Consider the following 288358-nt stretch of genomic DNA (forward strand, 5'->3'; position numbering starts at 1 on the left):
GACGACACCCAGGGGCATTTTTGTGAGTGATTTGTACAAACCCGTGGGAGGCTCGGGAGACGGAGGAAGGGAGGGAAGTGGAGGACATTTGGGAGAGTGCAAAACCCGTGCTGGAGAGGGAGAGCTTGGCTTTGGAAGTACGAACTGTATCTTGCCAAGGTGATAATTGGAAAAATATTCCTGCAAGCCAGCGTTTCTATAGGTTTGGTTTTATCTCCACCCCACCACCCCCACCCCCACCCCACCCCCTTCCCGGGTACAACACAAGTTCATGTAAGCAAGCTTTCGAGAGCTAAAGTCGTCAGAATTTCCATCCCTCATTCTGAAAACCACTAATCTGAACTGCTTTTGCAGTGGCTATTTACAGGCAATTACAGGATAAGCATACGTTACCCGACAGCAAGAACGAATGTGGTCTTTCGTCCTCTTTCATGCTTTTAATTAAACGATTCTTTCTCTTCGTGCACACTTAAACACTTTTCTACTTGCCGTCGAAGCCCCTTGCTTAAAAAATACTACCAAACGATAGATTTTAAAGGGTTAGGTTTTTTTTACTGCGGTCTTCTCTGGACTAAATGAAAGGTGATGGTTTCACTTCAGACCGTTCATACACTGTCAGGAAGAGTCAAATAATGATTAACGAGCATATTTCAGTGGCGTCCCAGAGAACGGGAGGTTTTGCTGTGTGGCCGGCCGCAGGCTGGGCTCCCCCCCGTGCCCCCGGCCCGCTGGGTGGGTGCTCGCGGGCCGTGGGAATGTCGCAGGGACAGAAGGTGCTGTGGAAATAAAAGGTTGCATTGTAATAATAATGATAATAACAATAACAAAACCAACAATAACTCTGTTATTATTATTATTATTATTATTATTACTGAAAAGCAATAATGTAAACAGGCACTCTGAGATGGAAGTGCACAACTCCTAGTTCCAGTGGTTTTGCGGGATATATGGCTTCTCATATGGTCTTGGCATTTTAATTGTTGCTGCTCTTGCTGTAGAGATGTAGTCTTGACACAGCTGAGCTGTGAAGTCAAGAAGCCAGCAAGAGACAGTCACAGGCAAGACTGTGTCCTTCGCTGAGAAATAATAACTGAACACATTGCAAACCCAATGTTATAATCTCAGCAGTAGTTTAACTCATGCTCATCAATGCTCTTAGCACAGAGACACTATTTGTAAAAAATTCTCCGTAGTAAAATGGTTCATTTTTGCTTGAGGTCTCTATGCACGCCTTTTCCCGATCTTCTGTGGTGTACATTGTTTGGAGTTCATAAAATTAACAGAACTGAATTTAAAAACTCCAGAGCTGTCCCTTGCTGAGACTAAGTGTTCTGTTCTCAGGCTAATATATGCTATTAAAAAAATAGTTCTTTCCCTGAGATGAACTGTCTGGGGAACAGGGTATCAGGCAACCGTTCTTTGTTTGCAGCGATGTGGAGGAGAGGAGGATCCCCCTCTATAACACCACCGTGATAGATCAGGACATTAAGAAACCTTGATGCTGCAATTGTGTTTTGTTGGGGTTTTTTGTTTTTGTTTTTGTTTTAAACTGAAACTCAGTGACTATCCCCTTCCCATTCTTCCACACTTCATTTTTCGCTCTTTTTCTCAGCCTAGCCTAACTTTCCCTCCTCTAGACCCAAAAGCTCCTTCTCCCTTAAGGTCTTCAAACCACCCCCCTCTTTCCCCTACACACCTTTAGGGCCTTCTCCATCATTCCTGAAAGACACTCGTTATTAGGAGACATCCCCCCGGGCAGTGCATTCAGCCTTGACCGCAGCCTGTGTGTCTCCAGTCTGACATACTGGGAATTCAAGAGGCACACTGGATGAAGGTCCAGATCAAAAGGAGACAACTCAAATGACGCTGAAGCTTGAGCTGTATTGTTTTTCCCTTCTTTCTAAAATATTTATTGAAGGCAACAGTTCATTAATTGGAGTAAGATATGATAGCTCTGTTGATGCCAGCGGTATGCCACAATTTATGCCAATTGCAGATCTGTATCACAGTCAAATGTCAACCTAACAGAGGCAGACACTTCAGCAAAGAAGAAAGACTGTTATGGGGTTGGAGAAGAAGGGACAAGAACTAGAACTGGGACTTTTTCTGAAGTCTAAAAAAGGAGGCAGATCTGATTCCACTTGAGGTTTTTGCCGTTTCTTATTTCGTCTTTGTGGTTCACCAATTTCTTGCTAAACAATAATAGACATTCCTACATAATTTGATATTTAGCTATTAAAACGATTCAACATGTTCTATACATAATTTAATTAAGATCCCACCTTAAATCAAACACTCCTGTATAGCAATCCCAGTCCAACATGGGACAATTGCCGTGCTGCTTTGAAACCCCTGTGCGGTGTGTGCCCACAAAATGCAGGGCAATTCCCGGCCGTTCGCAACCAGTCCTTGCGGATCTGGGCCTTTCCCTTTGTTAGACATCTGCCATGTGATCCGGGTGGAGGACTGGAAAGGGCAGCCTTGTAACAACATTATTTCAGGAGGATAATAAGTAGCCATCATAAATTCCTTTTTTAATAGTTTATTGCCGGTTGTAGTCTATTGACAGTGCCTGCTTTATGGCATAGAGGAAAACAGTTCCTTGTTGGCAGTAGTCACTAAAACTGTTTGATAGCTCTGGCTCTTTTTAGTGCCTTCAGAGAAAACCTAGTGTCTCATGAAATGAATCATAAATAGCTGAGTTGAAGTTGAACAAAAGACGGAAAGAGGGAGGAAAAAAACAGCCTTGCACTTACTGAAATATGTTTACTTTGGACAATAATCTATTAACCAGTTTAACAAAGAATCTTTAAGGCTCAATCCTGCTGTCTTAGCTGGAAGAAAAAATAAATTCCATGCGGATTGTGTCTTGGGCCTTTATAAGGAGACTGTTCAGCTAAGATTGTCTTTTTTCTAGCTCACTGAGTAGTACATACAAAATTGTTATGTACTAGACTTCACCTTTTTGAAAGCAGAAGCAGTATGTTCTAAGGCTTAGAGCTGTCTTGTCACCACTATACTATTGTGCAACATTGGACAGTTTATGCGATCTTTTGGGGTAGGCTACAATGAAATACATAGGTATTTAGAAAGGGCTCAGAAAGGACTGGATAGCCACTGGGTCCCACAAAATCCCAGCTAGGCAGCTGTATAACTCTCCAGATATTCACATTTACAGTCCCCCTACCTTGAATCATTTTACTCTGAACCCTGAGACCATCACTCTTATTTAGGTCTGTTCCAAATCTGGAAACCTGGGTGTCTCAGTTAATACTGGGCTTCACTGGACATGTAGGAGGACTTGCATTTTATATGGGCACCATCATACAATTTTGCTGAAGGTTACTAAACAGTCTTTCTCTTTCCCGCTTCCCTTCCCAGGGGCTGATGAGTGCAATGTGGATCCCAAGAGTCCAATTTTAGCCTGAAATTTTTGCTGGTTTTCTTCCTAACCTTCCCTATGTGACCTGTCTGAGCAGGTGACTTTTAAGCTCATCTAGGAGACACTGGAAAGATCTGACTTTGGATCTAATTTATTTTGGATTAAATGTGCTTCCAGTTGCCAGCTTGAAAGACAGACTAAATGGATGGAGCTCATTGTATATATAACACTGAAACAGAAGTGAGACACCTGGGTTCAACGTCCCCCTCAGCCTCAGAGGCTGAAAAGTCTTAGATGAAATCCGTGTCCCATTTGTCATGAGAGTATCTAAGCCACTTCCCTTCTTAAGCTGAGCTGCACTGCAGAAATTAATCCAAAACTCGGTGTGATAGAGCACAGCTCTGGATCCTTGGTTTCCAGGCATTCTAGCACCTGCTTCCTGGTCTGCTAATATTTTTAATATAATGCTTTTATTTTTAATTCCTCAGAAGAGGACTCAAAGAGCCAAAACTCCCATGCCTTCCAGGTGATGCTGGTTATGAGGCCAGAGCCATGTTTCTTCACTAAATTCTTCAGTCCATACAGCTACGAGAGGAATGAGAAATGTCTATGCTTCTATGGGTTGGTCAGAAGCAAGTGTGAGTCACCAGCAAGTGGGCTAAGACAGGAAATGAAGCCATCCTTCCCAGTTGCAGACAAAATGCTGTAATCCACTTTTTTTTTTTTTTTTTTTTTTTTTAAAACTGTATATCCAGTGCTAACATTTCCTTCACTTGAGATAAACCCCATGCTCTGTGTGGATCCAAAGAGGGTACTGGGCTGTATTACTTATGCAGGTGAAGACAGCTTCCTACAGAGATACCCATCAGGTGCTTAAACTGCACAAGGTCAGATGCAATTTCACAGGCTCCCCTTTTCCTAGCATTCTTCATTAGCCCATTCTGTACAGCTCCGTGCTCCGACTCGTAACTGCTTGGGCCCTCTTCTTAGGTGTATATGCACTGTAGAGGAAACCTGAGCACTTTAGACTGAATTCAGGGTTTCAGTCCAGACTGACTGGTATCACCCCTAGTTTAATTCCTTATTGTATTGCAGTCTCATGATTTGATGGGGTGAGAATCTGTAGGGTTTTTTTTCCAGGTAGGCTCACATTGCTATAGTTACCTGTGCCTTGTTCACTTCACGATCAGATTTCTCTTGAACGCTTTTTTTTGGACACTCCTTCTGAACATCATCCATTTCAACCTACTTCTTCATCAGACAACACTGTGCCTATGATTAATAATTGGCAATGATTTTCAATTTTGTCCTAGGGCAAACATAAAACATAGGCTTTGTCTGATAATCTGAAATCTTGTCCCAGTAAATGCCCCTGTCCTCATCTCATGTCTAGAGTGTTGGCACTGGCTGAGGAAGAAGACCTAACATCTCTGGTTTTGGTGCAGGGAGAGGGAGGTGCCTTTCTTTGAAAGCTTCCAGTGAAGAGTCATGATGGTGGGAACCGCATACCTCCTCTGGTATCATCTGGGGTAGACTTCTCTGAGGAGTGTACAGAGTCTGATCTCTTACAGAATGTGCTGGAAACCTGAGGAGGGGATAGGGAAGTTCAAGCAGCAGTTAATAATGGATATTAGATCACTCCTTTGTTTTGGGCACTTACTTTTTTTATTTGCTATATGCTTTGAGTAAGACCTTACAACATTAATAAATGAAATAAATGTTGTAGTAATCCCATCTGTTATTTGTCAGCCATCTGAAACTGCAGATAAAGACTTGATTGGTGCCAAAATGAGCATGCAATGCAGGTCTTGTCTATTTTGGCTGTGCCAGGCACAAAGCTCACATGAATGGATCCTTGCAGCCACACACAGACCCGGTGAAACCAACTGTGCCAGTGTTTGCATGCAACAGGCTACAGAGTTAGGGCCATAGGTCCTGATTTACACAGTTACACACAGGTAACTTTGCTCTGATGAACAGCTTCCTTTGTTTTTATTGCCTCTGAAGCAGATAATAGTACAGCTTATTTCATTTATGTTGTAAATGCAAAGTTGCTTGCTGTCTTTTAGTGCTTGCAGGACCCTGGGCCACAGCAAAAAAACCCCAACCATATAATTTATTTTATGTCAGTGTTTCTTTTTAAGGATTCCAGTTACCTGTGAGCATCTGGTGCAACAGCCCATGCTTTATTAGTGTGCTCTACCTTTCTTTCATTTGGGTTTCAAAGTCCACTTGCTAGACAAAGTCAGCAAATCCTTTTTTTTACACTGTCATACAGCACCTACAATTTTCAGAAGTCTGCAGAGATGTCTGTGCATAGAGAATGAGTACAGTTGTTTCTTTTTCCCTGTGAGATACTCCACTTTACGTATTCTGCCACAACAGTTTGCCTTTCCAGTTTGATATAAAGTCTTAAACCTTTTCCTTCAAGCTTTTCCTCCTGTTGTTGGGACACAGTAAGGTATGGAAATGCTGTGCAATACTGACACCTGCTAATATCTATCTGGAGAGCACTAACCAACTTAACAGTGTCTCCTCATGACCTGACTTTGCCACAGGAAGAAAAATCCTCTTGACAAGCAATAGTTGGAGAAAACAGGCAGAAATGTTGGGGTCTTCTACCCTTTTTTCTTAAAAACATTTTTTTTTTTCTTCAACTAGGGAAAATAGGAGTAGGGAGGTCTTCCAAACCAAAGAGAAATTTAGAAATGTTGAAGGAAAATATATATGCACCCCATCATTTTGGTGATGTATTACTTTGCCTAATAACTAACTTAAAATGCCATATAAGAATTTGTAATCTACAGTAAATCATTTGGTAAGAATGATTTAAATGTACTGCTGACTAATGTAAAACAGTCTAGTTTCCACACTCAGTTGTCTGCCAAACATTGTTTAAGAAAAAGGGGGATGCATGATCCAAGCTGACATAAGTTATAGCAGATATAATGCTCCAATATAGTGGTGGTTTGCAGATTATTTGGTTTAAGAGATAGGAAGAAGATGACATATTAATTACCATGAGGATTGCCAGGCCTATTTTGTGCCTTAATTACAACGCTTTGCAACTCTATGTTTAATTTTTCTTAAAGCTTGCTTGGCAATGCCTTTATGACCATCTTATCTGCAATGACACTGGGGAAACAAAAGGCTAACTAATTTACTAACACAACAGCAAAACAAAGAGGGTACTTCTATGGTAGAGGAACAAGGTTGCTTTTCTTCGGGTGGTGATGGAGGAGTTAATGTTTAAAAACTAATTAAATCAAGCATACTCTGTCCTCAGTGCAGAAGGAAACAAGGAGCAGTGATAGGAGACATGTGAAGTGGGTGTGTTGTTGAGGAGGGAGACTGGGAATGACCTTGGGCTTAAAGAAAAACTACGAAGTGAAATGAATCAAGCAGTAGTAAATAGTAGTGTGAGTGAGACATCTTCTCTATTGCTCAATCTTTTAATTTAGATTTTTCTTTGAGAGATGGGGAGATGGGAGAAACCAGGGATATATAAATACCAATTTCCACACAGACAACAGTAATTTCAGTGAAGTCCTTTCTATTTGCTATCTTGTAACAGATACATTATTTCTGTTGTCACAATTAAAGTCTTGTAGAAAATGAGCCACTTCTGGACTGGCTGGCATGTTGTATCTTTTATCTTTTCCTTAGACTAACATTATATCAGCACCATAGTGGTGCAAGGAGTTGGGGAGGAGGTCTGCTCTACAGCCACTGCAACATGATGTAGCGCAGCTGAAAAACAACTTTGACACCCTTAGTCCAGCTGTAGCATCATGGGTGAACTCTTTGAATATTTACTCAGCTTTTCAAACAGCTTGTTCATCCTTCCATGCTGCCTCTGCTACATGATTGCCACTACCCAAGGTGACTAGCTCTAGCCTCGCTGGGACTTCTGCCTCTTGTATTGCAGGCACAGCAGCGCAGTAGATCCCAGCAATCTGGGCAGGGTGTTTATGATCTCAGATCCCTTTGGTGCACTGGGAAACATCAACCTCATACTGCCCGTCTGCAAATAATGCTGTCACAACTTTACTCTTGTGTGAGGTATGAGAGCATGTTCCCAGCAGAGGAGTGATAGGGAAATTAGCTCATTCTGCACAGTCACTATACAGTTCCTGCAGACCTTTCCCCCCTCCCATACCACCCCCTCCAATGGTCCTTTTATGAATATATCATGAGCAAATGGGTGTAACTCTTCTAGACACTGTGCAGAGAACAGCCTTTAAAAACTCAAGTGTTAATACACCAGACAGAATCAATGGTTTACACAAACGCAGAGATTAACAACATTGGGAACACTGCATACTGGAGTACGGAAAGCAAGGCTGTTCCCTAGGAAGTTAAAAAATCCATTTCATTCATATATTTTATAGCCTAAATGGTCACAGGTGACTAATGACTTCTGAATTAATCATTTTTTGAGTACCCAGCTGTAACACCTTAAAGCTATTGTGTTTTTCAGAGTGTTATTAGGCATTTTCTGACAATTGGGTTGCTTTTAGGCAAAGGTACTCAAAAAGCAGATGCATCTAAAATTAGTGTTAGAAGACAGACAGCAAAAAGGGGGCGAGGCTTGTTAGAATTTGCTCGAGAGTAGGTGATGTTGAAGGGGGAGGGAAGGTTTTGTGCAGCAGGAAACAAGCCAGCCAGGCAATTACAAAGAAACTAAAATGAACAGTTTCAAGAGAACTTTTTAACCTGTTTGGACCTATTTTCTCCTGCCGTTGTCACCAGCCAGCATCTGTACACCCAGGGGTAACTTACTTCCCATACGGTGCAGCATCTTCCAAGTCAGAAGCCCACAGCAAGACGTGCTTAACCTAAGGCTGGTTGTGGCTGGAGTAGCAGAGTAGATCCCTGGCGAAGCAGAAGCAAACATGACTCCACCTGCAGTATCAAGAGCTGTTCTCGGACACAGCGATGAAGTCTTAGAGCAGATCCAAAGGACAAGACAGCAGAGGATGGCCATCCTTGCCTTTGTGGCATTTATGTGTCAGGTCGGACCCACTGGTGGGTGTCAGCACCCGTCTCACTGTGTGTGGGAGCCAGTCACATTTTCTTCTGCTTTGGACACCACACAGATGCCTGATCAGGAGCTGGAGGGTAATTATTCCCTAAAAAGCTCTCAACTCACATACATGTTAAAGCGTGAAGTTTTTGGCAGAGTTTTGGTGCCACTGCCTCTCCTCTCTCTCTTCTACCCTCCACAAGTGATAATGCAGCAGAGGTCTGATATTGGCTAGGCTAAAACTGACCAATAACACCTGATAGGACCTTGGAGGTTAGAAATTTGGCATCATCCCTGCAGGTTACCAGTGACTGTTGACAGATGGTGTCCAGTGGGCCTGCCAGCCTTCCCTGCAGCAGAGGAGCAGACACCCTGTCTTCCAATCTGGAGCACCAGCCTGGCTCCCTCCAGGTGTCTTGGGTTCAAGGTTTGCAGCTGCCTCCTACACTACCGACTCAGTCCCTTTAAATCCTTTTTCCAAAGCTTCCATAGCTCCTGGTTCTAAAGGACGCCATCCACATAAGACAGCTTCAAGGCTCTTCTGCTTGAAATTCTTGCCTGTCCTTTTCTGCCATTTCCTTTAATCCAGTGGCTGCACCTTCCATAACCCCTAGCAGCAGACGTTTGCCCTTTGAGACCCTCCTTCCACCCCAGTGCATGCAGCACCTGTGATGCTCCTAAGCTCTTAGTGTGTTCCAGCGGTCTGTACTCCCACTGCTGAGGGAGAACCCCCTGCAAAAATGGCACTCTGGGCCAAAGGCTACCTCAGAAAGTCTTGGCTACTCAGCTGGTAGCCTTGTTAGCTGTGACAAAATTCTGCATATTCATATCTGCATACATCAAATGTGCACATCACTATTTTGTCTAAACAGCGACACCTCCTGATACACGAGCTGCAGCTGTGTCAGTGGGTTACTGCTCCAATAAAGTTGTTGTTGTTGTTACACACAGTAAATGGCCTCCCGAGAGCCACCCTTAACAAGAACCATGTCTGCTCCTGCGTTTCATTCAGTGCCAAGCATGCTGTCAGCACTTAACAGCTATTAATAATAACAGAAGGAATTACAAAGCTTCATGGGATAGAATAAAGCCTGCTTAAAGGCAGCTCTTTGAGGGCTGTTCTACTTCGCTTGTGTTCATACATCCAAACTGGATCAATTTAAGATGATAAAGTTAAAATTACCAACATAATGTAATTCCGAGTTTGAAGCTTTGCCAGACATTAACTGCTAAGATTATTTCTATATAACAAAGTGCACTTTCTAAAGGAACATGTACTCCAGCTGTTAACTTTTTGCTGGGGGAAACAGTTGTGCTGGTGAAAATTCAAATACACTGTTTATTCATGCATTGATTATGAATTGTTTATAAAAGCAGCAAAGTTTTCTGTTTTGGCCATTTTCTGGCAGCTGTTTGATTAAAACTGGTTTGAAGAGTTCATCATATTCTTCAGCTCCTATAGCTGGTTGGTAAACGGTAACAAGTATCCGCTATGAAGATAATTATTTTTCAGATCTATTGGGCCAATCTGGCATAACTGGGGACAAGGGACTTTATTTTAAATGGTTGCACCTAGGGAAGCACAGCTGAATTTATTCCACTATTGCAGGTAATGTGCATCTTAGAAGCTTTCACAGAGGACTGAAAAACATATTCATGTATGAAACATGAAAGGCAGCGTGTAATGTTCCACTTTTGAAACGGACAGATTTCCTTCAGTCCTCTGTGGCAGGTCAGGCAAAGTTAGTCAAACTGGTGAGAGGCAAGAGAGATCAGTAACTTAAAATTCTGCTGTTGAGGGGCATCAAATCAGGATTAGATGACTCTGTAGTAAATGGAGGATGGAAAATATACCTGCAAGATACAAATTCTGAAATATTTTTATTATACAATGTATCATAGTTCCTATTGAAATGTATGAAAATGATTTATGCACTCATAAACAATGAACAATAACATCAACTTCTGAAAAATACCAGTGGATGCTTTTTCCTTAGTATTTCCATTCTTGTTTTTCACCCTTCAGTGACTTAATACAGCTATGTGTTAACAGGTTAAATCAAGATATATGTATTTTAGTCATGCCCGCATGTGCAAATCAAAACAAAGTACATACACTCATGCACCCCAAGATGCTCTAAATGGGTACGTGACTCGACTCTGCAATCACACAGTTTTCTGTCCTCATTACTTGTACCGTGCATGTAGCTTGACTAAAATATGTGTCCCAGTGCAGCAGAGAAGCATACAAGCAGGGATCTTGTTCTGCGTTTGGGATTCTGTTATCTCTACGCCTTTGACAGCAAGTTGTTCAGACTATACTCTTTCTTTTGTATTTCCATATGCTGTTGAAATAATAGCAAAAAATAATAGCCAAATGAAAATAGTTATAGTCAGTTCTGTTTGCTGGATGTATAAAAGCACGTGATTAATCTGGCAATAACAACATTTTTGTAGGTTGTTTTATGGGGTCTAAGAAAAATCTCTGATTTACATTGCTCTGTGGCAGTTTAATGGTGTTGCTTGTTACAAAAAATTGAAGGACTAACTGTTCCCAACACCAATATAAGCAACTAAATGCCAGACAAAATGAGCCTGAATTCATTAAGTTACACCTGCACCAACAATACTTAGGCTGATACTCATTCTGTGCTGATGATATTACAAGTGAATTATTATCCAGTTAGATCACAAGCCCAGCTTTGATTAGGCAGGCATGTTTATTCACATTAAGGTTTCATTATTTGTTTGGAAGTAGGGTCATAGTTTTGCAGCTCATTTGGATTTTTTTTTTTTTTTTTTTTTTTTTTTTACTAAACAGATGGAGGAAAGCTTGCTTTTTATGAAAATAACAGGAAGGTAACATAAAATACTTGAACATGTAACGTAAAACTGAAATAGCTTAGTAATGCTACCCTATGGGTCACCACCTCCTGGTCTGTACGGCTAAGAAAACATTAAAGATTAACACATTTGTTGCTTGATTTTGATGAACCATCAATGTTAAGTGCAACACACAGAGCATGGGCTAAGAAAGTAGAAGCATTTAAAACAGGTAGCATAATGTGTAAAAGGAGTTGATTTTTTCCCCCTTAGCTATTACCTGGTTTTTATTTTTCTACCATGTTGGATCTTATTCTTTCTTCTTGACTTTTTCCTACCTTCCATTAAAAGCTAGGAAAAATCCAAATCCTAATTTTAACATGGAGCTTAAACAATTTATGAAGGGGCTTGTGCAGTTGCCTACCACAGCAGGAGCTGTGCAAATCTTTTCCACTTTGATGCTCCCAGTGATGCAGTCTCTCATCAATTGCTGCATTAGTCCCGTTCCCACTGACACATCCCTACAGTCAGTGATTTTAAGCAAGTTATTCTGCTCTTTGAGTGTGGGTACTGGCATTCATGTGTATCTTTGTTTGCATATTTTTGTGCTTTGCACATCTATCTTGCAGCTTTTTTGAATATAATGGAATTTATTCAGAAATGCAGCTCTAGGAGAGAATCTCAAATGTTTTTTGTTGGAAGAGTTAAGAAATTATTTTTAACTGAAACATTGCTTAGGAAAGTGTTCACTTGCATGATTTGGTGGGGTGAAGAGCTCCCTATATTTTTCTCTCTCTATTACTGATTTGTTATGCTTGCTCTATTTTTCTTGCCTTTCCTTTTCATTATAGAAGTATAAGAATAGAAGCCATCCTCCACAGGCATTCCTGCAATTCTCCATCTTTCTATCTTTCCACTTTTCTGGGCATTTATGCCTTTGCCCTGTGGCTTTCTTGAAGCTGGGTAGAATTTTGTGTCACTACAGTTAAGGGAAGGATTTGCAGATGTGATTCGTGCCACAGCTTCTTCTCTATGTTCTTTCCTGTTCTTTCCAAGCCTATCCAGGTTTTAACAGGCTGAAAAAAACCATAAACACACAAGAAGCATTAGACTTTTCATACTACTGTCTTTACTCACTCTATCAAGAATTCTGTGCCTCACAAGATTTGATAGATACAAATAAAGGCCACATTCAAGGATCTTAAAACACAAGAATAAAGTCCATACATGATGTGATCAATTCGTAAAGACGAAGCATGTGTGTATCTGCACAGCTTTTGCAGGCACAACTGGGCTTATTCTGTGAAAAAAGGCATCTGGTCAAAACCCAATCCTGATGCAAAGGTGCTCTGTGCCCCTGTGGCAGCACAGTGCTGCCTATGGGTGTCCTGATCGGTTCCTGTCCAGCCAGCTTGGAAGGCAGGAGGAGAAAGCACATATGTGTCTGCAAAGGACCAAAAAGACATAGAAGGCTGTAACAATGCAGAGCATTGGCACATCATGAAACACTCAGGTACCTCTGATTTTAAGGACAAAATCAGGGGAAGTGAATATATAAGCCTTATTTGGGCAAATATGGTTAAAATAATATTTATTTTCCCTTACTATTTTATCAGGATTTAGTAAAACCACAGTACCAATGAATTATGTATGTACCAATTTGACTTCACTGTTTACAATAATCCATCTTTTTCTGTCCCTTTCCACAGAAGATTTTCCAGGGAACTGTTGCTTTTTGGCAAAAATCCTGTTGCACATCTACAGTTCTGAAGAGATTAATTTCTGCCGAAGTCTTATTAGTTAGTTTTCCTCCCTCTCTTAAGGTGGCATAAGCTGTGTGAAGCCAACTGATTATCTAAATAATGTGGCTTTTGAAAAAGATAATGAAACAATTATCATAATGCATGCACTATAGTATCTGCTCTCCTGCTCTACATAAATGACAAAGGGGGCATGCTAAATGGTGAAAAAGAAGTGACCACAGGTGACAAAAGCAGCAAAGAGGTGCAAACTGCAGCTTTCTCAAGCTGCCAGCTTTTGCCAGGCCTCCCTGTGAGGCAGCACTGTCTGAGCCGACCAGAGTCATGTGTGGCAGGTGCCTGGGAACACAAGGCTGTGACAAGCCAATGATGCCTTGAATGCTGGCGTGGCCTGTTGCTGGCTGGGTCTGGGCTGCAAAGCAGCAGAAAAACAATAAAGGTACCTCAAGCATGGAAGCTACCACCAGTTTCATGGTTACAAGTTTAAAATGCATGCCTATTTCTTTTTTGGCAGTCACCTACTCAGACTGCATAATGTTCAGTATTTTCTTAAGTATGTCTTCAGGCTGACAAAGCCTGAACCTTTACCTTAAAGCTAAGCTCTTGACAGTACTCACTGAACCATAAGTAAAGAGGAAGCTGCAGCTACACAAAACATGAAAATACCAGGCCATATACCCAGGGCTGTTAAATAGCATGCCCTGTTCACTAAGTAGCAAGCACAGCATCTTACATATAGTGTGATGATTCACCCTCAGAAATAAACAAAAACCATCCACTATCTTTTTAAAAAATCTGACACAATATAACCCAAGCAGGAGAGCAATAATGCCATCCCAGGATTTTATAGAAGATGTACAGCAGCTCCCCTGCTACAGCATGCCCCATCGTGTTTGCTAAATAGCGTGTGTAGCTGCAATCAATTGTTCATTAGAGTTGCCACACATGGCACAGATACAAGCAAACATGGCATTACTGATTTCTCCTTGACCCTGTGCTGTTATGACATACGGGGTGAAGTTCAGGAGGGCATTTTCTGACCGATCACATGAACTAGAAAGCCATTTTTGGCTGTTCCCTATGGAAAAACACCATCGCTCTGCAAATGTTATTCAGGAAGACATAGGCCTGCTATGTCTCTAAATTAGACACAATGTAACTTTGGAGGTGTCGACACCGCCCTGACACCTCTCAAAGTCACCTCCATCAGTACCGGGAGAGGCTCTGCCATGGGCTCGCTGGTGTCAGGATGCGGAGGCAAGCCTCTCACGTAGGTCCACAAGGGTATGCTTCCACATATGCAACCCTGGCAGCTGCTGCAAGTCACCCTACGCCTGTAGGGCAACGAGTGTTTCTGGATCAGGCACCTTGGAAGAGGCTCTCCCCACAGTCCTCACTTGCCCTGCGAGGCTTCGCATCGCATCACAAGCATGAGCCGAGCAACAGAAAATACACCCTAGGAGAGCAACTTGTGTATGCCAAGTGTTAATCGGCGTTCAGTCCACAGTCGGACACACAGCCCTGCACCTGCACCCCCCCCCCACCCCACCCCACCCCCCAGCACGGGCTCTGGGCTCCCCGCACCTGCTGTTTCACTTTGCAGACCCGCTCCCGCTGAGCAGTGCTGCTCAGCTGATGCAGACACCGCCCGCGAGGACCCCACCTGTCCGTGCTGTGCGCGTCTCTGCCAGACACGCTGGTGCACACTGGGGAATGTGGCAGCAACAGCAATGTTCGGCACGTCCTGCTGACGTCTATTCGCTCTGACAGCTAAAGTGGAGCCAATAATGATACTTGCAGCAGGCACAGATTATTCTCCACGCTGTATACAAACAGCATGCCCTAGTTCTTCTCAGATGACCCCTGGACCTCCCCCTGCTCCTTCAGGCAGAGAGAAGCCTGTCCCATTAGGTCACAGGGATGATGAGGAGGAGGGGGAGGAAGGTGCATGTGAGTGCACTGTGCAGCAGCTCTCCCCAGGCTGAAGTCCCTCCAGATGTCCGTCTCTCCTGTGAGGGTGGGGATACTCGGTTCTTCAGTGGTTTCGCTGGATCTTTCACCACAGGTTTTTTTTCCCCTTAAGGCAGCTCCCAGCGGTGCGGGAGCTCAGCCTGCTTTTTAATGGCATCTTTACTATCCGTCGTAAGGGAGAAAAGCCTCAGCGCTCCCAGCTCAAAACCAGGTGGCGCACAACGAGGCAGCACGTTACCGCGTACCGGCTCCGCAGCCTTGCCACCTGCCGGGCCAGCGGGGACACGCCACCGCCACACGGCCGAGCGGACGGGGGCCCAGCGGCGCCTGCGGGATGCCGCGCCGCGCTGCGGCTGCCGCCGGCGGCACAGCAGCTCCGCGGGACGGGGCGCGCCCGGAGCGGCTCCGCCCCGGCCCGGCCCCTGCCCCCGCCCCCGGCCCGGCCCGGCCCCACGGGGTGGCTCCGGGCCACCGCGGCGCCCCCTGGCGGCGGCGGGCGGCAGGACGTGGGGGGCCGGGCCGGGGCCGGGCGAGCGCTGCGGGCGCTGGCGGGGTGAGCCCGCGGGCCGGGGGCGGCCGGCCCCGGGAGGATTCAGGGCGCGGCGCAGAGCCCCCGAGCATCCCGCGGGGCCCCGCGCAGAAGGCTGCCCTGTGTGCAAACAGGGCTCTCTGGAAAAGAACAAGCCCTACTTACGGGTTTATTTTTTCCCCGAGACCTCAATTTTCTAAATCCCGGTTCAGTTTAAAAATAACGCTTTGAAGAGTTTCACCACTACTGTTTTTGAACACCCACTCGTACAGGCGTTCCGCTCGAGTATGTGTGCAGGACCTGGCACAGGAGCACCAGTGGCAGAAACTGGTACCTCTGGTGGAATCGAGCTTTCGTGAGAAGATGCTGCACACTAGAGCACTGGCTCGTACGGTCCTGTACTTCCTCACAGATTTGGCAGCACCGAGGTTAAAAAACAGACTTCAGATTTAGATTTTATCTGAGAAGCAATTCGCATCCTGCAGCTGCATTTGGCATGTGGCATTTAGTGTTTCTAAATAACTCCTCAATCTTAGAGCACCTCTGTGCAGAATTTTTACTGCTACGAACAGGTTGTGCTCAGCTTCATATCAATAGACACGTCTCCACCAACTTCATATGTTAACCATCTTATGGTCAAAATCTTACCAATGGAATCATATTAGAAAAAATCCCAGTAACTCATTCACTGTTACATAGTTGAATACTTGCACACAACAGCCTGCCACCAAGGCTAGAAGTCTGGATGCATCTAACTATAATAAAGCATCATTCTGCGGGTCTGCAGTAGCATTGCAGGCAATGTGGGAGAAGGTAATTTTGTTTAAAGAGCAGTAGTTTCAACGAAAAGTGGACTGAGCAAAATCTCAAAGAAATCTTCCAGGTGCTCTAAGGTGTTAAATCAGTATAATCTAGCAGAGCTCTGCCAGTTCACCTTGGTTGAAGGTCTGGCCAAATAGGTTTGTTCTTTCACTCATCATAGGGCAGAAAGAGGTCATAAAGCTGAGACGTGAATTAATGCGATGGTTAAATCACTGAACATCCAGTAACAAAAGCAAAAAAAACCCCTAATGATAAAAGATTTGTTAAAATAGAAAAAAGGATGGAAGAAGGTGGAAGGAAGAGGAGGAAGAAAAAACCTTCATAGCCTATTGCTGTACTCTTAAAAACAATAATCAGCAATCAGTATATCAAGGAAATGTCATCAGACTGGAGCTTCTCAAGATACCTGTGCAACGTGAAAAAACTTCTATAGAATTCAGGCAGAATTCATCTGACAGGTCAAGATAATTTTAATAGAGTTATTTAACTTTATTTATACAGCCTTTACTCTAAAAAGAAACCCAGGGCTCTTTCAACAAATTTAATGTCTACAGAAGTAAACTTTAAAACCAGTATGGAATTCACAGTGCAACTTTCTGGATTTCTCATATTTAGTCTGACAGTATGATTTGATGTCATAAAAATAAAGCTATTATTACCCCATAAAACATGCTTACGCCATGTATTGGGGGGGGTGGGGGGGTGGAGGGAGGGGGGGCAGCAGTGGTGGGATGAGAAGCAGCAAAAGTCTGTGGTTTCTTGGTTTCTAACCAAAGGAATTTTCTTCTTGTGGGGGAGGGTGACTGGGTAGAAATTTTGACCCTGGTCCTGCAATTGGATCCATCAAGCCTGACCTCTGTGTTCCTGCAGTGCTTGCTGGTGTGAGCAGAACTATGTGCTAAGTGCAGGGATCTGTCCAAGTGGAACTAACTGGGGATTTGGGACCTTCCAGTTTCCTGCTGTGAAGGGAGGATGAGTTCACCTCCGTTTAAATTCTGGAAGAGGAGCAAGAGATTTCCATAAGAGAAAGCTGCATTTATTTTTAGACCTTCTGTTCTCGCACTGAATCCCGTAGAGATCACGCTGAACAAAAAAGTGCTTGCCTTTCTCCAGCTACACCTCTACCTGCTAACATCAGGCCATTCCTGCTGAAAATCAGCATGCCACATATTTCTTTAGTGAGAAGAACCTGGCACACAGCTTGTAGTCACTGACCAGTAGCTGCTGCTGCAGTTGCTAACCCACCTCTGAGTCTGTTTGAATGCTGTGTCCCAAATACAACCTCTGTCAGTGTCATGTCCATCACTGTGGAGCACCATGGTTGTCTTGTGTCCCTCCGCAAATGCTTTCTTTCTTGGTGCCCTCTAAGTATACAAGACAAGGAGGTTGGTGTGCATCTGCAGCTCTATGCAACTGAACAATGTTCTGAATGCATGTCTGCATCCAGAGCTATGTGTCCTGATTGCTAGTGAGGCTGCATGGACACTCGGTGACTTCCAGCTGCCAGGTATATCCTGTACCACCTGCCTGTGCTCGACACCAGGCTTCTCCAGCCCTCGGGAATGAGATCAATGAGATTGATGACAACTGGCAGGAGCTGAGACAGCTGTGTTGGCAAGTAAGAGAAAGTTCATGCATTCCGTAATGGACACCAGCTTTTAGCTCTGCTATTCCAGACCAGGAGACTGACCCACAGGCACACCATCAGCATACTGCTTGGTTACTTTGGACAGTGACCATGGCCCTCTAGATCATTTTGCATGGTGCCTGCTCCAGCAGGTGTGGGCTGAGAACAGCTTCTACTTTGAGCCCTTCGAGGGAGATGATAGGCAAAACTGATGGGATCTTGCATGGGCAGGTATTGACTTCTTCAGCTGTGTCAGGGCATCAGGGCGTTTCTGGGCACACTCAAAAGCAGAACTTGAAGCATAGGTGCAAATACAAAACAAAAATGAAAAGATTCATGGCGTTCTCATTGCTCTGGGGTTTATGCAGTACCTGAGTAAAGGTTTCTGGGACCTCCATCCTGGATTGCCAGATTTTGGAGCTTATGCACCTCATCCTTTGTTAGATATGGCTGTAAATACAGTTGTGGATACATCTGGAATCATGCTGATCTTGAAAGTTGAAACTGAACAAGAAAGTTCACTGCAACCCATAGTTGTCTGGATACTCTGGAGGAACCTAATGCCCAAGTTGTGTGCCTAGGACCCACATTCAACCAAGAAGGGACCTCAGGAGGGGTTCCACCACAGGTCTCCCATAGAGTGAGGGTGCAGCAGGGAAAAGCTGTGATTGTCGAAGCCTTTAAAACTGGTAGGATCACATGCCTCTGTCGACATTCCAGAAAGGTTCCATTTTCTTCAGGGACATTAACCTAGTAGTTGTTAGGACTCCTGGTGGAAGACGGTGTTTTACATCCCATCAGGGGGGGAAGGGAACTGAATTTGATGCAAACAGGATCTCTCAGAGGTCTCTGTAAAACTGGGCAGTGGTCACTATTTGTATTTTCTCTGCTTTGGGATGCTCTGGTTCAAGCAGGGCACTCCAAAAATGCCCACAGGACCATGTGGTACAGGTGAACAAAGCAGAAGAAGTCTGATCTGTTGACTGGAGTTGCTAATAAATGTGCTAGTCTAAGGAATCAGAAAGAATTAAAATATCACAGGCATTTTCATGGATCAGACACTTGAACACTTCTGAAGTTTTCCAAGCAATCAAGAGGGAAAATACATCAAGAATACATCAAGTGCTTTCTAATAATGCCGAATGTCCAGCAGCAATCACGACCTTCCACAAGCATCTTGTGCATTCACAGTTCACACTGGTTTCAGCAAGTCTGAAAATTTGGCTTCTTTTTTGGCAACTCTAATATGGGTTTAGATCCTTGAGTTTATAGCTTTGGTATTAGTAGTTTTGGCATCAAATAATTAATAGCTCTGCTATTAAACTGCATAGCAAAAGGCCAATGAATTTTGAGGCAGAAAAATAAGGGATTGGTTAAATATCTTCAGTGATACTAAACTGTGTATCAGTAACAAGACCTTGCTCACATTCACTTATCACGCAAGTGTTTAAAGAAAAAGATTCTTGGGATTAAAAAGCTGGTGTCTCTTATAATTGTCATCTGTTGTCTGTGGTTATTTTATGAAGACAGTGGGTATAGTTCCTCATAACGTGGAGGTGACAAGTCATCACAGGCATAGACTTCCAGCAGTTCTGGTTCATCAGAACTGTCATCTGACCTGAAAATAGGAAGGTGAGTGGGCACAAGAAGAATTTAGCAAACACAAAACATGCAAGTAACCTCAGTGCTGCATTCTGTCAGCCTTATCTGAGCAAAGCACTTCCCGACTTCTTCAGAAATGCTACAAGATGAAGTTTTACTGTGATTCAACCATTTGCTGTGTTCTTTTCATGAGGTATAGAAGTGTCAGGAGGTGACCTTTGTTTTCGTGCTGCCTATGCCTGTCACACATGTTGCTGAAGACAATGGGTCAGTCAGCAGTTTTTCAAACAGACTTTCATAAATGAACTAAAAGTGACGTGTTCTAAGAAGGATATAATGCTAATTTCTATAATTAGAATATTTTTCCTTAGAGGAAAGAACTATAGAAAATTATTTTGATTAAAGCAGTTTCGTACTGCTCTGTAATAGCAGTGATCTTACTTATGCCCCAAAACCAGGAAAAAATTAAGGGCTGGAAGGTTGCTACAGTGCAAAAGCAGTGTGTTGTGACCAGGCATAATCAGGAGGTAAAGCATCTGGTACCAAACTGATTCTTGCATTGTTGTAAAAATGCTGTTTGTGCGCTGACTCGTGTGTTGTGATTGTGTTTGAGTGGAAGCCTGTGGGCTGTACATATGATAACCTTCTGGTCAACAGCCTAAAGGTAGTAATATAAGCATACACCACCACCCCTCACCCCACCCAGGCAGGAGCATATATGCTAATATCTTAAAAAATAACATGAGATTTAGTAGATTGAATATTGAAAGGGATTCGTAAATTAATTTAATTTGGATAAAAATGCTTTCCAGAAAAATTATGACTCCATAGCCTTCACTCAAGAAATACTCCTAACAAAGACAAAAAATATGTCTGAAGAAGGGTAACACCCTGGACTAGCTTTTGTTTCCTTTGAAACCATACAAAGCACTTAAAATACTCAGAAGCCTCTGTCCAAACACACTAAGGCATTTCAGAAGATGTACCTCTGATACCTGGTATTCTCTGCAGGATAAGTAGTGTAGTTCTCATCTCCAGTAAAAGCTGGATTATCCAGGGGGTAGGCAGGGCAGAAGTGAGAGGAGCCCGGAGTGGGAATCGGTGAGGTGCTGGAGGAAGCAGCACCGCAGCAGCTGAGTACCGGGTGAAGGTAGCCAGGACTCACAGCAATGCCTTCCTGGGGTGGGTATGGCGGAGGGATGTACTGTACCACCGTGGCACCGTGAAAAGTTATAGGCTGGTTAATGCCGGTGAAGACAAAGGACTGTCCGCTGGTGGTCTGGTCAAGGTCTGATGTATTTTCCTCTCTTTCTTTACAGGGCTTGCATGTAAGCATGTTAAATTTACAAACAGCAATCAGAATAAAAGTTACTCCAACAGACAGCAGAATAGGCCCTAGTAACTGAGTCCACTCCAGGTGAGTAATGCCGTCGTATTTTATCCATCCCATCACAGTGAAAGTGATCCCCACCAGTCCCAAAAACACACCTGAAAAGAGCAACGTGGCACCAGCTTTATCCCCATCTGACACCAGGGCATCGGATCTGTTTGGCTGATAAGGAGTGACAGAAAAGACATTCAAGGAGAAATCTTCTACATTGTTGTTGTTCTGCTCCATTACTGAGTGTAATGTATCTTCTGCCTCAAGAGAAAGGGAGCTTGTAAGGGACTTGGCAGAGCTTTGAAAGTCAAAGGTTCAAGTTAGTTACACAAGAACTGCGTGTGTGTATGGTTAACAGAGTCCATCATGTGAAAGAATAAACTTTGCTTAGAAGAATAAAGGTCTGAGAAGTGAAGCCTGAAGTGATCACTAAAGACTCCTTGAATTGCCACCGTTGCTTCCAAAATGGCTTCATCCTTGCCTGGCTGCTTATCTCTTTGTTTTTCCTCTTCTTTAATTTGGCACCCACAGATACTTCCTCGCTGTGCCCATGCCAGATGGGAGAGAAAGGAAGCTGCAGCCACCGCAGCTTTTCCTAGGCCCCCTGCCAGCTGACGCATCCAACATATGGACAGCATACGTTTAGTCAACAGCAGTGTGGCGACTCTCGCTGTCCTTTGGCCACCACATCCAGCTCCATTTTCTGCAGGAAAATGTGTGGCCATTGCTGGGAGTGCTTTGCAGTGCTCTGAAGTGTGACATTTATAGCCATGCCTGGACCCCTGTTGCAGCTTGTTCTGCAGCCCAGAGCTTCCGTGGTTTAAAAAGTATCAAAGTAGGTTTTCTGATACTTTGCCAAGGGGGAGCAGTAGGTGGGTGGGAGGGTAAGCGGCAACAGGGTGGTGAGTGCTGAATAGCTTGGGAGAGCTGCTGGTTGTGGGAGAAGTTATTTCAAGCCAGCCAAAGCTTTCCAGCTGTTTGAAGGTAGCATAACTGCTCTGTAATTTCCCCTTAATTATGGACATTTTTTGTTGTGGGGTCTCCACCCCTTCCTTAAAGTTTACACTGAATGAAGCCCACATACACTGAATAGCACACTACTGCAGACATGAGAAAGCATCTTCCATAATCTTAAACCTGGTGAAGTGAGGGATCTTACACTGTACTCAGAAGTACCTAGAATGTTTTTTTTTACATCACAATGAATCGGTCTGTTGAACATATGTCCCATATATTAAACAGACAGATTAACTGAATGTTGAGATCTTCTCTCTCCTAACAGTTTCAGACTAAAGTAACTGCTGCCAGAGGGTTCTGGTAGAATGCCTGTGTAATTCCTTAAGGAGGAAAAATCTCCCAACTACTAGATCTGTTTTGACTAGCATAGCAGGGGAGTACACGCAGGACAGAGATTACTACTCGGGTGGTAGAACATATAGTGCTATTTCCTGCTACCAGCAGCTCTGGGGAAGCAAGCTTATCCTCAGATTTGTAAGATAAAAATAGCTCTAGAACTAGAAAATCCACCTTTCAGACTGCTTCTTCAAAATCAGTAAAGGTGCCTTTTTAGTCTACTGTGCGTTCCTTCATAGCACAATGTGTGACAACAGCTCACTTCTGAAAGGGGCTGCTCACCAAATTTGGCACCTTTAGCTGAAGCATCAACTGCTGCTGAATGCAATTGCAGATGTGTTTTTCTCATTTGTTAGCAGATAGACCTTGAGGGATTATTAGTGGTGGACTCCTTCAAAAAACATCTGGGAAGTTTCCGAAGTCAGTATTATGTGTTTTCTATCACCAAGGGTGCCAACAAATTCTCTAACCAGCCTTTCCCACAGCACCAAGTCTAGTCAGGACAGTCTGCACCACTTGAGCAAAGTGTTAGGGCTTGCAATGCAGTGGGTTCCTATGACGACAACTACATCAGAAAGTGCTGAAATACTAGATAAGCTGTCCTTATATTAGTAATTATGGCTAAAATCTAAGTCACCTTTAGCCTTGTATTTGGTAAACTGAATGGAATGACTTGTGTTACTGCTCCCCGCAAGTCAGGTTTTTCCATACCATGAATCACTCTTGTCACTGAATGCTGAATCTTCCAGGCTTTCCAACATCTTTTTGAAAGCAGCACTATATCACAATAGCTGGGTAACTAATGGTATGTACAGATGTAGTATCACCTTCCTCCCCTCATTCATTCAAGAACTCTGCAACTGCTATTTGCAACAAGCTTGTGCTGGAGTGCTTCCTTGGTCCTACACAATGGTCCTTAGATGCTGGCTGGAGTCAGAGTTTTCCAAATTGGGTGTTGCATCATACCATGGCTGATGCTCTTTGCCTCTGGCCTAGGACATGACTTCATGGCTGTTAAGCAAGCCCGCAGCAGAGCTGGAGAATACAGGTGGTTTCTTCCAAGACTACTTGTCTCTTGAACTTTGAAAATGGGATGGAAAACACTTTCTGTTTGGTGCAGCAGGATCTAAATTAAAATTACACCTTTCCCTGTAAACTGCCCCTCTTTGTAAGATACAACTTATTCTAAGCCTCCCAAGATTTCTCCCATTATTTCCAGACACGGTGGCAATGCTGCATTCAGGCAATCTTAAGAGATCACTGGATCACATTGAGTTTTTAAGGCCAGTACTTTTCTTTGCCAAGTAAGTGTACGCTCTGGGAACTCACTTAAACATACTGATTTACTAAATGCATCCCCTTTTACCTGAAATAACTCTTAAACAAAGGAAAATACATTTGTGAAACCTTAAGGAATTGGTCAGAGCAAGGTTTTCAGAATGGGTGCCGTTTTGAGATCTCACTACAGTTTTGCTCCCATCTATTTCAGTGACCTTACCCCTGAACACAAGTGCTTCTTTGCTTTCTGTTCCTCTACACAATTTTCTGTCACCAATGCAGTCTTCCCCTGCAGTACTTGCTGTCGGAAGCAGGTTTCCTGCAAAGGCTCTGCACCTCCTCAGTTCTCTAACCTGTTTCAAGAGTCATCCTAGAAAACACTGACAGGCCTACACTTAATCCTTTTCTCCTGTCCTTCTGCTATTTATTTTTACATAGTTGTTCACATTATCAGCCTGTTGTAGTGAAGTTTTATTTTCTTACATGCCTATAATATAGTCAGGGACTCAGTCATAGAACATGCAAAAGATGTTGTATAAAAGAAAATTATACCATGCTATCACATACTGATTGGCTTTAAAAAGAGTAGGTACAAGGTATACTCCATATTGAAACATTCAGTTGAAGGAAGATTAAGGAGTCAATGATTTGACTAAGAGAGACTTTTTCCTAGAGAAAGGCAACTGTACATGGCAACTCCAGTGGAAAACATGCATTACGTGTGTAAGAGTAGAACCTAAATAACCACCACAAGTGGGCCTTGCACTCCTGCCCTGTACCAGCACAGTGCCAGCCTCAAAGCGTAAATAAGCTGTGAGGAGCAGGTTCAGCCAGCTGCCTGCAACTGCATCTGCCTGCAAGGTAGTTTTGTATGCTCCCAGGAAATGTTGTCTTGTGAGCAGGCACACCAAATTGAAGGTATTCCCATACCTAATGATCCACATACACACATGTGATAGAGGAAGGAGCACCATGCTAGATGAAGGTTGACATGTTCGCTGCAGAAATGTGGAGATATTGACAAAAATGTCTGCCTGGACACAGAAGTGCTCCACGAGCCATGACTCTAAAGAGGCAGGATAGAAAAGGGATAGATGGATACAGCGCTACTAACCACAAGGGCCAAGGATGGGGTGGGTGCAATCCAGCAAGTGCTGCTGTCCTAAAACCAGCATCACTGCAGAGATCTGTGCAATCTCAAGTTTTTCAGATGAGTTAGCTTTCTATTTATTTTCAGCTGCTGGTGATGCAAGAAGAAAGACTTCTGCCAGAGAAGAGGTATCCATTTATATTTTAGTAAATCCTTCTCATATCCAAAGGATTGCAGTGTTGCAGTTAGAAGCAAAGCAATGTCAGTGCAGGCAGCAAGGAAGAGAGACTTTAACTTCACTTACAAAGGATAAGCAATCCTTACCTCCCACTTTGCCTGTTTAAGTAAGTGTGAATCAGTAACCAACTTGATTTGCGCCCTAGCATTTGTATGTCAAGCACTTAAGCTAACCTTAGGGCAGAAAGGGGGTTATAGCACCATTAGTGTGACAGTAAAGTATCTCACTTCCTCAATAAAAATGCTATTCTGTATTATTTTAAGCTACTTTTATAGTTTTACAAGGTGTTGCTTCCTTTCTAATACAGACATTTCACCCCTACTCCCCACATCAAAAATTCCTCCCACTAATGCTGTTCGACCAGTGGTAGCCTTCAGTGGTGGAGGCAGATCTGCTAGCCTCTTATATTTTCTGACCTTGCTGAAACAGATTTTGACAGCGCAGTAAGCAAATACTGTTGCCCTGGCTATGTTAGCTCTCTCTGTGCTGAGCAGGTTACGGAAATGCAACCAGCACACCCACCAAGTTTTCAAGGAAAGATTCTCCAAGTCAGAAATGGGAGATACTAATACAGCCATAACGAACTATTTCTTAAGCATCTTATCAAAATGACACAGAGAGAAACAGTTTTCAATCCTCTTTTTCAGAGGTAAGTTAACACCTACCCTTCCCAGGAAATTCAGGTACTGACTCCAAAGAGTCAGGTCAGCAGCTCTCTAGAGCATGCTTTCCATGAAGACTGCTTTTTCAGAAATAAGGTGATCTGCACTGGAGACTCTGCAGTAGAAGATCAAAACACAATAACCCTGAAGAAAAACAAGATCATGTTTCAGTTCCAGAGGACTCAGCTTAGAGTCAACATACTTGATTTGTCTGGTCTCCTGGGTACATCTCGGGAACAACTGATTGAGCAAAGTGCAGGCAGCACAAAAGGTTAATACCTTTACAGTTAGCAATCAGACATGACTGTAGTTTTTGTTTTGAAGACGGTACCATATTTCAAGATTGATTTGTTTAGAGTAAATGCTTTTTGATGTTTAACCTTTTCAGCAAATGAGTGTTCACTTGTAATTCCAATAACAGAACAAACCCAACATTGATCTTTGCACAGGTAAAATACCCCAGCTTCTGTACTTGCTATATAACAGCATGATAAATCCAGAGACAGAAAGAAGCTTCTTTGACATGTGCAAGGCCTTGTAAGCATGAACCATGCAGGGCAGTGGGCACCACTGCTTCAGGTTACAAACAAAAGCTTAAAAAAAAATAATGAAAGAGATTGTACACCATAGCTTGGATTACAGAAGGCATTCAAGGAATAGCATCCTTGAAAAACTCACTAGGTAAAAAACACTTCAGAAAAGAGGACAAAATACCTGCTGGCTTTTGTGGATCCCCTTTCTTCATACAGACATTTCCCATGGCTGAGCCATGCCAGTTTAATCAGCTCCCACACACTAAATCCCTCTCTATGCTGTGTTTGCTCATTACTCTGCACGCTTAAACCCCTGAGCTCTGTTGATGGCTAAATATACCTCCCTTGACTGGCTGGTTTGTTTTTGTGTGCCTGCACAAAGAGCTGCCCTAGCATGACTGAGGGAACAACACAGAGGTAGAATTAAATGGCCAAATACAGGACCTGAACATCTCTCCGAAGAACTCTGCAGGTGAAAGGCATGGTCATAGGAAGATGACACAAGGCAATCACCTTTCCCCAGGCACAGGAAGGAACTTCAGTGCTTAATTCAAAGCTTGGCATTCTGCTGCAGCCAGGTTCCCTGAAATTCAGCATGGCAGAAGACTAAGTCAAGCTGTAGCTGAGGTCCCAGAGCACACAGGTGCTCAGAGACTCAGATGATTAAGACATAGATCACTCTTGCAAGATGTTTTAACGCCAGTAAGTTCACCACGCTGAACCAAGCCCAAACGGTAGCTCTGCCACCTTCTGGTTTTGGACACAGCATCAGGTTCAGAGCAAGTTGTAAAGCATTAGACAGCAGCAACTCAGTTGCTGCTAGTTGTCCTTACCTACTACAAGCAAATCGTTCAGTTTGGGAATGGGTGCAAACAATCACAAAGTCAAACTAAAGCCTGTTGTCACCCCATCGTGAAGGCAGGCAGCTACTGCTAACTTAGGGTTAGCATAGGGACAGAGGAGCTGAGAGGGCTGTATTTCTGAAGGGTCTGTCAAGTTCTGTGTCAGTTAAAAACGCCTGTTGCATGGATTTCCGTGAAACTGCATCTCTTGCATTTGCTAGTAATGTCTGCACCTGGAAGACAACATCGCCGAGTGGCACTCACTCTCACAAAACAAGCTCTCCTTGTATAAACCATGAATGATGATATATAACAGTAGCTTAATCCCCCTGAAACAGTCATTGCCACGGTTAAACTGTTAGCCTATTAACTATCCTCAGTGCTGCCTTAGGGCTCTTAACTGCTGGCTAAAACTGATTTTCATAGGGATTATACTTACATAACGACCAGAGAGGGTCTAAATTAAGCTATGGAGTGTTTGTTACTAGGCAGACCAAAAAGTAACCATTTAAGTTCTCCACAATATACTTGGTCCCAATATTTAACACCCTATTTGTAATGCTCTCAGAGCACATATAAAGTCAGTAACTTTGCAAACAAGTATTTTCCATTAAAGTCATACAGAAATAAAACCACTTCCTAATTATTTCTTTTTTGAAGCTCCAAATGGATTTAAATAAAATAAGCAAAAAAAGTTGGTCTCTACTTAGCACCTCCCATTATATAAAGCACAACTAAAAATAGAAACTGAAGCTGTAATAGAAGATGAGCATTTAATATTCTTGCAGGGAACTGAATCCCTTCAGACTGCTGGCTCAGGAGACCAACATTACCTAATACTTCTTGAAACCCAGATTCATCATTTATGCTTTTTAATGAAAAATGAGACACAGCCAACATTATTTGTTTTATTACAAAATGTAAATAAATTCAAAAATTCTAAATCTGAGTGTACAATTTAATTTAAAATTAAATCTAACTGACAGTTCTCTATGAGCTGGTGTCAGTTGTGGCTAAGGAAATAGATGATGAAGATGAAGAAGAACATGGAGAATAGTCATTACTTGTTATTGATGCTTTTTCTTCATATTTTGGAGGTGATTCAGAGGAGAGGTAAAGCATCGGTAAAATGTCTGAAGGTGAGCTGCTTCCAGAAATTGTATATATGGTTTCATAGTCTCTAACAGCAACTGTTCTTTCATCATCTGCAAGCTGTGCTCTATAAAACACAAAACTGCATATTAGCATAATTCATTTCTCTACAGCGAGTGAAATGCTACTTGACTTATATAAACATGTATGTAGGCACGCACTCTCTCTAAAAATCCCTGAAGCAAGGAACTTGCATAAGCATTAGGATTTCATTCTGTGGGCTACATTATGACTCATAGGACAACTCTTTCTTCAGAGGGGAAGGGCAAACATGCTCCCTTCTAACCTTTCACATCACTAGTCACAGCCTGGCTTATGGGTATCAGCTGCTTCTGGCAGGGCTGTCTCACAATCTTATTAAATCTCTTGATCCTCAGCTCCTAATGTATCTTTCCTTCTGTAGTCGTATCACAGACACAGTCCCCCTCCCTTATGAAAGACAGTTACCAGACTTAGAATTGTATCTCAAAAATCACAATCCTTGGCCATTTGAGATCTTCCAGGAAAGGCAACTTGAAACTTTTATTAGGCTTTCCAGCAACCCACGACAGACATAAGGAGTAGCAGTCCTGCTCAGAACTAGAGAAACAGAAGCAACTGGGCATGACCAGAATGCTAAGTTCCAAATGACAGCCAAGGAGGGCAGCAAAGTATTCACTGCTCTCCTCTGACCATCATAACTGGATCCCAATAGGTCGCACCCGCATGGTTCCGGTACCCTGCTCATCTCACCCTGGAGTTAGCTCTCAGCATACCGCTTCAGCTGCTTCCTAAGGGAAGGGAAGACCTCCTCATTTCTCACGACTCACTCTGAGAGCTGACTCTTGCTTTTGTGCATACATCTGTAATCCCACTAACATTCTGTGAGGAGCAGGAATACGGCGCATAGTTAATTCATTTTCAGTGCTGTTACTGGTGTGTGAGTGTGTGTGTTTAAAGGAGAGAGAGAATATACAAGAAAAATGCTGAAACACTATATAATAGATTGCAGGAAAAAACCCAACCACTTCTGGGATCAGACCATGACTCAGCTTCCTACAAGCTCTCTCATGCAGCACCGCCTCCACCACAGCACTTGTTGACAGAACATGGAGCAATGCACTTAAGAGCAAATTATATTTGCCTGTAACCATCCACATATAAAATGGGTATTCCCTTCCAGCTTTGGGATCTTCAAGCATGGCATTACATTATGAGGAATGAGGCAACTGCTTCTCAATGAAAGGTCTTGGGAACCAATCTGCACTAGTCAAGATGCTGTGGCTGCTACCAAGTGCTGAGCCATGGGAGAGTATGATTGATTGAAATAGCCAGAGGTGGTATCAACTCACAGGGTCTCTGTGAGGACCCTGGGGAGCATGGATGGGCACAAAGCATGCGCACCCCCAGCCACAGAACACCAAAGCAGGAGGTCAGGGTTTCTGCATCCAAGTTTGAGGTGTTTTGTCCACTCTACTAGAAACTGCCCCAACAAGCTGGGCTACAGCTGCCTCTTTGTGTACATATGTTCACAAGATGGAGAAGTCCAGACAGACAATCAACAATGATTGAGTTGATGGGATCACACACACAAGTTTGGAGCACCAGAACTGGACGTTTGTGGGTTGAGGCAGCTGATCCAGCTGCAGGGGATTTTGTAGCAGAATGGATGAGGGAAAGAGGGGTCCTCTGGTATGTGTGCCTGCAGGGAAAGGCCACAAGAAGTCTGATGAACTAGCTTTTGTGTCGTTTTCCCACTGCCCTTTGTTTCTTCTTTTTCAGTGCAGGATGCACTCACTGTATTCTTTAACTCCATTTGATAATCCACACATTTTACCAAGCACATGGGCAGGCAGCCTACATCTGAACTCAGGGCCTGAAATACAGGGTAGAAAGGAGCTGTGGCCCTCAGTTTTTTGCATTGTACTTTTACAGAGTGGTGGTACATGAATTGCTGTCTTTCAGCTGCTTGCAAGGCTACAGGAGAACATGCATATTCCTGTATTTCTTCCAGTCATCCACTCCAGCCTGGTCTTCTAAATGTGTTCAAACTGAAATGGTTTTTGAGGGTGCTCATGGACTGTATTTGAATTGGCTGTTGCAGAGCTACCAGAGGTCCAGGTTCACACTCAGGGCAAGTAATTTCTCCACACACATCCATTTGCTTTGTATGTACATCTGGGATGTACATGCCAGAAGGGAGTACAGCACATGCTGGAGTTGTAGCACAGACAGGCTCAGTGTGGTGCCTAACTCCAGGACTAGCAGCAGCTGGTATGAAACACCTTCCAGCTGTGGACACCTTCACCCAGCCTAGTTAGAACACAGAGACCTCATGTAAATTCCTTCTTTCAGCAGCAGGAGTTTATTTTCTCTCCTGCTTGCTCTGTGTATAGCTCTGAGAGCTGGTAGATTTCACTTACAATTTGAGAACAGGCAAAGACATTTATACTTAACAAAATAAAATATTTCTTCACACAATGATTTGTGCCAGGTCGTAAGAGCCACTGCTCTCTGGAAAGCACTTTTTCTTTATCAGTCCTGACATCTTCCCATTCCTGCATCTGCCCTTGTCATCCTGAATTGGCAGGTGTTTAGGGCAAGGAATAATCAACAGGTTCTCACAAGCTTTGTACAAAAAGTACTTGGTCTGAAAATTTAAGTGCAAAAACAGCAGACTGCATGAATTATGTGTGTAGCTCAGGTTTATTAGGCATTGCATCCTTCAGCACAGGTCATCAACTTTAAGCTGAACCTCAGTCAGTGGGAAGCAAACACTGAGTGTCTCCCTTCCCTAGGTGGCACATACATGATTGTTTTTTTTGTTTGGGAGCCAGTTCCTCTGTGCACTAGAGAGTGTTGCACTAGTAGCAAGTAAGAGTGAGTAGGGTTTTTGACAGAGAGGTGTTTATCTTATGTTAAAAAATAAAGATATTTTGACAGGAGGCAGAAGGACATTCTGGCTTGTGATAAAAGCAACAAAAGGAGGCATCTGCTGTGTCCAACAAACACGGGGAGAAAATGTTTGAAGGAGGGCACTAGGAAATGGAAGACAACATGAGTAGTTGTTGATGGTGACTGCCTACAGAACAGAATGCTTTGCACGCTGGGGCTGAGCCTCAAGAATCCACCAGGTATACTTCAAATTATGACTAAAAACCCACAGACATGGCTGCTCACAGCATAGTAATAAGTACCACTGCGAACACAAGTATCTTCCTCCTGTGTCATGTAGGTCTTTGAGCAGGAAGACGGTTCGTGCTTGCTTGCTTGCTTCAAAAGGAAGATTAGTACTTGAATTTTGAAGAAGTACACAGCATCAGGCACACAGCTGGTACAGCTGGTCATGAAACACACTGCCTCAAGAGAGCAGAGAAGTCTGGAGTATAGCGGAAAGCTATTAAAGCAATGGCACAACAAGTACTACAATGGAATACAGCCAGGCAGGCTGGGGCTTTTGTTGCAGTGATGGTGCTTAGGATGCTGCAGGTAGTGTCTTGTAAAATAAAGTCATCCAATGAAAAAAATACCACACCACCTACTGACTCACAGATCAAAAACAAGCTGACATAGGATCTACCAGAAGATAAACCCAAGTCAATTCTGAATCATTACGGGCCTGAAAAGTATTTGGGGGCTCTAGGCATGTGGCATCTAGCTCTCCTGGCCAGACCTACTCTTGGCTCCTAGTATGGCCCTTGCAGTGGCAAGTTAGCAGCCCACTGGTGGTAACCTGCAGGGGCTAAATAACCCTGCAAGTTCTTGTGGTGCAGACAACTCTGTCAGTTGGCAGCTCTTCCTCCCTGAGCTTGGTGGTGGCGGCATCTAGCAAATCAGCTGTACTCGTGTATGGAAAAGTGGCTGCATGGGTAATGTACAGCATCCTGAGATGAAGCTGGCATTGCAACCTTCCCTTCAAGCTCTCTGAAGACTCCTGCAGTATCAAGGTATCCTTTTATCTTGACACAGCAACAAGACAGACCAGCATGGCAGGTCTCATTTCCTCACGGTGGAGAGATAAGGGTCACAGGGAGCACAGAACACACTGAAGTGGCATTCCCAGGGTCACAGGGCCTGTAGATAGTATCATGTAGGGCTTGCTGCACTGGTTCTACAGAGGCTTCCTAAATATGTGTGTGAGGCAGTGTGAATATTATGCCACTGGAGCATTGCTGTCAGAGGCACCTTCTCTTGGACAATCTGCGTAAGTGTTTAAATAAGGCATTGTTTTCACTTCAGAAGTTTTCAGTCATAAACTGGTAAGAATTTAACCTTCATAAAGGACACACAGTGGCTTGTGATTGCCCTTTTATACTAGAATATTTTAATGCCATTTCAAGTAAGGTATGTGAGGTAAGTTGAGCGATGCACTAGAAAACTTTGCAGCACCTAGTAAAGTTAATTCACAATGATTATTTAAGAACATTGTCTCTGATACCTTAAGAAATAGTTCAGATTTCCAAAGACAGAGAAGAAAAGTCTTACCCATTACTGAAGATAGAGTGGTATGGTGGAGGACTTTCACTTGTAGGCAAGCCACTTGACATAAGACAATGTGTCACAGTTGGTGACACAGGGTCAGCAAAATAAGGAGGCGGTGGAGGTGGGAATACCATTACAGTATCACCTAGGGAAAAAAAAGCCCCAGCGATTACTACCTCTGAAACATTAGGCACCACTGTTTATTCTAACTGTATCCTAGAATATTTTCTGTCTTTGGAATGACAGTATTTGTACTTGTCTGCCATTTAGGATAAAGTGCAATGATCCCACATACAGAACTCTTATATTCTGCTCTGTTAAGAATACATGGAGGTATGTTCAAAACCAAAAAATAAAACATGCAGCATATTGATAAATGGAAGATTTCATTTAGGAAATACAGCTAGGGCAGGGGAGTGTTCCATCTAGTGAAGAGACATAAACCTCTCGTTGCTGGCTGTCTTCAGAAACTAGAAGTGCAAAGCATACAGTTATTGTTGGCTCATTTTAAGGGTAGCCAAGTATTTAATTTTCCTCACATAGCCAAAACAGGACAGTTTAAGTTTCTCCACATCTACTGCAGTGTTATAACAAAAGTCATTAATGGTTCTGATGACTGATTGTGTGCCTTGACAGTTTCCCTACTAAATTACTTGTAGCTGAAGGCACACTATTAACATTATACCACAACACTACTGATATATAACTCACTATCAAGTGTACTGTGCAGCATATATCTGCCAATTTCAACTTCGTTATTGCGGAGTTTCACACTTATTTTTTCTTTAAACAGAAAGTTCCTATTGGCCACTGAGCTTGCATAATTTATATAAATATTCACAGCTGGTTGGCACTTTTTTTCCTTTGTAATTTGTGTGCAGGGACAGGTCAGGGAGCATCAAGAGTGTTGAGTGAGGAAGGGGTGTTTTCTAGCTGAGTCACCACTGTTCCAGAATGTCACTATGCCAACCAGACCTCAGCCTTTCAGTTTTACTTTTCCTGATGGAAGTATAAAAGGAATCCACTGATTTTGCTTTCTTGCCTTTAAAGACAATCCAAATTCCTTTCTCTGACCCTGTGATTTATCCTGGTGGCTGGAAAGCTGACTTTAAATCCTCGCATTTTCTAAGGATTACCAGGCTACAGGTCTGTACATTGGTTTGACAGGCAGAACAAAAAAAGCTTTGCATAATGTATTCCAAGTCCAGTTAGTCAGATGATAGTCAAGCAACACTATGATTGACTCAAACCTTTCTGAGAGCTAGAAAGTTACCAGAATAATCTATGCATAAAATTTATTCATGGGGTATTAGAAGTAGCACTATATGCAGGGGAGCATTCCCTGCTAACTTACATTTATTCAAATAACTGTGCAATTAGCAGAAACGTTTTGTAATTACACCTCTGAGTGATGGAATATGTGGCCATGATTAAAAAGAAATACAATACAATGCTTATGAGTCAGATTCTTCTGTTTAAGGGGTCAGAGCTCAGGACTAAAATAAATCTTAAATATAGTCACAGAAGTCATTAGACCTGTGATTTGCAGTGTCAGCTATATCCTTTGGGAAAGGAAGTGGGATTGGACCCATTTGTGTCAGATTACATGGCTTCTTTTGCACAGACCATGAGACCTTTCCTTTTTATGCCAAAGGAGAGGTTCTGTCTTTAATAGAAAGGTAACCCAGCTGACCATACAGAAAACTTAAGTGACAAAGCAACATTTTTCAGTTTTGGATAGTCTGACATGCCAGAACTGACACATTTAGAGCTCAAACAAGTAATATTCAGAGGTAAATCATTAGTGGGAAAAAACCCCTACTAACTCTTAAATGTAAAGTTCACACATTTTTTACCCACCTACTGTAACCTGAAAAGATTCAGGGCTCTGAGGATGTTCTTCACTTTCGCAGGATTCTTGGTTGAGATTTAAGGTTTGTTTCTTTTTAACATGAGCTATCACGAAGAAACACAACCCAGTGAGCACAATCAAAGGTCCCATGATTTGAAGTGACAGGAATCCACAGCCCTGGAGGTCCACATCAGAACTGCCGGTGTGGTTGAGCTGTATGGTGTGCCAGCCGGGGCTGCAGCCAGGAACCCAAATGCCCAGGATGCTAATTAGCATACCACTAGTTAAAAACAGGAATCCAAATATGAGAAACTGGGCAAACTGACAGCTCCCTTGACAAAAAACAAGGCTGTACACCTGCTCATTTTGCAATTGTCTTTGTCTTATATACAACCTGGCCCTTGATCGTGCCAGTAAAACACAAACCAGTCCAGCTACAGCCAGCACAGGCCCAGCAGCCTTAAGGACCTCGTTACAGTCACTGAAGGTTCCAGATGGGCATGACTGGAGAATAAAGACTGAAAGCAGGAATCCAGCACAAAGCAACACAGCTCCAAAAACAAAAAGGAAAAAAATAAGTTTCCCATGTTGTCCATTATTTCCTTCACCTCCTGATGCAGGAACAGCCACTGGATACATTACAAGAGAATCTCCTCAAGCAGATGAGTTGGGTTTTTTTGGATTTTTTTCCCCCCGTTACCATTAAGTGGCAGAAAACTACAGTAGATCTGTGAACATGAAAATACATGAATCAAAAGAAGAAAAAACAATCAGTGGAATTAGCTACATTATAGTATTTACTTCTGCATTTGCTACTCCTTATATTGTACACTTGTGGTGTATTTTCTGTTTTGTATTACCTCCATTATGGATTTAAGGGCCTAATCAATTTTGCTGCCATTGAATGCTGATGAAATGACAGAATTTGCTTTACAGTTAGACTGGAAACAACTGTAAATGCTGTTTCACACCTAAATGATTTGTTTCTTTAGATAACAGTCTTAGGATTAAGAGTATGTAATTTTCAAAGTCTGAATTTTAGAAACAAGGACAGGGTAGCTTTCCCCTTGAAAACAGAAAGCTATGGGAAATTTCTGTAGTGAATGGCAGGAAGTGACAGCTCTTGAGAGAAAGAACCTTACTGCAAATGAGTACTGCTGACTATTTGACTTATAACCAAGTAAATCTTCTAATACATACCTTTTCAAAGCATATAAATCTTGCTTCTCCTTCCACCGGCTATGAAGACTTTTCTGTTTCTCTCCTTAAATCAGCTTCCTGTCCTATACAGCTGCAAGAGCTAGTACACAGAAGATTTTGGGCTTCTTTCTTGAAAAGACAGAAAAAAAAAGGAAAAAAACATACTAAGGACCATATACTTTAAGTCTCACAGATTCCACAGTTAGACTTGGTAAGCATACTGCTCCCACACTTCCTTTCAACTTCTTCTAATTCTGAATCCTGTCTATGCTCCAGGAAAGCTTTAAAAAGAAATACCAAAGGTGGTTCCCAGAACGCCCATAGGAGTCTAGATTCAGAAGTAAAACAAAACAAAAGAAAATAGTGCTGAGGCAAATAACAGTCCATATGGTAGTATGGATGAGAAATGCACTGGATGTGGACAAACTGTGGCAGTGAAAGCCTGACTGAAAGTTAGGACAGAGTGCCATTCAGTGAGCTGTAGGGGGAAAAAAAGTAATAAATTCTGCCATTACCCACAAGGAAGTTTGTGGGATCCTGACCTACAGGACTCAAGACGGCCACCTGTACTCCATACCACAGTGACTAGCAACTACAGACATCTCTGCCCCAGTGGCTACCATCCACCAAAAGCCAACCTGAAACCTGCGGAATTTCAGACTATGGAAAATAACAAGTCTGGACAGACCATGAGAAAGCTGTTCCCTACCAAGTGTAAGAGGTACTTCAGTGTACTCATGTTGCAGCGTTTTAGCATGACCTTCTTCCCCTCACTAGTCACCTCCCATGACAGGCAACTTCATCTGTGATTTGGATATATCTGGAAGGATATATAGGGACTGCAGGAGTCTGTCACAGATGCAAGTAGAGAATTGGTTCGGTTGCTGCTGTTTGTTAGTTAACCTTCAGCCTTTCCTCTACCAGCTTTCACTGCCCTGCCACTAATTCAGATGACTGTAAGCTAAAAGTCAGGTTATACTGCCTCCTCCTTACGTATGCCCCAACAGTTAATCCAAAAGAAATACGAAGTATTATGTAATTTCTGGAAACAAACTGTTGAACATGTGTCAGCCACAACAAGCTTTGCATGACTCCCCTGTAACTGCAGTGCCCCACTGAGATAAAAACAAAACACAACCATAAAACCCACTAGTCACTCAAATACATAATTATCTGTCTGCAACGCAAGGCAATCTATTGAGTCACTTTACTTAGCCACTTGTAAGAGTAGGACCCAATTAAAGAATTGGCTGAGCAGACACATGAATGATGAAGTTATTAGATGTTTTACTGCTGAACATCAAACCAGACCCCCAGCAACAAGGGAGAAGGCAGGGAGCTGCATGCTGGTAAAAGGCACAATAAGCATAAGACTTGACGGGCAAGGAAAGAGCAGCACCGCTCAAAAAGATGGCCACTGCAGGAAGCAACAAAATCTCCCAGCTAGCCATCTCAAATATCAAAACTGAGGGACCTCCCTTAACGCACTCCATTACTATGGTCAGTTAATTTGTAAACTACGTCTGCTAAGTGTTTCTTCACTGTTCTGAATTCAGTCTACCCTTTTACTAACACTGGTTTGAAAAACTGCTGACTAAGGCGCCCTTGGTAGAAGAGTCATAGTCTGGAAAAAAAAAAAAGGTTATGAAGAGCACTAAAGATAGGACAGTATGTCACAAAACCCCCACATATTAGACATTCTGGTAGACTTCAAACTGAAGACCTTTAGCCAAGTACACTTTCAATATTGTGTGAGCTCGAGTCAGTCTGAAGGCACTACCAAGCACAGAAAGTGGGATTAGGCTGATTACTCCTCCTTCCTCAATTTTACTGGTCTTTCCTAAATTAATAACATCGTTTCTCATAACTGCATATGCTCCTTCATATTAAAAAAATTCTGTTTTCATAATTCATCTGAGGTGGCTCAGATTTACTGACCTACCAACAAAGGCCCAAAACTGAGTAAGGGTCACCCGAAATACAAAAAACCCCCAACCCCAGCAAAGCCCAGTTTCAAACACAACTGTCTTGAGGTATTTTTCTGCTAAGGCACATTAACTGTTATAACAGCAATACACTATAATTAGAAAGAACTCTGAATCCTTTCTTTGCCGTTCCCTCTAGGGAAGAAAATATGGACATAAGTCCAAGTAAATGAGGACAAAAGGAAATAATGTGAAGGAAAAAAATTTCAAACAATTAATTAGCCCTTAAAAAGAAAAAAACTAGAGATCTGTTCTTATTACTCCAGCAGTGCCCGCTTCTCTTCCACCAATCTTGTCATGAGATTAAGTTAAAACACACATTAGAAATGAAGCATGTGCATTTTTTCTTAATTCTTTCAGGCCACAGAAGAAGGAACATTCAGAACAGTCTGTTGTGGCTTTGAAGATGAAAGCCACAGATTTTATGCTGCAAAGTCTAAGGGAGGACTACTTTTCATTTACACTACCACTAAATTTTAATGGAAAGCCCAATGCAAGATTAAGCTTTATTTCTTGTGTTTCAAGAAAAAATATTTTAAGAAAGCAGCCAGCCTTATATTGAGCACGTGCTTGAAACAATTCCATTAGATCTGGTATCTCCTCTGGAATATTGATATAAGAGAATTTGCCTTTCATATTGACCCCAAGTCTGAGACCAGACATGGAAATACCAGGTCAGAAACTGCTTAGAACAAAATCCAGTGGTGTAAAGGCAGCTAAGTATGAGAGAAGAGGGAATTGGAAACATAGCTTGTAAAGGAAGTCTGGTTATGAGCTTAACTTAGATGATATAGTGCTTTACCCTTTTGTAAGTCTGGCACATGCCAGGTATATAAAACAGGAAATAACATCACAATTCCTTGTCATTTTTCTGTGTAACACTTGTATTACAACTTTCATATTATGAACAACTCCAAGGGTTTTAAAATACAAGTTTTAATGATGAAACTGAGACTTCTTGCTTTCTCCTTGAACCTTCAGAGGGTTCATATTGTCCAGTATTTCCACTGCAAACTGCAGGGCTATAAATCTACTCCCCCCTACTCATATGAAATTTGATAGCCTCATGCAACCATATGAATTCAGGAACTGAGCATTAAAAGAAAAAAGCACTGGAAGAACTAAACCACTGCTGTCCCTCTGTTTTATGCTTCCCAGAGTAGGCCCCATTCCTGTTCTTTCACTTGCAAAAGGACCCAAATAATTTCATGTAGAAGGACCAGGTCTGGTCTGTGTTATTATTTGAAGAACTACAATACCTTGCCAGTTGTAGTTCACAATGGAAACCCCTTAGAAGTTACAAGCCACCCTTGTCAAGAGTTTTCCTTTTAGGTGTTTTCACCCATGCTTCCAAGTTTTGAGCTGCTACTGGGAACCACCACCACCACCATTGTGTGATTATTTTTTTATTAAATTTTTGATTCCCCAGCACTGCCCCCTGCCCACCCCCCACCCCCCCCCCCCCCGGTTCAGTTTAAACCATGACTCTTGACAGGACAAGCTACCTGGAAGGAAAAAGTCCTCACAACTTCATTCACTTTAACTTCCATGTCAAAACATGAATGGCTCTCCACTTCCCCTCACTCCTTATATCCCATTTTCTCCTCCATTCACATCTGCCTCTGTACCTGTGCCATTTTTCCGGTCTTTATCATATCACAATTCCCCCCTGGATTGCACTCTTCACTTGACATTCAGCAGAAGCACCCAGCCATGAGCATAGCTGGTTAAATTAAACTAAATTGGAGCTTGCCACCTTCATTCTCACACGCTGCCCTCCCCACAGTGTGTGAAGAGCTTATGTGAAGAGCTAAGGCGAAATGCTCAACAGGATGTACTTCTAAGTTTTCTACTTTCAAGCAACATTAAGTCTACAAGCACTAACAAGTTTTGAGATGCCAAATACCCAACCTGACCTCTTGTGTATGCAGTCTCTAATTAGTGCCTGACAGTGCTCTCATCTCACTGAGCATAAACTCTGATATCCCAGGGAGAAGGACTTCCAAGATTTGGATGCTGCTGTGCAAGAAGATTCCTATGCAGGGAGCAGATGCCACAGAGGGAAACTCTGCCCATATCGGTTGAGAAAATGATTATGTTAGCTCACAGTATAAGGGTAATGTTATGCTGTTGTTTACAACCACTGCAGGTGGGGCAGGAATCAGTGTCTGGAGAAGTGCTGGAAAGCAGCTAGAGTAGGAGTTTCCAGAAACTGGGATGAATCCTGCCAGTCTCCAGGCACATGTGCACCAGGGATCCTCCTTAACACAAACCAGCAGAGTCAGGGATCCTGACCTGTGCCAGACAGAACTGCGCTCTGAAGAAGCTGCCAACTACTATCCCTGTGGGCTACAAGAGAAAAACAGCTAGAGTAAAAAGCTGGTCCACAAATGTTTCCCACTCACTTTGGCAGGGGGAAGAGTCCTGATGCCACAGTTGGATGTGAGGACACCAAAAGCGTGTCTGGACACAAAGAAAAGCTTGCAAAGCAAAGTCTGGTAACTCATTGGTTGGATGCCACACAGGCAACTAAGACAGCATGTAGCTTCAACAACAGGCTGTGAAGGGTCCCACACATGTGGGTGAGATGCTTTGTACACAACACACTGGTGGTATAGAAGAGCCAGGACAAAGCGGCTCCTATTTTCTGTAGTACCTGCAGGGAGACTGGGGAAAAGGTAAACAGACACAGTTAAAGCCAGAGTTGACTTTCTTCAAAAAGCTAAATCAGGACAGAGCAACTTGAAGCCTGTCCCATGGGGCTGATGCACGTCAAAGCAGCAAAAGGCAAGTGGCAGAGAGACTTACACAAGTCTTTGAGACGGATATGACTCAAGATGATGTAGGACCCCAAAAGCTACCCAAAGCTTTCCTGTCCCAGTTTCTTGGGGTTGGTCTGGGGCATTAAACCACTGCTAACTCATGAGCAAGCAACTAAGCTCTGCTCCATGTGGAAAATGCAGCATCCCATGTCACACCCCTCCTCATGCACCAGCCTGTCAGGCACGCTCTCTTCTAAGTCACTAAGCCTTCCCAGTCACCCTATGATCTTCACAGGATGGACCATGCCCCAAGCGCACATGCTGCAGGGAGACAGGGCAGCCTGTCCACCGGCTCCCGTGGGGGAGAGGGGCCCGGCCCGTGCGGGGCCAGCCCGGTGCCCCAGCGAGAGAGAGCCTGCCCACCAGCGCCTGCTCTGAGGCACGCCACCAGCAGCAACCGGGGCGTTACACAGCAACGGAATGGTCTGTAGAGGCCCCTTCAGCCACATCCCATCCTCCACGGGGATGGCATAAAGGTCACTGCGGGGACGCAGCGTGGGGAGCGGTGGACTCTCCAGGGAGGTGATAAACTGGCTTTTCCAACCCCGGAACATTCGTGCCTTAGGTCAGTGCCACGCAGGGGCGCAGCCCTAGCCTCCGCCCTTGCGGGCAGCGACAGGGGCTGAGCCGACGCCAGCCGCTGGGACACACGGCACCAGCCCACCCGCCCGCCGCGGCCCCGCCGCCCCCCCGGCAGCAGGCCTGCCCGCCCTCCCACCGCGCTCTGCCTCCCCTCGCACCCGCGCTTCCCTCACCGACGCCCGGAGGAGCGGCCGGCGCCGCCCGCTACTGCTGCGCCCGCCCGGCGGCTTTCCTCAGCCCACGGCGGGCGCTGCGCCGGCCCCGGCGCCGAGGGGCGGCGTCCCGGCATGGCGGCGGGCAGCGGGGCAGCCACCCCGCAGTGCGGCGCGACACGGCCCGGCCTCGGGCTGGCCGGGGGCGGGCGGAGCGCAGCAGGTGCGGCAATCGGTCGCCGGCGAAGGGCGCCGAGCACCCGCCCCTTACCTGGCTGCGGCGCGAAGGACTGTGGCGGCGCGGCCGGCGCCGCTATTTAAGCACCTGCGCCAGGCGGCGCGCACCTGGGCGGCGGCGGCGCGGGGCAGGACTGAGCCGGGCCCAGCCGAGCCGCCCCGCCCCGGGGGGTCATGGGCGCGGCGACGGCTGCTGCGGCACCGCCTCCCCCGGTGCCCGGCGCCCTGCCCGGCGGTGCCTCGGCCGCCTGGCGTCGCCCCTCCGCCGCCCCGCCCCGCTGGAGCCGGGGCGCTTCTCGCCCTCCCGCGGCCTCCGGGGCGGGGGCGGCCGCGGCGGGGACGGGTACGTGGTCTCTCGCCCGCAGGCCCGACCGGCCTCGGGGGGCCGTGCTGGCGGCCGGCTCCGCGTTGGAGCCGTGCCCGCTGCCCTGGCGGGTGAGGCGGAGGAGGCGGTGGGGGGCGACGCCATGTTTGTCACCCTCCTCGAGGCGCTGAGGCGACTGACCGCCCCTGGGCGCTGAAGGCCGGGAGAGGGCCAGCCGGCTCCGCGGCGGGGTGGGTTTGCCGCCCGGCTGCGAGGTTGTCAGGCCGATGGGCTGGACTGGCAGGAACAGCCGGGCCATTGCAGGCGTCTCTGGAGGTGTGTGTACATGGCCGAGGTCTAGTGTGCCCCTGAAATACCGGTGGCTTCGAGGTGATGGGGGTGATCAGCCCGCTCAGGGAGGCTGTGCCACGTCTTCTTATAGTCACGTTGGGCTTACCAATGTGAGACAATTCGGCACAATTGGGAATTAAAGATGGGCCAAGCGTAGATGTGAGTGATTTCCTTGAGTGGTGAGCCAGTTCAGTCACTGGAAATGGGAGAAGATGCTTTTTCTCTTGCTTGCTAGGTGCTGGCAGTGTGGAGGAAGAAGCTGGCTTTGGTGGTGGAGATGAGAGAGCTGCAAAGTGCAGGAAGCAGCTGATGAGGAGCCGGGAAGGAAGGTCTGGATGTGCCATTTGGGTGTGTGTGCAGCAGCAGTAGGACCTGACTGACAGTGGGACTAAAGCTGCCCCACTGGTTAGGCACAAAGCCAGTGAGGTGTGAGGGAAACAAGTTTATGTGAGTTGAGAGGAGCGGTAACAGGGGTGAAGGGTGGTGTGGTGCACAGGAAATAGATGGCAGAAGGGAAAGGGAGTGGGTTAAAGTGTGGTTTGGTAAGACAATGATATTGGGGGGGAAGTGGGATATGTAGGTTTTTTGGGGGGATCCGGGTTTGAGTAGAGAACTAGGGAAGACTTGGAATTCAATGAAGAAACAAAAAGTGTATGAAAATACATATGGGGTGTAGGAAGGAGCTTGTGATCGGGGTAGAAGGCTTCAGGCTTTCCAGAGTTGTGGATTCCTGGATGGTAGTGACCCTTTGCTGTCTTGATTGTTTTATATCGCAGCTCAGCTATCACTAACTGGAAGGTGGGCTTCAGTTGTGAAACACTTGGATACTGCTGTGAAGAGTCACATGGTAAGGAGAGACTGGGAAGTAATGATTCCTGTATTCTGTGAAGAGTGAGGTGTTTCAGCAAAGAAAAAAAGCAGAGAATTAGAAAAATAGCCTGAAGAGAACAAAAGTTGAGCACCATTACAAACACAAGCTGAAGTCAAGCAAAAAGTGAAAGAGCATCAAAATGTATAACCACACTACTTTGGGGTGTGTGACAACAGTGACACAAGAAGATTTAATTTTGTTTATATACCAGGTTTCTATTATCTGATTCTGTTTCTGTTGTTCTTTCAATGTAGGTCGTCAAAAATAATAATAAAAAAAACCCAAACAAACAAAATCCCCATTTTCCTTGATGCTCCTTTTTGTATGAAGTATTTTGTCAGGCTAAACTTTCTCCAGTTGTCTGATACCATGAAATGATTGGACCACTGCTGTGATATACATTCTCTCTCTTTTCCAGTTATCTAAATACTTTGTTTCTTTTGATGGAAGTACTTTTTTTAAACAAAAAGTCAGTCATGAAAAAAGTTAATGAGCTTGTTGACTTGCGTCTCCATGCAAATGATGTCTCTCCCCAAAGCTTGCAATCAGTTTTTCCCCTCCATCTACTACTTGGTTTTCTTGTAGTGTTGGGCTTCAAGATTTGACACCAATGATGAAAGAAGGGGTTTCAGGAATGTCATTTTTCAGGTTGTGAGATTCTGACTCAGCCTGGTATGAGTTTTCAGTGGATTAAGTGGATAATGGTTCCTGTCATATGACTGTAGTCATAAAACTAATCTTGAGCCATATCTTGTGACTTAAGATAAGAAGTATTTTTTAACTTTTTTTTTTTAACTTTTAACATAGTAACTGTTTAACTGTGAGCAATGCATATTTTAATTCCAGACCCTAAGTGGTAATATTTGGCAAAAATGGAGCTAAAGTGTTTTTTGCCATACAGGAGAGTACTGAGAGGGTTGTTTGTGTTAAGTCTGGACATACTTGTATGACACTGTTTTTTGGACGTTTATGCTAACAAAGAAAACAGCGTATTTTGAACTGGCATGGAGAGCAATCCTAGAGCTATGGAAAACCACAGTGCTTTGCACCTGGAGTATGACGAGGGACACAGACCTACCAGAAAGTCAATGCTTTTGAGATTATTTCTGGAGTCACAGTCATGCTTGTGAAGACACTGACAAGAAGAGTACCATTTGGGATGATGTGCAGAGAAATACGGTTGTTGATACTTTATTGGTTGGGTATTAGTTGAAGCTGTTTTGATGGAAACCACTAATTACAGCATATAAATGAAGTTGATTAACTTTGCATTCCTCTTTTTCTTTAAATTGTCAAACATGCTTATAAACAGCAAAGCCAGCTACGTGGTTTGGATTGTTTGCCTAACGATGATGGTGTCTAGAAATGAGGGCACAAGTGCAGTAGGACTAAATGCTGGTCACTTCTGCAATAAAACTCCACTGTGTGGAAGAGGTGTTAATCTGTTATGAGCAATATGAAACTGGTCAATAGAATCACAGATGTTAGAGTAATATTTCTCTTTTGAGATTAGACATGCAAAATACTGGATGTCCCTGAGATTGTGCTTCAGTTCAAAACACTGAATATGATCTGCAGAACTTGTTCACATGTTTGAAAACACAGTGAGAGAATCCAGATGTGCTAAACTGTCCTGATGAGAGTGTAACCACTAGAGAAATAGCTAGTGTTTATAATTCACAGCACACTTGCAAGATTTTCCATTCTATTTTTCTGAAATTGTACAAGATCCTTGAGTCAAGGCTGGTGCTACTTGTTTTGTTTCAGTGAGAGCTGACCTTTAGTTAGTATACTTTGAAGCAAGAGCTGCTGAAGAATGCATGGAGGTAACACATTGAAAATTTTACTTTATAAATTGCAACTTGCTTGCTGTGATGGTGTGGACAAAGTGAGACGATGGTGCAGAAGTCAAGAGTGACCCAGTTCTCCAACTTCCATTAAGTTATGTATGACCAGTTCACAGCCAGCGTGCATAGAAACTGCAAGGCTCAGTTGGGTAGCTAAGAACTGTGTGTTTTGGTTAATTTAAGTTCTGGTAGACTCAAAAGAGCTGTATTTAGAAATAAGAGGATATAAAAATGTTTTGTTTTATTAGAATTGTCAATTCATAGGCCCAGAAATGACAAAAGCATTGCTGCCAACTTTCAGTAAGCTTTTGAACCAAATTTAATTAACCCTGAAATAGTTGTTCCTTGCAGTTTGGCAGATAGCTACAAAAGAACCACAGAAAAGAGTATCATGCTGGCTGTGCTGGAAGGGAGGGTGAACATTGACAACCTCCCCACCCCCAAACCAGTAGCCCCCTGGGTCTGTGGGGTGTACTCATGCAGTGTACCCTAGTGACCTGTGAAGGTCCCTCCTCTAGGAGGAACTGAGAAAACCCCAATAGCAAAACCAAGATCACTGCTCTCTTCAGGGCCTGGGCATGCCAGGAGTGTTCATGACTTGGCTGGCAGTGACTGCCTCCTCTTCATAAACCTTCTTCCCCACCTGCCCCACCTTCCTTCTAGAAACTGTGTGAATGCAACAGACTCCTTCAGTATTTCTGTTAGTAAATCATAGAATCACAGAATGTTTTGTGTTGAAATGGACCTTTAAAGCTCATCTAGTGCCACTGCCCTGCAATGAGCAGGAACATCTTCAGCTAGAGCAGGTTACTTAGAGCCCTGTCCAGCCTGACCCTGAATGTTTCCAGGGATCGGGTGGGGCACCTACCACCTCTCTAGGCAACCTGTGCCAGTGTTTCAACACACTCATTGTAAAGTATGTCTTCATTATATATATCCTGAATCTACCCTCTTTCTGGTTTAAAGCCATTACCCCTTGTCCTATCACTACAGGCCCTACTAAAAAGTCTGTCCCTATCTTTCTTATAAGCTCCCTTTAAGTACTGAGAGGAAACTGAGATGTTTAGAGAGAAGTGATTAATGATTCAATTTATGATTCATTATTAATGATTCAAAATTAATGATTCAAAGAGATCATGCATTAACCCTAATAAAAATCAAATAGCTTTGTTTTGGCCAGGAGAGTTAGAACCATATCTCACATCTGTATCTTAATTTGTTGGGTTTGCTTATCGTGCGTGCATTTGATTTTTAAGAGAAAGGTGGGACAGATACCTCAGGTGGTGGCACTGGTAACCCTTAACCTGTTGCACTGCACTGTGATGGCACTGGGATCAGGAGATGGAGGTGGGCCCTGTGAGTGCTCCTGCATGCTGCACCCACCAGTGCAGGGGCTGGTGGCAGACACCCCTTCCATGGCTGAAAGCCTCTTGTGGTCAGGAGTTGAAGCCTGGAGAAGGGCAGCTTGAGTGTGCTGGGGAAGGAAGCAAAGAAGGATGCAAAGCAGGATGCAAAGCTCCTCCATTTCTTCTCATCCGGGCCACATGGAGACCCCATCTGGACTTGAGGAAATCTTTCCCTGTGTAAGCTGCAAGCTTCTAAAGCAGTCTGAAAAAAGCTGTGATTTTCTGTTTAGGCGTTTATCATCAGTGCCCTTATTTAAAAGGAACACATACACTTAACCAGGAGAAAATGCACATTGATGGTGTGTCATTGATTGAGTTCAATTAACTTTTAAATGTTGATGAGTAAGTGGCTCCTGGCCAGGAGAAAGGACATGCTACAGTGAGGCCTTTCCAGGAGAAACCCCTCGCTACAAGGAAGACGTTGAGGTGCTGCAGCGTGTCCAGGGAAGGGCAAGGGGCTGGGGAAGGGTCTGGAGCACAAGGCTTGCGAGGAGCAGCTGAGGGAACTGGGGTTGTTTAGCCTGGAGAGGAGAAGGCTCAGGGGGGACCTTACTGCTGTCTACAGCTGCCTGAAAGGAGGTTATAGTGAGGTGAGTGTCAATCTCTTCTCCCAAGTGACAAGTGATAGGACACGAGAAAAACAGTCTTAAGTTGCTCCAGGGGAGGTTTAGATTGAATGTTAGGAAGACTTTCTTCACTGAAAGGGTGGTCAAGCATTGAAAGAGGCTGCCCAGGGTGGAATCACCATCCCTGGAGGTATTTAAAAAACTGGTAGAAGTGATGCTTAGGGACATGGTTTAGTGGTGGACTTGGCAGTGCTAGGGTAAGGGTTGGACTTGATGATCTTAAAGGCCTTTTTTAACCTAAAGAGTTCTATGATTCTATGACTCGGAAGGCTGAGTGTTCATTTCTAGGCTACAGGGTCCGACTGCTTACTTTCTGTGACCTGGGAGTATTGTATTTCGATTTGCCAGAGGTCTGCATCCACGTGTTTTTGTGCTCCCATCCTATTATATTTTCCAGAGTTGTAGGTGCTGGTTTTGCCCTTGCCCAAATTACAGCAGAGTTTGAGTAGAGGAGAAACCTTGAACTTCTCAAGACTGAGGGTAGGTCCCAGTTGGGAGATTATTTGCAGGAGAGGATCTGTTTGGAAGTATACAATGAGTTCTGCCATTTAGAGGTGTGCACTGTCCCAAGTGCTTGCGTTGAGTGGTCAAAATGTACTGGTTTACCTCTGTCTTAGTGAAAAGATGAATGTTTATATGAGAAAGATGGTAACCCTGTATCACCAGTGTGTGATACCAGAGCTAAGGATGCTATACTTAGCCCTTATGGATTGACACGTGTTGAATGGGAAATAAAATTTCTTAAGGTTATAGAGCAGAACCTTACCAGGTTGTGTGCCAAGTGTTATTGGCGTGATAAATATTTTAAGCATTCCTTTAATTAATCTTCTGTGGTTAATATTAACCACAATTACCTCCTGAGTACAGTTTTGGAAAATACTTTTTAAATTCAGATGTGCAAGTGGTGGTGCATAGCTGCTCATTTTGTACATTGTGTCTTCTCCTGTCAGTAAGAGCATTGAAATTATTATTAAACTTTTGACTAGATAAATTTATCTCTGTAACATATACCTGTAGAGCTTTTTGGCTGGAAAACCATTTGCAAAGGTAAAATTTTGTGTTGTAGTATGAACAGTACTGAACTTACTGTTTATAATGTATTGGAGGCTTTTCACGCATCTGACTCATTTCTTAGCTAAGACTAAATAATCGTCTGTCATCTGATACAAAAAATTAGAGCATTTAATTTGATGTTGTGACACTGCAACTTGAGGAAGGACAAACTTCCTGGAATATGAAAATTTTTTTCCCGGGGGAGGGGAATAACAAGTCTTAATGAACTGTGATTATTTTAGCAGTCTTATTTTGATTTTTTCTTAATACTTCTAATGAAATCTAATTTATTTTAAGGCAGAAATTACTAGGCTATTGGATCATCAGCTTTAACTACTTTCACCATAGCAGCCTGTACATTTTCCATCTAGATTCTATTTCAGGGTCTAATCAGTTCTTACACTTTCTAAGTAACTTTTATGTTCTGAGCTTCCAAGGCGATATTTAGCTTTGTTTTGATAGTTTCACTCATATAGGGGAAAGTCCTCTTTGAATTTGGTTTCATTTCTCTCAAAGATTGGGGCTTGGATATATTTGAAAAGATAAAAGTGGCTAACCAGTGAACTGTGGCTGGGCAGGATAACCAGGTTGTTGTTGCTGTTGAAGCTGCGTCTCCCTTCCCTCTCCCTGTGCTGAAGCAGGTGCTGTTTAGGTGCCTAGTGATTGTAACAGCCAGGTAATTCAAAGAAAGATTTAGGTCCTGCCAGACATACAGCATGCAAGTGGGACTTGAAGGAGATGCTTTTTGATTTATGAACGTTTTTTTTCTCTAGTTCTTTACTGGACTACTCCTTTTTTAAGCGAATCCTGAATATTCAGGGAGACACTTTTAAGTAGAACATACAGAATGTGTTAGAGGCATGGCAGTGCACGTTGTGATTGCAGAGGTCTTTTGCTTCCAGCTGTTCATATTTATGAAGTTCCTGAGATTACAGGCTTTTGCATGGGATTCACTGCTTCGTGAACTAACCAAACAGTTGCATGAGTGATGTGTGTAGGTGGATTGCTCTCAAACAACAGAAATTTCCTCTTAATAAGCCTACTTAGTATTTAGAGAGGAGGAATTCTGTAGTGAATTTCAGATTTCACTGTGTTTCATTGAGCAAGATTAACCGATCCTTGTGGGTAAATGAAACGAGCCACATAAAGTTCAGTTTGCCTGCTGATATCACCAGGCCACACAGTAAATGAAGGTGTCATCACACTGGGCATGCTTTCATGTAGAGCATATCCCTGAGAAGGTTTAATGATGCCTTTAATTAGATATATAGAGAGCTGAAGGAAAAGTAAGAATTCTGTAACTAAAGTACAGTTTACTGTCTGTTAGTAATGCAATTTTGACATGCTATGTCTTTCTCTTCAACATTTTTTTCTTGATTAATTTTTTCTAAAGCAGACATGTGCATAGAGTGTAATGTGTTTTTGTTGTGTAGGTGATCAGTCCAAACTTAGGATGATGCTTTCTAATACTGTTTGTCTCAGCTTGCAAGTTCTCGTTTTGGGGTAATATTTGAAGGATAGGCATCTTCAGTTTCAAAATAAGGATGGAACTCCATTCTGATGGATCCACAAGTTAAAAAATAAAGTAAAAAAAAAAAAAAAAAAGGAAAAAATCTACAAGCATTTGTTTTCTCATCCTTCAACATAGAGATTATAGACCTGGAAGACCTGTTTATTGGAATTGCATTTAAGGCAATTCCCAAGATTTGTTGTTCAAACTCACAACTTACAAAGCTCTGCAATTTTCTAGTACAGCCGGTAAAGTGCAGGCCATGGAATATTTCTATGTGATCTCCTTAAATTGAGCAGATGTCTTAAAAAGTTACACAGTCTTTGTTTTAAAATTCAAACTAAAGGATCTAGCATAAGCCCTGTTAGTCATACCTAAGTTCAGTTCACCTTTCCTGTACAGTGCTGTTTTTCTACCTGTGTTCGTATCATCTGTGATGAAGTCACTCCTTAGACTTTGACAGTATAAAATAGACTCAAATCATTGGTGTCCTGTTCTGCTGATTTTGCAAGTCCAATGGCTCTTTATTTTTATTTTAAGACTCTCAATATTGGCTTTAAAGTAAGTTAAATGAGGTAATACTATTTTTAGTGTCTCTGCCTCTGGATTTTACACTTTAGTACATCTTGTTTAAAAATAAAAATTGAGAAGCAAGGAGTGGTAGCTTAATCACAGCCAGTACTTTCACATGTAATTATAAGGTTTTATCTATTACGTTTTTTTGTTTTTTAGAGGGACCTTGCCTGAGCTGATTTTTTGGTGATGTTTTGCTTGCTTTATCTGATTATTTTGCCATTATAAATTATAAGAGTTAATTTCCATGCAATCTCAAAGTTTGTTCTCCTGTATTGAAATTAATCATCACAGAAGAAAGGCAGATTACAGGTTTTTCTGAGTGTTGTAAGTACATGCCTATGCGTGGATGCATCCAGGCACTGAAGCTGAAAGCCTTTTTCTAATTAATGGTATCTATGGGACACTACTGTCACACACCTAAGCTACTTGTCTCCCAATGCGGAAAGTGATTTAAATGGCTGTGCAGCACCACAGAGAGTTGGATTCTCTCAAACTTGTATTTCTCTTACTTATTCAGGAAACTCGGAGCTAGAGGTAATTTTGAAAGCCTTGAGATAGAGAGAAAGGGAAAAGGCTGGGTTATGTGCCGTGAAGAAGAATTTCTGAATACAGATCGTATCTTTTTTCTGACATGTGGTCTACAGGCCTTTTCATACCATGAGTGACTCCAAGCAGGTAGTCACTGATAAACCTTGAATTATCTGGATAAAGATTCCAGAAACCAGTGACTAGGAGAGTGCTCCCCCAAGCTTCGTGTCTTCTCTGCACGGTACCTGACTATCCTATAGTGCATAGAATTTAGATCAGCTTTGTGGGTACAGCTCTTATTTAAGGGATAAGAACATTTGACTTGGTCCCATAATATGTGCTTGAATCATATCAGACAGCTTAATTGCCTTTAAGGGCCTGGTAGGGTCTGACATGGACACTGGAAAAACATGGGTGGAGACTGCAGGAAGATCCTTGGAGAAAGCAACAACAGCCATGTATTCTGTCCAAATAAAGAAAATCTGAGCATGTAGTATGAGGGTAGAGAGTGTTGCTTTTGTCTTGGATCAACAAGACTTAGGACAGGATTCAGGGAGGGGTAGTTGCTCTAGGTGAGCTCAGAAATTATCGTCTGGTAGGAACTTTACATCAGTCTGAAGTGAACTTTGCCTCCAAAACTCCTTTGTATAGGCAGATCTGTCACACTGGCCTATGTCTTTTCCAGTCATTCTAGCTAAAGTAGAAGATGCCAGGTATCAAGTTTTATTGAGGTGGAAAAGAATAAATAGAAACAAAGGCTTACCTCGCTATTCCTTTGAGATCAAGAGAGTAAAATCGAGCTCTCTTCGGGGAACTTGTTTCTTCATTGAAAGAAAAACTCAAAGGAGGGTGTTGAGCATGGAGCTTCAGTCAAGTGGGGTAAAATGAGGAAAAGAGTAAGGTGAGAGTGATACTTAAATAGATGTTCACTGAACTAATGGAAGGTCCAGAAAGCCAGTATCACCTGGAGGAGGTTGTACTGGTAAATGAGGAGGTAAATGTACTGGTAAATGAGGTAAATGATTACTGGTTCCACAGTAATCGCTCTTTTCTGGACCTTTTTGTTGTTAAAACCCACATTTTCATTTCAGAAGAGTTCATTAATTTTGTAAGACTCCAGGTCTTTGCCCTGCTTTGAGCAAGGGAAATGGCTAGATGATCTCCAGAGTTTCCTTCTAGCCTCAGCTTTTCTGTGATCCCATGAAGATCTGCAGATTTGTCAGCAGTTCTAGCCCTGGATGTCTTTTAAGAATAAGTTCAGAGAAGTCTTTAGTTATCCAAAAGTGCTATGTTATTTTGTCTTTATTTATTTGATCCTAAAGTCTCTTCCTACTATTTTGTGTGATGATTAAGTGGTGAAAATGGCTTATACGTGAGTTGTAGCGTATTAGTTTTCTCCCCCAGTTTTTTGTCATCTGTAAAACTTCAGTATTTTCAACATCAGGTAACTGGAAAGATAGTAAATATTATGAAGTCTGCAGGAATCTACAAGAAAAGTGCTTAAAGTTGTTTTCCTGTTTAGTTACATCTTAAGACTAATTTTTAAATGCATCATGTTCTTGCATTGCTCTAGTTACAACCCAAAATGTCATGTACTGCTATATTGGGTATCTTACATAAATCTTGTTTTCTTTTTACCCTATTACTCTTATGATCCAGATTTTCAACCTAATCCCAAGTTAGTTTAAGACCTATATTCAGTACATCCATGGCTGACACTAATTGTCTTAACTGTATTTTAGTTTTCTTACCAAGTTCTAGATTACAGTTATTTGGATTGTTACCTTTTCTTCTCTTTGTGGTCGTACAGTGTTAGCTTTCTCCTAATCTTCTAATACTTTCCAGCATTTTAGGACTCACTGAAGTAAAAATTAATGGTCCATAGTATGGTTTATTCAGCTTCCTAAATTCTTGGATGTTGTTTATCTGATCTGGTGGTTTAAAAATATTTAGCTTTAGATGTGTTAACATCTCTGTTTACATACTGCTGGATTGCAAAGTATTTTCACCATGGGACTACATAAGCTAGGTATCCTTTAAGAAATGTGACAAAATATTAATTGAACATATTTCTTTCTTTCTGTTTTGTGTTCTTACTGATTCTGGCATTTTCAGCTAGTATGGGTCCAGTAACACAGTAGAAGTTAAGTATTTTTGTTGTTGTTTTTCAGAACAGACTCCTTTATATCACCCTCAGTTAAACTATCTAAATGAACTTTCCTACCTCCTGTGTTTATTTGCTTTTCTTATCAATCTCTCACAGTTTATGACTTCAGGGTTTATAGCCACTATTAAGAGAAGTCTTCCATTATGTCATTGGAGCCAGCTGCTTTTAGTTCCCCTCTCTGGCTGCAGTTTAGTGAACAGCTGAGCTGGGCTGACGGTGTGTTCCTGCCAAAATTCCCTACCCCTTCCTGCTCTTGAGTTGGGAATTCCTGTGCCTGATGTTTGCAGCTGCAAGCTGGTTCAGTTGGCTTAACTTAGCATAAATATTTTTTTTCCTCCCCACTGGGTTCAATGTGTGTCTGGTTGGTGAGTTGACTCATAAACAGATATGATGCATGGCCAGAACTGGTACAAGGTGTGGTGGGTGAAGATGGAGAGCGTGGCCCATGTCTTTTGGCAGTATTGGACTGTTCAGCTGGCTCATCATGAAGCTGCAGCCTAAGCCTGTTTGGCTGGTTTTAATTAGTGTAGGCAACACAGTCATTGATTATTGCTTTATGAGCATCTAGAAAATCTAAAAGCTGACCTTTTCAAGTACCACCTGCTCATACTTATTTGAACCTGATTATAAACAACAAATGCAATCAAGTTATGGTGACCTGGTTGTCACTAATACTTGGTTGTGCAGTCCAGCCAGGCAGCTTAAGATGAGGTATAATTTATGATTCTTTGTTTGGCAACTGCATCAGAGAGTGTTTAATTTATGTTCAATTCTTTTCACAACTTCTATTCTCCAACCTTCAGTTTTGAGCTCAGTTTGGAGCACTACAAATGAGTTGCTCATAATCTACTCACAGCCAGCAAGCATGCGAGTTTCTGCAGAGTTTAGGACACTCCTACAGGAAAGCAGTTGTGCAGCATTTCTTAACTCAGGAAGGTGACAAGCCAAAGGGGGTCTCCAAGATTAGATGTGGCTGACAGCAGATCACTTGAATCCTAACAGTATCTCTCGAAGTCAAAGTGTGATCAGGCTGTAAGTAGTTCTAATATGGTCCTTACCAGCAGCCCTGCACATCCTGATTTAAAAGTACATCTTGACTACAGCAACGTTTCTCGAATCTCGGTGCAGTGTGCTTTATTCTGGAAGGATGGCATCAGTTTATTCACTACAGAAATACTCCCACATTATTTTTAACAAATTCCTTGTCTTGACCCAGTCGCTACAATTACCATAGTTGGGTTACAGAGATGACAGTGGAGTTCATACAAGATGCTGAGAGTATTCTCTGTAGAGCCAGTAAAGTCTGGGGAGAACACTGAAAGACGTACCTGATGTGACCTGACATTCATTTGAATCATTATTTGCAAATGTCTGGTTAGATCTGGTTGTGTATCTACTGTGAACATGACAATTCATGTGTGTCTTTAAATATAGCTAATGGCAGCAGTAACAGCAAAAACCCCTGCCTTGCTGGGAGAGAGGTGAAGGCGGCTTTGCTAAACATTCATGGCAGAGATACAGAGGCAAGTACAAAATGCTCTACAAAGTCTAAGAGAATAGAAGATCCTTTAACTAAAGGGAAGTGTCCAGAAGAGACTTAACAAGAATTTTAATGCAGTTGGATAACCCATCTTTGGACTGGACAGATGGGTGATGGCAGATACTGATGTTCATTATGAATACTAATCAAGTTCTTAAAAATATTCTGTTTTCTTAATTCCAGAAAAAAACAATAGAAGAGATCACAGGGTTTCAAATATAGCAGTAGGAGATGCCAAATGTTACCAGTTAACTTTTATAAGGTTGATGTAGTAATCTGTCTTGTGTTCAAAGTGTGCTGTATATGGCACAGTATGCTGTGAATACAGCTTCTACGAGGAGGATGTAGCAGGCTACTGGTGCTGCTGGACATTGGAGCAAGGTCTTAAGATTTGCTTCAGATGCTAAAATAATGGCTTGTAGATTTTGTGAGTAGCTGAAATAGTGAACATGTCTTCTAGATACTAATGTACACTTACCTTTACTGATGACCTGAACAGGAGGTATAGTCGAGTCTATGCTCCCTTGGGCTGGGAATGACTCTTCAAGGGTGAAACTTGGCACAATTTTTGCTTACACACTGGCGTTGGGGTAATACTCACCACTTTAAGAAAGATGCATCATTTTTTGAAAGTTTGTTTTCAACTTGTGACAACTGTAGTCTTTTCCTAACCATCAGCAGCATGAAAAGCAGGAGACTGCACTGTTGGTGCCTAAGCAGGGGATGAACCGCTTCCTGAAACACAAATTATGGTTTTACTCTTTGACCAAACGCAGGTTATTGTAGGACTGTTTTAAGATGGATGATCCCTTGGATGAAATGCTAGAAGATGCTATTTGCCAAAACCCTCTGAATTCTTAATGCCTGTTCTTGTGGCATCTCCTGGGGATCAGCTGGCAAAAGTGCTGCCACCTTGAGCAATCTGGAAAGGTCAGGGAAATGGGGGTACTTGTTCCCCACTTCTCCCTCTTGTTGCCTGGAAGAAAGGCAGATGCTTAGATGAACTGTGCTCCCCATGTTCAGTCAGCGGAGTGCAGTAATGCCAAGTTTTAGCTCACAGCTCTGTGGACAGAACAGCACCTCTTGCAAGGGAAGACATCCTGCATGCTCTCCCACAGTATTAAAGGTACAACTTCAGTTTTGAGAAGGCTGAGGGCCACAAGTAAATTGCAGAACACCAAAAGAATAGCTGTAATGGCCCATCACCCTGACTTTTAAAAAATTTTCAACTCCTTTATGGGGAAGTTATGTCAAATACCTCTTCTACCCCTTAATCTAAAGAGAACACTGGAGCCCACATTTGTTTTTCCATGTAATTTCCTTATTCTGTCTCCTGTGAGAGCAGTGTTTACTCTGTATTAACTAGAGAAATTACAGCAAAGTAACAGTGTGTTTGCCTGAGGCTGTTTCTTGTCCTAGGTGTGCAAGATGCAGTTCTTAAATTGAGAAATCTTCTGCATTTTAGACCTTAAACAAAACTAAATTCAATCTATCTTCTCAGTAGAAGTGGACATCCAGCTTACTGTGTTATCAAGTGACTCAGAACATGGAAACGTGATTTGAGCAGGAGAAAAACTGCAGCAGCATTTGGTCTGTACATGGGAACAGGCTGGTGAGACTTTGGGGAGATGTCAGCTGCAGAGATGGCAGATCAGAGACTGTGACACTCCTGTGCTCACATACTCAAGTACTTGGTGTGTGATGTAATCTAGGAACTGCTCAGAAGCAAGAAGAGACTTATACACAGAGGCTGAGGGATACTGGCGTGTGGAGGACAAACTTGTGTTCAGGAGCGAGGTGAGGTGCTTAGTCAGAGGCTGAAAGCTCTGTCTGTTTGAACTTTAGTTCTCTGTCAAAACCCACAGTCCTGTAAGGCTCCAGAGAAATTGGGTGCAACAGAAGTAGAAGGTAAGTAAGTAACAGTTTCTGAGCTCTGGTGGTGGTTGTGTTTTGGTTTTTTGTGGTTTTTTTTCCTTCCCAAGTTGTACTGGTGCATCTTGCCTGGATGCAATGTCTTCTCAGTACTAACACTGGGGCAGCTTTAGTATTTCTGTATTAGTGATGACTATTCGTATAACCTACTGATGACAGTAGTGTGAAGTGGAAAGGAAGGCTGTGGGGATTATATAAGGAGTTTATCTAATTACAAAGCACGGGGGGACATCTGGAGGGGGCAATCAGCAATTGTTGTAAAAATGGGCTGCTTCATGTAGCCATGACAAAGAAAGAACTGAGTCATCACTGAACACATTACCACTGCTTTCTGGAGCAGAAAACATGACTTCAGAAACAAGAACCTCAAGAAGGCAGATGATGCTAAGGGTGATGCTAAGAGAAGAAGTTGAATCGTAATCAAGGTGGTGAAGTTAGCATGATTTATGGCTTGTAATTATTAAACCTATTTTTTTAAAAAACTATACCACCTAGGTTTTAATAATGAAAAAATAAAAGCTAAGTTACAGAACAAGGCTTTTTGAAAGAAATACAGCTGGGACAATAGCAAAAAAAATCATACTTCAGTTATAATAATTAAAATAGCCATCCCAGATTTAAAAATGGAAAGAATGGATTCCAAAGGAAGTGCAAGCAACTACAGAAAATGCAGAATATGAGTATTAAATATTTAATAAGTATTCCAGAAAAGGCCTCTTGTGTTTTTAAGATTATTTTATTCTTTAAAGACTGTTTGCTTTCTGTTGGTTATTGAATGAGCTAAGGGAGAACTTAAAAATCAACATGTTGGTAAACATGGAGGTCAAACTGAGTTGAGAAGGAATACTCAGTGGTGTAATAATATGCAAACTGGAATATAAGCATTAAGTTTTAAATGAAGAGGCCTGGTTATCAGTCCTGTCAAGGGCACCACACAGTATGTTATTTGCTGCTTTAGTACCTTGAACTGTTTTTAGCTTACTCTATCCTTGGAGGAATTCCAGAGTTTTTACTTGCATGTTCTAAAGTAAAATTGCCCTTTCATGACAACTGAAATGGAAACTGATTATGTAGTAATTCCAAGAAAACAAAAGGTACACAGATATTAAGATGCTTATCTTAAGCTTCTCAAACACACAAGTTTTAAAATTTAATCCTTGTTGGCATGATGCAAGACCTTCCTTTCTAGATAGATAGCAAAACCCAACACAGCTGTAACTCCCATGCTGTTGCAGTTGATAATCAAATATCTTACCTCCTTCAAATACCCTACATAAATTTGGCAGTGGTAGAGGTAGTCAGTTACCCCTGGAAAACTACCTGATCATGTACTCAGATAATCACAAACCTGCCTGAGCAGTATAAATCCAGTTTACAGTAGTTGTGAGTAGTATGTGGGCACTGGCTTACAATAACAAAAGTCAAATGTTAACAGAAGTCCCAGAGCAGAGCAATGATCTCTGACACTTTGAAGTTCAATGAATACTAGAAAAACTGAGCAGCTCTGTACTTGTTTACATCCCTATCATCCAGTAACTGAGGATGCTGGAGGAGTAGAATGGAAATGGCTTGTGAGCTCTCCATGCCACAGTCTGTTCTTTGGCCATTGTTGGACAGGCTGCTGGGCTAGATGGACCATTTGGTCTGACTATCAGGCACTTACATTCTTCACTCCTGCCTTCTAGCAGAAGATAAGAATCAAGCTCTTGGACTATTGCCTTCCAGCATGACAAGAATGGTACTTTGTGCAATGAAATCTAGCCAGCTGAGAAAATGAATCTAATGTCATGACTTACTAAACTTACATAGCCTGTGGGATTAGTAGGAAAGAAACAGATTCAAACACATTTATTCAGTTTCAACTTTTGTTTCTGTAGTTGCAGCTTAGAAGGACTACTCTCAGGCTGCTGTAGTAGTACTTAAATGGTCTACTTTTATAGACTGGTGGAACAGAAGAAATCAGAAAGAATTACTTTAATCTTGCTACTGATTTTTTCCCTGTGCACTCAACAAGATACAGGCTTAACGAAGTTATGGAATGTACAGCATTTGATAGCACAATTTACAGAGCAGCTCATGCCTATCAAGTTGAGATTTTTCTAATAAATGTATCTACAGTTCTGCCTAATCTAAGTGGTTAGTTAATCATAAAGGCATAATCCATTTTTTGTAGACATCTCAGGCATTCCAGTTTAGTAAAGCTGCAACTCTTTGCAGAAGTCATCTTTCCACCCACATTCTGTGTGGTGTTTTTTGAATATGTAAAAGACTTTGTATATTATCTCTACCCCTTATCACTTAAAAAGAAATTAACATTTTTCAATACAGGTATAGTTTTGTTCTATTATCGCTTAGAAGCTCTGTGGGACTATGCAAAAGTACAGGCAATATAAATCAGTATGTAAATTATATATTACATGTTTATTATGGGTGCATATTTTTAAAAATTTACATTTTATGAAAAATCAGAAGTATTTACAATTTTTGTAAGATAAACTTGTATGCTCTAATTTACAGTCTGATGTAATAACAATTCATAAAATTTCAGATTCTTTAGAGTTGTGTTTACAAGTTACTTTTCTTAGGAGGCAGCTACAATGGATATTGTTGTACACACAAGCAAGAACCAGCTTGCTATGTATGTTTTGTTTTTGTTTTTATCAGATAGCTACATGTGCTTTTTACATTGTTTTTGAATTTCTTTACAAAAAGTCTATATAAACTTGTATGGCTTCAAAATTGTAACCTGCACCCAATGCAAAAGTATGTATAATTACCTGAATGAAGGCTAGTTTAAAAGTGCTGAAACATAACTACTTCATTTAACTTATAAAAGAAAGTAATACTTGATTAAAAATAGCAATGCAGTTTTGGGTTTTCATTAATAAAATATTGTCTTGTTAAACACAGTTTGATTGCAAAGCAGATTACAATTAAGATTCCAGTAAAAAGACTGTACCATTTTATGAGTTAGGAATTTACCATTCCATCAGATTAGCAAATTAAAAGCCAAATATACTCTTCCCATCAAATCTACAGTACAGTATGTGCTTAGTGCTAACAATAGAACTCTCATCTGCGAAAGTGTGTAGTATACATTAGTATTTACGCAGCTTCTACAAAGCTCAATTTCTTGTAAAGCTTCATCAGTCCATTCATTACTGGTTTTGCATTAATTAGTTCAAGCACGTTTCACTGAAAACATATATATAATACAGAACTTAAAATAGATACAAGTATTCAAAATAGTCATATATCCCCATGGGCAGGTTGCTGTTTGCCCCAGTACTTTTGATTTCAGCACTGAAAAAACACTTGATAGAAATACGTAGAAGATTTTCTAAATTAGTGACTTGCTTTAAAAAATGTTACTTATGTGTCACTTCCCTGTGCTTAGGCCGTGGCAAGCAGATTAGGTGACAATACAAATATTAAAATTGGTGGTTACAGAAAAAAATTAAACTAATATAAATGGCAGTACTTGTCATCCTGCTGCCATAAAATATACTTCTAAAATGCTATTCCTGCCAAAGTATTAAGTTTACATTCACATCATATATCCCAAAACCACTCACAGTCTGAAGACCTGCAGTAAAAGTGAAGGGAAATGCTGTTTGCTTTTGAAAGTTTGCTTTTACCATCTTCGGAGATTTTTCAGGATTCTCATCTTTGGTGACATTAAAGTTACTATCTCATTTCGAAGTCCTGCATAATGCATCACCCTTTACTACAGCCACATTTATTGGAATTACTCCATGAGGAAGTAATCTAGTATTTTAAACTCCTTTTAAAACAATCTTAAGTCTTTGCAAATGTGCCTTCTAAATAAATCCCAGTCAAAGAATTTTTTATAAAGTTGTGTGTATTATACAAACACTGTGCTTTCTTGATGAAGAGCCAAACTTTGAAAAATGAAGTGAGGCACATGAATTACAAATTGGATAGGCACGGGCTTTTTTTAAAGGCACAAATGTTATGCAGTTCATATAAAAATAAATTAAATCTACACCATTAATTAAAACAATCACAATGCCCATAAAATTTACTGCAGAAGTAAATCTCTGCTGTCTTTTGCAATTTTGTAACACATTGCACTTAGGAAAAAACCCTATATGAAACAACTTTTATGTTAATAATATATGATACATGGGCATGAAGGTACATTTCTTTTATACATCTCTAACTCAGCTGGTTTTGTGGCATGAGTGGATACAAGAATTACATGAGACTTTGCCTCTGCTTTCTTTAAAAACTGGCAGTTGAAGAATCTGAAAAATTAATATTACTTATGGAAACCTCAAATATTTCTTAATCTCCTACATTTTTAGGTTTACTGTTTACAGTATAACATACAATTTTATACTTCCATTACAACTATGGATTACTGTTTTGATTTCATCTATAGAAATTTACTAAAATTTCAGCAAATTTTCCCAAATATTGCAGTTGATCATTTACAGACAGTGTTGAAGTTAACTTCAGTGCTATTATAAAGTAATAAAAAGTTCGCAAAATGACTTTTAAAAGTGCATTTCCTGTTCCGTAGTTCAGCCTCAAAGTAGGTCAACATTTTTAAAAAATTAATGCATATTAAAATAGTGTTTGACGAGTAAAGAGGGGCAGAGTGAGCTTCTTGCACTCCTTTGATCCAATGACTTTCACAGGTACATCAGCAATCTGCCATATACCGTCCTGAAAAAAAAAAAAAAAAAAGCAGTTTTTTTGTAGTCACTAGACAAAACAGATTTTATCAGTATTTTCCTGTGAGCAGTTTGAGTGACTATGGAGAATAAAAAAATCTGTGAAACAGTTTTCAGCCACATTTTAATAAAAAGCAACTATTTATGCATTATTACTTAACAGTTTCATGTTTTATAATTCAGCACTATAGAATATGTAATATTAACTTGAATATATAAGCATGTCAGTGTCTTACCAGTGGCAAATCTCTTCTTAAGGAGGGAAAGCCGATAGCCAGTGCCTACAAGCTCTACATCTACTCCAGAAAGGGTGCTTCCTTCACTAATGAATTGCACTGCAAGCGTTGCTGGTTTACTGGGCCCTTCTGAAAGTTCAAATTTTGCCCTGAGGGATCCAGAACCTATAAAAATAACAAAACCGAAAAGCTGGTTGTTTTGCAAGAACAAGATGATGTCCCAAACTTTTTAGCAGTAAGAAGTGAAACTAACATGGTGACCTTTGAGATCTATTCTTAGCAGCAGTCCTACAAAATTTTCAAAAAAGATGACAGTGAAAGTCTGTTTTTTTCCCCAATACTCTGTTTAAGACAATGACTAGCGAATAATTTAAAGAGAAATTATACACATTTCTGCAAGATTATAAAGAATGTGTGTATTAGACAGCCTGGTAATCACTTATCATTTGAAATATCTGATTGGTCCTTAAATAATCACTTAAGCTTTCTGGTCTGTAAGTACTTAATAACACCTGTCTCGTACTTTTCATCGGCAGATTTGAAAGTACATCAGAATATTTAAGTGTTGTCACAATCTGTCTGGATGAATGTACACAAACAAAACCACTGGAAGAAATGCAGCTATACAGCAATGTACCCAGATGAAAAATTCTTTTTTTTTTTGTAATAAAGACAAGGTCTCATTAAATACTTTACCCCAGAAATTTCAGTTGATTTTTCAGAGACAGTGGTGAAGTGTCATCACTTTGATGCTGTTATAAAGCAGCAATATTTCAAAATAATTTTATGTACATTTCTGTAGTCAATACAAGGCACTTAAAAAGCCCTCAATGTTGTTACTAGATTCTTTTTTCTAGTTCTTAAACAAGACTTCTTGTTCTTGAGAAATATGCTGGGAAGAATGAATTTTAAATAATTAATAATGGAATAATGAAAGTCAAGTATTTTTTCTTTACAACAACTTGCTATTCCAATAGGAACTGCTAAATGATGAGAAAAGTTAGTAAGTGAAATGTTACTGGGGTAAAAGCCTGAATTAATGAATGAAACTCTTTTATGCAATGGCTTGCTCTTGATAAATTTGGCTTAAAGTCCATTTCATTTCCTCAGTAGGTCTGCCACAGTTAGGGTAAACTGGAACTTCTTTCCACTCTAAGTATAGAAACTCATATATTCAAGTGCTCTGAAAGTTTGTTCTGTTTTATCTGTCTGCAATTGACAATTTACATAAATGTGTTTGAGCATAAAAAAACCCCAAAACACTTTACCACCCTGTACACTAGAACAAAGAAGACTTCAACACATTTGACCTATTATTAACAGTGTTTGTGCAACTTCTCCCTTTGTTTCTGTAAGTGTAAAACCATCATAGTATTACTTCTTCTTAGACAGTGTATTTTGAGTACTACATGTTTATACTCAAAGAAAAGGGGAAGAAAGATGGTGGGAAGAGAAGGGAATATATCAGAAGCAGTGGGATATGTGCCAGTCTGTTGAACGCACACAAGATGCAATCTGCATCACTGGCAGTCCATTTTATGCTGCTCTGCAGGTATACAGTAGCTGTTCATCTGGCTGCATTTGTGTTTTAGTGTAATTTTTCTTAAAAGAAGCTCACAGTTTGGAAAAGAAGACAGCTATCCCTACATAATCATAATGGAAGACAGATGGCAAAGAACTGTGAGGTCAGTGAAGGACAAAGTACACCAGAACACAGCAACAACTTCTGTCACATAAAATTCTCTCTGGTTTTGTTTGAATGATGACCACAACTCTGCAGCCTTTGCAGGCATACAAGAGGTCTTCCCTTCCCAGGATTGTGGTTTACACATGAAACCAGTCATATTTATAAGCAAATCTGTGCTCTCATAATGCCCTACACTAAATTCTTAACAGGGCTTAAGGACCGCCCTTTACACCATGAATTCATTCTCTACAGAGGCTTTGAGGATAAGATGACTCCCTTTGCCATCTGTTTTCTGCTTCAGAAGAACATTGCACCTGCGTAGGCTGTAAGGGCTGCAACATCGACTAGACCTCAGGGAAAGGCAGGTGGGCAAAGGACAACTATTGATACCTTATAAAATGCTATATAAATTACCACTCTCAGCAGATGTGCATAGATTAATTTTTTTTCTGGAGTCGTACATATGACCATATACAACATGTGACCAAAACAAAGATCCTCAAAATGCTGGTCAAGAATCATCTATTGTTGAGCCTACCTCAGCACAGGACTTTTGGATCTTTTTTTTTTACCCCTTCTCCACAGTCCCCTAGGTCTTCCCTGTACATCTTTCTACTTTATTGCTATTGTTAGTGTGTGGCAAGACACAGATATTGAACATATTTTCCTTTGAATAACTGCTCATTTCATTATTTCATTAGCATTAATGTAATAATTTCTCACTGAGTCTAAACTCTATTTTAGACCTACCAACTGCTTTCAGGGGGCTTCATTTTTTTTCTTTTATAGCTAATTAATACATTTATATTTTGACATCTCACTGTTAATGGAAACTCTTCAGGAGGAAGTTAATTGAGAACAAGGTAAACTGGTAAACAGGATACAGTGTGAGATGATGTGTAAACAACCATGAGAGTGTAGAGGCTATAATAATTACCTTTTTACTGTTACAATTTTTATGTACAAGGAAACATAACAAGAGTTCAACTTGCCTCCATTCTCAGACTTCTCTGAAATGCTAGATATTTTCCAATACGCTTTCATCTGGTCTGCATTCCTGTAAGAGAATGGCAGGTTAGTTATAAGCACCAGTTTTGGCATATTATACCCAGATTTACACTGGTTACAGACACCTCTAAATGGAGGTTTATAAAAGTATTACACAAGGTATGTTTGTGGAAACTATACAAAGCAAACAGATGAAGAGAAGGGTGTGTCTGCATTGCCCCTGAGCAGCAGAGCTCAGGACCTTTTTATACAGTTCATGCTATCTTACGGCCCGGCTGTGTCTCCACAACTCAAACCCCTCCGTAGTCTCAAAGGGTAAAGACAGGCCAAACACTCTGCAAGCAGTTTGAAAGCTATGTCTTTATGCCTCATGATGATGGGATGAGATACTCCTGGCAGCATGAATGTTAGTGTGCTTCCACTCTAGTAAAACTAACTGTTGTAAGTGATACAGGGTTTACGCTCACTTCTGAGCTGTAAAGGGGCAGAGGAGGGCACCAAGCACCAAAGTATCTAAGCTGGCAGGGCATTTTACCTCCTGGAGCACTTTGCAGCAGTTGCATTAAAGGAAAGTCAACAACTCAAAGCTGTGAGCAGCATGAAGCGCTGACAGGTTTGCAGTTGCCTTTGGCATTGGTGTAGCAGGAGTGAAATGCTCACACAAGTAGCACAGATGGTAGTGGTTAGTTGCAGGAGGTCAAGTCATAAAACATTTATTTTTAAAAAATCAAACCCCCATCATCCCAATCCACTAGACCAAGCAGGTAGCACAACACAAATACTACAGCTGCCTGGAACATGACTGTATTTTGTTTTGTTTTGGGTTTTTTGGGGGTTTTTTGTCAGTTTTCCAGGCTCAAAATTCTGGCCTTGGGTAGTTACCTAGGTGAAAGAATCTGGCTCAAATCCTTTAATCAGATGATCTGTAATGAAACTGTCACTCAGATTTGAGTCTTCCTAGCTAACACTAGGTGTGCTGGGTCCCGGGCATTCCTGCTCTCACTCAGGCGTCATTACAGAAGGTTTTGTGCAAGAAGCCTGGGCAGGGAGACTGGCTTCACCAGTCATTCTAGTAACGTTGTTCAGGCAGGATACTGAACCTACCCTCGCTCAGAATAAACTTAAGGTGATTTTGTTAAAGGTATTGCTCTCTTGAAATACCAAGTCAAGAAAGATTCAGTCCTGCCAGGATTTTTTCCACTTAAAATGGTATTACCATTTTGTCCAATTAACATATTTGAATGTTTTCCCTCCATAAACACCAGAACCTCCCTGATAAATGCATGCAGTTTATTTTTCTTCTGAACCTTGCTTTATAAGGTAAACTGACCTGTAAATAACAAGGTTAACAAAGCCTGGCTTCCTTGGACTTGGTATTCTTTGCCCTCTTCAAACTAAAAAGACTCTTCTGGGAATTAACAGTCCAGGAGTTACCTTACAGCTGGGAAGGTACCTATGTGCTACCAAACCACAGGTGCAGTGGTTGAAATCTGCTCACCTTTTGCTTTACCTATTCCCACTACCCTGTGCTTGTTTTCATAAACTTCCAGAAACATAATTACCCAAGATCTGTGTCTCACTTTCAAGTGCTGCTGTACATGTAGGCTTAGAAGGTGGTGGCTGGTAGCTGCTAGTCAGATAATACTCTGCATGATGCTTGAATTGAGTGACAGTGCTACTTGTCTTATGAAGAGTTCCTCAGTTACTCAGGTTTGGTTTAAACCCATTTCAATTAGAAGCTAATTTTTAAGCTAGAAAATCAAGAAATTCTTTCAAGAACTGCTTTTCTTCTACTCTCTCTCTCTAATCCATATATACATAAATATATTTATATAAACACACAAAATGTGTTTTAACCATTAAGAGATGATGTTTTCAAGTTACTGTATTAAAAATGTCTATCCTGTCTATTGGCCAAAAGAAAGCAAACATTGGAAATTTCATAAAGGCCTGTTTATTACACAGTTGGAATGGGTGTATATTGTCTCATTTTAGTTTATTCAAATTGGCTGCACATGGTCTGTTGTGAACCAGAAAATGTCCTAAATATCTGATAGTATGCATTTTATCACAAAAAAAAAATAAAAAATCAGCTGTTTCTTCCAGTGAAAATTTTCAGGCTGTCTATGACACTAATGAATGCCCTGAAATGAATCCAAAATAATAACCTCAAAAGTATTGATATTACCATTTTGCAGGTGGAAGTGATTGCATGTTTGTTACTCCTCCATCTACTGGTACCACAACCTGGACGTTAGAGAGCATACTAGGCACATTCATAGACTCTGGATTGTACTTATAATCCACTCTCACATCAGTAGTGCTAGCATTACATTTCCAGTAAGTTGCAAGATTTAAGGGAGTGGACTGGATGCCATTTGAGGATACCTGTAAAAGAATAAACCATTGAAAGTAGCTTAATTAAAATATTCCCCTTTTGGGCAGAGTGAGGTAATGATACAAATACAACTAAATCCTGACAGATGATCAAGACAACAATTGACCTCCGAGTCCTTAAATTGCAGAATTCTGAAGACCGTTGCAGCCTAAAGTAATTCCTCTTCTTTTAATTTTAAATTAAAATAATTAAAGAAAAGGTTTAAACTCCCTTTGGCCCATGAAGCTCCTTCCTGTTCTGGCTTTTGTAAGTCAAAATAATTTTGTTTTAGTCTTGTGTTCTGCCCCACACAAGAAGCATACCTGCAGCAAAACGCCTTCATCTTTAGCAGTTGCGTGCCATACCAATTCAGCTGCCCAAGCAGCCAGCAGCAGAGGGCAATACCTGTCACTGTGAGACAGGCAGCCAGCAAAACAATTCTTACCTATTCAAAGCATTATCTCCCTGCTGCAGATAAGCTGGATGCTGCTTCTGTGGCTGAGCTTGTGCTACTGCCCTGCTGCATCTCTACCACCTTCCTAGTGTACCCGAGGATACTGCTGTGTCCTGGTGTCCCTTCTCACCGTTCCTTGGCAGCCCAGAACCTTTTCTATTTGTCAGGGCTTCTGCGTGCCAATGCCTCATTTTTTCCCCAACAGTAAAGATCGTAAATAGATATCATTCTTCCACAGTACTCATTTCTCCAATCCAAAGAAATGTTTTGCTCCTTCCATCTTTCTCAGGAATTCTGTGTGCCTAACATGATTTTTATAGATTCAGTATGCCAAGATTTTAAACTATATTGGGAGGATGTGGAAACTACAATGGTATTAATAGCTGGACTAACAGGTTATTTTGTTCTCTGGTGTAGACAGTTGTCTCTGATGTTCAATGATTTCAACGGCGGCCTAGCAAATCCCTGTTCTCCCTTTGGAATGAGTCTGTCCGTCTTGAATTTTCAAGATTTTTTATTGACAGCCAGAACACCTTCTCACAGGTTCACCAAATAGTTGAGGTTGGAAGGGACTTCAGGAGGTCATCCTGTTCAACCCTGCTGTGCAAGCAGGGCCACCTTGAGCCAGCTGCCCAGGACCATGTCCAGGTGGCTTTTGCTTATCTCCAAGTATGGAGACTCCCACACTCCTAACACTCCTATGGGCAACCTGTTCCACTGCTCAGTCACCCTCTCACAGGAAAAAAAAGGTATTTCCTGATGTTCAGAGGGAACCTCCTGTGTTTCTTTTTGTGCTCATTGCCTCTGGTTCTGTCACTGGGCACCACTGAAAAGAGCCTGGCTCTGTCATCTTTACAATCTCCCTTCAGGTATTTGTATACACTGGTAAGATCCCCCCTGAGCCTTCCCTTCTCCAGGCTGAACAGTCCTAGCTCTCTGAGCCTTTCTTTGCAGGACAGATACTTCATCACCTTTGTGGCCCTTTACTGGACTCTCTCCAGTATGTCCATGGCCCTCTTGCAACGGACCACCCAGAACTGGACACAGTACTCCAGGTGTGGCCTCATCAGTGCTGAGAAGTGAAGGATCATCTCCCCTGCCCTACTAGCAATACTCTGCCCAATGCAGTCCATGAGACCATTTGCTGCCTTTGCAGCAAGGGTACATGATAGCTCCTGTTCATCATGGTGTCCCCCAGGACCCCCAGGTCCTTTTTTGCCAAGCTGATTTCCAGCTGGGCGGCCCCCAGCATATATTGGTGCATGGGGTTGTTCCTCCCCAGGTATGCTTCTTCTTGTTGAACTTCATGAGGTTCCTGTCAACCCGTTTCTTCAGCTGGTTGAGGTCTCTCTGGAGGGCAGAATGACCCTCTGGTGTATCCAAAAGGTCCTCCCAGTTCAGTGTCATTAGCAAACTTGCTGAGGGCACACTCTGCCCTACCATCCAGATCATTAATGAAGCTGTCAAACAGGACTGTAAACTCAGTATTGACCCCTGGGGTATGCTGCTAGTTACTAGCCTCCAACTAGATGTCATGCCACTGACCGTCACCCTCCGGGCCTGGCTATTCAGCTAGTTTTCAGTCCACCTCAGTGTCTGCTCATTCAGCCTGTACTTCACCAGCTTCTCTGGGAGGATGCTATGGGAAACAACATCAAAAGCCTTCCTGAAGTCTAAGTAGACAATATCCACTGCTCTCCCCTCATCCACCAGGGTAGTCTCTTTATCACATAAGTTCATCAGGTTGGTCAAGCATGACTTTTCTTTGGTAAATCCATGCTGACTATTCCTGACGACCTTCTTGTCCTTTGTGTGCCTGTAAATGGTTTCCAGGATGAGATGTTCCATTACATTGTGAGAGGTCAGAATATCAGACGTTCTCATATATCAGAATTCATCAGCTACAGCATCCAAAACTTGGGCAACTATAATCTCAAAGACAGTACCACTACAAACTCAACCAACCTCCCACCAAAACTCCTAAATTCAAGGAAAATTTGGCTTTGCTAACAAATACCTAAAGAAGCAATGTCTGAAGCTTGCACTTGTGAACTAGAGTGATGTGTGAGCAAGCTGAAACAGGTCATGAATCCAAGGGAATGACATAAGTGTAGCAGGAAGGCACTAAGTCTAGGCAGAGCCTATGCATTGTAAACAGTGACATATCCAGGACTGGCCTAGATGACAGATGACAGTTCATCTGCATGCTAGCAGGCAAAGAACAATTCTTTTAATTTCTGTGTACATACCAAATATGCCTTAAAATTTCCAAAGGGAAAAAAAAGTGTTTACCTGATACTTTAAAACATCCACATTGTAATAGGATGCAGATGGATTCTGCTCTGATAATTTCTTGAGGTAGACGGTTATAGCTTGCATGTTCATCCAGAAATCCTTAGTACTGGAGTCACTTTGTGACTGATCACTACAAGGAAGAAAGGTAAGTCAAAAGGCAACGGTGAGTTATTATTTTGGATCTCTAAAAATTAAGATTAGATCTTTCCTCTTCCTCACTATTTCAAGCAAGAATTTGTTCTAACGCTTTATTACACATAATTGTACCTTCCTAAATATTAAGACAAATTAACTGTTTGTTTTATCTGGTAAAAGTTCTCCTTCCAGGTTGTGGAGCAGTGAGTTTCCTCCAATGATGATCTGTATCACAAAACGGAGTTAGTGCTGAATTGGGATTTTACACTTAATAAAACACAATTTTAATAAAATTAGGTGCCTTAAGGATGTGTGGGACATGGGGATGAAAGTGGGATTTGAAGAGGAACATTATCCAATTTGGAATAAATCCTAAAATCATAATTAGCTTGGGTTATGACATATGCACTGAATTAAGATGTGCTGTATGTGTAACCATACTGTCATATATTTGTACAGTGTGAGCTTTCAAAATCTGTTCAGTTAAAAGTGATTTTCAGATTATTATAGACAATTGTTTCTCAGATACTTATAGTTGCATTCAATCTTAGTAACAATTTATATATCACTTCTATATGTAGGAAAGAGTGTACATGACTGCAAAAGCAAAATCCTGTTTGGGAGGTACTGGAGCATGGTGTTCTGCAGATCGAGAATATTTTCAGCTCTGGTTGCATCAGCCTTATTTTGAATAAGGATGAAGCTTTTAAGAAAACTGATTCAAAACCAAAATTCACATCACTGAAGAATCAAAGACCTCATCTGAATGTCTACGGATACAGTAAGGAGCTACATTCATCCCTAAAGAGGAGTACAGAGTGTGTCTGCAGAGTAAAAGTAAATATGACTGCAATGTGTTCAATATCCTAGAACAGTAACTTATGTACCAGTATTCTGTACAATTTTCTTAGAATTTCGTTCTCAATACACTGTTGCAATTAATGAAATTTCCATTTTCAGTAAAATATAAACATGTATCACTACAGAGGCCTTCCACAACTTAAATAAACGAAACCAGTAGTACAATCTTACTGCTGGTCTACAACCAAGTTAAATTCAAATCAGAAATTTGGACATCACAACAAATATCACTCTCATTAAAAACTTTACAAACACCAAGCAAATGATACCCTTTGCAATATATGACGAAAAGTCAAATTACTATTATTTGGGTTTAACTTTGTAAATATCATTACATGCATCCTCTCTAACTAATGAAGTGTTATTGCACTCACACAAGAATACCATTTTTATTTTTTTTCAATACGTACTTTTCCAGTATAATTCACCCTGTCATATACAGCTCTGCTAACATTCCAGTTATAAACTTTCATGTCAAAAAGCAATGAAGTTTAAATTTGTATGAATCATTCATTATATTATGAATGATCAAAATGAAATTAAATACAAAAGAATAGATGCATATGGTTTGAGTCTTTAATTCAGTAATTTATAAAATGTAGCATCTAAAAGTATTTAACTTGTTTTCAAATAATTTATCCCATAAATAAAATAGAAACCGCTCAGCTGAAACAGATGTCTGCTCAATAATTACAGCTTTTAAGATTTTTTTAAAAGATCTCCAAATGCTGTGATTTCAACACTTATCCTACTCAATTGGCAAACATTTTTCTTAAGAATTCTCCCAAACATGCTGCTATACACCTAGGAGATACAGTTATGTAGCTGATCTGATCTACTGTAGAAATGACACAGTTTAAAAATACACCAGTAACTGACAAATGAGATTAGGTGTAGCTCCTACTACTTGTTTTCCATTTAAATCTACTGTTTCATCATTTAATCTTACCAGTTACTACTGTAAAAAGAAATAATTCATAAAATGCATGTAAAAACACAGCTACATTTACAAAGTAATTTTTATGGCTGTTATACTCAGCAGAGTTTTCAAGTCCAGTAATCACTGAGATTTTTAATGGTGGCAGTGGAGAGAACTGAGCTGAGCAAGACTAATTCAGGAAATTAAATTATGTATTACCAAATCAACAAGACTGTAGAGAATTCAGATTTACATATATAACAATTCAGATTTTACAAATCACGTAGTTTGCTATTATATTAAAAAAATACAAAACCTGTATACAAGTTGTGCATTTGGAAGAATCTGCTCTAGTTTGCTTGTGTTTTTCACCCTGAAGCAGAGCACAGCTGGAGATGGGTTGCTGGTGAAGACTTTAATAATCCCACTTGGGAATGATACAGTCATATCACCAGTAATCTTCACAATGCATCTAGAAGAGAAAGAAAATATCAGTTTCATTGCAACTCATTAACTGTCTAATTTTAATACTAATTTTAAAGCAATCACTATGCTTTCATAATCTGATGACTGAAATTTCAAATATGGGTAATGTGACAATGTACTGTCATTTTCATCTTGGAAGTCAGATGAAATAAGTAAAGAAAAAAGTTTAGCTGGTTAAGCATACAGTAGTCTTGGTGGATATTTTTCAGGCTTTGAAAAACATGGCACAACTATGCTTAGGCGAGGTCTAAGTAGCATAGCAAGGGATGTGACAGAGGGAATGAGGTGCTTTTAGTTGCCCAAATATACATGTAGCACCTACCTGACTATGATAAAAAACTTCTCAGTTTCAGTGTTCTCGTTGAACACATTTTTGTAAAGCAGGGATATATGAATTCCCAGTGGGATGCCCGCCAATACAGAGCAACAAGCCACTGTTGTCATTTACACAGGGGACAAAAAGACCCCTTTGAATCCCCCTTCTAATATATATACATTTTCCCCCAAAAATATAAAAAATAAACCCGGTGTGTTTTTTTATTGTAATTTATTACATTCAAAACAATTCACTATTTAACTAACTTTGTGGGATCTGCTCCTTTAAAGTAGGCGTTAACAGATTCAGTAAGGGCTACTGCAACAGGCAAGGTGTCCTGGTTTCCAAGGCTGACAGGGCTGGGACCACGTGAAACACCTAGAATACATACATACAGTGTATAGGTTTAATTTTCAAAGAGCTTAGCAATAGATTTCAGAATGGTTTACTACATCTGTAATTTTCACAAGAGGTTACTACCATCAAGGTCACAGTAGCATCTGAAGTATTACTCGATATATATGTAGAAAAATATAAACATAGTACAGTACAGTTGTACCATCAAAACACTGCTTAGCAGCCTAAGAAAACAGGACTATCAGTATGACATTATGTAAATGGACACAAGGAAATACATATGAGACAGAGCAACACTGCACTAAAATGGCTACAGAGGAGAGTGAAGTCAACAGATTCAAAGAAAATTAGACATTGACTAGGATACTTAAAAAAAACCCCTCTACTGTATGCTTATTGTACCGAAGAATGCATGATAACATGGCCAGAGAAATGCAAAGACTTCACTTAAAGTATGCATGAATTTAAATGCAAATGCATTAATATTACCCCACATAAGCAAACTGTTGAATATTCTTTTGACTATTTCACCCAACAAAGACTACAATTCCCCAGGAGAAATTGCTGGAGAAGCCTTCACAGAAGACTTTGCCAAAACAACACAATTCCAATGCATGGCTATAAAAATCAACTCTGACCTCATGCTACAGCTTTTTGAAATATGTGCGTACAATTGATGAAACCAGTTCTCATGAGATTTTACTTTTTGCCAGTGTTTTATATCTGTACTGAATATAAAAGACCATACTGGAAGTTCCATCTTTTTATTAGTGCAGCAGCACAGTGGAGAGCATCTTAATAATTTTTTGTACCACTGCTGAAATGGCCTGTATCACATAATATTATCTATCAAAAAGGAGGCGCAATCTTTCTCTTTTCATGAGCAAAATGAGAATTTTTCTTTCATACTGTAGAATACTTTACAATACATATAATCCTGCTCATCCATATAATACTGCTCATGGCAAACTAATCCTAATTACTCTAAAACTGTGGCTGTGCCTCCTCAGCTCTTTCAGAAGCAAAAAGGAAGTCTGGACGTCCTTCACAGGTCTAGTATCTGAAAATCATGAAGAATAATGCAAATATATAAATTATATTCCTATCAGTGAAAGACAAAGACTGATTTCTTGAGTGGCGAGTGAAATTTATTGCAAATAACAACACTACTTACACTGTTTTTGGGGAACACCAAAGCAAATACACACACACACACACTCACACACACACACTCTCTCTCTTTCACACACTTCTCCAAGATGTATTTGAGGGACTACAAATGAGATCACTTCTCTCTTATTTGCTTCTGCCCTCACTGTTCATCACTCTTTGATTCATCAAAAATCTAAGGATTCTCCTAAACAACAATAAATTGAAGCAAGCATAACTGTTTAACCTAACTCCAGAAGTCATTGGTTTGTTATCTGGCTGCTGAAAACACCATGTGATGCAGTGATATCCAACTTCAGGGCCTTCCACGCCTGCTGCAAGCTCTCAGAGGGACGGGACGTCACAGAGCCGCACCAAGGTGGGCTTGCTGCATCTCAGGCTGCAGCCGAGCTTAAGGCTGCAGTTCTAGTACCCTCAGCAGTAACAGCAAAACTTGCTTTGATGCCCTGCTACCTGCCTCCGCCTCATTAACAGCCCCTGAGCTGTGCTGACACAACAGCCGGTGATACAACCATGCCAACAGTTGCATTGACACACTCAAGGAAGATGCCAAACTGCAGGACAAAAGACTTTATCATTGGTCATAAAATGGGCAAATAAATAAACCTGATCAAATGGTTTTAGATCAGTTTAGGAACAAAGATTCAGACAATTTTAATATTGGCTAAATTGCTGTCATGAAAACAAAATATTTTTTGAAAAAGACTATCTTTGTTATCAAATATTTGTATTACATGTAAATACAGAAATATTTTTACCTACTTGTCTTATGAGAATAAGGATTGTCAAAGTGAAAATGTATTCACTTTACTTGAAAGAAAGTAGTAATGACAAACCAAAGAAGTGAGACGGAATTTCAGCTTGTTTTGGGGGGCTGAGGAGCAGGGGGATAGACAGAAATTACATAAAAGCAGTTATATCAAGTTTTGGTGATTTCAGCAAAATAAAACGTGTTAAGTAATTGAGAGTTCAAAATACTTGTATCTCCCAGGTACCAGGAATAGCTGGAGAAACTTATTTCAAAAGAAATACAATTTTATTAGATGTAGTGTATTAGGATGATTAGTTAACATGTAAATCTGCTTTGAGTACAATACCTGGTGGTGTCTCACAAAGCTTTTCAATTGTGGGAAGATTTCCAATGAAAAGATCATCCTCTATTACATTTAAATGAAACAGAACATTGCAAGAAAACAAAATATTTCAAGCAAAAATAGATGTTAAAAAAATCAATGTATATAAAAATACTTTGCAAATTAAAACAAGGCTAAAGCATAAAAGCAACATTCAATTATGCATGCCTTAAAGTTCGCTTGGAAAATTAGAGTCTCCATTAAACTTTCCATTATTCAGAACAAATGGGGTAAGGGGAACACTGGTTTGTGCAAAATAGAGAGAATATTATAGAATAGAGAATAGAGAGAAAAAAAGAATAGAGAATGGAGTGCAGAGTATATCCTCATGTGCCAAAGCCTTTCAGCTGTTTGCACTGTCCTTCCCAGCCCTTCAGGACTATTTAATTCAAACAGTCAGTGCAGATGGAACTGGCTTTGTTTATTTTTGCTAGGCCAGGTTAATAACCATGTCAAACCTTGGTGTCAGCACATACCTCCTTATGTCCTCCCTCATCTCATGATTTCACTCTGTCACTGTCCCCAACAACACACACACTCAGAGCTGGTGTTATTGATGCTGCTGCCAACTGCTGGTTCCTTGCTACCAGTGCTGAGGCCTGAGGATGTGAGCCCAGATGGACTTTGGCAACCAAAATACCAGTTATCTTTCTGTGATGGTTCTTCTCAGCATTTGGAAAACTGGTGTACACTGAACTGTAGCACCTAAGGCTGGGCAGACCTTACTAGTTCTGGTCCTGCATAGGGTGGCAACTGCTGCACTGCTTTCACTGCAGAACTCCCACTAGAAGCTGTGCAGATGCTCTCCTGAGCTGCTGAGCCTGGGCAAGGAATCCTTCACATGAGTAACATTCACAGATAACCAACTGAGTGCTAACTCAAGAATCTGATTTAATTTGGGGTTTAAGTTGTAATAATGTCCAGGAACTAAATACTTTTCTGCTAAAGAAACAAGTTAAAACATCTTAAATAAACCCACAACAAACCAAAAGACCCTAATAACTCTCCTTTTGATTTGTTATAACCAAATACCAAAACTGAAGGACTTTCCTTTAAAAACATGAAATTAGTGGCAACACATTTGCTTTTCATCATATTTTTTTGGATGTTTGTTTTGCTTTTACTAAACACCTCTGTTTAGCTTATATACTTCACTAACTTGAAGAAAAAGATGCATTAGTTTAATTTTTTGGAAACTGCAATTACAGGATAACAAATAAAATAAAAAGAGCATAAAAGGACTCCATTTTAAGAACATTTGTATTCATTCAAATTTATCAGTATCCCAAAATATTTCTGCACCTATATAATAATATCTGAACAAATACATGTTAACATTTTGTGCTTGATGAATGGATATACAAGCATACCAAATAAGAACCCATGGAATATTAATTTTGAAAAATATTTCTCTGAAGAACATGCCATAATTTGATCTATGGTCTAATCTAATTAATCCACTCTCCTGTCTTTCTGTGTCATTTAGAAGCAGGTATTGCAAAGGATGCTTGAAGTACCTAGACTGGACTCACGTATGGAACAACTAAGTCCAATGGAACCTAGTGGCAGAATTATGCTATTTCTAAAATAAGTTAAAATGGTTACTTTAACTTACCAACTGTAGGTGTGTTTGCTGCACTGAGGGATGCAGAAGAGGATATTGAGGAAATGCTCTCTGCACGTGCCAAGGGAGCTGCAGGAGGTGGACTTGAGTTAGAAGTCAACGGAGGGCTGAATGGCCTAGGCTGAACAAAAGAGATTACAAAAGTATTACATAATGTGGTTTTAAAGAGATGAAAAAAAGACTGTAAAGAGTCTTACTTTCATGCCCCAGTCAATTTCACAGTGTTTCTTAACACAATTCCTTTATTGCTTTATCTACCCTGGGGTTTACAGTAAAACAGAGAATCCACATTTTCCATTGGAATCAATTCCATTATTTCATAGATTACCATTATTAATTTTTTGCCTGGGTAGTTAAGTCTAATATATTTGATTACGTAGCAGCTGGTCAATAATTGTGCTATAACACTGTAGCGGAACCTAAGCCTACAGCCCTGTGTATGTGTGCAACAAATGTGGATTTACAGAGCTAAAGGAGAGCTACTAACAAACTGGAACCGAGTCCAGCAGAGGGCAACTAAAATAGTTGAGACTGGAGTAAGTGAGAGAGAGGGACAATCTCAAGAACCTGGGTTTGTTCAGCCTGGAGAACAGAAGTCTAAGGAAGGATCTACTAGCAGTCCTTTACTAGCTAAAAGAGGGTACAAAGGAGGAGGAGACAGGCCCTTCTCAGAGATGCAAGAGCTACAGCAAAGGAACTCAGGGACAAAATTCCTTCTTATAACCTCATGGTTAAACCCTGGGACTGGTTGCCTAAAGAGATATTAAGATTTCCCTCTCTGGATATTTTCAAAACTCAGCATGTCCCTAAGCAACCTTCTTTGGACCTTCTTTGAGCAGGAGGTTGGCCTAGAGATCTTCAAAAGTCCCTTCCATCCTAAATCTCTGGGTGGTTTTATGATTCACTTAACTGTTTGGTTGTTTGGGGTTTTTCGTTTTTGGGGTTTTTTTGTGGTTTTTTTTTTTTTTAATTTTGGTTCTGTCACACTTGTTGCTGAGTATGTAGCTTTTTATACAGACTATGGAAATTGTAATAGGAGTGGAAGACAACTGACAAGCTTCCACTTGTATACAGGTAATAGCCAATTTCTAAAATAACAGTATAAAATGAATGCATCTTTGTGCAGAATCTTACTTTATAGCAGAACAGTACCAGCTAAATTTGTCTCTTTAATTATGATGACATGAAGAACAGATTCCTTGGTTTAAGACCAATTACTACAATTTTATATTGGAATGAGAAAAGAATGTCAAAATGAACCCTATTCTGAACTTACAAAAATACAGAACAGTTTAAAATGTTTCAGTTTTGTCAAAGCATAAGACCAGAATTTTGTCCCTAACAAGAACATGGTGAAAATACCTTGCTACTTCGAAAGAGAGTAAGAGGATCTTACCATGGTAAGATTTGTGCAAGTCAGTAAGTCAAATGAAACCCAAAGAACCCTACTACTAGCACAGCTTGGTCTGACATGCTGTCTGCGTATCTGCATTCTTTGCCACGCTCCGTATCAGCAGGTGGACCTGCACTGCGGGCCGTAAGCAGAGATGCAGGCAAGTGAGTAGCCTCTCACTATCCCAACGGGCAGCTGCTGCAGCCTGCCACTTCCCTTCTCCACCAACCCGCACCAAGGGCAAGTGCAGGGAGAAGTCACAGCAGGGCTACTTGTGTCAACACAGGACTGATAAAGATCTGCTTAATGCCATGCATTCCGCAAAGCTTTGGTGATATCCCTGAATCAATGGAGCTTTGTTAGTAACCTCTCTAGTATTTTACATTTTGAAAACTTCAAATTCATACACTTGCTATCCCTTCATTATCAAATTACTGATTCATTCAATTAAAAACATTCAGCTGATGCAAAAATTATGTTTTGGACCTTCATAGTTCTGTTAAGAATTACTTTGTTATAGTAAAATAATTACCATGAACACCTTCCATGCCTGACTGCCAACGGTGAAAATCTGCTTATGTGATTCTTTGAACATTAGCTGGAAAATAACTCCACTGTAACAGTGTAAATGAAAGGTGTATCTAAAATACAGTTACAATGGAAAATTAAGAAACAATCAATACATACTATTTCATTAATCCCACTAAGTTTCCCAGTAGACAGCTTTGTTCTTGAAGCAGGCCTTGGAGGGGGTACAATGGTGCCTACAGAGAGAGGAGTTGTGGGCCTTGCTGAAAGAAAGCAAATTTAAGGAAACAAATATTAGAAAAGTCACACTGAACATAAATACATACTCACTTGAACAGAACAACTGGAAGTTAAGTTTCGGTTAGAAGTTCCTATCTTACAAGCTCCATTCTGTAAGATTTACCACAAATCACAAATGCTTTTAAAATGGGACCATGTGATACCCTGAAAAGTGACCCTAAAAAAATGGCATCATGGGCTTTCTCATTGCTCTCAAATGATTTTATACCAGCTTTTCTTGGAGGTTTGTATGCAAAAAGATGGTTTAACCGAGTTTCCTCTTATGTATAATTGATGTGGATTCAGAATATAGGATAGTACTTAATGTCTCACCACAAATGGAAAATTCAGTGGAAATTCATATTTCATCCTGGCTGACAATGGCATAACTGCTTATATAAAATTTTGCCCACTGAAATACCACTGACTTCAATAAGTATACACCAGTGTAAGAGATAAATTACTCTGTTGATTGTAAGAACACACTAACTCCTACTTGTTTTTATTAATATATTAATAATTGTTTAGCTGAGCTATAAGATGTTTAAAAAACCACCTGCCCCCATGTCCTTCTAAACCTAACAAACAACTAACAGATGGTGGCAGCAGTACAAAGATGCCACTTTTACAAAGTCACTTTTCTGAATTGAACGAATAGAACTGTATTTCAAAATAAATGTTAGATCCTATCCAATGAGTATGCCAGATATAAAATTAACTCCAAATCAAACTGAAATCCTAATATATGACTATGTTGTTGCAGCACATCCTGTTGTCTCCCTCAAATTATTCTGGATGGTTCTTTTTAAATTAAATTAGTTAATATTATTTAAAAGGCAACTTTTAAGTGGGGAGTGGTCTCAGCCATTCAGCACAACTCTGCTGTCATTTAAGTACAGGAGTTTCATCACTGACTTGGGAAGAAGGAAATTAGGCTAATACTGACCACATCCACCTTATGAGCTGCAAACTCAAATGTCCCCAGATAAATTAACTTCTAAAATATCAGTCATTCCTGTAAAATTCTTATTATGCCCCAAGACAACAGTGCATACTAAACACTGAGTAGTCTGTGGCAGTACCAGAGGTATTCAATGAGTCATGGCATGCTTGCCCAAATGCACTTTCCTTTGCCCGCTTAGTATGTAGCATTACCATGATAGCATCTGTGCTTCAAAATACTGGGTGTTGAAAAGGAACAGTTTTAAATCCAATTTATTTATTTAATATGAAAATATTTATACAAAGCCATTTGGGAACGGAATTGTTTTCGCAAATTCAATCACTTAAATCTTTAACATCTCGCTGCTGTCCCACATCCCATAGACATTCCTATTTCTAGAAAAGTAAAGCTCTGCACAGTTAAGAGAAAGCAATGCTTTCAATTGAATAATTTGAATTTTTATTATTTCAAGCTGAATATTTACTACATTGTCCTAACTGTCAAGGAAGTTGGTGCTAACAAGCAGTTTAGTATATTCAAAGTAAGAAGATGAGTTAATTTTAACATCAGGTGAGCAATAATAACAAAAAGAAAAATAATTCCAAAGCTTTCTTTTTGGAATCAGCTATTAGCAAAAAGCAGTACACAATGCATGCTTGTCATACCCTTATTTGTATGAGCACAAGAAGACACTAAACTAAAGTCCAGTAGTGCTGAAGATGATGCAGAAGAAATTTCAGCAGTAGTGCCAGTTTCTTCAATGAGTAATTGTTCATGGCATATAGTATTATTGAAAAGGTCACTTTGATCCTCAGAAGCACAGCCGCTGGAATAATTCCCAAGCAAGGCAGAAGAGGCAAGGCAGGCATTTTCAGGTTTAAAATGCAATCTTTGGGGGTCCTTCTTGTCTGTGCTTGTGTGTCTAATTGTAAGAAGTTCATCAGCAAAGGAAATCCACTGACTCTGAGACCAGGACACAGAGGATAAAGTACCGGTACTCCCTGATGGCGCTCCTGTAACACCAGATTTGCACAAAGTGCTAATGGTAAAATCTGGTGAGGATGGGCTTGTAGACCCAGAATCTGTCTGGCGTCCAAGCAAAGACTGAGATATTCTACACCCAGGCAAATCAGTGGTAGATGAGGAGGAGTTCATATTGTGTTCTTTTAGTGTAGCTGAAGGAAAAGGATAGAATTGAAACTAGGACCAAAAGATAAAATTTTCAATATTCAAAAAAGTATTCAATATCCACTGCAAGAGGATTACTAGCCAGCATGAAAAATAACTGCTCTACTAGGCTAAAAATCCCATCACTTACAAATGAAAGGAAACATCACATGTACTTCACGCATACTGCTAACCATGTCACTTCCCATTTTTCTAAGTAACCCAAAAAGTAATTTACTGTGTTTGTCTCCAGGTAAGGCCCTACATCTCATGACTTTCCTTATTCCTCCAACTTCCTCCCTGTCGTTTTCCTCTGATCTTTGTCTTCTTCTTGCACCCTACTCTATTTTTGTTTCCTGTACATAGCTTTCCGCTTTTAATTTCTTTCAAATTTATTTAAAAACCTATCCTATTCCTGTTCCTTCCAAACTTTTTTACCCTTTTACCCTCAACATTTGTAATGGGAAGGTCCAACATAAACAGCGGTCCAGTGAACAAATGAAGGCAATGCAGTCATGAGACACTGTTTGAAATTCTTCTATCTGTATTAACCCATATCTAGTAAGTAACTTTAAGCATGAGGCAGTTTATTTCCTCTCCTATCCTGTAGTCTTCAGGCTTCTGGAAAACATGAGTTTCCACAAATATCTCCTGCACTTGGCTGTGCCTGTTGCAGTAGGTGACAACAGAAGCAGGAAATAGAAATTCTCAACTCAAAAAAAGTCAATTCTCAACATCTTGCAGATTGGCAAAGCTAGGAGCAACAGCAGAGTGACGTACAGAATCAAAAAAAGAGGGCAACACGTTCAGAAGTTCAGATCAGAAGTATAGCTACCCTCTTCACTGCAGTCCTTTTGCCACAAACAAGTACATTCTCTAAGCCTGTTACAGATTTGTTAATAAGTTAAGATTGATTGACTTTATTTGATTTTATAAAATAATTTTTTGATATAGAGGGGTAAAAAAATGATTTTTAGTGAAACTTATACAGTAAAAGCTGTTATGAGATCCTCTGTATAGTCCCATACCAAGGCCAGAAGAATGGGCTAGAATCATTGTTAAAACTTAGGTAATAAATTTAGGGTTTGAAAGGTTTTTTTGTAGTTAACTAGTCTTCTGTATGTAGAAAGTGTATTGAAATGTCCGAATATAGGATTAATGGGAACTGGGGAGAGTGGACTGGAACAGCTTGTAGTTGCCTGCCAAGGAACCGTGAACTTTAGTAAAAGGTAATGCCGGCAGGGGGAGATCGCAACCACCGACTCATATACCACCTACCCAAATCGTACCCCAGACCCATTTCTGGACCCTTCTAACCTTTACTGCGCAGAATCGGATATGGGAGGAGAGTATGTTAAAGATTTATGGGAAATATTATGATTATGCATGAATACTTAATGAATATGCATGAATAAGTTCTATATATGGTGTCTGATTTTGAAACCTGGTGTGCGTCGATCATGAGAGGACTCACTCACGCACCCGGCCGTCAATAAAGAAGTGTCTGCTTATCTACATCACATTGGTGTCGATAAGTTCTTCATTTCGAGATTTCGGTAACAAGCCCACATAAACATTTTTAATGCAGCCTTCCCTTTCTAACAGGTATCTTAAATATAATTCAAAAGCTTTAAAATACTACTATAAATCCTATTCAAAACCCAATGTGGAAATGTCTGAAACTATTTAAAAAATACATATGGATGAAAATGAGGAAGATAAATAAAAAGAACCATTTTTACAATATCAATAGCTGGCTGTCCTGGTTTTGGCTGGGATGGAGTTAACCTTCTTAGTAGCTAGTACAGTGCTGTGTTTTGGCTCTGATATGAGATAACACACTGATTTTTTTAGTTGTTGCTGGGTAACGTTTATGCTAAGTCAGGGATTTTTTGGTTTCTTGGGCCCTGCCAGCCAGAGGGCTGGAGGGGCACAAGAGACTGGGAAGGGACACAGCCAGGACAGCTGACCTGAACCAGCCAAAAAAGTATTCCATACCATGGGACATCATGCTTGGTATGTAAACTTGGTGGGTTAGCTGGGGGTGGGGATCATTGCTTGGGGACTGGCTGTGCATCTGTCAGCAGGTGGTGAGCAGCTGTGCTGTGCATCACTTGTTTTCTTTTCTCCCTTTTCCTTTGGATTTTATCCTTTTCCCCACCTTTTTGTTATAACTGTTGTTATTATTATTAGTGTTATTGTTTTGTTCTTACCTTTATTTTAAAATTCTGTTTAAATTATTAAATAGTTCTTATCTCAACCCTCAAGTTTTACACTCCTCTCCAATTCTTCTCCCCATCCCTCGAGGTGTAGGGGGGTAAGTGAGCAAGTGACTATGTGGTGCTTGGTTAAACCACGACACTGGCTAAAAAACCTGTTGTGTTTGTTCAAGGTAACAAAGTTAGCTTAAACTTCTAATAAAGCAGAATTATTAATGGATGACCAAAGTTTACTTCTGTGATGCATAAATCACTGTCTGCTGGAATACCATGGTAGTGTAAGTGTTCAATCATTAATACAGAGTTAGAAAACAGTATCTAAAATGTTTTAACAGGAAAAAAACCCGTAATCTATGGGACATGCTACATCATGATATGCAGATATGCTGTATACAAAACAACTAATTTAAGTAAATTAAGTTTTAGATTGAGATTTTCAATAGCTTTAAGCATCAGCTTACCTACATTAACCTTCAAGTTGAAGATAAAACACTGACTTCAAGGAAAATAAAATCAGATCACTTGTGTATTTTTTTAAGTCTTTAGAACAAAGCTGCAGGTTAGTGAGCATCAGAACTTGATTTAAACAAGAATATGACCTACATTGATCCAGTATTTTTCCCCCCAAAATACATGAATAATTCGTTATGCTTTTGAACACCCGCTTTTTAATTAACTACATGGATCATTTCACAAGTCTAAGTATCTTATATAACTCCTGAACGAACAATCCTTTAAATAATTATGTAGCAGATAAAAGTTTGCCAAGGCACAGATGTCTTATATTTAAAATTTACTTATGCTCACAGCACACTATTTTCCTCCAATTTCAGTGACATGTAGGGCTCTGTGCATATGCTTCTTTTGGGTATGAAGGCTTGGCTAGATGACTCCCTCCCCTCGATACGGCTGCAGAGGATGTTATGAATACCAATTACCTGCCAGTATTCAACAGCCAGAGACTACTTTCTCCACACTTTGCTGCCAAGAGGGACTGTATGAACATTTCCCACCCTGCTTTGACTTCCCATCCAGGAATAGCAATAAACAACTTGATGCAATAACAACAACAGCACAACAAATAAAGTGTCCTCTGCCTTCCTCTACAGATTCCAACACCAGACAAAAGCTAGCAAAATATTATTTTGAGAAAGCAGCACTTCTTTTCAGCATATTACAGTAATATACATCTATATATAATTTATCCTTCAATATGTTACAAATTTGGATCCAATACTAACCAATAACTGGGTATCTAAGTGAGGAAGAGACAATGTAATGATTTCTGTAAGCCAGAAACATTACTGTTAAAACCCGTAACTGTTAAGGAATGTGAATTTGTAGCAAAAGAATAAGCTCTACTTAAAACCCGAAGGGTTACATAGCAATGCTGGTTGCCGCTAAAAGGACATTATGAAGGCCAAGAAGAATTAACACTAGTTGTGCAGAATTCCCCTATCAATACAAGTACTCTTATTATTCTTCAATCCGCATGATCAAGTACAGAGAAAAAAAGCTAGAAAGCCATGATTGTGAACAAAGAAGTATAGTCTGTTACAATTTTTTGAACATGAATACCTAGCTAAAAGAAATAGTGAACACTTCCTCAGGCATGTGGCATTCATTTCTGTGCAACAAGATAGCAGGGGTTTGAAAACAGATATGCAGTAGGTAGACTGAGAAAAGCTATGGAAACAGCATACCTGCTGTTAGTAAATAGTAGATTGTGCTTTAAATCTGAGAAAATTAACATAAATAATAAACAATTTAAGTAAGTACTTTTACTAAGCAGGTCCTAACATTGCCATAATACCTGCTATTGTTTCAGTCTCTCATTCCTTTTTCTGAACTGGTTTCTCAACAACTCGTGCTCTCAGCATCTTTAACACATATACCCACTCATATGCTGTTCTGCCTCCCTCTCCTTCACTGCCTTTTGAATGTGACAATCAATATTGGCTATTTGTGTGGAAATTTTTTTCTCCCCAAAAACAGGTTTCAGGAAAGCCTAACAGTGTCCTGCCCACACTAATATCTTCCAGAATCTTGCTCCCCAAAATTCCCATGCAACACCTGCCCTACCCCTCTCATACTCCTCAGTCCACCCTTTTCCTCCCAATGCCCCAGCTTCAGGGTCTCCCCTTAATTCTGTTCTCAGTCCTGCCATTTTCATTTGGCTCCCCTTGGATTATGTTCACACATCTGCTAACAGAATCATGGTTTCCTACAGGAAATGAGTTCTTCACAGCAAAGCTCCAAGGTGCCTTCAAACTGCAAAGCTCAATGGACTTTCCTGGAAAGAAGAAACCTGTCCCTATTCACAGTGCAAGCTCAGCTTGTCTCACAGTTGCTGTGACAACCTCCATTTAATCTCCCAGCCCTACCAGCTGAAAAAATAGGATTATTTTCTAGATGGTGATTTTTTTTGGAAAGTGAGAAAAGGTGATAAAAAATGGTAGAAGCAAGACAGAATTTTCCTAAGGTGTCTAGTGTCCCCTCTTCCCCCTTGCTCCCTAGCTTGAAAGTCTGATAGACTGCACCTTCAGTTGTATATTACTTATAAGATAGTACACTCTTTACAAAAGTCTTTAATTTCAATAGTCAAAGCATGTCCCCTTGGCAGTAATTAAAAAACCAACAACAGAACATTAAGAAGCATGTAGAGGAAGCATTTTTCTACTATCAATATTCTACCTGAGGAGGATGAGGATGCCAAGGAAGCTGAAGAGGAAGATTCAAGAGAACTGCTGAAGAGCGGATCCCATGTCAGGAGGTCACTGTTCCCTTTTCTACATTAAAAGTTACAATTGGAATATAAATGAAAGATGCATATACTCATAAAAATCAAACTACAACTTCAGTTAGTTTGATAATATAACAAAAACAATGATATGATAAATACATTTGACAGATCACCTTTATTAATCTCGCATCTAAAATGTACTTAGGAATTATAGATCAAGGAACTGATTTACATGTAAAGAGAATATCTGAACTGACACCATGGTACAAGTTTGTGTGTGGACAAATTCATAATATCAGTTAAATGATTGTCCTTCTCAAGGAGATATACATCTTCAAATCCATTTATTTCAGTATCTACATATATAAGCAACATATACAGAGCTGTCCAAATTTGGGGCTTGTAAACACTTAACACTTTACCATGGAACACTATAGGATAGAAACTAAACCTGTTTTATTTAAAATCTGAGATTTTAATAAAACCAGCATTTTGTAATCATGTAATTATAAACAGCAATTGAGACAGATCACAATGAAGCAAATGCATTAGAAGGGGAAAAATTAAATCACCACTATTACATAATTACTCCCTAGGTCTTATAATACAATAGACGCCCAACTTAAAATAGCAGTCAGCTGGTATTTCCATTGAGTTTCTGAGTATGAGATCAAAATAAGACCAAATTGTGGCAAACCTACATTTCATAGAATTTTAAATTTGAACTTACTCATTAGTTGGAGCAGAAAGCTTTGATTTTGTTAGCTCTTCACCTAAGGAAAAGACACAATATTATCACCAAAGCTGTGACACTCTAAAACAAAAAATTCATCTTCATTAAAAAAATACTAAAATAAATGTCTGCAGTTTGAAACTGATTATTAATTATTAAAATTGAAAAGCAAAAATGCATTTTTTCTGATAATATAAATTCAGACATTCCTGAAATACCTACTGACAGGAGAGGACTACATAGAGTAATGCATTTGGGGAGGAAGTGTTGTACATTTGAAACTTCTTCCTTGAATTATACTCTTTACAAAATACTGCTCTTCAGCAAATCTGGCTTGGTTTCCCACTGAAAAAAACCCTACAGGATAGATACTAATGCTCTATCCTCTATCTCCATGGCCATGTTTTACGTGTTTGACTATAAAACAGAGCCTGGTTTGTGGATCATACTAAACTTTAGTGGGTGGAAACATTTTAAGAACTTGTACAGGAGTCTTTTCCATGGGATCTCCCCTTTGGCTCTTGAGTATGTTCCTCATCACTGTCACAGACAGCCTCATCTGTTTCCCAGAGTAGGGAACAGCTGAATATATAGAAAAACAAGAGGTATTTAGAACTGACAAGATAAGTATTTTTTTTCTATTTAAAATACAGATACTTGAGACATTTATTTCTTCAACAATTAAACACCATTTTCATGCTATGTAAAAAAACTGACATAAACAGACTAAAAGTTAAAGATTCACACTTACTGGATGAATTTTGGTTCATTTGTGCCTGAAACAGGACAAAGTAAATTAGCAATATATTCTTTTACCAGCTGTCAAATAAACCACTTAATAGTCCCAGGGTTCTTATTTCCACTCAGCTTTCTATGAGATACTCTGTTTCAATGCCTGGCAAAACATTCTGAGCTTGCAGAAGACCCAAACATCAGCCAGGACAGAGCAACCAGTGCACACCCAGCACACCAGTAAGAAAAGGCAGGAACAAACACTGTACAGCTGACAAAGGGAGCAGTATTACCAAATCCCTTTACAGGCTGGGGAAGTAAAATTGAATAGCTTATATATCACATGGTATATAGACAATGAAACATTCCTAAGGTTTTCCCAAAAACTCCCCTCACATACTACACTTACTTGGTTTTAATCTAAAAATGTAAATATAAAGCCATTCTGTACTTACAGGACTGTGTCTCTGCTTTCAAAATGTGGGGGGAAAAAAGAAAAAAATCGTTATTATTTTAATTTGTTATGCACAATATTTTCCTTATAATCAGAGTCATTCTTATTCTGATCTGAATATTGCATAAGCACACTTTACTACTATTTATTTGTAGTATTATCTCGGGGTATAAAGGATCACTCTGTGGATTGGCAAAATACATCAATAAAGTGGCACTGTAAATGCTACATGTGTCCACATGATATGATCTATTTTAAAGGTCTGTATATTACAGAATACTAATTAGTAAGCTATGTTGAAAGCCATGCTCAGCAAACTCTACAATGCATTCCAGTGTCTTGTGGTGGCAGCAGCAGAAAGACAAGGACTGAGCACTCCCAAGGCTCAAAGGAAAGTTAGTTGGAGAAGGGAGAATTACTGCAATAATGGGTACCACAGATGACCTAGTGCACAAGAAAAAAATAATCATTGGAACTGAACCTAGAATAAATTCAGAACAGTAAAATACCTGTTTATACTAAAGATTCTTCGCCACTTTTCTATGCATTAAAAATACAAGAAGTAAAGGAACTTACAGATACTGCTGGAGAAAGGGTGATGTTCCCTATAGATACTTTTAATTCATCCAAGGAAGGCATGGTATATTGAGAGCTATTATTTGGCTGGACAGGTTTTATTTCTACATGGAACCTCCTGGGTTCATCATCGTCGGAGTCAGAATCACTGGATGAATAGAAATGGTTCTCTTTGGTATGTTTTTCTCAGTTAAGATGGAAATACTTATCTGCTTAATCAATGTTGTAATTACACCCCACAAAATGCTTAAATTAAGTGAACACCACAGATAAACAATGCTGCCTAACCTCTTTGTGTGCTTATACAGACACTTCAAATATATCCACTGTCCAAAATTCACAACTGAGAGTTAAAATTTAGTTTTTATATTCCAGTCATCTTCATAACAGCATTCTGTTCTGAAAGGCACTATGTCATCTAAATGAACAACTGCAGTGTCTGTCATATAACTGAACTGCAGTATCATGTAACAACTGCATATATGAAGGCATCAGGATAAATTAAAGATTCTACAGCAGCAACATTTCTGCATCTTAAATTTATGATTTCTAAGATTCAATCATGGATTCTAACACACATATGAAAAATGTGGAAATCCTTTTAAACCAAGTGAAGGAAAGCCCTAGGCTTTTTAATTGGAAATGAAATGCCCATGGTACCTGCAACAAGCATTAACAGTGGAGGAAGCAGCGGTGGCAGCCACCATTACTTGCCCCTTTTGCAGAGTGGCACTGAAAATTTTGCAAGAAAGGATGTCAGTTACATAGAAGGCTGCACAGTAAACTGAACAATGTCAGCTGCTTAAAGCACTGTCATCCTTGGCAAAAAAAGGAATCATAATGACAATTCAGCCCTCAAAATAAGCAAAATATACATACAAATTTAGCCTTGGTTCTTTATATGATAGGAGCTGCACCAAACAAAAGCTCTGAAAATGGCTATGCTAAGTCTTAAAAGATGCATTTGTTTTGGTAAGAAAGAATTTGAAAATTTTCCTCTACTTCAAGTTTTGTACCACTTAGGGGAGCATATATACTCTATACCTTGCTTCCATTCTTTTCACTTGGAAATATGCCAGCCATTTGAATTACATTTCTTCAAACTATTACCTGACAAAGATTAAAACCTGAACCCTAAAGAGATTCCAAATCCTTTTCAACTGTAAGAATCCCTAAGTCATGGTGAGGAAAAAGTCAAGTGTTCATCTTACAGCCTACCTGTCCTCCCAAATGGATCATATCTAGAAATCATATCTAGTGAAAGTTTCAAAGCAAGTCATTTTTCATTTCATTGTTATGAACATTATCACCAACTTTCAAGATTGATTTTCTCCAAAGCAGGCAGCTCTTGTAAAGTGTTTTTCAAACACTTAATACTGGACTTATTAAGACTGACTGCCATTATGGTAAAATAACATCCTCCAACAAATCATCTCAAGAGTTTCCATCAACAGAATAAATATCCACTCCTGGAAGGTAAGGGAGGGGAACAGGAAGGGAACTGATGACTTCCTGAATCTGGTCCAGATTTTCAGAAGCTGAAGTACTACCTGGCTGACAGGGATTGCAAATCACTGAGCTATTTCACTGTATGTATGGCCTTTTCTATTGTTTCACAACAAACAGCATAATGCAGAAAAGGATGCTCAGGTGAATCATTTACAAAGCATGAATGTTGTTCATGCCTCTTATAAATATATGCAAAGCACGAAATACTGTCCTTCTCAGAACTGGATAAAAGTGTTCCATTTTTATATCAATTTTGTAAATAGAAGATAACATGAAATGCTTTTATCGGCACAAGAATCTTCACCAGGGGTAATAGCGGCATATTCTGCGAAGCTGATGAAAACAGAGAAGCTATGATGATGGACTGGTCCACTTTTAAGGTGCTGTTAACTGCTTAAAAGTTTCACAATTTACATTAACTGTAAAGCATAAGTTTACTTTTTATCTGCAGTACCTAAAGAATTCGGTGAATACATTTAAAAAAATGAGCTATCTTGCTAGCATATTAGACTTGCTTAGATATACAGCAGATATATACAGATTATTTCCAGCTCAAGTACAGCTTCCCTCTGTTTTTGACGGAAAAAAAGAGGACAAGAATTTTTTCCTTCAAAGGAAGAGCAAAGAAAAATCACAAGCATCCATAAAAAAAGACTCATAACAAAAATCTATTCTGCATATCATAGCTATTTTTAAAAAGACAATAACATCTATGAGCATCAGTTAGAAACAGCATGTGGTGTAATGACTTCATTAAGTAACAGAAATTATATTTCTAGACTGCTGGAGCTCCCAGTCTTTTTAATGGGGTTACAAAAAAGTGGAAAGGTGCAGGTATAGAAGAGATAACCACTCTGTATGCTTAAAAAAGTTTACAAACTTCACTTTAAAAACTCTCTAAGAGCTTTTCAAGGAGAAAGATCTGCATGGTCACCTTAGAGCTTTTGTTCAGACTTTTTTTGGTTTATTTTGTTCTTTTACTGTGAGACAACCCCCACCCTCTTAAAGGTCCCAATACACCTAGTTCCACTTCAAGGTCCCAATACACAAGATCTAATCTTTTGACATTTGCACACACACAAAATCTAAGACAAAATTTTGTATATTTTGTAAAAGCTATGAACATAAGAATACAAGGTTGCAACATAAGCATGAATGTCATTCATCTTCCTTTACATAGCATTTAATTAGTAATTCCTCTCTCCAAAGAACTGTAATAACATCAGATAACTTGGCACAATAACAGTGAAAAGGATATCCTGTGTTGTTTCTGGTTTAATGCTGTATCCTTCATCATCTACATCAGGATTGTTCTAAAACAACAACAAAAGTTATTATATTGACAAATGACTAAAAAAAAAGTGTTGTTCTTAAATCAGACCAAATTTTGTATCATTGACAAATTAAAACTTGATTATGAACAGTCATGAAAGTCATTGTTCTTCACCATTAATTATTACAGCTACCTCAAGCTATGATCTGTAGTTCAGAAGCAGTGGGAACAGAATCATTCTGTCAGGAACAGAATACAACAAAACAACCTGAAAATTTGCTATGAAAACTGGCAAGTTTGAATGCATCTGCTTTTACTGGTGCTCTTACCAGAAAGGTCAGAAACCAACAGAAGCATTTCAGCTTTACTATTGAGTGTTAAATAAGCCTACAGTTCTCTCAGCCCCTATTTTCCCAGTTTCTACATGTAACTCTTTTCAGTTAAGTTGCTGGAAGCACTGATGGTGCAGGAGCAAAATCCTTCCTAAGTACTAGTCAGTACTTTAATATGTGAATAAAAGCATTCCAGGCTGCACAAGTTGCAATTTCCTCTTCCCTCTTGAAAAGGCAGCAAGCCTGCACTTTTGCTTTAGCAAAGAATATCCACATTAATTTAAGGGTGTGGATGAAACTTAATAAAAGTGCTCAAAATTAGGTTCCAAAGTTTTCCTTTACACACCTCCAGCACCATCCTGGATTTTCAAAGCTAGTAAGTACCTGAGAACTTCAGACTAGTTCCGTTTTTTGGGTTTTTTGCAGGCAATTAAATATAAATTGAAGAGAATTATGTTTAAATCATTCAGAATGCTTAGAAAAGAACTTAGTTTCATAAAATAGCTTTGGGGCAGAAAGGAACAAGTCTCTAATATAACAATATAAATTTAAAAAACATGCAAACCCCCACACTCATGTATATTATATATGAAGGGATAAACTTGGATGCACAGATACTCTCCCCATTCTGAACAGAAAAGCCCACTCATGACTTTGGAGGCACAGCTAATCTATGTGAGCAGCCGAGATGCCTCAGTAAGTTTATTATGAAAACCCCACAACTCAAATGCCTTCAAAATGCAGTGATTTCACCAGTTACAAATTCCTTATCAAAATTACAAGATTCATATAAAACAGTGATTTATTCTAGTGTACCAATCAGTTTATTTTACCAGAAAGTAGGTACTGGGAAGCAGTTTGATTAATAGAGGTATGTACAGTATGGCCAAAATATACCTTGTTGTTGTATGTCACGAGTGACTTACACTGGAGACTTCAAGTGGACTAGCAAGGAACCACTTGACTTCAGCTAAAATTTGAAGCCAATTTTAAAGAGATTAACTTTGAATAGCTTTTGAATTACAGAGGAAGATAAACAATAACATAGTAGTCCCTCTATTCATTTTACAGATACTACAAATGGGATGTCTGATATTTTACTAAGAAAGATTCTCCTCTATAAAGCTCTCTAAATCTAGCACTTCTGAATTAAATGGAATGAATTTAAACATAGATCAAATATTTCTGCTAAATACAGTAAGAAATACAATCCTGTATGTGGGATGTAATACCATACCCAATTAAGTAGCACATTAAACTAAGGCCAAAAAATAATCTTTAAGCTCAGATCTTAAAATATGGAACATACAGATGCAATTTCTTGAAATACTTGTAAGATCTGGACTTCACCACTATTTGATTAAAAAAAAACAAAACAAAACAAAACAACAAACCACCAACAAAAATAACAAGAAGGAGAAGAAAAAGAACTGAACAAAAAAAAAAGTAATAAGAGAGGATCACACGGTCCAGTACCTTAGCTCTACTTGCTCAAATCAGGGTTCTTAGCTACGCTTGACCTCAGGTCGACCTTGTTTATATACCAAAATACACTAATGAAACTTGACATCAAAGTAAACAGAACAAAAACATATAGCTAGAGGGTAGGTACATTTTCCTACAATACTACAACTTCTGAATTCTAAGATTATTTTAGTTGTCATACTTGGCAATTTTCAATAGATCAGGATCATTCATGGTTAAGATGAACTGAAAACCAACAAAAATCTTTAAATATACAACATTTAGTTTTTCTTCCAGCTGGGCCATATATGTAAAGGATATTATTACAGGGCACACACAGCATGAACAAACTAGCTGGCAAATCTGACTTATTTTGATACAGAATTGTGAAATAACCTAATTTGCAGAAGCTATTTTCACAAGTTATTTTCACTGTTACTTTAATTTACTGAATAATCCCTAGAATCAAGTAAATCCTTAGCAAGCACTAAAATCTTAAAAGTTCTTAAGTATTAAATTTCTTTCTTAATACTTTCATGTAAATTATTTCTGATCTTGCAGAGATATTTGAATCATCTATTCCTCAGGAATGGCACTTTACCATGTAGCTTGTATTTATTACTTCAGACAAAAACTCAAATACATACATAACACAGATGGATGCTTTACAGCTTAAGTTCTGAACACAGCAACTGAAAAATCCCTTGCTTCTCTTCCAGCAGGCCTACCTTATCACTTCTTTCTAACACTGTGCAGAAAACTGAATTTGTAATTTCTTTTTCCCATTTTAAAAATTTAAATATATGTAACTTAAAACATCTGACTCTTCACAGTGTATACAGTCAGGAATCATCCTCTTTGTATATCCAGCTTTGTCAGTGACTCAGATTGGTCTTGTACCAATTTATGATCATTCTTAAAACACCTGCTTTCATTAATGAGATTCTGAAGTAAACCAATAGTAGAAAAGGGTGGAAGAGGTATCTGGGATCATAGAATCATTTAGGTTGGAAAAGATCTTTAAGATCATCAAGTCCAACTGTTAACCCAGGACTGCCAAGTTCACCACTAAACCATGTCCCTAAGCACCACATCCACATGTTTTTAAAAAGCTTGCAGGGATGGCAATTCCACCACCTCCCTGGGCAGCCTGTTCCAGTGCTTGACCACCCTGTCAGTGACAAAATTTGTCCTAATATCCAATCTAAACTTCGTGCAACTTGAGGCCTTTTCCTCTTGTTCTACTGCTTTGTATCTGGGAGAAGAGACTGACCCCCACCTGCCTACAGCCTCCTTTCAAGTAGTTGCAGAGAGCAATGAGGTCCCTGAGCTTTTGCACTTCAGTACAAAGTACTTAATCTACATTTGTACTGACAAACTGTGTCACATACGAGCAAGACGTTACCTCAAAATCTGACTTACAAGTTAAGCAGTAATTTCAAAATACTTTTTTCAATATTTTGAACTGGTAAACAGGTGAATGGTTCTGCTTTCTGAAACATCAGAATTTTAGTTACTAATCTACATTTTGTAACAGTGGTAGAGGACACAGAATTTTTACAGAGACATATTCACAAATTTGATGTTAATGAAGGCGTTTTCATTTACTTGACTAATTCTTACTCCCTTCTCCCCACTCCTACAGTTACAGAACTATATGTTATGTCATGGCTAGTGTGTTTTTTAAGTATCAGCAGGCACAGCATGCAGAAGAGACCTGATTTGCCTACCATGCTGATCAGAGGAAAAAAACCCCAACCTTACCCCAGCCTTCACATATACCTGTGTAATTTTTGAACTTCAACACAGAAAATAAGATCTTTGCAAACTTAGGGTTTCTGTTGTAAGAAGTAGTTATTAATAGAACAGGGATGACGGTCTGGTCTAGTCCCCTACCCAAACATGTTACTTATACTCTTTGTAGAAGAAAAAAAAAAAAAAGCTCAATATGGATGTGAATTGAACTCTGCGGAAGTAACTGGAAAGACAGACTTCTTTGGAAGAAAGTTTCACATTCTCAGAGGTTCTGTTAAGCATATAAACCCCACAGGTTTCCCTGTGTTTGTAGATATAATACAACACATTACAAACTAAGGTATTACATAATTTTAAATATACATTAAAAATACAGGGTTCATAACTCTGTCTTTGCATTAGTATGTTCTATGAACTTTCTGGGGTGAATAATTTTTTAAAGAAATAAAACATAAGGACATAATAAATAGTGAAGTAGAAGTGGCTATACAAAAAGTGTGAGGACTAAGCATTCTGTTGCCAAAACTCAACTGAGTTTTGGAGAATGCTTTGTCTCAGTTTCCTTTTTTTGTCCCATCTGTCACCCAAAAGCAACAGAAAAAGTCACACCATTACCATGTCATTAGTTCCTCTGGGCTACATACGAGAGAGGAACATGTGGAACATATTGCAGTCTAGCTACTTCATTTGGCCCTTCCTCAGCGACGCCAGCACTGCTTACAGGCTGGGCATCGGTCAAGAAGCAAAGCAGCTTCACTACACTTCAGCTTGATCTCTCTCCATTTTCTCTTCTCCTGGGATATCTACAGCAGTTATGAGAGCTCCTTATCAAGTTTTCCTCAGGCAGTGCTTCAAGATACAGCACAGCTGAACACCGTTTCTTTTTCTGCCAGATGAACTTTCTGCTGTTTTACTGAACTGGACTGATTTCCTGTAACTCAGATGAGGACTGAAGTGAAACGCAAAGTAAGGAGTTGAAGCTCATAGCCTGGAACAAGAGAAAAAAGCCTCTCTACTTTTAACATATTTGAGATGTAGATTTGACTGAGGTATATCCTTAGGTTAAGACAGAAGTATTACATATTATCAGCCTCCTCTGCTTAGGGTGCCTATTAACCCAAAAGACATGAAAGAAGAGAGTAGCCAGTCAGTTTCTTCCATTGCCAGAGATGCAGGAAGGAAGAAAGAAAACAGATATTCAAAGTTCCCCTGTCTTGTGCTGTAACTATAAAGCCTCATACCCTGTTATCAATGGCAGCTGTTCAAAATATGCCAGAACTAAACATTCAAAATGCAAATAAAGAAAACCATTTGAATTTCACTAAATATAAGGTTACTTTTGTCTTCCACTAATTAGAATTCGGTGGTTCCAAATTCAATCAGTCCCCAGCAATATATATTCTACACAACTGCAATTATGCTACACTGATATGTAAAGAGGTTAATGACAAGTTTTGGATGCCTCAATACCTTTGTTTGCATTCTGGTTTCCAATGAAAAAAAAGTTTCAGCATTATGTTCCATGTATCTGTGGCTCAATTCTTAATTACTTTTGAACTTACTGGACAATTTCAAATGGATTTGACAGAAAGAACAGAGGACTCAAAGATAATTACATTACTACAGTCTTCATGAAAATAGGCAGTCAAGTAGAAGACCTGCAAGTATCCCAACCAGTGGAAGGGCTGCAATCCAGATTCAGATCTTGCTGGATGCAAGTGGAACCTTGTAAATGCCTCCCCAAAATAAAAGTTTTTACTACAGCTTTTATCTTCCTATAGACCATCCCTAGAGACATGACAAACCCATGGGAAACAAGACAACTAGTTCTGCCTTTAGAAAAACTTTCTAGGTAATAAGCATATACAGAGCCAGGTTTTAGTTGCTATCTCTTTCTAGTGCACACACAGTTAGCTTTCAACGTTTCTTAATTATCAAGGCTTTGCTTAATGAAAGTTACATGCATAGCTTGTCATATAGTAACACATACTGTCATCTATATTTAAACAGAGACTGCTTACTGAAGTGGCCAATCTTTTTAATAAATACCAGTTCTCAGTTCACAGCTGCCTTCCTACTCACGAGCACGTAAAAACCTCTTAGAGCAGTTATAAAAAAATATTGATAGGAATTAACAATTTGTTCAACTGCATTACATTTTCCAATACGTACAATCTGGCAGTTAGGAAAAGAATGAGCAAAAGCAGATGGCTTCCCACAGATAAATTTGAGAACTTCCATTTTGGTACAAAAGACATTTTTTAGGACCTTCTCACTGTTTTGTTTTCTGGAAACCCAGAGAACAAGTTTGAATACACTGCATTTTACATTTTGGACTAGTGAGAAGCCTTAATGGTATTGGCTACACACCGTATGTCCAAAGATCCACAATACCATGTAGAACCAGTAGATAAAGTATTGAAGTCAATTCTTACTGGATCCTTAACTTCTAAAATTTCAATACAGTTGCCTCAGTGTTTACAGTTATAAATAATTGCAAAATGGTTAACTCTTACATTCCTTTCACACAATTAAAATTATTGACAAACAAATAAAAACCATCTTTTAAAAAAAGATTATGTTAATAATATAAAAGCCAGACAAATCTTCTGTGAGTGACCAAAGCTGACCAAAATCATAATTGGAACACCTTAAATAAGTTGGATTTTCTGAGGGCTGGTCCTTAGTATTTTCTAGCAATCAAACACAAATGATAATTGATTTCAAAAACATTTTTTGACAACTATGATTTTCCAAGTTCAATTTCTTGAAATGTGTAATTTATTGCAAAAATCCATACAAATGAAATCCTCATAAAGATAACAGTACAGATAGGTCTAACTGTTTAGATCAAGTTTCAAAAATTAAACAGAAAGGAAACTGTAAAAGTAAATGACAAGAAAAATGAAAAACATTTGAAATGGGACCTTCCAGAAAAGGACATAAAAGCACTCTGGGGTGCTTGTTTGCAAGGGGTGAAATGAATCTCATCTATGCTATGCTGCATTATTTTTCATGAGAATGGTAGCTTCTGCTATTAAAGCATTCCACCATTCAGAATAATACTGTTGCTTGTAAAAGGCAAGAATAAATGGCAGACCAAGTTTTAAGTTCCAAACGCAGTCATAACATGTTGGCCATAAAAAATCCAAACCAGAATGCAACGAAAGTATCAGTTTTGTTGTTAGACACTATGAAAGTTAAGGGTTTTTTTAAACCAAATATATATTTCATATAGACAGAACAATTAACTTCAATGATCATATGGCATGCTTCATGCAGCCAGAAAGAATGTCAAACACATTTAGAGTTGATTTTTTGAACTAATTATTTCTTAAAAATGTAGAGACCGAAATAAACACAGAAGAAAATAAACATTGCAAGTCAAACCCAGTTGTGGTTCACTCCAGTGACTCAACCTGAACTGTCAAAAGATATTATTTCCATGAAAAGCCTGATAATCATGGGGATAATTCTAAAGTTACTTTACTTTAAATGTACCCTATAGAAGAAATTTCTCTAAATCAAGATGACTTTGCACAGGATATAATAACTGTCTTGATGTTCCATTATGTGGCAAAAGTTACTTTTCCTTATTCAGAAGAATGGTTCCGACAGATTTTTCAAACCAAGTTTCTCAAAAGAAGTTTTAATATTAGGTATGAGAAATCCCTGATATTAAATGCAAAGAAGAAATTCCACAAAATAGGTGAATGTGGAAACTTACATTGTTTAATATAATTAGCATATAAATAAATAAACTGAAAACCAAATCAGTCTACAGAAAATAATTTAAATTATTCTATAAATTATTCCCTACTATAGCTGTGGGGAGCTGCAATCTCTGTTACATATAATTCAAGACAACATATGTGTTTAAATAAAAAAGCTCAATTAAGGAAATAAAAAAGCATTAACATAGCAATTTAATTTGCAACTGTCACTTATTTGAATTTAATAAATAAAATTGTAGGACATATCACAGATCAAACTGATGAAAAACAGGCCATTAATAAAGTGCATCTAGAAAAACTGCATTTAAAGTTATATTTTAATAAGTATATTAGAATAATTTCTCAAAGGAAACAGTAGTAAGCAGAGGAATATAATGACACAAAGTTGGGTCTCTTCAATAAACTGAATGTTTTTCTTACTGAGAATCTATTAGGCAAGCAATTTAAACTATATAACTTGAAAAGTAAAGTAGCAAATACCTGCAGTAAAAACACCTTGTTTAGAACCTAAAAATATTAGGAAATATAAATGCAGTACTGACACATATTTGTATATACCGCTAAAGATTATGTACTGAGCAAAATTAATACTTCAAGTGTTATCAAAATATTAACTCCTCTATCAGATAAACAATCCATTCCAGGGACTGTATATGTTACGTTTCATCAGACTGTAGCGCTTGACAATATCAGCATATGCATGTTTTGGAAATAAATCTACTTACAACTGAGTCTGCATCCGGACACTCCCTGTTAAAAAACCCAAAGAGAATATACAATTATATAATGCACAAATTATTTTATTCATACAGTTCTGGTACTTCCTTAAATATTTTCAATTAATTTGAAACATTGCATTTGACCCTTTTGCTTCTCAGACTCTGTTAAAATTTTCACTATAATCCAGATTTAACTGAATGAGATTTAAATAAAAGCTGAAAGTTTATGCTCAAAACACCACAGAAGAAAAACTCAAAAGAAGCTCTGAAAAAGCAAACTCACATCACAGTGAAAAATTAATACTAAAAAAAATAATCAAGGGAAGCCAGGAGTACCATGCTGTATTCTGCATGAATATCCTTTAAGAGTCAGGTCTCTGTGGTTGATGCACACAATAAGTAGAGGTCACCAATCCTAATGAAACAGTCCACATGCAATTGCAAAACGTTTTGGACAATAACCAGCTTCCCAAGAAATTAAGACTATTCTTAGAGGTATTCAGAGCTTCCCTCTTTTGGAATTTCACTCTTAGTTTGTGTTTGTCAAGCACAGTTACAGTCAAACACTAGAAACTAGATGCCAGAAAAAATAATGGAGCACCCTCTTTAATAAGCAGTTAAAAAAAAAAAAAAAAGTGTCAGCAGAAGGGCAGTGATTGTAACCACATTATTCACAAGTGTTATATTTTTCTGCTATAACCTCAACTGAAGCAGTAGTATTTTAAAAAATTAATGACACCAATTATTTTTGACGTCTGCAGAAGCAACCACATTTACAGACTGTGGGAATATTTGAGTAGCATACAAGTCCTCTCCAGTTTTCACCCTGAGAAATAAAGCGGCAAGTGCCAGTGTAACTGAACAACAGTGTTTTTATATAATCAAATTGAACATCCTAAACATGCATTTACAGAAAAGAAGAGGAAAAACAGTCAAATTTATTGCAATCTAAATCATCTTCTCTGAAAGGCTTAACAGGTTAAAAGTAAAAACTACAACGTCTTTAAAAACAGATACAAAAACTTGCTAACATGAAAGCATTAATATGAAACTCAGTACACTCTTTTAAAGAATTGACAGTGAGATGAAGGATCCCACCTCCTCTCAAAGGCCTCAAACAAAAGAAAACGCATGTGACGTTCCTCATTGACTTAACGTCTTTACCTCCCTCTGCTGGCTAAGATGAATTCATAGCAATAGAAACTGCTATCGTAACAGCTATTTTACAGCCAAGACTTCTCTCAAAAGATATAACAAACAGATTTCCTGAGATGGTTTTAAAAAGTGTCTGTATGCGAACAGGACAGCTTGTTAAGAACTGTGAAAGATGTGAGGCAAACCACAGCGAAGTCAGCCTAAAATGAGGATTTTCAAAACTAGCGAGCCGATAGATCTTAAAAAGTAAGGGCAGACCTAGTATCATTCAGAGGAGCACCAACAGCACTTTCCAAGATCTGCTCACCAGACACAAAGGAAAACTCAATAGTTTGCAAATGCTGGTGAATTGGAAAATGAGGACATCAGGTTTTGGAAAGATGTGCTTTTACGTCACTAGATGCATGATCTTCTTTCAAGATTAAAGAACTAGGCCATACTTTAGTATAAGGTAACATTTCAGCAAATGGGGATTCTATAAAGGAATTTAAAGATTGTAGATAGAAACCAGAACAACCAAATCATGCAAAGCAGTGGTTAGGAAAAAAGAAGGGAAATTCTTGACTAACTTGTATAGCAATATATAGTAGAACACACTGTGTATAGTATTTCACTGTGTAAAACCACTACTAGACGCACCATCCAGCTTAGGTGTCAACACTTTAAAAACAGTACTGATGAAATGAAAACAAAGCAAGCCTTAGGAGTTTTTCTAGATGTGGAAAGCTTTTCCTACAAAAACTAAACAAAATTACAGCCTAATTTAACAAGAGATTAAGAAAGGACTTGACGTCTATGTGCAGCAAAATTTCTGATGATAAAGTTTTATCATTACAGCCTATAACAGGATCATCAGCTAAAGATTAAATCACACAAAATTTAACTAGTAATAATTTTTTTAAAAAGAAATCATAAATAACTATTGGAGTATTTCACTTAAGCACATAATGAATTCTCTGTTTTTTTATGTGTGATGTTCTAGTTTATTTAGAAGTCATGGATTATTGTGAAAATCTCTGTAAAAGCCTATGTCATGTGTTAGACAGGAAGTCAATATCATGCTGTCATACTGCTTTCTGACATCAGAATCTATGTATTTTTGTATTGTGTGTAAACATAATAACAAGTATAAAAAATATAAACCAAATTTCAGTCCAACTTGTTGAAAATAAGGCAAATCCTTTTCCCATTTCGGAGTAGCTGAGCTGATTTATATTTTCTGATGACATCATTGTGCTATGAAAAACAAAATTATTTCTAGACAGAGACACTGATATTACTTTTCATCATTAAATAAAATATCTTTGGGAAGAAGCACCTTTCAGGAAAGGTATTCAGATCTACAACAGGTAAACATTTCTACAAGGTAGAAAGTATTTCACATAGCATAGAAGCCAGTTTTCAGCCCTCAGTGCCAAAGGACATTTTCTTTCTCTTACAGGTCAAAGAAAAAACATGATCTCTAAGCAAGGATACACTGAGTCATACACCTAGGAAGAGTTAATTTGGAGCTTCCAGGTCTTTACTGGCTCCAGAAAGCTACTATTAAGAGCCCTAAATCTTTGATGGGGCCAGATTATGTTTCATCATCTGTCAAAGAATGGATGGAAGGAGATGCCTGGTTTGCAAGGAGGCTTATAACAGACATGACATGAGATTAGCTTGCATAATAACCCAAGTGATGGCAAAATAATTATCTTGTTGGACAAGAAAAGCTGACAGCTACAGAATTCAATCATACAACAGTACTCAATACTATCAAAATCACTACTTTGTAAGGCATAAAATGCAAATGATTGAAGATATTTTTTGCTGCTATTTGATACTGCAACAGTTTTGCAATCACAAAAAATGTAGTAAACAAATTCCAGAGAGAATGGATTACTTTCAAAAAGGGCATTAAAGCTGTTTAAAACATGAGTATCATAAAATATTTTAATTATTTTAAGCTAAACCTCATCAGAAAAAATAATTCTTTGTAAAAAAATAGTATTCTCTGATTATTACTGGCCAAAATCACATGATATACAACACTTCTGTCACCATTTACTCCAGCTTCATAAAGTACAGAAGAGAAGTTGGGGGAAAACTAAGTCACAGAAAGAACAGAAATATAGAGGAATGGATTAAAACCCCAACAGCTTCAAGCACTAAAGGCATCATGACAGATATGAAAAAGCATGGTTTAGGAGTATATCACTATTAAAGCTAAACACCAAAAGAAAAACACGTATAAGGCACTTTGTATAAGCAAATAATTAGCAACTGCAGTTCTTAGGCCATTAGTTTTTCAGAATTATATTAAAAGCTAAGGCTGCTAAAATATTTTTTAAAAGTAACTTTAAAAAGTATGTTTGCAGATGTTGCCTTTGAGAATATTTCTATATTGTTAAGTTTGTCAAATTGTAAGCTATTTTCTTCTAAAACAAATACTTCTACTGAGAAAACACATCTAGAAATTACAAAGAAAACATATTGGAATATAGTGACCCTTAATAATATGCAGACTTTAACCTATCCATCTAAGAACTTTTATTCAAACTCACTTTCTGGAGAGTTTTAACTCTTGGGAGACAGAGCACAGGCAATCAGTATGGCAAAGGGCACAGCTGGGACATCAGTTAAAATGATGGTCTTTAAAATGAGTGTGCACATGATATAATACTGAAAAAACACTAAAAGATTTTTTTGTCCTCAATACTGTACACAGAAGTTTTTCTAATTAAAGAATAACTGGAGCTTCAATTCTGCAAACACAGACATCCAGTACTTTTTCCATGTACAGAGGTCCTATTTCATTAGCAGCACACATGAGAATCACATTATCTACAATGTTCAAATGTAAAACAAGGGAGAACTATGCATCAATGCACAGGAAAGAATGAAACATGAGTAGAATACTATGTTACTTCCTTAAAATCCTTAAGTTATAAAAATGTTCAATAGCTGTGTTTTCATACTCATGCCATTCCTCTGAACTTCTGTTATAAACCTGTTCTTTTGTGAAGCATCAGCTAATGTATATCCCCATACTTTCACTAGTTTTCATACAAGACAAGGCTTCAAGACGGAAAATATACTTACACAGATTCAGCATCTTTTTCTTTTTTCATGATTCCTGATAAACCAAAAGGCTTTCTTTTCCGTGGTTTTACTCCTATGGAATAAAAACTTTTCACTTAAAAATCAAGGAGATAAGTATGTATTAAGCCATGTCAAACTTAAGTGCATACCAATGCATACATTTTAAATGCTGCGGCAAGTGATACAAAAATCTAACAGTGGAGATAAGTATGGAGCCAAACTAGGGGAACATTATTCCAATTTGTTGTTAAGTAACAGGCAAATAAAAAAATTAAACTAAAATATGGTTCAACACATTAATAACATAAGTCCTTATAAAACTGACTTGCATTGTACATCCAACTCTCCAAGCTGGGTATGCAGGCTATCGCTTTTTTTTTTTTAAAAAAAATGGGTGTACTGCCAGTTTTCAGAATAGGGACTCGGCTCACAGAAACTCAGTGGCAGCTATTGCTCCTGCCAGTTCTGAATAGCCAATGCGCTTGGATCAGAAACTGAACCCTGCCTCCCTCAGATACTGCAGTTCAACACCCTGTTGCTATTTCCCTGCATGTTCCCAGTAGCTGCAAGCCCCTGTCTTTCCTAAGAATTAGGATCTTGGTCCTGTAAAAAGCCAGAGAATCTGTTCTGGCTCCCAGCTGATGCTGAGCTCATGATTTCCCAGTGCTGTAGCAAGCTCTAAGGCTGGCTCTCACTGAGTCTGGAGCCATGCCTCCCCTCTGTTGTTTCTTTCCTGTTTTTAGCACCAGATACACGTAGCTATAATACAGAAAAAAAGTTTCCTTGCTTTCATACCTGTTTAATGTACTGAAATTAAAGCACATTTAAATATTCTACCAGACTTGCTGCGATATTTGCTTTGTTCCCCAATTTTTGCTGAAGCAAAGTAGATTGCCAAACAAAATTACTAAGTGCAAACATCATATCCAACTAGTCTACAATTTGTTTTGACACATGATACTACTGACAGCATGCTTTTGAGCAAAATGGTGGAAATAATTTGGTATCCAAAATGTAACAACTGACAATTCAAGAACATCATCAAAAAATCCCAAGTCATTATATTCCCCTTAAATACATTACACAGCACATAAAGAATCTCTCTACTCTTAGAAATTTTTAAGGCTAAATAACTCAAAACATCTCAAATCAGGTAGCTGAAAACTCAGCCACATCTTATATTTAAATGGACACAGAATTTGCTCCAAAATTATTTTTAAATGCTAGTCTGGGCTTTATTTTCTTTGGTGCTTTATGCAGCCCAAAACAATGACAGATGGAGTACGAGAGTAGTTTCTGAATATGGATCGTCTCTGCTTCAGTCAAAAAAGATTTTAAGTCTCCGCTGCAATGTTGGCAACTTAAAAGTTGTCGTCTGCTATAGTTATACTGTCAGCTCCTCTGTCCCAAAAGTAAATACATAGCTTATGCAAATAAAGCAGTTCTTAACTGCTTAAAACAATCCCCTAAGCAAAATAAGCTATGACAACAAAGAAAGGCTTTGCAACCATAACACTGCAATAAACTTGGTATAACTAACATGGTAACAATGGAAAGAGCCTGGGCCATGTTTTGACACTTGCAAATTGTTACAACACAGTCATAAATGAACCATATCCAAACCTCTGCAAAGGCAGGATCTTAGCCAAAGTGTATTTATAAGAAACATTAACATTCTCCAACCTTCGTGCATTAGGCTTATAAAGTATCATAGGTCTTATTGTTCCTTAAAGGAAAACTGCTTTTTACTCCACTGGAGTACTTTAAAGTATAACAGATTCACACAGTGACTAAACCCCCCCTCCACAGTTTCAGGTCCTTATCTGCAGCATTCTTATGTAAATAACTATGCCACAACAACTCACCTTCAACTGCACTGGATGTGTTACATTCTTCAAATTCAATAGAGCCTTAAAAAAATTACAGTGAATATAAACATTAGGTCAAATTTAATCTGAGATACTTTAATAATTATTACTATTTCCTGAAAATACTAGATAATCTAATTATAAATTTAGGTGGAAACTGAAAAGCACAATTACCCTGACAACGGTCAAACAGACTGCAAAATCATATGTATGCAGCAAATAATTAAAAATTTTCACTCTTTCACAGTGGAAAATTAAAATGCTAGTGCACACTATCCAAACAAAATTAAATTGCCTATGTTATTATAACCACATGAAGCATCTCTAATTGGTGTCCTCATTCAAAACTGCTTCTATGCTATAGTATTAGTGTAAAATTTTCAATTTCTCTTTAAGAACAAGTGTTATACATAGAAAAATTGAAAAGGAAAAAAGCACTACTATAGGCCTAATTTTGAGGTTCACACTTCTGCTAACTTGTATCGTTAATTCTTCTGTTTCCTCTTCATAGCAAATTAAAAGTCAAAAGAGGCATGCAGAATCCTAAATATAGCAATAAAGATTAAATAAATTCATTATTATGGCTTTTGATTACAGCTGACAGGAAATAACAGTAAATTGTCCTTGCAAAGTGAAGTCCTAACCCTCACTCCTTCAGCCTGGCCAGGTCTAGAATTTATTTAATCCCAATGTAAGCCATTTTACAGAGCAAATGCGCAGAAAAAAGTGATCTTCTTAGGACCCTGTTCAGGGAACGGCAGAATCACACCAGCACTTGTGCAAGTGCAAAGAAAACAGAGTAAATGCAGGCAGGTTTCATTACTTTCAACTCATACTAAGAATGAGCCCTTTGACCCGTTTGAAACAGTAGCTTGTAAGTGTATCCACAGAAGAAAACCCAAAATTTTAGCATACTAGCACTGTGACATAGGGGTTATTGCTTACCCTTCTGTAACCATTTTGAGGGCGTGCACACAAGTTTATATATAGGCACATTAGAGATAAAATGGAGGGGGAAAAATCCCATTCCCAATTCTTCACCCAAAGGCAGCCAACATTGTCCCCTGCCTCCACACTTGTGCAGCTACTTGAAGTGAAGAGTTTAAAATCTTGAAAATTTCAATTAAAACCAACTGGAAATTAAGTGATTGTGAAAACCTCAAACAGAAACTACTTTCATTGCTGCCCCAAAACACACTTGCTAGTAACTGCTCTGATTTATTTATCTTTAGTTATGATTATTCGTGAGTATCCACTATAAAATCAAGAGCTGTGCAATTTTCAGGGTGTTTTCACATAAAATAAAAGCTGTACTTGAAAGCGTTTTCCAGGATTTTCACTTGCATTCTTCTCAAAATGAGTATGTGATACTCTTTACTTAAAATAAACAGCTGATATAAACAAATCTCAGATACAAAAAACTGTAAGACTACAAGCTTCAGTTTGATTTTAAATTGTACGCCATAGCAGATCAATGTGCTGCAATTGGAGACGCCACAATGAAAGTAAAAAAATAATGTTGCTGTAAACTAGCATTGTAAATTATACAACTGGGATTAATTTATATTTGATTCATGCAGTTAAGTACCTCAAACAGTTCTGTTTGTAATATAATCCCCAGTATATATATTTAACTCTTGCAGTGCAAAATTGTGTTCAGCTCTGTACAAAAGCTACATTTTGATAGCATTTCTCAAAACTGCAAATGAAAAAAATTATGCTTATGTCAAACAAATAGAAAGACAATCGAGAAACTGATGATGTAACTCAATGCTCACCAATGTTAAGCAGCCTGAATTATTTTAAACGTATTAGATGAAATCTACCAGGTGTTTTCTTTGAAATTTTGCAGACTTCTAATGAATTAAAAAAACAAAAAAAGGTATGCTCAAAGTAATGACTTTTATTTCATGTTATTAAGAATGAGTTTGCAAAATTTTCCCTGCCAGTCAAAAAAGATCTGTGTTGTAAAACTACCAGCAGGATGAGAGTCTGGGACTAGAATCCATTACTGTCCCACTTACCATAATGTAATTGTTTGGCCTTCAGATGAAGCTCTTGAGAGCAGAATATCAAAACACCAATCTCAAATGGCAGTCTTAGACTGCCCTTTAAATTTTTATTTTTAAATAATATCAGTTGCATGTCCAATTATTCAATATAGTAAGATGAAATACAAATTCCTAACAGCTCTATCTGTTGTAAATACTACGTATTGTAAATACATGGGTATTTTAAGCTGGTGTCCCAATCCCTTCTCCTTTGCTCTCCATTAAACTCACAGTAAACCAAAGTCAGCGTGCTCCAAAAATCAGCAAATTTGGGTATCTCACAAAACAAAAAACAGCAAAAAAGTCCAGAAAAATTATTTAGACAACTGTAAATGCCTACATCCTTACAACGTTTTCATCGACATTTTACTTTAGGAATTTAACCTCTCCTGTAGAGAATATATTGAGCAGCAAATTCAGAAAAATGCCATAAAACATAGAAGCTGAAGAACAAAGACATTACTTCTTCAGCATTACACTTCAGACCATATATTTTTCATCACTTTGCTAAGGATCCAACTACTTCTGTTTCTTGCTTCTACACATATTCTCATTTGGTCAGGGAAAAAAAATCCAAAAGCCAAAGCAACCACAAACACATATCCCCAAAACAAAAACAGAAGGGAAAAAAATTGTAATCAACAGAGACTTAAACTTTTTTAGAGAAAAACAATACTTAAGCTTTTTCAGACTACCCTCTTTTTCTTTATCCTTTCCAGCTACTAAGACTGATCCCCAGACTTTCAAGACTTTTACACTAATGATTGAAATAAATATTCAAGGTTCATATAAAAGTCATCCTTATTTCAGATCAGTATCTTTAATTTCACTTCTAACATCAACAGAAAGCAAAGATTTTCTTTAACAACATATCCAAGTTCCTGTATTTTATCCATTACACTTGCATAACAATAGTCTTTGAAAGTAGTTTTTTTTTACAGCTTGCTAACTTTTTATTTGAAGAGACAAACGTTCATCCTTAGTACAGAAAGGCATAGATAGGAAGATCAGATTAGTATTTTTAATTAATTTAACTAAAGCTCATTTAATCTCCCAAAAACTCACTTCACTCTTGCAACATTCTTTTTCATAGGGAAGAGTATAAAACAGGATCAGAAAAAAATCTCAGTTACTGAAGTATTGCCCAAGATAGTAATGAGATGGAAGCTGTGCAAAAAATTTCAGTAAGCAGGTCCCACCTTTCACTAAGGCCTGTGAAGTTAACTTGGAAATTTTAAATATTCTTAATGACACCTATCAGCTTATTTTATGCTTCACCAAAGTGGGTAGAGTTATCATAGGAGTCCCTTACTCCCACATGTGCCCTCTTTCCTTCCCCTGCATCTGTCACCTGCTTTACCGCAGGAAAGATGAATAGTGATCACGAAACCAGCATTTTGTTACAACAAATTGTGTGCATCGGTTACAATTTGAAAGCATCTTTTGATCCTAACTTACTTCTCCCAGTTAACTCAAATTTCTATAGTGCCTTTCATCCTCTGGAATCTCAGAAGTTCATGTTGCCAGAGGCTGTCCCTAATGAATCTTCAAACATTAAAAAATTAAGTTCAGCATTTTCGTCCAATGCCCAAAGATGTTTGCTGGTTTTGTAAAACTTGTACTTAACTCACCCCCACCAATATAAAACACGTTGCATTATTTGCTTGCAGCAAAGGCAAATTCATACATTTTGCCCTTTTGAGCAGAGAAGAGTGAAATTTGTAGCTGTTTTTTATTTTCCTAGAGTTTTGTTTTGTAACTTCAGATCTCCCAACAGATCTGCTTCCTATATGCCTGCTGTACAGAGTACCATGTTTTGCCTGGGGAGTAGTATTTTTAAATCAAAGTAACATTACAGAAATAGACATTTTCTGTAGCACTCTATGGTGAACCAGTTTAGAAAATGGGATAGTTGTGATGAGCTTTTGGTAGCCCACAGCTAGAGTCTTCTGTGGGCAGATGTCTTTGTGCCCAAAGAGGTAATAATACTATAGCCCAGCCAAAAGTGTGTACTGTGACCATATTGCCTCCTTCTAGAACCAGCTGCAGTCTCTGAGCCAGGCACAAGGCCTCAGGCACACATATTGCTATGGGAGCACAGCATCAACAAGGAATTCTGATGCTTTCTGTAAGAAGTTCCCTTGCATTGTCCACTGTACTTATGCATATGAAAACAAAAGAATCTGCACTATCCCTGAAAAAAACACTCAAAAAGCATTCTTCTCTGAACCACTACAACATCTATCTTTCTGATTCCTGATTCTTTCATCATCCGATGGTATAGTCAAAAGCTCGCAGTGGGCTGGCATTAATGGAGAATGCCAGACAGGTAAAATCTACAGTTGCAAGTCAAAGCATGCAAACTCACGTGCTGATATCACAATAATTTTTGTAACAACTACACAAATATTTGAAGGTGAATGCCCTACCTCTTCTTTATGAGGCAGAAATGTTTTCTTGATGGACTTGTGCCCAGTGATTAAAGTACGGACAAAGCCTTAACACCAACAAGGATTTCAGCTCAAAATCTGAGAGTTTATAATGGCCCAAATTTCTGAAGCAAGCACACAGATTCACCATGTGTTGCAATATGCCAAGAAAGAAGAGTGGTTGTTTCACATTTAGGAAGTATTGCTGATATTGGGGACTGAAGTAATTCCCCAAAGCAGGCTCTACAGTCCTGCCACATGATAGCCCAAAGCACCTAAGACCATCTACATGTTGCCATACTGCAATGAGGACAGTAACATTGATGATGATATTCTGTAGCACTACAGTCAGAGCACTGAAGTTTACTTTTTTGTTTTCTTCATGACAAGAAAACAATGTGAATTGAGGAGGAAGCCTATTCTCAAGCATTCATATGAACAATTAAAATGAAAAATTAAAGCAAATACTAGAACTAAAGCAGCACTGTAAAAATAAAAAATACATTTTAAGACATTTATCGATGTAAGTAAAAAGTTATAGCTGAGATCTAGTCCAGCCCTTGCAAAAGCCTCTGAATTACTGTTCTGTTGGGTTAAGGACGGATTGTTTCAGACTCAAGATAACTTTTTTACAGTCTGGTCAGCCTGTAGTTACATTGAACCATACAACAGTAACTGTGGTTTAAGCATTTCAAATGCCTGTACATAGACTTGAAAGTATCTGTTATTGTTCACACACAGAAAGGAAAAAAAAATACAGCATGTAAATGAAGAGTAGCCTTTATAACAGGAAAAGATATGAGTATCTAGTGGGATTTCAGTCACTTAAGGATCCCTAGCTGTCAGGTTGCTAATGAGAATTTAGTATTCTACAAAGTGAGCAGGCGTCAAAAATCAGCAAGCTCCTTTACTTGTATGTAAACATTCCCACCAAGCGCCATCCTAAAGCATTTTCCAAGGCAAGCTGCTGCAGCTCACAGCATTCTACCAGCTGGGACAGATACAGACATGAAAAAAGGGCAATTGGATGAGGGTTTTACGGGCACATGGAAACAGACAGCTGCTATTTGACAAGAGACTGAAGCAAATAAATCAGCAGTGGGTCAGTTCTCAGGCTCCTGAAAATGAGGAAGCTTTGGTTTGCTAGAACAGAAAAGGCAAAAGGTAACTTTCCAAATCAAATATTTTATTTCAATTGATTTAATAACTTAAAATAAGTAACACTGGCATAAATGAAGCACCAGTGAGTCTGCAGCTCAAGATGCATCTCCTAGACTGTTCGGAAAATACATGTACTGTTTTTCTTGTTACAAAAGGCATGTAAGTATGTGGGCTTTCATGACACTAAGAGGCAAAGTGGATGGCTAGCAATAAGGAGATACTGATGTTATTCAAAGATGAAAGAAGAAGATGTAATCACACTGTAAATTATATTATAGTATCTACTACATATTTAGCTCCCATCTATGGGAACAATATTTTCAGAGTATACATAAGGCAACTACAGAAGAGAGTTTATAAATAACCTTACACCTGCTACTTGATCTATCTACAAAGTGACACTAATTATCTTGAAGACAGCTAAATCTGTTGTCAACTGCCTTGAAAAGAGCTACAAAACCTATCGCTGCAAAACCCTACAGATGGGTTTTCTAACCTATCTGTATACTTATTACACAAAACCTCTGTGAGGCAGACACTCGGAGAATGTTTTGCTAAGGTCAAAACAATAACATAATTTGCGCTTTCCTCAACAAAGTCATAAAAAAAGTTATACTGTTTGGATTCTTAAACAAACAAGGCAAATATAAAAGCCAACTATTATTACTAGGAAGGAAAACATAATATTATGTCATACCCTGAAAAAGAGCCCCCAGTAAGTATATCAATGAACTGGAAAATCCTGTGGAGCTAAAAAGGTAAACAAATCAAGAAGTCACAAATCAACTAAAAACTGCGTTACATTTGCATCTGCTTTTGGAAACTGTCTCCTTTCTAGTTTAAGGGCATATGCATGACTGAAAGAAACATCATCCCACCTAAGCATGTATTTTTACTCACTATGTTTAATTGTTAATAACCAGAAACCCTCACACTGAAAAAACCCCTATCTGCCCTTCCTCCCATCCTGAGGAATCAGTTCATGCATGCACACATATAAACATTAACATATCTGTTTCAAGCAAAAGCTTTTAAGAAAACTCTGTAAATCTGTACTTGTAGTTACAAATGTGATAACAAACCATATTCTTGTATTTGATAAAAACAGAACTTTGTCTCTAAGTGTAAATCATGCATGAAAGGAGGACAATTTTTTTTAAACTACATATGCTTCACATGCTGCTTCAAATGGCAAAGCTTTGCGTGCCTGGCTCAGTGCCAGTTGACAGCTCAGCTGGATATCAATGCACATTCTGCCCCCCCTTGCAGCGTGTCACTTCTGAATTGTTTCCGCAGTATAAAGTTTATTCAACCTCTCTCTCAAATTCAGTGGACCGACCATCATTCTGCTATTTAATCATAGCAGAACAGGTTATTTTTCTGACAGCACTAAAGCCAGACAGCAATTCCTAACGAACAGCTTGATACAAGTGGAATTTCGACTGTTTTAGCCTCAATTAATTCTGCTGTTAAAACAAATGACTGCTTTTAGTGTTTAGATGTCAAGCTGCATCACAAAGGTCAATTATGTATGTACACAAACATATAAGCAATCTTTTTCTTGCTATCATCTGATACTGTGACATGTTTATCAAAAAATTCAAGCTTTCAAATTTAGAAGCCAGGAAGCCAAAATGTATTTTCTCAACATTACTGTTTCTAACACTAACTTGTCATTTTTGTTGCCGGTGAAAAAAAAAAAAAAAAAAAAAGAGTGATTTTTATAAAAGATAAAGATAATTTTATTTTTCCCCTGAAAAGGACTTATTCTAGATTTGAAAAAAGAAGAAACAGACCCAAATTCAAGCATAGCTTATTTGCGGAATGCAGACTAAAGATGAATGGCTATTACTGTCTTTGAGGTAAAAAATATATTTGTGATATATTTACCATGCTAGTACCAGACTACTGCAAGTAAACATTAGTTTGTGGATTCAGTCGGCTCAACTTTGCCAAAAAGAGGTTAAGGGACAGAAAATACAACTGGCCTGTTAACTGGCCAGTCTAAGGGAAAATATTTCAATAAGACTGGTAAAATGGTATCCTTTACTCTGATTCTACAAATACACAGTTCCACCACAATAATCACTGAATTTCTGACTACTCTTCACCGCATCCTCAGGATCATATATCAGCATAGCTGATATATAGCCTCTAGAGATGCTTAAGACTTGACTGAATCCTCTTTTTAAAAACAAATTCATGTTGAATAAAGAAAACTATAGCATGGTGATAGTACTCCTTTCGAAAAAGAAAAGATAGGGGTGACAGTGGCAGCATAAATAACTACAATTATCAGTAGCAACATATGTAGCACTTCCAAAGCAAGTATTTTTTTAGATTAAAAAATTAACATACAAGGAGAGCATCTACTAAATAAGCAATCAGTTCTAACACTAATTCTGTTACTAGGCTTCCATTTCTGCACTCAGTTCACTGGATCAAAGGAAACATTATTCATCTCATGCTCTTCTGACACAAGCTGTATGAATGCTTGCAAGCACACTACTCTCAAGGAGAAGTATTTCCATGTGGCTTACAGATCAAAAACAAAGCAGAAAAGGATCATAATCTGAGTAGCTTTAAAATAATTATTATCAATTAAGATGTTTATCAGCAGCAAGTAGAAATATTTTTTTTTTCTCCTCTAAATGAAAAAAGTGCCAAACATCATCTGTTACAAATTAAGTATTTCTAGTGCTCAGGTAACACAAGGATTTTTAACAAGAGACATTATACACATACCCAAGACAACATTTCAAGTAGAGATCTAACTAGCCTGCAATACCTGAATATGACAACAGCACTGGAAATTTCAGCCACAGTTTATGGAAGCATGAGGTGTGTGAGCAGCAAAATTAAAGTCAGCTAAGAGACCAATCTGCAGAACGTTGTGTTCCCTGTGTCCCATCCTCCACATCACTCCCAGTCCCTTTTCTCTTCCATTTCTATTCTTCTTCTGCTTTATATTTGGAACTAGATTATCTTTAAGGTCACTTAGAACTAAACCCATTCTATGATTCTATACTTAAGCTTCACTCCGTATTTCCTTTCTGGCTGCATAAACAACAGGGTGTGACATGTGGCTGGGTTTGAAGTATCCACAGTCTTAAGTCGGTGGCTAACACACACACATACACACACAACTGTCTGCCGACTCTCCAGGCGAGTAACTTACACCATTACAACTGCCCTTCCCTTACATGGCATGACTAGTTTGGGTCCTTCTTCTCTCCTCAACTCATCACTTTTATAAAGTCTTTGAAACCTCTACTCTTCTGTCAGATTGGGTTGAAAGTAGTGAAGTCTTGCGACAGGGTGCCTGTGGGAAAATCCTGCAAAGCAGCAGAACTGCATAAGCCTAGTGTATAAATATAAGCATCTGCAAAAAATGCCTCTGCCTGACTGCATGGTGCATGATTCACCTGCTGAAAACAGACCATGCAAGTATGCAGTGATGAAAGAAATTCAGAGAAATGTCCCAGTAGTTTTCTTCTTAAAGTCAGCTAAGATTCTGGAACACTAGACATTGTAAATATGTTAAATTATAGCCCTCATCTTTTAAAGACCACTTGAAAGAATCATGTCTTTGTAACAGTCATACATTGCCCCTGTAAATGAAGAAGGGAATGGTTTCTTACTGATGTTCTGAACTTAAACATATGAAATCATCAGAAGTTAAGATGTTTAATGGGACCTGTTTCTTAAAAAGAAGAGGAAAATACATTTTATAATACCCAGAATTTTTCAGACAGAAAAAATCTTTTTTCAATTAAGACAAAATCCTCTCCATGGCAGCATCTTCCTGCTTTGTAGTGCTTTGAAAGTGTTTTCCTATTTACTTGTACAAAGATTAATTTTGTAGGGAAAGGAAGAAAAGTATACATGCTTAACCACCTCCACCCCAACTGTAAAAGGGGAAGTATCAGTTTCCATACATGTGCCATCAATAAGCAAAGAGAGTGAGGGTGAAATTCTTCCTGGTTTGCTTTTTCTGCTTTGTGGGGGAAGAAAGTTGAAACTACGGGCACAACAAGACACGTTACTAAGGACTACCCTAAAATCTTTCCCCATGTTTATGCCCAAAGAGCTACTTGGAGCCCAAGACAGTATAGGTTTGACCTTGAAATGCACCTCAGCATTTCAAGACACAAAATACACATACTGTTATCCAATATTATCCATAGTAGTATCCAGCTTGGTGGTTGCAAAGAGGACAAATCCATGTGACAAGACCCCAGTTTTCCACTCCTGTCTGTTCTTCCTGAACCGGGCTACCAAAAATGACACAGAATTACATAGCCTTTTAAAGCACTGTATCAGCTATGACAGTAAAACAGAGAGGGACTCTCTGAAACTCAATTTCCAAGGCTTAGGAAGAAGTTTAATGATAGTTACAGCATTTCTTATACTGTTTTTCTGGTATCGCTTTCCCCTGAAAAAAAGCAACAGAGAAAATTCTTCAAACAAATTAGTTACAAAATTATATAAAGAATTTAAATTACAGACACTATTAGTAAAAGATAGGAATTTGGAATTTTATTGCTGTGGTTAAAACTGGGCTTGGGTCTGGGCAGCTAGCTAAATTAGCTACTGCTTAGACATTTTCCTTTTTCCTACCCTCATACTATTCAAGCAACAGGTCAGGGGGTACCCTACTGTACCCTACATTACCAAAATGCAGACAAATCAATATACATCATTTAAAATGGAATTACTGACACTGAAGGTCACCCAGGTGATCTATAACAATTAAGACCACAATAAAAAGATAATGAAGACAAAGCAGAAAAGATCCTGCACTTCCGGAGAACATGGACACAAAAGGTCAAATACAAGTCAAGTGGGAATTCATTTTTAAACGCCTGAATAAATATTTGTGTTCAAGAAAGAGTATGACATATAAATGTAGTTGACCAGGCAGTCAGTTCAATGCAGATGTTGTCCAATAGTAGTTTGTCCTGGTATAATGTACTATTATGTTGCAGTATTATCATCAATGAAATTCTGAATTCATTAGAAGCAGAAACCTGTGCAACACAACTTAGTGACTACTAATACTAGATAGACTATTATATGCATGGTTTTGGATTTATTTAAATTTTATTAGAAAGGTAGACTATTAGACAAGATAGGTGGTTTTAAGTTTGTTTTTAAGTCCAACTTTACCCTCCTGTGTTTGCTTCCTTAGTTTAAAACCACATTTTTCCTCAAAAAGCTTGTGTTAAAAGTCAAGCCACTGTTCTTCTCTAACATTGCAGTCTACTATGAATGAACTACATGCATAGATGTTTACAAACAGGTTTCCAAATCTTTCCAGATTTAAGGAAATATAATTTCTTGTAAGCTTTATCTTCTGATAGAAAAAAACCCAACCCCAAACCCAGAGAAAAGAATACAATTCTTCCTTCTGATTTTGATAAATATGCTTCATGTGAAAATCTTGTGTTTGAAAAGGCCATTTAGTCAATGGCCTAGTTAATCCTGTCCAAAGAATGTTTCCGATCTTAAAAAAAACCAAACAAAACCAGCCTCCAACAAACAAAGTAAAAACCCCAAACCTTTCCCTGAAAATTCATCCTGTATCAGGTTATGTTACTTTATGTAACTGAAGTAGAGGTCTTATTTTCTTTATTAGCATAGAACACATCTCAGGATGTTATTTCTATTTTCAGGTGCATAAAAGCTCATAGCACCTATCCTGCATGCTACCGCATCTTCTGACAACTATCACCTAATAATATCTTCTTCCTACTTAAGTTACTGAAATGGACATTGCTTTGCTCCCACAGCCCTGAGAAATTATTTGCCTCAGGCCGCAACTGTTTTTGTTTGTAGCAAGAAAATTCAAGAGGACCCAACAGTACTTCATCTTACTGTGTGTCCAAGATCATTCAAAACCCAGCTTTTGCCCTGTTGTATCCACACACATCGTCCAAGGTATTTTCATCAATGCTACTAGTCTTCCACTTGCATTAAGAGACTTTCTGAAGAAAACTTGTACATTTATAACTCTCCAGACCATTAAAAATAGATACATCACAATCTAAAATAGGTTTGCAACGTAGGTATATATGATTATTAAAAATCTATGCTGGCAGATGAGACTTCCTTAAGTCCACATCAGTTTTGGGACATTTGTTGGTTATGAAGGGATGCAATTTTTGCAGGTAAAATAAAATAGATATCTAGGACAGGAATTAAGACACATTTGATGGTCCAGCTCTTGAGCTTGCAGCTCCTTATCAAAACCAGATCTCTACAGCACAGAACCCTTAAATACTTTTTTACCTGCCTCAAGCCCAGCTTCTCATAAAAATCCTTGAAGATATCCACACTTAATTTCTTCCATTAACTTCTGAAGTACAGCAGTGGTCTGCCTTCCTTTACAAACAATACTATTCTGAACTGCTTGGATACTGTCAGTGTTGATAAATTAAACTCATTCCTCAGTCAGCCTTCTGTGTGGAATTACGCATGGGCACAGGCCTTCAGAAATCGTGACACTTCAGGCTATTTATGCACCTAATTACAAGTGTTGGAAATACTAAAATATTCACAATATTTACAGAAAATACAAAGAAAAATAATTTATAGGAACATAAAATAAATACTTGCTTTGTTACACTTCTCTGTGTAAAAGAAGCTCAAATGTCATGCAGAGCTGTTTAAAACTTAGTATTAACCATTTTCAGCATTTATTTCCATCTGTTTTGTTGCTGTTTAGTGTCCTAGAAAAGCATTTTCATAAAAGTTATAAATATATTTTGTTATCAAACAAACCCATGGAAAAAATAAATGCCATACCCAGCACTTTTTCAAATCTTTCTCTCAAAGCAGAATTCATTATTGAAGGACATAAAAAGCAAGTAGCTTCAATCAAAGCAAGCTTCAATATGCCATAGACTCTCAGTGTCTGGGAAAGGACTAGTTTCTAAAAATTCTTAGCAGCAATACAATTACAGTTATTCTTAACCCTTTTTTTCCCTACTTTACGCTGCTGTACATTTCTTCATTATATAGAAAACATGTAGTTTAACACAACACACTAACTGAACAGGAATGTGCACTTGCAGAAGGAACTTGCAGCAGGAAGACCATGACATAGTGGCCATCACGGAAACATGGGGGGAAACTCGCATGACTGGAGTGCTGCAGGGGATGGCTACAGACTCTTCAGAAGGGACAGGCAAGGAAGGAGAGGCAGTGGGGTAGCTCCGTATGTCAGGGACTGTTTCAACAGTTTGTCCTTGTGAGGAACTTAAACTTACCAAACGTCCACTGGAAATAGAGCACAGCGGATAGGACACAGACCAGGAGGTTCCTGAGTGTGCGGCAGATGCCTGACAGCTGTCAGTGAGCCAGCCAGGGGAGGTGCCCCGCTGGGCCTGCTGTTTGCACACAGGGAAGCGCTGGTGGGCATGTGGTGGTCACAGGACAACTTGCGCTTAGCAAGCATGAGAAGATAAAGAGTTTTTGATTCTTGATGAAGTAAGGAGGGAGTGTCAGCAGAATGGCTACCTTAAACTTGGCCTGTTTAAGAGCCTGGTTGACAGAGTCCCCTGGGAGATAGTTCTGAGGGGCCAAGGGGTCCAGGAGGGCTGGGCGTTCCTCAAGAAGGAGATCTTAAAGGAAGAGGAACAGGCTGTCCCCATGTGCTGGAAGACAAGTCAGCAGGGGAGAAGCCCAGCCTGGCTGAACAGAGAGCTTTGGCTGGAACTCAGGGGAAAAGGAGAGTTTAGCACCTTCGGAAGAAGGAGCAGACAACTCTGGAGAACTATAACGATGTCACAAGGTTATGCAGGTAAAAGATTACAAAGGTGAAAGCCCAGCTGGAACTCAGACTGGCCACTGCTCTAAAAGATAACAAAAAATGTTTTACAAACACATTAAAAACAAAAGGAGGGCCAAGAATAATCTCCACCCTTTATTGGATGTTGGGGGGAACACTGCCACAAAGGGTAAGGAAAAGGCTGAGGTGCTTAATGCTGCCTTTGCCTCAGTCTTTAACAGTGAAACCAGTTACCCTCAGGGTACTCAGCCCCCTGAGCTGGGAGACAGGGACAAGGAGGAGCAGAATGAGGTCCCCGCAGTCCAGGAGGAAAAAGTAACTGACGTGCTGCTCCACTTGGGCATGCACAAGTCTATGGGGCTGGATGGGACCCCCGCAAGGGTACTGAGGGAGCTGGTGGAGGAGCTCGCCAAGCCGCTCTCCATCATTGATCAGCAGTCCTGGCTAACTGGGGAGGTCCCAGAAGACTGAAGGTTAGCCAGTGTGACACCCATCTACAAGAAGGGCAGGAAGGAGGATCTGGGCTTGTCAGCCTGACCTGGGTGCTGGGGAAGGTTATGGTGCAGATCATCCTGGGTGCCATCACATAGCACGTGTGGGTCAACTAGGGGATCAGGCCCAGACAGCATGAGCTTAAGAAAGGCAGCTCCTGCTTGACAAACCTCATCTTCTACAAGAAGATGACTGGCCTAGTGGATGAGGGAAAGGCTGTGGATGTTGTGTACCTGGACCTTAGCAAAGCCTTTGACACCATCTCCCACAGCATTCTCCTGGAAAAACTGGCTGCTCGTGGCTTGGACAGGTGTGCTCCATGTTGGGTTAAAAGCTGGCTGGACAGCTGAACCCAAAGAGTGGTTGTGAATGGAGTTACATCCAGCTGGCAGCTGGTCACAAGTGGGGCTCCCCAGGGCTGAGTAATGGGGCCAGTTCTGTTTAATATCTTTAACACTGATCTGGAAAAGAGGATCAAATGCATCCTCAGTAAGTTTGCAGATGACACCAAGCTGGGGGGAGTGTTGATCTGCAGGAGGCTCTGCAGAGGGATCTGGACATGCCGGACTGATGGGCCGAGGCCAGCTGGATGAGGTTCAAGAAGGCTCCGTGCCGGGTCCTGCAGCTGGGTCACACCAGCCCCACACAGCGCTACAGGCTGGGGCAGAGCGGCTGGAAAGGGCCTGGTGGGAAAGGGCCTGGGGGTGCTGGTCGGCAGCCGGCTGGGCATGAGCCAGCAGGGTGCCCAGGTGGCCAAGGAGGCCAGCAGCACCCTGGCTGGTGTCAGAAGCAGTGTGGCCAGCAGGGCAAGGGAAGGGACTGTCCCCCTGCACTGGGCACTGGTGAGGCTGCACCTCGAACCCTGTGTTCAGGTTTGGGCCCCTCACTGCAGGAGGGACGTAGAGGGGCTGCAGCGTGTCCAGGGAAGGGCAAGGGGCTGGGGAAGGGTCTGGAGCACAAGGCTTGCGAGGAGCAGCTGAGGGAACTCGGGGTTTTCAGCCTGGAGAGGAGAAGGCTCAGGAGGGACCTTATTGCTGCCTACAACTACCTGTGAGGAGGCTGTAGGCAGGTGGGGGTGGGTCTCTTCTACCAGGTAACAAGTGACAGAGTGACAGGACAAGAGGAGATCGCCTCAAGCTGCACCGGGGAGGTTTAGATTGGATATTAGGACAGATTTCTTCACTGAAAGGGTGGTCAAACATTGGAAGAGGCTGCCCAGGGAGGCGTTTGAGTCACTGGACTCAACCTTACTGGAGGTATTTAACAGACGTGTAGATGTGGAGCTTTGGGACGTGGTTTAGGGGTGGACCTGGCACTGCCAGATTAACAGTTGGACCTGATGATCTCAAAGGTCTTTTCCAACCTAAATGATTATATGATTCTATGATTAACATGGAGTAAGCACAACTGTACATTTACATATTTGCACTAGCTATTTGCACTAGCTTTCCAGTTGTGCAGCATACTTTAAGCTCTTCAGAAAAAACACAGAAGGAGTAAGTCCCATAGGGATTTAGGATGAAAATGCCCACAAAAGCAATATAGAAAAGACCTGACAGCACATCATAAATTCACACCAAAGTCTGCACTAACTCCCCAGCACAGCCAACAGACAGCCACATAAAACATTATTCTAATCAAATAACCAACAATCCACTTGGTTTCATGGAATCTGAAATCAGTTGAATTAAAGCCTAGGTAAAATTTGGTTTACTAAATTGAAGCTTTAATGCTTTATGATTCTGCTAACAGACAATGCTGGTAGCATTAATGAACTAGTAAGGAATCCAGATTAAACTGCTTTGCTTGCCATCCAAATTGTTAACATTATGGTTTACCAATAATTCTGCACCCTGTGAAAAGTCCACAACACTTTCAGCAGGAATGCCATACCTAAATAAACCGTTACTGTTTAAGACTTCAAAATACAAAATGAGTTAGCTCTGCAGAAACAGAGCTCCCAAACGTGTTCCCTCAGAACAGACAAGGATCACTAGCACATTGACAAGGATGCCAAGATTATTTTTTTCTGATATGTGCTGCATTCTGAGGAAGTGGAGATCTTGACATTAAATCTGTCCTAAGTCACTGATAAATTTTTCAAGTCTAGACTACTCAATAGCCTTCCCAGAAAGAACTTCAACATTTAAAAAAAATAATAATCCTGAATAAATTCCCCATTTGACATCTATGACCTTAAACTTTCCCATGACTGGAGTTACCAGCAGCCTTGAGACAATTTTTTCTGCATGGGCAAATAAACCAAAATAGGTTTCATTAGCTCCAAAAAGCAACCGACCAAACATTTTTTTAACCACCATCACTGATCAATTATTGACCAAATTGCCATTTTTTTGATTTTGTGGAGAAGGAAACGTATAGGAATTTTACATTTGTCCTTTTCTGAATCTTGTTATCTGTGGAAGCACCACTTGATTAAAAGGACTTATACTATTATTCTTAATATGTAAACGGATAAGTAGGACAGAAGTCAAATGTTTTAATATATGTGCAAGAGCCAGTGATGACTGATCAACAGCAACTGTGGACAATAAATAGTGTAAAGTACTTCTGTTATCATTTAATCCAAAGAGCTGATGGATTGCAGGCACTAATTTTACAATGTTTTAAAAAATGTGAACTTCTTCTAGACTCTCCATAAAGTTCAACTTTATTGGATGGATAATGAAAAGAGACATGCAGTATCTTTTTGGATATTGTGTTTTCCACAGCTCACATTCTAATGCTTTTACTAGTATACTTCAAGGCCAACTTGCATTTGACTATTCCTCTTTACCAGATCTTCTCTGCCTACTTGTGTGTTCCAGTTGCAAATCTTGTTCTGGCTTCTTCAGACTGTGCAATTTTTAAATTACAGTTAAAAGATGACTCACCACACCTCCCACACTGAATAATGGCACAGCATGTGTAGCAGTTGCTATCTGCAGATCATTGTTTTATTGAAGGGCACAGGAGCCAACAAAGATTATGGCTTTAATTTTTTAAAAATATTATAATACAAAATTTTATTTCTTCCTTATTAGATTTTTAAGAAAAAAATGCAAAAATAAGAGGAACAACTTAATAGATTACCAACAGCCACTAACAATGACACCAGAACTAATTAATGAATTTGGCCTTCATTCCTGTTTTTTTGGACAATGCAACACAACTCATTCTTCTTACTTGGCCTTCAAGGTACCTTCTGGGTAAATTGTATAGTGGGCAAAAACTAATACAGGGATAAACACACAGTTAGTGCCCCACATATGAGAACAGGGCACAGTAATTCAGTAGCTAAAAATTAGAAGTAATTTGTGATAAACCACAGCTATAAAGGCAATCACTAACCTCTTCAAATGCATTAGATATTATCATGCCAATTTCAGACTAAGATCTAGGAAGAACATGAGCTCATACTTCCTAGCATTTGTATTTCATGCGGTATCAACATTTCATATTGGAACAAGCCAATTTTTTTGATGGATTCTTAGAAGATTAGGTAAATAAAGCTAGCACTCATTGGTATATCATTAATCTGGACTAAACATAATCTCTGTTATTGATTTAACGTACACTTTGGGTGGAAGAAAAGCAGACATTTTCTGCCATGCAATGAATGAATTTTCCTAAGAACGTGGAGCAACAGCCTATCACTAACAGAAAATTGATTCGTCCGAAGTGACCAACAAGTTTTGATGAACACTGCAAGACCATGTGTGTGACAAAACTTTCTTCCAACAGATGGTTTCAAACCTACCGTTTATTAGACCTAACAGCAGGAACATATTGCAGAATCATAAAATAGTTTGGGCTGGAAGGGACCTTTAAAGCTCATCTAGTCCAAATCCCTCCTGCAACGAGCAGGGACATCTCCACTTAGACCAAGTTGCTCAGAGCCCTGTCCAACCTGGCCTTGAATGTTACCAGGCATGGGGCATACTGTTCCAGTGTTTCACCACCCTTATTGTAAAAAGTTTCTTCCTTATATCTAGTCTGAATGTACCATCTTTTAGTTTAAAGCCATTAGCCCTTGTCCTATCATTACAGGCCCTACTAAAAAGTCTGTCATTTTTCTTATAAGCCCCCTTTAAGTATTGAAAGGCCACAATAAGACCTCCTTGGAGCCATCTCTTCTCCAGGCTGAACACCCCCAACTCTCTCAGCCTTTCCTCACAGGAGAGGTGTTCCACTCCTCTTATAATTTTCACGGTCCTCATTTGGACTCCCTCCAACAGATCCATGTCTTGCTTGTATTGAGGACTCTAAAGCTGGATGCACTCCAGTTGAGGTCTCACCAGAGAAAACGGGCAGAATCACCTCCCTCAACCTGCTGGGCACGCTTCTTTTGATGTGGCCTAGGATACAGTTGGCTTTCTGGGCTGTGAGTACATATGGCTGGCTCTTGTCCAGCTTTTCATCCACCAGTAACTTCAAGTCCTCTGCAGGGCTACTCTCAATCCCTTTATCCCCAGCCTGTATTGATGCCCGGGATTGCCCCAGCCCAGGTGCAAGACCTTGCCCTTGGCCTTGTTGAACTTCATGAGGTTCACATGGGCCCATTTCTTGACCTTGCCCAGGTCCCTCTGGATGTGAGAAACAGTTCAGAGAACACATTAAATTCTGACCTGAAGCCTTAATGCTTATTGCAGGTCCTGCCAGCTCTCTTTCTGTTCTAAAATGTTTTACAATAAGTGATTCTTTCTTCAGTTAAAATGAAAAGATTTGCAACTGGGTGTATGTGGCTATTACTTTTACACTGAATGGAAGTGAGAAAACAAATAATGAATCCAACTTCTTCAAATACTGTATTTGTATATATAATATATATATAGTATATATACTAAAAATTACAAACCAAAAAAATAAACTAAAATTTTTTAAAAAATAATGTAAATTTAGTAAGAAGGTGATAAAGATGACTAGATAAGTTGTTTAGGTAACAGTTAAAAAAGAGCCATTGTAAAGTCCGTAAGTGAAGTTAAAAAAAAATCACAAAGCATTACTGCTTGAAAGAAACGTTATTTGTACTAGAAAAACAGTGTTAAACTAAAACTCTACAAGGCCCTGTATATTATCACTTCAGGTGACAGAAATTAGCCACCAGAGGGAGCCCATATAATCCAGTACAAAGGAATTTACTGCACAAAGAAATTTCAGATATGCAGATGAATGTTTAAGAAAAAAAATGCCTATATCTAGAAAATCTTACTGTAAATTCTTTATAGCCCATGCAATAAAACATCCCTCCTCTGTACTTAATTTCAGATTCTTATTTTTACAGATTAAACAGAAGCAAGTGAGCTATAAGGAACTTTAACTATAGATGGAATATACTAAAATAAACTACTTCGTTATGTATTATCATTTTAGTTTATTTTGTTCTCAGAATTCAGTATTTCAGAAAGCATCTCATCATCTGAGTATACTAGCCCACAAATAACATGGAAGGGAGAAGACCTACATAGTCCTGGGGAATTTCAAAGCGTTTCCTTCAGATTTAGGACTGGAATCTTAAGCAACAGTGATGTCCGTAAGACCTTTTTTCTGCAGCTGTTTCGTACACCAAGTCAGTGTCATTTTTACATTGCATATTTAGATTTATCTGAGGAGCTATTTCCTCCAGCCTAATTAATAAATACATCACACAGAGAAATACTTTCAACATTCGTTCCATGAGTTAAAATACTTTTCTATGAAGAAAAGAATTTTTTTTTAATCAAGAAAAAGCAGTGTTTACCACACTGGACATTTCCATTTCATTCTTAGAAGACTGATACCTCACTTTGCCTCCCAGATTTTTGTAATTATCAAAGCTGCATAACTCTAAGTTAATAAAATGAGTATAATAGAAGCAGTAACTGTAATTAACATCACTAGCAGTTGGTGTCTCTAGTCTTTGACACTTCATAACTTCTTGTTAATTGATTCTTTTACTGCTGAATTTGCCTGTGCTTTTCCTCTGCACCATGTTATAAAGTTGATATTAACACAATAATTTAACACTGTAAAGAAAATTAAAGGTGCAAACACTTCCACACTAAACGCACTACCTTTTCTTTGAATACTTTGCTACCAAAAGAGTTGAAGAAATTACATTTGCTATTGCAAAAGCTTTTATTTGGCCCCAGAGAATACAAATAGGATTTGAAAAATCTGTAAAGTGGCAAGTACAGAGTTTGTATAACTGCTCCCACTAAATTAAAAAGCAAAGTGTTGTTTTTCTTACAATTACTATGTTGTCTAGCAAAAAAATCACACTAATAACATAAATGACTTGAAGCGCACAATGCTCTAGGACACATTAGCAAGGGTCTTTGGAACTCAGGGACTCAGAATCCTAAATGCAAGATGGAGATTCCCAGCCACAACGTCTCGGCAATAGCTAGTCCAAGACGTCTGAACACTGAATTTTCACACCTTTGTCCCGATCAGACCAACTGAATTTGAAATCCTAAGATTCATACTTTTCCTTTTTTAATCTTTACTGGAAAATTGTGAAATACACAGGAAATATTTGAAAATTGTTCCATGTACAATCTTACCTCAGCCCACTCAGATATCAGCATTAGTGGATCACAGAAAGAACATGAAACAATGTTATGTTCAAAACACCTCACAGAGGTATTGTAAGATACCTGCTAAACATATTTAATAATTTAATATAAATTCTCAAGTTCTACTCTGTTATGTAATACACCCTCACTCTGAAAAACCCTTTATGCTTCTATAGCAGAAGACAGAGATACTAGTCAAGAGTCCCAGTGCTGAACAGAAAACAGCACTACTGAAATTCTATATTCACACACCTAGTGACTCTGTATTCATACCCTAATATTAAAGTGAACTCTTCATTTTTCCTATAATGCTAGATACACAGTAATGTGAGATTGTCTTTTTAAGCTAGTCCAGGAAAGTCATATACACCACACCCGAAAAGCACTACTTTCAGAAAGTATGACTCAATTTACTGCTTAGTAAAGAAACACTCTATATACAATCTATTAAAATGGGTAATTTTGTAAGATAACCAAATAAACTGATGCAACTGTTGCAGCAGTTCAATAACCAGCTTTATAGACACCTGTTCTAAATATATTAATAAACTTCTATTAAATAAAGTTCTGAAATAGAATTTATACAGAAACACACAGCAGACAACACGTAGTTTGTGCAAGAAACTGAAGTTTCTTGACAAATTTCACTGTCATACCAAGGAACAGTATAGTTTAAAAGCTTCCATGAAGGTCTACTCAGAGCTACAAATTGCCATGTTTTATGAACACAAATGTTATATGTACATAATAATTTGTGGATTTCTATGAATTATTTAATATCAAACCTAATTAATTTTGAAAATTTGAAATAAGTACATTAAAAATATAACAGATTAACAAATATTTGTTTGTTTGTCCTTTTATTAGGAGTGGAAATCTATAGTTTCAAAATCAACATTTCCTACCCTTATTTTTAATCTCTTACCAGGTCTCTCCTTTCCAGTTCCTTTTGACTCAGCAAATTTCTGTATTAAACTCTCAACTGTAGTATTTGCCATGTTATTAATAAACTCTTCATGTACCTTCAAAAAATAGACACCACACATAAAAAGAACTTAAAAAACAATAATTGAAAAAAATGTAATTAACTTTAAGAAGTGGTTTTCTTTAGAGTTAAGGATCCAAATACTTCCCTATAAAATATATTAGAGGGCTTCCACAAATTAACAGCCATTTTATGAAGGAAATCCCTTCTTTGTTTCAGTATTAGCAAGTGTGACTACAATACAGATACAAATTAAGAATGGAAGAATATAGCTTGATGACAGGTCTAGGATTTACATCCATTTCTTCCATGTAAACAACTTGTCTATGTATCATATTCTGCATTTGTCAGCAACATGTCTATGTCAGGAATATGAACAGTCTCTTAAGCCACCACCAGTTAAGGGTGTGAACAGTAACTACTGTATTATCACAGCTCCCACCTGCTTGAGTAAAAGCATTACTATCGTAATGTTTTTGGTGTGATAAAGGAATAATCACATGTTGTCAATAAGGAGTTTTTCCAACAAGACAGTATGCATACGCTTTAGAAATAAATAGCATGACCCTTGTGACCATCATTCATTAGCAGAAAACCTCAAAACTGAAGAGATTATTGACTCTTAAGTGTATGCCAATAAAATTACACACAAAACATCTAAAAATTAAGGTCTACTTACAAGTATTAATAATTAAACCAACTTACAGCTAAAGAAAAGATACTACAAAATCTTCTGTTACTGAACGACTTTTGTTCTTAAAACCCAAAGTGTGTAAAAAAATTTAGAAACTTTTCAGAGAGATATAATCTCAAGTTTTAGTCAAAGAAAAGCACAGGTACCCTAATTGTGTGAAATGAGTGCTACTTCAGTATCTAGGGAACAGAACTTTGAAATACACTAAAAATTCTCCAAATTGTCAAAATATTTTGTTTTCTGTTAAGACAAAATTTATTCAGACTGACTCTGTAGATTTTGCTATACTGAACTTATAAATGGAATAGGAAGCCATCAAAATTTGAGTTTATCTTGAACTCACCATCATTTGAAAGATGTGATCTTGTAATTAACACAAAGACAGTAAGAAATGTTCCATTTAATGGTTAAGAAAACTATGTAGCGTAATTCAAACAAAGAAATGATAATATAAAAATTACCTCTCCTATTTGTAAATGAATTTCTTTTATGGTATTTGACAATGATTCTATAATGTCTTTCATGCGAAGAAGGTGTGTTTCTTCAATGTCTTGAAATTTCTGTAAAGCAATACAAACAGTTAATCATAATGGAAATATTTCTTGAAATACTAAACCTGAAATTCTAGTAATTAAATACACTAAATGGAAAAAAGTAATCAGCCTTTTTTCCCCCCTCCAGACCTTGATCACGGTATTTACAATGTTTAAGAAAGGAAGGTGTGGAATTCAGAGTTACAAAATAATGTACTTTAAAATATAATATATCCTTTCATAACCATTATCCAATTCTTTTACTTAGCTCTTTAACCGTCCATGTAATCTGACCTATTTCTACCAAAAGAAAACAGGGTTAGAGGATCCTTAAAAAAAACAAAACCTCTTCTTATTCAGGAGTCTCGTTTTTTCACCTAAACCCAGAAATCTTATTTTTGGATCTGCTTTCCACCTCCTTCTTAGCACCCTCTCCTCCTTCTCACAATATACACATGCTTTCTCTTTTTCTAGTTAAACCTACTGTTAAAGAAAATTTATTTTGAATTAAGAAATTTAAAGTGCTGGAGATGGCACTGGCAGAACCAGGCCTTGTCCCTTTTATAGCCCTAATCCAAGGCTGGTTTAAAATTTAGTCAAGTTAATCAGTAGGAGAATAGAGAAACAATAGCTGATCAATTTGTATACGCAGGTGCTCTCAGAAACGCAGGTGTTTTTAAAAAAAATAGTATATGTGAATAGGAATTGCTTGTTCAAAGACTAATTGTGCTTGAAGGACTGTGTGAGTTAAAGCAGGCAGAAAGGAGATCATGATCCGAGGAGGACCTTGGAACTGAGGCAGAGACTGGAACCGAATAGATGAATCACCTGGGACAGTCAGGTGATGGATTTGCAGAACTGACAAGACCGAAGGGAACTTCTAAAAAACTCTGGACATTGACTAATGATTTTATAAGTGTGTACTAAGCTGTGCTGCATCCCTTTGTTCTCTGCCACTCACTGAGATAGTGGCTCAACTCTGAGTTGTGATTAAAGCAAGCCTAGTGGTACCCACCATCTGTGTGAATTTTTCCTTTAACATTTACATCCTTTACTTCTTTACATATGATTCATTTGTTTGATTTTTAAACTCACCATATATAACCTTTGCAGACTTCCAGTCAACAGCCATTTCAAAATCTCTTCCAGGGTTTTCAATGATGCCTTCCTAGCCAAAGATCAGAACTAAAAATGTCCTCATCCTCCCCACCAGACAAGTATAATTGTCTTGAAATCTTTGTTTACTTCTTCTCTTTGCTAGTTCTCTTCCTACTTCTGTAACTGTCCTTTCAAGTTTGTCCAGACTTCGACGCACCACTTAATCCTCTCTCTGGTTTGTACAGGGTTTTCTGAAGACCATCTCTCCATGTTTCACACCTCCTGCTACTGTGATTCACAAACACAATTCCATACAGACAAGTACTTCTAACTTCTGAACCCTCAATCTTCTGCCATATTTACATGCCTCTCTAGCCATCAATCAAGGGGATTAAAATTATTTTTTGTCTCCAGCAGCCTTCCCCTTAATTACAGAGGATACGGTCACCCTCTGTAGCCTACTCTGTGATATTAGTTATTTTACTGATTGCCTTATTATATAAACTATATTCCCTTGCTTTCAAAACTACTTATGGTACTATCTGCTGTCAGTCACTATTGGTGTGTCAACACATGTACACAATGTGTCCTTCCAATGTGTACCTGTTTCCACTACTTAATTTTAACCCAAACACAAAGTCAGCTTTTGAAATTATGCCAATGATGTTTCCTTCATGTTTGGTCTGAACTCCCTATAAAACTCATCAAAACAGAGGTACCAGTCTCCTTTAAACTCTTCTCTATAATTTATATCAAAACAGTTGGCCATTCAGGGATATTTTTGGTCTTATGTCAGTGGAAAGCATACCCCTTCCCCAACTGTTTCCTTATTTCTTAATTATTGTTTATACTTAAGACTGAAAATCCTTGAAGCAGAGCCATCTTGGCCTTGTACAGTATCTAATACAAAAAGGTTCTGATCAAAGAATAAAATGAGCTACTATAACACAACCATGTAATTCATATCACAGATATAATCACTAACCAAATTGTTTACTTTCACTTTTGAATGACCAGTCCATTAAAAAAAGATGTACTAAAATATATCTGTAATGTTAATGACACCACAAATGCAAGCCACTGAGTGTTTTAAGGTACAATACAAATGAGAAATCATCATCAACAGGATCTTTAGCTGTCCAAGTTTAAGTAAGCGTTACTGCTGTTTATAAACATGCATGTTTTCCTATAAGTTTTACAATGTTTTTTAAAAAATCATTCTTGAACAGACTGCTCAAAAGCAGAATCATCAAAACTCAAGTCTATGCAGTTCTAGATAGGACCGAAGACTGTTGGAAGAGTAATTTAGCACTTCTAGCTGTTTGAGCCTTTCCAATAATTGACTGGGCTACATGATTTTAAAAAAAGCTTCTAGCAAGGTGAAAAATCTGGCAAATAAGATATGTTTTCTTAGCAACTGCACAACAATTGCATAATACAACTTTACCCAGAAGAATCTTTAAACATGAGGAATTTCTGTCAAATCCAATTTCTAAACAACAGTGAACTATATTTTCCCATGTCGTGGTTTAACCCCAGCCAGCAACTAAGTACCACACAGCTGCTTGCTTAGTCCCTCTGTCCCAAAGGGATGGGGAGGAGATTTGGGAAAAAGGTAAAATTTGAGGGTTGAGATTAGAACAATTTAATAATTAAAATAAAATATAATAATAATAATAATAATAGTGATAACAACAACAACAACAATTGCAATGAGAAGGGGAGAGAGGAATAGAATCCACAAGGGAAAAAACCAAGTGATGCACAATACAATTGCTCACCACCCACTGACCAATGCCCAGCCAGTCCCTGAGCAGCAATCGGCAGGCCCTGGCCAACTCGCACCAGTTTATATACTGAGCGTGATGGCGTATGTTACGGAAAATCCATTTGGCCCATTGGGGGTCAGCAGTCCTGGCTGTGTCTCCTCCCAATTTCTTGTGCCCCTCCAGCCCTCTCGCTGGCAGGGCCTAAAAACCTGAAAACTCCTTGACTTAGTATAAACATTACTTAGCAAGAACTAAAACCATGGGTACGTTATCAACATTATTCTCACATGAAACCCAAAACATAGCACTGCACCAGCTACTAAGAAGGAAATTACATCTATGCCAGCCAAACCCAGGACATGCTGCTTCTTTAATCACAATAAAACCAGCAAAAAATAACAACCTGCAATTCAAGATTAGGAAGATAGTTTGTTTCAAAATTCAGCCTCTCAAAATCACATATCATGAGTCACTTCAGCTGATAACTGCAGGTGAGATAGTAGATGACAGAAGAGGAACAATAAGTAAATTTTATACAACAAGATCGGTGGAGTTTAACTGAGAAAAGGAACAGCTAAATGAGGACTACTACATGATTTCTGGCGTAACACCACTGCAATTCAAAATGTTTGTCCTCAGAAAAACAGAATGTGAACAGTATAAGACAGATTTAAGCTAAGCCTACTGATTTTGCACTGAGTCAGGTGTCCATTATCATGTTAAGTGAAAATTAAAATTTTAATTAAAAGAGCTGCTGCAGTTAAGGAAGTAAAGATATTTAGGTAAGCGTGGTCTGTAGAGAGAGGTAACTTTGTACCACTTTTGTACTGGGAAACAACCCAACCCAACAAGATCCTAACCAACCTCCCCATGCTCCCTGCTTACCCACTCCCCCCCTGCCCCCCCACCCCCCCCTCCCCAAAAAAATCCAAAACAACAAAGCAGCCCAAAAGCATAGTGAGGTTTCCCCAGCTGTAACATCTGATACAGTAAAAAGATTTTTTTTCCTCCTCTACATCTCAGCCTGGTTTAAATACGTAATACCTACCTAATAACACAAATAAGAAAGCTGAAGAAAGAGCACTTTTATATTCTGTCTGTATATAGATACAAAATAAGCTGTTACTTTTGTCTTCTTCTGTTGTAGATGATTTTCAAATGGATATTTTTTTTAGTACATACTGAAGAGCTCAGCTATTCTGCTTGCTGAAAGCCCCTACATTTTCCTCCACTAATTTACTGACAACAAAACCCATTTCATGTTTATCTTCTGTCAGTTCTAAACAGGAACTCCTTTTCGTTACTTGCAGCTTTCTTGCTTACTTGGGACAAGTTTACAGGGCAATTTAGCAAGCCCAGCTTATTGAAATCATACTTGTTAATTTTTTTCTTACTGTTTCAAAGAGCAGTAAGTCAACTGCTATAAACACATTCTCCTTCTTGTAAGGTAAAAGTATAGACTGCAGACAGCTTTTGTGAGACTATAAAGATTTAAAGCCACCTGACTGAACTTGTTCTGCAGTGGATCAGAAGCATTCACAGGATCTGCTTCAGTGGCGGTTCAGTAACTTCCAGAGCAAGGCAAATAACAAACAGGGTGGGAACTTCCTGATCCAGAAGAGCCACACACTATACAAACCACACAATGATGGAGTTACTGGAATGCTTACTGAGCATATACAATAGCTACACTAACAGGAACACTACAAAAAATGTTACCATTTTGGGTAGCAGCAGTATGTATTCACATGTCAGTTTGATTCCACCTACTATTACTTCTGGAAAACTTCCAGGAGGAATGTTACACTTCAATGATTCTTTTGTTGCTTTTATATTATACTTGCTTCCAAGAATTGTTTTAAGATACATATTGGTTAAGTTTAAAAGGTTGCCTACACTAAAAATTCTCAAGCGCTTGTAATCATACATGCCAATTCCAATCCTAATCCTAGTCAAACTGCCCTAGGCATTTTTGATACCATAATTGATATAAAAAAGATAACTGATATGCAAATGTTTTTACTTAAAGATACACAATGCTAAACAAACTGCCACGTGCAAGTGAGTCCACACCAGTGTCACACATTAAACCAGCTTAAAGATGCAGTTCTCTCCTCTTGGTACTACATTGCCTCTGCATTTGTGCCAGCACAAATGATTGTGTGATCTCTTAATTAACCAGACCATAAGCCTCTCGTCTCTTCTGGGTTAAAGCCAACCTTCCTTCAAACATTAGTTTTAGCTGGATTAGTTCTGCAAGGTAGTTCCTCACACAAATAAGTGACAAAGGAAGAAGCATGGAACTAGGACAACTGCTGTATTTGTCAGCAGTACTCATTTAAAACATACTGAAAACACAGCTTCACACATCAGAGATGAGAGAGAAGTACAACAGGCCGTATGGCCTAGACCATGGTACCCATGAGTTCTCTTATTGAATTTTTATTTTAAATAAAGCGTTATTATAGCAGTGAGTAACTGCAATCATCACTGTTTTACACTTCAAAATAAATTCTGAAATAATATTTAAAAGGGACAGATTTTTTAAAAGGAATGAAAAATAATCATAGAATCATTTAGGTTGGAAAAGACCTTTGAGATCATCAGGTCCAACTGTTAATCTGGCAGTGCCAGGTCCACCCCTAAACCACGTCCCAAAGCTCCACATCTACACGTCTTTTAAATACCTCCAGTAAGGTTGAGCCAGTGACTCAAACGCCTCCCTGGGCAGCCTCTTCCAATGTTTGACCACCCTTTCAGTGAAGAAATCTGTCCTAATATCCAATCTAAACCTCCCCGGTGCAGCTTGAGGCGATCTCCTCTTGTCCTGTCACTCTGTCACTTGTTACCTGGTAGAAGAGACCCACCCCCACCTGCCTACAGCCTCCTCACAGGTAGTTGTAGGCAGCAATAAGGTCCCTCCTGAGCCTTCTCCTCTCCAGGCTGAAAACCCCGAGTTCCCTCAGCTGCTCCTCGCAAGCCTTGTGCTCCAGACCCTTCCCCAGCCCCTTGCCCTTCCCTGGACACGCTGCAGCCCCTCTACGTCCCTCCTGCAGTGAGGGGCCCAAACCTGAACACAGGGTTCGAGGTGCAGCCTCACCAGTGCCCAGTGCAGGGGGACAGTCCCTTCCCTTGCCCTGCTGGCCACACTGCTTCTGACACCAGCCAGGGTGCTGCTGGCCTCCTTGGCCACCTGGGCACCCTGCTGGCTCATGCCCAGCCGGCTGCCGACCAGCACCCCCAGGCCCTTTCCCACCAGGCCCTTTCCAGCCGCTCTGCCCCAGCCTGTAGCGCTGTGTGGGGCTGGTGTGACCCAGCTGCAGGACCCGGCACGGAGCCTTCTTGAACCTCATCCAGCTGGCCTCAAGCATTTGCAATGCACATAACCAAATTTAACTCAAACTGGAAAGAAAAAGTATAGGGAGTACGGCTCCTTCAACCAGAACCACGTCAAGATACTGCACAAAAAGATGCCTTCTGTGAACTCTTCAGGGGCAGATTGTCAAGACTCCTAATGTAACAGTCCATGTCAAGAGCAGAATTTTGCAGTAGCATGCCTGTGCAATTCTTTGCTGCAAATGCCTGGACGGAGGGGTGGGAGAGAAGAGTTCTGGTATGTGATATATGTGGCATCCTTTCTCTAACAGCTGTGTTGAGCATCTATTCAGAGATGAATTAGATCGCATTCTAACAAAGTTCTCAAAGTAGGAAAGCAGTTTACAGTTTAGGACAGGGCAGCTTTTTACATGTCAACCTAAATAATACTCAATGCTGTGAAATCTTAATTTCCAAGGAGTTACGGAAAACCCTAACAATTAGATGTCAAAAATACAAATATGGCTGAATCTCTCTAATAATTTCACCTATGCCTAAAAATTAAACCTTTGAAAACAATGAAAAGTGCAAATAATTTTCAACTAAAAAGAAATTTCCTATCTTGTAAAAGCTTTACTAAACCAAGAAACATGTAGAAATAAATATGACAACCATAAAAATCAGAATGATGATGTTTGCTTTTTTAAATCTGGGGCAGTGGAAAAAAGTCTGGTATCAACAGATTTGAAAGAGAAACTTTAAAATGTAACAAGCAGCAGCATATGACATGATACAGAGAACTTGATACCCTCTGGAACACAGATCAAAAGTCTTTTAAAAAAACCCTAGAAACTTCAACAGATGTAAGGACTTTTTACAACCTCAGGTAAACCCTGGGAAGACACTTTAGCAAATAACTAAATGTTTTGCTGCAATAATAATGAAAAAACCATGATGGATCCCAAAACGTAAAACTCCTATGAATCAGTTCTGGAATTAGAGCAATTCACAGGATTTCCCACGTGATCACAATGCATCTACGATATTTCCAGGAGTTAATTTTGTTTTCTTCCTGACAATATCTTCAAAAAGTCTTTCTAGACTGCTAGTGCTCAACTGTGTCGTTCAAGGACAGTGCCATCACAATATACATGGTCAGTGTTTGCCCTTCAAACATACTACTTCTGACATAATTGTTCATATTAATTTCCAAAGGAGACCATTCTATCTTGAACCAGTTTTCCAAAAGCTTTGATTTCAGATGCCTTCATAGATGAAATAGCATATATTCATCTATTTTAAAGGTAACTCATTTAACGTAACACTTACCTGTGCAGTTTCTGTCATTTTCTGTTCAAAATCAGATTTAAATGCAGCATATTTCTCCACATACAGTTTATAAGTATCTGTAGCTTTTTTTGTTTTAACTGCTGCCTGCAGATCAGTAAAAAAAAAAAAAAAAAAGTGTCAAATGTCACACATACAATCTGACCCAAGGTTTTTAAAGTCACTATTAAAAGAAAGCCTGGGATGATCTATAAAAAGTAACCAGGGGCATATCAAAACAGTTAAGTGCCATAACAGAATTTCACCACCAAATAACTCAGATTCAAGCCATTAGAGATTTCTATTTAAAGGTATGCATAAACCACATAAAACAGTAACAAAGCAATTACTTCATTTAAATCTCTTCCCCTTATCAGCAATGACAAATCTGTAATACACTTACTTTGAAATCAAATTTGTATTGCTGAAGTTAACAAATTAGCTCCTGTCAAATATTTAGATTCGCAACAGGAATGATGCAGGGTTGTGCAATTCTGAAAGACTCAATGTTTAAAAACCCAAGAAGGTGCAGTTCTTTGCTAGAAATGAAGGAAGCAATTTGTAAGTACAGGCATTACATCAACGAGAGTTTTAAGATTAAGAGGTATTTGAAAGTGAAGCTAATGCAGAACACACTGATGGCCAAATTTATGCAGCACAGTGTTGTTTATAATAGTCCTTTTTGTCTTTATAATGTATTGATTTTTTCTCCCATTATTGGTTACTAATAATTAAAAAAAATCTTTCTGGGAGTTTCTCAAAAGACAAAGCAAAATACAAGAGAATCCCAACATTACATGCAAAACAAAATTAAATGAAGTGATTGTTCGTGTTAGAGAAGAAGTTATTTTCAAAGTTTACAGCATGACACAGGATATGGATTTTTTCAAACCTTCGATATTCTTGCTATTTCCTACTTAAAAGCCAATGAAAATAAAAATGAACTTGAACACCAGCATTTTTTCTAGCCTCTTTGTTCAACATGCCTACTTTATCTCATTTAAATTTCCCATCAGTTGTAACTCAGAAGAAATCCTGAATAGTTAATGATAGCAGTAAAGATAGCTGTGTATTTACTATTTGTTCTAGCTCTGAATACCTCTCCTTCCCTCTTTCAAATTAATTTCATCTCTCCCACAGTAAAAACTGTTTATCACTTGCAATGACTTGCAAAGCTGACCACTATCTATAACTCAAATGAATTAACACAAAGATGCCCTCAGGAAAGAGTTATATTCTGCAATTTCCAAGAGAAAAATAACTGAAACTCATGAGCAACAGGATAGTACTAGCACTTGTTCACCTGGGGAAACATCAACCAGGACTTCAAAGGAAAAGGAACCAAAGCTGCAGTTCCATTTTTCCAGTTACAAAGAAAGCTTAAGCAGATGTTAACCATGTAGTCTTCTAAACCCAGCATAACAGAGCCTGAAAACACTACACTGCATGAAGAATATGGATCCTTCAGGCATTAAAGGGAAAGCATGACAGGTTGTATCCAACTCACCAGTTACTTGTTCTGAATTTTACTTCATGATTCCTAACTTTGCACATTCACACAGGAGAATTACCAAGAAGAAAACAGTCCCAACTTGCTTTCCAAATGCCATTTACTACACTGCAAGTACAAAGTGCTCTATGAACACTTCCTTTAAAAAATAATTAAGACTACTTAGCAATAAGGTTATTTCAAACTTAACCATTTAAAAGGAAGGAAATGCCAAGTTAAAAGACTTCAAAACCAAGGGGTTTTGTAGAGCGTTATGTAATTGAACGCCATATGCATAGTATTTTGACAAAATCAAAATGTCCTCTGTCTCTTGTAATGTTTAATGAAAGCAGAACCTAAGTGTTATGTGCTGAAGAGCACCTACAAAAACCAACTACTCAGCAGGACAGACAAAATGATAAAACACATGAACACTGTATGATTAATTAGTAATCTCTTCTGAAAACAGGACATGTCTATTCTCAGGTGCAGCAACTGCTAGAACTCTATTTAGCAGATTTACAGCAAGTGAAATAATAGCGATCAGTCAACGAATTTTTGTCAAGTCACTATAAATAGAGAAGTCCACACGTCAGAGAACAACAGGAAATTATTACACAAGTGCACACTGACTTTCAGCTGCAATGAAAATTGCAAGGTCTCAGATAACTCAGATTATTCAATAAAGTATTTTTCCAAATATTTAGCTTTGTGATAAGCTCTCAGCATATTGGTGCAGATCCTCTGCTTTCTGATTAAGATTTTGAGATTTTGACAGAAAACACTTCTCATGTGCTAAAAGTAATAAACCTATTCTCTACCAAAAATAAATGAATACAATCTTTGTCACCATGTTTCTGAAATTACAAGTGTAAACCTGAATAAAGACATGACTGAAGAGGTGTGAGGGTCATGGTCACCTGCTCACACTGGAAACATTTTTTAAGTATCTGCAAAGCATTAAACTATGGCCTGTTGCTCAAACAGAAGTATTTAGGGGATACGCATAAAGCAGTAAAAAATGGCCTTCATCCCACAGTGCTTCCTCTTTCTCCCTTCTCATGTAGACATCAGGAAGACTGGACATTTTTTTGTTTCCAGCTGAACAATGATAATGTTACATTTTAAAAACAAACCTTCTATCACGTCAGCTTTTCCTACTGAAAAGTTTCAATCTATTTAAAAGAATTCAGAAAAATTACACTTTGAATACACTGGTAGGAAAACACCTGCCAACCCACATATTTCTGATTCATGTCTAGAATCCAACATTGACTATCACTCGAGACAGAAGCTTGGAAAAATACATGTATATCAAAGACAAAACAATCAGAAGAACATGGTCAACAGGATCACTTTTGTCACCAGCAAAAAGACAATAACCAACTCTATCGCTCCATGAAGATAGCGGTATAAGAGGCACTAAGACCATTCTAACAGGCAGGGTTCTACACAGATCAGGCAATTGGAACAGAAATAGGCAGAGGTATCAAGATTTAAAAAAGAGAAGACATCATTACAGACAGGGAAACATGACCTGTTTTTCTCTACTATTTAGTTTCCTGAAAACAGGAAAAAGTTACAGTGATGCCAGCAAGGTCAAGGGAGGTGACCCTTCCCCTCAGCACTAGTGAGGCCACACCGGGAGTACTCCTCCAGTTCTGGGTTGTCCATTGCAAGAGAGACATGGACATACTGGAGAGTCCAGTAAAGGGCCACAAAGATGATGAAAGGACTGGAATACCTCCTCCATGAGAGGGCTGGGATTTTTCAGCCTGAGGAAGCGAAGGCTTAGGGAGGATCTTATCAATAGATATGAATACTTGAAAGGAGGGTATGTAGAAGACAAAGCCAACCTCTTTCCTGTGGTGCCCAGTGACAGGACCATGGGCAATGGGCACAAAAAACCCCACAGAAGGCTCCCTCTGAACATCAGGAAACACTTTTTTCCTCTGTGGGTCAGCAATGGAACAGGTTGCCCAGAGAGGTTGATCTTCGGAGATATTCAAAAGCTCTGGATATAGTACTGGGCAACTGGCTCTAGGTGGCCCTGCTTGAGCAGCAGAGTTGGACAGGATGATCTCCAGAGGTCTTTTCCAACCTTAGTAATTTTGTGATTCTGTGAATGGATTGCACTCCCCCAAAACCCAAGGACAGTATTAAATACAACATCAAGATACACATCGCTTGGGTTTTTGGTCCATAAAACTGGAACCTTCTAAGTTAGCACTGAAAGTAAAGTTAACTTCTTTTTCTTCTCAATGGAACAGACTTCAAATACTCATGTAATTAGCTACTTTGTTTCACTGAAAGGACAACACAAAACCTCCTACTCCTCAATTCAATACCAAGGCATTGAATATTTACCTAAGGATATTTATCCAAAACCATCATAGATGCTTAAAGAATTACATGCAATTTCTGTAAAAGCCACTAAAAAAAATTATCATATGATGCAAATATTCAAAAAATACAGGATTAGAACTGCAGTGCAGTTAGAACAGATAAGGAGTAAGTGTAAACAAAACATAACTAGGTATTCAAAATGTCATGCACATTACGAAATAGTCACAATTACTACTTTTAACTACTTATAACCCCTTCTGAGCATTTCACTTACTAATACAAGGTGAATACAGGTTACTGATTGACAAGACTACGAATTAAAGTAAGATGTCACAGAACTACCTTATCAACTTCTCTCTGTGTTGCTCCTTCCTTTTTCAAACGTTCTTGTTCAACACACTTTGCATTGTAGTTTTCCTTTGATTTCTGTAAGGCCTGAGTGATACTTTGAATATTTTGCACTGCTTCCAATGTTCCTGAAACATCTTCTTTAGTCTGCCAAATATCAGATGATTGTCAAAACCAATACATTTTAATTTTAATGTTAACTAGTCACCGGACATGTTTAAGAAAAAAAAATCAATAACCTTTTTGTAAGCTTTGATTTGTTCATCTCCATACTTGTGAACTTCTTTTATTAGTTCTTGTAATCTTCGCACAAGATCCAAGTGACAACTTGCTAGTTTTTCTGTTGAGGTTTTGAAAACATCCCAAACCGGTGCAAATGTCCTAGATTGAGGAAAATAGTATTTAATGTTCATTTGGATTTTTTCCTTTTAGCTGGCTATGATCTATTTTTAAAATAGTGCTGAAGTATATAAGTTCACAGAAGTTCACTTCTGTTTCTAAAACTGCAACAAACAAAACCCGCAACAACTGCTACATATTCTTATTGAATATTTTTCAAATGTTTTTGGAATCCTATCTGCTAATTTTTCCATGGTTTATGTTTTACCTGTATTAACTCTAATGAGTAAAACACAGCACTGGTCACTTAATCTTCTCTATCATCAGCACAAATAATGCCAAGTGGTATTCCTAAAGATGATGCAAGAGCAGCTCAAAATACTTTAACATGTAGAAGTACTTTTATGCATATACTTGAAAAGTGCAAACAAATCAGAAATTACTTGGTTAGTTAAGTTTCTAGTTATCTTACATCGTTACAGCTACAAGATACTGGGAAAAAAAATTGGCAAAGATGGTCTGCCAGTAAAAGGGATTTACTTATTAACAGAGATTAACTGTATGGGACAGGGAGGTGGGGGACAGGTCATTCCTCAGATTCAGATTTCTATACTGAATGGACTTCTCCAGCTACGGACTTCTCTACTAAAGACACACTCTTACCTCAGTTTCCTAGTTAACACTGCTGAAAAATCAGTACTGTACAGTCTTTAAAGCACTGAAGTTCAAACTAACATGCAGATACAGAACCTTTGAAGAGCAGCAGCAACTGGTATCAAATTATGCACTGACGAAAGCTCCCTTTCTAGCTGTTATTACTACAAATAAAAAAAAAATCTAGCCTCATCTAAGAAGTCTGAGTTCTTGTTGGCATCATCTTTCTAATGAAAAAACAACCATCAATCATTCAGTTTTTAAAAACATACCTCACTTAGAAAGCTTTAATTAAACTATGGAATAAATCTATTGAAAACTCTCATTCTTAACATCTCTGAGGACAGAGAAAACACTCCAGAAAGCAGAAATAAAATAAATAAATAAATTTATTGCCACATTTGTGGACCACATGTTCCCTCCTCAGAGTAATTACCATGGGGTTGGAAGCACAGAATAGAAAGTCACGTTCTTTATTATGTCTGAAAAGAACTCAACTTTAAACACAGAGGAAAGACAGTTCCTCTGTGTTTGGGCTCTGGATTTTTTCAAACTGTGAACAAAGAACTGTACTGTCTTTGTTTCTGTCATAGCTGCATGATATTTTGCATGGTTACTGAAGAACTAACAAACATTTTTAAAGGTGACAAAGTTATGGTACCTGATTATTTTATTGATGATGTTGAAGAATCAAGCTTGAATCTGTGCAGTTATGTATTTCTTTCTTATGTACACCTACTTACCCAAGTTGTGTGTAATTGCTCGCTGATTTGGCTAGTTTTGTCATTGACCTTGAATATGCCTCCTCTATTGTAGCCCTGTCAAAGAAAGCCATCAAAAGCATAATGGAAATTTTGAAGATATTTGAAGACACATGAATATGCATTCTAAAGGTCCAAAACAGGACTATTTTCTTTAGCTGAAAATTACTCACTTTAATGACACCTCAAACACCATATGCAAAATCACAGAAGTGTATTTTAAAAATAAATCGAAGAACCCTGTGACAGAATGTTGCAGGGAACAGAAAGAAGTAAAACCTAGGGACTCAAGACTTGAAAAAGACTATTCCTTCCTTCCTATACTCTGCTGTTCCCCTCTGACTTTAACATTCTTTGGTAACAGTCAGAACAAAGTGACATAAAAATCACCCACCTAACACTGTCTAAACACCACAGATTTACAGAGCAACAAAATCAAATATATTTGTAATAAAAACATTAACATAAACAAATGGAATGCTTACCAAGAAATAATGTTAAATAAAATGGGGTGGTTTGGGTTTTTAAGTTCCCCACATAATGATATTGGAGTTTGGAAAACAGTAAAATAACATGCTATGAAAAGTATTGTGTTCTACTATTTATACTCGTCTTGGAAGAAGGTTGTCTCAATATATTCTGATCTTGGAAAACCTCTTCCATACATAAAGTTTCATTACCCTTTCCTGCACTCAAACCCACAATTTTATTTGTCTTTTGGAAATTCAGAATCCAAGGGTCAGCATAGATTTCCTCTTTACAGCCTCTGCTGGGCCACTTGCCATGGAGTAGCAGTCACACACAGGGTATCACAGCAGTGAATCCCTGAAAGTGCCTCCTCCATTAATCTTCCTCACCCTCCTATTACTAAGGTAAAGAGTAAACACTATTTTAATTTTCCACGCTAACTCAGTATTCAGTACATAGTCTCTACTCAGATTTAGAAGCATCCTGGATTTGAGTATATACTGTAACTGCCTTTTCCTGAAAATGCAAAAGCTTGAAGTGATTTCTTTCCTGCTATGTAGTACCTTTATTCCGGGGCTACTGAATAAAAAGAGGAAAAAAAGGGAGATGAAGAATTCACCCCTTTCAAGTTATACCATGGCTATAACTAGTTATTGCTGAGGCAAAGGTTTTTATTTCTCCTTTACAGCAACACTTTCCAAGCAAAAAGAACAAAGCAGCAGTGGTCACTTGAAGCAGAGGGGTGTGCATTTAAACCTAGTGAACTTACAAAATAACCATCCGATCAGTTGGACCATCAGTTTGGAAAAGGGTATTAAACTGTAAAATGCAGTAACTCAATTACATTTTAAATACCATCTACAAAAAACCATGAAGTTATTCACCATAAAAGAAGTCAATTAACTTTATCCTCCTTCTACATATGTACATATTTTAATGATAAGAAAAAGTTCAAGTTTCCAAAGTTTGGAATTCTTGCTTGCTGCACAGCGACAAGCACATATACACAGACACCCAGAAGAGACACTGACAGCTTTTTTAATTTCCATGATGAACAATGTATTTCCATTAATTACGAATAGCTTCTATAGAAGTTTTCCGAATCTGATAGATCAGTGCCCTTTTTTTTTTTTTTCTTTTAAACACAAGATTTCTGACCAAAATCCACACCTTTTTTTCTTTGGACCAATTTACAGCATAGTTACCTGAACAGTCTCCAGAAAACAGGAGTTCCACAATCTACCACATAATATCAACAAACAACAGTTACAAACACTAACAACTGCAAGACGCTCTTATTGACCAGTTGGGTATACGTATCTACATTTGTTCTATTGACTGACCTTCCAGAGTACTGTGGTGCACAATGTAACACTGTAACACTGTATAAATGCCTCAGTAAATTAATTTTTACCCACTTGAAAATCTGTCTTTGCTTGGGATCTGTTAAACATTTAAAAGTTAAATTGGAATATACCCACTGCCAGTTTCTTCTGACCCAGGAGATTCTTTTTATGACACTCACAGGCAAATGGTGCAGAAAAATGTTTGAAAGACTTCTGGAGAAAAGCTAACACAATACCTATTCAGTCCCTAGCTGAGCACAGCGGCTTCTCACATGTAAACAGTTTAGGTGTTAAATACACACAAACACAATACAGTTCACCTACAAAATCTTCCCAGTATTTAAAGAAAAAAAAACCTGTGGGGACAGCCCAACCTTTTCATATTTTTACATCTTTAAAAAAATTAAAATTCTACATGCTTTACCAAGAATAGAACAAAGATATCTATCTTCCAACAGATAGGTAGATAACCTGTCCCACCCAAGATTTATCAACATTGAGCACATTGCTTGCCACAAAATTCACTCCTTCAGGTGACATATTTCTGAACCAAAGATCCAACTGTGTCTCAGTTCTTTTAGTACTTGACCATTAACAAGTACTCAAAAACACAAATGAAAAACTATAAAAACACTGTTGAAAACTAAATTAGTATTGACTAACTGAACAGAGCCAAGGAGGTAAACTCTGCTCCTTCTTTGGAACAGCAGATACAGTACAGAAATACTATATTATGTACACATTTCAAAGTTTGGGGTATTTTTTCAGAGGAAACAACCATGTAATTTCAGAGGTTCTTATAGAAGTTTTGGAAGAAAAATCTTTAAAAAATGCTTAAACTGTCTACAATTTAAAAAAAAAAAATCCCACATCCTACAGAATTTTTCTTTTTCATTACTATTTCTAAGGAGAAAAGGGAATGATAGATTCTTCCCCGATGAGGCTGCATACAACCAAAACACAAACCTGAACAGCACAAGTAACAGATTGGCCTCATACAGATGTGTCCTTTGTGCCCTAAGCAGTCTATACATCCAAATACACTCAGCCATCTTTCCTTTCTCTGTGAGATCACTCCATAAAAAAAGCAAATTATCTGGATAGTCTGGAGACTCCAGCAATCCTGACTGAACAGGTGACTACTGTCAAACAGTACATACAAAGGTTAAGTACTCTAACTTGTTGAAAGTAGTATAACCAACTCTGATCTGTCTCTGCTTATTCAGTAGTTTTCACTCTCCTGTGTCTCCACTTCTGAAAAAAAGGTGGCCAATATGTTCAAAAGGACAGATGTGAAGAAAGTTCAAACGTATGTGTTTGGTTTTCATAGGCATTAGTTCAGAAAATCAGGTATTTAAAAGCCAGGGCACAAACCCACTAGATTTAGGAGGATCCTAATGCTGTTCACCCAGTCACATATTCACACTATACTCTGTGAAGGAAGGAGGGGAACACATAATTGTGTGCAACATATCTTAATCTCTTTGAAATAAACAAAGATGCAAAATAGAACATAGTCAAGAGACAACTGGGCAATGTTGTAAAATACTGTTGAAGTACTGCTCAATCTAATTTCTTTTGAGATCAAGAATTTAACCCATGGCAATAAATGCATGCTACTGCCCCAGTTTCAGCTAGGACAGAGTTAATTTTCTTCTTAGTAGCTGGTACAGTGCTGCATTTTGGATTTAGTGTGAGAATAATGTTGACAATACACAGATTTTTTTAGTTGTTGCTGGGTGATGTTTATACTAAATCAAGGACTTTTCACACTTCCCCAGCTCTGCCAGGGAGCAGGTCCACAAGAAGCTGGGAGGGACCAGAGCCAGGAGAGTTGACCCAAACTAGCCAAAGGGATATTCCATAACATAGGATATCATGCTCAGCATATAAAACTGAGTGATGCGGAAAGAAAGGGGGGACGTTCAGAGCAATGGCATTTGTCTTCCCAAGCAACTGTTACACATGATGAAGCCTGGCTTTCCTGCAGGTGGCCGAACACCTGCCTGCCGGTGGGAAGTGGTGAATGAATTCCTTGTTTTGCTTTGCTTGCGTGTACAGCTTTTGATTTACCTATTAAACCGCCTTTATCTCAGCCCACAAGTTTTTTCACTTTTACTTTTCTGATTCTTTCCCTCAATCCACTGTGTCCAGTTCTGGGCTCCCCAGTTCAAGAGAGACAGAGAACTGCTGGAGAGGGCCCAGCAGAGGGCTATGAAGACGATGAGGGGAGTGGAGCATCCCCCTGATGAGGAAAGGCTGAGAGAGCTGGGCCTCTTTAGCCTGGAGCAGAGAAGACTGAGAGGGGACCTTATCAGCGTCTACAAATATCTGCAGGGTGCACGTCAAGAGGATGGGGCCAGGCTCTTTTCAGTGGCGCTCAGTGACAGGACAAGGGGCAATGGGCACAGACTGAAACCCCAGAAGTTCCATGCGAATATGAGGCAGAACTTGTTTACTTTGAGGGTGACAGAGCACTGGAACAGGCTTCCCAGAGAGGCGGTGGAGTCTCCTTCTCTGGAGACATTCAAAACATGACCGGATGCAACCCTGTGCAGCCTGCTGTAGGGGAACCTGCTTTGGTAGGGCACTGGACTAGATGATCTCCAGAGGTCCCTTCCAACCCTGACCATTCTGTGATTTCCTGAGAAACTGACTGACATCCCACACTAACTTCACAATGGTAGTGAACGGCTTCCCTGCCTAGCTACAGGCACCCATAAACTCACTTAAAGTGAGGATACCAAATATTTAAAGTCCATCTCTTTCTTTGAAACTACAAACTATATGCCACAAACACAGTCATTAATCTCTAGTCTTAAATGTTATTTGATCTTGTTTAACTGTGGAAAAAGAAAAGTCACCTTCTTGACAAATCACTAGAATTAATTAACAGAAACATCAGCTGAAATATTTTTAATATGTGGAGAAAGGTCCAGATACTTTATTGATTGATTGCAAAGGCAAATTTTCTTTAAAATTTAATTTGGAGGAGCTTATAGAGTTAAAAAAACTAGAACGCCACATTCTTTTTACTAGGAATGTTATGTAGAATTAACAGTCAAGTTTTATTTATATCACTATAATAAAGCAAAGAATCTAAGACAGATATAGCATCAAATTATTTTTACCCATTTACTTAAGACCCTCCTCCTTAAGATCAACATAAATAAAATAGAGCATGCCCAAAGAATACAACATAAAGGAGATAAGCAGAATGAGTGAGAGAGCTTCTGATCTAAATATGGAGGTAAATCAAAATGCAACAGATGTAAAACTAATAAAATTAAGTGTGCCCAGGTGATACACAACTTAGGTCTATGAGCTACTGCTATAAAAACTGAGTGATTCCAAAAATTAAAGCATGTTTCAAAGGAAGGATCCAGGCACTCACAAAGATAACACAAAGCAAACATTTTTAACAGTCAATATCAGAAGTACAAGCTTCTGATTGTGAACCTTAAGCATTTCAAGGTAAACACGAACAGTGCGATATCCCTCTGCTTAACCCAATGCAGGATTTCACTGGAACCCTGTCTGACTTCATAATGAGTTCTTTGGAATTGGGGATTCCTGAAAGATAAGATTCCTTGGGTTGTGTAGTCTTTACAACAGGAGACTGCCCATCACATATGGACTCTGGAACTCACTTGTTTCTTCTTAGTGGAAAGATTTTTCTCATTTTCTCCAATTCACTTTGAAACTATGCAAATGTCAGTGCAACAGAGTACCTACCAGATCTGTGGTGGTTACATTTTGTGGAAATTTAAAAGAAAATCTTTGTTGAGTTCTATTTGAGACCAAAACAGAAATTTTGATGGAAAAGTCCAGAAAATAAAAGCTGGTTTTTTGGTCACCTTTTATTGCAAGAAACTGAAACAGGTCCTCAATCAGTCTCTTGCAAGTTTTTTCCATGTGTCACCTGATGTCAGTAACTGAACTAAGACAAAATTTTAAAGTAGACATACAAATAATTTTGTCCAGAATTCTTAAGTTCAATGTAACAGCAGCAATCTTCTCTCACCAAGAACGAAAACCAGCACTAGGTCATCTGTTTTGGAAGCTGTCACATCTGCAGACTGCAGTTCTGTCCCGTCCACCCCATAGAGAAGAACCTCTATTATTTTCTGCGTATTATTTTCTTGTCCCTATGTATCACTGCCTGTCTTTAATGAACCTAGTTTCTCAACATCTTAAAAAGTATAGTTTTTGTAAGATCATACTAGCAGTCACTAATACCCCAATTCTACAGCTATGGTCAAAAACTTTGTTAAACTGGTAATTTCTGCAACTTTATATTATTGCTTTTCTACCAAACATGATGGAAAATGTGGATTAATTTGAATAAAATCCTGGACACCTAATTTGACACTTCTAGCTTTTCATTCCTGTTTTTTAATTCCAATCCAAAAAATTAGAAGCTTGTTACTAATCAATATTTAAGAGTCACAATTCGGTTCTAAGCGAATGGAATAAAACTAGATATTCTTGTAGGTTATAAGAGATATTTTAAAATGCTTATTGATTTTGACATATTTGGCATGTTACTGTTAAAGTTAATTATAAACTTAAATGAAAACCACAAACAATATATTAAAGAGCCAGGATTACCAAGGATGAATACTTACCTTTCTCTTATAAAGTCTGCTAAGTCTTTTGTTGACAAATGTCCATGTTTCATGTTGTGATAGAGGACATCAAAGCCATTGTTCCTTTCCCCCTAAAGATTAATGAAAAGAAAGTAGAACTATGAAACACAACATGATAAAGCTATTACAGGTCAAATTACAGAACCAACGCATTTTAATAACTGATCAATTTCCATTAAGTATATGATTTCTAATGCTTCAGCTTTTTACCAATTGCTGTTAGTTCCCTTCAATCCCCTATAAGTAAAACAGTCTAAAATCACCTCAGCAGCTACTACGGCTCTTCTAATGGTAACTCTTCTATTATGTATTTCTAAGCTATGTTCAAAGTAATTTCTTTTCTAGATTTCTATATGCCTTTTATTCTTTCACTTCCCGTCTTAATAAACACATACTACATATTGTAGTCTCTCTTCATTCTCTCATATCTTTCATTATTTTCCACAAACTAAAATTCACACTTTGGGATCACTGGATATTCTAATTCCCCAGTTCTTCACACTTCATGCATCTTCCTCCTCTCTTTTTTTTCTTAAATTGGTAAAAAAAAAAAACCAAATCACTAATACCTTCCTTCTCACAGGTAGCTTCCCTTTTGAAAGTTAAAATGTTTTCCAGTGAGTAAGGTGTACCTCACCATTAAAACTGAGACACTGCCCTAAACACTGATAATAAACTCAGCCAGCTTACCACCACTGTGATGAACTTCCTCTGGACAGGAGATAGCAACAATAGGAATGAAAGGAAGGCATGGCATAATAGCAGTGCTGCTATAGAATTTTTAGTATCAGACTACTCATTCCCCTCCTGCCTTCCAAAAGCGATCTATAACACTGCTGATATAGAAGATGCAGAAGGATGCCCTCAGGAAAACCACACACATGTTCAGAGTGAAATAGAACAGAATAGAACAGAATAGAAAGGAATAGAATATTTCAGTTGGAAAGAACCTACATAAATCATCTAGCCCAACTGCCTGACCACTTCAGGGCTGACCAGAAGTTAAAGCATGTTGTTAAGAGTATTGTCCAAATGCCTCACAAACACTGACAGGCCTGGGGCATCAATCGCCTCTCTAGGAAGCCTGTTCCAGGGTTCGACCATCCTCTCAGTAAAGAATATCTCATATCTGAACCTCACCTGGCACAGCTTTGAACTGTTCCCATGCATCCTACCATTGGATCCCGGGGAGAAGAGATCAGAACCTTTCTTGATTCCTCTCCTCAGGAAGCCATAAATGAACAATGAGGTCACCCCCTCAGCCTTTTTTTCTCCATACTAGACAAACCCAAAGTCCTCAGCTGCTTCTCATACAACATTCCTTCCAGCCTTTTCACCAGCTTTGTTGTTCTCCTCTGGATGAATTCAAGGACCTTAACATCCTTAAAACCATGGACTTTTCACAATGGCCGCTCTACATCTCCAGTGAGACGAGCCTGAGGATTTGGCCACACACCGCTCCGAACATTTATGTCCTTTCTGTTCTGGAAAAACATTTGGGTTTGCAGCCATAAAGTGCACCTGATCAGGGAAATTATATAGCAGAAAAACAAAGCTAGCAAATAAAAAAAAAAAGACTGGTGATCCAGATCACTATGAGGGCACAAACAGTTGCACTGCTCAGCAGAATTGGTGACAGCAAGGAGAAGGCAGACAGGGATCTGCCAGCTTAAGTAGGTGGAAGCAACCACGGGTGGATGGAAGAACTTTGCGGCAGCCACAGTAGTAGGTCCACTACACTGAAGTGTTAACTGCACTAGATAATACACCAGTCGATAATACAGCAAGTTGCCTTAAAGTACATCATGCACAGACACATACATTTACAAACAGCATACGATTGAAGGCAATTTGATTCAGATTACTAGCCATGATTATTTGCTCTACTTCTTCCCAGCATGTGGGAAAACAAACACAAACAAAAAGAAAAAACACCTATAAAATCACAGTTCGAAGGCTGCAGCAAGTTGTAACCTGAAAAGTTCATCAAAATGCAGATCATTTTGGCGTAAGGGCGATTACAGAAAGGTCTGTAAAAAGTAAAAGCTGAACTAAATGGGTGAAAATACAGCAAACTAACAGGTCTATGGAGCAAGGCAGAATCTGTGTTTGAAAAATAAAACTATATGAACATCAATTAGTAGGAAATGTTTTGTTTCTTTTTAATATGTTATCTTATTATCTCAAGTACCAGTCTAAACAGTTTCACTGCCCTTTCACTTCTATGTAACCATTACTCCTCGTAGTTTGAAGCCCACAATAATTTTGACTACTTGTGCATTAACAGGTAGCTTATTAACCTTCTCTATTTACACAGAATAAACCCTGAATGCCACTGTATTTTGTAATACAAAACCACCAGAATAACTCCATAATTACAACATCATTGATATTTTCAATTAGAATACGAAATAAAATTTTTACTTAACTACTTCGAAGTTGTTACTGTATCCAAATTTGGAGACAGACAAAGAAGTGCATTTCTTCCGGAAAAGCTTACAGAATTCTCCTTTAGGAAACGTTCTTTCCCTTTGTCTTAAGGCATTTCTTCTAGCTAAACCAACACATTGATCAAAATGTGCTGAACACTGCTTCTGAACTTTTCATAACGGGACCTTTAACAGGGACTTTTCTATATTGCAGCTCCATAAATTTCCTGCCACTTCAGAAATACAGGAAGGGTAGCATAGCCATGACCTAGTCTCTGGCTGCAGCCTTCCTGATGGCTGATAATCTATCAGAAATCTAACTCTGCAAACCTTTTGAGAACAAAATGAGCCAGAACCAATTCCAAATATCATGTGATTCCCTAACTGTAACTGAAGGTTACTGCAAAGGAACTCATCTTTCCACTTAAATCAAGTTTTCTGATCAGTCTTACTCTTGTTCCTTACATCATATTGAATAGCAGAAAGTACAAGAGAAACAGAATAGATGCTTTCCTCAATTAAAAAAAGTACCCTGAAAGCCACATCTTTTATGCATTATAAATAGTTATCACAGGATAAGAGACTACGTGAAAAATATATTAAGGTTTAAACAAAGCAGGAAGTCCAAAACAGGCTCCCAGATTTGAGGGCCTATGTGGTTTAAGCTTGCACAACTAAAGGACATGTTTTCATTTGTGAATATAATGTCAGGCATAGCCTACCTTACAAATACCAGGTTCTGCCTATACACACAAACATCTAGATGCCAAAACTGTTCAATAATTTACATGATCAAGAGTTCTGATGATTAACCTGATGACAATTCTATAAACTGAGTTATCTTCTACTTGTGTTTGGAGACATATGTGTACCTATGTCAAATGTAGTATGGTATCTCAACGCAGAGAGCAGACAATTTTCTTAGGGAAAGCTATATGGCCTATCCACAACTCCTTCATTCAGCAGCTACATTCACAAAGAGTAGCTCAAGTAATTCATACAATAAGCACCAGAGTTAAGGCTCTGTATCTAGGATAAACACAATAAATTAGGATAAACAGAATAAATAAAAACAGAGATTTACACTATGCCTAAGAGGAAAAGTAGTTCAATTTACAAAAATCAGGTATGTATCCTCTTATGTGCACATATGCCACCAACACTGTTTATTTGTGTTTTGGTGGTTTTTCCTCAAAGCTGCCCCTCCCCACACACATAAAATTCTGTATGTGGGAATTGTGTGTCTAGCTAATATTTCTTCATTAAGTATTTTTACCTTCTCCTTCCTGGTGGTGACAGTAATGGCGGGGATCACTAAAAGCCCAGTACTGGCCTACTTAAAAATAAATGCACCACATAGCAGAGAGAACAAATAAGACCTTCCACTCACATTCAGCAACAATTACCATCCACTGCTATGACAGACAGTGGAGTCAGATGGCGATTCTTCTAGAAGTTGCATCTTGGAGAAAGAGGAACCTCTGTTTCCACATAAAGCATCAGGTTCTATTGAACAAACTCCCAAGATCAGTTTGAAAGACCACTCTGAATGTCATTTTGCAGGTAAAACACCATCTGTTGAGGATGATTCCATCATTACTCAACAGAAACAACTGTAAAAGTGTGTATGAGAATGCAAAACATTAAGTGGTCCCCTTTCCATATAGGCTCCATTTAATTACTTTGAAGTTCATTAGCAGTTTTCTCCTCCTTCCCTAGAGCTAACAAAACACTCTCTTCAGAAGCTAGTGTTCTTGTTGAGATGGTTTCCCATTTTAAAATGCTGTAAAAGAGCTCTTTTGTATATATAGTATGGACGTCCCCTGACAGCAAGCTGTACGTGGAAACAAGACTTTAAATACAAGTTAATATTTCAATATGACTACAGTAAGGCATTACTGACCAACTCTATATACAAAATAAATTATGTCACAGAAAGCAAGGGCAGACATCCTTCCATTTCCCTTCATCAAGAACGAACTGCAATGATTTTCTCATGGAAATGAAAGCAACCCTGTCAGCAAATGTGAAGTCAGAATTCAGCATTTCCATGACTTGTGCATAACAGGAAACAGATTACAGGAACTGTTTTACTGAGCTACTTAACAGACTTTGAAAATTGTTAAGAAGAAGTTAGTTTGTTGCATATCAAGATAATTCTGAATTTAAAATCTACATTTGGTAAAGTAGCCAGAAATTTCTAGGCAATCTGCAGCAGTATTTATTTCCTAGATTTCTGATCAAATTACCTAAGCGCAAGTGCAAGCTCTGTCTCCTTTGGACTAAAACTGTTCAACGCTAATGCCTATTGGTGTTAAAAGTCAATACTCTCTATAGTAACACTGTCTTTCTACCCAGCATAAACAAATGTTTCTGAATTATTAAGGTGATTTTAAAGTTCCCATGACTGGTCAAATACGTACTACTCATTTAGCTAGTGTAAGAAGCAAGAAAAGACAGCTGCAAATTTTGTTTTCACAGCAAAATTAAGCACATGAGACAAGAGGAGGCACATGCAGTTCTTAAATACGTTTTGATTTTTGGTCAAACTTCAGAAGCTTGATGACAGTTCAGATGAAGTTGATTTTTTTCCTAACTCACTTCAGTAATAAGTGAATTACTGTCGTTTCAAACTATGCTTTTAGAACCTGCATCAGCAGTGGTTAAGCATGCATGATCATTCCTTCAACCCTTTAAATGTGACCACGTTGCCACATTACAAAGAAATGGATCAGACTGAGAAAACTGTACTTTTAATTACAAACCATTTAAGTTATGACTTGCCCAATCCTCTTTTTAAAATAGCCTACCAAACCCATAACTTATTCCCCAGGAAACAGGCACACAAATACTCAAACTACAACATTTGGAAGTGGTACTCCAATTTAACGACAGGATTTCTTTTTAACCATAAAAAAGTGTAGGTCCCTAATTTACTTCAAATTGTTATAAAATGAAAACTGGATAATGTCCAAATTAAGTTTTCAAATCCTAGTTAAACTCTAGAACTGCTGTTGGCAAACATGACACATCAATGAAATATGACCAACATCTTCCCACCTTGTTAGATAAATGCTAAATAGGAAAAGCCTAGAAAAGAATGAATGTGGGAAATAGAATTGCTTTAGTCTTGGGGGCAAGAATAGAAAAAATTGTATCCTTTGCCTCTTGTTTTGGTCAAGTCCAGAGAAGCTGTCCTACACAGCTAGTTTTACACATGAATTACTGCTCATGCTCCTCTGTCAGATACAAGTATGTAAAAACCACAGCTCTGATCAGCAGATTATGCCTGCAAGAATCCTAACACAAGTCATAAATGCCATAGAAGTCCTATTGGTAAAAAAAATTTTGTAGCAAGAAAATTTCAGAGTTGCACTGATATGCCAAGTAGTTACTGTAGATAATCCATTAATGGAGGGGTGGGGGAGCACAACTCCTTCATAGGGGTGAAATTCAGTATTTGCTGAAACAAGGTGCAACTGTTCAGCAATGATAAGATTTGACTTACTCAGTTTAAAAGACATCCTATTGTAACAATTAACGTACAGATGTTAGTGCAACAGAACAATAGAGCCTGGGTGTTCATTCCTGCAATTCTAAAATAGAATTTCCAAATATGAACCAAACCAAATCTTTTCTTTAGCCACCAACTTAGAAAGACATATATTATTCATTATGGTTTGTCCATTTGTACTGTCGACTTTTCAGTCACTCATACAGGAGTAACACTTCAAAGAAATAAACAGAAGTTCCCCCGACTCCAGGGATATGTAAACTCAGATGTGTTGAAAAAATTTGTCGTCATTTTCTTTAAACTTTTATGCCTTGTTGCAGTTTCAAATAAATAACATGTGTTTCATCCTTTCCACCTAGGCAATTTAGTTAATTTAATGGGCCCCAGACATGGGAAAATACTCTAGTGATTAATATTATGGTGTTACATTTTTGAAAGCTAGCTATCAGTATATTTCAATCTCTGAGTGTCTGAAAAAGCTACAGAAAATTGAGAGCATCAAAACATAGAAAGAAGCAATCACCTGATGTTTACACAGGCAACTCAGTTCTGAAAGTTTTGTGAAGTTTGAAGACAAAAGCAACCTGGCAATTTCAATTCTCTTCTTCCAGCTTCAATAAATTAAATAAAGATCTGCTCCAGAGAAGCTCTACACATATTAGGAATGACAGAGTTTCCGCTATATCTTGATAATTAAAAATATTTTTTGAACAAAAAGATGGAAAGTTGCCAACTCATACTAGATGCAGACACGCAGAGGGAGGAGACTAAGCCAATATTGCACCACAGCTCTCCTGAAAGTGAGCATCCAACTGCATGCCAAGCCAAAGAGCAGCACTGCGTAAACATGAACGGAACTCCAGATGGAAGCATGACAAGTCTCGGTGTCACTCATACCACGTAAGTGCATAAGACAATATGTCTTACACTTACCAGAGCAAGCCTCTTCACAAAGCTAAGATTATCAACCCCTGGATACCACCAGCGCTTACATGTTAGAAAAGCTCTTGAAAAGAATCTTCCTTTCTCCTCAAAATTCTCATAGCCATTCTCAAAAGCTACAGGTAACACAAGGAATTAAAAAAATTAAATAAAAGAAGTTTGTCAAAGCCACTTTAAACACACATTTTCATATCCCAGAACATTCAGAGTTACCAAGAATGGCATTACAGAGACCAGTTTTAGCTATACAAAGAACTTCCAACAGCTTAATCAAATCAATTTAGAACGATTAATAAAAGAAAACACTGACAGGCTATGAAGTGGCTTATTTTAGTTGACTTGATAGACTTAAAATTTACTGAAGTATCACCTGCACCAGTCACTTTAAATACAATGTAAAAGCTTATGCAGCGCTTCTGAAGCAGTGTAAAGAAAAGAGTAAGTCACTGATAACAAATGCTTTTTACTCTACATAGTAGTATACTGGTACATACTACTGTACCAGTATAAGTGTACTCAAAGTGACAAAACATATAATGGAAATAACTTATGAAAGTGTTCCCTTTAAATTACATCATTGTTTTGATGTAGCACATACATAGCAGCAAGCACCCAATGTTTTATGACAACATCCGAACTAGGAGTTGGGAATGTTTGGCCATGTGACTTGAATGACTAAAACTCAAGAATCAGAGCCATTTATAGCCTGTACTGCTAATTTATAATTTTTGATACCACAAAAAAAGTAACTGTATCCTACTGGCTTTGAAAACTGCTGCTCTAGAGTGCTGCGCTAGTCTATTAACAGACGCCTACATTTTTCAAATTACAGCAAAAATTTTCAAGTGACATTACAGGTCTCTCTAGTTCAACTTTACACATCCTGAAAATAGTCTTGCTTATCTCTCAATGACATCTTAGACGCAGTCAACAGATGGCAGGCCCATAAAACATCAATTTTTCTTACATTCTCTAACAAAACAAAACAAAATTGCAACTATTCAAACACTTTTAAAAGCAGTACAAGATGAAAGTCTCACCATAAACTTCCAGATTATCACCACAAAGAAGCTAAGATTTGTTTTCTTTATGTGAGCACTTTAATGAAGTTCTTAAAAAATAGCAGCCTAAAGAATGTTCAAGAAATTGATACGCATTCACGTACATGTTACTTCCCTTTTGTGAAGGAATCAGTTAAGTCCCTTAAGTTTCTGATGTTTTTTCCTATCAGTTACAGCAAATTAACAAACCATGAAAGAACATCCTACAGCTCAGGATCCAGAATTCCATTTCCAATGCACAATTTCAGCTGCAAATTAATGACAGCATGTACATCGAAATTAAATATTAATTACATTTTGGATTCATTTTCACATCAGTGCTTTTAGAAAGTGTAATTTCTCATTCCATAGGCGACACAATTATTTTGTGTGGCATTATCAAGAACGGCAAGGCAAAAGCAAAAAACGGAAGGCAATTGTTCCAAAGTTCTACACAATACCACCTTTCCTTCTCCTTACGGATTTCTTTTAGTTATTTTTAGTCATTATGCATTCAGTGCATTTTAACAGCAATCTTTCAATTTCTATCTTAACCTTCTCACCACATTTCAAAGCATACATAGCTTGTACACCAAGTCTTCCAAAGCACTGCAGTAACAATTCTGAACAATAACTTGTTCTGAAAAGTTAGTAGAAATGGAGAAGCCTAATGATTTAAAACACACAAACCTATAATTTATGCTTGGTTCTGAGGATACAGAAACTCAATACCTTCTGATTTTAAAAATCCATCATATTTAGATACTACAGTTAATCTTGAAAAATATTTACCCACAACAGCAATGAAGGAGCAGTTCCTATTCCTTTTTGTTTTACTTCTCACAAAATAAACACTGTCCATGGTATTATAAAGGTTTCTCAGTCAAGTTTTGCAAGATTAAGACCCTGTCTAATGTCTTTGTTGCAAACTGCAAGACAAACAAGAATATACTTGTTGTTGTCCTACTTAGTGTCATTTTTGGAGGCAGGAGAAAAATCTGCAACAGAAGAAAACGTCCTTCCCCTGGCACACATTGCTGACCCACACTAGGAGTTTTGCCAAAAGAGCTATAAGGCAGAGACTTTGTAGAGCACAAAGAGGGAATGGGAAGTTTGGGTAGATGTCTGCTACCTCACATTTGCTGATAGCATTCAGGAAGACACAGACAGGAAAACACAGTGTATGGGAATGGCCCATGGCCTTCACTACATTAACAAAATTAATGACTTAGTAACAAAGTAAAATACAACTAATCAACCATGAACACGCCACAGTACCTAACATAGTTAAATATAAAAGTATTTGATTTCAGTTGAGATAACTGAATAAAAAGCTACTATTTTACTTTAATCTTAGGAGGAGATAGTTACTTTTCCGAAGAAAATGTGACTTTAATATTAATTTAAGTCTTATTTTTATGAAAAATAAAAGAATTTCCATATATTAGATTAATGCTGATCTCCCACAGCAAGGCTTCAAACTAAACAGATTTGTATGCCAGGAGAGCAAAAGTAATATCTTGTTTCATTAAATCTTAATATTCTGTTGAAAGCAAAACTTACAGAGTTGAAATTAAACACAATGCTGCAAACAAGGCATGAAAACTGGCTTGACCTATGCTTTATGTTCAAGAATAGTATAGCATCTACTTTTTCCTAAATATTAACTGTTGCTTACACAGAGAAAGCTGACATTTAAAAGATATTTTCACCATTTTTGGCTTCAGTCTCAACAACCAACCATTTTTGTGTTTCCCCTATTAGCTGTTAGAGATGCAGATGAAAAACTAAACATGCTAAGAAGTAGCAACATTGTAAACAGCTCAGTGGCTACAATAACACTTCCTTTAACGTTACAGACGAGCCACGGTCACCATGAAAACAAGTTTCATTTCAGGTGGGGCTCCGTAATAATCCAGATCCGTATTTTTATTTTCTCCCTCTGCGTATTTACCTACCCACTTAAAAACATACACATCTGCACAGCGGTGGCTGAGCAACACCGTTCCCACAACAGGCTGGGAGGTCCGCTGTCCCCCCAGCTGGCCACCGCTCGGGCTGTCCCCTCTGACATGCGGGCACGGACAAGTTACCGGTACAAAGGCGCAACGCTGCGAGGCGCAGCTTTGCGTTTGCGTGATACAGCTGCCAAGTTCTGCCAGCCGGTGCCATTCCCCCGACCGCTGCGTTCTGGGAGGCTTCACCACCACAGACCGCCCCGCAGCCCACGCCGCCCCCACGCACCGCGCTGCCTGCGGCACAGACCCCCGGGCGCGGGTCCCCCGCTCGTGCCCGCGCCCCCCGCGGCCCAGCGGCCCCTCTCCCCGCCGCCCCCGCCCAGCGGACCCCGGGGCACGCAGCGAGGCCGGGGGCGGCGCAGGGGCAGGGGGCGGCGGTCCCCTCTCCCCGCCGCGGGCAGCCTGGGCGGGGGCAGCGGCGGCGCAGGCAGGTAGCCGCTTCCCTCACGGCCCAGCCCGGCCGAAGCGAGCCGCGGCGGGCGCAGGGAGCGGCGGCAGCCACCGTCCCCGCGGCCGCACCCTCCGCGGCAAGGCCCCGGCCCAGTCCCGGGGGTGGCGTAAGAGCCGAGGCTGCTCCGGCAGAGGGGACCCCGGCTGCACCTTGCCGTGCCGTGCCCTGCCCGCTCCACCCGCGGCGCGGCGGAACCGGCCCGCGGCGTTTCCCTACCCAGAAGTTCTCCACGAAGTACGCCATCATCACCCCGCCGCCGCCCCGGCCACCAGCGAGCGCGGCCCCGGCCGCCTCAGCCGCCGAGAACGCAACGGAGGAAACGGGCGCCGCGGCGGCGCGCTGCCTTCCCGTTACGGTGCGAACGCCGCCCTCCACACAGCCCCGCCGCCCCGGCCTCGCGCATGCGCCCCGCCGCCGCCGGCCGCCGCGGCCCCCGCGCAGTCGCAGAGTGCCGTGCGCCCGGGGCATGCGCGGGGCCGGGCCCGCCGCGGCGCAGCGGGGTGGGGGGGGCGGCGGCCGGCAGTTCGCCCCCAACCCCCCCCTACTCCCCACCCCCCCGAAATTGTGAGGAAAGTTGCCCCCGAAATCTTGCGGAAAGCCCTCCAAAGGTAGTCAGTAACCGCTAGGGAACGGCTGCGGTGGGCGCCGGCGCGCACGGGGCTGGGTGCACGCCGTTCGGCTGGCTTCGCGGCCGGGCGTCGCTGCAGCCCGGGGGGTGCGGTCCCTGCAGCAGGCGCTGGCTCGGCCCGCGGGAGCGTTGCGGGTCCAGCACCGCCCACCCTCCCCGCGGCCTCGGCGCGCGGGATTTTACAGTTTCAGTGGCATGCTCCTAGGGATGATGCTCGTCATCTGAAGCCATGGAGGCTGGAGAGCGGTTTACTTCAAACCTTCATCTTCCTCAGCGGCAGTTCAGTTTCCAGACCCTTCGTTTACTCGGTGTAGGTCATCAGCCAGTGGGGTGATGCTGATGGCTGAGCACATCTGTGGTCAGTCTGTACCTGCAGTCCTGCTTTTCAGTGACCATATTTCAGCATTTTCTTCATGGTGGAGTCAGCACCACTGGGATTCTTCTGAGACCCCAGAGAGTCCTCAATGGGGTGACTCGTTGCCCAATACAGCAGTGAGGAGGTTTTCATTACTGAGGGCCCTCAAACAGAGGGGCAGGTCTAAGCAGTGATGGGGGGGGGGGGCTGCAGTTCGTTGTCCTGTTTTGTGGTAAGCACTTTTATCCAGACTTTTATCTATGGTTTTGCCAGCACAAAGCTTTATCCAAGATACAAAATGTAAGCAGCAGATATTCTGTGCTGGGTGTTCAAGGTCCTGCCTTCCCCCTCATGGGAAACCCTATCTGTTCTGGTCTGAAAAATCTCATCTGCCTCCACCTTAATACTGATATCCTTTGGCCTTCATTCTTTAAGATTGTAGGTAGGTAAGGCATAGAGCAGAACATTCAAGTAATCTCTTAAGAACCTTATGAATTCACCAACTTAGATAAAATTTATGCTGATTAAAGACATCTGTGAAAGCCAAATTAGCGAAAATGTAGTTCAGAAGTTTACAGAGCTATAAAATTTCATCAAGCAAAAAATGACGAGTTCGGGCAAACAAGACAGCCAAATCTGTATTATTCATCTCAATATACATCAGTGTGATTCTGCATTACAAACTTTCAACTACCTTTACTAAAGATACTTTCATGGAAGATAAACAATATCATTCTGAACTGGTATTACAGTAATAAGTAATTGACTGTAACTTTAATCCATCGCTTCCTGTAGCTCCATGGTAAGTTTAGGACTTCCTTTCTTTCTAGCAGTGTCTCCCAAAGTTTCAGTATATGCAAAGCTTGCCAAATTGCTGATCCCAAGACAGAGAAAACTTCTGGACCTCCTTCACAGTCCAAATTTCAAAGTCCCAAGACTGTTAAGATCTGGATCCGTCTCTTGGTAATAGTAGTAAGCATGTGCACCGTAATTCTAAACAGTAACGACATGCTGTACATCTACATTTAAGAAAAAAACTACTTCATGTATCTGTTTACTTGATGTAAGCAAGCAGCCTGCATTATGATCTGAAGGATACAAATACAGTACCATGTGCATTGTTACCTGTAAGGACGTATACCAGGGCAAACTGAGATAAAAGCTGCATGATCAAAGCCAAAGGTTTTTATTCCATAGAAGACAGAAAAATACTTTCCACAGGGACAGATACTATGCTATGATGGATGGAGTCTCGGGTTCACTTCCACATTTCATAGAGAAGTTCCCATCTTCCACATTTTCAAAGCTATGTAGTAAAGGAATTCCTTATCTACTGCTGCATCTAGATGTGCAGTAGCTGCTGCAGTGCTGCAGCAATCTATCATCACACAAATATCAAACCCATCCTCAGGTTTTCAACAACAGCTTCCCACAAAAATTCAAGAGAAATGCAAAATTATAAACCTGAGCTTTAATGCAACCTGCAGCATAGGTACAGTTATATAGAAAACCACTTTGATAGGGATGATGATCAGGATCATTAGTTACATTCTTAAGGCACACTGGAATTCCCCAGAATAAAATTAATGTCTTAGGAGTGAACTTTCTTTTGAACTCCATAAAGTATCATAAAATTAGCTCTGCCAGCAACAAAGGCCTGTCCTTAAACTTTACCAACCTGCAGGCTGCGTGCCAATCTTGTCAGTTACCTTTTAAAGTAGCACATACTGAAAAATCCTTACTAAGGACAGTCCTGGTATGCATGCTGCTTCTTTGGAGACCGGCCTGGATAAGGAAGTCCTAGATTGCCGATTACCTTGCTTTAGGTGCTGCTGGATATTATGTAGTGAGCATGAGTGAAGAAGCAGTCCATGTAGCATGCCAGTGCCATGGCAATACCCAGCTGGGTATTTCTACACTTTTTCAGTAATGCTTGCATAATACTCAGCAGCGGGTTTTAGTAGATGTCAGCACTCAGGATCTTGCATTTGAATTTAAGTTTTAGTGTAAAGAAGCACACAGAGGTGTGATGGGGAGGCAACTTTATGTGCTGGGTCAATATCCAGACAGTTTATTAAGGTCATTCTAGAAGGTGACAAGCTCTGAGCCATAAATCACATGAGATCTTGATGTTTGTGGGACCAGCTAATACAGTACTTAAAGGCAGAGACTGATGCTCAGTCATACTCAATACAAATTGTTAGGCATATTAGGCAAAGAATCGAGAACCTCATCCAGTGTACAAACCTGTGTGTGTGAATGCCTGCACCATGAATGCTGTGCACAGTACTGGTATGCCTCATCTTACCACCACCTCCCTAACAAAAAACCCAAAAGCACAAAGAAACAAACCAAACCCCCAAACCAACCAACCACCTAACACTTCAGAAGGCTTGAGATAAGAACAAGAAAAAGGATCCAAGATATGGGAACTAACATCCACCACGTAAACTAGAATTCATCAGGCTGGAAAAGAGATGACTGAGAAAGAATACGATACAGAGAACTCATAAGTAAGAACAGAGGAGATGAGCACAGTCAGAGAATTCAGTCAAGCTAGAAGGAAGGAGAAACCGGACAAAGTTTCTAGGTTTCTCTAGACTGAGAAACCCATAATGGATTACTAAATACAAAGACAGTACCACTTACTCCAAAAGCCCCTGATCTGCAAGTCAGTGAAGCCTGTGAGAATACTTTGTAATAGTATCACTTATAGTACTTTAATTTTATCATCTTCCCTAGGTATTGGCTGCTGAAGACAGGGTACTGGGTTAGGTGGACTGTGTTTGACCCAGTACAATTGTTCTTTTGTTCTTTTTTGTTCTCCTGGTGTCATGGCGGTGGACAGAGAGAAACATTATTTTGATAGCCGTAACTACACAGTAAGTCCTGTATAATAAAACAAACATCTCTGTTCAACGTTTTCAGTAGCTTTCATGGAGGATCCAAGTAGCTTTCTGGATTACCAGTTTTTCAGCAGAGAGCTAAAAGCAATTCCTCTCCCATTTTTGCCATCTACATAAACGTTAAGGTTAAAGAACCACAACAACAAACCTTATAGCAAGGGTATGAGGAACTAAGGAGGCTTCTTCTTTGCTATACTAGTCAAATTATATTTCATTAATATAATCCTAGTTTTTGAAAAGTTTAGTGCTGCGAATGAAGAGACGGGACGCAGCTTGATGCAAGCAAGATGTCAGTTTATTGTACAGAAGCACGAGTTTATATACACTTTCCGAAGCTGCGCGTTTTAAACAGATTGGTTGTTGAAGGTAAGCCTTGCAGGCTAGGCAATCCCTGATTGGTGGTTAACTGCCATCAATTAACCGCAAGGTGTTACCTTTCCTTGGCGCCATCCGTTCCTCATTCCCTTATCCTCTCTCAGCATGACTCACCCTGTTGATTGTTATCTATTCACATTCCTTGTTCTCCCAGGGTTTGTGGCCTACAAGCTCGAGCACATTCCTTTCAGCTAACTGATTGCCACTTTATGGTCCTGATTTGCAGGCCCCCTCCTGCAATTTAGCATTAATGTGAGTGGCATACATGTGCAAGGAGGTATTTAGCTTGGAGTTACCCTCTCAGAAAATCATCCCCGATTCCGCAGTATGCTCTCGCATCTCAGTTTACCCGTCCTCCCATATTTCCAGCCTCTAGTTTTACAAGTGTTGACATTAACTTATTTTCAACAATCAATTCTTTTAAAGGGTGTAGATAATTTGAGATGTGTTATATACACTAAATTGTTATTTGAAAGAACTTGTCAAATAGGATACTACAATTACAGTGCATTTAGACTACAGACATCAGTATGAATGAACAATAAAGACTGTATATTGAATTTTCACCTAAGTTAATTTACGTTATGTTAAGCCATTTGAAAATAGATTATGAACTCTAGGTAAAATAACTGCATGGAATTATTAGTAAAACCCTTGACACATGAACCTACAACTGAATACGCTAATACTTTAAGATTAAAAAAAAAAGAATAAAGAATCCAAATAATTGCCAAAACCAATCCTGATTATTACATTACTTTATTTCACAGTGAACTGCCAAAGACCCAGTTGATATTTAAAACTCTTTCTAAACTAAAGATGAGTAAGAAGCTGGATCAGGTAAAATACATAATCTAACACAGCACTTTATTTTTAAAGATAACCTGAAGAAGCTGATGGAGGTGGAGCCATTTTATATATTTATTTCATATACCAGATTGAGAATATGCCTTGAAAAATGCATTTTCTTTTTTTACTGTCCTTGTTAAAAGAGCTAAACAAAGAATCTTGACAGGTAAACAGGAATTTATACTGCCAGCTGAGGTACATTCCGAAGATTATAAACACCAGAAGGTGATATAAAAAGTCAGAGTTGTTTACCACTGTGAGGACAAAAGATGGGGAAAAGGAAGACTGAGTGAATTGTTAGCTAAATCCCTTTCAAAAGTCATTTAACTTTGGTAGCTACTGTCAGGCTACCTTGTAGGATTTTTAAAAAAACAGGATTATTTTCTAATCAAGCAATTGTACCTGAATACTTGCAGACATTAGCCAGGGTTTAATAATTCACTTGCTTACGACCTACACATTACCTTCATGACTAGACATTTACTGCAGACTTTTTGTACATAAAGTGTAATGAAATCCCACCATAGACAGAAGTTAAAGCTAGAAAAGCTTAGGAAAAAAAAATCTGGGTAGGAGAAAGAGGTTATAATGTTAGCAGCAAATACAGCCAACTTGAAGTAATTTATTCAAAGGATATTGGGAATTCTCCCACACAATCTTAAGACAGGCTACGGCCCTTTTCCGAAATATATGCACAAACTCAAATCATGGTCTAATGAGAGAACACTGGTGAGATTATGGCCTACATTTGGGGTTGGATGGATATTTCTAACATCTTTCTGAGTTTAAGATAAAACACAAATACTTGCACACACTTACAGAGCCACATTTTTTACAGTAAGGTCAAATGAGTTTTTCCCAACTTGGTCCAGTACCTCATCAAAGGTCTTTCAAAGCTAGTAGTGATTTCTGTGTTCTGTTGAAGATTTACAGCAAGTTTTAATGACACTGTTTTCAACATTCCTGGAATTATGTATTCCATTAGGCTACATGATCTGACTCACTGTATACTTAAATGCACAATTCTGTTGATCTAGTCACCAAGCTTGATCGCATCCCTTTCATTACTTCAATTACTTGAATTACGAACCCAGCAGCATTGCTTCACAGTGCGTCACTTGGTGCCAATACTCCACCTTTATTACTGTCATGCTCTGTTGCTGCCAAAAGCATGTTTCATCAAATCAACCTTCAATCAAATGGAAGAATTAGAAAGCATTAGTGAACATTAGTGATGACAAACTGGAAGAGTCTGATGTTTGTAGATTCCATTCTGACTTCAAATAACACTTCAGCCCTGCATGAAAAATTCTGGGAGATTTCTAAGATATTTAGGAGGTGTGATTTTTTTAATCTGTATTCTATGTAAGATGGGGAAATAGCACTATAAATTATTACACTATAATACTGTCAAGAAGACATTCAATGGTTAGCTGAATTTATACTGTTGATATATCAATGTATTTGGCATTGTTTATGTTTTAGGCACTTACCTGCAAATATGTCAATCAGTGAACTTGAAGCAGCTTTTTATTTACAGTCAACTATTAAAAATAACCTAAATGAAAAAAGACGTAAATATTTAAAGCATTTGAACTCAGAGAAAAGCAAACAAATCTGAAACGTTTAGAAGAGCAAGCTCTGATTGTGTAACTTCACTTAGTACCAAAGCGCTCCATAGTACCAACCACACAAGCAAGTTACAGTGTCCAGACCACAAAGATCTTCTTCACCCTGGTTATAATATACAACAGAAACAGAAAAGGTGTAGCTGGTGCAGAAGGGTCTGAAGCTAAGCTAGTAAGACTAGATGGTATCTCAGGAAAGTATTCTTAGTACAGCATCATGGAATAAATAGTGCTTTTGTTCTTAATTAAACCAAATACAGCTCATAATTATTACTATACTAACAAAGAGGAAGTGCAAAGGTTTGGGAATGAGTTTATGGAAGAGAGTAAATTAAATAATGAAAGATATTAGTCTGGGCAGACTTAAGCCGTCTAGGTAAGAAGCAGCTGTTTGAAATACTGTGAAAGGTAAAACATTTGGTTAGGCAGGTCCTTCATTAGGATTGCATGTTAAAAATCAGAATGGCAGCATGTGCAGAATGCACAGTGAATGATTTGCGTTTGTTAGAAGTCACGCTATGTGGAAACAACTCTTACCTTTGATTCTTCACAACCTCCATAGATACACATAGCAGTGCTTACTAATGGCAGCCACCAGCTCAAGTGGCTGGAAGAAAGATGTGAACTTCATAGTGTCCTTATCACCTTGATAAAACTCTTAAAGCCTAAGTGCTTATGCAGATGTGCAGACTTGTACTAGCAATGATTTAGAGGGCCTCCTGTCTCCACACACATTGAGAAGCATCCTGGTGTTTCTGCTGAATTTGAAATTGAGATACTGAGGTTTGGTGGGGTTTTTTTTGTTGGTATGGTGTTTTTTTTTTAAAGAAATAAAAGTAGCCAAGATACCTAATGGTTCTTAGACAAACTGAATTACTAGTGATTACACTGGGCAATTACTTGTCCAAGAACCCCCTGTTAAACACTGCCATTTTATGGACGAGTTACACAGATGAGTGAATGCTTGTAACAAACCAGAGCTGTGGCCTAAGGTTCCAGCTAGCTTCCATCTGGTTTTGACCCAAAGATACAACAGTTCTGGTGTGCAAGGCCTTCAGTAAGGAGGATGGGGATAAGTGAAACTAAAATTAGCTACATCTTATGGCAAAGTACTGGAGAAAATTATGCGACTGTCTTACTCTCTTATGCTAAGGTATGTAAAGAAAATACTTGAATTCTTACTTCATCATGCAATCTATTTGTTCTTCCAATGCATTACAAAGCTAGAATGAAAAGGTGTATGTATTTATATGCCTGGGAATATTTTGGACATGGTTCCAAAACGTTCATTTGAGAATGTACATTTCAGAATGAAAAATGTATATGCAAGACAGTGACCGTCAATATGTTAAGAAGAAAAAAAACCCCACAATAAGATGACTTAACATTTCCTCTTGAGATAATGATTAAGTTAAAGGAAGACACTGAAAAATGCCTTGTGTCAAGAAGCAGTTCTGGCAAGGAAAGTACCATCTCAGAGTTTCGTTGTAAAACAGTTGGTTGGTTGTTGTTGGATTTGCAAATCCCTCTATTTTTTTTCTTTTTTTTTTTTTTTTTTTTTTTTTTACGGTCTCAATTGCTATTGAGTTTTCAAAATACAAAACACCCTTCATTTTCTCTATCTGTAAGCCACAGAATCCCCTCAGCGTGTCAACATGAATGTAAAGCTGAAAGACAGCTTGAGAAAACTGCAAATTAAATATGCCGTACATATATGGACATTCCTTGACAATCATTTCAAGGTAAAAGGACTGGCAAATTAACATTGCTTCTCATTGTGCACATTATCAGGGAAACAAAATTTTATTTGGAATTTGTATTGGGCACTGGTGTGCAGAATGAAATAATGGAAGATTTAAATGCATTGTTATCAGTTACAGTAATACTGCAGTAGTTATGCATCCAAATTAACCTGTATGTTGTGAACAGCGGGGAAGATGTTAAGTTTTCCTGTATATTTAATAGACAAATTTATGACTATCCATTTTGCCAAGTGGCAATAAGAAAAGGAAAAATGGCTAAAACTGTCAGCATAACAGTTCAACGTAATTTATTTCCACATTTTAAATATAAATTAAAATCCAACAAAAATTATTTATACCTGAAGCTACAAAATAAATACCTCAATTTTCATTTTATGATTCAAATCAAAGTATGGCAAAAAAGAATTGGTGTCACAAAACCCCTTATACACCATCAATTACACATATATGCATTAATACATGTGCAGTATAATTGCATGTTTTCCTTAAAAAAGCAATTATTGGAAACCACCTCATTTTAAGTCTGCCATTATTCAGATTAACATTTGGGTATCTTTGGGGAGGTTTTGATGGTATATAATGCTAATTTTATGCAAAACAAGGGTAAATGCCTCTGAAAGAGATGTACTTTACATGTTAATACTTTATATAATATATAAACGGTATGTTTCATTGTGAGTCATTCTGGAATAAAAGCTACCAACATTTACTCTGTGAGCACTTCAACATACATAAAATTTACACACACAATGTTCCTACAGAAACACTTTTTCATTCAAGTACCTCTTTAAATTAGATGTAATTTGGTTGTGTGATTGTTTTTTTTTTTTTTAACAGAATGACCTACATTGAAACTACAATCCTTTGCACTTCTGCAATCTGACCACAAACTTAGTCATAACATTCATTTCACTTACTGAAGATGACAGTACTTACTCTACTCATCTCGTTTGTATATGCAGATATTAATTAACCTCAGACTCAAAATCAGAGGCCGCAGCTTAAGATCAGGCTCTAAGCTGATAGTAGGAGACTTGAACAAAACATCTGACTGACAGCAGGATGTTCTATCACAGGTACCCCCCAACGTAAGGGGAGTGAGGAGGGCTATAAAAGACTTCCCTCCATCCCCTTCCACACAGCCACCAGTTCAGTCAGTCAACAGGAACTGATCTCTCTGCTGTCAGCTTGGTCTCTACACACCTACACTGCTATTAACAGCTCCTCTTTCTGGAGGCGGAAACTGAAGTCCTTCGTTAGCAGACTTTCAGCTAAATATGCAGCAATTAATACTATAAATTTTATTATTCTAGAAAGCAGTTATAACTGCATTTTATTGAATTTAATCATTACTATAGAAGCTGTCTGTGCTAGGTATATGTAAATCTCCAAATTGTCTACATGCTATTGACCAACTGTTAAATGTTGGAAGAAGCAAACATAAAATGTTCAAATCAACATGGGTGAATTTTGTCCAGAAAGCTGCTGCTCTTAGTTTCATACTTTTATTTTAGAGACTACTGTATCATAAAGTTACATATATGGAAGAATAGGTCTTTAAATATTTTGTATTATCATGGTCCCATAAAATCTAGATAAAATTAGACCAAGACCACTGGAAGTTTTGGTTCAGGGTCTTGAATATTTTTAACTTACTTCTAGTTGACTCCTTGTATATTATTCACATTACTGATAGCACAATCAATGAGATTTTTTTTTTTTCCTCCCCTTTCCCATTTGGTCAGACTTAGCAATTACCAGATGTCTCAAACAAAAATACAGTCAATGTACCATTTCTCAGTAGTAAAGCAGCTACCAGTTATCATCCAACAACAGTCATTAATTTCAGTTCATGTAAACCTCCTATTTCTACACTGCTCTGCCCTCCAGCTGCATGAAGCATCTAAACTGAACTGACCTTAACTTATCCTAGGATAATTTCCTTTCAGATACAATGAAAATCCCTACTCAAAAGACTCCAGAACTTACAGGTTTGAACCAGAAGAGTGCACTACTGGGTCAGGCAAAACATAAATTGAACATGAAATTTTAATCTTTCATTAAAAATTGGAATGCAACATCTATATTTAAACAACTTTATTAACATAATCAAGCAGTGATTAACATTCACATCTATTATGTCACATCATACAAATGTAAATACAAAATTACTACAGTACAATATATATTCTCTGCATGATCCAAAATATTTGGTGGCCCCAAAAACTCTTTAAAATTCAGCAGCTTATCAAAAATTAAAACCATATTCTATTTAAAATGAAGTTCTGTTAGCACATAGGCAAACTTCAGGAAATATCACTCAATTTAGTACAGTTTGAGAGGTTGCAGGAGGATATGTTTGAAGGAAACAGTCCAACATTGTGGAATACAGAAACATCAGATTTAAAGCTTTCAAGCAAAACTCATACAACCTAAGTTGTCAGCAGAAAGATCCAGTCATCTCTCATTTTAAACTATTTTGTACACTGCATCCAATTTAAGGTTTTTTAAGTGTCTAATATTAGTAAGTCAGACAACGTACAACATAAAATACTTATTTCTTCCCATGAAAAGAGATAGTATTACACTGGAGATTTTGACAGCCAAATGAACCTGCTTATACAAATCTTTTTTTCTAATCTCCATCCTTGCAAGAAACACCCCATTTTGTTGCTCACCCAAAGTAAGGAAATAGATACCTAAGGTGAAAGTAGCACAACAGAACCAGCTTACAGGAAAACGATACTATACTGTAAGTGCTGAATTCTTTGAGAAGTGGATTTGGCTTATTTAAAGTATAATGTAACATCACGCAGGGATTCATCTTATAGAGCCATTTTAAACTTCCCTCATATAAGTACATTCAAGGGAGTATCATTATTTTAGCAGAATATACTTGTCAAGGCAAGCAACAAGTTTCCTTAAGTCGCCTCAGTTTCCCATTTAAAACAATAATCTAAAACTGGCTTGCTGCAACCATTAAGTGCAAAGAGTAAGCATCAGTGGCAGACAAAAACTTTTTCTACTGGAGAAGAACACCTGTAAGACTGATGGATGCAAGTCATTCTGGAGAATGCATAGGTGAGTGAAATACACAGCTACTGATCAAGCTTTAGTTATTCAAGATGAGGTTACTGGAAATACTTATGTAATATGTAACAAATATGTATACAAACGACATCAGTGTCTATACTGAGATAATGGCAGGATGTTTTGTCATTTTGCTGTAGAGCTTAACCTTTATCTAAGACAGAAAGTTACTCTTTAGACCCTATACAGAAGCTTTATGCATCTATCATCCTCATGAAAGAGATAGTATTGAAGCAATTAGTGTTAAGTTGCAACTTCTTTCCTTGAGAAAATCTGAAACAAATGATTTCTAATATAATGGTGCATTTAAAGCCTTTTTCAAGAAATATTTTAATTGTTTGAATATGGATGCATTCTCCTCAAGGGAAGAATGTTTTTGCACCTTACGTGTTAATACGTTCAATATGAATAAAATAGGCGAAGCAAGTTGTTATTGTGCCACAATAGAAGGTTAGAGTAAGTTTAAGACAGAGAAGCTGCCCAAATTAAATACATAAACTAATATAATTAAGACACTTTTTTATTAGCATGTGTTCTGAACAAAAAGGGTACAAGAGTATTCACCTGAGATAAAGCTAGTATTTGAATATTTCTAAGTAGCAATGAGTTTCGCTTGAGGAAAGCCACTTGAAGCTTTAAAATATACTTTTTACTACTATACAATATATGCAGTTTAAGTAATTAAGACTGATGCTAAGCTAACATAAAAGTCCTAACAAAAAAAAAATTGAAAAAATCACAGTGTATATCAGTAGTTACAAAATTTATCTGATTTAACTTTTAAAAATTATAATGATTATAAATTTTAAACCCATTCTTCTAAAAGTAATCTTCTAAGTACAAGCTTTAAGGAGCAATAAACTAAAGCATAAGAATTAGCTTATTACAATTTAAATATATACATATTCACTGATTTAGAAAATAATCAAGCTTTGGAAAAAATTTACAAAATTGATTATTTTTGCTTGCACTGGTTAAAATAATGAACTATTCTGATCTTTTTCCCTAAATGAAATGAGCTGTTTCCTGAATGTGTAATGAAAAAAATTTAGTATTGAACTTCATTTAAGATTAACAACAATTTAGAACTGCCAAAAAGATGCATTTACAAAGATTGTAAATATGCTTTCTGTTACCAACTTAGGTTGATCAGCAGCTTTTGTTCACTCTCAGCATCCTTCAAAAAGGGAAACTCAAAACAGGAAAAAGGCATATATAAAAAACAGTAAACACTGACCTCCTGAGGTTCCTACAACAAAAATATTCAAGTAGAAAATCTACACCATTACTTAGCAGCGGCTATTTCTGTAGTTTAGCACACTAACAGCACTTTATTCAGTGTGTAAGGAGCAAATGAAGTAAGCCGTGCTTTTAGCATGCCAAGAGGCAGAAACACTGGAATGTAACAAAGACAAAACTCACAATTCTACCAGTAAAAACATTCAGTCCACATTCAAGAACTGTCAAGACTACACCACAAGAATTAAGATGCTTTTTACATATCCCATGATGCAATAATTGAATTATAAATGTTAATGCTGTTTCAGAACTTTTCTTACCTCACAATAAACCCTAAATGGCTTCTGCAAATCTCTGTGCTACACTATGCAATAGGAAATGGTTTATTTGCAGTAAAATATACCATGACAGAACTTACTGATACAAGAGACTACTTTGTCAGTACTGTTTATTTCTGCCTTATTTTAATTATTTTCCTTGCTGTTATACGAGATCAGTTCACATCTGTACAAATACCTATTGAAATATGTATGTACAAAAGTGGCATCCTAAGCTAATCCGGGGTGAGGTGGAGTGGTTTTATTTGGTTAAAAGGGCTTTCTAAATTATTTGGGTAGTTTTTTTCTTCTACAGATTTTTTAATGTCATTTCTCTGAAACTCTTCCCTAATGTTCAAAACACACTCAAAATTAAAGCAAGTTTGGGTCTAAAATAACATCCCACCTTGCTAAGTTGTAAAGGTTTGGGTTTTTTTCCCTTCCAGAATTTGCTTTTAAAGTGGTTTTAGTGACTACTACTGATTTGCTTCAGAGTTACTAGTTAAGAAAGAATTTTGCATTTGCTACCAAAGCGATGTAATTTGAAAGCAAGTTACCACATGCAATTTTGACCAAACTGAATAAATACTGTGTACTAGCATTAGTGAATGTACTTCATACAGTACATGCCCAAACTATTTTTCAGGCATAATCCATTAAAATTTGCAAAGCCAAAAAAAGAGGGGGTGGGGGCATGTAAAACATGCATGCTAACATGCATTAAAAAAATAAAAATAAAAACTCGTTAATGTTCACACTCACACAGCTCAAACTTCAGTGCAATGGCTAAATCATTCAACAGTCGAAGAACAGAACCATGCAAAGAAGAGCAAGTTCTTAAAAAAAAATACCAACCAAACAAAAAAACCCAAAACCTGTTATCCAGTATCCATTTTGCAATGCAAAGGTGAGAAACTAAATCTACAAAAAGGCTGTTATGGCTTAATTTTGTTTTGCAGATTAATTATGCAGCACTTGAAAAATGGAAAGGTGTGGCATCATCTCTGACCAGCAGAGTTAAAAATCTCTCCATTTTCCTTTATCATCATGGGATACTCTTTAGGCAATCTAAATTATTAAAGACTTGCCACTTTCAGATGGACACAAGATCAAGTGTACCAGTTAGGATTTCACATTCACAGTACTAAGAAAATACACATGGAAGGAAAAGTAAAGGGTTAACTTAACAAGGATTTATTCACAGGAACACATGTAAGTAGAGGGAAAAAAAACCACAACAGAAAAGCTAAACAAATGAAATGAAGAGGATCCAAACCAACTTTCACTCCGTAGCTTTAAACTTGCACCCTTGTGCATTTAACTACATCACAAAGGGCCACCAACATGCGCCGATACAGTGTAGATACCCTGCATTACATCTATTAACTTAAAACATCTCTTTAAGATCATGCTTTGAACAAAAAGAAAGCATAGAAGGTAGTATGTTGAGTGGGAATAAACACAAATATAGCAATCATGTCATCAACTTCTACAATTGTCTTTACGTGCCAACTAACATTTATGCAGCCTTTAACGGGTCTTACCATGTAACTCATTTTTAGAGATTCTGATAAAATCACTAGTATATAACCATGCAGAAAGCACATCACACTGACAGCACAGAGGCAAATATTTTGCACAGCTATATCAGCTTTCCACATTGTGCAGGTTACACACAATACAATATCAATCTTATTCTTAACAGATCCTAAAAAGGTATTTCAAGGCCTAATTGTTAACTACAGTACTTTATATCTATATTCTTAATCAAATAAAAATCCACAGAATCTTTGAAAAGGAATTTTAAATGCAGGGCTATATTGAATTGGTAAACTGCAACACAAAACTGGCGCAACATAGGTAAAAGTATACCAGTTTCAATCTATGTGATGCAAGCATGCTACTTTCCCACTAAATTACTTCTGATCACTATGAGCCAGAATGCATGCCTGAACCTTAAACTGCACATTAAGAATAATGCTTTACTCTAGAAATAAAATCTAATGAAGTACAATAATTAAATCATATCCACTACTTTAATTATTTTTTAATGTAAAAATAAAGATGTCAATCTTTCCTTTGAAGTGTCCCTCCCCTTACCCTAAAAATGAAAGGAGTGACTCATTTGGCAGCTTGCAGGTTGCTTCACTTTGTCCAAGTTAACCTTTATTAAATTTACTATGGGGTTTCTATATTGTACACTGCAAGTGCCTGCGCCTAATACAGATGCAAGCTGCATTTTAACTGTACTAACTTCATTTGTGTAGTTCTTCATTAACATGCAAATACCTAGGAATCCCATCAAGCAGGATGAAATAATGTAGAAAACCCTTACTTAAAAAAACATAAAAGAAAAAAGAAAGCCTTTTACTGTTTGCGACCCCCATTCTTGGGTTTCCTTTATTGTGCGCAAAATAGTTTTCCTCTTTACATATCCCTATGATTCAATTACATGGTTCTTATTTTGGTACAATTCCCCATAATATTCCAGAATGTGCTGTTTTGTGACTAGATTTTTTTTTTTTTCTTCTTCACATACAGTGCAGAGTTGTAATAGGAGACAGATTTCCACCCACAAAGGCTCCAGATGTTAAAACATTTCCCAACATCGACTTAATACAGTGACGGCAACACCTCCCTCCCGCCCCTCCCAGTAGGGTTGGGATTGTACTGTATTCCCTACTGGTTTACCCTTCCCCCCAGTAAAGGGTAACATTTTCCCTGGGTGCAGAGGCTCCCTCATAGTCTCCCAGACTGAAGGACCTGTAAAAGAAAAAGATAAAGGTACAATTATATCTTATCTTTAACCTTAACTGACAAATCTGTGCTTAAACAAAGAGTTTTTTTGCCTTTTTTAAGCAGTAGGCACCAACCTTTAACTTAAAAATGAATTAACACCTAGATTACACCTTCTAAGTGTGTTAAGAGAAAAGCCCATTTATATCAAGTAAATTATTATTCATGAAACAACGTATGCTTTAAAACTACATTGACAGTTCACTATTGTGCCTAAGCTTGGATTACAGATAAAACGAGTCCTATATATTCTCACAAGCTTTTCATAGCACAAACTTAAGAGGTAGTGATGACACTGAGAAAGAATATTAAATGTATCTGCTACTGACCTGACAACTTTACTTTTAGGTAGATTAAACAAGATAGCCATAGATAGTGTCTCCTCAGTTCAAACTGAAGATAATGATGAATTCTATCACTTTGGATTCCTCTTCATTAGGAGAGGAAAACACCTTTATGCCAGAACTAGAACGCCCTCATTGATAAATGTGTAAATATTTGACATTGGTTTATTTTTAATCCATTGTTCAGACCAAACATACAGTTCAAACAGGATTTCTTATGTCACTGACTTTGAAAAAAATCTTAGGCTGACTTTTAAATAGTTGTCTATTCAACAATAAATGAGAAGAGAATTGCATGATTCAGTCACATATTTTCAGTATAAAAGTTCTACAGCAAGTATCAAATTTATACTGAATGAACAAACTCAATTCACGTTCTTTTTTGGTTAGTGTAACAATCTCTTCACAGTATCATCTACTTCACACGTGGGAAATTTGCTTTATAGTGTGCACAGATAGCATACAAAGCAGGGTAGTGTAATATAATTATTCTAGAATGCACTGTCACTTTTCTTGGCTGAAGTTGAATCATTCTCTGCACAGAACAGTAACAATTCTGAATTGATGCACAAAATGGAACGTGGCAATAATAAACACAACAGCCTCCCCAAAACAGCATGCTCTACAGTTACAGCAGTTACAGATCAGCATAACATCTTTTATTCAGTGCAAAGATCTAGTATGTGATTTGGAGTATACGGGACCTCTCATAGTTGAAGTGCATCAACAAACTTGCCTTCCCACCCTAAAGGAATGAATATTCCTGCTTAGACAACACCTGCCATCTACTAATTCATAAGACATAAGGGAGTATGATGGCTTGAGGATCATATTCATCACTTGGCTTATTAAACTTGAACTGTCACTTCGTTATACCTACACTTCCAGTCTTATCTTGATAGACTATCCTGTGTACGATACACTCGTCTTTTTTCCTTCTTTCTCTCTCTCTCTCTGTAATAATAAAATACAAGATCAGACAACCGCTTCTGCTATAGCTACCATCATTTAGGTATACTATCATCCCACTTTTTTTTCCTTCTTATGGGTAGGGAAGATATCCAGTGTATCTGAAAAATTCTACTCTGATTCATATAATGCAAACAGGGAGGAAGTCTGTCATACACCTCTTTTTACCAAAGATTTGTGTCCTTACCTCTAATTATGGGACTGCAGCTACAGTGCATGAGGTTAAACTCCATAGTAAGCTGCAAGGCGCTCTTTTAAGGGAAGAGGAAACTGGTCAGAGAAACGCCTCCAATTCTCATCCCCAACTTGATTTTTAAATCCATGAAGAATCTACAAATAAGAGGGGGGAAGTCAAAATAATCACTAAACAGAGGTTACATTATTTATGAGCAACTTATGCAGTAAGCCACAAACTGCTGGATCATACATCTGTCCATTTGAATTCTCCAATTTAATACTGAAATGCTACTAAGAAAGAAAGAAAGTCTAGTAATGTATTTTTTAACGGAAATGTTTCTTTTAAGGGTGACAGATGGAATATAGCTGTCCACACAAAATTAGTGTGTGTATACATACCTATATGTATTTTTAATGAGTAAGGTGACTTAAAACCTAGAGATAGGCCACTTCAGAAGGCTAAATATTTCATCAATTAAAATGGCTTACATATGTTAAGATTACTGTATTCATGTTTCTTTTCAAAATGTGTAACATACTGTGGGAAGAAACCTGAGCCAAATCTGCAGCCAGCACTTGACAGAATGAATACCTGTTAGCTTTAGCACAAATGCAAAAGCATCCGCTGAGAGCTCTGTTTTTTCCATGGAATCTGTAAGACTGTCACTGAAAATGGAAGCTGTTAAAATCTTTTGTGCTTTGAATTAACAGGGATCCACAGTCAGTGGTAGTCAAAAGCCAGTGAGAAGGGAAAAAAAAAATAATTTACGGGTTTCAGTCTGGACCTTCCAATGTAATAAATTAGCTGAGAACTATGAAAATTAAATGATACTATCAAAAAGGTCTTCGTATGTTAGCTCTGAGAACAGCAGGTTAAAAGGCAAATATTAGAAAGAACAAAAGCAGATGACAGTCTCCCACAGCAGCCTCCCAGGTAAGCTCAGGAGTGTGGGTCAGGTGAGCGGACAGAGAGGTGGGTTGAGAACTGGCTGGACGGCAGAGCCCGGGGGGCTGTGATCAGCGGCGCAGAGCCTGGCTGGAGGCTGAGGCCAGCGCTGTGCCCGGGGTCAGTGCTGCTCCAGTCCTGTTCAACTCGCTCATCAGGGACCTGGACGCAGGCACAGAGTGCACCCTCAGCCAGTTTGCTGGTGACACTAAACTGGGAGCGGTGGCTGATACCCCAGCAGGCTGCGCTGCCATCCAGCAGGACCGGGACAGGCTGGAGAGCTGGGTGGAGAGGAACCTCATGAAGTTCAACAAGGGCAAGTGTAGGGTCCTGCACCTGGGGCGGAACAACCCCACGCACCAGCACAGGCTGGGGTTGACCTGCCAGAGGGCAGCTCTGTGGAGAAGGGCCTGGGAGGTCTGGTCAACAGCAAGTTGCCCATGAACCAGCAGTGTGCCCTGGTGGCCAAGAAGGCCAATGGCATCATCCTGGGGTGCATTAGATACGTGGCCAACAGGTCCAGGGAGCCTATCCTCCTCCTCTACCCTGTCCTGGTGAGGCTGCTTCTGGAGAGCTGTGTCCAGTTCTGGGCTCCCCAGTTCAAGAGACAAGGAACTGCTGGAGAGGGCTCAGCAGAGGGCTATGAAGACGATGAGGGGAGTGGAGCATCCCCCTGATGAGGAAAGGCTGAGAGAGCTGGGCCTCTTTAGCCTGGAGCAGAGAAGACTGAGAGGGGACCTTATCAACGTCTACAAATATCTGCAGGGTGCACGTCAAGAGGATGGGGCCAGGCTCTTTTCAGTGGCGCTCAGTGACAGGACAAGGGGCAATGGGCACAGACTGAAACCCCAGAAGTTCCATGCGAATATGAGGCAGAACTTGTTTACATTGAGGGTGACAGAGCACTGGAACAGGCTTCCCAGAGAGGCGGTGGAGTCTCCTTCTCTGGAGACATTCAAAACATGACCGGATGCAACCCTGTGCAGCCTGCTGTAGGGGAACCTGCTTTGGTAGGGCACTGGACTAGATGATCTCCAGAGGTCCCTTCCAACCCTGACCATTCTGTGATACTATGAAATGGCTCCTCCTCATAGGAAATTATGCCAAGAGAGTCTGAAGTTTTTTGTTTTTAAATTCAATGATACTGAATTGTGCAACAGGCTGTCATGAACACATGCTCACAGAAAAGACAATGTCAAAGTTAAAGCTCATGGTACCAATTTCACCCTCAACACAACGTTCTCAAGCAGAGCTGCTCTTAAACAGGATGTAGTAATAACGACATTACAGTGCCCCCAATTAACTTACTGCTTTTCTCCCTGGAAAAGACCTTCCACAAGCAGGCTCACCTCTCTTTCCTTACCCCAAGAGTCAGATTAGCCAGCTGCCAAGAAACTACTGAAAATTGAAGAATGTTCAGGTATAACTAAAGGAACACTTGAAAAAAATCATCTTCCAGTAGAGTTTTAGCAAGTGAGCTTCAGCTAGTCTTCAGAAACCTTGCTTTTATAAAAAGTGATAAAATTCTTAGGGTACGTGTCAGAGTTCAACATGAGCAGCTCATCCACCCATACTTTTGGAAGAGGTATTTCCTCTCTCAACTCTAGTGCTAAAACACTCCAAACAAACAAACAAAAGAAACACTGGGCAATCTTTTTTTCCCCCCAGTGTTCCTGACAGGCATAATTATTGTTGGAAAAACATCTAACTGGACTACAGCAGTCATGTATTCATGAGGCAGTAATCTAAAAACTGTACGTGCCATCACTTGAAGAAAGCTTCATTTCCTTTCTTGCATGGAAAAAACCACAAAAGAATACACTTCAAAAAGCAAGGATTTCCTTATGCCAAGTGACCAAGAACCACTGTGTCTTGTTTGAATGCATTAGATCCCACATGGATAATGTGGAAAGAGTCTGAAAAAGAGGAACCTAACTTACTGATATAAGTGTTCAATGCTGAAGGACCAGCGCAGAAACACTGAGACTGCTTTGGAAAATCGTCACAGACAGCATCCTGGATTGTCTTTCAAGACTGTATTTACTGTTTGCTGATGCTAGAACACTCATAGCTGTGCATTTCTTGGGCCTGGTGCTCCTTCAGAGGAGACCAGTTATCTAAAAGGCTAAGACAGCGAGATTTCTGTCATTGCTCTTACAGATGGGATACAAAAGTTCCATCTCCTCTTCCAATGCTCACACATGGCATTACTTTAAAAAAAAGCACCAGTACTAACCCATTATCCTAGTAAGTGCTTAGGGATATACTCTATTTCTTCTTTAAGAGGAGCATCATGAACTTTTGACATACATCCTTCCTAAAAACAGAGATTTCACTTTACAGGTTGTGAGGGGAGCCACACTACTGAACAGTAACAGCAACTGCTCATGTAACAGAAGTAAGTTGTGGTTTTTTGGTTTTTTTTTTTTAATCTGATACATTAGTGCCAAAACACAATATATCACGTTATGGGTGGGGTTTTTTTTGCTTATTTTAAACAAGGCAAACAGTTCTTTTGCTTGCATATAACTCATCCACGAGAGATTCTGTGGAGAATGAAGCAATCCTGAAAACTTACTTCCAGCAGTAGTAAGAGAAATTAAAGTAAGCATCTTCATGGAAAAGGAATCTTGAACCATACAAATCTTATTTTCTACAGATAAAAGTTTTACATATGGTATAAAAAACCACGTTCTTTTAAATGCAGGTAAAACTCAGTAAGGTGGACATTATGAAAAGTTCTTTAAGGATGATGATTATCCTTTCAAATAAGATATCCAGTGAACTTTTCAATATTGTTTAGAAAAGTTCAGAATAATCCAAATGCATATAAGAAAATATAGGTTAGAAAAGAAAAAGTTAGAATTTCTATCTTGTTTTGTCTGAAAGTTTATGACCTTTTAAAGAAGCCTCCATGAACACAAATCCAGTAAGTGCTAACGGTGGGAACAGAAAGGAAGAAAAAAACAACAGAGGATCCAAAACAACCACTGTTAGGATATACTGTTATATTAGAAACATTACCTTACAGAACATGTCTCGGAGATCATCTTTTGGGCTAATCCACGATGCAACAGCATCACAAAAAAAAATAAAGTCCTATAAGATTAAACAATCACACAGGTTAGAAACCTCAATTTATGGGTCTGCAAACAATGCTTGATGTTCATTCTATGAACTATGCAGGGTCTTTCATCCTAATTCACAACTGCTTTTGCTTTATGTATTCATTTTTCAGTTAATTCAGACAGTAACAGTAAGTTATTGTATGCCTAAGTGTTCAGAAATAGAAATAGCTGAGTGTAGGAATAGCTTGGTTTAATCAGATTTTTGACTAAACGAAACCACAGTTAGAAAAAAACCCCAACAACCCTCCCCTCCCACATACGCTTCTCTAACATTGATTCTTTCAGTACACATACTAAGTTCAAGAACCAATCACCTTAATAACAAGCACCAAATTCAAGACAGTCGCAACTCACTCACTCTCGCACATTTCCATTTGGAGAAAAAAAGCTGTTGTACTACTTTAATCAGAGCCAGAAGTTTTTTTTCCTGGGACACACAGAATGTTTATCATACAGGTTCAAAACTAAAGCCACCCCAAAATCCCTATACTTAGTTCATCTGCTGTCCTGCATTAACTCCTACTACACCATTACGTATTTAATCATTAAGCTGGTAATGCCCTTGCTTTTGGGTAGGAACCAAGGATAACGGCTACAGAGAAGGAGACACGGGATAACGAAAAGTCCTTAATTATCCCCTCAGACTATGTGAAAGAACAAAAGGGAAAGTAGAAGAGGCAAATGCTAAGTACAGAACAAGGCACAAGTGAAATGAACTGAACATTTCAAAACAAGGTAGAGGCTCAATTCTTGTGTTTCAAGAAGAAGAATTCCAGAGGCAGGGGAGATGGAAAATTACCTTTGTTTTCCTCTTAGAAAATATTACACCGATACAGTTTTATTTTGGAGGTGTGGAGACTAAAGAGCAAGTCAGAGTCTATTCTTCAGATCTAATAGCTATTTTAAGAGTTCCACGTTCCTTGTCACATTGAGTATTTAAGCAATATCCAAAGCTGAAACAGAACCTTCCCTACCCAAGTTTTAAGAATGCATGGGTGGTTACTGTTTTTGTTCTGCTTCTTGTTTTAAAAGCCTAGGTTACATCTGGAAAATAGGTTTAAGTATGTCAGCTTTTGCCTTTTATTCTCATACAGAACCTGACAACAGCCTGACAGAACCATCAAAACACAATTTTTTTAGTCGAAGTTCATTATTTACATATTATTTGTAAGTAAAAGACCAAACCTATATTTAACAATGCTCTTCTCCTTTCCTTTGCTAGGTGATAATTACCGAAGCACCATGATATGTATCATTTGCAATATAAACATTTTGGCCTCAAAATAAAGCTACATCACGTACTGAAGGAAATCATGTCACACTGAACTTTTTCATACCTCATATACAGCTTTCACTACATTTCACGAGTAAAGAAAAGAAGTTTAGATCTATTCATGTTTCTTACTTGGACTACTCCACTAGGGTTGACCGAGATCATGGTACATATCCCACGGAACGCTGAATCCTTTTCTTCATTGTCTCTTATGTTTCGCAGAGAGGTGCACCTAGCAAGTTGGAGAACAAAATTTAGCTAACTCTACTACTTTCTCTTCAATCAAGTCAGAACTAGATGACAGTATCTGATGGAATAAGTCACACTGATCAGGTGATCTGAAATACTACTTTGAACACTTAGAAAAACACTTGTTGCCCAAAGTCTTTACTAGTGTATTCCCATCAGGCATCATCTCCTGAATCTTGTTCTCCTGTTGCACTATATGCAGTTAGAAAGTGTGACCTGTATTCCATTAAATACAAAGGAAACATGTATCTGAAATATTTATAGGAACTATCATTATTAGAAACGGGACATATACTACTATCACAGTATGAATTATGTCAGGTACCACTTACAGAACAGTTATTTAACTTTTACAGCAGCAAGCAAGCTATTTTATACATAACAAATCTATAAACATATACTCCTTACAGCAATTCAAGCCTCAGACTGAATTTTAAGTAAAGTAATGCACAGTTTAAATTTTACTGTATTTGCATGCATTGTATTATCATTCTGGTGGATTTTAAAATGCTCTTTCATAATCAAGCTTTAACACAGCAAGCATGTGACAATCTTATCCCATGCATAAATTAGTCGTTAGCCACAACATAAAGGATACATGACGGTGCTACTAAAAACTCACAAACCTGATAGGACAAGATTAGTCACATGGTTGGCAATGATTAAGGATTGAGATTTTGTAACCAACTGAAAATATATCTAAAAGTGAGATAGAGAGAAGAAAGAAAGAAAGAGAGTGAAGAAAAATGAATTAAAAAAAAAAGATTGAATAATACACACCAGGGTCTTATAAACTGCTGTAGCATGGGGGCCACCTCTTGAGGACAAACGTAACCAAGACGACCAATTGTTATTGCTAAGGTAACGCAATCACGGTTATACACCACCAAACGCCAACCAAGACATGAGCAAATGAGGGGGGAGGAGAAAAAATAAAGAAAAAACAACAAATAACTCAGAAACAGAAACCAACAGAATCTGTGTATGATAATAAACATAAGATTTCACCAGTGCTGTTTATTACCACCCCCTAAATAAGAGGCAGCAACATATATGGTATACTCTCCAGGGTAAAAGAAAAATTAAAGTAAATGAGAGAACACCAAAAACACAATTTAAAATCCAAAGGCTTTCTGATGTAAGTGGTCATTCTGTCCTCTTCAGAGTAATCTCTTACAATAAATTTAGCTACCATACATTTAAAAATTTCTATTGAAATGTACTATTATGGATATTCTTGATAAAAAGTAATTAACCATTTTCAGTTTTAGTATCAAGTATTGTAAACATTTTTCTTTCAATATTTAGAATTCAAGATTTTAATAGATCTACTGTGTCAGTAAAAATACATTTATAAATACTTTAACATGGAAAATAGTGGTCTATATAAAAATGCTAAATAGATGAGAAACGCTTCTCAGAGAGCACCAAATATTTGTCCTGTTCATTATCTTGTATGCTAACTCGCAGCAACTGACTGCAGAAAATTATTCTTTAATCCCAATATTTCTCTTGTTCACAAAAGACTTCCTCATAGAAGTCATGCAAGAATCAGACTTCTGAAAACAAGACATAAGGACACATGAAAAGCAAAGCTGCTTCATCACATGATTAGGTAGTATGGTCCTTTGTTCCAAGGGACAGACCGAAGAAAGTATCATCACGTAAATGTGTTTTAATGGTGTTTGCTCAACTCACAGAAGATTAATCTTTAGAAAAAGGAAAGGGTGGGGAATAATGTATCAGGATTACTTGAAGCAAAATACATGAATAATACTAAAATCCAGCAGATTTATATGAAGCAGAGAAAGGAAACCTATGTTCAAGGGACATACTATGCAACACTCTAATTAACAGGCATTTGTGAACAGTTTCATGAAACATGCAATAAAGCAGATGATGCTTTCTCCAGTAAAAGTTTGGTGTAGGATATACTAGCAGTTTGAAACATACTCATTCCATGAAAGCTGCAGCTCACTGGTAATGTACTGTTTTTCCCTGATGTTACTCAATTTCAATACGCAGTGTCTAAAATTTTTGGCAGATCTAACTTACAAAACTGCATTTGAAGTGCTACTTTCAAATGAAAATACACTTCTAAGTTTTATCTGTAAATTCTCACAGGAATAGTCATCTCTATCAAAGATCAACTTCTTGGCATGTACTGATTATTTTCTATGCAATTACTTTTACTGTAAGTGGTCTCATGTTTCCATTGGAGAAGTGTTTTCATAGCTCAGTACATAGAAGCTAAAGCAGAAAACAGTAATATTCTTGCATATACTAGTGGCATGCAGCACAATATCCCACAACAAACTATAATAAGTACACCACACTCAACATTTATTTGCAGTTATGCATCCACATTTAAAGTAACTATTAAGAGAATAAAGAAAAAGTCAGTGCCTGGATGCTTCCAAAAATTCTCTAACAATGTTGGAAGCAAACATTTACATACTGGATGCCTCTCAGTTACAGGTATTACACATCCACTGGTGTAGAGGAAGGGGGGCAGGGCAGGAGCAAGGGAAAGAAAATTTATATGGCTATCCTATTCCATGGTATATTTCACAACAAGTAGGGATTTGCTCCAAAATTATCTCTGCAAAAAGTAGTACCTATAATATGCCAGACAACTAGGTAATTTTTCCTTCAAGTTCACCTTCCATACTCAATAGGGGTAGGGGAAGGGGCGCAGAAAAAGTACAGCTTTTAAGTTTAGAGAATGCCAGAGGAAAAATATAAATTGAAAATTTATCTCTTGCTTAGCTCATAGAATGTAACAGTACCACTGAATTTGCATCATTTTCAAACATGTCAGGTATCATGACTAAAGTGTCATTTTCTTGCAAGACAGTTAAGTTTGCAAACAGAAAAAAAAGATTCTCAATGAGTAAAATAGTAAACCAGAACCTGTCAAATTATTAATAAAGTTTTGCTGAAGTATGGAAGGTGCTCTTCATACCAGAACGTGCCCTCTATCAATGCAAAAGAAACAAGCCTCAGAAATTCTGATTCAGTAAGGCATTTGGGGATTGCTCCCAATTTGGAAGGCAAAGCTGTGGGCTAGAACATAAACCATGCATGCCGTTATTAGAATTCTTTTCAGAAATTTGTTATTAAGTGACCAGTCAATAGAAGTTAAACATAATTTCATTATGTTGTGGTAAAACTGCCATCACAGATCTAGATTTTTGTGCACAATATTACAAGTCTGTCTTAAAAATGAGTGCATTTTTTGTAAATTCTATGAGTTCATTATTTGTTTTATATATGCCAATTACATTTGTCTCAAACACTAGACATATATATACAGTACACGTGTAAGGACATGCATATATTAAAATCTGTGAACTAGGTCTTTAAGTGTTACTGCATACATTTGTCATATTCAATACATAAATAAAACTGGAAGAATACTTAAATAGATGATAAATAAATACAATAAAACTTATAAAAGTAAGAAAGCAATAACTAAGAATCTAGATATATGATAGATGGTTTGCTGCAAGACTGAGACTTGTAAGAGCTTCTGCAAAACAGAGTTGCTTTTGCTTATAAAAGCCAAATACACAGCAATAATATCAGTTCTGGTGTGGTTTCCCTATGCAATTTTTAAAATCATTATAAAAAAAAAAATCTGTCATTCCCTTCATGTATCGTTCAGTTTTTGGGTACCTGTGTTCTCTAACAACGTCTTTGGTGTGTTTGGTCTGTTAATTATTTCTACAAGCTGGTGCAACACCATTGGAATATAAGGCTGCATCTCTATACCTGGAACAGCCAAAAAAAAAAAATATTCAGAAGAAAATTACCATTAATATACATAATCCAAATAGATTGGGTACATTGAACAAGGACAAGAATCTAAAATTTAATTTAAATTTTAACATGGAAGTATCACTATAAAAAAATCCAGAACCCCTAGACAAACCATGCTAAATGTGCAGAGATTCAAAGAAAAAAAAAACAACTTACCCATCTGGATGGAGATTTCTCCAATTGCCCACGTGGCATTGTTACACACAGAAATGAATTCAGGGTTTAGGTTGGTTCCCAAAATTGGCATGAAATCAGCTAGAAAGAACAACATTTTAAAATCTCATCACACAATACAACTATCTTGTCCCATTACTGTAAGATCATGGAGGAAAAAAGAAGTTTTTTTTTAAAAAAAGTAATGTAAGCCTATTTAAACACTTGGGAAGAGCTACATATAATTAACAAGAGCTGTATTTCTGCTATGTATCAGATTAACCTGGGTTTTCAAACCTAAGCAGATCAATGAAAATCTTTCCAAATTACAATTTTAAAATGTTTTTAATAGGCTTTATCTTTATACAGCTTTAGAAATCTTTTGTCTGCTTTTCCCATACTGGGGCTGGGGAGAGATGAGAAGATGAGAGAAGACAAAAACCACGGGTACCAAGTACTTGTAGTGTTACAATATAGTTGAATAACCCTCAAATCACCTGTGTAGCTATGTATTCAGCTATGTGTGAAAAAGCAATGAAGCTTAGAATGCAATCACATCTTTAATTAAATTTTAAGAAAGAATTATGGTCGCAAAGACAGGAGTAAGGATAAGGAAAAGGAAAACTTAAAACACCATGAAAAGGCAATCCACAGAACAGGGAGCTTAACATGGCTAAACCAGCCTCTTATCAGTTTGTAAAACAAGTTGATCATTTAACAAGTAAAAGAAACATACCAATGCAAGGTTTAACATGCTGAAAACAGGCCTTTGTCAGATCACCTAACAATGCAAAAGAACTCTGCCGTACCTCAGGCATTTTATCCTAAAAAGAGGAAGAAAAAAAAATTTCTAGAATCTAGAAGCGTGATTCTCTTAAGAAAAATCCTTGGATCAAACAGGATACTCATCTCACCTGCATGCATTGGTACATTAGTGTCAGGATATTGCTGCGAGCCACTAGCTGTTCAATGTTGCCTCCAAGTCCTTCAGCTAAACCACTGAGTAAATCAAGCGCCACAATCATGAAATCTTTATCTGGAGCCTCATATTGGTCTGGCTGAGCATTATGCAACTGCAACAAATAAGTATGCATTTTCAAAATTAGTATTAGATTTTCTCAGGGGAACGTGTGAAAAAAAAGTTTCAGAACTGCCGCTTCATTTATATATTAAACGGTTATACTACAAACCTCCCAACACACACATAAATTTATACAGTTAATAAACTGGTTTAAGGAGAGATTCTGAAAATATTGGAATAGCAGTAAAAAAATACCATGGCTTGTGCAAGTGTCTTCTGTACCAGATTTACACAACGCTGGTACACAGGTTCACAGTATGGAAGGAAGCCAGATTGCAAGGCAGTAGCAACTGACGACAGGCACTGGAAATAAAAAAAAAAAAAAAAAAATAAAAAAGAGAGAGAGAAAACAGTCACTACTTTTTTCACACCTGTGAAGTGCCTTTTATTTGGGAGAGGTAAAGTAAAAGATATTAGTATTTTAAGCATATGCACATGTAACTGATTAAGTAAACACAACCTAGAAAGGCAGTACTGATTAGCTGAGCCAAGGCAACTATCAGCAAGTTACTACTCTCTCCCATGCATGCCAGTTAAGAAAACTTCTCAGCAGCAGCATCTTCTTAGAGGTACCCAAGAAAGTGCATACAAAACCAGTTAGGATAATTCAGCCGGGACTTACACTAAACTTCAGTATCTTGACCATGTGCAAGCCCTAACACTACCTAAGAGTTATGAAAATAATTTTTCTAGAGGTGCTTTCCTGCTTCACGCTCAGAAAGTACAGAATAGACTACATGGTCTGGTTCGTACCTTCAGGCTGTCTGACAACAGTTTTAATGAAGGGATGGAGACCAAGGAGAGAGAAGACAAGAATAAAAGGAGGATGGAACATTTCTTTTTCCTAGAAGAATCCCGAAGAAAACACTCCAGAATGGCAGGGGAAAAAAAAAAAAAAAAAAGATTTCTGCCAAACCTAATGATATTTCCTCAGTCACAAGATTTTCTTACTATGGCCAGAATATTTTCACCATAATGGGAAACGCTGTCAGCTTTTATAGTCGTGCTTCCTAGTGGGAGCATCTTTGGTAGAAAGTGTAATTCCTAAAATAAATTGATAAAAAATACTCAAATTTTAATATTTACCTCTAATAAAGGGAAGAGATCTTTATCTTCATCCTTCAACATGTTCCACTTCTGGATTAATGGAGGCATTAGCATCTGAATATACTCCTGTGCAGGATGAAAACACATCAGCTGCTGAAACACTTCACTGCATACCATTTCATTTCAAAGCTAGGAAACTGATGTATTAAGAATCAATATATATTCTTTTTCAGCAACACTCCTCTCCCCTGATGTACTGTAATTCAATCATTGTTGCAATGTGTAGAAGTAGCTTAACAAGAGAATTTACAATTTGTGTCTTAAGATTTTTTGCTGAAGCCTGTACGTACCTTTGCAGAGTGAATCTTTTCCTCCAGGTTTAGTTTCAGACTAGCTGCCTGGGTTGCTACAAAACTCTGTGATTGCCTTAGAGGCTAGGGAAAATGTTTTTACTAGCAGTGTGCTCTGGCTGTACATCTGCCACCTGCTTTTCTCAATGATTTCCCATTGTCCTGGTGCTACAACCCTATCCTCCCAAGTTCCTGAAATTTCTTCCTCAAGCAATTAAGCATCCATGAAGAAAGTAACTTCCTGTCCCTCCAGAAGGACACTTAACCCTTCTGAATAAAGGTGTTCCATCTTCCCTGTCACTGCACAGCCACAGTCACAAGGTCATTGAATAAAGTAACCCTATAGTGCTGTTGCTCCCAGAAGGTATCTAAAAAGCCAACAGATGCTGCCAGCTAATGCTTCGTCCAATGACATAAAATTCTAAGTGACTGAAGAAAGTCCCACCACCACCAGGAGCTCCCATTTAGCTTCCTGTTGGTATTGTCAAATGTCAAGGTGGTCAGAGCCAAAAAGAGACTGAAAAAGAGGTCCTTTGATGGTGTGGGGTCATGGATGGCAAGTACAATGCCATGAAAACAACTCAAACTGGTTTATTCTAGTGTGTCTATGTCAGTGAAGCACTCCAGAGAAATAAAACAAATTTCAATAACCAACATAAGATGCATGCAGGTGACATGTATACATATTCTATTAATTAATATATGTACACTAAAAGAAACCCCCACTGTATTTTCTTGTGAATTATCTGTGCTTTGTCCAAAGACAAAGTTTTTATATATAAAATGGATGGCTGTCCCACTCTCCGATAAAGCAATTTCTAGTGATGATGTGCTCCAACACATTGAAGACACACAAAGCAGCTTAGTTATGCTTAAAGTGGTTACCAAAAAAAAGTGGCCACTAGAAATTAAAATACACGTTCCACCAATTCCTTTAAAGTCCCATAGCGATACATATACCTCTTCTGAGCTGAAAAATTCTGAGCCTGAGAAAAAATGTGATGAGAAGCACATTTCACAAGCCACCACACACACCACTGTTTATTCAAAATAGCAAGTATTTATGTAGTGGGAAAACTACATGCAGTCTATGTAATTTACCTGTGAATATTTAGTATCAGAAAATATCAGCATTTCTGTTTTGTAACATGTAAAGCACACTACAAAACCCACTGAATCAGTTTTTCAATTATGACTGCTTCTACAGAACATAAGGTATACTCACTGGTTTATTTAGATGATGTCCTACAGAATCTGCTAGAGTTCCTATCGCATCATAAAGAATGAGCAGATTTTTATGCTGGTATTTACTAAATGCGAAGACCAAAGTGTCAAGTATATACGCAAGATAAGGAACAAGCTCTGTACAAGCCTCCTCTTCTAGAGTAGCAAAGGCACTGAGGGACAAAAAAACCAGGTCAGTTAGTATCTTGGAAAAAACAAAACAAGATGACCCCAAACGCACCACACAATCCACTTCTGTTTAAACATAAAGCTGTATTTAGTCCTAAAATTCATCAAAGATGTGTTTTCAAGATGGTATTACTGAGATAACCTTGATCTATTTTGATTGAGCATGTAAGGATTCAGCTCTTAGGTTGTGATGAAAAAAATTAAAAATAAAACCCTTTAGGTATACACAAGAAGCCCTGACCAAGAAAAGCATTACTGTAAACTAGTTATAATATACTAACTGAAATGGTTAAACAAAAAGCTGTTTACTTAATTTAAAAATGGCCCACATTGTTAATGTATGCTGTAGCTGCACCTACAAGCTGTAGTGCTGTTGTGCCAGTATTATGCCAAAATCAGCCTGTACTCTCAGCTGTACACTGCATAGAAAACAGATAGAGAAAGACACGGGAAACCAAAAGCAAAGACAGAGGATAAACAATTTCAGCCAGGCTTGGTCAAAACACATGTCATGGCATCATGGAAAATTTTCAGGTTGTCTGTCAAGTGTTTCAACAACAGTATTAAAAAAACTGACCCAAGCCAAACAAAACTTACGCTCCTGCGCACCCCCCCCCCCCCGCCCCCGCCCCAGATATACTGCTTCAGAGAGAAACACTAAGGAAAGGAAAAAAATATGAGCTATTGAAGATTTACTGGCCTAGCTTGTGTCAGCAGGATTATTATTAGCCTATCCCTGCACTAAAAATGCATGCATCACTGCACGAGGCAAACCATTCCCTATTGCTGTGCTACCAAATACAGAAATGCCTTTTTCTTAACACAATGCAACTGTGAACGTTAAGTGGCTAGCATTCTTATTTTACTTATTTATAACTTATATTATTATGAAGTATTCTTCCAGAAAGCCATCCAATGTGAGCAGGAAAACATGTTTCAGTAAACTACCTTTTTGGGTGTCACCAACTAAAGAAGCAGTTTCTCAACAGCACAAAAACGAAAGCTAAGACATCTGGCTAGGATACAGAAGTCACATCCAGTATCCTACCAATTTTCAGTTTGGTAGAAATTAACTGTGCAACTATTGACTGTAGGGATGCCGCGTTTTGCTCCTCTCCAGGAAGGACCATGGTATTTCCTTGCAATTTAGAAAGCTAGTGAGTATGTTTTGACTTGTAACAGCTCTACATTTTCATTAATGTGAAGTCTCCCAGTTTATTTTTTAGCTGCAACAGTAATTTTACTGAACCTCTGCTCTAAAGAAAGCATTTAAAAAAGTGCTATAAATTTGACACTGACCTTTAAATAAAAACAGTAATCAGGTGTATTGTTATTTTTAATATTTCCATTTTATCTCTTTCCTACCAACTTAACTGCTTTGACTGCCCATTGCACTTTCTTCAAAAGCTCTACATGAGATTATTTAACAACTGCAACATAGCTGTGTTCAACTACATGCACATTTCAACCATGTTTTGGACAAGGAATGTATAATCAGAAGTGTGGGCTGGTTTTCTTGGGGTGAGGGTGGGTGTGGTTTGGGGTTTTTTTAGTAGAATCTGTACTTAATCTGATTCCCTGGATCTGAAAATGCATGAAGTAGTGTTATATCAACATTTTTGTGCTCATTCAGGAAGGAACAGAAGAATCACTATGAAAAGACAGAACGAAGCAGGTGTTAAAGCCCAACAAATTTGCTAGCCTAATCTTGGAAAACATTTAGAGAAAAAAAGGAAACCATATTTAATACTCTAATTTACTAAGTAAATTTCATTAAATTCATTGTATATGTTCTCAGGCAAGTATACATCTGTCCCTTTTTGGGCAAAGCTTATCACAAGAACTCTGACCTCAGCCTTGTCCTTAGCCACTACTGATATTGGGGGTGGGGTGTAGTAATCATCATCATCATACTACCTCTGCCACCACTAATAATAATAATAATAATGCTACCTGGTTCAAGTATTTAGAATACAATCAGATGCAAATCTAACTTTGCTTTATGAAGAAACCTTCTTGGCAGTCTGCTGTGTGTACTCCTGCCCCACACAAATTGACATGTAAAAGCTTTATTTATGAGCTTCCTGCACAAGAGGTCCACATATTTCCGTTCCATTAATGGTGTGTCCATTAATGGAACCATTAATTTATTTATTAAAAAAAAAAAAAATCAACAAACAAGGGGAAGAAGAGAATCTTATATCCCAGGTTCTCCCTTCAAAAGAAAGAGAATATCCCTTGATATAACCGTAACCCAAATGTTTTGTTAATCCTGAGCTAAACATAAACATCATTAATCCAATGATAGGATAGTTTTCCACTGCAATCAGTAACAACCTTACTCATAGGCGTATCAGAAAAAAGCCATATTTTCCAGGTCAGTGAAATAAAATAAAAAAAAGTGTTACAAACAGGTAGTTCCTTTTACTACAACAAATTACTGAGATTGGCGAGTCATATACTCTGAAAACAAACTGGACAAGAGAAATACAAAATAACTTTTTTCATGTTATTACAACTCACAGTAGTTTTTGCCTACTTCAGAAGCAGCTGCATCTACCTCAAGTTTAAAAGAAGGAAATACAGTAAAAGCTAGAAATGGAGTCATGCATTCACTGGTAATGGCGTTAAAACAGCTTCCCATGAAAAAGCAGTGTCATGGATAGTGCTTTTTGCTCAAGCTTTGGCTCACCTGCAGGCAGCTTCCTGTACTCTCTTGTTGCTATCCAGGATACGCTTTAGCAACTCAGTCATTAATGGCTTCAAGTATGTGTCTGGGGGTTGACTAACTACCCAGTGTGCATAGCGACTAAGAGTCCAGCATGTAATGGAGCGCACAAGAGCCTTTTTGTCGGAGAGGCACTGAATAAGGTGAGGGATCAGCTCAGGAAGATATGGAATCATACCCTGCATGCAGCCTAGAAAGAAAAAGACAGCTATTGCAGTACCAGAATTAACAAAAAGTTCTGTTGTTTTGTTTCCTAGAAGGGGCATACTTTCATTGTATGTTTCGTTTACATGCACAGGAATACATTTAAACAATATACAAACCAAGTCTACCTAATTTACATTGTCCTAAAAAGAAACTTTACGTAAATAATAATTAAAATCCTCAACCAAACTTACATTCATTTAATCTATATTTCAATTTCAGTGCTTCCTTCTACTCTGCAGAAATTCTTCTTTATTAAACGGAGTATGGCAAGTACCTCCAAATTAAATGAATTTATAAAATTTGGAGGTCCTACTCAAGAGTAACCAAGACACCAAGCAGAGAAAGACTTGATCTTGACAACAAATCATCACATCATTAAAAAGGATACCTTAAGAAATTTAAATTTCTTCTTGTTTTCTCCTAATACCATACAAATACTGACCAGCAACAAAAGCGACACATTTCAAGTCAGCAAGAGCACTAATACACTGAGATTTGCCAGAATTGCTAACTTTTACCTTGGCCTGACTTAAAATCAAAACCAACAACAACAAAAAAAGGTTTTCTAGTAACAAAGAAAACAGTATGTTCACTAGGCAGTGTTGGAAGAGAAAAATAATCTCGGCACTGACACAAACAGATTCCTGCAGCTTGCAAAAAGGATAGAAATGCAGGCAAAAAGGTGCGCAAGACTAAGTACAAAGGAATGGAAGCTATCATATTTAAATTGGAGAACCATCCACAATAAGCACCTCAGGGCACTCAAGTCACAGGAGTGGTGGTCTTCTGAAAACACTTGGATGAAATGTAAGGCTCAAATTTATTAAGTATTACTCTTCTATGAAATTAAGGTGTTATTTCACAAGAGACCAATAAATATGTTCTGTTGCGTAGTTAAGAAAGAGAGAAAATAAATTATCTAAGCTATTTAGCCTCCCACACATTCATGGATTTGAAAATGAAGAATTAAGTAACAGTAATCACCCATTAGTAGATGTGGACATAGATGACCAAAACCAAACCAGCTAAGGACATATACTTGTTTGCATAAGTTAATTCACCTGGAAGGAATCACACAGCTGCTTAATTCAGCATGCACTGTTGTCTTACCTTCTGCAATTGCTCCAAGAACAAGGATACCAGATTCTTTAACTACCCATTCAGGATGGAAAAGCAATTCCTTCAAAAGGGGCAAGATGTGTGGCAGAAGTTCATCACGAAACACATTGGCTAGGACATCTAGAGCAGCAGCAGAACATTTTCCTGAGGGGAATTAACAGTCTTAGTCTCTGCTTATTATACAAGTAGCTGTAGTTAGGCAATACAATCCTCAAAAGAACTACCAGTAATGGCTGTCAGTAGTACCATGTTAAAAAAACCCCAAAAACTAACCCAAAACAAAACAAACCAATTTTAGAGGGAAGACTGAAGTAAAAGAAAGGGTTATTAAACCTCCTCCAGCTACCAATGTGTAAGAGGTTTTTTCAACTGAAGTAGGTGATACGTGATTTTTATTATCTTGTAGAATTAAAATTCTAAGCCCCAAAGTTATCTTGAACTGCATCCAGTAAGTATTTGTAGCTCAATCTGCCATACTCAAAATAAGCTTACCAATGGCTAGATTTTGCCAATACATTTACATAAGTCAAAGTGTCATCTGAAAGACTTCCCCTCCACCCCCCCCACCAATGATTGTCAGCAGATAGTTTTTTTGTATTCAAAAGCAAAGCCTCAGCATTCCTATAAGCAAAGTCCCCTTTTTACTGTGGTTCTTGTATTATGCAAGTTTAAAAACATTTTACACGTTACTCTGACATACTTAAATTCCAGTCAGAAATAGTATCATCATCATCAAGTTCATCATCATCATCGTCATCATCTTCAATACCATCTTCTTCATGCTGCTGAGCCACTGTCCGTGAACGATGAAAACGAGGTCGTATGTCTTGCTCACTGTCTGGAATAGCTTCATCTTCTTCAACATCCCCCTGTCATCAAAATGATTTATCAGACAAACTAGTCCAACTATATTGCTCAAGCAAGTTAAGAACATAGTTTTAGTTCAAGATTTTATAAGCATATAAAAGATTCACGTTCCACTTGTGCTGGCCAGCTAACTAAAAACGCTGCTGTTCCTGCATTCTGCTGCCACATTTACCAGAAAATCAACAGGAAAATATAAGCAAGAAAAGTAAGCTCACACACATGGTATCCTTCTTGTCAAGAAACTGCTCTTGATGGAAATGAAATTGAAAGAAGTGATAGACAAATTCTGGTACACAGACATACTCTAAAATGTATTGATGGAAAAAGCCATGTATTCAACCTGGAAGGCATCAGAACTAATTCTGAACTTCTTTTTCAAGCTGCATTGTTGCAGTAGTTCATGGGTAACGGTATCACAGCTCTGTCTGAGTGGGGGGAGAGGGGACAGGGGCAAAGCAGGAAAGCCCGCCAAGTGTTTCCCAGCAAACATGGTAGCAGTTGTATTTAGTATTTGGAACAGCACACCCTGCCCTGGAAAGCTAATTCTCCATTGACGGATGGTAGGCTGCACCTGCCCATTCTGGTCTGAATCATTCTGATTAACAGGTCAGAAGCTAACCAGATACTCTGTAAGAGTAAAAAAAGTTGATGCTTACCTTCAACAGAATAATATCGATCTCTGAATATTTCATACCATTTACCAGCACAGGTATCAGCCTACAAAGAAATATTGATACATGTCAAAGTAACACATAAAAAAGCAAGCCAGTTTTCAGTTACCTGGGCCGTAATTTTGGTTGTAACCCCTACTGCCCAAACCAAAACAAGAAAAACCCCACTTAGCCTGACAACAAAAGCTAGTCTCTAAACCAAGCTCCATGTCATAAGGCTAATCAATACTTTGAAATCTGAAAAAGTGTTTGTTTCAAATTACAAACTTTTAACTAGAAGTAGCCAGATGACAGAACTGAGTTTTAAATTTTAAAAACCAGATATTCTTCCATATGATGGATTTACCCTGAAGCACCTTTCAGAAATTAAAGGTTTTCAGTAAGAATTCAAACTCCCATCATGTGCATAAGTTGGCTCTCACCAATAGTACTTGTCACCGTTTAGTTATTGCCGACGACTCTACCTCACTACTCTTAAAGATACAAGGCTAACTACATTAAGCCCTCCTATCCTTTAGTGATTACTTCAGTAAGACAAGTCCCCAGCATTGCAGAGATCTTGACTAATCTGTATTAGGACTTACTTTGCTATTAAAACTGGTTATGGCTATGGGACTTCACTTTACAGATGTACAGTTAAAAAAAGTACTAAGACAAAAACCATCAAATACTTGGGAAAAAAACACATTTTCCACAAAAAGGGAAAAAAAGTCCATAAAAATATGTATTACAAGCCAAAATAAGCTAATAATGATCATGGACTGACCCCGTAGCAGTGACAGACTCAATCTCTCTATACAGTGCAGGTGAGGAGTATTAGTTTTTGAAGGTACCAGGCCAGTAATAATCAGGCATTGCAATGGCACATTACCTTCTGACCTTTTAATGAAGGATCAGTAATTACACACATTATCACTAATTCGTTGGCATTTCTGCAGCATACTTCATGAAGTATGCAGGAGATATGCAATTTATAAGAAAGCCTGCAGGAACAGAATGGAACAAGATGTTAGATACCACATGAACAGGTTTTTAGAAGATCTTGTCCCACTTTTAGTTTAATATATAAAATTTTAAGATTATCATCAAGTATTGACAAACTTATATAGCTCACTAGTCAAACAGGACTCACTAACAAGTAAGTTGCTTTCAACAAGCATGACACTGAAAGATCGAGAAATGTAATGTTACTCACATTTGTTTTTCTAGAAATTTTAAAGCTTTTTTTAAGAAAAATAAAAATTGAGTGAGTATGATCCTGTTGCAGTGTCAATGTTCATGTAGGCCAAAAGAGGTTTAATACAAGTAGTTATTAGCTAGTAATTAATAACTACTGCTATTCTCAGTATAAAGTTATTAACTAGTAGTTAATAACTACAATTATTCACATACGTATACATGTTGGGTACTCAAGAATTACGCTATCATTCTTTTGTCTTTTGAGCTACAAGAGTAGGAACTAAGTAAAACCATTTTAAAACTTCAAAACTATTTCTCATAACATTGGTTCTGTTTTCAGCTTTTATTCCCCTCCACTGCTACAGTAGGTGTTTCATTCCTCTCTACTTCCTAACTGCTTACAAAACTGAAATTTTGCTGATTTATTGCTAAGAAAAATGCATCTGTCTGTGATTCTATTCTTTCACTCAAGATCTTGAGAGAACTGCCCCAGTAATTTCAAAAACCTTTCACCATATACAAAACCAAAGAATATCCATTTACTGTGAACACTGAAAAAAATTCATTTCCTATTGCAGAAGACTTCAGATTAATCTGGAAAAAAAGTGACAAGCACTGACAAAGACATGCAGATGTTGACATCTCAAAAACACGTATTCAAAGATCAACATTTTGAGGCATAAGAGAACTTCTTGAAACTTCAAAAAAAAAAATACATTTTGAAACAAATACCAGGACGCAGAAGTATGAAGGAACACATTGCACAAGCTTTCGTTAACTTCAAATTGCAATAGAAATTAATATAAATTTAATTCCTAAATCCAACTGATGTCATGCTGGTTTACATTCTTGTTAAAATGGAGATCCCTCTGCATGACTATGCACATACAACATGGAGTCACGATGTGCTTACAGTACACCAGTATACCAGATATTATAGATATAGTCGTGTGGAGATGTATGCTGAAGATTAAGTGCATGTTAGCACACCTTTGCATCCATGTAAAGCTTAACAACCTGTTAAGCTTGAGGTAAAGCAATACAGTGACACAGTATGAGTTGCTTCTGGAGGTCACTGGGTCTGAAATCCTCAGAATTCTTTTCAATGAATGCTGTCCTACAGCATTTTCACTATGCACAAGAACTAGCGACAGGAAAAATCTTTGAAGAATGCTGCAAGCTAGATACATTCTTTATAAAAGTAACCAGGAACAAATGAACTGAAGTTTAAAAATGACTATTTCAAAATAAATGGAGTTGTAATTCTTAATACTTACTTAGTAAGATGCCGACATAATACGTCTTTACAAATCGGCTGTTCAGCCAAAGTCAGCCAAAACTCACAAGCCTCCAAAGCCACATTTTCATCTTGGTCCTGGGTCCTTTGAAGCATGTACTACACAATATGAAAATAAATTACTTGTAAAAATTTCAATTTTAAGTGTCCAGAAGAAGGTACCAACATTGGAAAGTGCGTTTGCAAAACCAGACTATGCTACCATAGCAATTTTGTTTCTTGGGGAAAACAGAAGAAACAGACATAAGAGACTGCTTAAGGCTGGTGAGAGAACAAGCTAAGGGACTTCCTTCTTAATGCTAGATAATTTAATTCTAAATTTCTGCACTGATTAAGCAAGAGCATTATTACCCAGAAACTGCAGAGACCCAAGATAATTAAAAGCAGTCTCCTGTGAATAGATTTTTGTTTTTTACTCCCCCTTTGTACTTTTGAATAAAAAAGTTACAACTATACCCTTAGTAAGATGGAAATACTTTTTAATTTCCAATACCATAAAAAAAGCTTCCCCTCCAAACCTTGATTACCTGACAGGATGTAATTAAGTAGAACCTATAACCAGGGGGTGGCAATCTCACATTTTTCTAGCATGAACAGCAATTCCGAGATTCAGTATAAAATCTTTCAGCTTTGCTATTAAAATTTAATCCATAAATAATCAAATAGCTGCACAAACAGAAAGCCTAATGCTGGTACATTAATTTCTTACAGACAGCTACCAAAATTATTTAGGGAAGGCTCTTGCAACATCCAAAATAGTAATTTCTGTATTCTTTCATGTCAGCCCTTATTTCTGAAACAGTTGGTTCTCCCATTCAGTTTAGAAAACCTCATGGAAGCCCGTGCAGCCACCTTTCCTCGTACACTAATTTAGAGCAAAAGAAATCCCTCTTCAGTTGCTTCAGAATACCATTTTGTTCTCATAATTAAATAGAACGGAGGGACCTTTATTGTCCTTATGCATTTCAGGGATGCACGACTTGCCAAGAACAGCACCCCTTCCGACAGAATTGCACTAAATCACAAGCTGCTCCTAAAGGTTCACTATTGCGATTAAGAACTCACAGTAACAGAAATACTGCTCTATTCTGAGTTGTCAACAGATTGCAGCTCAGAAGAGTTGAAAAATGTCCTACTCATTGCAGCCAAGACTTCCTTAATGTACCTTAAGGGATCTGGCATTTTTCCCCAGAGGGCTTGAAAATCCAGAGCCAACTGGTCCTCTGGTAGACAAGTTTCCACTAATTTAGAAAGGGAAAGGAACTGCTGAACGACATTAACCTCTACAGCTGAATGCAATGGGAGACAACATTGTTAGTAGTTCAAAGGGCATCTCAGCTATATTTAATAACATGCTTTATCCTTGTTATGGTCAACACATCCCAAAAAAGTGACAGCTTCAATGTGTAAACTATAGCAGTATCAGCACTAGATTTTTAACACTACCTTCTCACTTGGGGGTCAAGCAGTGCCTGGCTGCTCCATAGCATAGCTGATCCTGACTGTTTCCGGATCAATTAACCTAATGAAGAATAAACTGCCATAGACATTGCCTATCAAACACATCAATGTCAAGTTGGCAATTAGCTAATAAGAAAGTTTTGCAATCTCAAGTCTTGAAGGAAAATTAAGAGTAAACAAGTGCAAGAGTAACGTACCTGTTCTGATGAATGCTGCTTTTTAAAAATTTATTTCTGCAACCCCAAACAGGTTTTTCAGCATGCAGTCTGGGAAATGACTCACCTCAACTATACTAATCATATGTGGAAGCAGGCGATCCATTCGAACTTCCAGCAACATTACCAGAGCACGGCAAACATTTTTGCGCACTTCAGGCTCCTCATCACCAGCAAGTGCAAACAGATTCTGTTGGAAAGCAGTACCAGTATAAAAATCCCTTGTTCAGCTAGTTCAGCTTGTATTTAAATTGACATTACTGGCAAACAAAAGTATGCACATACGTACTTCTGTACTCTCCCACACCTCAGAATACCTTTTTATTTCTTAAAGACATATGGTTTATCAAATGAACTCTACAGACTCTTGATGTGTATTTTACACATAAACAAAACACTATGTAATATTAGCATGGACACAAGAACAGCATTTCCTGGACTTTTTTTCCTCCTGAACATGAATTAAGTTCTCCATGTTTCCGAAGCCAGAAAACTCTGTCAGTAACAACAGCATCAAATTAAATACTCTAGATAACCTAAAATATCACTCTTGTTATCCATATTCAGTAGCAGTATTCAGAGAGACCCAGATGGACCCACGTGACATGATGAGCCTTGTATTGCACCTTCCATCACAGTTAAGTGACAGAATGCTGCCATTATTTTTTACACCTTTATGAACAAGCGTTTCCTCTACTTAGGAAGAGGAAGCATTTTCAAAATACTATTTTTGGGCTTGAAGAGTGCTTAGACTAATCAATTCTGAGCACAAGCATACAGAATGAACTTCAGTCCATGGGGATTGAAGTAAAAATGGGCAGCCAGAAACGAGGAGTTTGAGGGTAGAAGCGGTTGTAAAACATAATTCAAAACTCTTGATAAATCAGATATGTAATCTGACTCAACCCCCCCAAACCAAGAATGCACACCCACCTCAATGAAAGAATCGATGTGCAACATAAGAGCTTGAGTTCGGCTGATGATAAATTGATTGACACATGCAACAGCATGAGACCTACAAATGGAACAGTTAAAATATACGCTTTTTTATGAGTTAAAAACAAATTTCTAAACTGCTCATAAAATTGAAAACATTAGGAAGCAAACTGCAAGGTTCGAACATCTTCTAGAGGCAAGGGGGAACAAATCTACACATCTGCAGTATTACCAACCAAAATTACTAAACCACATCTTAAGTACCACCTTATACTCTGATATATCTAATAAATATTTTAAAATACAGTATTCAGTAAATAAAAACAAGAGCAGAATGACTACACCTGGCATGTTTGTTCCAAACAGTATGTAAGGATGTTCTTTTTCAGTATATTATCATTACTGATCTTATTAGATATTAACAATTCCATACAAGTTAACATAGTGAAATAGTGACATTTTAGCATGACCTTCTTTGTTGTTAAGTATCCAACTGCCTTTGCAATATTTTTAGTATTTAGCAAGACCTGTATTTGTCAACAATATAGCTGTAGCTTTGAACAACACACACGTATAGTAGGATACATACTAAAACACTTCTGGTAGAAACATACCAAAAAGAGAAATGTTAGTTCTTCCTTTCCATTTCATGCAAGCCACTACTTACAGGTCTCTTTCATTCTCAGAGATACAAAAGTCAAATTCCCTAAGTAAAGGCACAATGTAAAACTACCTGTTAAAGCCTTTGAAGATCCATTAAAGTATTTTTACTAATGTAACTCCAAATCTGTTCAGATGTTTCTTGGAAGGCTGCCTCAAAACATGGTTCAAAAGTTGTCTCTTTTTAAAGAGATTTAAATAGAAAGTATTTTGCTGACACTACTAGCAGTTTTCATAATTCAGCACTGTGCACTGAAACCAGGCTGCAGGTCAGCAGGTGGCCTGCGCTTCAAACTTGAAACTCGTTTAACAGTTTCAAAGCCACAAACATTGCAGCACAGGAAAAAAGTGAAGACTGTATAATGTGGTAAGGAAAAAAAGCATGTTTTTCTCATCTCTTCCAGCTCCAGGGAAGTATTAAGTTTGTCAATAATAAGAGCAAGTTCATGCTTTGTTACACATTTTTCTTAGTGTGCATCTATTTTAGGTGATTCTCTAAATCTTATTTGAATCCTATCATGAAATATTCCAGGTTACACTCTTCCTTTTAGTCTTCACCATCAACTACTGCAGGCAATAAAGAATTGCCACCTCCAACATGCAGAATCTTTCCAATTAACTTTCAAACAGGAGTTAAAAAAATTTTTCAGAATTACAGTGAATCACAGAACAGTTGAGGTTGGAAGGCACCTCTGGAGGTCAACTGGTCCAAGCCCTCTGCTCAAGCAGGGCTACCTACAGCCAATTGCCCAGGACCATGTCCAGATGGCTTCAGAGTATCTCCAAGAATGGAGACTCCATCACCTCTGTAGGCAATCTGTCCCAGTACTTGGTCGCTCTCACAGTAAAAAAAATGTTTTCTGATGTTCAGAGGGAACCTCCTGTGTTTCAGTTTGTGTCTGTTGCTTCTGGTTTTGTCACTAGGCACCTCTGGAAAGAGACTGGCCATGTCATTTTTGCTCCCTCCCTTCAGGCATTTACATACATTGATGAGCTCCCTGAGTCCCACCCAGCTCCCTTAGTCTTTCCTCATAGGACAGGTGCTTCAGTCCCTTCATCAGCTTCACAGCCCTTTTCTGGACTCTCTCCAGTATGTCCATGTCTCTCTTGCACTGGACAGCCCAGAACCGGACACAGTACACTGGACCACCCCCAGGTGTGGCCTCATCTGGAAGATGAGGGGGAAGAACCACCTCCCTTAACGATCTAGCAACACTCCAGCCCAGGATACCATCAACCTCCTTTGTGGCAGAGGCACACAGTTGGCTTGTTTCAGGGTAAAAGCTACTGTTCTTTGTAATGAATATTAGCAATAACAATTTAATTCTGGAATTCTTATCCTATCCTATACTTGTGTTACTTTGAAGAGATTAATACAGTTTTACAGTGACAAGACGATGAACCCATTTAACTTGATTCAGCTGAAAGATAAAGAGCTTTCTAGGCTTAGGTGCAATTAAAGCAGAAAACATTTTCTGCAAGAACTCAGAAATTATTGTCAGGAAAATAATATTGACTCTCCCATTGCTGAAGTCATTACAAAGTGAATGCAAAATTGTTCTTTCTAATCAGAGTATTAAAGTTCTAACCACAGCATCGAATTTTTCATACAAACATGCAAAAACTTTAAAGAAACTGTGATTTTCAAAACTGTAGGCTGACTGCACATTTGGAAGATCTATAATGACGTGACACTGTTTTATTAACTAAGCAGATAAACAAGGAAATTACTGACACATGGAATCTCTGTGGCTTTCTGCAGAATCATTTAAAAGAATTAAACACATTTTTAACAAATCTATAAAATGGCTACCTTGCTGCTCATGTAAAAAAAAATTAACAGGAAACTGCAGTACAACACCTAAACCTACCTTATTTTTGGACTGCTATGCTTGAAGAACTGCAAGAACTTAGGTATCATGATATTGAGTGGTCGGTCCAATACATCACTATCTAAAATTTCAGCAGAATCTTCACATATCTTCTGAAGAGCGCCAAAAGCACCCTGTTTAAAAAAAATATAAAAATCTCTTATTACACATTCTGAAGAAAGCAAAATTTCAGGTTTTGTACAGAACAGGTAATTTCAGCACAACACAGTAAATACAGCTAGTTAACACATTAAATGCAGCTAACTAAATATGGAGTTAAATTGAAACATCCTTAAAGGCTTTTAAGCACTTTATACTTGCACCTGTAAACTCTCAAGCTAGGCGAGTCAGTTTTAATTTCAGCATTCCATGCCCATCTGTTCAGTCATATTTAAAAAAAAAGCTTAAAAGCTAGATATTATTTGAGAAATAAGTGTCCACATGCAGAACTATCCAATTTAATTACATATCTAACTGTATTTCCTTTCATAGTTTATTATGGGGCAAAACAGAACTCTGGATATGATGGTCAATTTGAGTTTCATTTTCAAGTGCTTTTTTCTTTTCCTTGAGAAAGCAGCACTAAACCACTACATAACAGCATGATGTGTTGGACCATTATCCTATCTCTGAGGATTACTTTACACATAATGCTTCACACGCATTCAAAGGAGACAGTATCAAGTAACTAAAACCATGTGATCACCAATTTTAAATTTTTTTAAAATCAGACAATGCTTTTTGTCTCCTCAAAGTTTAAAACAATTGTTTTGGGTTTTTTTTCTTCATCTAAACTGGACAAGACAGTTCATTTCACCCTGACACAGGAATGACAGATTGTTTTTCCAGATTAAGTTACAAGAATAACGAACATTACTTTTAAGTAAGAGAAAATTCAGGGTCAACTTGATGATGCTGACGACACTTAAAAGATTAGGCACCACAGACTGGAAACTTGAGAACATTTCTCTGCTGAGATACTATGACGACCCATCTGCAGTCTTTTTCTGCTTTTATGCAAAGAAAACAAATTTGTTTTGATAAACAGTAAGAACATGGAATGCAGGCAGAAAAAAAGCATCAAATTTGAGCCACTGTTCTCTGAGGAGAACATATGTGCATATACACACACACACGCAATACTATACATATACATCGTGTCTATGAAGAGAGATAAAAATAATCAAATTCAAACTATAATCTTCTATTCCTAAAAGTCTCCTTACCTCACAGGTATTGTAATCTTCAGAATCCAACAGGCTGCAAAGCTTTGGTAAGAGTTCAGGCCAATTCTGTAACTCCCCTTTTGAAGCAATGGTTGTTATCAAAATGCCTAAAGGAATGAGAGGGATGAAGAAAATGAGATCTCATATACACCTTCACATATTTCATACCAATTTTTCTCATTCTTCTCCTCTCAAAGACCTAAGTAGTTAAGAAATTTCTTATTTTGTAAAGAACTGGCAAGCATAAAACCAGGAAGTACATTTAATTACAAATGGTATTTGAAGGGCTTTGAAATGCAAAGGTGGGTTATCCCTTCCTGCTACCATGAAGGACTCAGTCATGAGAAATCAAGCACAAAGTAAATCCAGTTAAGGAAAGAATCATGCCCAAACACTGCATGGCAGCTTTGGCTCTAAATTTACTAGACAATGTACAAATCTAGACATCCAGTAAATATAGAGTACCCACCTCAAGTAATTTCTTTATTATAATACAAAAGCATGAATGTGGGAATCTGTCATTCAGTAAACTTACAACCCAGTGGTAAGTTACGTGTTCACAACTTTACTGTGCTTACACAAAACATTAAGGATGCATTCTAAGACCGAAATACCTACTAAGAGCTTACATGCTAAAACGGGTCACCCAGTGATCACCTTTAGGGGTTGGCTGGCTGGCTGAGATCCAGCAAACAGACAGGTCAGCTCTGTTTCCAGCACACACAGAAACCCCAGGAAAAACTAATTCGGTGGCAGGAACATGGAAGGCTGCGTATGAACTAGGACTGACTTTCTATGAATCCATTTTGCCTCAGGTCAAAATGAAACGGGTAGCATAATTCGTTATTCTACTCGCAGTTACCTAATGAGTATGAACACAGAACTTGATACTACAACTAGCAATCTCCTAAGTGACAAGTGATGAAAAAGCTTTCCTAAGCTTTTTCATTGAGCAAATTACAATTTACCATTTTTCTTTGGCAGAAAATGTTACAATTCCTGTTGTTTACACCAGAATATGGGACACCATTACAGAGATAAGGACATTCTGGACACAGTAAATAAAGACACACAGTAACTAAAAAAGTATTTTGCATGATGTTTTCTTTGATGCAATAGGCTGCAAAGCCCACAAAGACAAAGGGCAAAAATGGGGACAGAATTAAAACACAATTTTACAGCTCTGGAAGTAGTTTGTCCAGTTCTCTTCATAACTGCAACGAATAGAAAAGATTCCCTATGCCTATGGAGATCTATGGAGTCTTAAAGACTGCACTTCTCCTGGATATTATGGTCCTACAAAGAATATCAGATGCATTAATAAAAAAAACTTATTTTACTTGTACTGCAGCTTAATGATCCACTTTTTTTTCTTTTTAATTAAACTGAACATCACAAATGAACATCACAAAACCTGAACAGTTTGATACTGTTCTTTTTATTTGTCCCCACCGAAGTGTCCCCTTACCATTTAAAAAACACTAGCACAGCATTAAATGGCTTCTTTTCAGACCTGTACAGAAAGTTCATAATGACATGAATGGTCTAAACTGCACACAGCTCTGTTGCAAGAGGCAGTGGCCTCAGATCACTTTTTGCCTATGCATCTGGAAGTATTTCCTCCTAGGTTATCCTGTTACTATTTGGGATAAGCCTTTTGGAAGAACACTTAAAGCAGTTTTCAAAGAGTCTTTCCTTCAGCTGTAAAACTTGTGCATATTACAAGTATACCCAGAGCTGTTTAAAAACAGCACAGAGAAGTTCCACACTCGTACACATTTCAGGATTGAAAGAGGTAAAAGATAAGTGAGAATACAACAATGTGTAGTCACCATTTGGTCTCAAGTCACAGTTCTAAAATCGACTCTATTGCCATGCTCCTTGTCCTCAGTGAGGTGAATTCTGAGGATGGGCTTAATTAGTTTCCTTCTACCTTGGCCAAAAGTTATTATCAGCTTTTGCCTGGTAAACACTAGATGCTAGAAACCACAAAGGAGAGTGAATGCTGCATTAAATCTTCTATGATGGTATTTTGATGTACTTGTCATCTTCCTCTCAGAATTCCAGAGATCTTATTTGAAATTGACTAATTAAATTGATTGTGCTTGAACTGCAAAAACCAGTACACATCCCAAAGAGCAGCTCTATCACATGCCAACTCATATGCAACCAAGGCAGCCTAGGTAGTCAGTAATACATTTACACCTAGCTAATACCAGTGAGCACAGGATCAATCTCACTATTAAGGCTACAAGGATCCAACATGTCATTAGTTTAAATGGCATGCACTAAATAGCAACTTTTAGGCAAGCATACAGTTCATCAGTTGCTACTCATCTTCAGAGTTCATACATGCTTGAATAATCCCTGAAAGGATCCCTTAGAGCTGAACAGTAACTGAGCTACTAATCGGCAAGTATTTTGTACTAGCAGAAATCAAGAATAACTGCTTGAAAACAAACAACTCTCCCACTCGCCAAAAAAAACCATGACACAAACCACCACCACCAAAAAACCCCAAGGCAGTAAACTAAATAGAGCTGGAATATATTCTTCAGTCAACATCATTGTACTCCACTGACAATTCCTATGAACAAACAAGCAAGTGTGACTCTTCTACAAACTGAAATCACAAAAGTACCTGCCACTCAAAGACTTGTTTCTAGTGTCATTAAGAAAACAAGACATTAATAAAATTCATAGTAAAGCAGCTTAACAACTGACAAGACAGCAGGAAAAAGCTAAGAGATGAGCATTTTTCTCTAGCCCACAGTCCATAAGCCAGATGTCTGGAGAAGGAATCCTATAGAAAAATTAGATTATTTTGTAAGAGGAATTAGCTGATACAAGCTGAATTTCTTTCTGAACAGACACTCACCTTCATTTTCTCTACTACACTCAAATATATATTCATTCTACTTTTTTCTAGTTCTTTGAATGGACAAGGAAAATTACTACAATGATTGCAGTAACTGGAGGAAATCATATTCTCAAAAAGCAGACAGAAAAGCAACTTTACCTAGAAATAAGTAAACATAAAGCAAATATGCATATTTTATGGAAGAGGTGCACTAAAACAAAGTACCTAAGAAATCAGAAATCCATGTAACAACAAAACTTCAAAGGAACTAGATCATCTCTTAGGTCACTTCCAGTTCTATGATGTTCTGCACACCACACTTCATCTACTGTTTTCTGACAGAAGGTATTTAAAAACAGAAAGTCATTATATGAATGCGTTATGCATAGTATAATGATTCCCCAAAGGGATGTGTGTATGTCTGCATATAGGGGGCAGGAAGTCAGGTAACAGAAGTGTTTCATCGATGCAGGAGGAGTGCTTACATAGTTCTAAAGCCAAACCTTCACCTTGTCCTTGTTTTTAGGCATAGAAATTGGCAGCAAGCTCAATTTTAGTAGATTCAAATAAAACTTCTGTTCAGTTATATTTCAAGGGATATGAACTGAATTGCTAAATCAATTCTAAGAGAACAGAAAGCAAAAGTAAGTGTGACACTTGGATATTCACACTGAAGAGAAATATCAGCACAGTGAAGTTGTGACAATTACCAGAAGCAAACAGTTTTAGGAGTTTAGTAACTCTTCACATCACTAGTGAAGCAATAGACTAAGCAAAAGACAGCAATAAGAGCAAACTTACCTACAGTAGCTCTAATTAAGGGGGATGAATCACCAATATTGTTCAGACATTCGCTTTTAATGAAGTCAGTTACACCACTGGGAAAGTTGTGAAAATGTGCTTTTACATTATTCTTCAAGATTAGACCACTCAAGGAACGTGTTGGTTCATCTGCAACAGAAAATAACTCGTCAACCTTCAATCAGCTCACAGGAATAAGGCAGACTGCCAGAACAATGCAAAAAAGCAAAACTTATATACACATATATAGTAAATCCTCCACCCCCTAGTCCCACAGAAATAGTGTTCAATTTTTCTACAAAATAAGGTATTGTGATCCCTTTAAATATCAGCTGTTCTACTAATCTATTAAATTAATAATTAGAGAGAGAAGGGGAAAAAAAGTTTTAAAACAATGTTAACAGTTAAGTGTTATATAGTGTGAACTGTAAGAACAAAGTTACCAGAACTGATTTGAACTGAGTAAGAATTTAAGTTCAGACGACAGTTTGAGTACTCTCCACTAAGCTCTTTTTGCCAGCTGTAGGTGGCTGGCTAGCAACAAAGTACCAGCAGCTTGATCACTCCACCCTCCCCTGCCAACTCCCCCACGATGGGGAAGAGAATTGGAAAAAGGTAAAACTCAAGGGTTGAAGTAAGAACAGTTTAATAACGGATATATAATTATGATGATAATAATAATAATAATGAGAAAAAGGAGAGAGGGAGAGAGGAATAAAATCCAAAGGGAAGGGAAATAAAACCCAAGTGATGCACAATTGCTCGCCACTTGCTGACCGATGCCCAGCCAGTCCCCGAGCAGCAATCCCAAGACCCCGGCCAACTCCCACCAGTTTATATACCAAGCATGACATTCTATGGTATGGAATATCCCTCTGGCTAGTCCAGGTCACCTGGCTGTGTCCCCTACCAATTTCTTGTGCCTCTCCAGCCTTCTTGCTGGCAGGACCTAAGAAACTGAAAACTGCTTGACTCAGTATAAATTTCATCCAGCAACAACTAAAGGCATCAGTGTGCTGTCAGCATTGTTCTCACACCAAATCCAAAACACAGCACTGCTCCAGCTACTGAGAAGAAAATGAGTTCTACCCCTGACAAAAGCAGGACACTTGCAAATTTCTGTAAATTACTGGGACAAGAGGAACAGAAAAAGAACAGCCTAGATTTTTCATTTATATTGGAGCAGACTCATGCTTGGTTCTTCAAGCAAGAGCACGAGTAACTTGGCAATCCTTCTGAAATATGCTGGAAGTGAGATCCAGATATTCTAGATAGAAAGGATTAGTTTTTAGTACATGAAAACTTGAATTTACAGTTTCCAGCAACCCTAATCAGCACAGTAAGTCAATTTTAATTAGCATTTTAGTCACTTGTTGAATTTTTTTTGTATGAAGTCTTGATTTGGGCAAGAAATAAGGATGCTCAAAGTTCCTTTTTGTCAAGAATTAGTTTAGACATGGATCTATTCTGGGCATTCAAAACTATTAACATCCCAACAGAAATAAGGATAAGCCAAATAAGAGATACAACTTTCAAACAGAAAGTATTTTCAAACTAGAGCTACTGCATCACAACACCAAAACTCACTACACTCACAAGGTCTGACTGATGAACATTAAAGACACTTTCCATTGTGAACTATGCTAGTTAGAACAGAAACTCTTCTGAAGAGGGCTTTTGTCTGGCTGATCAGGAACTGAAATTAATTTCAACTGATTTTATTTGAATGCCAAAACAGGCCACCATCATATAATTACGAGTCTTGTTTTTATGTTCATATTTCAGTTCTCCTAAAGAAGCACTATTTTTCATGCTCCATAACTATATATGTGTTGATTTACAAATGTATCCTTTACATAGAATTCAGTAACATCACAAACCAGGAAGCCACACTATGCATACACCTTTGGAATAACTCTATAGCTTTACCTATACTATAGCTGTAAATACCCACCAATATAAAACTTCTAATTTTTTTATTGTTTAGATATTTCAATTATACAGCACTGAATTTCAAGGGCCAATAACTTATCTGGGACAATGGAGAAGGAGAGAAGAAAGGCTTTATTATTTTAAGTAAAAATACTGAAGACTGAATGAGTGGACAAACATTTCTCAGCCACATAACTTGGTTGTGAGATGTCGCAAGTACTACTGCTATTATTAGTAGTCACTACTTGGCAAGTTAAATCAAGTAATTTTGTTTGAAGTTTTGGAGATATTATTAATGAAGATGAGGTGGAGAGTGACCTAAAGAAATAAGTTCTCACTTGAACTCTTTATCAGTCTCAGATTTGCCTGAAATATTCTGAATTAAAAGTAAAATCTCCACATGAACTTTTACACCAATTAAAAAAATCAAACTCTGATTGTTTTACATAACTGTAACCCACTGATAGGTACACACATCTTCAAGAAATCCAGTCCTCCACAAATTGTTACTAAGATTCAAAGTTGCCTGTGGCAAGGAAGGAAGCCAAATGTCTTCCTTAATTTCCTCTGTCATCTACCTGGACTTGTGCAAAGCATTTGACTATCGTCCCACATGACATCCTTGTCTCTGAACTGGAGAGACATGGATTTGATGGACAGACCACTCAGTGGATAAGGAACTGGCTGGCTGGTCGCACTTACATAGTTGTGGTCAACAGCTCCATGTCCAAATGGAGACCAGTGATGAGTGACATTCCTCAGAGGTCTGTATTGGGACAAGTCCTGCTGAACACCATGTCGGCAACATGGACAATGGGATCAAGTGCACCCTCAGAAAGCTTGCCAACACCAAGCTGTGTGGTGCGGTTGACATGCTGGATTGTAAGGGGTGCCATCCAGAGGGACCTTGATGGGTTTGAGAGGTAGGCCTGTGTGAACCTCATGAAGTTCAACAAGGCCAAGTGCAAGGTCCTGCACCTGGGCTGGGGCAATCCCAAGCCCAGATACAGGCTGGGTTGGCCAATGGATTAAGAGCAGCCCTGAGGAGAAAGACTTTGGGGTATTGATAACAATTAGGACAATATGACCAAGTAATGTGTGCTTTCAGCCCAGAACAGCAACTGTACCCTGGGCTGCATCAAAGGAAGCATGACCAGCAGGTCAAAGGAGGCAATTTCCCCTCTTTACTCTGCTCTTGTAAGACCCCATGCGGAGTACTGTGTTGAGCTCTGGGACCCTCAACATAAGAAGGTGTTGCGGTTTAACCCCACCCAGCAACTAAGCCCCACGCAGCCACTGACTCATTCCTCTGCAGTGGGATGGGGGAGAGAACTGGAAGAGTGAAAGTAAGAAAACTCGTGGCTTGAGATAGAGAGCTAATAGGTAAAGCAAAAGCCACGCACACAAGCAAAGCAAAACAAGGAACTAATTTACCACTTCCCACCAACTGGCAGGTGTTCATCCATCCCCAGGAAAGCCAGGCTCCATCACATGTGATGGTTACTTGGGAAGACAAATGTCACCACTCCAAACGTCCCCCTCCTTCCTCCTTCCTCCCCCAGCTTTATACGCTGAGCATGACGTGATATGGTACAGAATATCCCTCTGGCCACTTGGGATCAGCTGTCCCAACTGTTCTCCCTCCTAAATTCTTGCGCACCCCCAACCTACTCTCTGGTGGGGTGGGGTGAGAAGTAGAAAAGGCCTTGACTCTGTGTAAGGCCTGCTCAGCAGTAACAAAAACATCTCTGTATTATCAACACTATTGCCAGCACAAGTCCAAAACATAGCCCCGTACCAGCTACTGTACAGCAAATTAACTCTACCCCAGCCAAAACCAGCACAGGACATGGGCCTGCTGGAGTGAGTCCAGAGGAGGGCTACACAGATGATCAGAGGGCTGGGGCACCTCTCCTATGAGGACAGGCTGAGAGAGCTGGGTTTGTTCAGCCTGGAGAAGAGAAGGCTCCGGGGAGACCTTATAGCAGCCTTCTCGTGCCTAAAGGGGGCCTGCAAGAGAGCTTGTAGGGAGAGGGACTTTTTGCAAGGGCATGTGGTGATAGGACAAGGGGCAATGGCTTTAAACTGAAAGAGGGTAGATTTACATTAGACATTAGGAAGAAATCCCTTACTGTGAGAGTGGTGAGTCACTGGAACAGGCTGCCCAGAGAAGCTGTGGATGCCCCATCCCTGGAAATGCTCAAGTCCAGGCTGGATGGGGCTTTGAGAAACCTGGGCTAGTGAAAGTGTCCGTGCCCATGGCATGGGGGTGGAACTAGATAATCTTTACAGTCCCTTCCAACCCAGCCTGTTCTATGCTTCCATAGATTTAAAATGCTCTCAAGCCACAATAAACCCATCATTGTCAGCAGCTGGTTAGATGCAGAATGCAATAGTTACTCATTCTGTATCAGCCAGCATTATCTTCTGGGGGTGAAAGAAGTCAAAACCAAACCTGACTAAATACAGTACATTAGCCACTATTAGCATAAAGTCCAATATGAAAATATTAAACAGTGCATTGAAGAAAAACATTAATCCTTTAGAATGCCTGGCTACAATTACAAAAGGGACAAGGCAACAGCTCCAATTTAACCAGAGATACAGGTACTATTAAGTTCCTTGTGTCAGAAATAGGCAGATTAGCCAGCTGGTTTAGATAAAAATCAAGGTCACATGAAGGTGAAACTTTAGCACCATTTTTTTCTTCATGAACTATCCTATGGTATGCAGCTCATGAAGAATCTTAAATTGATTCTTTCAGCCAACATAAAAGAAAGACTATTCTGTATGCTACGTGTTTGTATTATATACCTGCAACAAAGATTCCACGGGATTCATAGCAAAAAACGCATCTCTGATGAATGAAAAAGAATTCATCAAGTGAGAAAAAGAATAAAGATCTTTTTTTAAAAAAGCAAAACTAACCATCACCATACTGAGAGGTGACAAGCAAAAGTCACAAAGGACTTGGTGCTAAGCATACAGCAATCACTTGAGCTAGAGAAGCAGGACAGAACCTGATACCCTGGCATTTGGGAAAAAAACAACCCAAACCCACAAAAAAACCCAACCCAAAACATACCATAGTCAAAATCTTAGTTTGAGAGAAAGATTTTCTGATATGACTACACAAAGGTATTTATGGAATCCAGGGTGTTCAATAACTTAACAGCTACACTGTCAGAAGACAGTAATATAGGTCTGGATCGAGTTCTTGCTGTAACACCAAGATTACAGGCAGATGGGCTATGAGCTGAGTAATACACTCTTTAGTCTTCATAGATTCTGTGATAAGTGCTGTCAGCCATATGCTTCAGCCATCAGAAAAAAGATCACAGTCTTGCCTCCTCCTATCTCAGTCAACCTGGAAGTATAGTTGACAAGAACATATAGTACAAGAAAAAGAAAGCAAAGCAGACCTCTGGCATTTGCTATCATCTTTGGTGCCAAATCAGTTCAGTGGAAGATTCCCCTCTTACACTGCCTCACTTTATTATAAAGCTGTATCACGTAATCACCGTTTGTTTCTCGGTAAATTTTCAAATCTGTTGCAAGCCTTTAATATGAGTTCCAGATTTTAATGGTTTATAGACAGAGCAAATGGACACAAACCCATGTTACATGGATCTCAATTTTTTTAGGGCTACTGCAGTGCTTTTGTGTCCTCAACCAGCTGTATTTCCTCTAATGAGGATTTGTATGACACAGGATGCCTATATGAAAGCAATGAGGTTTTTGTAGCTCACCTGCAAGTTCAAGGTGAGCTTTTGTTTCACCATGCCTTTTCATCCTCTCTTCCTTACAACATAACTTTCTAGATTGCTAAAAGAACCGAGTGACTAGGATGAGGGTAACATTTATCCATTCACAGATTGTGATATAATGATTATGAGCATGGCTATATTTTTCCCTATTACTCTTGTAATGTTAGCAACTTTAAATGTTAGGGTAAGACTTCTTCCCTAAAGCAAAACTGCTGTGTCTGTTGATTTCAGCCTTAAACCGGTTAAGTATTTTTCAGAAAAGCTGTCATTCTCAATGTTTTAACTAGTGATATGGATTTAATACATACAAATACAAAATGCGATAAAAAACATGACCAGTGTCTGCTGCACTTGAAGATTTCTGATCCATTATTGAGAGACTGTCTTTTAAAAGAGATAAAATAATAAAAAAAAATATTCCACCACAGCAGTGTCATATGGGAAGCAGAAGATTTAGAACTTCTTCTGCCCTAATGTATAAGAATACAGTATGGAGAAACCTTCAGGAGATTCTTAGCAGAAAAACTGTCTAGTTTTGGGTTTGTGTTTTTTTTAAGTAACCTTAAGTATACCACTTCTTGCTTAAACTGGTATGGTTTGGTATCGTGTTAGAAGCAGGACTGATGATGTTTCAAAACTTTCAGTGTTTCTGAACACAAAATGACCTTGAAATATAGTGGCTAGTCTGAAATGAATCAGTGCTCAGTTGACTTGTGTCAGTCATAGAAAATAATCTGACACAACTGTCTAAGATTAGGAACATCTGTAAAGACACCAAAACAAAGCTGAAAATGTCTGCTAATGCTGATTGTTGCATATTTATTGAATAAGTAGCAACAGCTGCGCTTCTGAAGACAATGTTGTAAATAAAACTGAGCTGCAGATAATATGGGAAGGGTGTTGAACTGCTGATCAAAATTAGCTTGTTGGTTAGTTACGGAATTTTCTGTATTCTAACTAATAATGACCACAGGTCAATCAGAATGCCAAAATTTGTACATCCCTATAGGCTTCCAAAACCACAAAAAGTTTAAAGAACTAATCCTCAGGTTTCACTCCTACTCTCAGCTTCTCTGTCACATCACCACAAATTGGTTGTCTCGGCACTTTTCCTATCTAATGCCATTTTATGTATCACCACCTGATCCTGCAGTTAAACCAGTGCTAGAATTCGATCAAGACCAGAAGAATCCTTAATAAGAAATAGAGATTTAGTGTGATGAGAGTATGATTTCACTACAAGATCCCAAACTATGTAACAAGCGCAGGACATCGTTGCAGTTTGAGAAGGTCTAAAAAGTACTGTCATCTCTCTCTGGTGTTTATTTGTTGGTGGCAGAGGGGGGCACAGACCAAGGACTAGTTGACCTAGTATTGGCTACACAAGAGTTCTTACTAGGAACAAAGTGACTGATCCTCTGCTATCCCTTGCAGCAGACTACCTTCAACTCACAGGACACACTAAATAAAGGCTTCAAATAGCTGGCTACATAATTCCAACTTACCCCCAAAAAGTCACATCTATTGCAAGGCCAAAACAGACCTCATCCAAGACTACCTGAACTTCAGAAATAGGCATAGAAAACAAACCCACAAGTTTGATAACCTTAAGAATCAAGGGAAAGTCTGAAAACTTTTGTACTTTCTCTCTACAAGCTACTAGAGAGAAAATATATACCAAGACTTGCCCCCAAAATGCTTATAGTGAACAGGACTTCTGAAGAACCTAACCCAATGTGATTAAGTACATGAAGGCACTAGGTGACTCAATAGGCTGAAACACTCCAAAGCTGCCTGCGAGCACTCCCAGCAAGGTACAGAGTATGGATCAGTCTCCAACACACAAAAGACTCCCTCCAATCAGGAGCTTGGAAACAAGTATCTCCAGGAGTGTGTTGGTCTTCTTGGGAGACAGTAGAGTTCTCAGGTAGCAGCCTGTGGTGGTGCATCTCACCCTCTTCTCCTGGGCTGCTCTACAATCTTAGGAATCCCGCTTAAGCCTTGTTCTCCATGTAATGAACTGGACAGTTAAGCATCCACTGACCACACCAGCAACTCTTGCATGGCTGAAGTGGAAAACTGCACTGGCTGTACCAGAAACATTCCTTATCTCAACCACAGCACCACCTGACAGCCTTGGTGCATTCCTTATCTGAAATATAACACCTCCTAAAAAGACCAGGAACACTCTTTATCTGAATCTAATGTACCACCATCACTGGAATTTTGAAAAATTCCAGTAATTACAAACTCACGATTGTGGACAGGATGGAAGTTACCGTTGACTAAAGCAAATCATGTCTGACCCTATGAACAGCAGTCCTAAGTGAGACCCTTTGAGCTCCTGGACTGCAGCAGGTTGTGACCGGCATCTCCCCTGGAGTGGGGCACCACTCAGGGCTCACGAATTCCCAAGTCTGCAATACTAAGGGGGACCATTGCCAAAAGCTGACGATGAGGCCTAGGCTGATTTGACTGCTTCTCAAGTCTCAACCCCCTTGCCTGTTGAGAAATGCCAAGGCATTTGGTGTATTTCACCAAACTCAAGGAAAACTTATAACAGGTATATATATACCTTTGTACATACATATATCTAGGTATCTATTCCTTTGTGTTTGTGTGCATGTCAGTGTGAATTGATTTAGGTACATCATAATAAGTATTACCATTTCAAATCTGTAATTAAGTTACTTTTGTAGTTTAATTAAATCCTATGATAAACCTTAGACTGTGAACAAACCTTAGACATCCTTTAGATATACAGCATTGACCAAGTCCGAGACTAAGACTGGATCTAGCCATACCTAAGCTCTATTAAGAGTTTAGAAAGCAAGCAAGGGGAACCTTGTGACTCAACGGGAGGGTCCCTCTTGCCCTTTAACATTTTTAGTCTCTGTAAATCATTCCAGCTTCATTTTAACTTGATTCCTCTTTGTGTGATGTATCTGTGCAGTAAGTAACAGAATGAACCTTGCCACCAAGCTTTGTTAAGTTGCATTGCCACAAATTCCTATTCAAAATATTTTGCTCATGCCTTTGATGGTGATTCTTTACGTGACTTAACCTAAACCACTCCCTTCATGACACAGTGCTAGACTCCTCCAAGGTAACTACCCGAGGAGTTTTCTCAATGTTGGTTGCAGGTCCAGGGCATTCTCCCAGACATCTCCAGGAGTGTGCTGGTGTCCTCTGGATACAGGTGAATTCCCAGGTAGCAGCCCCAGACTCCTCCAAGGCATCTACCTGAGGAGTTCTTTCAATGTTAGAGGCGGTTTCGTTCCTGTCAGGTCACCAGGGCTTCTCATAGGCATCTCCAGGCAGATCTTTGTTTCTTCTGGACACAAGTAGGTTAATTCTCAGGTAACAGCCCCAGACTCTAAGGTAATTACTCAAAGACCATTGGGTATTTTGAGGTAAGATTCATGCCCAGTAGCTCTTTAGAAATTCTCTCTATGACCAAGAAACTTGTTACTCTACTTGTTCTTTTTCAATGCTTTCCTTGTATGGGCTTCAGGGACAGGGAAAGATAAAAATGGAGATCCCATACTCTAATTCTGCCTCCTCAGAGTAGTGAGCTCCAGGAAAGCATTTCTGAAACACTGAATCACAAAATTCAATCCACTGGATAACTTCAAAGTTGCTTTCATGACTTTAAATAATTAAATAAACAATCTGTCACTTCTCACAGCATCTATATCATACAGCTACTTAGGAAAAGCCTTTTCCTTAAATCTGCATTACAATATCCCTACAGAGGCACGGAAAGGAAGAATTAGCTAGTATACAGCTAATATATATAGACTCATGAGCCCTGTTGTCCAAATAAAATTCAAATTTCAACACTCATCAGAAAACACTCACACCAAACCCACACCACCACTTTGGATCCCAGTAATGGGTTACAAAACCCCATTCCAAACTCCGCTTGCAAAGCTATATGAATTATTAGTGTTATGATTCCCAGAAAATAAATTACCATCTTCATGGACTTCTGCTGAAACAAAAATGAGGGGTCGGGAGGATGGGGATACTTCTCCATGACAATGTTCCATGTCAAAATAAGGTACTCTGAATGACTAAGTCATCACATGAACAAGATCAAAAATTGCAGAGACAGTGCTCTAACTGATTTATAAAAATCCAAAGCATTTTGGAAATAAAAAGACCATTCTTAATGCCTATGATAAAGGCAGTACTAAGGCAGTTGTTCTCAATCCCAGCTCATTCACCTTCAGAGTAAGAGTTCCGATTCTGATCCTTGACTGTGATAGCCTTACACCCAGCCATGATCAATCCATCATGATAACATCCTGTTGAGACCAAAGACTACAGTTCCCATGTTATGTCAGGATGGTGAGAAGAGTCAGTTGCTAAAACACATTCCAAGATCAGAATCACAAACACTTTGCACAGCTGCAACAGGATAGCTAGCTACAGCTATATGGGGCAGCAGAATGCCACCACAACCATCACGCATTTGTGTCTATATGTTCTCATTAGACTAGGTCCTGACAAGAACCCAGCAGACAGGGGAGAGGGAGACAAATGCAAAATTTTACAGAAACTGTGCACAAACTAACAATGTCATCTGTCTCTTGCCCAAGGATAAAAAGGTAGATTTGAGAAAGGACATGCGAGTTTTGGGAATAAGGACGGACCGTCTGAATTTTAACTGGAATACACATCGTATGAGTAGTTCTGTTCCTTTTTCACCACATAAAGAGGTATTAGGTATGTCAAATCTTAACTTAAGAAGTGGTAATCTTTGACACCACTTTTGTTCTTGCAATATTTATATAAAACATCCACCAACATGAAAGCCACACTAGGCCAAGCAGAACGCTGCATTAATTCTGCCCTCAAATAAAGACAGCTTCCTTTTTTTCGCCCACAGGTGTGAAGTTCACAAACAATGGATACATGCAGAAAAACACCAGGAAGCTCTGCAGAGATTACAAAGTTTCAGTTTAGTTTCTCCTTACAGCTGAACGGAGAAATGTTACCAGAAGGCAACAGAGTAGTCTTTGCTGATGCAAGTAAGGCCTATCCTCACACAGTATGCTCATACAACCTCGCATCAACAAAATATTAGGGCACGATTACAACAGAGTCATCACACCCAACACCCTAACTGACAAATTGAATTTCTGAAGATTACAGAGTATTCTAGGTGAATGACAATGGACACCATCTTTTGGTAATTTAATGCAAGCCAGATCTATCATTTGCAAAAATTCAGGATGCTGTGTGAGATGAAGCGTGGAGTAATTCCAGGCTAAAAATAAGAAAATACTAGGCAATTCACACAGTTGTCCCACAAAAGGAAAAAACAGAAGAATTAAGAAGAATGCTCTTTTTGTCAGTCTATTTTAGATGGGGGAATAAATGGGATCTTATAAACATTTATCTACAGAAGGTACAAACAAAGCAAGGCTTTGCTACAGACAACTTCAGGAGTTTCTTCATTACGGTCACCAAGGTCTGAAACAAACTCAACTTACGCTTGCAGTATGAATTGTCTGCATTATGACACCTAGAGGTCCCTCCTCTGACCTGCTGTAACACCCAGAAGGAGCTAAGTATGTAGAGTTTGGGCTGAGAAGTTTCTCTCAAGCAGTGAGGCAACTGCAGGGATCACCGCGCCAACCAAGCCACCCAGCCGAGGACATGGCAGCATCATAAGGACGAACTGACATGCAGGCAGGCAAAGTCACCATGCAGAGGCAGGTGCACCCCAACTCAAGAATCCCCTTCCTCAAAAGGTGAATGTCCTGGAAACCGTTAACTATGCATGTGAGCTAACTTACCCGAGAAGTGGAGAAGGCATGTCAGGGGTGGAGAAAGACCATATGTAAAGGGGGACTCTCCAAAGGTTCTGGTGACTCTTTGCACCAGACACTCCCCGTGGGCCAGACCAATGCTGGATCCAGGACTGTCAGCTACACCCACCCACCCATCCCCTTACTGTCTCTTTCTCTTGCTCCTTTCCTTTTCTTACTCAATACCTCTCTTTCCCAAGAAATGCAGACCTTACCCTTGTAAGTTACTGATAATTGCCAAGTGTTATTATTGCCACTTCAATGTGTGAGCCCAGAACAAAGACCCCGTGTTTATGGGCCCTGGTGCCATTTCACCTTAATCCAGCCTGGGGAACCAGTGAATCTGAGACACTCATCTCTCCCTATATAGCAGAGCAGGATCTCACACCTCCTTCAGTCTTCAGATGTCTTGGGACAACTGCTCCAACGTACCTTCACTAAAGGTTAGAACTGGCCTCAGCAAGAAGGCTGAAATTGGGACAATACTTTCTTGTATTTTCAATCAAGGGAACAGACTTGGGACTATGGAAGAAAAACACGAACAAGGACAGGAGGATCTAAATGTATGACTTGGGACAAGGAAGGGAAGCTGAAGGCAAGCAAAGAAAGCAACAAGAGGCAAAGCTGGTACTCCCTTGCAGTGCTGGACTGTTTCAGTCAACCACACAAAATACAGAAAGCAATCAAAGAACTCAAAACACTCCACAAAACAGCTCTTCAACAAAATACAGAAGCCTACAGAATTCTGAGCTCAGCTCAGGGGACACCAGAAAAAAAAAACACACCACAGAGAACTCAAACAAAACCATGAAACCAACACTAAGGCAGGGCAGTACCGCTACATTGTCTGTGAGGTTTTATACCTACTGAACCAAGAAGGCACAGCTACACCTAACAAAGCATCTGAGTAATATCTTAATTTACAGATAAATTAGTAAAACCAAGCTTCTTTCATTCATATCTTAATCTGGATTCCATCTCACCCACCTAAGCAAGACCTCCGAGCACCATGCCTCCTGAGAAGCACATACCAGAGACCTACACCTCAATCTTTAATGGCTTGGGATCATATTTTATTCCATCAGCCCACCTACTGTCTGGCTTCCAGGACTGAATGCTGTTTCCTCAACATCATTTATATTCTGTGATATTGTAACATTGTGGTTCATCCAAATTCACAGCACTATCTTTAGAAATGCACACTACTTCAGAAAAAGAAAGGAAGCACTTAAAGTTAGGGCACATATATGCCATAGCTGCAAGCCAGGCCATATATTTTCACAGATGAAATGTTAGCAGGGCAACATCTGTTTCCAGGAATACCCAAGCTTAACAAGCTTTGACAGCTTAACAAGGCCCACATAATTGTAAACCAAGAAAACTACCACGTACTTGCAGGAGTATCACAGCAGACCTAAAACCGACAAGTCACAAGCATTCAGACACAGAAATCTGAAGCAGCTAACATTGCGGGGAAAATGAAGTTACTACTCTTTGCAACTGAAAAGCAGTCTCTCTGGCGCTAAACCAAAGCAAATTCCCTACACATAAAATTTACCTATGCATCTTAGAGGCTGGCCTTGGAACAGCCAGCTTTGCAAGTGAAGTAATTTGCTTGCAAATAAAAGTTTGCTTGCAAAGTTATTTGCCTGCAGAGGTGTACAACCTCCACTGCCGTACAATGAGGCTATTCAACACACACTTCAATGAACCATTACAGAATTCCCACATTGAGGAGCTGTTACCTAAACGTATCCTTAAGCAAAGTTTTCTCAGCAGTGATTTCAACAGTGGCAGAAACTGAATCAAAAGGTTAGTCCCACCTGCTATCAAACCAATCTCTCTTTCTCATGCACTATCAAAACACATTAATTTTTATTGAATAAACTGGCAGTGATCTTGGAACCTTACTTTCAGCTCCTTCTGCTGAGACAGTATGGCCATAACAAAAGTGTGACCTTCCAAAAGTATGAATATCTATGCTTTAGTCTGTGGTGTAAAGCACAGAAGTTCCTTCCCCTAGTCAACAAACTTCGCAAGACTGTAGGACAGTGCCAAGTGAATCTTCTTCAGGAGGGGAAAGGAAAGAATACTTTCCCAGTTGTACTGAAGACAGTTACCTACCTGATGAGTCCATCACGCTTTCCCCTTACTGGTCCAAAAGAAGTTGCAAGAGTATTGCAGCTACTGAACAGCAAATCTAATGGTCTCTCTACCATGCTGGGGTAGGACTAATAAGGGATGACAGAGGGTTGTTGGTTGGATTCAAAGTAAATCCAACCAACAGTGTTCCATCATTGCTTGGGTAGGACTAACAAGGGAAGTAACACGGTATTTAGAACTTGGCAAATAATATGAAAAGCATGAACACCAGACTCAGTTATGGCACCCTCAATATTCTGCAAGTTTCCTGAACTAGAAATACTAAGTTAGGAAATAATGGTTTTGGACAAAAGATTATGACTCTAAAAATGTCACTGATGCAGCACAAGAGCATGTCTGAAGCAAGTAGCTATGAAAGGTATCAGTGCAGTCTGATCTGAAACATCTCTTCTTAGACATTAACTTGTCACTTCTCCCCAACTTTCTTGCCCCCTCAATCTGCCAGATCCTAATTTTTCCCCCTCAGATAGAACAGCTTCATCCAACCATTTTGCAACAGTTAGCATCTCCTACTCTTCATCCAATTCCAAACAGATTGATGTGTTGTGGTGGTTTGACCCTGGCTGAATGCCAGGTGCCCACCAAAACTACTCTAACACTCTCCTCCTCAACCTCAACAGACAGGGAGAGAAAACATAACAACAGGCTCATGGGTCAAGACCAGGGCAGGGACACCACTCAGCAATTACCATCACGACCAAAACAGACTCGACTTGGGGAAATTAAAAATATTATCATTCATATCAGAAAAAAACCCACCTTCCCCCGCACCCCTCCCTTCTTCCCAGGCTTAACTTAATTCCTGATTTCTCTACCTCCTCCCACTTGAGCGGCGCAGGGGAACAAGGAATGGGAGTTATGGTCAGTCCATCACAGGTTTCTGCTGCACCTTCCTCCTCACACTCTTCCCCTGCTCCAGCATGGGGTCCCTCTCATGGAAGACAGTTCTCCATGAACTTCTCCAATGTGAGTCCTTGCCAGGGGCTGCAGTTCTTCACACACTGCTCCAGTGCCATTTTTCAGGAACGGACTGCTTCAGCATAGGTCCCCACCAGGGTCACAAGTCTTGCCAGCAAACCTGTTTCCGTGTTGGCTTTTCTCTCCATGGGTTCACAGGTCCTGCCAGCAAACCTACTTCAGCACAGGCTTCCCACCAGTCACAGACTCCTGTGGGCATCCACCTGATCCAGTGTGGGGTCTTCCACAGGTTGCAGGTGGGTATCTGCCCCACCACAGACCTCCATGGGCTGTAGGGGGACAGCCTGCCTCACCATGGTCTTCACCACAGGCTGCAGGGGAATCTCTCTGCTCTGGTGCCTGGAGCACCTTGTCTCCATCCTTCTTCACTGACCTTAGTATCTACAAAGTTGTTGCTCTCGCATAGCCTCACTCCTTTCTTCTGCTGGTGCATATTTCTCAGCTCCATCCCCTCTTCTTAATATGTTATCACAGAGGCACTACCACCGTTGTGATGGGGTCGGCCTTGGCCAGTGGTGGGCCCACCTTGGAGCCAGCTGGCATTGGCTCCATTGGACATGGGGGAAGCTTCTAGTGTCTTCTCATAGAAGCCACCCCTGTAGCCCCCCGCCCCACTACCAGAACCTTGCCACGCAAACACACTCTATGTGTCCAAACATTAAGAAGGGTAAAAGAAGACTACTGGATAATCTAAGATGAACTGTTGGGAAGACAGACTCTGATGCATTGCTAAACACAGAACAGTATCCAGAACTTCAAGTGGTGAATAGAATGAAAATGGGGAAATTAGCAAGTAAGGCAGTGTTTAAAAACAAATTTGTGGGGGAAAAAAGTGGAACATCCTTCTCCTCACATCGTTTGTGCAGACTCCAGATCCCACTACTGGACTTGCTCTGCTTTTCATTTTTCTGTTGATGGTTTAAAGCACATGGTGTATCTACACTGACACCTTGCTCAAAAGTTCAGTATCCTGGCTGATTTAGGTCTTGAAAGCTTTCTCTCCCAAATCTGAGGTATTCCCCCAAGGCCCTGGAGATGATCAGGAGACTTCCAACATAGGACAAAAACACTCTCCCCTTCAAATATGAAAATCTACTTTGTTCCCCCCTTTCCATTTCCTTCCTTCCAAAGTAAGGTGACAGCACAACCAAAACACTAGTTAAGATAAATGTTCTTACAGATTCTTTGAATGTTACAGGGCCACATGTAGGTAAAATTAATTCAAAGGGAAAAAAGCAAGCATCCAGAAACCCAGAGGTGAAACACTAGAAGGCACATAAAGCACTAGTGGCAGGATATTAAGGAAAAAGAAAAATAACCAGAAAACAATCCAATCAATTGAACACATTAATTAGAAACAAATATAAAGAAGCCAGATGTGCTAAAACAGATCTTGAAACAAATTTCTTTCACTGTCAAGAACCTCATAAATTAGTGGCTGTAGTACACTAAAAAGACAAGTCTTTCACACACCTTGACCATTACTAAGGAATTGTCTGAACTTACCAGCTGGTAAAGGCGACATAGTATGCCATATACAGTTTGTACTAACATCCATAAGAAAAAGACAACAGTAAGTAGCCAGTTGATTTCTAACTGCATTTTACTCGAATTAAGCCTTCAGAATGAAGATCCTGATAGACATAATCTTTGGACAACTCTAGCATGTGATCTCCAAAGTATTTCAGTCTCGTTACTAGGGAGATCATTATCATAACTGAATTTATCAGCATGTACTATTATGTGTGTAGTCATGATTCATAAAAGTTATTCCACAATTTCACTGCAGTCTAACAGAGGTATGACACTCCAACATTTCTGGGAAGATTTCACAGGCCATTCAGAATGGATTCTATTCCAAAGATGAAACTACAAGCATCATTAAGTTACCAGATTTTTTTTCCAAAAAGACTTCCAAGAGCATACATGAATTCTACATGACTATGGAGCTCAACCAACCAGCAAACTGACCATAGGCATCAGCTTCCTATTTCTTTCAAGCCAAATAAAGTAAATTTAAAAACAAAAACAAACAAACAAAAAATAAAACAGTAAACATCTCAAGAACTTACCTTCAGACTTCAACTTTGTAAGAACAAAAATCAGGTAGTTGTTGAAATCTGGGTACTGATTGAGTTGTTCTAGTTTCTGAAGAGAGAAACTGTTAAGGAAAGCTGAATCTTCACACACAACATTTATCTTTCTGGATACAAAGATTATTGAGTTATGTACTGCTGTGTCACTTCGACCAGCTGTAACTATAAGCTTATAATTGCAGAGTATGAACAATCTAAAACCAGTTTCTGTAATTTTTTTACTGAAGAAATACCTTTCAGTTTTGGGAAAATCTGGGGAAAAAAAAGTAAATCCAGGGACAGACACAGAAAGTAATAGATCCTTAAAAATATTTGTAAAGCCACTCAAAAAAGCTTCCTCTGTACAGTTTTGGATTTCAATATTTACGCTTACAAGACTGCCAAACCTAAGGAATCTACTGAGACATAATCCCCATAATACATCTTTCTTTCCCCTCCACAATAAATAAAAGCATTTCAACACCAAAATACAACAGCTATGATTTTGATAAGTGACTCATTTTAACAGTAGACACATACTTCTTTATGATAGTAACTAGCCACAGCCTGAGTTTTCAGCAGTGAGAACCTGTTTAATTGTAAATGCACAGATAGTTGTACCTAGAAGTTCATGCTCATCCACAGCCTCATAAAACAAAACAAAAAAACAAATGACAAAATGCTCCTTAACTGCGGGAAGAATCCTTACGTTTATCAACAGCTGTGAAGGTATGTAGTTGCTTTTCCCAAAATTTGTCATTACATCTGCCTCAAATTTCCCATTATTCTGACACTGCTTGGCTAGTGCAGTGATCTGGCATTCTCCTTGTATCCTGTTCTCATGCCCTGGTACTAACAGGTACTCTGCTTGACAATATTTTAAGTCAGTGCAGTATCAGTTCTAAGTTACTAAACCTACTAGGTATCATCAGTATGGCAAACAATCAAGACATTAAAAAAATTACTTTTAGAAGTAGTAACATCATTTGTCCCATAGGCAGTTATTTTGCTTGCTGTTTAGCTAAATCTGCAACCATTCAAACCAACTAAACTTTAGTCAAATACATGTACGTTAGGACTTCATGGCCCAGTAAATCTCTTCCAGTTCTAAAGGATCTACTTCTTCAACAACCAACAGCCAGTGTCTCAAAGACTAAGAAACTTAGTTTTTAGATATTTAGGCTGTTTGTATCAAGTACTAACTTTGCTAGAGAAGCTTGCCCTCAATAAAGAGAGTAAAGCATACTGATCAGACACACAAGCTCCTCTTCTGTGTAACACACAGGAGATGAAATGTAAACAGGATGGTCAAGGTAAGTGAAAATAATATAGAACACTCTATATGGCCCCAAGAAATTAAAAACTACATATCCAAAGATTGTTGTCAAAGCTGCTAAGCCGAAGAGCTCCTTCAGGAACAGCCAAGTAGCAAGATAGCACATTTCAAAGATTTTTTTCTTGTTGTCCAAGCTTCAGCAACATAATCACCAAATCAGTCAGTTGAACATTACTAGCAGTTGGATCAATGGACCAACTAACCATGGATCAAACAAGAAGCAGCAGAAGCAGTGAGCAGAAAGAACTGGAAGAGCAGTATTTAACAGAAACTTAATGACAAAACACTTACTTGGTCTAGGAATCAAAGAACAGCTTATAAGCCATATTTTCTTAACAACTTCTTCACCCACTTCTTTTTTACTCCAAGAAACATCTAGCATCTTAATTTTAAAAACATCTGAAACCTTAAGCATTCATAACTGTTAACAAAGGGTTTTGGCTAATCTATACTCCCCACTTTGTTATATTTGAGTTCTAAGGACCCAAACGTGCCAAAATAGTGTTGTAATGGAAGAGCATGACAGAATCAACACACTGAAGATTTTACGAAAAATTATCAGCTGAGAGTACTTTAGATTTGAAACCATTATTCACCACCCAAGTAGGATTCTACAATACAACAACCATCACAATTTTTTTGTGGAAATAGTCTCAAAGGCCATATACATATATATTTATTTTTTAAATTATAGGACATGGCCAGTCAAGTTATATTAGAACATTTTCCCAAACTGATGTATAATACAATAGTAAAAACACACCACCTCTCTAACCTTTACAGGCCAGTATATGAGGACCTTGAATGCCCACATAGGTATCTCAGCACAGCAGGGAGTTACCACTACCATTTAAAAAGAATTTCAAACATTGAATGAAAAAAAAAGTTCTGTTAATTAATTTCTACTCATCTTCAAGACAGATAGCATGAACCATATTGCCCATCCCACATGTACACTTTTATTTTTCAATAAACAAACCAGATAGTATTATTTGAAGCAGAGCGTTAAAATATAATTTTACATTAAAGCTACGCTACAAACACTGTTGCTGTAAACCCTTTTCTTTTTAAATATTAAAGAGCACTAGTTTAAGTTGGGGGCACTATCAGAACACTTTCTACCTAGTCGGGCACTTCTGTTTTGAATTTTTCAAAGGAAGCAATAGCATCTTAAAAGTCTGAAACACATCTGCAGGAACAAGATGATTGAGATGAAAACTACCTACATCATTCAGATAAAAACAGATGCCTTCCTAAGCTTGACCGCATCTGCTATGGAAGTAGAACAAATATGTCTTCAAGCTGAACTGTAAAGATAATGTAAATATCTCCATATGGACACATAAATATGTATTCTTACCTACTTAAATAAATTCCGTTGCTTTGTGTGAAGGTCTTCACACAAGTGCCTTAAGTAAAAAGGGATCAAGATGATAAACTCATATGATTCATAGAAAATCATGACTTCCAGATATTTTAAAGTGCTTATATGGCTAGCTCAAGGAGCAGGAGACAGCAGATGAGGCTTTCTTTTTCAAGACCTATGCTTCTGTTTGATTTATTTTACTCAGTCTTTGTTCTTAAAGCCTTGCTATTTCATCACTTCTACAATCAAGAGACACCTAGGGCGTTAAAAAACCCAACAATCCACAACACAACACCAAATGCCCTGCAACCCAGCACAAGAAGCCACATACAGAGATTACCCGCTTCCCGTGAATTTTAACGAGTGTAACGAGCAGTATTTTCGGCTTGGGCTTCTAGGCAAGCAGAAGCATCCTCACAACGTAACAAAATGCGCAATGACAGAGCCAGCAGGCCAGCGAGGGCCTGCAGGCAGCAGCTCCGCCAGGGGCACACCCCCACATCAGATACGGCTTTCGCCTCGAATCCCAGAGCCGGATTACCCCAGAAGGCCGCTGCTCGCCCCCGCTGTGCCGCAGAGGCGACGGGTACCCCGCGCCGCGCCGCCCGCTCAGCCCGGCCCTCCCCGGGCCACCCCCGGCCCCTCGGCGGGACCCGCCAGGGCCGCGCTCCCGCCCGCCACGGCGGGGGGGTTGGGCGCTGACGGCGGCCCAGCGCGGGGCAACCCGGGAAAGCGGCGGACGCCGGCGGAGCCGCGCCAGAGCCCGGGCTTTAAAAAGAAAAAAACAAAACAACAACAACAACAAAAAACCCACCAAACAACGCGGCCCTTGGCTCCAGGCTCGCAACAGGTGCCCGGGCCCCGCCGCAGGAAAGGCGGCCCCGCGGCCCACAGGCCGCCTCGGCCGTTCAAACGCCGCGCCACGGCTGCCTGCTCCGGCTGCGGCTCGTCCCACTGCGCTGTGGCGCTTCCCGGGCAGGCCCGGCCGCCGCCTGCCGCAGCGCCGACACAACGCCGCGCAGGCCGCGCTCCCCCCGCCCGGCGCCCCCGGCCTACCCAGCGCCCGCCCGAGCCGCTGCGGCCTCGCTCCGCCCGTCCCGTCCCGCCCGCGCGGCCCAGGCCTCGGCCAAGGATACTTGTTGCACAGCCCTCTGCGTGGTGGTGTCCGGGGACTGGGACTCCTTGAGTAGCTGCAGAATCTGCTGGAGCCCCTGCTCGTCCGGCTTCCACTCATACTCCATCTTGGCTCCCTGGAAAACACCAGACAACAGGCGGCCGCGGTTAGCGGCGCGGCAGGGCCCAGGCCGGGAGGGGCGGTGGGGCGGGAAGGCAGGCAGGCCGCAGGGAGGGAATGGGCACCGCGGCGCCCGGCCCGCCCCGGCTCTCGGCCGCGCAGCGCACACCCAGCCAAGCGCCCCACAGCCGCCCGGCCCCGCCGCTGCACGGACAACACCCACCTACTCCCGTCAACACCCGCCGCGCTGCACGCCGAGCAGCCTGAGTCACGGCGAATTTGCAGTCCTCCTGGGTCCTAGCGCCGGGCACGTCTCCGCCCGCCCGGACAGCCTCGGGCCCGCCGGCGCCGTCGTCAGCCTGCCCCTGCTGCGTCCCACACCGTCAGGAGCCTGGGGGCGACAAAACGCGGGCCCCTCAATCCCGGCCGGCGGGAAACCCGCAGCCCCGCGCCCGAGCACAGGGACACCGCCCGCGGCCGCGAGAGACGCGGGGCGAAGCGCGGCCCCGGCCCGGCCCCCTGGGGCAGCTGCGGGCGTGCACCGCTGCGCCGGGCCCGAGCGGGGGCGCAGCGAGCGGCGGGGCAGCCGCGGTGCGGAGCCGGCGCAGGCGGCAGGGCCGCGGTAGCTGCGTGGCCGCCTGCCGTAGCTCTGCGGGACTGGGTTCGGTGCGGAGCCTGTCTGCGCAGCTCCCCATTACCCGCGTAAAGAGGGAAAGGCCAACCACACAAGAAGGCACGGTGGGGGGAACTCAAAGGAAACTGCATTGCATAGCTAGTGTTTCTTATCTTTAGCCTCAAAATAGATCAGGGGAGATCTCAGGTCATAATCAGAAATTTAGATACATACATACATACATATATATATATATAAAATACATACGCCTTACATACCTATATATGACAATTTTAATGTTATTTTATTGATACGCTAATGGACAAAACATGAAGACACACCACTTCAAATTGGTCTAAAATATGAAAAAAAATAATTCCTTGGCTTTTTATGGTCTTAACTTCTAGTCTCTGTGTAAGCATCTTGCTTGACTGTATGAAAATGAGTTTCATGCTCTGTTGCTTCTGCTGCAGTATAGGACTCCGTATGTGTGCTGCACATCACAGGTGTTGAGGACAGGGAACATTGGTGACTCCCAACAGTGTGCCTCACCTTCCTAACGCTGACAGTCAGCTGTCCAGCCACAGGTGCCTTTAAGAAGTGTCCTGAGCCAACTTTCCTTCTATTACTATGAACCACTGTTCTTGAAGAATACAAAATTAGTACCACAGTCTCCAACAAAACAGCTAAAGGCACCTCCCAGGCAACAAGACAGGCAGTGTACTTAGAGTATCTACATATCTGGATAATGAGGACAGTGAAAGGGGTTACTTGATGGGTCAGGAAAGCATGCATGCTGGAAGCAGCAAAAACCTGCTAAACAGCAGAGAAGTATGCAGCACAGCACACAAGAGAACAAAACCAACGGAGAGAACAAAACCAACTTATTAAAAAAAAAAGAAATGAGACATGTTTCTTAAGCTCTTCTCTTTAACCAATTGCCACAGTTATCACAGGGTTGTTTAGGAGACAGACTACTAAAGCAGCACACCTCCTGAGAGCTTGCCACACTAAAATGTCTGCAAGATGGAGTCACCAAAGATAGGTGTGTGAAGGCATGCCACCAGTTACTATGAAAGGATGGGCACAATGAAAAAAGACATTTTTGTGACCAGGGTGAATCTCCACTAGTCTCCCTCTAGTACAAGAAAGAGTCAAAACAAAGGATGTGGACCCAGGCCACTAAAACTGATGTTCATGGCTCATACCATACGCGTAGGAGGGCTCTCCATAGTGAAGCTTGCACAGCTGGAGCAGGTGAAAGCTGAGGTCCAAAAAATCAAGGACATGCCAATTTGTACCTCATTTCCCTAAATGCTGCCTTACCAGGAAGGCTGTAGAAACTTGATTATCTTTGAGACTTTGGGCCCACTGTCAAGTTTGTTTGAAATTTATTAGAGCTTCAGAAGTTACTATTCAGAAATTATACAGAAGGATTACATTTGTCTGATTTTATCAGAAACCAAGTGCACTAGACAAAAATAACATTAAATATGGGTAACAAGGGAAAAGACCACAAAGGAAGGTTGAGAGACAGAACAAGAAAGAGCAGGAAGAGAAGCAGGCCACAGATCCATAACTAAGAAAAACATAGCTTTCCTTTCCATGATTGTGACCAGAATCAAATCCTGGTAAGATCTTTCTGCAGTGCAAAGGAGACAAAAAGACGTACAAATCAGAGTATGGATGGGAGTTGCTACAATTAATGGGGACATTTAAATGCCTATAGATGATCATCCCCCAAGATAGGTTCCTCCTTAGGTTTCATACAGGATCCTTTGCCACTCGGAACTACTCAGTATATATAGAAATCAAAGTAGATCCCTCATCTTGCTGGATGCCTTCTCTTCTTGACCATTACCTGTAAGCTATTCTTATGCATCTACAAACGTATAAATTCTGTAAGGAAGCAGGACAGACGAAAATAATTTAACTGAGTCAAGAAGAAAACTTCAGATTGAAATCAAAGAACATTATAGAAAAAAAAGAGAGAATTGTTTCTTTCTGTATCCTCTGCCTCTTTGTTTTCTACTACCTTCTTCCCTCAAGCAAAAATCTTCTCATGTAGAAATCAGAATCAATGTTAAACGAAGTACCAGGCAGAGGCAGGAAAGCTACCATTCAAAACATAAGATAGCCTGGTTCAACCCCACTCAATCAGCAGAATGCACCAGAAATAAATTTGAAACACTTCACCTACATATGTTAAGATGACAGAAGTTCACTGAAGACAGGAGCCTTGTGCAAATGCTGAGGCTAATCTTTGGTTTCTATGTTATCCAAGTTGCAGGTGTCAAGCACTAGCCAGAATCCATGGGTATCACAATGTGCAATTTAAAAAAATAAATAATCAAAAATCCCCCCCAAACACTAATCTTTAATTAATTTCTCCACACACCTTGCCATGTTCTACTCGAGTATCCACAAAAAGTAAATTTCTTATCTTTGGGTTTGTTGCCAATACATTCTTCCCTTTCTCTCACAGAATGTTCCATTAGATCAGGCTGAAATGACACATACATGGCATCTGTCATGCAAGGAGACAAAAGGAATGGCAACAATATGTAGCGCTGCTAACTTATTCCAAATCCACTAGCTAGAACAGTAGCTCTGAATGCACGAGGCACGCTTCAATTCTTACATCTTCCTAGGGTGATGAACCCTATCTTTCTTCTGGAAAGTGTTCTTACTATCACATTAGAGTGTACTTGGTGCTAGGTGTTTTAATCTCTTTCCATTATGTTATAAAAAGTATTACAGGAACTTGGATTAAGAACCGTTTTCTAATCAGCAACCTGTATAATAATGGACAGTTAACAGACAAATGTACAAATAGAGGAGATTCATAACAGAATACCCTCCCCACCCCTCCAGCAGCTTCAGTGCACTAAAAAGAGAAATAGGAGATGGATGGATGCAAATCCCTCCCAACAAGCAGACAGAAGAGAGATGTGCACTACTAGGAAGATGTCCCATCCCTCAAATGCCATAGCCTCCAAGCTGTATCATTAGGAAGTACCACTTCTTGCTGCTATGGTTTTGAAACACATTTCAAATAATGACTCTCTAATCAAAATTAATTCTCAAATATGCCCTAATTTCAGAATTATTAGATACTTTCAGCCACTTTACCACTTAGAAATTTTTTTCCAGTCTTTAGTTGTACTACACTGGTAATATTAGATATTTTTTCTTTTAGAAAGACTTATAATAAGCTATCTTCTTGTCACAAAATTCAGGCACTGCTACCTGTAAAATAGGTATTTAATAATGGAATCGATTATTCAATCCATTGCTAAAATCTAGGCTTCCAATTCTCCGTGCAGGCTACTTATAGTGTCTGTCTGTACCTCTGTGTATAGCAGGTGTGTATGCACAGAGGAAACATCTGATATTCCACAATACCTTTCTGTGTAAACCCTCTTATTTTAGGCTAATGTGAATTAAACTGAGCAGAGAAAAAGCTCGCATAATACAGAATAAAAGTGTCTATGCGAAGGAGCTCATGGAGAATAGCTACTGCTGTACTATTTTGCAATGCCAACTACCTTGAGACATGTCCTAAGCTTTCAGTTAAACACCTCACATCTAGCATATCAGAGAACCCATTCTAAAATATTTAGTGCAGTCTTCCTGAGTTCAGCCATAAGATTAATATTTATTACACAATGATTTATTTGAATAGTCTTTAGAAGAAGACAGTTTGACCCTGTGAAGCACCAGAGAGGTTACTGAGGAGACGGATAGAAAGACAGTCTGAAAGGATTTTCTATCCATGACTGAAATGCATAGGAAATTAATTTTCTGCTCTTCCAGAGCTGTTTGGGTACTAAGGTAGAAGGACAGTTTTAAACTGAAGTCTGAGGAAACTTTTGAAGAATTTTTTTAAGATGTGATCTCAACTTGTATTCGTAGAGACTCCTTGGACATTAGTCAGAACAGGCTGTAAGCTTACTACTTGGTGGCTAATGCAACAGTTTCACTGTTGCAAGTACAATTCTGTTGAACGCAGGACTTCATGGTGAAATTTGCACAAATGGTATTAAAGTTCCCATATGCAGGAGTGGAATCTTCTTCCAGTAATTAAGGACACAAAAAACATTTTTTAGGAGTTCTTCAATGTCAGAGTATGACAAAAGGTTGACTAACACAATACCAGCAGGAAATCCACCCAACCGAAGGCAAGGCAAATCCAACAGTAAGCTTTGGACTAAAGTAAAACGTTTTGTGTAATGTACCAAACCAAGAATTTGCTTCATTGGTAGGGTTAAGGTTACCTTAAAAAAGAACTTTTTTTCTTCTGTCTATGGATAGAGTTTCTTCTATCTGTAAGGCACAATTTAATAGCAACATTCAAAGTAGCAAACGTATGGGCTTTCAGATAACACAATTTCAGATTTGGGTAGTTAATTGACCTTCACTTCCTACTGTCATTCATTCCCTGCAGCTGGTATGTCTAGCAGTAGTGTAAGAAGCTGAAGAAACTAGCTTCCTACCCTCCCGAGACAATTACAGCTATAATTGGTTTTGTCTCATGTTGTGTATCATACTGAAAGTGGTATAAGTGTACAATAGATCCCATAGTACGACACACTGTAACAAAGCTGAACTCAAATTTTCTAGAACACTGGATATTTCAATACTGGAAGCAAGTAAATCTGTAATGTGATTTGCTCTCCATCTGCTTGACGATGGACTTGTTCTGAGAGTACCTGCAGTTATGGCAACATTCCTGCTGAGAAATCTGCTACTCTGTTGCCTGTGAGAAAGGGAGAGCTGTTCTGGCTCATCGTTATGGTATCAACTGTCCACATTTTCATTGTTCCTTTTCCCAAAGGTAAAGAGTAGTATTTCTTTTTGCAGATGTCTGTAAAAGCCTGCACTGTGGAATCCCACAGAGCAGATGAAATACTATGTATGATAACCTGACAGCCGCTAACTCCACTCTTCTGACAGAAGTATGTTCCTTCTTTATTTAATGAATACCTCTGCTGCTCATGCATCCAAGGAAAGAGTACAGCAATATAGTTTCTATACTGACAAAGGTGCGAAACCACCACACCATTGCAGATAAAATGGATGACAGGCCACAGCACCCACTAACATTCAGTGTTCTCTAGAACAAGACAATGCAAATTTGATTTACAAACATCAACACACAGCACAGGCCTGTGTACAAGTTAGAACTGAAACCCAAGTCTATTGCTGTTGTTGGGTTCAAATAGATACATGACATTGTCAGGCAGTAGAGACAAAAAACTTGTAAAGCTTTCACCAATTTAGAAACCATCCTCTGAATTCCACTTTGATAGGATGAAACACCATTCTCACAATTCATTAAAATGTCCAGCTGACTGAACAAGTGGTAGACATAGTGCAAAACTGCAAAGATACCTGGATTTAAAATGCCTTTGATCAACTAGTAGTCTGCACAAGGATATATTTGGACGCTGTTTCTTCATTTCCACAGCCAGAGATGCCAAGTGAAAGGATCCCGTCTTGCTAATGATTTGCCCCACTATAATCACACATGCTAGATATTAAAATAGCAGTACATGTTCTTAATGCTGGCAGTCATAAAACAATCTGAAACTGAATGGAGAACTGTTTGAGAAAATCACCACCTCCTGAATTTGTGACAGAAGATAGCAGATCTGTCAGCTGAATTCTAAAATGGTAAAACCGTTCCCCACTCTGCTTTTTTGTGTGGGGTTTGGGTTTTTTTTCCCCCCCTCCCGAACACACACTTCTTTCTCCAAATTCCACAGTAGTTTACTTAGCCCTCCTATATGAAGCATATGAACCTCTGTAATTGCCTAATGTGAGACGGATTTTTGAAGGCATGGAAAATAAAGATTAAGTATTGACTGGGAGGTGAAAGTGTAATGCTCTGCCCTAGGTAACAGTCATTACTGTAACAGGCCAAGTCTATTCCAAAGGGATAAATGCGTATGCAAAGGCAGCGGTCATTCTTGAGGATATTGAGTCTTACTTAAATCTCTACTGTCAAATCTCATGCCTGTAATTCAGCATGTGCTTTTTGCCAGCTTAAAAGTCTTCCAAGTAAGATTAGTGTCAGGTGCATATGAACCCTATTCAATTCCCTAAGTTTTCTTTCTCTTAGCTGTAGGAGGCAAAACAGCTGGTGTCTGCTGCAGGATTTTGGTTTAACTTAAGTTTCTGTAACTGATGATTCAGGCTGCACCAAGATGGAGACAAAACCAAGTGCTACATAGCTTTTGAACCTGTTCCGCATTAATACATCAGAACTGAGACTTTTGAAAACACCTGAGAAAAGTAGCAGATAAAATTTTAACATTTAAGTTATAGCTGAAAAATCCACATCCATGGAAGAGAATGATGTAAGGCTGTGAAGCTCCCTGAAACTCTAGCATTTACTTTTGTTCAGTTATGTGCTCATCCTTGTCAACTAGAAGAAATTACTAAAAACAAAGCAACAAACACAGCTGAGATTCCTATCTCTACGTCCTGTCTGACAAAGTGGCCTAGCCCCTGTAAACCTTGGAAGGAAAGTAATTGAATGAGACTCCAAGGTGCCTGATCCTCTGACAATGACTCTGCCTTGACACACAAGGGGGAGGTCTGATGACATAGGCATATGGTAAACATCTCTCTCTCTCAAAAGCATTCAGAGAGGAAGTGATCTCCTGTTCCAACAATTAAGAAGTACACCACCGCAAATTCAAAGGACAGTACACCTCATCATGGGGTAGTGTCAAATCTGGGAAGTTCTTGGCTCTGAAAAGAGTGCATTGCTTCTTAAAAATTAAGTCATTCACAATTACTGAAAAAGTGTTATTTAAGTAAGTGGTGATCTGTTTTTAAGCTAACTTTGAAAAATCTGCACCATGATGAACCAAAATACATCCTTGGTTCTCTAACTGTAGCCAATACATACTTTAATAAACCAACCGATTTTAAGGCATAAATCACTTATCTATCCCCTGCAAAACACTTCACCAGCTTAAGTACTTTTTTTGTACAACACCATCTTAACATTCATAAATAATAACTATGCATTAGAAACATCTTTGGTATATTTTACATTAAAACGTAAAAATTAGGAATCTCATTAAATAAGAAACAGAATATGTAAAGGTACTGAGGTCCTTCTGCTAGCAGAAAGAAGTAACAAATACAAGACAAATGGTGTATTTATTTGCAGGTATGTTTTGATGCATAAATGAGATGACTGATCTATTGAGGACAAAAAAGTTACAAATGTAAAGCAAAAAATGTTTAATTTTGTGTATTTGCTTTTAATTACCTTCTGTTGTAAATCATTAAATTAGTTATTTTACACTGTTTAAATCAGACCACTGTCTTTTCACAGTAAGCACCAGCACCAACTGTAAATAAATGAGCACAAAGGTCTCAAAAAACCTGAGTCTCCTCAGGTCAAAATTCATCAGGCATTATTAGGAATTCAGTATAGGGGTCAAGGCAAAAATGATAATGGGAACACTAAGAACTGATTAGCCAGGATTAGGTTTTATTTTTACTTCATGGCAAAAGATATTGCATCCAGGATGTACAGAATTCAAAATCACACACTCACCTACTTCCTGTTTTTTCCTGAATACTCAATGTGTATTGAAACATCCACATACAGAACATGCATTAAGACATACTACTGCCAGTGACACTACCACAGTCAGATCTGTCATTGGTGGCAACATGGGTGCTTTGGTGATACCTGCAATACTGACACCAATACTGTAAGCTAAACCACCATTGCTGGTCATTGTAACAGAAGGCTAGTATATTGTTCCCGGGATGGCTGATGAATTTCCTTACTGCAGTAAGTGGCTTATCTAAGGTCTCAAGGAAGTGACAGTATTTGGGTTTATATTAGTCCCTGTGTGACTCCAGAAAGCTGGTATCTGTGCTGCATAGGGACTAATGGGAGTCCTATATGAATTGGTAGTGACATGAATGGAAGACTTAAAAAGCTTCAGAGAGAAACCGAATTCAGTCTTTTATCCTGCGAGCCTGACTATAGTTATTTGGCCTTCTCTAATCTCTAATGTCAGATAAATATTCTGAAATTGCATCCTCCTGGAAAAGGGTGAGCAAATAATTACTCATCTGGAAAGGAGCTGCCTCCAAAAGAGAAAAAGCTGTACATGTGATTAGCAGTGAGGGGAATTAACTGCTCCAACCATACACATAAACAAAAGGAATGATGCCCTAGCCACCTTAATCAAAGAAGCAAAATTCTTAAGGTAAACAAGCAAATAGGACTTATTTGATCTTACTGAGATTGCTAAGGATCACTGCAGACATTCTTTGCCTTTCAAGCCTCAGATGAAGAAGAGGGTAAAAAAGAACGAGGGGTAAAGGTAGAGGTACAGACACCCCTCCGCAAACCCCAGATTGTTCCTGCATATAAATACACAGAGGAATTTGCAGACACATTATGGTTTTGCCTCCTCTGAATATCAGTATTTTTAGACGGCAAATAAAAATGAGCTGGATTTGTTTATTGTTTAATATAAAAACCAGTACGATACCAGTACCTCAACGTTAACTCAGAAGGAATTATGTGAGGCAAACATAAAAGAATACAGAAATATCCTCAGAAATTAAAACAGTATTAAAAACTCCTTTAGAAAATTTCCAGTTTTCATCTCACCAGAACAATAAAACTTGCCAGATAATCTGTAAAGAAAATAGCATAATCTTAGCAGTGAAGACTATTTCAATAAATAGATGAACACTACCTAATACAAATGGATGTTTCAACAAAATAATTTTTCTACTTCTTCAGTTTCAGCATATTCAGTCATATTCTAAATGCTCTTGGACTTGATGTCTGACGATGAGATTTAAAAGAAGTCTTGGACTTTCAATTAAACAAGATATTCACGTTGCTACAGCTTGAAGCCAATAGATATCACAAAAGAAAGCCTATAGTTCTTTTACACAGTTCTTCATGACCCTTTCCAGCAACAGGTGTTAAGAGATCACTGAATAATTCCAGTTAGACAGGTGGAATTACACTGTCTAGTTAAAAAAAAGCACAAATACAGGAAGGAATTGAAAATGTATAATGATTCAATTCTTACTGTATTCTCTCATTTCTACCCTTTTATTTTGAAAAAGCATTCTCACAACTGTATCTGTTAAACCAGCTTTGAAGCAATATTGAACGAGTGTAAAAGAAATTGCAAGCAAGTCCGAGTGCAAGCAATGCATCCGTAATAAAGCTTCTGCACTGAAGTGGCTACGTTACTGTTTCTACACAGAACAGATAGAGACTGCTGCATAAATGAATAATCAGGTAACATTCTTTGGGGAGTTAATGCAGCCTTTGCCAAAAATTACAGACATTCGAAGTGACACCAGTCCCCTTAGCAATTACTTTACCTCGTTCTAGTTCAAATGCAGCATTTCATGCCAAAAAGAATAAACATAAAAACAATTTTAAAATGTATGTATTTTTTAAAAAATTATAAATTAAAAGTACAAAAAAAAAAAAAATTAAAGGTACATTACACATTCAGGTTAGAAAAGCCAGACAGACTTAAGGAATCTGAACCTGTAAAAGTTTAATTTGATGAATCTTAACGATAAATTTTTGAATGATGAGTTTCATTGTCATTCTTGAGTTGTAAGTTTTCAATATTTTAGGCATTTAAATACTTTAACATTAGTTTATGAAATAGCTACGTATGTAAAGTAATTCCCTTAAAATGCTACTAATAATGCAGCCAATACAAAACAAATATTTCAAGGCTTTTAAAGGTTTGCTTTTCTTTTTCCCTTGCCAGAGGTAAAGGAAATTTATTTAGTGGAGAAACTGTAATTTAAAATAATTCAATTTACCTTAAGTGCACAGGTAATTTAATAACTTTAAGGCCATTTTAATACATTTTAAATAAAACCCTGTTGCAAATAGCTTTACCAACTCCACTAAATAAATATGCTGGCATTCTACATACCAACTTTGTCTTAAAATAATAAAATAACCACTATCTGAAACATAAAACTATGAAGAGTTGAAATCACAGTCACAGGTTAAACTCTCTACAGACATGAATAAATCAATGTCTCAGTACCACATATCAGTTCTTATATATTATCATTGTGCATAATCTGGGCTTTTTTTCCTACTACTGATTTTATGGTCTTCACTTTGAGGCTCAACTTATTGATTTGCGGCATGCTTTCTCATATGCTGCTCTTAAAAAAAAAAAAAGTAACACAAAAGGCTTTTTTTGTTTGAGGTTTGTTAAAATCAGACCACTCAAAAAAACCCCTCAAAAATTACTAGATACTTTCTGTCATTTCTCACATTTCATGTGGAAATTCTCCTTTGGTGCAGTGTTCACAGATATCTTAAGCCTCTCTCATAGCTCTCATTCTCCCTTTATCTGCCTATTGTAGAACACTTATCCTTTGTTTTGTAATTCGGTTGTAAACCATATGCAGAAAAGGCCATTATTTTGTTACATTTGCCTGATGTGTTAGAGCCCTAATTTGTATGTGAAACTAGTGGGCACTGCTGTAACTCAGTATTAACTATGAAATATAGTCAGCTGCAAAAAAGATTTGGCTACTTTCCACATGATGTGGCAGCCAATTTTTTTCTTTTAATTATTTTTCAAAAATTTCTTCCAAATTATCTTCAATAACAAAACAGCATTTGACAACGTACTAGCTTTAAAATGGCATCTCGCATACAATTAAAAAAATAAATTTGCGAAACTTAGCCCTACCATCACAGCATACCAATGGTGTCAAAAGTTGCTTAGCATGGATAAGACAAAATTGAATTTAAAAGTCTAACTGAGGAAAGCAGAGTTCAGTCCCAAACACACCTATGACTAATCATATATTAAAGGACATCTGTATAATAAACAAGTTTTCTCTAATATGCGCTTACCGAAAGTGTAGACAGGACAGCTAAACTTCACTCAAGTGAAAAGATACATTTGCTTGCCTTCATTCAGGTATTCCTAGATGCAAGGCTGAGATAATTCATCTATGCAATATGGTCGCAACCATGTCATGATTTTTATTATCTTAAATAGACATCTTGTTAAATTTCCTCTGAACTTGAGGTATCTCTTGTGAGCTCCACGGAAGTTGTCACAAGGGATACTGCAGAGCACAAAAGCACACACCATAGCACCTTTTCCATAACTCCTTCTGACAGATTTAATGTTTTATCACATTAAAAACAAGTTCTCCTATACTGGATAATACCTCACCTCCTTATTTATCACTTTGTCACCAGATCTCTCAATTCTGACACTTCATTATGACTTCTGCTATTACCTCTGATAAAACAAGAGCATCAGAAAAACTAGATGAAAAATAGAAATGTTGTTTTCTATTATTTGTCTAGCTGTAGAATTTTACATTAGAACCAAATATTTTTAAAGTATCAGGTGTTATTTGTGAAAACAGCAACTCAGATTACCAATAATTTACAAGCCAACTTTTAAAATTTCTATCATAGTATAAACCAAACTTGTATGACCTCATATAATTTAGGATAGTTACTTGTTTTCAGGGGTATACTCTTTCTCCAGTGCTTCAAGAAGTAAGTGTGGTAAAGAAGTTTTAAAACATCCTTATTTCCAATTAAATCTGCTTTACTTCTGAATTTAGAAACATCCTGAAATATGTTTATCCAAAGCAAAACCTACCAGCAGATCCTCAAAAGGCTGCACTAACTTATTTTATCTTTAAAAAAAAATAAAAAAAATATATGGGAGAGTCCCACCCCAGTGGAGCTGTTTTTATCAAAGCCTCACTATGATCCATTAGTCCTGTTACCTAGGGTAAAGGAAACAAAGCAAGGGCAGTAATCTCAACGTATAATCATCCTCAATCTCATGCGCCAATATAAAAATCCCTATTCTAAAAAGGAAAAAATACTAAACCCAGGTTTCTTTTAGATTAGAAAAAAAATATATGAAGCTACATACCTCATCCTTCAAACATGCTGTACAATTACTAAACAAAAAAATAAGCTTTTAAGTGGTTACATGCAAGATTAACCTCTTTCTCACAGAATTCCCCTATCAGTATCGTCTTTTCCAACCCACTAAAAGACTGCAAATGGAAGCAGCAGACAAAATAAAGCCTACCTTGAAACATACATTGCAAATGAAGGAAGCTGTGAATAGTGCCAACTGTGCTGTACTTAATTTTTGTTTGCTATTCTGAATCTGTGTGATCACCAAGAATTTAAGAGAATCACTAGAACAGATAGTGCCTAACCTAAAATATGCTTCCTTGCTAAACTGAAAGGCATGTATTCACCATAAATTGTAAAACATATTACAAGTACTCATTGGCTCAGAGAACCAATAGAGTTCTCTTCTGGGAGAATAGGGTATTCTCCAGAAGCAAAGAATTGTGTGAAATTATAGCATCCTACCCAGTTAAATGAAGAAACAGAGGAAGACCATAGAAAGTCTTCTACAGAGAGGGGGAGGATTTAGGAAGTGAAGGTGTCTGTAGTCACTTGGTAGCGTGCCTAAACTGGATTTTTACATACAAAAGGTTAGAAGATTTTAACAAACACACACATATTTGCACTAGTGTATACTCTTTGAGCATCATGAAACAACCATACATTTTAAAATTTTTTTACACCAACCATTTTCTCTCATCAGTTGGCTTACTTTAATTCCTTTTCCAAGGGGCTCCAAAAGCACCACTGCTTCAGACTCCAGTGTTTTCAGCCTTGTGCTAAACTGGTTTCTCACACACAAGCAAAGACTATAATAACATGACGCTTGTGTTCTTGTTAATGCAGTTGGTTCTCATTTGTTCAAAAGCTCCATTCAAACCTCATCTTGTTTGAACTACTTCTTACGAGCCAGATTCAACAACTGAAGCTTCTACTTCTTCCTTACATACCTAACGGAGTGCAGTGAAGTCACTCCTGATTTCCAGCCAAGTAGCTCAGGGCTTGCCTGCACAAGAAAGTTAGGCTAATTTAGCTTAAACTTGCCTATACGTCAATTCAGAAAATCCTGTGCAAAACAATTTCTTTCAATTCAACGTTGGCTTATGCTCCCCCCATCCCGAGCAACTGACTTGGGCTCAACTGATATAAACCACACTAAAACACAGGTATCTATTTGGACTTTTGCATTGATTTAGCTTATTTGGTATAAAAACCAGACTTGTGCTTTTTGGTTTCTGATGAGAATTAGACTCTTGCCTCTCCACACTTGTCTGCTACTGATTTTTCCTTGTTTCTCATAAAAGAGGCAACCAAACTCTAGTGCACAAGCCACTCGTGTCTGCTTCCATGGTATGTTAAATATTGAACCAAGCCACAGGTTCTGTGTCTCACTGCTTTTATACAAGCAACACAAGTAACTTCTAGTAAGTCCTAGGTCCTGTAAAGCCTGTGTAAACAGTTTGGAACTATCGCAGCCACCACTGGCATTCAACAATAATGAACAGCTCTACCTGCTGCCAGGGCAGATCAGCACTTCTGGTTCAGGATACAGGAAGACCAAGACATGGTCAAATAAGAACATGCACACGGGGGAAGCCAAGGTTCTGCTTTGTATTTATTCAAAGTGAAGGTTCAGGATTTGGGTGTGTACAGGACAAAGGACGCAGGTGACGTCTGAAATTAAGAGTAAGCTTCTGTGGGTGCATGAATGAATACAGAAGGTTAAGTGTGAGCATTGGACAACGCTAACTTTGAAGAGGGAACATGCAGTAGGAAAGCTGGGAACCATATGTAAGGTTCTGCTTTTGCATCGTTAGGAAAGCACATGACCCTGGATGCCAGAAGTTACTGATGCTGATCATATAACCACTAACTAGGTTTGGAAACTGTGGTCTCTGGTACCTCACCATAATTTCTGCAAATGTCCTTTCTGGATTCTAATACAGTAAGAATTTTCTTCTGTCTTTGTACCTACTCAACTGCTACCTATTTTCTATTCCCTGCCAAAACCATTCTTTCTTGCCTTTTCCTCTGCTTTTATATTTAGCATTGATCTATTATTTAAATTAATGCACTTAACGTCAGGCTCATCAGAAACAGCACGTTTTGGACATTTAAGGGTATCTCACAATGGCTTGTAGAAAATGCTCTACAAAATTAATTTAATAGAAGAATAATTTAAGAGTAACTTTCTATTTTATACTCAATATTTAAAGACCAAGTTTCCTTTAAACATCAATTTTATTGATTTTATGTCTCATTTCAGATTTGACTCACATACATATATATATATGCAAATTCAAAATTTCAGAATTTTGTATTTTGAATTCAGTACACAGAAAATGATCAGGGAATATTTTAAATTGTTTAATTTTCATTCTGGAGTCTGGTTTGCAAAGGACAACCTTCTAGAGGCTAAAAGTGACATTTAAAAGTTTATTTCATAACATACCATTAAAAGATGCCCTATTCCATGGCATCCATGTGTACACACATTAACAATTATGTACCCAGCAACACTGAATCTACACAAGTATGTATCTATCAATGACAGATTAAAAAATAGATACAATTTCAGTGTGAATTGCATTCTATAGCTATATGAATATATTTATAATGTTAAAAAGATATCTAATAAAAGAAGACATATAATAAGTAATACTTTATTATATATATCTGAAGTCTATCAACATATAGAAAACCTACCTAAACTATCCAAATCAGTACTAGAAAAGAGTGGAAAGAAGTGGAATTGGTGATCAAAACATACTACATGTTTTAGATGTGTTTAAATGTTCATGGATTCTGGAACAGAATTAACAGGTAAAATTAATTTCTGTGGTCAAAATTAATCAAAGTTGCAACATAATTAAGGCATGAAAATAATGGAAAACCAGTTCTACCCTTTAAAAAACAAGCAAACAAAAAATCCTTCCCCTGTTGCATGTCACTGGCACACCTTCAATTATTGACAATAATGCACTAATCAGTGCGTACCAATTTCACAAACCTGTACAAATTATTTTGACAGCAACAACAACACTAGGTCTACAAAAGAACATCTCTATCAATGAGACATTTCAAGGATAAAAATCTATCTTGATTTCAGCCCCAGTTTTCAAACTGTACAGATCGTGAACAGCAGCTTCAACGAAGGAAGATTATACCTGGCCTTCTGCCAGCCTCCTTTGTAGCCACAGCATCTTGGTGTGCTTGAAGCAGGAATGGGAAGGAAACTTGAATTATACTCTACTCCCGCTCTGCCAGTCTGCTGGACAGCTCTGTGCACACCTATCACCTGATTATAAGGTAGCTCTGTCCCTGGGGTTGCCACGATGTATCTAAAATTTAGCACACATATCTGGCTTCTCTTGAATATCCACATACAAGAACTCCTAAACAGCATTTTAAATAAATATAATAGAAAGGTATGCCAGATAGTCCAAGACAAGCTTACATTCATAAAACCATCAATGTTATTTTCACCTTCCTGTCACAAGACAGGCTTAACTCTATTTCTCAGTTGTGCTTACATCTGTGTTAGTTTCTGAGGTCACTGAAACGTGCATCCCTACCTGTATGCAATGGTAAACATTGTCCTTAGTTATATTAATTCTAACCAAAGTTTTACTCCTTTAAGAGAAAGACAGTTGATAAACTGCTTTTTTATCCTTGCTTTTGGTCCTGCAAAAGCATCCTTTTGTGTTACACTGCTTTCAATATTAGCTAGCTAGATTTTTAAGAAACACATTCTAAAGTAATTCTGATCATATAGAAACTATTCTTCCCAGTTGTAGGCACCTTTCTTCCAACCTCCCACATATAACACAAAAATAACTACAGTTCACACAGCAGACGCAGAATGAGGACTTACAGGCTTACTTTCCATTTCTATCAAAGGCTCCTTATAAGATCGTGGGCATGTGATTATTTTTTCTGTTCAACTACTCATGTACAGATGGGACACAAGTCAACTTTTTGTTCAATGAGTGTAGTAAGGATTGAAGAACACCTGTGAAGTATTCAAATACCACATTACGGACTACTTAAATGTGCAAGAAGGCAAGCAAAGAAGTTATGAAGCTGTGATGGCCAGAATACAATGCAGAACAATCTTCACAGTTGGAGGATCTCTCGGGTCCTGCACTGAAATTCAGCTGAGAAGAATTATTACCTTCACAGCAAGGAGACAAATATCTTACTGACTAATCAAGCTACTTATACCAACTCGAAAAGCAATCCTCCCCTTTGTGCAGTTACTCCACGAAAGCTTTGCCAGTTCCACTGGCTATTTCCACGGAGCACCTAAATGAACAACCTCCCTAAGCACGCTAACAAAAATACAAAACAGAAACAAGTTTTCCCTCCTTTCTCATTTTCGCGGGGGGGTAGTGGTGGTGGTGGTGGGGTGTGTGTGTGTGTATGTGTTTGGAAATTATCCCATCTAGCCAAATCTGCACAGCTGGGACCCCACGCACTCCAGAAAACGAGGCAGGAAATACGGCCATGCTCCTGTATCCCGAGCCGGCTGCCACTTCCCGGCGCGCTGCAGTGCCGGACTCCGCGGCCCGGCGGCGGGGACGGCACCAGCCGCAGCAGCGGGAGGAGCCGGGCGGTGCAGGTGGCGCGTGCTCGGCCCCTCAGGCCACGCGTGGGCCCTCAGGTCGCGACCGCCCCTCGGGCCGCCGCCCGTCCCGGCCGCCCGCCCGCCACCCACGCAACCACTATCCATCCATCCATCGGCATGAGGCGGCAGAGCCCGCGGCAGCGGCGGGGCGGGAAGGTGCAGCCCACGGCCGGGCCCCCACAGCTCCCCTCCCAGCGGCGGCGCGGAGGCCCCTGACACCGGCCGGGCCCGCGGCGCCGGGCAGCCCCGGCAGCAGCTGACCGCCCCGGCCCGGCCCGGCCCCCCTCTCGCGGGCTGGCCGCGGCGGCCGGGGATGGGACGTCCCAGCCCGCCCCTCGCAGCCCGGACACCTACCCACACCATCCCAGAGCCCGGCGGCAGGGGAGTGGGCGGCAGGGGAGTGGCGAGGGAGCAGCCCGTCCTCTCCCTCCGCAGCGCTACGCCCGAGCCCGCTCTGGCCCCCGAAACGGCTGAACAAAGGGAACCTCGCTCCGCCGCCACCGCCCCTCCGATTGGCCGGGGGCGGCGGCGGGGCGGGGCTCGGCGTGCCGGCGGGGACGGGGGCGCCGCTGGCCGGTCACCCCGGCAACGGTGGCCTCAGCTGCGGCCCGCGGCTGCGGGTGTGATGGAGACGGCAGTGAAATGGCCGCCCGGCCCCACCCAGCCTCTCGGCCTCTGCCGGGCTCCCACGCAGACGGACGCTGCTTCGTGGCGCCTCGCTGGTGTCGCGCAGCTCTGCGCTGCGGACCCTCGGACGCAGGCTTTGTGCCGAGGCACTGCGTCCAGCAGCTGTCCCCCTGGGGATGGGTGTGCCCTCCTCAGACGCACCCTTTCTCCCGACTCCTCCAGAGAGGCCCAAAAGTGAAAGGCCACGAGCTTCTGGGGCAGCACACCTCCCCTAGGGCGCTCTCATCCCTCAGCAGCAGCACCTGTCCCTCCAACCCACCGCCAAGAACAGGCTCCTCAGGTGCCCTTACCCCCGGGCCCCACTGGGCTCCCCCAGGCCAGGCTCCTCTCCCCACGCCAGTGGCAGCAGGGACTTGCGGGGGCTCCACAGGAGGCAGCTGACGCATGTCAAGCATCTCAAAAATCAAAAATGAGGTGAAGGGCTAGGCAGCAAAGGCACAGCATCCTCGATTTCATCAAGGGTAGGCCATGCAAGTGCATAGGCAAGGTCTTCCCAGACTTCTCTAGGAGTGAATAGATTGACAGCGGCCCTGTGGAGAAGAGGTTGGGAGTACGGGTGGATGAAAAATTGGACGTGAGCTACAATGTATGCTCAAATCCCAGAAAGACAATTGTATGCTGGCCAGCAGGTCAAGGGAGGTGATTCTACCACTCCACTCAACTCTGGTGAGACCCTACTTGGAGTACTGCATCCAGCTGTGGAGCCCTCAGTGCAGGAAAGACATGGAAGGGATCCAGAGGAGGGCCCCTAAAATGATAGGAGGGGTGGTACACCTCTGCTGTGAGAAGAAGCTGAGAGAATTCAGCCTGGAGAAGAGAAGGCTCTGGGGAGACCTTATTGTGGCCTCTCAATACTTAAAGGGGCTTGTAAGAAACATGGAGATGGACTTTTTACCAGGTCCTGTAGTGACAAAACAAAGGTCACTGGTTTTAAATTGAAAGAAGGTAGGTTTAAACCAGATGTAAAGAAGAAATCTTTTATAGTGAGGGTGGAACAGGTTGCCCGGAGAAGTTGTGGATGCCCCATCCTGCAAGTGTTCAAGGTCAGGCTGGACACAGCTTTGAGCAACTGGAATTAGTGGAAGATGGCCCTGCCCCTAGCAGGGTGGGTGCACTCATAGATCCTTAAAGATCCCTTCCAATCCAAACTATTCTGTGGTTCATGGTTGATAGACTTTTGTGGCCAGCTCTCATGGAAAGACCACTGCACATTCATTCATGGCTGTGCGTACTCCAGCGAGTTAGAGCAGCAAACTTTACTTGCTCTGCAATCCTATCTCCTTGACTGCTATTTAACAATGAAAGCTAAATATTTTCACCCATTTTCTAAAGCTTACAGAACATTTAGAAAAGCACAGTCTTGAGACAAACTCAGAGCTGGTAACTTTGCTTATAGTCCCCTTGGGCATCTCCTGTTTCTGGGGACACATGGCCTTCTCTCAGGCACACTTCTCACCCAGATGATACTCTCTTACTCTCTGTCTGCCTCTTAGGCATAGACATGCCCCTCCTGCCCACACTGCATACTACCATGCTTTCCCAACAACCAAAATCCCTTGACAGTGTCTTCCATAAAGTGATCTGCTTTCCCAGCCACTTGTCTAATGTCACTGTGTTACGTCAGCTCTAGCATATGCCAGGCTACTTCAACTTTTTTTAAATTTAATTTTAAAATCTTTTAAAGGTCATTTTCTAATCCTCATCTCTACAGAGGGAAACTTGAAAATACAACTGGTCTGAATACCAGAAGTTTATACCCATAACAAGTCCATCATCTATTATTCCAATGCTTATGCCAATTTGATGATTTTCATGGGACCTGTCTGGTGATCCTGCAAGTACTAGCACTTGCTGAAAGACCTGTATGTGCATATTCGGAAGGCTGCTTCCCCCTATAAAAAGCCCCATCCACACAATCCAATTAAATACCTGTTATTTTTCTCAGGTATTATTTTACTGCATAATGTTCAGAGTAGATTGCATTGTAGTTATAGGCTGTATTTAGTTACAATACATTGATTTATAGCTTAATACTTATACCTGTAACAATCACTGTATATCCACAATCTCACAATAAAACCCAATCTCTCAGCTAACATGAAAGTAGGTACATGGGGCTATGTCTTCCAGTTCAGCCTTCCTGAGTACAGAGACATAAGTCCTATAGCTTACCTCTAGCTTTGGGGATCTACATGCCAGCTACAGGTACAGCAGGCAAGATGCCTTAGTGCTAGGCTGCAAATGTATTAGTTGCAGTTACTGTGGCCAGGAAGAAGGACATAAAAGCCAGATTCTTGAGTCTCATGTTGAAAACATGAAACTGGACAGGCTGGAGTAAAAGCTGGTGGTAGAAATTTTTTAATAATACATTATTATATTGAAAGAAACAGAACAATTATTCTAATCAAAAAGAAGTTAAACAGCACAGCAATGAAAATGCATTTACAATATATTTGCACAGTATAAATTGTATGCTTTACATGGTGATATATGGCAAACATTTACAAGGTGTACATTTATGTAAGCAAAATGGGCCCATTTAACTTTTTCACTTTTTACATTTAATGCATAAAATCCAAACTAGAATATCTAAACGGACACTGCAAATACAGCAGCTGCTTCAAATCCAGGGTACTATAGCTTTCACACTTTTGCAATTAATTCACAAAACATACCTATCAATTTCTTATGGCATCAGTTGAGTCCTGGCCTGCTTTCCTCCTGACACAATGCGGTGTGATTCTGTTGTCTGCCTGGATGCCCAGTCCTCTGCTATTCTTTTCCTAAGAGTTTTCAACCCGTTGGTCAGCTGCAGTCAAATCTGACTGACAATGAAGTTTGTCTTGTGACAAACAGCAGGGAGGTAGGTAGAGGAGAGGGACTGTACTAATGTTGGAAGGGGTAGAAGGAAGGAATAGTTTCTGCCTGTTTGTCAGTACCAACATACAGGCTAGTCCGTCCCACACACATAATTTAAAACGAGACTCATAACACTGTTTCTGGCCCTGCTTTCAGTCCAAAGATGAGGGAAGGAGCTCGCGGTAACACAGGGTTCAGTGGGTATGGTGGGGAACAAGAATACTAGGTTGTGGTGTATGTCCTGCTTCCTACTATAGGTATTTAAAATAAGTTCATAGTGCAAGAAAGCTACAAAAGTGTCATAATCAATATTCAATTATTCCTGCTAAAAGTGACAGGGAAGCCAGTGTAGCCACATTGCCCTGGTACTTCACAATATCCAACTGCAGAACAGCCTTTTTGGTGGCTATTACACTTAAACCAATCCAGGCCTAGTGTGTCACTGGCTGGAGACCAAGGGATGGAAGAACGAAAGATGAGAATGACCTTTGCCTGACTTTAACCAGATTTAAGGTAAATACAGAGTATTAACTTCCTGACAACTTTCTTACAATTTCTCTGTTTTAATAAAATGAAATATTGTAAGCAAACAACACATTTTCAGTTAGCTAGGCTCTATTGAAATGTACCTTCAGACTTGATGCACTAGGCTGCTACACCTAAAGAAGGCACATAAATATATTTCTTTTTTGTTCTAATGACAGACAGCGGCACAAACTGTTTAGGTAGTTTCTGCTTTCCACATACACTCGGTATCAATTGAAGGGGTCCATCAAAGACATCTTCTGTACGAATGAAAGTTCTTCCCTGGTGGTTCATTTCAGGTGGTGCTGATGTTCTATCAAGAATGCACGAAGGAAACAGGTTATTGAAAATGAACTTTGTCTCCATGTTCATGCACTGCAGTATGTTGTGAGGGTGAGTTACCTGGGTACTAAACACAGCCTAGTCATGACAGCACATAGCAAACCATGAGCTAATGAACCTATTTTCTCAGCAGAATAAGTTTGCCTTGGAAAGACAAAGTCCTGTGTTTGAGAATTCTTAAGTTTATTTGGAACCAGCTTAATTGTCTCTACATTGCACTAGATGGTGCATTATACAGACATGCATTTAATTTTCTTTTGTTTGGAGGCTGCAATTCTGTCTGCATGACTACAGATCTTTTTTCTTAGGAGCAGTTCTGGTTATTTTCACTATTATTTGTTACCCTAATCAACTGTCTTTTATGCATCTGATTTTCCTTGGCAGGATCAAGCAGTGGAGATAAGTCATCTGGATGCAAGAGCAGTTTTCTTAGTCATGAGGAAAGCTGTGCACTTCCCATGCAAATTTGTTCTCTAGCTTACAAAGAATCACTTAACTGAATTTTTGTTTTTTTGAACAGAGAAATAGGGAACAACCTGACATGTTCTATGGATGGTGATAATGTGTCCTGCAATTGCCCCAATTTTTTGTCTTTTATTTGTAAGTGTAAAGTTATGATTGAGTAAAACCTTGAAATTAATGTAAAGGTGCTGTGATATTTGTCTGAGTGTGCAAATTTCAAAACAACAGGTAGAAGAGGTGTTATTGTCCGATTTATATCAGTGAGATGCCAACTTAGAGGGTTATGAACCATATTTAAATGTTAATATTACTGTTTTATTGACCATCAAAGTCAGGGGAAAAACAAAATTGTGATTCTCCATCATGTGATAGCCAGGATGTTTTTTCTTTCTTAATGTTGGTGGATTTTTCAGAGTACTAGCAGTTATTGTGTTCCTTAGAAAAGAAATAACTGAGATGAAGAAACCCGGCAAAAAATGAGAACTCTGATAGAAAACTGCTGTCCTAAAAAGGGAGAACAAAATGCAAATGTGAGTATTTGCATTAATACACCATTTTTAAGACAATAAGAAGAATAGGACAGATGGAAGGAAGAAAAGAAGATTTAAGTAGTTAATGAAATATATATTTGTGTACAGTTAGTTACTGTAGTAACTTTCTTTTGGAAGCATTATATGTGAGAACAAAGTAAGGTGAGTAACTTGGTCACTAACTGTGAGAAATACATTATTAACCGGGGGTGCTGCTCAGACAGAAATATCAGAGAATAATTAATTAATTTCATAGGCAACATTTTCCATTGACCTTCAGTATGTGCAAAATTACTAACTTAACTAGTTCCTCATCTATAAGAATATGAAAACATCTCTGCTATTTTGCCTATGCAAAGAGTATTTCTTTTAGTGAAGTTCATAAACTATCTCTGTTAAGCTGGGGGCTGAAAGATCTCGCTGTTAACAGAAATGATTATGAACTTTTTACGTGTGGGTCACCGTTTTTCCAAGCTAAAAATATTTTTTCAACTACATACAGGCAAGACGGTGTTTAGTGTTAGCTGTTGAGATCTATCTCAAGTTAGTTCCTATTTCCTATCACTATAAAGGAATAAGCTGCCTTCCTAAAGGTTTTGATTCACAATTGAAGATAAATTTAACAGTAGCAACTAAAGCTGTTACTGCCTGAAGCAATCTACACCAGCCACTTCTCTGAGATTAGTCATAGGATGCCAAGTACATTTTAAGTGGAATTTAAAATATAAATGCTCTGTAGTAAAGGTAAAAGTGTATTGATTAGCTTGTGTTTAAAATAAACCAAACAAAATTTAAGGATATAGTTTCACTGAGCAGGCTGAAGGTCAAAAAGGTTAAAAGCTGGTATGTTAAATAAAGGAATAGGGAAAACGTGTGAAGCAGGCCATCAACAGGTAAACCAAGGCTGGTGGCAGCTGCAGATGTAATAAACAAATTCACCATCTGTCCAGGTAGCATTTCTGGCTGAAAATTCGTCATGAATATTTTCTGTCATCTTTTTGTTGTTTTCGGTTGGCCAACCAAATTTTCTCAATAGAAGAATGGAACCTGTTTGATTCCTGTTTCATAAAACTACTGGTTGTCCACTTAGAAACAGTAGGAATTCGTAGACAGAGGAAATTTCTAAAGATATCTGAAGGAGATGAATGATCTGCACTCAGAATGTTATCTGTTGCCACTAGCACTGTGTTTTATAGAAGTTTTCAACTCCAGAAAAGTGACAGTAGTAGAACCGGCAGAAAAGATGTTAAGTGCCTACCAGGCAAAGATCTATTATGTGGGAATGACAAATTTTACAAAAAGTGGCATAGAGTTGCAGGCAAAGCCTGCTTGCTTCCTTCTTTACAGTGAGTGAAGGCAACAGCAGTAAAGGAGCGCTGAAAGTCCCTCTTCTTTTCAGGAGCAGTGCTGGTGACTACATTAGTCAGCTGTGAAGGTCTCTATGTGGGTTATCTCCCAGACAGCAGTGCTGGAGATCAAAAGAAAGGAAATACTGTGAGAAGTTAGAGATTGGCTAACTTGAGAAAGATGAAGAAAACTTTGTGGAGAAGAAATTAAGACAAGGTACTAGAAGAAAGAGAAAGGCTGTAGAAGAGACAAAAAGATAGTGAGGATATCAGGTAGATATCTAAGATGTGTGAGCAGTGGAGTTGGGAATAAAAAGGACTCAGAGAAAGGGAAGGAGGATTGCCAGCTTTCTTCTCCTCTCTTTAGTTTATTCAGTTATTTCTTAGAATAAAATGTTGTATAACTGAGTTTGTTGCTCCTTGACTTAAGTTTTTATAAATTACTATATCTGAAGCCCACTTCAAATGTTGAGGTGTGGAGTGTACCTGGTGAAGCTGTCTTGGCCCTGAAGAAGCAGCCTGGCTGTTGTTGCACAGTGCTTCTGGGACTGGTGTGCTTGGGAGCCAGGGCAGAGCTGACTGCACTGCTGATGCAGGGTCCTGCCTGCCTGGTGAGCCTGGCTGGGTAAGAGTCCTGCCAGCACTAGCAGTACGGCTGGCAGGGCAAAGGAGAGGTGGCGACAGGTATGGGAGGCTGAACAAGCACTCTGCAGAATACCACTAATTTTTCAGAGTGTCTTTGGCTAAAAAGACTTTTGGAAAGTCTGGCTTAGCAATTGCAGAGGTTATTATTGGTTTGTGTGATAGCTGGAAGTCCCACACACAACAAATGCACTGTCTGTGGGGTCTAGAGTGATTACCAAATCCTTTAAAAAGGGACTAGAGTAGTTTCAAAGGGTCTGGATACAAGGGATATCCAGGGATCTTGTATCCTGTATGTACCACATACATCTGTATGTGCCCTGAAATGTTCTGATAAAAGTACTTGTTGCAGTATTTTGCCCAAATAATATAATTTTACTGTTTTCTCTCACAATTATCCTCAAAGAGATGACAATGAATCCTCATCTAGTGAAAGGAAAAATGCCAAATTCCATCGGCTAGATTTGTACTAGCTTTGACACAGCTGTGACTTCTGTGTGCCCTCTTACATTGTATGCTTAAGAAGAAATGCAATTACTCATCCATTAGGATACACGGTCCCAAAGTGCTCAGCCATGATGATATAAAAAGAGAGAAACTGATTGCTTGCATTCCAGCAAGTTATATTTGTAAATAACTTAATACTAAAAGCCAAAATGATGACATGGCAAAATGGTATGAAGTATAAAAGCTATAATATGAAGCATCTCAGTATTACAAACAAGGTTAGATTGCTTTTCTCCTCTGTTTTAGGGTGAAGTTTTTTGTTATGTTGACAGATATAAAGAAAAAAATCGTATGTGTTTCATGATTGCAGCTTAAAATATCCAAGTCATATCCAGGTCTACATAGCCAGGAAAGTTGTATAGTAAATATAAAATTATGACATCATCCCTAACTAACTGGCTGCATCAAAAGCATTGGCAGCATTCCCACATTTTATATGGTGCTAGCATTTCACTCACTGCCCAATGGAGACCAAAAGGCCAAAGAGCTGGATTTCACAAAGGGCACCAACTTTTTAAATATGGGAATACCCAATTTGATATAATAATGATGTCCAATATTCAGTAAAATGCTGAAGTTTAACTTAGAAAAATGATTCCAAAGGAACTCTGGGTGATTACAGCACTGCAGTGACAAGCACCTTTGAAAAATATACTAGCAGCTCTTGAGCAAGGCATCATTACCGTAATTTAAAAAGCATCATTCTTTTTTCTCCCCAATTAAAATGGCTGTTGAAACAACAAATTCAAAGTTGATTAAAAAAAAAAAAAGATAGAATGATGAACACGTTAGGCATGAGAGAAAAATTCACTCTCTCCCTAACCCACCAGAAGAAACAACGAGTAATTGGACTTGTGTTTATTTAGACACTGGACATTTATTAAAGGACAAACATCCCTGGAAAGTGTTCCAGTATAAGCTGTAAACATTCTTGCTAAGGACACATGTTTAGAAAGACATTAACTGACCTTTCCTGGTCAGTGTATCCCCCTATAAAATACTGGAGATGAGCCTGAAAAAACCTCACAGTTCTAAACAGTCCTTAACTGAGCTAAGTTAATTTGCAGTATTTGAGGTATTAAGTTTGATTGGATGGCAGCAGAGCTCTTACTTCAACATGTATTTCTTTATGATCCCCGGAGGCATTCTGACTGCTGGCCAGAATCATCCTGGAGATTACTGAAGGCATTTATTGCACAACCTTTCTTACGTTCACTGTTGCAGTTTGAAAGCAAGAATAATTTCACAAAATCACAAAAAATCACAAAATAATGTCTGATCCTATTGCAGACATAAAAGGACGGGTGGAGACAACACAATGTACTTTTATTTCTTTTGCATATCTTTGGGCACGGAATATTGTTAGTTCTCACCTCCATCTCAAAGGTGGAGGACTGGGGAGGACGTGATACCTGTGGTCCTTTCTCTTCTGCCTCTGCAACCCTGGGCATTGGAAAGGATAATTCCAGGAAGACACACAGACGCTTTCAGAGAGGTACTTCATACTGCACCAGGCACATTCCCCTTGGAGACGTGGGAGCTGAAGAAAGGAATGTGCATCATAAGGGATGAAAGTCAGCTGTTTATATCTTTCAATCTTAGCAGCACTGTGTTACTAGATATTGTTTTCATTTACAAAGAGAAATTCTATACACTTACTCTATTTTTATACAGTCTGTGGCTCTCAATATTGTAGGCCAATAGAGTACAATATAGTACAATAAAAGGCTCCCATTATCTTCATCCAGTGCTATTTTCTAGTGTTGGATGTTGAAAGGAAAAATAAACAGCTACAGTGGGCAAAATTTTATAATTCTGGATTTTATTATTAATATAAGCATAAAATTTCTAGTTTGAATTCTTTTGAGGCTGTGAGACCTTGTGTCTCTTTTTCAAAGTTCTTAACAGGTAGTCTCCAGTCCCAAGAGGCTCTACCTGGAGAATTTCTTTAAGTGCCTCATGATCTGTCATGTTCAGATTGTGTATTTATTTCATATGTACCTCCTCTTGTCATAAAGGGACAGCAGATTGTTTGGTGCTTGTAATAATTTTGCAGACCTTAGGCTCTGTATCAATTTCCTGGCATTACTGCAAACTCTTTCCCACAGCCTTTTGAACAGATGGACTTCTGCCAACCCTCACATTTTTTTGCAGCCTTTTTTTGCACAGTTTAACATTAAAACTCTAAATGCCACATTTTGGTGTTTGCTGCTTTATATTGCTCTCTATATGTCTATGACCAACTACCATGACCACATGGATCATCAGTGGTTTCAGTTTGAAAATAATTTTCCTAGACAGCAGCTAGTAGCAGAGCTTGACAGCTAACATGGCTATTCCATAAGAAATACTGTGTACTAGCGAACCTATTTGTTTCCCAGCTCTGCAAAGGAGCTGATCATCCTTTCTGCCTGTCATCTTTAAATAACATTTATATTCATCAAACATCTTCACTTCCCTAGCAATTAAAAAAGAAAGTATTACTAAAGTCTCTTTCCACAAAAGATTTATATTACTGCCCAGTTGGAGAAGTGTTTCTTTTTGTTTCTTTGAAAGCTATGGTAATGATTTCTTTATAGATATAATTCTTCAAGACTGATTTACTGTGCTCATCACTGTGCTATATCCCTTATGAAAAAATACAAAAAAATACACATAAATCAGAAAAAAAACAAGTTATGAACCTGAAAATGTGTTGAGGTACAATAAGTCAATTCAATATTTGTTTCGCTCATTCCTTTGGTATGCTGAATTTTAGAACTGATGGACAGATCATTTGCAGTTAAGGAAAGTAGCATATGGCAGTTCTAGGTAAGAAAAATCTCATTTCTGAATACATAACAGGATCTGATTCTATATAGACTTCAGGAATGGCTGTATTTTCTTTTGGAGGTATTTTTCAAATCATAATGAATAGCATACCAGAATGGTTGAGGATGGAAGGGGCCTCTGGAGGTCATCTGGTGCAATCTCTCTGCTCAAGCAGGGCCACCTAAAGATGGTTTCCCAGGACCAGGTCCAGATGGCTTTTGAAGATCTCTAAGGATTGAGACTCCACAATATCTCTGAGCAACCTGTGCCACTGCTCAGTCATTCTCACAGTAAAAAAAGTGTGTGTTCAGGAGGAACCTTCTGTGTTTCCACCTCTGGTCCTGTCACTGGGCACCACCGGATAGAGCTTGGCTCTATCTTCTATGTGCCTTCCCTTCAGGTATTCAGGTACACTGAATTATACCAGCTGGCAATATTCCTCCTAATGCAGCGGGTATCATTAGCCTTCTCTGCAGCAAGGGCTCTACATAACAAATTGTTTTCTTGTAATGTTTTTATTAGGGACTTGTTTCTGGAAAATTAACTTTTTTTCAACATTTAAGACATTTCTTTTTGCTATTGTGGTGCTTTTTTCAGGGACAATGTGAAGGCAGTATTTTTTCTAAAATTAACTGTAACAGGATCTACTTCATTATTTAACCTGTAGTACATATTTTGAGATAATTTCCAGATAATACCCCACCTCTAGTGCACCAGTTTTGTAGTTCAGCACAACGAGTAATTTCGCAGAACAGAATCCATGAATGAATGGTTATTGACATGCACACTGTAATGTTGCTTTGATGTTCATACAGTGCCTTGGATATTTGTGCCATGGTAGAACATGTTATATTGACCATGGAAGGGTGCTGAAAAAAACAGAAATGGAGTAGTGTTGTAGTTTAACCCTGGCTGGCAACTAAGCACCATGTGGCCTCTCGCTCACTCCCCCCACAGTGGGGTGGGAGAGGGGATTGGAAGAGTAAAAGTGAGAAAACTCGTGGGTTGAGATAAAGACAGTTTAACAGGTAAAGCAAAAGCCGCACACACAAACAAAGCAAACCAAGGAATTCATTCACCACTTCCCATGGGCAGGCAGATGTTCAGCCACCTGCAGGAAAGCCAGGCTCCATCACACATAATGGTTACTTGGGAAGACAGGCACCATTGCTCTGAGTGCTCCCCCTTTCCTTCTTCTTCCTCCAGCTTATATATACTCAGCATGATGTCATATGATATGGAATATCCCTTTGGCTAGTTTGCGTCAGCTGACGTGGCTGTGGCCTCTTCCCAATTTTGTGTGCCCCTCCAGCCTTCTCCCTGGCAGGGCCTGAGAAACTGAAAGTCTTTGACTTGATATAAACATTGGCTAGCAACAGCTAAAAGCGTCAGTGTTACCAGCACTGTTCTTACACCAAATCCAAAACACAGTACTGCACCAGAAAATTAACTCTATCCCAGCTGAAATCAGGACAAGTGGCATGCTTTTGGGTGCTCATTCTATCAGTTAGGATTGCCCATCCTCAATTAGGACAAGCTGGCAGAGAAAGTGAAGAAGTTACATAATCATAGTGGACCAAGAGGAGCATCAGTTCTTTGTGCACTTCATCCATCAGTCTTTACAGTGATGTTGCCAGCAGGTAGGGGAGATTACAAAGGAAGAATGGCCACCAAAGTCTATCTGTTTGAGGTTTCAATAAATATTTCTAAGAAAGGCAGGCAATACAAATTGAAATTATACAGATTTAGTAGAGTGATGCTATAGTAAGAGACAGTGAAGACACTCCCATTAATGTTTGTAACCTGAAGCAGCAGCCATTTTTCAGGTGAGGAACCTCAAGCAGTAGAGATTCTACTTGATGTCCATTAACCTTTAATAGTGTCCTGGTTTTGGCTGGGATAGAGTTAATTTTCTTCTTAGTAGCTGGTGCAGTGCTGTGGTTTGGATTTAGTATGACAATAATGTTGATAACACACCGATGCCTTAGTTGTTGCTGAGCAGTGCTTACCCTAAGTTAGGGACTTTGCAGTTTCCCCAGCTCTGCCAGGGAGCAGGTGCACAAGAAGCTGGGAGGGAGCATGGCCAGGAGAGCTGACCCAAACTAGCCAAAAGGATATTCCATACCATGGAACGTCATGCTCAGTATATAAACTGGGGGAGTTGGCCAGGGGCTGCCAATCGCTGCTCAGGGACTGGCTGGGCATCAGTCAGCAGGTGGTGAGCAGTTGTATTGTGCGTCACTTTCTTGGGTTTTATTTCTCTCTCTCTTTTTGTTGTCTCCCCTTTCATTAAAATGATGATATTATTCTTGTTATTGTTGTTGCTATTATTGTTGTCATCATAGTTGTTGTTATCATTATTATTTTATTTTCTTTTATTTCAGTTATTAAACTGTTCTTATCTCAACCCACAGGTTTTAACTTTTTTTCTGGTTCTCCTCCCCATCACACTATGGGAGATGGTGTGTGAGCAAGCAGCTGCGTGGTACTTAGTCTCTGGCTAGGGTTAAACCATGGCAAATGCATGACAATCTACCTGTATTGTGGGCACTATTGAGAGAGTTAGAGTGAGATATTCTGAGCTCCTGATAATTTCCATGTCCCATTTTTCAAGCTTGTCCAAAAGCAGAATTTTGAAAATTGATGCCTAGGTGACTTGGCATCACCTGAGAAGTCTTTGGAACAGCTACCAGCCTCATTTTAATCTATCAGTTCTGAGACTTGTGCTTTATAACCACAACACTGAGGACTCTTCCCTCCTACCTGTCACCATGCCTCAGTCACTGTCTTTTCTTGTTCCAGTGTTGTCCATTATTTAACAATCACAATATAACACCTGGCAGATGCCATTTGTTTGCATTTTTGTTCTTTCCCTTCACCACTGAGAGCAGCAGGAGCCTTAATGCTTGCATGCCATTTGTCCTCCAATGAAGGCAGCTGATGTACATTCTTGGATAAAGAGCAGTTTAATGAGATTTGAGTGCTGTTTCTGGTAAGAGGCCAGTGGCTGATTAGTGAACTAGCAGCATACTGACCTCTTCCTTTAACCTGCTTCATATTCACTGTATGTTGACATATCAGTGTAAAGCTTAGAGCCAAATATTTAATGATATTTCCATAATTCCACACCCAAATTTTCACTCATTACCACCATTATGTATGCAGCAGGCTAACTGAATCAGCACTGAAACTGAATATGAAGACATAGATGCCAGCTGTGTAGAGATGCTGTGCCTCGCTTTCTAGAAATGATCTTTGATTTTACATGTTTTGAAGTATCTTTAAAATACTTTGATAATTAAGATTATTTTCTTTAACCATTTTTCTGTAAGTGGTTAAGCATGACTTAAGAAAAATACTATGCATTTGGATTTTTCTTCACATGATGGATTGTATCTGTGTTAGTATTTATCATATTTGCAAGATAAAATTTCAGAAGAATACCAGAGTCTTTTAAACTCTGGTATTAAACTTATTTTTAGACCTGGCTTACATCAAGTAATGGATAGAAAAGGGTTACAGCAGAATATATCTATAAAAATTCTGCACTAAATCAAACTGCTGGAATGTAACAGTTGCTGCCTTCATGAGTATCAATGCTATTTGCTGATGCAGCTCAGTGCAGTTGAACCACCACAAGGGAGACATTTCAAGAGCTCGGTGTTCAAGCATCTCTTGGATGAAATCCATAAAAGAGCAGACACGAACTGAGTAATAAATCCTGTAGACATATAAGCTGGTGCCATGAAATGGTATCAGTAATCCTATCCATGGTCCCAATTAAAGTATCACAGAGGAAGTCTACCAATATTTTTCCTTTTAATAAAAAACCCCCACAACCTAATCACAAAAGCAACAAAGTAAGAGATGATAGAAATTTTTGTGTAACACTGATGTTCTATTCGCAGTTATTAATATTTCATAATGGTGAAATATATGACTGCCTTTCTCCCTGTAAATGCTGAAACATAAAAAATAATGCCAATAAAAGCCAGGACCTTAGACTTTTTATGCACAAAGAGGCAAGCGTGAAAGATTCTGCATATATTCACTAACATGCTGGCATTCTTAAATTCCATAGGAATTTAACAGCTGGTTGTATGTACTTGAACATCTCAAGGCAGCTTATGACACTGCAGATTGAATGCTCCTAGCTCATTAAAATCTATGGAAGACTTCCAAGCTTAAGTAATTAGAAAGTTGCAGCCTGCTTTTGCAAGGCAGTGAGTCAAAAAATGTTCAGGACAAGGTTTCCAGGACTGGGCGTAATAGTGGACAATTCAAAATTTCATGACCACTGTTACCAGGCTGTTACAAGAGCAAATTCATCCTGAACCACCTGTGACCCTCTCAGTCTCTCCCAGGACTTCTGATGTTGCTCTGACGGCTGTCTTCTTTGACAGAGTACTTCCTAATGATCACGTCTGAGGATGTGAAAGTTATTTTGCCAAAAATATGCATAGCATGTAAATTAAAACAAATAATAGAATCTTCAACAGTAGATATCTAAATGGTAATTAGATTGCATTACAAATAATGAAATCCTAAATCACACATAGGTAAGTTACATATAGCAAGTAGTTATTAGGCGTGCACAGAGGAGCTTTCAAATTGTCTCCATTGTGGTCCATTAATGTGTTTCTGTGTTAACCTTGCTAACCTACAGATTATAGGCAGCCTTTATTTGGGCAGGAGAAATACAGTTCCTTTCACATGAAGTATTTAATGATTGAGAACAGAAGGATTATTTTCATATACTTTGCACCTCATTCAATTTTTTATTCTGAGTCATTCCATTGATTTCTTGCTAGTTTTAATGTGAAAATTTGACTGAAGTAAATTTGACTGTTGATTTCTAAGTCAGCATTTTAATTTAGTTCCTCTGGTTGGGCTAGGATCCTGCAGTGTGCATTGAGTGGCACTATCCAACTCTGCTTACATTTTCCTGTACATATCCTTTTCAAAGAAGTGGTATTAGCAATGCCATTGTAACATGAACTGTGTTCCTGGTGAAGAGTGGAAGCAAATTTTGGCCTGAATTTTGAACATGTGTTTTGATTTATTTTCTAGTCCCCCCGTCAAAGGGTAACTTCTGTTGTATGATAGATGCAAGAAAGATTTCGATGTCTGTCTATAAACTTTAAGATATGAATACAGTGTGGGACTGTGTCTTCACTACATTTTGTAAAGTTATCTCTTTCCAAGAAATGCAGAGGGATTAGTAGGTCTTGCAGTTGGCTGCTGGTGAGCAGGGCTATTTTATGTGCCAGACTGTTCTGGAGAGTCCCTTGGAATTGACTTGCTTCTTCTGGTCAGAGCATGACCTTTCTTGTGGAAAGGGTGTTTTGGTTTATGAGAGAAAATCCAGAGGAGTTCTTTCCCTTTGCTACAGTTTTGATCCATTGCACTGAATTTTGTGTAACTGGGGAAATGCATGGGCCTTTTTCTGCACTCTATTCCAGGAAGAATCAAAGCTCCAACTTGCCAAGTGAAAATGAAGTTTGCTTTGTTAAAGCTGTTGGAGGAATGTTGGAGGAGGGGGAAATCTTGACGATAAAGACATATTTGAAATTCATTTGGGAGTGGACAGGGTAACAGCAGCAAAACCCCTACACCAAGACTACTTGGTATAGTCAATGCAAGATCTTTTTAAATGAGTTTAAGAATATGAGTTCTACTAGTTCATGCTTTGCTGCATTAATGATGAAGTCCACACTAAAATACATCGTGATTTAGATACAAGGAGGCCAACAGTTGTCATCTTGATTTAATAATAGTTTTTGTAAAATCTGATTAATTTCTAATTTGTAACACACCTACATTTCACAGGAGTATTTGCATAATCCAGATAATCTGGAGATAATCTGTTGATGACCCTAACCCAGACTGCACTGTTATATTCTGTGCTTTTGTCCATCCATGAAGCTATTTTTAACAAGATGATTAAGAAAAGAGTCTTTACTATAAATAGAAAGGCACAGCTCCCCATCCCAACTGTAAAAAAATAGATTTATAGTGTTAATAGACCAATGAAACAGAGCCCATCAGGAAGGCCCAGTGACAGAAACATAACTGTACTGATGCTTTTCCTTTATAATGGGACCCCTTGTCCCACTTCATCACTTGAAAAAAGCCATACTTATATAGTGTATTTTTTTCCTAGTTACTGGTTCTTTTACTTTTTGAGTGGGAAAAGAGAATATTTGGCCATAGGATTAAAAATACCTTCATTTTTTCAAAGATTGAGCTATTTTAGACCAATGCATACAAATATCTTGGCCTAATTGATTCGATAATTTTAGCTCCTAAGAATGGAATGGCTGTCATTTAGTTTTTAAAACCAACTTTTTAGACAGTATTTAGATGCAGGGTAACACTTTAGAAAATGTAAAGAAAGAGAAGAACCACCGTTTTGTTAATATAAGAAATTTGCATTATTTTATTGCCAAATATAAAGAGATTACAATTAAATAATTTATGATTTTAAGCAGTCTTCTCTTTCCTGCTAGTTGTGATAGTATCTGAGTTATCTTGTCAAATCTGACATTGATTCTGTGGTTTTTTCTTGGATAAACAGTTCAACTATTTTTCAAAAATATTTTTCCAACAGGTACCCTAGACACTTAAAACCATGTTCAGATCTGCAAATGTCTAGATATATTTGGGAAATCAATATTATGGAAAATATAACAAAAAAGCAGGATACAGTTTACCTGAATTCTGGAAGAATTTTGTGACGTATGATACATAATTCCAGTTATTAATTTTTGGAGCAGAAAATTGCAGTGCTGATAACATCATGAAGTGCTTGCTGAAATTCTAAATGCTGATAAGAACATCTCCCCCCCCCCCTCCCCGATTTATAGCTATCTGGTAATTAACACGGCAACAAAAGCAAGTCTGTATACTAAAATGACTGGTTAATTATTAAATGATAATGTAGCATCATCTGCAGAAGTTTCTCTGGGTCATAAGAATGAAAAAACAGTTCTAGACAAATTGTTTGTTTGTTTGTTTGTTTTCCAGTTACTTTGCTTAAAAAGTTTTCATTGGCCCTGTGCTAAAGGATTAATTGAGGCTTTGGAGCAAGCAAAGATGAGCTGATGAGGTTTTGAATGAAACCAGAGTGAAAATTTAAAAATTACAAACAATTCAACTGTGGAAAGTTCCATCTGAAAAGAAATGGTTGGGAATAAATTATACTGTGAAATGGGTGTACATATTTACTACTAGACTCAACAGAACAAAAAGATACATATTTGTTTTACTGGGACAATGAGCCACCAAGGGCTGACTAAGGCTGCAGATATAGTTAATTACCTAAACAATTATTTCAGTTTTATTTTCTTTTGTCCTATGCCCATCTCCCTTTCTACCTTCTCCACATATACCCTATCTTCTCCCTGTCTTTCAGAGCTTCAGGATGCCCGTTCTGAGCCAGCCGGTATGCAGCAAAATGCTGGGGAAGCCATTGTCCAAAGGAGTTCCCAAAATATCTGCCTCTGTGATGTCCAAAGAAATGACAAACAAGAATGCTGAAGAACAGACAAAGTTCTGGTTTATGAAAGAAGAGGAGGCACCAGTTCAAATGGTGGATAGTTGGGAGGCTGACTTCTGATAGTAAAGATGTCTCTTTGTAATAACCAGAATAGCAAATCCAAATTTTATTTCCTTGCTGCTGACACACCCAGGCTAGCAAAATTCTTTCTCTGTGGATATCAACAAACAGTGGCACATTGATAATATATCAGATTGCCAGACAGGGAATTTCTTCTTCTTCTTCATGTACATATGCTGTCATTACACAAGATGAGCAGAAAAGGAAGACTTTTACTTTGCAGCCTGCACTCCATTCCCGTCACTAAATTGCCTTGGTTAGACTCTGTTAATAAATCATAAGACCTCTTTGGGGTTTATGAGCTTTCCATCTGCCAGAGTGCCTTGAGCATTTGCAAGAGGCCTAACTGTTATCTATTTCAAAGAAGAAAGAAAAATTAAGCCTAACCCTTGCCCTAGCAGTTTATTTCATTAGTCAAGCAGATCTGGTTCATGGTGGGTAAATGTGATTCTGATCCCAGAAATTGTTCTGGCATGGACTTGCTGTGCTTTTGAAGAGACATTTAGATACTCAGTGAAGACCAGATTCATAAGGTCTGGTACATCCACTGTAATGAAATGTTGCAACAGTTATCTTCCATGTACTTTATAATGCCAGCCAGCCCCCTGCTTTAAGAATCCACTGCTTAATGGCCAAGGATCTGTGCAACTGAGTGAGGGAGAGCAGAAAGGAGGTAAAATGAGAAGATCGATCATTTGAGATGCAAGTTTGACTTCAGAAACTTCTCAGAAGCTATTTCAATTCTAGCAACCCTGCAAAAGATGTCCTTTGCTCATAGCACAGTGAAAACCTGCTTGCTCAGTTGGTGCCAGAATTACCATCCTCTGTTCATTTCTTTTCTCTCTCCATTAGTCTCTTTCCCACCAAAAATGCCTGAAATAGTATAAAAGCCAGTGATGGGTAATAAAGCAGCTGCAACAACAAGGGGTCTGTTTCTACTACTGTTTTAGGACTTTCATGGTGATGAAAGGTATCTCAACTCCTACTCTGCCATGAAAAGTATGGAGGTGTGTTAAAAAACCTGTTTGTTCAGACATTTCCCTGGCCTGTCAACACTCATATTTCACTCCACATTGTATCTGGTGCTCCAGCAGCTGACTCCTTTAGCTGCGTTGAGCTGGAAGTTTACGTAAGAAAAAGGAACAAGTTAAAACACTCCGATTTTCAGCATTTCATTTTCAGCACGGCAGATGTAACACTATCGCCTGCTTCCTGTTGCAGGACAATATTTATTTAGATATGGACAGATGTGGCCAATGACGAGGAACATGCTAGGAGAAGACAGATCTCCAGAAGCCAGTAGATAATCAGGGTGAGTCCTGGTAAGGAAGTGGAGAAACTTGCACCTTTCCAAGAACTTGTGCAGGAGCTGTGGTCAGAGACAAGACTGAAAGTCAAGCAGCTACAAAGCTCACGTGCAAAACAGGCTCTGGGATGAAGAGCAAGCCAGCAGTGAAGTCAGGCAGAGAGAAGACACAAAGGCTGATGAAATAGAAAACAGAAGCAAAAGATTGGCAGCACCAAAATGACACACAGTGATGTGGGAGAACAACATTTGGCTCATGGCCAGCATTCTGTTTGTCTTTGGCTAGGTCTGGATTTTCAGGTCTTATTCACCATAGGTAGTAGTTGTAGCTAAGCTGCTGGTTGCCTAGGCAGATGCCTTAATATGCAGTTAATTTAAAAAAATGAATTTGCAGGACTGGTACATCGTGACACAATTTTGAAATGATAGCTAGAATATGACAAACTTTTTTTGTAATTAAAGTTGCCATTTTTCTACAGACAGGGAAAGTAGCTGTGAGGACAGTGGCAACAAGGAAATACGCTAACTCGCCATTCATACAGAAAAGTGAATCTGTGTAAAACATGAACAGTATGGATGAATTTCTGGGATGGGGACACTGAAGAAATCTTCCCTGAAGTATGAGACAAAAACAGGTTAGAAAGAGTCTATGATGACTTGCCTGCAGTGAGCAGAGAGGCTTCCCTGGAGTAACTGTGCTCTGGTCCCCTGAAATTACCAGCTGGAAGGTGGGCAACTCTACAAAGATGCCACAGCAACTGACTCCACACAGTTGTTTCCTCTGCTGAAGTAGAAAAGCTTACCTGTACTTTGTTGTGAGAATGACTTCAGACATACCCATGTTTACTTTTACCCATGTTTTGCAGAGAAGTAATGACCTATGTGCACCTTAGGGTTAGACCTGCCACTACAGTCATCAGCCAATATGTGTGTTGCAACATGTAGACTGTAACATGTTTGCACTGTACCCTTTTCCATTGTTTTCTTTAACTAAAAATTTACTTATTTCTGTGCTGCAGGAATGATACAAACCCTACCATTTTTTATTAAATGTCAAATGCTAGCCTGAGGGATATGTCTATATTTAGTTTTTAGTGTGAGTGTATAACTCCTGGATTTATGCACTTGAGCTGTGTTTTGTTTTTTTAAGCCATTGATTAAATTGGCCATACTGTGCAGAATTTCTATGAATGCACCACATATTTTGCAGTTTCTCTTAATAATTTCCCAGATTTTCCAGAGAAATGTAGTCACCTGCGATCCTTATAGTCCGTGAGTTCAGCACCTTCCAAAGGACAAATACCTAATAGCACATGAATATTCAAAGCTACAGTCAAAGCCAAGGTGTGTCACTGTGACATTGATACCAAACAGAAGAGACTTCCCACTGGAAAGCTGGTGCAAGTAGGCTTAAGCAGACTGTTCATCTATGCAATAATTTGCTGTCATGTGTGTCATGCAAAACTGGCACAACAACTTGTTAACAGACATAATGTCAATGCAACATATCACTACAACCGTAACTACAAAAGCACATGTGTACACCAATTTGTAGGAAATACAGAAGGCAGATGTGTTAAGAACAAAATTCTTGGCTAACACAGTTTGTCCTAAACTCACATGTTTAAGTATCAAGTAATAATTATAAATACTTTATATAAGTCTCCTACTTCTTTAAATATCAAACACTTTTACAAAGTTTTTTTTCAAGACTACTGAAACTGGCAGAGAGGTAGATTTAGGTTGAACTCTCCAAAGCGGCACAAATCAGTATCACCACAGACAGAAATAATCGTCCTGTTCCTCCTGTGCTTCAAGAAGTTTGCGCTATGGCTGTGGCTGCTGCAGCTGGGTTGGGGAGGTTGCACCACTACATGAATGGGTACAAACAGGGGGACAAGAGCCCTGCTAGTCTCCCTTGACTGCCAGGAAAGCCACAGTTAAATGATGTTGGAAAAGAGTTGCATTTTGTGTTTTTGAGGGTTTCTTCCCCGACCTTCGAGCTCTAACTCTGGATTAATTGGGTAAAGCATAATAGTGAAATGGTGTTAAAACACAGCACACCAAAAAGAAAAGCATGTAACTTCTACGCAGTTAGTTTCTATGGCAGACTAAGGGATATCAAATTTATATTTCTGCAAAATGTGAAAATAACACTGTGCATGTTAAGCCCATCAGCGCCAAATGTTACACTGCTGTGAGATGTATTGAACTGCTGGGGATCCAGCTGTTGCTAGCATCCAACACGAGGGGTTGTAACAATGAACACTTGAGAGCCCGTTCTGCAGTCCGTTGCCTGGCTCTCTGTTCCTGTCCTGGCTTGATCCTCGCCTTCTCCTGTCTGCCTTTCACACCCTGCTGTTTTTACAAAGGGCATCTTCTGAAATTAGTGATTCAGTACCTTAAACTGTCAGAACTCTGTTTTCCTCCTTCGTTTCTTCTTTTTTTTTCCTTGCCCTTTTGCAGGTGAGAACATTTTGGAAAAATCTTGCCTCTCCGTAGAATTTACTCTATTTTTTTTTACCAAAATTAATGTTTGGTTATTCATTTGGCTCTGGCTTTTAAACAAATAAAATGCATTGTTCTATGTTTAGGTGACTAAAACGATGCTTCAGTTATTTATTAATAATAGGCAGAGCAAGTCAGCCCAGCAAGCTTCCTTTTGACAAGAAGAGCTTTCTCCTTCTGGATGAATAATGCAAATTAGAGAAATAACACCACTGCTGCATTTTGTGCGTAGGCAGATAATGTCCTATCCTTCAGCAAATGCATTAGGCAAACAAGAACACTTTGGGAAGAGAGCCGTCTCCCAGAATAGAACATAGTGTTCTTGCGACAGGAGAAAGAAGTTTTCAAGTAAGTTACAGTATTATCAGCTTTGTATTTTAAGATTTTGATGTGCAGCTGCTTTGGGTGCCTTGCCTTTGTGGTTATGACTGGAGTCACTGCAGCAGAAGGTGTTAAAAACGGTCCTTCTCACTGTTAGCAGGAACACCTGGCTCTAAAGGCCTTGTGCCATCCCAGCAGGTAGGAAAAGAGGTTCATGCTTGATCCCAGTGAAGCAATGAAATTAAGCTGCAAGGAGGTGCAGAATGTCTCACAAATACATGCTCACTATCAGTGCTTGGTTTACTTACCGATAGTAATCTTCCCAGCAGGTTTTTAGAAAATGTGATGACATTCTCTAGAAAGAGTCAAATTACACCCCTTTTACCAAAGAGAGTTACTTTGATATGCAGGCTTTGAAGGCCCAGAAGTTCTCAGATTCTTCAAGGGCTTAGGTGAGGTAGTCCCCACTGCCTCAGCCAGTTCAGCTTATCCAATTTCCCAGGAAAACCTTGTTAGGCTGGTGTTAAAGGCATGGATTTTTATACATATTGATAAAGAAATAACAGGGGAAAAGTGTCTGCAAGCCTCATGCTATAAGCTGTCTAAAGCAGGGGGTTTCATGACACACATTCCTTTATCTATTCACAGGATACAGAAGAATATGTACTTATGCAATATAGATGAATGCAACATGCACATTGCATACAACTGACAATTTTAGACTGTTCTGAACTAGCTAGTAATTCAGTTATTATTACTTATGTTTGTAAAGTCACTGCTGTTTAGAAAAAACCCAGACCCAAGTGTCTCTGTCTGAACTATTTAGGAAATAAATGCAGACAAGGTAGGATGTTCTGACACTCCAACAGAAAACGTCATCATTTTTCTTTTCACTTTCTTCATCTTAAACATGTGGGTGGTGAAGACAGCTGATTAATGTGTCTGTGAGATCACAAATAAACTGGGTCTCTGGGAAAGATCTAAATAGAAAGAAGGCAAGACGGCAGCATGGACAGAGACAGAGAGACAGAAAACTGGAGGAGAAAATAAAAGTTAGCTACAGTGGTGTCTGACACCTCCATTTGCAGTGTGGGGAGGAACAAATGCCAACTGAGGTGGGGCTGAATAGAAGATTGAATGTTCAAATGTAGTTTGTAAAAATTCTCAATGCATTAGAAAGTTAATTCAAAGGTAAGGCTTATCTCTGGTATGGTATAATATTATCACATATGCGGGATAAACAAAACAGAAGTAATATGGTTATTTAGAAAATTTTTCCCATGGGAGTATAATAAGAAGTATAGTGGTGCAGAAAATACCAGAAGTTATTAATGCACCCAGGAAATCTGCCCCCCAGGCTGTTGTTCAGTCATGTGCTGTGAATGTTGAGTACACGTTTGCGAAGGCAGCGTGTCCCTTCCTCCGCCGGGGCAGCAATTCCTGGCTCCCAGCCATCTGCTTGGTGCCCTGGTCTGTACCTTATCTGCACACCCAGCTGTCTTATTATGTCAGTACTGGCATGGTCTAGTGACCTGTTGGAATTGTGTTTGGGGTCTTGGACATTCTGCAGCATTGCCTGGTGATCATTTCTCGGCTCACTACCTAGACTGAAGATTTATTAAAAAATTTATGAGAATTTAAATAAGACTCTTCAAAAGGAAAATACCCTAGAAGCTTGACTATTATTTATGGTTTTTGAAACCCAAGTGTCAGAATGAGGCACAAGAGACTGAGAACGTATATTGAGAAAGTTCTTCCTTGTTTCTCACTTCATCCAGCAGGAAAGTAAAACTGACCTTCTGTTGCTGCAATTTGATTATTTTCTCTGAGTTTCTGATAAACACGATTTTAACCCTGACTTTAGACACAGTAAGGTATCTGACTAGCACATATAAGCTTCCTGAACATCATGTTTATTCCTGAAACACATAGAGAGAACAGATAGTGCCAGCTGCTAGTCTTGTCTATTTGTATTGCTGTGGTGCTTAACAGCTCAACCAAGTGGTCCCTGCTCATACCCAGCAAGTCAGCAATAGACTGGGCGTAGAAATAGGGTTTCTCTCTTGGTGTACTATGCCCTGGACTACGTGCCTCAGTCCCATTGTTTTACAGAATTTCCCCAGTTGAGTTCACTACATTATGAATTATTTCAGGGCATTATCTACGAAGATCAAAACAGAAATATGAAAGCTTCCACATATAGCCTATTCTTTGGCAACAATGTATGCAAGAGGAGCTCATGTATGGCCTTGGTATTTTGAGTGGGCCAGAATGTTTTACTACTGTACATGTCTTCAGTTAGAAGCAGAGTTAGACAAGAATGGAGGAGTATGGCTTCATACCAATACTCATCAGAAATTTTTGCGTTTTTGTACCTCCAGCCTCCCTGCTGAAACTATAAACTAATCTGAGTCTGTCAATGTGAAAAAGTGCTGCAGTTTTCTATTTTGCTTAATAAGTGTTTTGTTACTGTTGCTTTTTAAATCTGATTCCCTGCAGTAAGGTCAACAGCAGGTCAGTTTATAGCACATTTTGGGTGAAATTAATTCATCTAAACATGTGTAACATTGGTGTATTTTACACACACAAAAAAAAGTTTAGTGAAATAAATCATCTACTAAAGGGCTATTTATTGAGAAAGGGTAGGAAGGTTCTGTGGCTCCACTTGTAGTTCAACAACAAAACAGCTGCCCTCCCTGTCACAGCTCACATAGTTTCCTTTTGTGGTAGCTCTTGAAATTTACAGTGGTAGCATTTTATGTGGAGCTATAGAGGAACATAACAGCAAGAATCAATGGGACAATTTTTGAAAGCAGAGGAAACTATGAAACACCATCTAATAGTAGAACACATGTGGAGTTACAGTATAGTATTATAACAGGAATCATGGAGAAAAAAAACTTAGAGTGAGAAAAAGCCAGTCTGAGAACTAGGACCTATTTTGCATTCTGGGCAGAAACACAAATTTCATCGTATGTCTGTCAAAACTGGTACAGGAAGCAACTGAATAAAGTAACTCACAAAACGTATGTGGTAAGACTCTCTAAAGATGAAATTTTCAAACATCCTTGGGGAATATTCTTCCAAAATAGTCTAGTTTTGTGTTGAACAGAGTTCTTTAGACAGCTGAGGTATTAGTGGAGAATTTTTGGTATCATTGCCTTAGTTTTGAATTCTTCAGTACCCACACAGTCAAGTCATGCTAAAAGTGGCTATGAAGTTTCTCCATAATTTCAATAGAAGAAGTTCCTAAAGCGGTAAAATTCCATTGAGCACAAACCCCCAAACTGTACTTCTGCTACTTGTCCTGAGTAGTAGTTACTCCTTGAGTAGCCCCTTGAAAATGTTAGTAGCACTTGCAAAATAAACTGCTACTTAGTCTGAGCAACAAGTGAGTAAAATGAACAGTTTGTCAAGTCAATCCCAAACCTTGTAACAGGTATGCAGTAGTGCAATAGTTGTAGACATGTAGCTTTTTTGGCAACTGTTCAGCACCTCCAACACCATAACCAGCTTGCAGCCTTGGCATTTATAGTGATCTTTGCCGTTGCAAATGCCAGACCTTACCAACAGTAGCAAATCATACAACCCAATAGAACTTTGTGGTTGGAAAAGTCCCACATTTCATCAGAGGCAAAATGTACAGTTGCACACAATTCTTCAGTTTAATCATTGCCTCAATAGGTAGTTTGTGCCTACTGAAAGACTCCTGCACCAAACAAGGTGCCATAGAGAAACAACCTTCTCTGAGTTGCTTATTAAAATTTAATGGGAAGTGATCTGTAACTGGGGCTAATTTAAAACAAATTGTGCTTGTCATATTCCAGCTATAGGTTTGTAGAGTGATATGCTGATCTAGGAGTCAGAGACTACAGTATGCCTATCAAAGCAGCTGGCTTTCTGCCCACTTGAATGAATGGTTCAAGAAGCCAGTTGTTCATAGCCTAAATGATGAGTCAATTATCTGGTCCTGCAATGGCAGCTAGCATTGTTACTATTAGCAGAAAATTACTCAAACCAAGAAATAGTCTCAGTTTAATTTCATCACTAGCATGGGCAACAGCCATGTTCATTTTTTGGAAGTGGAGAACTTTGGCCATGATTGCCCTGTCTGAATTAGCATTAAATCCTTGCTCACCTAGCCTAAATTTAATTCCCTGTGCCTGGTGTTTCCCAATGCCTAGCTGAACAATACTCAGGATCTCTGAAGTTCTGAGGCCAACAGAAAATTTCTTGTATGGCTCAGACCTGGAGATTTATTTATCAGACTAACTCTTGGCCTGAGCTTTATGGGCCAGCAGATGACATTGCTTAGAACACTTCCAACTCATGTAATTCAATGGATAACAGGATAATGCAAAAGAGCCTCCCAAAGAAAGCATGCCATAAACCAGCTGTTTATAAAAAGTACCTTTCTTGTGCTTTGCTCAAAACCACCAGGTAAGGCAGATCTCACCGCACAGTGCTTCTGCAGGATAACCCTCACAGAATCAAACTACCTGGAGCAGCGTCCTGCTGGGGAGCAATGCTCTGGAGCAGCATGCAGAAGTGTAGAAATACAGAAAAATCCCTCCCATTTGGGCAGTAGCACATGCTCACTGTCATGGTTGGAAGCCAGAGTCCTGGCTAGATGGCAGTTCAGACTGACTCAGGGGCTCTGCGGACAGAGGCTGCTCTCAACCCTGCAACGGTCTTCACAAGCAGATGGACCTCTGTTCTGCATTATTTCAAATTGTGAATGAAGCAAATATACGTTACTAAGTAACACAGAGGCGGTATGTGCAAGGGATCGTATGTGCCAAGAAAGAACTTTCTCTTCTGACATCTGCAGCCAGGAATGGTATTAGTGGCAAAGAAGAAGGAATAGTGTGTCAAGCTGTTAGGTGCATTGGTGATAAACTTTGGCTTTGCCTAATAACAGCAGAGAGGTGATGTGAGAGAGGTCTCACATCACAGACAACGTGTGGGACAGTTGCCCTGATATTCTTTTCTCTTTCTTCTGAAAATATAGTCATTGGTGTTGTCTGTGAAAATGCATTTCTTTCTGAGGAAGTTTGGTGGTGTTAGCTTTCCAAGCACTCACTCAAATCACAAAACCATAAACTGAAGCTGTCTTAAACATTTTGAGAAGTATGTTTTTTTCTCACAGGGAAAACCCATGCAAAGACATGGTGCTTAAATCCTGTCTTGATTTGCAGATAACATGTTAAACCTGATTAATGTAATGACTTCAATGATGAAGATATCTTCCCTTAGGCTTAAGAATAGTTTTCAAACTACCATGGCTGCTAACTTTTGTGAAAGGTTATGGTAATTTTTCAGTGCCTCTGAAAAACAAGGGTTTGTTGAGTTACACATCTGGATTTTGTTTTTAAACAGTCTGGTTTTGAAAGTATTGAACATCTTTACAGTGCTTTTCACCAGCTACTCAAGATTTTGAGGACGTTACGTGAAAGCAGTTAAGGATTTACTACTTCTATCTCAATTTAGGCTCAGACTGTGTTAAGATATAGGTGCAGAAGAATTTTTCTCATTGTCTTATTTAGTCCTCATTCTATAAGTCAGCTTTATCTGGTTCCTTTTGACTAAGCCTTCAATTTAATCATATTGCCTTGTTTAGCCCTCCAAGCCTCTTGTTAAGTGGACAAGAAACACTTTAAAAGACATTTTCTCTTCATTATTAATTCAGAGAATGAAATGCCCAAGTCACACAAATTTGTTCATAGTTTCCATTTCACCGTTATCACTACACTTACTAAGCTCAATGGGAGAAATACCATTGATACAGAAGTTGTGTTTTGTTAGTATTTCACCTGGTATGATGGCACCTGTTCTGCTTCTGCTTGTTGCTCTAAGTGATACATAACCCTGTAAAATCTGGTTGTTGGTTCCACTGAGCAATTTGTAAAACAAAATAGAAAAAGTTGCATCCAAAGATGTTGCACCAAACAACTTGTTCTATAGCTCCACTGAAATCAGCCACCTGAGGGATGACCTTGGCCAGCTGGTTCAATCTTTGCAGTCACTTGCTGTATATGTGGTCCATATTTCCTTTGATAAATCACAGAATCATAGAACAGCTCAGGTTGGAAGTGACCTCGAAAGCGCATCTGGTCCAACCTTTGTGGTTCCAGAGCAGTCTTGCATATTGGAACAGTCTTGCAAGTGTCCACAATTTGAAATAACGTTAAATCCAGGTAGTATACCACAGTTCATCTGTAAAGCATCCAGGAAAGTGTAATGTTCAGTTCTTAAAAATGTACTTGCATTTATGAAAATGTTATGATGGGTTTATCTGTTATTGTTATTATGTCAAAGCCAAGAGATTTCAACTAGTTTGGGATCCTACTAAGGAAAGCATTCTTCAGATAGGCAGCAAGGTCTGTCAAGAGTGCAGGATTTACATTATTATCTAACTGGAAAACAAAGAGTAAAAAGAAAACATAATGCTTTTCAAAATGCTTTGTAGAAGGGCCAGGAATGAGAAGCCAGTTCTTCCAAATTATTTTCAATAAGCCAGTCTACCACGCCACACTAAGTCATCAAGATAAGCAGATTAAGTTCACATCTTGACACATGAAACAGCTTCCACATGTAAAATATATACAAGTATGTTTGTGTGTGTCTGTATATGTGGGCATGCAGACACATACCCACATATATCCACAGAAACTTCAAAAAGTTCTTTTGGGTGGATGAGAGTCTTTGCCCATGAGCTTTGACTGTCATGTGAAATAGAAATATATTTACTATCTCCTTTCAGTATAATTGTGGTATATTTTTATCCTTTCTATCTCTTATTATTTTCTGCTTCAGTAACTTTACTTGTCTTTCTGTTGTCCGTAAAATACTAAAGAAAAAACCATTCAGAACAGTAGTGCTTCAAGAGCAAGCGTGGCACCACCCCATAGCCACATGACCTTTGCTTTATCTCAGTCAATGTTTTCTTTTTTTCGGCAATGTTACACTCAAGGCTCAGACCACTGTATTACAATTACTTTCACACACAGGTATTGTATTGCTGCCCTTGCCAGGATATATAGGCATGTGAATATGTAAATTACTGTCTTAGTACTTTAGAAAGTGGTGAAGAAATTAGGTCCCTATTTGCATGTTTGGACAACACAGAGCTTAAAAATCTGATTGTGAGATATGAATATATAATTTCTGTAACACATAAAATGCAATATATTATTGTGTAATTATTAAAAATATTGATAATTTATATATCTAATTATTTGCATTATGGGAACAATGCCTGTTGTTTTAAAAACAATAATTGGGACAGTCAGGACAGAACCTTTTCCCTTCATGTCTGTCCTGATGCAAAAACTTATGAAATCCTCAATTCTGGCTGTTCAAGCCTTCATTGGAGATCTCTCTGGTATGTGATGACAGGGAAACTATCTTCAGCTTTTCCTTCCCTTTTTTCTTTCCCCTTTCCCTTTCCCTTTCCCTTTCCCTTTCCCTTTCCCTTTCCCTTTCCCTTTCCCTTTCCCTTTCCCTTTCCCTTTCCCTTTCCCTTTCCCTTTCCCTTTCCCTTTCCCCTTCCCTTCCCTTCCCTTTCCCCTTCCCTTTTCCCTTCCCTTCCCTTCCCTTCCCTTTTCCCTTCCCTTCTTTTTTTTTTTTTTTTTTTTTTTTGTAATGCAGGTGAATTTATAGTGTTGGAGCCAAATTGGGTATTGTTCATTGATACACTGAAGGCACCTACAATGGGTCTACAGAAGGGTAACAGCATTCCTGATCCCCTCCCAGCTGCTCTCTCTCATCTCAGTTTCTCTCCCTGCCCCTCACCCTTCTCCTGAGCTTGAGCAAAGGTGAGTTTGCATGTACCAGTTTTGAAGGGCCCACATAGATACTAGCGAGCTGAAAGTGCACAGACTCTCTTAGCTTTGAAGGATGTGCATTTTACCATTCAATATCGTGTTGAAAGTATTTACTTAACCTCCAGTGACTGATGCAACCCCTATATCACCAAGAACTGTCTTTATCAGTATTTTCCCTAGTAACACGACCCTGAGGTGAGACCAAGGGCCTCCATTTTAGAAGTGTTACTCTGCTCTGTAAAACTTTGACAACATGTTTGCTTTTCCAAAGGGATATCTACGAGCAGGATTCTGGCAGATGTGGTCCATCACAGTAAGCTCCAGAAACATCTCAGGTGTTTCTGCCCACAGCTGTCTAATCCCATCTCCGTGCCAGAGGCTTGCCATCCGCAGTGCCAGCAGTGGGGATGCAGGTTTGTGTGGTTCTGGCTTCAGGCGCCGTAGATGGCAACATTTACCAGGCTGTGACAGAGCTGGCCTAGGTCTCTGCTGAGACCTGTGGAAGAAGATGCCAAACCACCGCTCAGCAGACTGCTATAGGGAGCTCTGCTTGCTTGCACATGCACGTGCACCCTCACATGTGCACATAAACATGTACACACACAGCGCATTTTTTTCATTAGTTCATACTATTGCTGTGGCTCTCCACCAACTACAGTGTTCGGATGAAAACAGTAACAATAAAGTAGCCCAAAAAAACCTGACAGAAGTGCTCATGGTAATTTACACAGAATTGGCAATTCGAGGTCATGTGCAAATCAAGCTCTGTTTTGTTTCAACAGGACTTTAACTTTTGATAAATTTTGTAAGCATTTGCCATGAAGTACAATGGCCAGCACAAAACATAGTGATGACCATGAAAATCAGTAGTACCCTGTGCTTCCTAACCCATCCATTTGCAATTTCTCAGAAATATTTGCCATCTGTTTGAAGAAGAGGATCCCCTACAGCATTTTATTTTCATTTTGATGACAGAAATTGTATCAGTCATAGATTCAGTCCAATAGCTCTTCTAATGGCAAACTACTCTCATGCAGGAGCTGTGAGAAAAATCAAGTTTGACACCTCACCATATCCTGAAGCTGACCAAAAATAGACCTGCAAGGCTCTTTGAAGCAATAGCAAATGGCCATAAATGATTATGCTGGACATGAGCACTGAAGCTTCAGGTGTAAAAGCTGGGTTTGAGTATCATGCTTACATAAACACATGCTCCAAAACTTTGGATTTCCCCCTCAAGGGCTGGAAATTTGAACTGAAATACAGTTGTACTGAAACTCTTGCTATTTGGATTTAGCAAGTGTGACTTATGCCACTATGGTTGCTTCTGCTTTTGGTATGCTGCTGACTTCTGTTTCTATGCTCTGCGGAAATCAGCCACTTTACAGGGAGCTGTTATAGCCTGCAGCAGAAGACAGACATAGTGTTGACTTGATTTTTAGTACAATTGAAAATGTTTCATGTAGAAGTTGTTTGCTTATTGTAGAGAGATATTTGTACTGCGAGCAGTGATCCAGATGCAGGTGTATATATATATTCAGGTATCTCTTGAGATGACGTACATTCAGATACCATTGTTATGTTACAGATTTGCTAATAAGTTAAGATTGATTGACTTTATTTGATTGATTATTTGATTTTATAAAATCAATTATGTAATAGAAATATAGAAGGATAAGAGATATATTTTAATGAAACTTACAGTTATACAGTAAAAGCTGCTATAAAAATCCTCTGTACAGCCCCATACCAAGGCCGGAGGAATTGGTCAGAATCATCTAGTAGGAATGTTTAGAACTTAGATGACAGACTTAAGATTTGAGATGATTGTTTATTTGCAACATAGGAGAATGTACTAAAATGTCAAAATGAGAATTAATGTGAACTGGGGAGAGTTGAGTGAAGCAACCCATAGTTGCCGGCCAAGAAACAGTTACCTTAAGTAAAAGGTAATTCCGGCAGGGGGAGATCGCAACCACCGACTCATATACCACCTACCCAAATCGTACCCCAGACCCATTTCCAGACCTTTCTAAGCTTTACTGGGCAGAATCGGATATGGGAGGAGAGTATGTTAATGATTTATGGGAAATATTATGATTCTGCATGAATACTTAATGAATATGCATGAATAAGTTCTATATATGGTGTCTGATTTTGAAACCTGGTGTGCGTCGATCGTGAGAGGACTCACTCACACACTTGGCTGTCAATAAAGAAGTGTCTGCTTATCTACATCACATTGGTGTCGATAAGTTCTTCATTCCGAGATTTCGGTAACAGTTACATCTTGTGATTAAAAAGGAAAGTTGTGATCTCTTATGCTGTCTTTCTTTCCAGATTCAGAAAACATTAACAGGAAATTTTAATGAGCTTAGCCATGTGAGAATTTTACATCGTTCTTTTTTTTTTTCACCAGAAAGGTCAGCAATGTTTCACATAAAATTTTTCATGAAAAAGACACTTTTTTCTGATTCACAAGAAAAAAAATATGTTTTAATACAAAGGGATGCCTTTCTGGTCATCCATAGCATGTAATGTTTTCTTTTGTTTCGATTTAATTTGCAAACAGCTTTATCAAAATTATTTTTTTCTGGAACTGGCTATAACTAGTAATGACGTAATAAATTGACATTAAAAGCTCAAACAAAAACCAGAATGTCAATCTTAATGACACTCAAAAATCACTAGCTTTTAAATAAATGAGCACTACATATCTAGACCACAAGCCTTAGTTCTCAGGAGCTATAGTGATAGGCCACAAAGGTTTCCTTCCTAAGGCTGAGAAATACAAGTTGGTTGTTACTGCTCTTGTTGCAAAGCAATGTCAAATTCCAGGCCAATGATAACAGAGAACACTGGTTCTGAAAAGCTTTTGGAGACAAGAGCCTTTAATTAACACTCCCACTTATACTGTCCAGAAGGTTGCTCTGATAAATGTAAAAGCTCAAGCAGCTAAAAATTTAGAAACAAACCGACAGTTTAGACATCATATTACATACTTAGTAGAAAACAGCTCACAGTTTTGCCTGGTAGGTCTTTAATCAAGAATCAGCTGGACTGGGGATGAAACAGCTCTGAAAAGATAGAGCACATCAGAAATTAAAGGGTTAAAGATGGTGCTGTATCTCAACTGTCAGTCAAATGAGATGGTAGTAATAATATACTTTGCATTTATGCAGTATAGTTCCTTCCCACCCAGCCTTTTAAAAAACTCTTTCTGATATTAAGCACTTAATATTGCTGGTTGGTTCCATGTTTTGTTAGTAATATATATATATATGCCTGGGGACTATGCCATTTTTTTTAGCTGGCCCTTCGCTATCTCAGATGACTTGCTGTCAGCACGTTTTCCTGTCGTAGGTTGGTGGGGACTAGAAGTAGATATACTAGTGACTTCAATGAAACCTCTACTCAGAATAAAGTCTGTAGGGGATACACGGGTCAGTGAACAGGTTGCCGAGGGAGGCTGTGGAGTGTCCATCTTCAGCAATAACTCAAAATCCAAATCTGCATGGCCTCAAGCAGCCTGATCTCTGTGACTGTTTTGAGCAGGAGGCTCCTTCCAACCTCAGCTGTTTTGTGGTTCAGATGAGGTGCGCTGGCTTTCGCGGCTCTGAAAGCCACAATCGCGTGGCTTGGGAAATAATTGACAGTATCCTGGTTGCCAGTCGCTGCGCTGAGTAAACCTGCAAAGGCTCCTACAGCCCAGCAGTGTAGAGCTTGTGTAATGGGGCTCCATTTTCAAAACAGCTCAGTGAATGACTGGTGCCATTTAGGAAACCAGGTCAGCAAGCTGCTTGATATTTTGACAAAACCCTTCCATGTCAACAGCCTGTCTTAACTTTTATGGTCCTATGTTTCTTATCAAGAACTTAAGAAGATGGCATTTTTCTTTGCAACTACAATTACACACACACACACACATATAAAAAAAGCTATGTAAATATATATGTAACTATAAATAACACTGCCCACATTTGTTGTAATGTAATAGGCTCTGCGATCACAACTTATCATTGTGTCACATCTGACATGGCCCTTAACATGTGACTCCCTGTGGTGCTGTACCACACAGGGTTCTTCTTAAATGAAACTTGTCAGTCTACCTAAGTGGACGGTCTCCACTAGCTGTATAGTAAAAAAGAACAATGAGATGCTTATGTCGTATTTGTGTTGAGTGCTTACTTAAGAGGTTACATCTGACTTAATATCTAAACACGTTGTTTCACAGTTACATGACTCCGTAGCAGGGTTGTCTCCTCCTGTCTTAACAAATACAACAATGTAATGGGGCCTTTGTGTTGGCTGGGATACAAAAGCTATTACATTATAATGGTTTGACTAAAATGATGACTTTTTAAAAATAGCATAATGTGCAGAGCTGGTTTGAAATGAATAGCACTCTGCACGTTGAATCAGAGATTGTACTGCATGGACAATAAGGCATAGGAAAAATAAAAAAGCTCTTGGTAATGAAAAGTGAACACTCAGATTTTGAACAGCTACCGTGAGTACGCCTGTAGAATAACTGTGCATATCACAGCATCAGAGTTCTCTGCTACTGCAAGACACCAGCATTTCATAAGACCCATCTTGTGCTTCTGGTCTAAGGGAATTGTCAGGAAATCAATTAATTAGAGGTTCAGGTTTCATGTCAAGTGAAATTCTCTTGAAGGTATTTTTGTATCAGCAGCAAATTCTTTTAAGTTATGAAAACAATGAAATAAGAGCAGAGAATCTGTCCTACTACTAACATAATAAACAGCCCATTAAAACTTAAAAACAACAGGCTATCCTCAGACTATAGTCAAGTTAGATCTTAACAACCCAAAGGAAAATATAGATGGTGTTGAAAGGTATGCTGTGAAGGGAGCCTTATCTGTTGCCTACCTCAGGCTGTAGTGACTCTGAGTCTGGAAGTGAATGTATTTTGAGCTCTGTCAAGACTTTGCAGCAAATTAAAATGGAATAACTGAATATATTTGTCAGTATCAGAACACTTGAGCACTTGGATGATCACTATGTTGTGTGAATTTTCTAACTGGTATGTGGAATTTGGCTGCCATTACGCGAAGCGGTTCAAGAGTTGTTTTCTGGATTTAGTCCAGCTATAGTCAAAGCTGCTGCTGCTGTTAATCATTTGAGTGTTATGAAAGAATCTCTGCTAGGCTGACTACACTAGCAGGGCAAAATGAAGTGATTTAATTGTGAAAGCTCCTCCCCAACTGAAGAGCAGAAGCGGTGACAGGAACTGCTGAAGCAACCCTGACAAAGCTGCTGCTGAGTTGTCTTCGTACTCCCGCTAACTCCAGGTCCTCCAACAGCTCCATTCTGTCTTGTTAATCCCCATGAAGATCCCATGTTTCTAGTATTGAGATAATGTAAATGGGTGAATGTGAAGGCCAGTGGGAGTTTTGCCATTGCTGTTCACCAATACAGTGGTGACTGTTAAGTTCAGCTTGGACTGGGGGGTCACACAAATCCGGGGCAGAAACAGATGCACAGCCTAGCGCCCTGCCACTGGTGTCTTGGGGTCTTCCAGCACAACATGTTAGACATCAGATTCTGTTAAGACAATGACACAATGCCCTAGCCCTGTGCATCACAAAAATAGGCAGACTGGAATGTAACTGAGCTTCAAGGCCACAGATCTTTCAACAATGCCCACAGGTGGCTGGGATTTTAAGTCCCTTGCCTCATCTTCCAGATCACATCATCCCTCTCATTCATTGGGAATACTTCCAGCTCAGCAAAAAAACCATCGTGCAGAACCCTGCTCATCTCCTTTTGGTCACCCTCACCATGCAAAGGTGCAGCATGTCTCCTGCCTTGGCTTGCGCAGCATTAAAGCTCAGCCTGACACTTTGCTAAGGAAAATAGTCCAGAATGGGTGTAGTGGAACAGTTTCTGTGCTCGGGCTCCTCTTGTGGTCACATTCATGCTGTATCAAGGGTGCCTTTGTGTGGTTTAACTTACGCTGCCAAAGGGGACTAGAAAAGCACAGTGACTTCTCAAGACCAGCAAGTCTTCTGTACAAGCTCCCTGTGAAGCACAGAAGGTGGACATCTGGACATCCTAACTAACTTTACCAGATAAAAGCTTTAATGTGGGTAACTGGAGGAAACATTTCCTCTGCAGATTAATATTCAGTCGGTTAGCCAGACTCTATTTTTTTTAATGGACTTCAAAATTGAAAAGAAAATTCACAAATAAAACAGATTTCTGGACTTTTAGGGTTGGAAGTGCTATTCAGCAAAGTCTCACTGGCAACACAAATCCACAAATCACTTGCACCAAAAATCAAAAATATGAGAGCCTTGATAATATATAAGCCTAATCTCTAATAAACAAACAAACAAATAAATAAATAAATAAATAAATATTTTAAAAATAGTTGCTAGAACTCAAAACTACCCTAAATTGTGCCGTGCAATAGTCTGTTATAGGTCATTCTGCTAACCAGATTTTCTGGAATATCACAACATACTGGCAATGACTTTCCCCTTGTAAACCACTTTCTAAACACAATTAGTGTAACTATCCTTTAAAGAAATTAATCAGTACTTTCAAGTCAAATGTTTTGTTGTTTTTGCAGCCATTATTTTTCATGAGATGATCAGCCTCATTCAAAATACTGCAATTTTGAATGGCACATATAAAGAAAATTGAATTTTCCCTCCTCTAAGGAGGGAACACTTTTTGGTTTTCAGTCTTTAAAGGAAACTCAAAATTTCAGTGATTTTTTTCCCCCCACAGGATAGTACATTTACCATTTTTTAATAATAGAAATTAATAAAGCAATCTCTATAATGCAATCTGTTGGATCTTATGTAATATCAGAAATATTTCTGTGTGCATGGTACTCAAATGAAATAGTTACTGGTCTCACATATATTTATGTGAATTTAATATTTCTTAAAAGATACACATAATTGATCTCCCTTCCGTTATATTAGGTTAGATTATGAACATTCATTCTTCAGAGGTACTCATGGTACATAAACCAACCACTGCTTCCAGGCACTGGAATGAACACAAGAAGCTGGTACTACAGCTTCTATGTCACTCACTTACCATGTAGCCAATACTACATATTATGTGATATGATTTTAAATGCTGACAAAATTTACTTCTAAACAGTAATTTGTAATTTTTTTTAACCTGTTTTGAATAAATACACCTTAAACTAATGCTCCAAACATATAATTAGACATTCACAGTGACTGTAATTTTAAAAAGTACGTTAAAATTACCAGAACAAAAGAACTTCTATTCCAAAGAAACACTCTGGGAAAACATACTAATTATTCTTACCTGTCTAACTTTTCCTGAATTTAATTCTTAGCTAGGATCAAATATCTGGTCTGAACATGTACCTAAATTAATAAGTTATTACCAACTAAGTAAACATAGGCTGAAAAAATATTAATGAGAAGGCTTGAGTTACATAAGGCAGCTGGAGTTCAGTCTAGGTCACAATTTTAAAAATAAAAATGTGCTCACTCTACAATCTTTCCTTTATGGGCCGTGGGTAAAAAACATACTCGGAAGATTAGTACTGGCTGCACTGTTCTTGTGGAGAAGCTCGGCACACAAACACCTTGTTCCTCTCTAGAGAAGATGCAGAGGTGATAAGAAGGGAGGAGGTGCACCCCGAATCAATTCAATTTTACCCTGTTTTCACAGGGATGACTTTCCACACAGCTCAGACATCTGAGCTGAAGTGTTATGTTCTACAGCACTGTCCTTTGCAGAAACTGAGGTTTACCATGAAAGGGCTAATTTAATTGGCACTTCTATTAGTTTTCTCAGGTTATGTGTGATTTCTTAGCCTCTCTCACTCTGAAAGTGAGCAATATAAAAAATGAAACTTTTGGGAAGGAGCATATAGCTTAATATTTCCCTGTGTCAGAATGTGAGTAGCATGGATTTCTCTTTCCCTTTTGATATTAAAAGGCAATAACAAGCAAATAATTGACAAACAATATCAATTAATTTTATAGTTCCACTGTATAAGCGTTGCATAGATCCTTCTGTGCACAACAGCGTGTGCTCTTTTCATATAAAAAATGATGATTCTAAAAGCATCACATTTGCTAGCAATTGATTCCATCCCTTGAAAAGGGAAACCTCTCTGTGTTTTGGAAAATTACTCTATTCTTAGAAATCTGCTAATGTGCTTCAAGAAGCTTCAAAAAAATCTAGCAGGGATGCATGATCAACAGGAGTGTAGAAGGGCTCTTGTGTCCCTAGGGGAAGTTAAAGCCATTCTTTCCTGTTTATTAAAAAGAAAATAAAAATATTTTTTTTAAAAAAAGAGAACCAATCCCCCAAAACTTCTAGTAACTGCGATACAGTCATACACATGCTGAGCAAACATGAACACAGCTGTTACAGCTCTGCTGTGCCAAGTAAAAAGAAATCATCTGTGCATTTGTTTACATACTTTTTGCTCTGACATTTGGCCAGGGCACACAGCTCTGAGCTGCAGTGAAATACAAAAATCACGTGCTGCAGACACACTCAGTACAAAAGGGCTTCGCCTCCACAGCTGGCATCCCTGTGCTGCACGTATAAACGGAGAAGTGAATCCAAATTAACCTACCATCATCTTACCACATGAACTCCCAGTTCAATATCCAGCCTTCTATTCTCCACTGTGGTGCCAGTGAGGGCAAGGACATGGGAGGCTGGAGGAAGCCTAGCTAGGGAGGGAGCCACAGCACAGCTGGCTGCGAAAGGAACGTGGGGCCCTCAGAAAGGAACCTGGGACCCACAAAAGACCTCAGGCTGCACACTGGCTGCTGGCAGAGGACCGGGCAGTATGTGCAGGGGAGGTATCCATCCCACTGCCTGCAAGCAGGTGGGCAGCACACAGGGATTATGTGCAGATTTTGGTGTTTTGTACTGCTGTACAGACCTGCCCTAGGGCTGAAAATGTTGATCGAAGTGTTGTCCCTTAAAAAAGGGATTTCACTGTTTGTTTCTGGTGGGTCTTCTGAGACACCTTCATTCTGAAGTAGCATAAGTTATGGTTCTACTTGTGCCATTTCAGGATCCCTAAAAATTTCTTAGGGGACATTGAGAGAATATAAACCTATTGACTGCAGAGCTGCCATCCTTAACTCCTTTTCACAAAAACTAGAAATAGACCACAGGTCCCCAGGGTCTACAGACCATGGATTGAAATTGTTGCTAGAAAAAAAATAACAAACCTATTTCTGCAAACAATTACATCTACCCATTCATTTTCATTTGTGTCTGTAGGTTAGAAAACACATGGAAACAAACTTGATTACATCTAGGTCTAAGAAGTTCTAGCTGCTTGATATAACATAGTGCATGGTTCAGTCATTTAGTTCATGGACGCAGTTCAGAGGGAGGTAAAATCAACATCCAGTTGGTAGAATTTGTTTGCTTTTCTGTTCATCCCTCCATTGTTTTTCCAGTTCACCAAGATTTCTACAGGAAAACGGTATTTGTTTTCTTTTGGTGTTAACAGAAAGTACAACATGTTACCCATAAAAGGTAACATGTTTCTGTTTTCCTGAGCTTCATGAGCCAGATTCTACCCACAATCAACCATGTGTAATTTGGACCTCTACATTGTTCATGTATGTGTAACACCTCTCTCTACCTCTTCAAATAAATTGACTGTAGAAATAATAACAGAAAAAAAACCTTAACAAAAATGGTCCATTTTTACTATTTTTTCAGATTTGTTTCTGATCCTGTAGGCTTTGATCTAATTTGCAGGAAAAAGAATATATAGATCAAAACAAAACTCAAATAGAAGTTCTAATAACATAATGTATCTACCAGTCACATTAAAAATAGAAGCAGGAGAACTGAATTTGAACAAGATTTAAAGACTTGGTGATCAGAATATATATAAATATGCTTACATACACATGCTTTTGCTCAATTCCAAGCCACTTTGAGCTCATTTAGAATTACTCTGGAGCTTTTGTGGTGCAATAGAACAGATTCTGTTCTAAATGACATCATGCCATCCAAATAGTGGCAATGATAATCTCTAAATTCATCATTAATAAGTCAATCAATCCATCAGTGAATTGTAGCTGAGATGCTAAGTGTGTTAAACCCTTGAAGGGAAATGATCTAAAAACTTGTCTGGAATGTGATGATTTCACCAACCCATGGGACTGTACACACAGTTGCAGATGTAGAAATCTGTTCATGGCTTTGTGACAAAGCACTAACCTGACCACACGCCAAGTTCAGACTTGGCACAAGGGAGTACAGAACTCATTTAAATGGATGGAGTTGCACCAAATGGGACTTTCTCCCCAGACACACAGAAAGGTCCTTGGTGAGTGTACTCCGGTTGACAATGCTATGTTCATTGAGAACCACTGATCTCACTTTTGCTGAATAACATCTGTTTAGGACACGAGCATCTCACTATATTTGATGGATAAAGAAGGAGAGCTGTCCTGGAACCAGCCCTGCAGACAGAGACAGCTGGGGCTGAGGGAAGGACACCCTGCAGCACAGCACAGCCTAGGAGAAAGGCCCAGAAGCTATGTGGTCTATTTAAGCCTCCAAAAAAAAAAATATCTGACAGAACATAAATATGCATGGTAGATCTTGGGACAATAAATGTACAACCCTTGTAATTAAAAAATATCCACAAAAACCTTGGCTAATGGTGTTTTTAATTTCATTTAGCATATTTTGCAGTGTTACATAATTAATGTCCTACTCCAGTGCTCGGTAAAGAAATTAATAACAACAGTGGGGGTGGGAGATAGGGAAGAATCTTGGGGATTATGCTTGTCACTGTTGACGATGTCTGGCTGTTGAAGAAAAGACCCAATATCCGTATGCTGTGATTATTGACATTCTGAGAAATGGCCAGGAGTGTACATGGTATATGTAAGTATCGAATTTGTCTTTCTAGTTCAGGACTCAGAGGTAAAAGCCCCCATCATACGGGCAGAGATTACCAGGGCAGAAGCTATGTGGGTTTGATTCCACTGTTATTCTATGACGGTTGTCCTAAGTGCGCAAAAAATGGAAAAGTGAGACTTAAATAACTCTCCTTGGCTTTGCTCAGAGCCACAGCTGGCTGGTCCCCATGGATGTGAATTGCTGTGGCAGTATCTCCTGCCAAGGCAGCCATATCCTCAGTGGGGTCTTCTGCAGGGTGGGCTGTGTGTTAGAGCCTTCTTGTCCTCCGCAAAGAAGACAAGAGGAAAAGATGGGGAAATTGCTCTGTGAAATATCATCCATAGTCTTCCAGGACATCCTAAACTACTTCACCTTGAAGATCTTGGTAGTATTGCACAGAGATAAGGGCTGTTGCTGTCAGGGTCCCCCCAGCAGTGGATTTGGCAGTGGGGCTCAGGGCAGGGGCCAACCCTGGTCCCAGGGGTTGCTCTGTCCCTGCTGCCCTGCTGTGGCCCTTAATGAACCCCTACTGTGTCCCAGCCTTGGCCCATCCCCATCCCCCCATCTGACCCTGGATCCCCTCACCATGCCTGATTTCCCAAATACCTCTTCAGAGAGCCAAAACCACTACACTAAAAGGAGGTGAATGTTGGTAACTCTCCTTTAACACTTCATAGTTCCGTGAGTTTAGCTTAGATGTCCTTTTACACCACTGTTTACAAATTCAGTACAAAAATCTGATAAAGAGAAACAAGGAGATATTCTGTTATCAAGAATAAGCCAATACTGACTAAACAAACCAAGGCCCATAACTGTCCAAAACTGTCAAAGAGTAACAATTTGGTCTGAAAAATACATGGTCTTCAGTCTACCATTTCCTTCATGGAGACAGCAATCCTGAAATTTATGGTTATGTATTTCCACTGCAAGTAAGAAATATCTAAAATCTATTATTTGTCTGTGGTAATGCATACTGAGAAGAGATTCACTCCCACAACTGTCAACACATTTCAAAGTTTAGTGCTTATACTTGCAATACTAAGGGTGTAATAGTAGTAGACGGAATACAGAAAACAGAAAGCCTTTTTGCTTCTATCAGGTTAATAGTAAAAAGATATGCTGAAAGACAGGTCAAGATGGTTGGAGCCATTCAAGACAAATCAAAGGTTCAACTCATCACAATGTATGCCCTGGTTCACATATGCACTTGCAGCTATAGACTATGCCATTTTAACTTTCTTTTATCTTTGACATCTGTAACCCTTGTGTTTCAACTTAAAGGAGAGTACAACGTAAATAATTTGTTTTTTTAAGTTATGTGCCTGTGATGAAGCAAGTATCTAATGATTTGGCTCTTTAAATCATTGTTTCATATGTTGATTATCAAACTCAATTCAAATAGACAAGGACACATACAGAGCTAAGCAATCCTTTCCTCTTGCTATAAAGTCACTTAATCAAATTCACTACATCAAAACTATTGCAGTAGCAATATCTGATTTTGCAAACACAAGATTAAGCATTGGCTGCTAAAATATACAAGTGCAACTCAGCTGAGCACAGTGGAGCTGTGTCTGCCTATGTCAGCAATGGATTTGGCCTCAAGGCTTCATTATTTAGGTTGTAAATTCCTGATGTGAGGAACTATGTCTCTGAGAGATACTTCAGATACTTTAGCTGCTTTATAAATAATAAATAAAATCATAACTAGAAGCCTTAGGGAACATGAAGACTGATTGTGAAAGAGAGGGGCTTTGTACAAATACAGAAAAACCTCACTCCAGCTCCTTCCAGGGACTTGGAAATAAAAGATAGCTTAGATATTTATTTAGGTATGTCGGTATTTTAATTAAAAGCTTTGGCCAGTGTGTATTTAGCTCTATAGAGGTATTTGAACATAGGTGTCCCAGTCAGTGAGTTATTCATCTATGGATGGTCCTACAGCAGATCCCAATGTCTTCATCACATTTTGGGGAAATATACAGAAAGAAATAAAGTACTGGAAGAACTTCTATGGTCCCCTTTTCAAACTGTGCTTGGGAGAGGGTTTACTGTGAGGGGTCTGGGAAGACAGGCACCTTTACTACCATCTTCTGGGCACTGTGTCTCACCATCACATGATGCTGATGAAGCCATCACGTATCTGGGCACCACGACCATCCTGGTACTTTCCCAACTGGAGGTGGCTGACCCACATGCAAAAAAAACCTTACAACAGCCCAGTCGGACAGCCAAAAATTTGCTTTGACTCATCAATATCGAATAGCGAAGCAGTGCAGCCCTTAAGTAAGTACAGTCAGTGGCAAGTAGTTGGGAGAAATTTTACTCTACACTTTAATAAAACAGAATGTGAAAGATCATTATGAGAGATTGAAGGTTTAGATTTTTGAGCCATAACATGAGCCAAACAGGATTTGTCCGTGTCGTTGGTAGTACCAATTTAAAGACAGCAGCAGTCTAGGCAAGCATCACTCTGTCTTTGAGCATCCTGAGAATATGGCTAAAGAGGAGCTTCAACAGTGTGACAAATACTAGCAGATCCCAGAGCAATGACTTTATAAGACTGAACTTGTTTGAATACTCATTAAGTAAATGTACAGAGATTGCTATACAATCAAATTATTGGGGGGAATTTGCAAGAGCCCTCTTGCTGCAGAAATTATTGGAAGATGACATCACGGTGCCAATTTTTTAGCACAGACCAACACTATGCTAAGAATTATATACAGGGGGAAATCCTCAGGGCCAAATGTAATTGAAACTTATTTCCACAGCAAATATTAACATGAAATGTATTACCTATAAGGG

General features: G+C 39.2%; 4 protein-coding genes and 1 long non-coding RNA gene across 21 annotated transcripts; 1 reads left to right on the plus strand and 4 right to left on the minus strand.

Moving 5' to 3' along the window:
* Positions 1-15394: 15394 nt before the first annotated feature.
* On the minus strand, positions 15395-21170 carry TMEM174 (transmembrane protein 174). Its single transcript, XM_080372260.1, has 2 exons — positions 20529-21170; positions 15395-19558 (listed from the first exon to the last, which is right to left on the minus strand). The coding sequence occupies exons 1-2, from the start codon at positions 21158-21160 to the stop codon at positions 19459-19461; spliced, it is 732 nt and encodes a 243-aa protein (XP_080228386.1). The 5' UTR covers positions 21161-21170; the 3' UTR covers positions 15395-19458.
* A 21-nt stretch (positions 21171-21191) lies between these two features.
* TMEM171 (transmembrane protein 171) lies at positions 21192-41516 on the minus strand. 6 transcript variants are annotated; one of them, XM_080372253.1, is made up of 5 exons: positions 35585-40070; positions 34393-35112; positions 32536-32677; positions 27984-28138; positions 21192-27152 (listed from the first exon to the last, which is right to left on the minus strand). In XM_080372253.1, the coding sequence occupies exons 2-5, from the start codon at positions 35021-35023 to the stop codon at positions 27082-27084; spliced, it is 999 nt and encodes a 332-aa protein (XP_080228379.1). In that variant the 5' UTR covers positions 35024-35112; positions 35585-40070; the 3' UTR covers positions 21192-27081. The 6 variants fall into 6 exon arrangements, with proteins under 6 accessions (XP_080228379.1, XP_080228378.1, XP_080228377.1 ...); XM_080372252.1 differs by adding an exon at positions 41397-41516 and having other exon boundaries at positions 27085-28138; positions 35585-35709; XM_080372251.1 differs by adding an exon at positions 41397-41504 and having other exon boundaries at positions 27085-28138; positions 35585-35713.
* Positions 41079-49425, plus strand: LOC308056621. 2 transcript variants are annotated; one of them, XR_013924888.1, is made up of 2 exons: positions 41079-41348; positions 42253-49425. It is a non-coding gene; the product is annotated as an uncharacterized lncRNA (long non-coding RNA). The 2 variants fall into 2 exon arrangements; XR_013924889.1 differs by lacking the exon at positions 41079-41348 and adding an exon at positions 41940-42002.
* Positions 49426-58032: 8607 nt separating this feature from the next.
* FCHO2 (FCH and mu domain containing endocytic adaptor 2) lies at positions 58033-157985 on the minus strand. 8 transcript variants are annotated; one of them, XM_080372228.1, is made up of 27 exons: positions 157704-157970; positions 147073-147164; positions 140613-140687; positions 139116-139257; positions 138871-139023; positions 134697-134801; positions 127114-127212; positions 125899-125995; positions 104489-104533; positions 102624-102696; positions 98391-98415; positions 90363-90420; positions 87599-87774; positions 87024-87035; positions 86588-86612; positions 85834-85876; positions 85055-85149; positions 79640-80149; positions 77912-78015; positions 75823-75952; positions 71814-71925; positions 71062-71217; positions 68828-68960; positions 65893-66092; positions 63689-63753; positions 61010-61174; positions 58033-60765 (listed from the first exon to the last, which is right to left on the minus strand). In XM_080372228.1, the coding sequence occupies exons 1-27, from the start codon at positions 157953-157955 to the stop codon at positions 60743-60745; spliced, it is 3165 nt and encodes a 1054-aa protein (XP_080228354.1). In that variant the 5' UTR covers positions 157956-157970; the 3' UTR covers positions 58033-60742. The 8 variants fall into 8 exon arrangements, with proteins under 8 accessions (XP_080228354.1, XP_080228353.1, XP_080228357.1 ...); XM_080372227.1 differs by having other exon boundaries at positions 87024-87038; XM_080372231.1 differs by lacking the exon at positions 79640-80149.
* Positions 157986-168073: 10088 nt separating this feature from the next.
* On the minus strand, positions 168074-227678 carry TNPO1 (transportin 1). 4 transcript variants are annotated; one of them, XM_080372235.1, is made up of 25 exons: positions 227377-227678; positions 227056-227169; positions 223215-223290; positions 206484-206633; positions 202823-202929; positions 201597-201730; positions 199063-199144; positions 198197-198319; positions 196434-196552; positions 193963-194023; positions 193140-193308; positions 192431-192583; positions 191078-191303; positions 188198-188369; positions 186662-186748; positions 185771-185878; positions 185409-185567; positions 185231-185318; positions 184498-184596; positions 184198-184293; positions 181300-181375; positions 180403-180502; positions 178894-178968; positions 174934-174997; positions 168074-173400 (listed from the first exon to the last, which is right to left on the minus strand). In XM_080372235.1, exons 2-25 carry the CDS (start codon positions 227158-227160, stop codon positions 173228-173230), a joined length of 2802 nt encoding a protein of 933 aa, XP_080228361.1. In that variant the 5' UTR covers positions 227161-227169; positions 227377-227678; the 3' UTR covers positions 168074-173227. The 4 variants fall into 4 exon arrangements, with proteins under 4 accessions (XP_080228361.1, XP_080228362.1, XP_080228363.1 ...); XM_080372236.1 differs by lacking the exon at positions 227377-227678 and adding an exon at positions 227323-227354; XM_080372237.1 differs by lacking the exon at positions 227377-227678 and having other exon boundaries at positions 227056-227316.
* Positions 227679-288358: the final 60680 nt, after the last annotated feature.

Source organism: Falco punctatus (genome assembly GCF_963210335.1).
Source record: "Falco punctatus genome assembly, chromosome: Z".
Lineage (NCBI taxonomy): Eukaryota > Metazoa > Chordata > Aves > Falconiformes > Falconidae > Falco > Falco punctatus.

What these genes read in the sequence shown, in the direction of transcription:
- TNPO1 (XM_080372235.1), bottom strand. Translation starts at nt 227,160, where the DNA reads ATGGAGTATGAGTGGAAGCCGGACGAGCAGGGGCTCCAGCAGATTCTG. An exon ending in AAGATTACAATACCTGTGAG is followed by an intron (nt 201,731 to 202,822) that starts GTAAGGAGACTT and finishes TTTTTTAAACAG; the next exon opens with GGTGCTTTTGGCGCTCTTCA. An exon ending in GCATGTTAAACCTTGCATTG is followed by an intron (nt 184,597 to 185,230) that starts GTATGTTTCTTT and finishes TGTTCTTTCTAG; the next exon opens with CTGATTTCATGCCAATTTTG.
- TMEM171 (XM_080372252.1), bottom strand. Translation starts at nt 35,023, where the DNA reads ATGTATCCAGTGGCTGTTCCTGCATCAGGAGGTGAAGGAAATAATGGA. An exon ending in ATCTTTTCAGGTTACAGTAG is followed by an intron (nt 32,678 to 34,392) that starts GTGGGTAAAAAA and finishes TTTTTTCCCTAG; the next exon opens with GTGATACTGTAATGGTATTC. An exon ending in CACTCTATCTTCAGTAATGG is followed by an intron (nt 28,139 to 32,535) that starts GTAAGACTTTTC and finishes TGTGTTTTATAG; the next exon opens with AGCACAGCTTGCAGATGATG.
- FCHO2 (XM_080372227.1), bottom strand. Translation starts at nt 157,955, where the DNA reads ATGCCCCGGGCGCACGGCACTCTGCGACTGCGCGGGGGCCGCGGCGGC. An exon ending in GCAGACTTTATAAGAGAAAG is followed by an intron (nt 140,688 to 147,072) that starts GTAAGTATTCAT and finishes TTTCTTTGACAG; the next exon opens with GGCTACAATAGAGGAGGCAT. An exon ending in AAAGGAGCAGATCCCACAAA is followed by an intron (nt 71,218 to 71,813) that starts GTTAGTTAAATA and finishes TTTCTCTTCTAG; the next exon opens with ATGCATTGTGAAGATTACTG.
- TMEM174 (XM_080372260.1), bottom strand. Translation starts at nt 21,160, where the DNA reads ATGGAGCAGAACAACAACAATGTAGAAGATTTCTCCTTGAATGTCTTT. An exon ending in GAGAATACCAGGTATCAGAG is followed by an intron (nt 19,559 to 20,528) that starts GTACATCTTCTG and finishes TCCTATTTTCAG; the next exon opens with GTCAGATGACAGTTCTGATG.